The sequence below is a fragment of the Schistocerca piceifrons genome, chromosome 4 (genome assembly GCF_021461385.2).
Source record: "Schistocerca piceifrons isolate TAMUIC-IGC-003096 chromosome 4, iqSchPice1.1, whole genome shotgun sequence".
NCBI lineage: Eukaryota > Metazoa > Arthropoda > Insecta > Orthoptera > Acrididae > Schistocerca > Schistocerca piceifrons.
The window spans coordinates 218,867,886-219,156,243 of NC_060141.1; the positions used below are offsets into that span (position 1 = coordinate 218,867,886).

The following is a 288,358-nucleotide window of genomic DNA, read 5'->3' on the forward strand; positions in this document are numbered from 1 at the left end:
CTCGCCCAAGGTGTTTGTGCCTGTTCCCTGGACATGATCCACGACATCTCTATAATTTTACGCGATGATACACTGTTCGTCGTGTGTTTCTCTTCATCCGGTGCTCGTGTCACAACCTGCACCATTCCCTGCCACCTGGTGAAATCTGTTCCCCTCTCACCCGACATCGACCTGGACATGCTTCGTGTGTTCGCAACACCCACCGGAGACATCGTTGTCGTTGCTCTGTTCCTCCCACACACCGCCAACCTACCTCTCGCTGCTCGACCAGCACGCCCAGTACGATGCCCGGCACGCTTCAACGGCTTCCAGGTCCAGTGGCCAGACCTTCCTTCCTGACATCTACCCACTCAGCTCCCCGACGACACTGTCAAGCTGACTGATGCCATAGTCATCCACCACTCCCGGCATCTCTAGAGTACTCCGTACTGCAGGGGGGGCTATGTGGTGCCGATGTGGTCGACACTAGTATCGATCTGAGTATCGTCTTTGAACTAACCTAAACATTATCTTTGTGCAGTTCTGCCACCTAGTTCTTTGTAAGCCTTGCTTGTGTAAAGAAGTGAATAAATGAACTCCTGATAGTAAGGTGTTGTTTGGTGTAACTGACCCAAGCATCCACCTCAGAAGTATAATTACTTTGATGTTACAGCATAGCTGAAGTCATGTAACGTTAATGTCTCAAAAACAATGTAATGTTAATTCTGTTTTATGTTATACTAGCTGTTGTCAGCAGCAGCACTTGCTTGTAAGTAGTTTTGTTATGATGAGTGTTGGTGAATAAGTAAGCTAGTAATTTATAAATAGCTGGGTGTGTAGTGGCTTAGATTATGTTTGTGTGTATGTATAACTGTAGGTAGTACCAGTATGTGGATACATTATTAATATGTTTCCATTATTTTCCCATATGTTGAATTTTAATCAAAAATATAAAATACTACAATTTTTCTTATTAGTTATTTATTGTGTGATATTAACTCAGCACAGTTCCAGAAAAAATGTTTTTGGTTTTGCCTTATTTTTCAAGGATGTAAACATTTTATGGATTGAATACAGGTAAGCACTATATCTAGAGCTGCAGTTCAGTGCAGTGCACACTTAATAATATTTTTATATGCAATAATATCAGTTGCTATCACGTGTCTGTATACGCACAGCTCATGATGTGTCCACAGATTGGGTATGTGTGTATCAAGTTCACACGTGGTTATTGAGGTATATTTATTCCTTGAAATCCATGTATGCTTACCCAACAGAACTTCATTGAATATACAGTTGTCTATGTCATTTATTACAGAACCTGGAGCTGGCCCTACTATTCAGTTCCAGCCTCTCTTCTTTCTTGTGGCATAATTGGCTCCTCTTCTTGGAAGATTCAAGGAATTTGCTTAAAGGGAGCTTAGTTCTTGATTTACCTACCAAAGCATATAAAACACCACTTTCCATTTAAAACTCATATTCTCTGCTCAGTTAATAATAGAAATTGGTTATATTACATCATCCAGCCTTGTGAACCTCAGCTCAAACATTTGCCTTTAATTCAAGTTGTAGTTCCATACCAAGTTCAAGAACAAGAAGAAAAACAAGGACAATTTTTACAATGTTAATTAAAGTATTGTGTCTTCAGCATGAACACTTTTCATGATCCTTTCCATTCATGTCTTCATGTAAACCTTTGCCAACTACAGCAAATGGAGATGAATGCTGAATGTCCACTTCCATTAGGCTAGCAGTTCTGTGTAAACAGAAAGTGTAGCAGCAGTGTAAAGGATAAGCCAGGCAGTAGGGGATTTTACTTTATTATATGAGCTTCCAAACAGTAACACCATTGCAGTCAAGCCACAGCAGTCAGTATTAGCTGCCTGTAAATTCTATCGTCCCACAGTCTAGTAACAGGAAGTCAGCACCATGGAAGGGCACCTTGATCAACACCTCCCTCATGTGCTTATGAGATAACACCGCCCCACGCATTGCTTAGCAGGCAACACTCTGGAAAGTTCCGTTGCCACCCCTGCAGGTTTCTCGGTCCCTACCAATCATGGCGGAGGAAGTCACGTGGTGCGCCGATTATACCCGGCCGCCCGTCGCTGGGCCTGCTCTCTTGAGCTCTTGTCTTCCCACTCTCTTGGGCATGCACACTGTAGCAGTGAACATCTCCCGCTTCTCCCGGTGCTGCGGCACTGGGGGCTTAGTTTTTCGCAGCCAGCATACCACTCAGATCGGCCCGATTGGCCAACACCAAATTTTGTTAGCATCATGAACTATGTTTTGCCAAACTCTACACTCTGCCTCACCCTTGCCTCCCTAGGCCTAGCTATGTGACCCATTTTTAACATGCTTTCACCAATAAATGGCCTTTGTCTAAATATTATCCTATACACTCTGTAATGCCTGCCGCCTTCCCATATGCCCATCCTGTACAGCAGTCTACTACTCTTCCCCAATCTCCCTTAACTTAAAAGCTTCCTCTTACCTCACATGGATATTTTCCATCTCTTGCAGGGCCTAAGAGGTGTACAGTGCCATTTCCCACTCTAAATGACATGTAACATCTCAATGTAGCAGGATGTAGTGACCAAAAGCATGATGAATGTACAGAGAACACTTTCCTGATAAGCGTCATCCAAATTAGGAGAAGTTTATCTCTGTGGATAGCAACTTATTGGGGACAGGATCATTCATGCCACAGACAGATGGCCAAGCTTCCCACCAAAGACAAGTCCGAACATGACCAGTCCCAGATGATAGCAAAATCTTTAGGGGTTGCGGGTTGAGGGGGGGGGGGGGGGGGGGGGGAAGGGGGGGGGCACTGAGACTCAGGGGAGTACCTGTTCTTTTAGGCTAAAATCAATGTCCAGTGATTCAATGTTGAATGAAATTAAGCTTAATGAGAAGCTCAGACAGGCAGGTACTAGAGATATTAAAATATCACAGGATTCTCACAAAAGGACAGTGAAAAATAATGTTAACATATTGCATCACAATATCGGGGGATTCAAAAACAAAGAAGGTGAGCTCCTTGTTTGTTTAGAAGATTTAGAAATGGAGGGTAGAATAGGTGTACTATGACTGTCTAAATATCATATAGTTGCAGGTACGGCAAACATAACTGTAGGTGGATATAAACTTTCACCACATGTAACTAGAGATACTAAGGAGAGAAGAAGAGGTGCCATATGTTAAAATTTATCACAGTGTTAAAAATTTAGAAACTAAAAGTTTTGTGTAGAGCAACACACATGTGCCTGTGAGCTGAAACTAAATAATGGTACTTTTATAACTGTACCTGTACTGGGAAATTTCAGCTGTTTCTGAAAAACTTGGATCCTTTGTTGTTCTATTTGTCAGACAGAAGGATGACAATTATCATTTGTGGCGATTTAAATGTAGATTTTCTGAAAGAGTGAGATAAAAAGAATGAACTTGAAGTATTACTTGGTTCTTTCAACTTGACATCAGTTACTAATTTTCCTACTCAGGTAGTAAAGGAAAGCAGCATAATGATAAATAATGTTTTTGTAGATCAGGATAAATTTCATCAAATAAAAACTTTTCCTATTAAGAATGATCTTTCTGATCATGATGCCTAACTAATTACAGTATATGACATAGCTCCATACAGTAATGCAAAACAGTTTTCCAAAATAGTGTGTTCAGTTAAGAAGTTAACAATTGCAAATTTTATGGAAACCTTGCAACATTTAGATTGGAATGAACTGAACAGGGAACCTGGTGCTAATTTAAAATTTAACCTATTTACAGTACATTTGTGAGTATATTTGAAAATAGTTACGCTAAGAAAACAGTGAAACATAATTGTAAGAAACCATGTAAAAAGCCATGGCTTACTAAAGGGATAAAGGATAAAAATATCTTTGTAAACACTAAAAGTGTATGTATCTTATAGCTAGAAGAAGTAATGACACAGAAAGAAAGAAAGAAAGAAACATTATAAAGACTACCGTATTGTATTAAGGAAAGTTATTAAAAAGTCCAGAACTATGTGCAGTATGACTGAGATTAGCACTACTGATAATAAAATTAAAACAATTTGGAATATTGTTTAAAGGAAAACAAGGCAACTGAGAGCACAGGAATACTGTATTTCTGTCAAACTCAGTGAAAAGTTCGTTAACAAGAAGTCAGAAGTAGAAAATATTTTTAAGAATAATTTTTTAAGTGAAGCAGAGAAAATAGGATTCAGCTATTCATTAGAAAATCAAAAGCTGAAGGCTGTATATGAAAGAGACAATACCTATGCAATTTGATAAAATTAAAAATTCAACCCACCTCTCCTAATGAAATTAGGAAAATAATAAATTCACTCAAAAGTAAAAGCTCACATGAAACTGATGACATTTTCAACAGAGTACTTAAAGTTTGTTCCCAACAGATATGAGGGCTATTCAGAAAGTACGGAACATTTTGGCATTAAAAAATAACTAAGTACAATAAATACATTTTATTATATACATCTGAAAGAGTGACTGACAAACTACTTTTCCACATAGTCACCAAACACATTGAGGCACTTATCATAGTGGTAGACAAGCTTTGAAAGACCTTCATCGTAAAATTCTGCTGCCTGAGACTTCAGCCAGCGAGTCACGCCCACCTGGAGTTCCGCATCATTATCAAAGCATTGCATTGTAAGCCAGTTCTTCATCTTGGGAAACAAGTGGAAGTCACTTGGTGCAAGATCGGGACTGTAGGGTGGATGAGGGAAAATTTCCCATTTGAATGAATTAAGGTGTTCCTTAGTGTGGTTTGCCATGTGAGGTTGGGCATTGTCATGCAGAAACAAAATTTGGATTGTCATCTTTCCTTGGCGTTTGTTTTGAACTTCTAAGGCTGTGCGAAGTTTGACAGTACAAGGCAGAATTTATGGTTGCTCCACGTTCGAGGAAATCAATAAGAAGTACACCTTGCCAATCCCAATACACTGTCGCCATCATCTTTCTTACTGACAAGTTTTGCAAACATTTTCTTGGTTTTTGTGGGGGACCTTGCGTGCCCCCACTTCATGGACTGTAATTTTGACTCACAGTTGACATGTTTCACGCAAGTCTCATCACCAGTTAAGATTCAATCTAGTAATGAATCAACATGTTTGTGGTAGGCCTCCAGAAATGTCAACATTGCCCCAATTTTGCACAAAATTTGTGGTAGCCTAGCTTTTGAGTGACAATATCAAACAACAAATTTCGTGAAACTTGTGGAAAAGAAAGTGAAAGCTCTGTTATTGTGAAGTGATGGTTTTCACTAATCGTTTCATCAACTTTAGTGACAAGATTGTCAGTCACAGTGCTGAGAGGTCCACTCTTCTCTTCATCATGAAGGTTTTTAAACCGAATGCACCCTTTCCAGATGGGACATTCACTCATTACACTGTTTCTGTACACTTCGCACAGTTCACAATAAATGTCTATAGGTTTTAGGTTTTTTGCCAACAAAAACCATATCACAGACGGCACCCATCAACTGATGGGATTTTCGATTCCAGTGCATATTTCAAATTCGAATATCAAAAAACCAGAGGTGCAGAGATGTTCCCGTTGTCATGCATGGATGCCGACTGAGCTGCCTAGCATCCACATACCAAAATATAGACAATCGGTGTGCACCTAGCATTGTTATACAGAAATGTTCCCTACTTTCTGAATAGCCCTCATAAGTAGTATTCTCAGGCACATATATAGTAGCTCACTGAAACATAGTATTTTTATGGACAGACTGGAATATACTATTGTTAAACCATTGCATAAAAAGTGGGATAGGTCTGTGCTAACAACTACTGCTCACTCTCAATTCTGAAAGATTTACCCAAAGTTAGGAGTAGCTTCATATATTTGTAAAAATGAAGTACTAACAAAATATCAGTTTGGTTTTCAGAAAGGCTTTTCAACACAAAATGCTATATATGCTTCTTATTGTTCTTAATGTATATTAATGCCTTGCCACTCTATATTCATGAAGACGCAAAGCTGGTTCTTTGCTGATGATATAAAAGTACAGTAATCACACCCAATGAAAAAGAATTAACTAAGGAAATTGTAAATAATACCTTTCATAAAATTACCAAGTGGTTCTCTGTGAACTGCCTCTCACTAAATTTTGAGAAAAAATGGTATATACAGTTCTGTGCAGTAAATGTCATAACACCAATTATAAATATACACTTTGAAGAGAAGTCTGTTGCTAAGGCTGAATATTCAAAATTTCTTGATGGGTGCATTGATGAGAAATTGAGTTGGAAGAAATACATTGATAGTCTGCTGAAACATTTGAGATCAGTGACTTACACTGTTAGGGTTGTTGCAAATTTTGGTGATAAACATATCAGTAAATTAGCCTAATATGCCCATTTTCATTCACTGCTTTCATTTGGCGCCCTGTTTTGGGGTAATTCATCATTAAGAGAAAAAGAACTCGTTGCACAAAAGTGTGTAATCAGAATAATAGCTGGAGCCCACCCAAGACGACCTTGTAGACATTTATTCATTTATTTATGGAACTCAGGATATTCACAGTAACTTTACAATACATATATTCACTTATGAAATTTGTTATTAATAACTCACCCCAGTTCAAAAACAATAGCAAAGTGCATAGTTACAACACTAGAAGGATGAATGGTCTTCACTATGCTGCCACAAAAGGCTTTGGTCATTTACCAAATAGAGAGATAGAGACAGAGTCAACCAGCATTTAAAAACAAATTCAATGAATTTATGAAAACTAACTTCTTCTACTCAATAGATGAATTTTTAGGTATGAAGTAAAAAAAATAATTACATCATATAAAGGAACCTTATGTTAAACTGACACATTTCACATCATTAATAAACGTCATATTCATGATCTGTGAAACAAGTATTGATGTAATGTAACATAATACAACAATTCCTAAGGTGGTCTGTAACAAGCTTAGAAAGTTATCTGAAGCAAAATACAAAGTTACCATATCAAGTTGAATTACATTCTTAGTGGCAGTTGTAGCAGATTATGCCAACATGCTCCACCTCCTCAAAGATCTCCTCTTTATGCATCTATGGAATAGTGTACCTAGTCATCTAACCAAACATCACAAAGTCCAGCATTTGGCTCTAATATACTAATCATTTCAACACAAAAAAGTATGGAAAAAAATATGACATGTGTATGAGAATGAGGATTTTATTTATTTCTTAACCTTACCTTTGCCTTTTACTTCAGTAATAATCATTTAGTATCTGACCTATGAATACTTCTGAAAATCCTTTCAAGGCCCACGAGAAGATGGAAACTCCTAATTGTGAGGCGTGAAAGATAAAATATGCATTTCACTGTAACATCTGTCTTCTCTCAGATTGGCTGATAATGTTCATTTACATATGTCTTATTCTTCCTGTTACTTGTAGGTTTCAAATGTTGTAATTCCTCTCCCATATACACATGTGTTAGCAATTCCATCTTTAGCTGCAAGATAAGTTGCTGTTTTTCCCTGTTAATGTCACAGTAAGTACAGTTCTGTATTTAGCATTACATATTCATCTACACTCCTGGAAATGGAAAAAAGAACACATTGACACCGGTGTGTCAGACCCACCATACTTGCTCCGGACACTGCGAGAGGGCTGTACAAGCAATGTTCACATGCACGGCACAGCGGACACACCAGGAACCGCGGTGTTGGCCGTCAAATGGCGCTAGCTGCGCAGCATTTGTGCACCGCCGCCGTCAGTGTCAGCCAGTTTGCCGTCGCATACGGAGTTCCATCGCAGTCTTTAACACTGGTAGCATGCCGCGACAGCGTGGACGTGAACGGTATGAGCAGTTGACGGACTTTGAGTGAGGGCGTATAGTGGGCATGCGGGAGGCCGGGTGGACGTACCGCCGAATTGCTCAACACGTGGGGCGTGAGGTCTCCACAGTACATCGATGTTGTCGCCAGCGGTCGGCGGAAGGTGCACGTGCCCGTCGACCTGGGACCGGACCACAGCGACGCACGGATGCACACCAAGACCGTAGGATCCTACACAGTGCCGTAGGGGACCGCACCGCCACTTCCCAGCAAATTAGGGACACTGTTGCTCCTGGGGTATCGGCGAGGACCATTCGCAACCGTCTCCATGAAGCTGGGCTACGGTCCCGCACACCGTTAGGCCGTCTTCCGCTCACGCCCCAACATCGTGCAGCCCGCCTCCAGTGGTGTCGCGACAGGCGTGAATGGAGGGACGAATGGAGACGTGTCGTCTTCAGCGATGAGAGTCGCTTCTGCCTTGGTGCCAATGATGGTCGTATGCGTGTTTGGCGCCGTGCAGGTGAGCGCCACAATCAGGACTGCATACGACCGAGGCACACAGGGCCAACACCCGGCATCATGGTGTGGGGAGCGATCTCCTACACTGGCCGTACACCACTGGTGATCATCGAGGGGACACTGAATAGTGCACGGTACATCCAAACCGTCATCGAACCCATCGTTCTACCATTCCTAGACCGGCAAGGGAACTTGCTGTTCCAACAGGACAATGCACGTCCGCATGTATCCCGTGCCATCCAACGTGCTCTAGAAGGTGTAAGTCAACTACCCTGGTCAGCAAGATCTCCGGATCTGTCCCCCATTGAGCATGTTTGGGACTGGATGAAGCGTCGTCTCACGCGGTCTGCACGTCCAGCACGAACGCTGGTCCAACTGAGGTGCCAGGTGGAAATGGCATGGCAAGCCATTCCACAGGACTACATCCAGCATCTCTACAATCGTCTCCATGGGAGAATAGCAGCCTGCATTGCTGCGAAAGGTGGATATACACTGTACTAGTGCCGACATTGTGCATGCTCTGTTGCCTGTGTCTATGTGCCTGCGGTTCTGTCACTGTGATCATGTGATGTATCTGACCCCAGGAATGTGTCAATAAAGTTTCCCCTTCCTGGGACAATGAATTCACGGTGTTCTTATTTCAATTTCCAGGAGTGTATTTATTATGTCACAAGACAGCTTTCAAACTGCTTAAGACACCATCCACAATTACATACATATTTATTAAGTGTTTTCAAATACATGTTGTACTGACAGTGTGCAATTATACAATTTTTTAATTACACTAGGTTAAATTTAGTTACACTACCTATTAAAAGTTGTACTCCAGTATGCGTGGAAGCTGTTTGTTTATAATTAAATTAACAGGTAATACAAATTGCAGCAATTTGTTTGTAATTAAATTGATATATCACTCACACCACTATTTACAAATTCATCAAGAGTGTAGACAGCTTTTTATTTCAGCCAGGAGTCTATAACCTTTCTGAATTGATGAGTGGTTAACTTCAGCCCAGTTGCTAATTTGTTAAAAAAAGGCCTTCTTGTGCGCAGAAAGTTTTTTCTAGTCCAGTGAATATTCAAAGAGTCTCTTTTCCTATAAAAGTTCTATAAGAGTGAACGTTTGATCTTCTGTCATGTTAATCCCAGTTTTTCGTGGTGTGTATAAGGGTGTGGAGTAGGCATAGACTGGGGAGAATCATTATTCTGTTATCAATGTAATACACTTTGGACTGAGTGTTTTGTTCATAGACCATACCGGCACATGTTTCTGATACGTTTGTGTGTGTGTGTGTATGTGTGTGTGTGTGTGTGTGTGTGTGTGTGGATGGAGGGTGGACAGGTGGGTAGCAAAAGGCATAGATGGTAAGGAATAGTTGTTTTGCACTAATGTAAATTTTTAATTTCTTGATGAGATTCAACACATGAACTAGTTTGCTGCATAAATATCTGTGTGTTTTGTGTTGAGGTGGATCCTTGGCAATTTGACAGAGTCTTTGTCATTGTAATCATTATCTTTTAGGGAGTATATCATCTTCTCAGTTTTGCTATTGTTTAATTTATTTGTCTTAAACCAGCAAGATACCTTGTCAGTCATTGATTTACTCATTTCCATCATAGAATTTTTGCCATTATGGGAAGTAATAGATGTGGCATCATGTGCATACATTACTACTTCTTTGTGAAGTAGCAGGCTAGGCAGATCATTAACATAAAAAAGATCAAAAATGGTCCAAGCACCAGACCCTGAGGCACTCCTCTTATAATGTTCAGAAAGTTTCATGTTTTGTTTGAATCAGTTAGGACCATGTGCTTCCTGCTGGACAAGTATGATTTTAGTAATGCCAACTTCCTATCTGTTATCCCATACTATTTAAGTTAATTTATAAAAATATTGTGTGACATTGTGTCATAGGCCTTTTGTTAGATCAACCAATGTGACACATTTATATTGCTTATGTTCATATCTCTTTATGGCAGATAAAACCATATCCTGCATTGCTTTAATTGTGCACTGACTTTCATGAAATCCATATTGTATCTGATTTAAGAGGCGTCTGTTCTCAATATATTCATTTACCTGCTTCTTTCATTATTTCTTCAATTATCTGAGATATAAATGGAATGTTGAAAGAGGGTCTACAATTTCCTGGTGATCCACAATCTCCCTTTTTATGCGCAGGTATAATTATAATTAGCTTTAGATAGTCAGGAAAGGCACTTTCCTCAAACATCCAGTTTATATAGCAGCATGGGGAATGCCATTTTATTTCTATAATATTTTACAATGAAGTTGGAAAGGTCATAATATTCTTTAGTTTTTAGTTATTGAGTTTTGCTACTACATCTACTACATCTGCTACATCCTCAGGGGAAACACATTTCCATTCAAATTCACTATTATGTCATAGACAACATTTTGTAGTATGACTTTAACAGTATTTTTAGGTTATACAGACAATGAGTGTACCAGTTAGAAAGAGTTTAGTCTTAAAATTTTCCACTAACGTATATAAATTAATAACACATATTCTGTACCTCTTATATTTAAGCAATGATATTAATAGGTTTCCCATGCCCTCCATGAAGTCTTTAAAGTCTGTTTTGGAAGGACAGTACACAGGCATTATAATTACTTTGCAATCAGGCAGCTACATAGCAGCATCTTCAAATTTTCCTTCTACAGTTAAATGTTTAATATCTGTTACTTTGGGTTTTACAGACAACTGTTTGTTAACTAATTGTACACCACCACCCTTGATCTTCTGTGCTGTTTAGTAACCAGTTAGGCTAGTGAAACGTGGATGATAAATAGTTTAGACAAGAAGAGAATAGAAGCTTTTGAAATGTGGTGCTACAGAAGAATGCTTAAGATTAGATTGGTAGGTCTCATAACTAATGAGGAGGTATTGAATAGAATTGGAGAGAAGAGAAATTTGTGGCACAACTTGACTAGAAGAAAGGATCGGTCGGTAGGGCATATTCTCAGGCATCAAGGGATCACCAATTTAGTATGTGAGGGAAGCATGGGGGGTAAAAATCGTAGAGGGAGACCAAGAGATGAATACACTACACAGATTCAGAAGGATGTAGGTTGCAGTATGTACTGGGGGATGAAGAACCTTGCACAGGATAGAGTAGCATGGAGAGCTGCATCAAACCAGTCTCTGGACTGAAGACCACAACAACAGGCTAGTGCAGCCAGCTGGAATGCTCTTCCTTAAGCAATTATCCATCCAAACTTAATATTTCACACAGTAGTTTTTCTGAGAACATCTCCATCTCAGGAAGTTTGTTTCTTAGTGACTGTATGTTGAATTGGATTAAGGTCATATTTTCCTGGATAGAGACAGTCCTAACAATTAGCCTAAAATAGTCTTGTTTTTAGTATTGTTCTGGTCCTCATAACAGAACATCTTCTTCTAGCATTACTTTTCCTCAACAGCAGTTGTCGATACCAGTATTACTGTATTTTTCAAATTTTCGACAGGTCAATATTATTTTAGTTTCAATGTTATAATTTATAAGTACTAGTTCTGAATGTACAGTTAAAATTAATTTTTATAGAAACATTTGAAATTATGAATTATTTACACACTTAAAATTTCTATTATTGATTATGCAATCCTATAGTATTTACTATGTTTATTTCTGGATTCGTTTGTGAAATAATAATTGAAATTAATAATGTAATGAAAACTAGTAGGAATAATTTTTTAAGAAAAATTGTAAACCCTTTGGAATATTGTTAATTCTGCAGAGTGTGAGTGTTTTAAGCTTGCCTCTGATGTGATCAGATCTATTTTTGTATAATAGGTGCGAACAATTTAATTTCAGCTTTGTTAATGTGAAAAATCAAAATACTGTATGATATACTAAAATGTGAGAAAATCAGTGGAAAATATATTTATGTAAAAAAAAAATTCTGCAACAACAATCTTCCAATTTATTTAGTTCAAACCAACCATGAGGACCTGATGTTAGATTTTCAGCCTCAAGAATCAAACCCCTAGACAAGAAGAACTGGAGCCATCTCAACGTGACAAGCTAAGTAAACTTGAAAGTTTATTGTATTCTTCGTTCCTCACAAATCTTCATAAAAGACTTTGCTTATTAATTACTTGGACTGCACATTGTTTAATGTGGACAATAGATGAAAGAAGGAAGAAGAGGGGAGTTACATCTTCTTCATTTGGAAGAGACCAAGCCTGACATGGATTAGGCTTGGTCACTGACTCATTTCCCTTGTCCTTTAAATCTGTTTTCATTTCACTGTATAGAAGTGATGTAGAACCACTCATACGTACTTTAGTGCCAAAGTCTAATGCTGCTTTTCTAATAAATTCCAGAATTCTTTCACTTGCATAATATTTATCAAGACTGTTCAGGTGAAGGCCGTGTATTGTGTGGAATCTACTTCATGATCTGCTTATGTCCACAAATAATACATTTGTATGTTTCTTCCAAATGTGAAACATAGTTTCATTTGCTTTTCTTACTTTTACATCGACGCAGGACCACTTACGTACATCATGCCTGTGGGGCACTGAGGAAAGTAAGACATGACTGTTTCTTAAACAATGCAATGTTTACTAAGGATAAGCACAAACTGAGATGCATTTAGCATGTGTGATGTGACACAATTTCAATAAATGATGCATAGGTTCCACATGTCTGGTGCAGACCTGTGCATATTGAGATGAGCATGACGACTGTGCCCTTCAGTCAGGGTGACACACATATGTGGGATACTACATAATATGTATCATGTAATACAATGCCAAGGGATGAATTTTCTAATACTAATCCTGTTAATCCACCAATCATGAATAGGAAAATGAACCCTAGAGACACCAGTTACTGACCTACAGCCTGCCAAACTGACAATGTGTGATTCGCGAATAAAAGAGTTATTATTGATAGACTTGAGTTTCAAATCACATTCAGATACTAATGTTGAAGACAAAGTGTTGCCTTATTCATTAATGAATAAAAAATAAATATCATTCAGTAAATATATTTTGTTTGAAAGGAAAAAACATGGACAATTTCAAACTATGACTAAGATGAGTGGTGCTGATTGTACAAATTAGTTCAGAATTACTAGAAAGCAGTTTTCTGAAGTAAAAGGAATCACACAGCACGCCATTAACTCGAAGGGATGTAACAGACAGGAGCCAACTGCATGTGAACAAAAACTGTCAGTATTTTTGAGGCAGGTGATGAACACTGACATTCAATCAGGCACGTGTCGCATCCCACATCCGATTGATTGACTTGGCTGACAATTTCAAATGCAACATATTTGTCATAAACAGATAAATATACAATGTTCATATCTAACCAATAAAAGAAATACTGATACACTTATTCCAGAATCATAACTGAATGTGAACTCTAAATATATAGTCAACATTCACAGTCTGATAGCCATAAAAGATAGTCATTACAATTCTCTATGATCCCATACATGTTATGGTGCCACATCGCCTAAGCAAATTTCTGCAGCAAATAGTTTTACCTGAGCACATTGTGTTCAGTATGATTACAAGTCACATTCATGAACATGCTATCTTATCAACCACACAACTCAAAATCACACTCTACTCAGTTCTTCACAGCAAAACATACATTACAAATGAAAATGATTCCTTAAATAAAGAAAAATACTTTTTCTAATTCCCACCTGAGGTTTGTTTTAGCACAATTCCATAAATTTACCTTCAGAGATAGAAAGCAGAAATAATGGATAACTTAGCAATCAACTAATGCAATTAGATCTTGCCTAATAATCTTATAACAGCTCACTAGTTTAAATTCTTAAAGATAATTGATGTCTGAATATATGTTAATGTGAATACTGTTAAAATAGACAACAACTTTAGGAATGCAGAAGTTTGAGAAGGATTAGAAGAAGTTTATCAAGACACTGTCTTTAGTTCATCTCTGATAGATTGTTCTGTTTACCTTAATGTCACTACATCATATTGCAATGGTTCCAACATGGCACAACCTTCTGATACAAGTCCAAACCCCATTAAAATGTTGTTGTTGTTGTTGTTGTTTTCTTCAGTCCTGAGACTGGTTTGATGCAGCTCTCCCTGCTACTCTATCCTGTGCAAGCTTCTTCATTTGCCAGTACTTACTGCAACCTACATCCTTCTGAATCTGCTCAGTGTATTCATCTCTTGGTCTCCCTCTACGATTTTTACCCTCCACGCTGCCCTCCAATGCTAAATTTGTGATCCCTTGATGCCTCAGAACATGTCCTACCAACTGGTCCCTTCTTCTTGTCAAGTTGTGCCACAAACTTCTCTTCTCCCCAATTCTATTCAATACCTCCTCATTAGTTATGTGATCTACCCGTCTAATCTTCAGCATTCTTCTGTAGCACCACATTTCAAAAGCTTCTATTCTCTTCTTGTCCAAACTATTTATCGCCCATGTTTCACTTCCATACATGGCTACACTCCATACAAATACTCTCAAAAACAAATTAAAATACATGAGGAGAATCAGATTAAAATTCAGCACATTATGGGGAGCCCAGTGCATCAACTTTACTAGGGTTTGACACTTCTGGTAAACACAGTTTTGCAACACCTCCGTACACAATCTCCACAAAAGCTTCTACTTTAAGCTTAATCCAAAAGTTCTAAAACAGTATTACTACAGAGCACCACCAGAATACAGTCATTTCCAGAGTACTTCCATAGAAAATTGGGAAATTTGTTAGTGATGGGCATGATAAGACAGCCTATGAAACATTACTAAATGTCTTCTCTAAGAACTACCTATAACACATAGTTAGGAACCCCACTCATGATGGAAATATATTGGATCAAATGACAATGAGTAGACCCATGCACTGTGCTCCAGCAGGTTGCAGCGAGCGGGTGTGGATCATGGAGAGAATGCCTGCAACTGCCGGTGGAGGGGAAGGCTATAGTCATGAATACTGGACTAGATCCACTTGAGGAGCAGTCTCAGATCGCACCTGATTAAAGTTACAAGCTACATTACCAAAATATCGTGCAAGAATGACGCTGATATCTGGCAGAACACCCGACAACCCAAGATGTCATTAGATCACCAGCAGAGCCTGAAGAGTTACGTCAGAAGACTCGATGGGGAGGAGATGTACCATAAAATCGAGAAGCTGGACAAGCTTCGACAGAGGAAAGGGAGGATGCTGAGTTCCATCAGGTTTTTGCAGAGATGTTGAGATGGAGAAGTGGTACCAGTATTCGCCAGAATTAAACATCACTTCAACTCCAGAGCGGCAAACAAGATAAAATGCCGAGTGAGCATGGCACTGGTGAGAGAGAGGATCCAAGGTATGCACCACAGATTGGATGTTGTAGCAAGGGAGCTGTTACACCTTCATCTGTACATGACAGCCTCCTTAACAGAGGAAGATTGGAACTGGGTAGACTATACCTCCTGGTCTTTAGCAGAGTGTGCCAGAAGGAATGCCTCATCTAGCCAATCTGCAAAGTTTGACTGCATGAGGAAGAAAGCACAGCAGATGGAGGAGACTCACACTGAGACGAACCTAAGTGGCACACAGTTTGATGACACAACCTTAAAGGTACTCAGCAAGGCTCTCAAATTTTGCACCGACCCCTAGAAATGTGCCCATTTCAGGTTTAAACAGTGCAATAGAGCAAGTTATAGCCACACTTCCACCTAATGTGGCAGAGGAAGTCTGCTGAAAGACTTGCAGGTCTCTCACCAGTGCCAAGCCTCCAAAATTGAACATCACAACTGAGGAGAGGCATGCACTCAAGAAGCTCTGGGAAGACAACACTATTGTATTACTGGCAGCAGACAAAGGGAGTTCTACAGGCATTCTACAGCAGGTGGATTATGATGAGGAAATACACCAACTGCTATGGGACACTACATATCGAACCTTGGAGTGTGACCCCACTGATAAGGTGGACAAGAAGACCAAGGCTCTTCTGATGGAGATGGGGATGCCTGATAAGATCATCAGACAACATCGGGCAAAAGCACCAGTACCACCTAGACATTATGGTTTTCTCAAAATACACAAGGACGGCATGCCCCTACACTCAATTGTCAGTAATATTGGGGCACCTACGTATGCTACAGCCAAGTACTTGAAAGATCTGCTGTCTCTGTATGTGGGGAAATGTGTTCACCACATCCAAAACTCAGAAGACTTCCTGCAACGCCTCAAGCAACTACGCATCACAGATTCGGACATCATGGTTAGTTTAGATGTGGTATCACTGTTCCCTAGGGTCCCACTGAAAGACTCACTAGAATTGATTGTGGAAAAATTTGACGGTGCTCTGTTGGACCTGTTCAGGCATACACTGACATCCATGTATTTCCTGTATGGGAACCAATATTACGAGCAAACTCAAGTGTAGCTGTGGGCAGCCCACTGTCTCTTGTGTTTGCCAAATGTTCATGGAGAGATTTGAAGAGAGGGCATTAGAGACAGCCTGATTTAAACCCACATGCTTCTTCAGGTATGCGGACGTCACCTTCATGATCTGGCCACATGGAAAGGACAGTCTCAATGAGTTCCTTGAACATCTGGACTCTTGCCGCCCAAATATCAAGTTCACCATAGAACTGGAGAAGAATGCCCAGCTTCTGTTTCTGGATTTACTAGTTAAAAGGAAAGTGGATGGATCAATCGGCCACAGTGTGTATCAAAAACCCACACATGCTGATTTATATCTGCAGGCCAGCAGCTGTCACCAACCTGCACAGAAGGACAGGGTTCTTAAGACATTGGTCCGTAGAGCACGTACCCTGTCAGACCAAAAGAGTCTACCAACAGAAATAGAGCATCTTAAAACAGTGTTCTGTAAAATTTGATATACTACCAAACTGAGATGGCACTCCAACCAGTCAGTACACGACAGGTTCCAGAAGCAGAGCAAGATGAAGCAAAGAAGGTGGCGTACCTGCCCTATGCTGGTTCTGTTTCTTCCAGAATCAGTAGGATCCTCTGTAAACACATCAAGTGTGTTTTCTGTCCATCCAGCAAGATAGGGGGACTGGAGGGAAATGTTAAAGATGACCTGGGGTTATGGAAACAAGGCATTTACAACATTTCAATGTGGCATGTCCTACATTGGCCAGACAACAAGAAAATTGGATATCAGATGCAAGGAACATCAAAGGCACACAGATTAAGACAGGTGATGAAATCAGTCATTGCTGAACATTGTCTGGAACTAGATCATGTCATGAATTATGATGAAACCAAGATTCTAACACAGACACCCAGATTTTGGGACAGTGTTATAAGGGAATCGGTAGAGGTAAATGTAACTGACAATCTCATGAAACGAGACATGGGGTACCAGCTAAGCAGAGCCTTGAACCCTGCTCTGGAATAGTTGAAGGAGCAATGGGGAGAGCTGCAGCACTACATGAATAGAAGAACTGAAGGCGTGGATATAGAAAACAATTCCCAGACAGAGTGCCAGGCTCACCGGACCAAAGGCAGAACAATCAGGAGCAGGTCCGATGGGCACAGACTGCAGAGGGAACATCCAGAACTGCAGCAGACCGAAAATGGAATGGCAACGCCCCAGAACATTGCATGGAGTGGGAGAGGACCACAGGGAGAACACTTGGCAACACAGACAGAACTCCAAATGCACCAGGCCGAAGATGGAACACCCAGTAGTGGGTCTGGTGTGTGCGGAACACAGAGGGAATGCCCTGAACTGCAGTGGATGGGAAAGGAAATGGCAGTACTCCAGCAAGTTGCAGCAAGCGGGTGCGGACCGCAGAGTGAACGCCTGCAACTGCTGGAGGAGGGCAAAGGCCGCAGACATAATTACTGGACCAGGTCCATTTGAGGAGCAGTCTCAGATCACACCTGATGAAGGTTACGAGCTACATTATTGAAATATCATGCAAGAGAAACCCTGATATCTGGCAGAACACCCGACAACCCTAGATGTCATTAGATCACCAGGAAAGCCTGAAGTGGTACTTCTCCCAAGTTGTTTATTGACTTAAGTGTTTTTCACCAAGTGCTCCAGATGCAGATTGATACACGTGCTGCAGTGATGTTTTTGAATTCTCAAACTTATGTGACTTGAGGCTCAATGACATTGACATTCGTCACATAGGAGCTGGTAAGTTATAACAGACAGAACATTGTACTGTTGGAACAATTTAAAGCATCTGCCTCTTCCACGTCAGTGGTTCATTCCATCACGTTTTTGGTGGTTGCTGATGCCAGTGTTGAGAACATTTTTCAGGATGGATGCGTTTTAGGCATTTGGATTTTATATTACTGATATAGTTCACATTGTACCTGATCAGGTATCATATCCTCCACTGGAATCACTGTGTGATGAATTTTCGGACTTGGATTCAGAAGAAATAGGGTGTGCTACAATTTTTTTTCATCAAATGTTTTTGGAATTCACTGCTTAGCTTCATCTTTGTTGTACACACCCTATTCCTGTCACCCTGAAAGATCAGGTGAGAGCAGAATTGAAAAGACTTCAATCTCTAGGAATGTGCAACCTGTTATGGCTAGTGATTGGTCATCTCTGGTGGTTATAGTTCATAAGCCATCAAAGAAACTTCACTTCTGTGGTGACTTCAGTACTACTGTCATTGCACAGTCAATCATGGATATGTATCCCCTCCCATGCCAGGAGGAACTGTTGGCAAAAATACCGCGTGGCCAGTATTTTTCTTAAATTGATTTGTCTGGAGCGTACCTGCAGGTTCCTGTGGACGAATAGCCTCTGCAAGTTCTGGTTTTGAATACTCCTTTTGGTTCCTATCAATATTTGCACTTTCCTTTTGGTATGACTAGAGCCCCTTCTATTTTCCAATGATATTTATACCAAATGATTACGCATGTGATGGGCGGCATTAATTATCTGGATGTTACTGTTGTCACTGGCTCCTCTCCTTGAAAAATTTGTGCACTTTTTTTTCTGTCTTACAGTCCACAGGCATACTGCATAACCTTGCAAAATCTCATTGTTTTTAACCTTCTATTGTTTATTTGGGGTTCAAAGTCTCAAGGATGGGGTTCACCCTATGAAAGACCACATCTCTACTGTTATCACTATGCCTCACCCTTTGTCGATGAAGGAGCTTCAGGTCTTCCAAGAGAACATAGCCTTCTACCATATATTCATGCTGGAGGTGGCCTTGTTGGCCTACCCATTGATGCCTTGTTACACAAGAATGTACCTTTTTGCTAGAGCCTGGATTGCTAATATGCTTTTCAAATGTTGAAATCCACACTATTCTTGGCCCCCTGTTTAGCTACATATCTCCAGACCAGCATATAGTTTTGGTGACCAGTACCTCACAGTATGGCCTTCACATGGTCCTATCACACCAACATACAAAAGACTCTGAATGACCTGTTACTTCTGCCTCTAAATCTCTCCCTCCAGCCCAGCAACTTTACTCTCAGTTGGAAAATGAGGCTTTTGTCATAGTCTATGCTCTCCAGAAATTTCATGTTTCTTTTTTTTTTGTATGGTTCCAAATTCCACCTTTCATTGTTTAACCCACACATTTCCTTACCTGACAAGCCAGCACATCATCTACAATGCTGGGCATTGTTCTTGTCTTGCTACAATTAGGATATCCATTTTTGACCTACGTCCATACTACCGTAATGCAGACACTTTGACTTGCTTTCCTGTGGGTCCTGATCCCAACTTTGATCATGAAGAACTGGTTTGTTTCCATCTTGATACTGAAACCACAAGCCAAGATTGAGGGTTTCTCAATTACAAGCTCATGCACAGCAGCTGCCAACCTGGTTCTCCATCAGGTGGTTCAGTTTGTTCAACGGGGCTGGCCAGACAAACTGCTTGGTAGGGCTTTGGACCCTATGCATGGCTATTTTTCCTTATGGTATTGCCTCTCTGTTTTTGACAGTGTTTTGCTGTTGTCCATGGGAGATCGATATGCCGGGGCAGTCATTTCTGCCACATTATGGCACGAGTTTCTACACCTTCTCCACCAGGGTCATTGGGTAGTTTTGGCATTAAACTGATAGCTGGGAAACATGTTTTTTGGCCATGGATTGATGGTGAAATTATCCGTTATGTTGTGGCTTGTGAGCAGTGTGCCTGGCAACAGGCAGCTCCCAGGGCATCTCTGTCAACCTGACCAGCTCCACACCAACCATGGGAGTGCATTCATGAAGACTTTACAGGCCTCTTCTTGAATACCTATTGGCTTTTGGTGGTGGATGCATTTTCCCAGTTTCCTTAGATTCTCTGGTGTGTGTTGACACCAGCTGAGGTCACAATTTGCACACTTTTGAGGATTTTTTTTTTCAGCGGTTGCCTTGTATCTTACTTTCTGCTAATGGTCACCAGTTCATTTCACACACCTTTCAATTATTTTGTTCGCATCACAGCATTTGTCATGTTAATGCTGCATTCTTCCACCATCAATCAAATGGCAAGGCAAAATGACCAGCGCATATATCCAGGTTCCAAATGAAAAAGTTTGTTGTGGATTCTTCACCAGACAACATCCTTCTCCGTTTTCTGAGAACCTACTGCTTCACACCTATGTGTGAATGGAGACTAGCTGAGTTGCTTAATGGCTGGCAGCTATGCATGTTCCTCCACCTGCTGTGGCCTGCACTGCTGCCTTCGTCGGCTTTGTCCGGCTGCTTTGCACCGGGATCACCAGTGTGGGCACAAGGTTTTGGTTCCTGGCCCAAGTGGACAATTGCCATTGTTGTCTGCCCTTGGGTATACTGCCTTTGTGACATCCATATGACCAACGGGCTGGTGGTGCACCATTTTGATCAGTTGCACTCCATCACCACAGGCCGCACCACTTCTCTCCGCCTCGAGCGCATTGTCACCTGCTGTGGAGGCACCTCCATTCCATTGGCCGTCTCCTCCCCATGCAGTACCCTGGGGCTCCAGCTTCCTGGTGCAAAGTGCCTCTCCACCACATCATCTGCCAGCAACTTGCACATATATAAGCAAAGTACAGCAATGAATAACTCTAACCAGACATTCTAGTTTGTATTGAGCACATCAAATGTTCTGTATTTTGTGGAGTTTCAAGAGGCTATCTCCATTATTGTTCATAGATTATGAATAAAGCCATATTTGTGCAACTTGGACTAGTTTTTTGTATTAGTTGGTTACTACACAATTGGAAACATGCGCACGTGGCAACAACACAGTCAGTGCACTCACACTCACAGACACTAGTATGATATAGAAAAACCTTCTTTTAATGAGGGATCAATCTTACCACATAGAATGTGAAATATGATGTCACATTCAGTGCACTGAATACTGTTTTTCACCATGATTCTACACTTTCTGCAAAGATTATGATTAAGATTTTTAATCATGATTATCAGCACTTGTCGGTCCCATTTGTGTTCATACTTAACATTTTACCCATTTGTAATTTAACGCATATATTTCTTCCAGTAGAATTGTAATGATCTTGTGTGTACAGACCTTGTTGATAAATTTCTTACTGAGATTGTCTTTATCACAACTTGAGCATAACCAAATGTTTCATTTGATTCACTTTTGCACATTTAAAATGACATGCATTTTATCTTACCAGGACCACTATCATGATTAGGATTACAAATCTAGGTGTAGTGGAAATGATGTCAACAGTGATCACACTGGGAAATGACAATCACCATGTTGCAGCAAATGGAAAAAGAAGCTAAGTTACTTAACAGGTCACAGATTGTCGAACACTATCCTGTGAAAACCTACTTGTTCAGTTTATAGCAATGAACCTAAAAATTTTATCAACTCCTTATATATCTGTTACTGCCATAAGGATCCCAAACACAAGATTAGATGAATTAAAACACCCACAGGAGCATTTAAGCCATCATCCTTCCTGTGAGTCATGTGTGAAAGGAAAGGGAGAAAGTCCTAATAACTAGCACTATGAGACTGAACCTGTGCCATGCACCTGATACTGTTTACCCAGTAAAAAAGTTGATATCCCACAACTGAATAAAAATTTATCTGAGTTAAGGCCCATTGCTCTAAATTATAATAGAAGGTAAACTTAGGTACAAAAACGAATTACGTCTCACTACTTGTGTATTGCAATAAAGATTCTATAATAGCAGACTCTATATAGTATTCAGTGACATAAAATTAAGTCTGGAATCTTATTATTTTTTCATCGTCTCATGAAACTCTTACAGCTTTATAAAAGTGAAATGGGCTACTGCCTTTGTATGGCAAGAAGTAATACTTAATAGCAATCCATTAATTCTTCTTCATTTGGTTAAATGACAGTTGAAATTCAGAGTAATGACAGACATGTTGTTGTTGTTGTGGTCTTCAGTCCTGAGACTGGTTTGATGCAGCTCTCCATGCCACTCTATCCTGTGCAAGCTTCTTCATCTCCCAGTACTTACTGCAGCCTACATCCTTCTGAATCTGCTTAGTGTATTCATCTCTTGATCTCCCTCTACGATTTTTACCCTCCACGCTGCCCTCCAATGCTAAATTTGTGATCCCTTGATGCCTCAGAACATGTCCTACCAACCGATCCCTTCTTCTGGTCAAGTTGTGCCACAAACTTCTCTTCTCCCCAATCCTATTCAATACCTCGTCATTAGTTATGTGATCTACCCATCTAATCTTCAGCATTCTTCTGTAGCACCACATTTCGAAAGCTTCTATTCTCTTCTTGTCCAAACTATTTATTGTCCATGTTTCACTTCCATACATGGCTACACTCCATACAAATACTTTCAGAAACGACTTCCTGACACTTAAATCTATACTCGATGTTAACAAATTTCTCTTCTTCAGAAACGTTTTCCTTGCCATTGCCAGTCTACATTTTGTATCCTCTCTACGTCAACCATCATCAGTTATTTTGCTCCCCAAATAGCAAAACTCCTTTACTACTTTAAGTGTCTCATTTCCTAATCTAATTCCCTCAGCATCACCCGACTTAATTCAACTACATTACATTATCCTCATTTTGCTTTTGTTGATGTTCATCTCATATCCTCCTTTCAAGACACTATCCATTCCGTTCAACTGCTCTTCCAAGTCCTTTGCTGTCTCTGACAGAATTACAATGTCATCGGCAAACCTCAAAGTTTTTACTACTTCTCCATGAATTTTAATACCTACTCCGAATTTTTCTTTTGTTTCCTTTACTGCTTGCTCAATATACAGATTGAATAACATCGGGGAAAGGCTACAATCCTGTCTCACTCCCTTCCCAACCACTGCTTCCCTTTCATGCCCCTCGACTCTTATAACTGCCATCTGGTTTCTGTACAAATTGTAAATAGCCTTTCTCTCCCTGTATTTTACCCCTGCCACCTTCAGAATTTGAAAGAGAATATTCCAGTTAACATTGTCAAAAGCTTTCTCTAAGTCTACAAATGCTAGAAACATAGGTTTGCCTTTTCTTAATCTTTCTTCTAAGATAAGTCGTAAGGTCAGTATTGCCTCACGTGTTCCAACATTTCTACGGAATCCAAACTGATCTTCCCCGAGGTCGGCTTCTACCAGTTTTTCCATTCGTCTGTAAAGAATTCGCATTAGTATTTTGCAGCTGTGACTTATTAAACTGATAGTTCGGTAATTTTCACATCTGTCAACACCTGCTTTCTTTGGGATTGGAATTATTATATTCTTCTTGAAGTCTGAGGGTATTTCGCCTGTCTCATACATCGTGCTCACCAGATGGTAGAGTTTTGTCATGACTGGCTCTCCCGAGGCCATCAGTAGTTCTAATGGAATGTTGTCTACTCCCGGGGCCTTGTTTCGACTCAGGTCTTTCAGTGCTCTGTCTAACTCTTCACACAGTATCATATCTCCCATTTCGTCTTCATCTACATCCTCTTCCATTTCCATAATATTGTCCTCGAGTACATCACCCTTGTATAAACCCTCTATATACTCCTTCCACCTTTCTGCCTTCCCTTCTTTGCTTAGAACAGAGTTTCCATCTGAGCTCTTGATATTCATACAAGTGGTTCTCTTCTCTTCAAAGGTCTCTTTAATTTTCCTGTAGGCAGTATCTATCTTACCCCTAGTGAGACAAGCCTCTACATCCTTACATTTGTCCTCTAGCCACCCCTGCTTAGCCATTTTGCACTTCCTGTCGATATCATTTTTGAGACGTTTGTATTCCTTTTTGCCTGCTTCATTTACTGCATTTTTATATTTTCTCCATTCATCAATTAAATGCAATATTTCTTCTGTTACCCAAGGGTTTCTATTAGCCCTCGTCTTTTTACCTACTTGATCGTCTGCTACCTTCACTACTTCATCCCTCAGAGCTACCCATTCTTCTTCTACTGTATTTCTTTCCCCCATTCCTGTCAATTGTTCCCTTATGCTCTCTCTGAAACTCTCTACAACCTCTGGTTCTTTCAGTTTATCCAAGTCCCATCTCCTTAAATTCCCACCTTTTTGCAGTTTCTTCAGTTTCAATCTGCAGTTCATAACCAGTAGATTGTGGTCAGAATCCACATCTGCCCCAGGAAATGTCTTACAATTTAAAACCTGGTTCCTAAATCTCTGTCTTACAATTATATAATCTATCTGATACCTTTTAGTATCTCCAGGATTCTTCCAGGTACACAACCTTCTTTTATGATTCTTGAACCAAGTGTTAGCTATGATTAAGTTATGCTCCGTGCAAAATTCTACAAGGCGGCTTCCTCTCTCATTCCTTCCCCCCAATCCATATTCACCCACTATGTTTCCTTCGCTCCCTTTTCCTACTGACGAATTCCAGTCACCCATGACTATTAAATTTTCGTCTCCCTTCACTACCTGAATAATTTCTTTTAGCTCGTCATACATTTCATCCATTTCTTCATCATCTGCAGAGCTAGTTGGCATATAAACTTGTACTACTGTAGTACGCATGGGCTTTGTGTCTATCTTGGCTACAATAATGCATTCACTGTGCTGTTTGTAGTAGCTAACCCGCACTCCTATTTTTTTATTCATTATTAAACCTACTCCTGCATTACCGCTATTTGATTTTGTATTTATAACCCTGTAATCACCTGACCGAAAGTCTTGTTCCTCCTGCCACCGAACTTCACTAATTCCCACTATATCTAACTTTAACCTATCCATTTCCCTTTTTAAATTTTCTAACCTACCTGCCCGATTAAGGGATCTGACATTCCACGCTCCGATCCGTAGAATGCCAGTTTTCTTTCTCCTGATAATGACGTTATCTTGAGTAGTCCCCGCCCGGAGATCCGAATGGGGGACTATTTTACCTCCGGAATATTTTACCCAAGAGGACGCCATCATCATTTAATCATACAGTAAAGCTGCATGTCCACGGGAAAAATTCAGAGTAATGACAGACATGGTTCAGAGGAATGACAGACATGGAGCAGTACCAGCACGCTAAATAAAATGAACACACTAGACTATAAATTAGGAAACAGTTTATTAAAAATTGCAAATGATTTACTTTATTAGAAATTATCCTGAGAAATAATAATTTTAACAAAGAATACTGCTGGTTCTGTAATATTATAAAAGCAGCAAAGCCTTGTTTCATTTCTTGGAAACACTTCAAGACTTGGATGGGAGCTTCACAGAAACTGTCTTCACTTCTAAGTACTCATGTAGTGTTTCTTCTCCCCTGCAAAAAGTTAAATTTGTCATTAAAAAATATTTCTGTTCAGTAACTCATGTTATTTAAAAGGATTATTTTTTACTTACATTTCCCTACCAATTCCAGACTCTTTATATCCACCAAATGGTGCCTGAACAGGAATAACAAGGAAGCAGTTGACCCTTAAAATAATACAATGAATTTATCAATCATTACACTGAACGCAGAAAGCACATAGCATTTGAGAACAAATGTTATAAGGTACACAATTTTCTAGCACATTTCTATTACTTTATACACTATCATAAAATTGTACCATGACAGTGTGAGAAGAATGGTTCAACTAACTGTTCTGTGACTAATGTGGTCACACAGTCTCTCAAAAGAATGAAATATCTGTAATGTTATAAAAAGATGGCATGACAGCTTTCGGATGTACAGAGCAGTTACAACATGGGAAGGTGTCAGTGCCTTGTCTCTGTTTGTCTGCTAAACTGAGTTTCTCTATAACCTTTATTACACAGAATGGCCTCCCTCACCCACTTCCTCTTACTATATGAGCCATCTGCATTGTAGCAGACTTTGTAAAAATATGTGCATTTTCAAGAACACATTCCTCAACTCACAAAGCCAATAGTCTGGCATAATTATATTCATGTACATTAAAAAATATGTTTCTGGAACTTATGGATCCCAACCTAAAAGACAAATTTTCATCTTTTTGAAGAAACATTTTGCCTGAAGTGCCTGTTATTTAATGATCTGCAATTCAACAAAGCTGATCATGTTAGATTACGGGTATGAGACCATTCCTTGCTATAAATAATGTTTAATGGAAGGTTTTTGTATGAATTAGCTTGAGGTTAAAAGTGTGCTCTGTGGATTTCCAATATTTGTTGCATACATATATTGGTTTGCCTTTCTTTAACCTAGCATCTAACATAAGTTGTGGAGGAAATATTGTCTTACATATTCCTGTATTTCACTGGAAGCCAAACAGATCTTCCCTAAGGTACACCTCTACCAGTTTTTCTATTCTTCAATAATTTGTGTCAGTATGTATTTTGCAACCATGACTTATTAAACTTATGGTTTGGTAGTACTCATACCTTTTTGCACCCACATCTTTGAAATTGAAATTACTAAGTTCTTCTTGAAGTCCAAGTTTATTTCACTTGTCATGTATATCTCACATACAGTTATGTCATGATTCCCAAGGATCTTAATATTTCTGAGGAAATGTCATCTATGCTGTGGACCTTGTTTTGAAAAAGTTCTTTCAATTTGGTTCATACTGGTTTACCACCAGAGCTTGTAACAGTAATTAAAGTGGGTCTATTTTCTCAAAAGGTGTCTTTAATTTTCATACAAGTGGCTTCTGTTTGTCTCATAATCATGTATGTTTCTACAGCTGTATGCTTCTCTAACCATTCCTGCTATGGTATTTTGTGCTTTCTGTCAGTTTCATTTCTTAAAAGCTGTCTTCCCTTTTGCCTACCTCATTTCTTACATTTTTAAATTTTTTACATTTGTAAATTAAATTCAGTATCTCTTGTGTACCCAAGGATTTCTTCTGGACCTTGTCTCTTTGCCAATTTAGTGTTCTACTGCCATTACTATTCCAGTTCCCAAAGCTCCTCAATCATATTCTTCTATATCCCTTTCCCTTGTTGTAGCCAATCATTGCCCAGTGCTTCCTTTGAAACTCTCAATAAGCTCTGCATTTTTACTTTATCCACTTCCCACCTCCTTAACTCCCTACCTTTCAGATTCAATTTACAATTATGGTCTGAGTCCACACCTGACCCTGGAAAAGTTTTGCAGTTTAAAATCTGGTTTCAAAAATTCCAGCCTTACCAGTAGGCAATCTATCTGAAACTTCTGCTCTTTCCTGATCTCTTCTGTGTAATGATAGTAATGGCAAATAAGGAATAATAGAAAAGGAAAACTAAGACTATGAACTGACAACATTAATCAGTTTGTTGAAATTCTAACAAGGGAAACTCCCGATTACATCCCTCATCAGATTTAATTGTGAGAGGGCCCAGTGGACAGCCCGTCAAAAATGAACACAGATCAAGCATGGAAACAGGAAGAATGTGAACTGGACTGTGAAAAAAAAGCAACATAGAAACAGTGAATAGTCCAAGAGCAAGAAGTGCAATATAGAGGTAGTGGAATGCAAATGGCATCATGGTTAAGTGGCTACAGTGCTGGACTGGCGGTGAGCAGGTGAACTCTGTTCAAACTTCCATTGTGCTAAATTATTATTATTATTTCCACCATTTGCTTTATTCAAATTTGTGTCTGTGTCATGTGTAATGTCCATTTGTAACAGAAAGGCATAAGGTACTGAGACAGGGACCTATAATGACATTTGATTCTGCACAACTACTCTATTAGCAGCTGAAAGGAAGTGGCTTTCAAATGGGAACCACAAACATTTGATGACAAGGGTGACAAGTCAACCAAATCCTCTACAGGAAACGATGTCTGGTGTGTCATACATGGCATTAGTGACACTATGTCTGTCATGCAATAGGAATCTCTTATAGATGCACCTAATTTGTATGCACGGTAAATGAGTGAGATATGCCTCCTTGCTTAATATACATGTTCGTATGAATGTGAAAACTCCCAGAGAAAAGATGAAAACATAATAGTCTGTCACATAAGCTGCAATGTTTCTCTGTGCACTGTCAAAACATACGGTGTTAACATTGTTGAAGTCACATTCCATTTTAGAAGTCCTGACTCTTGAATTTCTTAGCTGTAACATAGTTCACATGCATTTATTTGTTGTTTTAATTTCTGTGAGACATCTATGTTGTATCTTGCTTGCTCTCACTATTCATCACATTTACTTGCGATGGTAATGTAATCTTACCACCTGACTCATTTACTGTAACCAATGTATAGTATGACAACTACCAAGAGTACAGAAAGGCATTCTGACACCATCACCACTTACCCACCATGTTATGGCTGTTTCAGCTTGCTCTTTATTCCACTTCTTGTCCTCAAACCATTCACTGTTTATATTTTGCTTTTTTTCACAGTTGAGTACACCTTTTTCTTGTTTTCATGTGTGTCCACTGAACTATCTTACCACTAAATCTGAAGGGGGTGCAATGTGGAGTTTTCCTTGTAAGAAACAACTGAGACACCCGAGATCATGTGGAGATAAATAAAATAAACTTTTGTTCTGGAGCACAATAACATATGTTTGACTCAGTAACATAACAATAACATTAATTCACACATTAAAAAGTATGAGGAATACACATACATTGAAACTCACCAGATACTCCCAGCTTCTAAAGCATTTGCACAAGTGAGTGCACTATTGATATCCTTTGTCAAGATTCCAGCAGCCAACCCATAAGAAGTATTGTTTGCTCTTTCAATGGCTTCCTCAAGAGTTTTGAATTTTAAAATACTCTGAACTGGTCCAAATATCTGAAACAGCAACATTTTGAATGTTTTCAAACTTTAAATGATGTATAAATCTACTGTAAATGATCATTTGTTTTCAAAGCTCTATATTCTCCAAAGTATTATGTATACAAATGTGACTGCTGCATGAATAGAACTGTAAGCTCAACAAGTTTGCATTTTTCACTCCACAAATGTTCTACGAGTGCTCCTCTGCCCACATGATATACGTCCAAGTGGTAATCAAGTTTGTTCTGTACCTTACATAGTATACTGTCAATGGTCATCAAAGCAGCATTGATGTTTTCTCTGAGCTGTTCCAATGTTCTTGACAGTGGGGGTACATAAACATAGTCCTTAACATACCACCATACAAAAACTGTCACAAAGCATTAGTTCATGTGATCTGGGGGACCACTATGCCCAATCCAGCAATGCAGAATTTCATCATTTGTGTAGTGCCAAACATAAATGCTCCAATGAGAGGGTGCCTCTTCTTGTTGGAAGATGAAATTCTCAGAATCAGAACTCATTTGTGGAAACAACCACAACTGCAACATATCAAAGTAAGAGGTAGCCATCACAGTCTTCTCACAGGAGAAAAATGGCCTATACAGAATTGTCTATGACATTATGCAGAAAAAATTGGTCTCTAGCAAATCTCATCCCTGCACCACAATTTCATGAAGATTTTAAGTGCACCACACACTCATATTGTGGTGAATCAGAGGTTGCTTCATTGCTGCATATTAGCTTGGAGGTTGAATGGCTATCCTCGAGTGCTTCCTGCATTGTGATGCAAACTGAAGGTACCACTCATGATCTTCTGATTTTAATTGTTGCATGACTGCAGACAGTATGTGCCAAAAAGTAAACACCATCATAAAATCTTCCACACAGTTTGCTGTGGTATTCAAGTTCATGACTTGCTGGCTTGCATGGACCATCGATTTTTTTGGACTGCATACAAAACATTCTCTCACCCTCTCCATGGTTGCATCTGGCACACGTGGTCAACCAAGACAACCAGACCATTTACAGAGACAACCAGTGTCCATAAACCGTCAATAACAACACACAATCCTCTGTTTACATGGCAGTTCTTTTCCATAATTTCTTCTGAATGCACACTGCACTGTTGTAGTAGATAAACATCACACATATGCCAATACACAAAAAATCTTTCTTGCTTTGAAGCCATATTGTCAGGACAGTACACTCATTATGTCAACTGGTGGGCATAAGGCAAAACTGGTGCATTTATGGTTCGATCATCCATCAGTCATCTCTGTACTTGTAATACTTTGGAAAATATAAAACTCTGAAAATAAATGAATCATTTATAATAGCACTGTATTTTGGAGAGAAGCTCTATCATTATTTTTACTGGCAATGTCAATTAATGCAACATACTTAATTATAATGGGAGTAGGAAAAGCTTAAATTAGAAGTAGAGGTGAAATTTGTGAATGTCTTCATTTTATAGTTATTGTACATTATCTTACAGTATACCTATCTGAGCATTCCTGTGTGTTGATACACCAACAAGGCAACAATTTTTTTTAGTAAGGCTATTGCATAAAAAGGAAAATATCATTCAAAAAATCACTTTGTTAACAGAGAGGCACAGCTGTTAACACAGCTGATAGAAATTGATATAAACACACAAAGAACAGTATTCCTAGCAGTAAGAGCTTTCCTGATCTGATCCAGAAACAAATCTCTTGGACAGTATCCAGGGGCCATGGCACGGGACGGGGAGGTGGGGCTATGGGGGCTATAGTATAGTGTCCCTCCCTCCCCCCCCCCTCCCGTCCCCCAATGGAGTATCATATTACATGGATAAAATGACTTCACAAATCAGCAAATATATTACTTCAACAGATTCAATCTTTTTTTTTTTTTTTTTTTTTTTTTTTTGTAATCATGCAGCAGTATAGGTTGCAATGTATTTCAAATACATTTTAAGAATAAGAGTGGCAAATAGCTTACTATCTAATCCAATAAATATCATTTAACTTAAAATGAGTGTCTTTATTAATATTCATTGGATGTATATTAATGTATGAGTACCACTTACAATAATCAAGAAAGCTAAATATGCCGGGTATGCCTACCAAAACTTAAATTACTGACCCCAGACAAAAACTTTGAAATTGCCAAACATCTAGGTTAAATCGTATTATTTTCCCAGGCACACACATTCTGTAGACATGTTTTTACCCTGAACTCCAAAAATTACCACAAACTACATTAAACAACACCAAATTTTACAAGTTTGTCGGTGGAGGACCCCAACTCTCCTTTTGTTAAGCGATATTCCAACCCCCTCCCCTCCTCCCACCCGCACCCCTCACTAAGCCAACCCCCCCCCCCCCCCCCCCCCTCCAGACCCACTTCTAGAATCACCCGTGACAGTATCCACATCTTGCTCTCTGAGCAGCAAAGTTTTTACCTCCAAACCACTTAAAGCACTCTTTCCCAAACCTCTCATTACCCAATGCCATTCACAGCTTTAATGCCTGAATAGGTTACTGCTCTATCAATAGAGATATGAATTTCCTATTTTGAACTCTGAAATCAGAGCATTATTTCCTAATACTATCATTACACTACACAAGAGTTGCTTTCCATCACCCTCCTAACCTATGCAACATACCTGTTGACATATTTATTCCAATGTTCATATTCCCGTTAACTGATCTCTCTTTAACACCTGCCTATGCACAAATCCACAAACATATTTAGCTGCACCTCAGGAAAAAGTAAAACATTAAAAGGAGTGTCATATGTGAGACTATTAGATGGCATTCGTTCACTGCATAGTGTTTTACATAAGAACATCACTCATCAAATTTCCAGAACACTTGAATGCTGTTAGACAATAAACCTATCTCCTTACTTAATCTTTCCCTCTACTCCAGAATACCATTTGCCTAAACTTCCTCCCCCTTTCTCTTTATACCTCATGAGCCTAGTTTCTGGGGTAGACATACCCCCTCCCTACTGCACCCACTTTTTCCTCTTTTTCACATCCTGAAGAAAAACTAGTTCAAAAGTAAGATGTGCCCTTTTGTTGATTTGTATATGTTTTTATCAGCTATATTGAGAATTGCATGACCTACAGGCTGTTGAAAATATTCTTCAGACTGGTAGCATAATTTATCAGTGCTTATAACTAAACAGCATAGATAGAGAATAATGTGCACTTCATTGACTTTTACTTAGAAAAATGATGTATGAATGGTACATAGATGACTGAATGTTTCAACATGTAAAAGTAAATATTTGTTGTACTAACTGAAAAAGTGGTTCATGGTGTGGGCCCCTGTTGTCATGTCCTAGTTCATGAACCATGGGCAATATATGAGTGGCCAGGTAAGTGGTCCTGACAGTCGGGATACCAGTTACTTTGGAATAAGGCTGGGCATCTCAGACATATTCTGAGTCGTGGTCACCTTTGTGCTCAGACGGCAAAGACTACCAAATCCACCAGTTATTCTCTCAACCATTAGGGGCAAGTAAGGCTAGCAACCTGCTTTCCTGGTACTTTAAATACGATGCTGGCAAAAATCACAGCAAAATGCCTCGGACCTTTGGAGGTGACAGAGTCCCACCTCTAATTGACAAACCAGGGACTCCTAAGATATGACTCGGCAAACGAATGGTAATGAGATGGCGAGCTATTAATATCAATGGGGGCTACTCTGTGAAGAAGGTAGAGCTGGCAGAGGCTGCAAGTAAGATGGGGTTCGATGTTTTAGCTGTTAGTGACATTCAGGTAAGGGGTGAGAAAGAAGAGGAAGTGGGAGAATACAAGGTCTACCTGTCAGGAGTCAAAGCAGGAATAGCATAATGGGATGTAGGGCTTTACATCAGGAAAGAAATGGAACCCAGCGTAGTTGCAATAAGGTATGTAAACAAATGACTGATGTGGATAGATTTGAAAGTGTCTAGCAAGAAAATTAGGATTGTGTCAGTATATTCGCATTGTGAAGGGACAGATCAAGATAAGATGGATAGTTTTTATGATGCACTCAGTAATGTAGTTGTTAGAGTAAAGGACAAGGACAGTGTTCTTCTCTTGGGTGATTTTAATGCCAGTATTGGAAATCGAACAGAAGGGTATGAAAAGGTTGTGGGTTAATTTGGAGAGGATATGGAGGCCAACAGGAACAGGAAACAACTCTTGGATGTCTGTGCCAGTATGGGCTTAGTAATCACAAACTCCTTTTTTAAACATAAGAACATTCACCGGTATACTTGGGAAGGCAGGGGAACCAGATCTGTCATTGACTATATAATAACAGATCAGGAATTCAGGAAGGCTGTGAGGGACACGTGTGTATTCAGGGGATTCTTTGATGACACTGATCACTATTTAATCTGCAGTGAAATTGGTATTGTGAGGCCGAAAGTGCAGAAGGTCAGGTCCACATGTAGGAGGATAAGAGTGGAGAAACTTCAGGATAAGGAAATCAGGCACAAGTACATAACAGCGATCTCAGAAAGGTACCAGTTACTTGAATGTAGTCAATTACAGTCATTGGAAAAGGAATGGACACGGTACAGGGACACAGTACTAGAAGTGGCTAAGGAATGTCTTGGAACAGTAGTGTGCAATGGTAGGATGAAGCAAACAGCTTGGTGGAATGACACAGTCAAGGCAGCCTGTAAAAGGAAAAAGAGGGCATATCAAAAATGGCTACATACTAGAACTCAGGTAGACAGAGAAAGTTATGCTGAAGAAAGGAACAAAGCCAAACAGATAATTGCAGCATCCAAGAAGAAATCTTGGGAAGACTTTGGAAACAGGTTGGAGACTTTGGATCAAGCTGCTGGAAAATCATTCTGGAGTGTAATTAGCAGTCTCCGAAAGGGAGGTGAGAAGGAAATGACAAGTATTTTGGCCAGGTCAGGAAAACTGCTGGTGAATCCTGTTGATGCCTTGGGCAGATGGAGGGAATATTTTGAAGAGTTGCTCAATGTAGGTGAAAATACGATCAGTAATATTTCAGATTTCGATGTACAATGGGATGGGAATGATGATGGAAATTGGATCACATTTGAGGAAGTGGAGAAAATGGTCAATAGAGTGCAGTGCAATAAAGCAGCTGGGGTGGATGAAATTAAGTCAGAACTCATCAAATACAGTGGAATGCCAGGTCTTAAATGGTTACACAGGATAATTGAAATGGTGTGAGAGTCGGGACAGGTTCCATCAGACTGGGTGAAAGCAGTAATCACACCAATCTTTAAACATGGAAACAGAAAAGATTGCAACTACAGAGGTATCTCTTTAATCAGCGTTGTGGGTAAAATCTTCTCAGGTATTGTTGAAAGGAAAGTGCGAGTATTAGTTGAGGGCAAACTGGATGAAAATCAGTGTGGGTTTAGGCCTCTTAGAGGTTGTCAGGACCAGACCTTTAGCTTACGGCAAATAATGGAGAAGTGTTACGAGTGGAACAGGGAATTGTATCTATGCTTTATAGATCTAGAAAACGCATATGACCAGGTTCCTAGGAGGAAGTTATTGTCTGTTCTATGACATTATGGAATAGGAGACAAACTTTTGCAGGCAATTAAATGTCTTGACATAGATAGTCAGGCAGCAGTTAGAATTGACGGTAGACTGAGTTCATGGTTCAGAGTAGTTTCAGGGGTAAGACAAGGCTGCAACCTGTCTCCACTGTTGTTCATATTATTTATGGGTCATATGTTGAAAACAATAGACTGGCTGGGTGAGATTAAGATACGTGAACACAAAATAAGCAGTCTCGCATATGCGGATGACTTAGTTGTGATGGCAGATTTGATTGAAAGTTTACAAAGTAATATTTCAGAGCTAGATCAGAAATGTAAGGACTATGGTATGAAGATTAGCATCTCCAAAACGAAAGTAATGTCAGTGGGAAAGAGATATAAACAGATTGAGTTCCAAATAGGAGGAACAAAGTTAGAACAGGTGGACGGTTTCAGGTACTTAGGATGTATATTCTCACAGGATGGCAACATAGTGAAAGAACTGGAAGTGAGGTGTAGCAAAGCTAATGCAGTGAGTGCTCAGCAATGATCTACTCTCATCTGCAAGAAGGAAGTCAGTACCAAGACTAAGTTATCTGTGCACCGTTCAATCTTTCGACCAACTTTGCCAACTTTGTTGTATGGGAGCGAAAGCTGGTTGGATCAGGTTACCTTATCAGTAAGGTTGAGCTTACGGATAAGAAAGTAGCTAGGATGATTGCAGGTACTAGTAGATGGGAACAATGGCAGGAGGGTATCCACAATGAGGAAATCAAAGAAAAACTGGGAATGAACACTATAGATGTAGCGGTCAGGGTCAACAGGCTTAGATGGTGGGGGCATGTTACACACATGGGAGAAGCAAGGTTACCCAAGAGACTCATGGGTTCAGCAGTAGAGGGTGGGAGGAGTCAGGGTAGACCAAGGAGAAGGTACCTGGATTTGGTTAAGAATGATTTTGAAGTAGTAGGCTTGACATCAGCAGAGGCACCAATGTTAGCACTGAATAGGGGATCATGGAGGAATTTTATAATGGGGGCTATGCTCCAGACTGAACACTGAAAGGCATAATCAGTCTTAAATGATGATGATGATGATGACTGAAAAAGTAATTAGTTATGGTTATTGTATTAACAGTTTTGATACAGATTACTTTTACCTTACTACTGGAGGCATGGGCACCTTATTGTGTCATGAATGGAATATGGTATTAATTTCAGCAAATGAAAATCATAAACTACAGCTTATATTCAGAAAAGACAATAAAACTTTCAAAGACAAAACAATAAAAAGTGCTTACCTCCTCTTTTGCAATTTTCATGTCATCAGTAACATTTGAGAAGACTGTTGGCTTGATAAAATAACCTGTTGTACCCAGACGTTCTCCACCACATTCGATGTGAGCTCCTTGTTCCTTTCCTGATTTAATATAGTCCAGAACCTTATTCATCATTTTCTCATTGATCTGTAAAGAACTATCTTCATTAGCAGTTTTTCTGAATTTGAAACAATAATTAGACAGGTCAGCTCTTAATGTACATTTTTATTTGTATCAAATGGAAAATTCACTTGAGAAAATTATAAAATTATGAGACAGGATGGCTGGCCAGTACTTACCTTGTAGAGGTGAAATTCCAATTCTGCTGATAGACACATTTAAAAGTACTAGAAACTGTCCTAGCTTATGGAACTACTAATTCCTTCTTTAGGACGAAAGAGGGATGGGTGGGGAAGGTTAGAAAGTAGGGGTAGGTGACTCAGATTCGAGGATGAGAGTGATCCACTTTTTGTAATAACACGATGAACTAGCTGAGCACCTGTATGAGCATTGAAGAAAAGTTTATTTTTGGGGCACACTTAACAGGTTTTGAGCATGTTGGCTAACTTGTCAGTCATCAGCACACGCACATCCTTCAGCCACATAATCCCCTACAGCCGGTATATCTCATTCAAACTGCCAGCTATGTTTCACACATTTATGAGAGACAAGTAAATGCTAAAGTTATGTGCAGCTACATTGTCCTGTAATATGTGGAGCTACATTGCCCTGGTGCTTAGGCTGACCGAGTTGTACAGCTGTGTACTTTTCTTCTTACTGAGCCAATGTAAGATTCAGTAGAGAAGTGCGATGAATGGCATGGGGCAAAAACTTCAAAAATGTTCAAATGTGTGTGAAATCTTATGGGACTTAACTGCTAAGGTCATCAGTCCCTAAGCTTACACACTACTTAACCTAAATTATCCTAAGGACAAACACACACATCCATGCCCGAGGGAGGACTCAAACCTCCGCCAGGACCAGCCACACAGTCTACGACTGCACCACCTTAGACTGCTTGGCTAAACCTGCGCGGCACAAAAACTTCTTTTGAATACATGCCACATCCAAGAAAGCTGTCTTTCCTTGTTTGTGACAACATCTCATAAAAGATGCTAATTATTTTTCTTTATCTTCATAGAACAATGATGAAAAGCTCTCAGTTTTGCAGCTGGGGGACCACATTAACATACCATGGCATTTTGGTGAGTGTCATCCTCATCATCTTCTGGCAAAGTGTCAAGATATTACAAATGACCCAATATCTATACAAGTAGTTCCCCACTCCCACCCACCTGGCTGCAGTCAGCTAGGTCCCCTGTGCAACCAGTGGGCGAGGGGGGGGGGGGGGGTGCAGTGGTGTAAGGTGGGAAGTGGGCCACAAGCTGTGCTCAAATGTCTGCATGGGTATTCTAGATGTGTCTTGTGTTTTGAAAAGTGGTGGGTGTACTCTTGTTGTAATGCAGCTAATGGTAGCTTTCAAGCATTACTATTTTGGTGACCTTCATCTCTATTTACAAGACTCCCATGACTCTGTATTTCTGTGGATTCCTTTATAATGCTGCCCCCGACAGCTGGTTGTTCAGCATAGCATCATCACGGTACCATAAAGCTGCCAGCTATATGGAAACCAAAGAGCTTTTCATTAGTAGAATACAATGGGAAAGTCTACATTAATTCATTGTACAATGTCCATACAAGTTACTGCATATAATGAGCTAATGGCACATGTAATCTCTTTAGACGCTTCTGGACCACTGCCTACTATTAGGGGACATAACTCGTCATCCACATGAGAATCTGCAAGTTAAGTTGTGCATATTACATGTCAGTCTAGAATTGTAAACATTATTAAGATGAAAAACTCTCTTGGCAGTTTTCAATTACGAATGTAACGAAATTTGTACAAGAAAATCTGATGCCAGATATACATTTAATGACCAAGACAACTGAATGGGTTGCTTCCAATGTCACATACACTGTTGACATGTTTCAGAGAGGACAGAGAAGAGCTGAGAGGTTTCTGTCTCCATAATAACCACACTGATATGCTTTCTGGGTACGAATATGTTTTATTGGTACTGAGAAAGCAAAGAGAGCGACACAAGTGAGATACTCCTCATAGTTTTCTCAATAAATCTGTAAAATATCATAGTAGGGCTTTTGGAGGAGTAGGGAGTAATTTTTTAACTAGGTATAAAACATCTGAGCTGATACAAAAGACAGAAATATAACATTGATGTTGTTGTGATTTATACAGTGAACTAACAAATATGAGATTAACTTCTTGGAAATGAAAAAGTTATTTTTTATTCAGAAGAAATTTATCATTTCTTGACAATTTCTGGTATGATTATACCATTTTTAAATCAGCTACAAATGCAGTCTTTAAGCTCATTTGTGTTTTAAAATAAAATAATTATTTGTGGCATCACACAGTAGTTAGACTGTGTGTCACCAGTTACCCCATTTACTCTATCACCACATACAATTTTAAAACCCTTTTCTCTTGTCTCCACAACCAGAAATATCACTTTTGGAACCATAGTTAGTTACTTGTTCCATACATCATATTCACAATTAACATTACAATTACTTTCCTTCAGGCTTCACTGGATGTTTTGAGTTGTGCCTCTAGCAATACTGACCTGATTCTCATAGTTTCTCCTCAGTAGCACTACTCTTGATCACAGCTAAGATGAAAATCTAAATGAGTGTGAGGTGGTATTTGCTCACAGATGCACATGAAGCCACTATTTAGACTGTATTAACTTACACATTTATTCCTTGCAAAATTTGAATGTTCATTATGGTGACTAGTTTGAAAATTATGAAAATGTATTAGTGCACTAAACCAGAAAAGCACCTACAGTTCCAGTGGTAAAGTTAATTGTTCTATTGTGCACAAAGCACAGTTCACATGTACACAAAGAAAGCCACCATTCACACTTAGCAGAATCCTGCAGCAATTTATTATAGTGCATTACATTTTGGTAGTTCACTTAATTCAGTCTATAATGAGTATCACGACATCTGATAATCACTCATTTCAATGACAATGACTTCCCATAACACTTCTTAATCACAACATGATTCAGTTAAAATGTACATTAATATGATCCACAGATATCACTGGAATCACTGGAAAATTATTAAACATTGAGCTTCACGGATGTTGGCTTTATTTTTGTACATGTGCCTTATTGAAAATTATGGTAAATTACACAACATTATTAATTAGTGAGTTAATTAACCAATGCCATATCTCATTTTGTACAGAAAAATTGAGGTAACAAAGTACATAGTCAATGTTTGAATCTAACAATTGTTATTATGAAATCTGCAATGGAAAATGGGGCTGCTTGTGAACTTAAATGTTAATTATTTCTTCAATTAAATATTTACAGGACAGCAGGACTCCCAGTTGTTCTGTTGGTATTGTTCATCATTATCAGATTTACTGATTAGCTCATAAGGCTTTGGCTACTACAAACAGTAGTACTAACATCAGTTAATTGTAGTTGAGTGCCTAATGAAAACTTATTACATCAATGTAAGCTAAAGAGCCAAAATTATATCTGTACAATAAATTCAAAAATTACATCAATGTAAGCTAAAGAGCCAAAATGATATCTGTACAATAAATTCAAAAGTATAAATAAGAAGTTGAGATTTTTATGTAGTTATTACATGCCAGTCTATAAATAAATTGAAAATAAAATAAAAATTTGCTGTTTTTGGGAGTAGAGAAACATAGCAGATGGGAAAAATCCATCTTGTTATGTCATGTAGTTTCCAAAGAAGATGCCAAAAATCAGATCTCAAAGCCAAATGCTAGTGGGCCTCCAAAGAGATTAATTTTTAAAATGAAAATGTACACAATGTACACAAGGTAGACTATGTTGGGGGAATAGACATCATTAAGTAAAACACATAGAATTTCAATATTTAAAAATGAGGATCTGCCAAATTATAATTATAAACAATTATCTCTTAAATTCTGCCAGTTTCATTAAGACCAAAATTCACAAATCACGAAAACCAGAATACTCACAAGCTGCTTGTAGGATTATGATAGATCTAATACATGAACATGAAGTGCTAAAAGGCATAAAATATTTAAATCTAAAATGTCATCAAAAACAGGACAAGGAAAGTGGCATGGGATTTAGAACAGGGCCATGTGAAATTTAAATGGGAAATTTATTTAGAGATTCCAAGATTTTTAACACCTAAGCTTCTCCATGAGTCCAGTTGACAGATATGTCATGAATGCACCTAAACCAAACCAGAGGCTGAACCACTGTGAAACCCAGGAAAGCCTCATCCAAGTGACAAATGAAGAGATTGGCATAGGAAGGTACCATCCTGGTTCCCATGGCTGTGCCCCTGATCTATTTGTATGTCTGCCCCTTAAAGGTAAAGTAGTTGTTGATAAGTAGAAAGTTGATTAAGGGTACGTGGATATAGAGTGAGGTGACATTGATAGTGACAAGTAAGGTGTGTTTTTGTATGCCAGTCCTTTTGTCTGGAGGTCTGAGAGACTACAGCTGTTCACTACTGTAAGAAAATGAAACACCTATGATTATCCTTATGATGTCATTTATTGTGTAGCTACCAGTTTCAGCACTTCAGTGCACCATCTTCAGGCCTTAGTTGATGCTGAAAGGGTTATTATGATCCTTATACACGATTCATCATTGGCAACATAACTGATTTATGCAGGCTACCTGTAACTGTGATGTTGTCTCTCCAACCATCAACTGTCAACTATCAACTGAATTGATCTTGCTGTGCCAAGAGGAAGGCGGCAACTGAAGACCCTCTCAGTTCCTATGCCACTTGCAGAGCCTAGTGCAGTCTGACATTGTCCTGGACTCACAGTTGCACACAATCTCAGTCTGCAGCCTCCCTGAATAGGTGCAAACTCTAATAGCCATGGAGACAGATATGCAGCTGGATGCCATCGCAAACTTAGCCAACTGGGTATACGACGCGCCGGCAACGGCCAATGACACAGGACCCCCTCCTGCAACCACCACCTCAGACTCTGATGTACATCACCTAGAGCAGAACATGGACACCCAGATGGCAGCACTTACCACACAGGTCAATTAGTTGGCAAGCTCACGGGTAGAGAGCAGGAGGCTTCGCAGTAACAGCAGATATGGCTACAGGTGACCCAGCTCACACAACTGGAAATGCAGCAACAGTTGTTCTAACAGTATCCAGCTGACAGCAGAACCACCTCCAAGTGGTTACCATTGGTACCACACTCGTTTCAGCAACGAAGTGACCATAAATCATTCACCATGCTCACACGCAAATGCCATGTGTGACCAGCACTAGACACACATGGCTGCAGTGCAGCATCAAAGCACCTGGCATCTGTTTATAGCAGAATAGGGGAGGGATGTGGGAACTTCCTTGGACAATGTTAAGAGACTATAGGAATGGTGTCTCAAGAACGCAAACAGTTTCACCATAAAAACATATGGTACTCATCACCAGAACGGGCACCTCAAACTGCACTGCACATTCAGTTGGTGGTTCACTGTGGGTGACGTCAATGAGATGATTCTGAATGTAAATTTCCTTGACCACTACAAGCTGCTTGCTGACAATGCAAAGGCACAACTAATCGACTCCACAATGAATTTGCAGATATGTGGTCAGTGACAACAGGCAGTGTTCTTCAACATAAAACCCATGGCATATTCTGGATCATACACAGACATCCTGGATGGTGTTTTGTGAAGCTTTCCAGGCTGTTTCACATACCTCAACAATATCCTTGTGTTCTTGAAGTCACCTGAGCCCCACTGCAACCACTTAATGACCATCTTCTGGCACCTCAGTGAGACTGGCATCATTATAATTCCACTGAAATTCATATTTACGGTAACAGAGATTGAATTTCTATGGCATCTAATCACCCTTACCATATCCAAGCCTCTGCTGGACAAGGTACAGACGATCTTGAACTTGCCCTGCCCAGAGATCCACAAAGGTCTCTGCTGATACCTCTATATGATCGGCTTTTACCAGCGCCATCTGCATCATGTTGTCATAGTGCTTGAACTCTTGACTGTGGTTCTGTGCAGTCCTACTGCCAAAGGAAGGCTTTTGTTACTTGTGCAGACATAATGGCACAAAGCTTTGCCCAGTCCAAATGGAATACTTCCATTTGTTGGTAGGAGCCCACTCTTTCATTATTTTCACTGACCATAAGCCAATAACTCATGCACCTTGGAGCAGCAACATCAACTATTCACTGTGCCAACTACAACAGCTGGATTTTGTATTACAGTCCACCATGGATATTCGCTAAATTCCCATGCTGGACAACATTGTCACCAACCGCTTGTCTCATGATTGTGCTGCTATTTCCTCCCCTGTGAAGTTTGAGAACATCACAGAAGAACAGGTGAGTGATGAGCAATTGGACAGCTGCTGTCACAATACCTACAGTGGCCTAAGACTGGAACTAGTGCCCATTCCTGGTTCCTCCTTCAAGATTTTGTGCAACATTTTGGCAGGCGCACATCATCCATTTCTTTTAGAGAAATTCAGGTGTAGTGCATTTGACTGCATCCACAGGCTGTTACACCACAGTATGAACACCACTGTCATGCTAATGGCTGAGCATTTTGTCTGGCTGGGACTCCGGAAAGACTGCTGGCAAGGGGCAATCACCTGCTCTGCATGCCATCATGCCAAAGTCAGGAAACATACCCATGTAACCATCAGCACCTTTCCTGACATGACACACTGCTGTCTCATGTCCATGATGATATTGTGGGCTCACTTCCTCTGTCCAAAGGCAAGTGGTGTTTACTGATAATGGTGGACTGTTTCACGCACTAGCTGCAGGCGACACCAGTAGTAGACATCACCACCAAGATCAGTGCCACTGCCTTCATCAACACCTGGGTGGCACACTTTGGCTGCCACAATCATGTAACAACAGACTGCAGCTGCCAGTTTGACAACACACTACTTGACTGTGTGGCATGCAGCTACACCAAAAGTCTAGCTATCACCCAGTGACTAATGGCATGTTTGAGAGGCTCCATCAGATGCTGAAATTGTCCCTGATATGTCATAACATCACCTGGATGGAGACACTTCCACTCATGCTCCTCGGTCTGTGAGTAACACCGAAGAACAAGATCAGTGTTTCACCTGCAGACTTCATCTATGATCAATCACTTGCCATCCCTGGTGAATTCGTGGAGGAGGTACCACTGCCACACAATGCCTCAGCCCCATATTGGCAGAACATCTGCACAGTCACATGGCTTGCCTCCAACTGCATGCACTGACACAGCAAGCCACCAGCAAAGTATTTTTTCATGCTGATTTACATCACTGCATGCATGTTACATTGATCATAGATGCAAAACATGTACCACTTAAGCTGCATTACTCAGGACCACAGTGTGTGATCACCCATATGAGAAAACTCTGCAGACTGAACATAATGACAGGCCAACTGACCAAGTCAAGCCAGCTTATGTCTTATGTCTGCTGTTCACTTCTTCAATCTGGATGAGGACCTGTCAATGGACAACAGTTCCCACACAACCGGTCCAGCATAGCCTATTCCTGTAGTGACAGGTGATGCACAGACACTGCCAGCTGTCACCATGGAGCCACTAGCACCCCAGCATATCCCCACCCTATCCACGCAGCCACCTGGACCTTTCCCCATACAGACACACCAGCCACCCTCATTAAAGCAGCCAGTGGACTACATATATGCAAGTTGGCTGCCGTGTTTGATTCAAATGCCTGTGCTGCATCGTAATGATGTCATGCTGCACAACAAGCCAGCATGCATCCCATCTGCCATCTGCCACCTGCCACTGACACACTGTCTCTGGCAGGCTGGCTCATCAGCCTCTGATCTTGTCTCCAGTCAAGCTCTACTGGATCTGCTGCATGTCTCTATGCCTCTGATGCATCAGGCATTGAGATCACATCAACTCACTTTTGAGTCCCAATGTCACTTGATTCATGTGAGCCTAGACTCTCTGTAGTCTCTGCACCCTGCTGCCACATGTCGAGCCATATTGAGTGCCACACCTTGTTTCTGTGTCTGGTGTGTCAAGAACTTATTGCATTATGAACAGTGCATCTGTGTGAATGTTCTGTTTCATGTCTTTCAATCATGTTTAAGCAGACTTTGTCCATATGTTAGTGTTCTCCAAGTTGACATCTCTGCATTGAACATTTACAGCCACACATCCCAAGGACAGCTCCTGGAGAGCACTGCCTGTTACTGCTGTTGCTATCAGACACGTCCATCACATGTCTGGCCAGATGTCTGTGATGTCACACACTGCCACCCAATCACTGCTGCCATCATACTCAAGTTAACAGTGGCATGAAGCACATGTGGCCCAAACATATGCTGACCACAGATGGATCACTTTCACTTCTCGTGGCTACAGAGCTCCACTCTCCAAGGGGGGATCTGTGCGGCAACCTTACCACAGAACCATGTGGATAGCAGAGAACCAGCACTCATCTGTGAGTGCAGATTTTACTTTTAGGCTCACCTTCAGCAACGGTATAGAAGAGACAAAAGTGAAAGCCACTGTGAGCTAGACATTTGTGCCTGGTTGATGTTTATGCTGATCATAAAGTCTGTTAGCCGCAGACCATATGGGTTGAGTATGATGCACACTCCCTACCAATGCATTTACAAATTTGTATAGGTGCCTATCATTTGCTTCATCCCACTGCATCCACAAATCAAATGGCAACCCATGAGACAAGAAGTAATTGGCACGTTTGCTGGACACCTGTCCTTTGTCTCTCCCTGACTGCAAGACCACACTATGTGCTCGATCACTGAGTAGTGTGCACCTTCCAGGATCAGTGGTCGAGCTTTTACCACAGCCACATGACTTTGGTGTGTGAAGATTTCAGACAGTACCTCTGCAAGGTTTTTAGTGCACCAACCACTGCCAGTCAGTGTATAACTATGCAATCAAATGTTTGATCAATTAGTGTTGCCTGAGCCTGCAGCAGCAGTGAAAACCAGCCCACTACATGATAGACTTGGAAGCCGCAAAAGCCACCCATTTCTGCTTCACCTTTACTGAATCATTGTTGTGTACAAAAGCATTTGTTGGTTAGGAAGGACAAAGGTAAATCCCCGTGAAAAACATCCTATGAATTTATAATAACAGAGGCGTATATGCACATAAATTTGCATTTCTACATATTGTACACCTTTCTTTTACTTTGTTTGTATTACTGCATGTACATATCTGCATTTTTCAGTTCCTTGTACCAACATCACATAAATTTACATGTATATTTGGACAACATCCATTAGTGTGATGAATGAATGAATAAATAAATAAATAATATGTGGAACATGTCAACAGAATAAACACAGAAAACAAACACATAATTTCTATTCAAGAATTCTTCTATAGTATAAAAGAAGTTGTTAAGGAGGAACATCATTATTCTACACTTGGAAACACTTCTGCCAATTCAAACATTTTATTTCCATGGATAGATTGTCAAAGAATTTTGTAGCTGCATATTTCACCCCTTTCTGTGCCAAAGTTCAATTCTTTAAAGTAAAATGCAGGTCATTTTTCCTTCTAGTGTTGTACTTGTTCATATCATTAGTGCTCTCAAATTCAGATGGATTGCTGAAGTGATAAAAAATTTCAAAAATGAATAAAAGTTCTGTGTGGATGTGGCTAGTACATCTAGCTACCCAAAAAGGTTCCTGTAGGATGTATGTGAGTGAAAGCTACACATAATTGTAATTATTTTATGCTATGAGTATTTTTCCTAAGTGAGGAGACACCACACAATGTTAAGGTATCAGTGACTCAAAATGCATAAAATATGGTAATTTACTGACTTCTATATCTCTGATATTAGCAGTTATTCTTACAGCAAAAGTAGACAAATATAAAGCTTTTATTGGGCCTATTAAATGGTTTTTCTGCTTTAAGTCTTCATCAAGAGCTTAGAATTTTCTACCTTGTTTTTTTTTTCTTTTTTTTTTTTTGTAGGTATGCTAGGTTAATAGAAGGTGAGATATTTTTGACAATAGAAAATGGGATGAGCTGTTTTTTTTTTTTTTTTTTTTTTTTTTTTTTTTTTTTTTAAAAAAAAAAAGATGTCCATTTGTGCAAAACTAAGCAGTAACTTCCACAAAAACATTATTTGGTATTTTCTCTGTTAATTCTTCTTCGCTCGGCTTCACAATAATTCTTCTATCATCTACAAACAGAAATAATTCTGCCTCCTTATAAAAACACTTCCCTATCTTTGTCCTTTTCCCAGTTATGTTAGAGATGTGTAAAATATGTATATATATATATTCTACACAGTTGAATCATTTCTGTGAATGAACAACATTTTGAAACTTATGGAGAGTTTCCAGAATGAGATTTTCACTCTGCAGTGGAGTGTGCGCTGATATGAAACTTCCTGGCAGATTAAAACTGTGTGCCGGGCCGAGACTCGAACTCAGGACCTTTGCCTATCGTGGGCTTCTTTCAGGAGTGCTAGTTCTGCAAGGTTCGCAGGAGAGCTTCTGTAAAGTTTGGAAGGTAGGAGACAAGGTACTGGCAGAAGTAAAGCTGTGGGTGCGGGGCGTGAGTCGTGCTTGGGTAGCTCAGTTGGTAGAGCACTTGCCCGCGAAAGGCAAAGGTCCCGAGTTCGGGTCTCGGCCCGGCACACAGTTTTAACCTACCAGGAAGTTTCATATCAGTGCACACTCCGCTGCAGAGTGAAAATCTCATTCTGGAAACATCCCCAGGCTGTGGCTAAGCCATGTCTCCGCAATATCCTTTCTTTCAGGAGTGCTAGTTCTGCAAGGTTCGCAGGAGAGCTTCTGTAAAGTTTGGAAGGTAGGACACGAGGTACTGGCAAAGTAAAGCTGTGGGGGTGGGGCGTGAGTTGTGCTTGGGTAGCTCAGTTGGTAGAGCACTTGCCTGTGAAAGGCAAAGGTCTCCAGTTCGAGTCTCTGCCCGGCACACAGTTTTAACCTGCCACGAAGTTTCATATCAGCGCACACTCCGCTGCAGAGTTAAAATCTCATTCTGGAAACATCCCCCAGGCTGTGGCTAAGCCATGTCTCTGCAATATCCTTTCTTTCAGGAGTGCTAGTTCTGCAAGGTTCGCAGGATGGCTTCTGTAAAGTTTGGAAGGTAGGAGATGAGGTACTGGCAGAAGTAAAGCTGTGGCGGTAGGGCATGAGTTATGCGTGGGTAGCTCAGTTGGTAGAGCACTTGCCCGTGAAAGGCAAAGGCCCCGAGTTCGAGTCTCGGCCCCGCACACAGTTTTAATCTGCCAGGATGTTTCTTATAGGGAGTTGGTTTTATTTCCTAAGAGCTAGTCAGCATGTCAGTAAAACTAAGACAAAAAGTAGTTACAATGACTGATTGAGTGTATTTCATGGTGATGGTAAAAGGCTGATGTCAAGAGTTTAAGTCCTACCCAGAACACAGTTCTGAAAACTGTCATTGTTAGTTTCTCTCTTTCAGTAACAGAAGACTTGTTTTTATAAATATCCCACATAAAATATTATATTTTCTTTTGTCAGTCAATATTTAGCATTATTAATGACTGATTTCTCTTTTGTGATCCAAATGCACATAAAGTAGTGTAATAAACTGAATGTCATTCATAGTTAATTTTAAAAATAGATGTTGTATGTTATCCATACACAATAATTTGTAGATCATATTTTTTTATTACCTGAGGACCTTGAACAACACCATCTTCAAAGGGATCACCAACCTTTCTTGCTTCAGCTTTTGCTTTGGCTTTCTTAACAAATTCATCATATATGTTTTCATGCACAAATGTTCTTGTTCCTGCACAGCAAGCCTGTCCCTGATTGACAAATACACAATCATGTGCTATGTTCACTGCTTCATCAACTGCAAAACAGATAATTAAGAAATAATTACTAGTAACATCTCTTGAATGTTAAAAAATCTAATTTCAGATCAGACATGATAAGAATCCAAACACTTACTTCATTTGCAAGTGAACATCTAATATTTGGAAAGACAGAACATGTTTACTGACTAAGTATCACCTCAAACAAATACATTTTGAAAATGGCTTCATCAAAAACTGAAGTTATACCAATCAACAATAAACAAAAATAGATTGAAGTACCATATAACAGATATCCCCCTCTGGATGAATGATGAGCAGCTCATTGGCATACTTGAAGGCCCATAAAATGTCAAATTTTCAAATAGTTAAGTGTGTTTGTTCCCATCCATGTATTATTTGAGGTAAGTGGTTACCTGGCCTACTGTCTGTTTTTTCTTTCCATAGTAGTATTTCTCTTATTATAATATACTGAATAAATATTGTACTCAAGTTATTTCCTAGTAGCAGTGATGATGATTATGATGATCATGATGATGTTTGGTTTGTGAGGCGCTCAACTGCGCAGTCATCAGCACCCTTACCAAGTCCCAATCTTTACACAGTCCAATGTAGCCACTTTCATGAATGATGATAAGGAGGAAGAGGACAGCACAAGCACCCCATCCCCAGGCAGAGAAAATCCCCAACCCAGCCAGGAATCGAACCCGGGACCCCGTGATCCAGATGCAGCAACGCCAGCCACTAGACCACGAGCTGTGGACTCATGGTAGCAACATTGTATACCAGGTACTCTTCATCAACCATAAGCTAACCTGGAAGGCACCCATGAAATATGTGACTAATAAAGGCAACATGGCTGTCAACATAATCAGACCTATGACATGAATTAGGTGGGGCTTGAATGTCGGCACCACTAACACTTTACCATACAATGGTGTATCCAGTCATTGACTATGGGAGTGGTTGTTATGGATCAGCACCTGGCAGTTAACTCAACAGAATTAATAAATGCCAGTGTAAAATCACTGAAAGTTTGTCTGGGGCCAATGTGCTCCACCCTTAACAATACACTCTTGGTTGTAGCACATGAACCTCCAGTTCATCCATGGTGGTGGTATTTCTGTGCCAAGTTGCTTCCTAAAGGGCACCAGTATGCATCCAACAATCTGCCTGCCTCATACTTAACACACAGTGCTTAACTGGTCTCTTCTGGATCACTAGCATTTTTTTCAGATATTTCAGGTGTGAAACATATAGCAAAGTTTGTTAAGAAATTGTTGAGTTTCAACCATAAAGGACACCACTAAGGAATCACTGAATGAAGTTGACAATGATCCTGAACTTCTAAAGAAGGTTATAACAGGTGATAAAACATGGGTATACAAATATGACATCGAAAATTGTCCTGATGTAAATGGCCAGAAGAGTCAAGAACCAAAAAAATTGACACATTGGATCATGTGTGGAAGTTCTCCTCACTGTTTTCTTCATTTACAATGGGATATTGCATCATGAGCTCCTGCCTTACAGTTGTGTGGCCAATAAAGAATACTACTTGGAGTTATGTGCCCTTTGCATGAAGCAATCCAAAGAAAATGACCAGAATTGTAGCAAAACCATTCATGGAAATTGCATCATGATAATGCTCCTGCTCACATCTCAATGTTTGCTCATGATTTTATGCCAAAAAACAAAACTGTTATGTTTCCTCAGCCACCATATTTGCCAGAAATGCACTCCTACAACTTCTTTCTATTCCAAAAGCTGAAGAGAACCATGAAAGTGTGTTGTTTTGCCACCATTTATGATATAAAAACAAAACTGCTTAAGGAACGGGACACCATAATGCAAAGTGGGTTCTAGAAGTGCTTCCAAGATGGGAAAAAGAGCTGGCACAAGTATACTATATCTGAGGGGGATTAATTTGGAGGTACAAAGTTGATGTTGTTGAACAAATAAAGATCTTTAAGAAAAACAAAAATTTCCATTACTTTTTCATCATGCCTTGTATATCTATACTGATGGCTCCCAAACCAGTGACTCTTTCAGAAGGGAGTACTGCATACCATGATTGCAGAAGTCTGGACTATTTAAATGACCAGATGATGCAAGTATCATGATTGCAGAACTTATTGCATTACTAGAAGCATTTCATTTCTGCTCATGGATGTCAGGTTCTCTGAATTTCTGACTCAGTGACTATTTGTCTGCTCTAGTCATACTTAAAAATTTTAGCATCTGTTTGGCTGAAAATATCATTGTATTCATAGTTATCCAAGTATTGAAATCAATGTATGAAGCAGGCCATTTCATTAATTTCTCTTGCCTGACATCACACAGTGGGATCACTGGCAATGAATCTGTCAACCACTTATCCAAAGAAGGCCCTGTGATAAGGTGTACAGTAAGGACTGCAATCCCAAGTATGGGTTACCCATGTGCCCACAGAAGACTGACAATGGAAATGGTAGGGAACTGCAAGATACGGAGACAAGAAGATGCAACAGTTCACCCATCTGTCCCCTATTCCACAAAATCATATACAATTGCAGTGCTTAGGCACCTCACCAGTCACCAGATCAAAATTTAACCAGGGATGTTTCCCTAAATATCTTCACAGGCTGCACATAATAGAGACATGTTTCTGCCCTTCTGGAGAAGAAGACACAGATCACACATTCTTTGGGTGCCCCAGACTACATGGAATTAATAAAATCCTTTTACAAGAATTTTTCAGGCTTGGTAATCCATTGAGACCTGTTTGACAGCTATGTTAGCGACACAGGATCACAGAATTTTCCATGTGATGTACTGATTCACTTTTGATGCAGGTATACACATCTAATACCATCATATCACAGGCAGTTGATTGTACAAAAGTGTTCAACAACATAAGATTTCCAGAATGAGATTTTCACTCTGCAGCGGAGTGTGCGCTGATATGAAACTTCCTGGCAGATTAAAAGTGTGTGCCCGACCGAGACTCGAACTTGGGACCTTTGCCTTTCGCGGGCAAGTGCTCTACCATCTGAGCTGCCGAAGCATGACTCACGCCTGGTACTCACAGCTTTACTTCTGTCAGTATCTCGTCTCCTACCTTCCAAACTTTACAGAAGCTCTCCTGCGAACCTTGCAGAACTAGCACTCCTGAAAGAAAGGATATAGCGGAGACATGGCTTAGCCACAGCCTGGGGGATGTTTCCAGAATGAGATTTTCACTCTGCAGCGGAGTGTGCACTGATATGAAACTTCCTGGCAGATTAAAACTGTGTGCCCGGCAGAGTGAAAATCTCATTCTGGAAACATCCCTCAGGCTGTGGCTAAGCCATGTCTCCACTATATCCTTTCTTTCAGGAGTGCTAGTTCTGCAAGGTTTGCAGGAGAGCTTCTGTAAATTTTGGAAGGTAGGAGACGAGATAGTGGCAGAAGTAAAGCTGTGAGTACCGGGCGTGAGTCATGCTTCGGCAGCTCAGATGGTAGAGCACTTGCCCGCGAAAGGCAAAGGTCCCGAGTTCGAGTCTCAGTTGGGCACACAGTTTTAATCTGCCAGGAAGTTTCAACATAAGATTTAAGAATGATTATTTGGTGTTGGTCTATCTGTAGCTACAATGTGTACTAATATGCAAACAAACAAATATTCTAACACTAATTTACTGTCAGTACCTGTATGTATTATATAAATATGAGCTGCCTGTATTGTGAAAGCTTAAGGTCAAGGTCATTGTCTCATGATAAAAGGAGTAATGTTAACAATTCATTTAAGAAGACTCGAAAGTGTAACAAAAGGATAATTTCGTCTTTAAAATGAATAGTACACTGTCAAATGTAAATTTTCAGAAATAAACTGTTTTTATTTTACAACAGAAATTCCTTAGTGTTTCATTAAACACCATTAAAACAAGTAAGTAAACAATGTTATATAGTTTTCCTTTATAAAAAGAGTGAAAAAGAGTCAAAACATACTGCTTGTATGAGCACTTATAGTATTTTTACTGTTACATACAAAAAAGGTAAGATTTTAAAGTGCAGTATGTGACTAAAATGCTTGTTGAAATCAAGGAACAAAAACATAGAACAAACAATTTAACTCTAGAATTACAAATATTTGGAAATATGTAGGAATAAAGGAGTGAACAGAATCATCTAAGCTTGAATGTGCTCACAGTTCAGATATTTGATAAGAGTTTTGGCTTGGCAGCTTTAGTACGCATACCTGTCACGTTTGATACACATGCATGATGTTTTATTCATCTTTTGTTCTTTGAAGGTAACCTGAATTTGACAGCACATTCTACTTCCAGGTTGGCCAATGCCAGTGCCAAGTGCCTGCAAGAGGAAATCAGCTGCTCTCTGCAGTTTGTAGGGGCCAGGAAGCTCATCTCCTACTCTGAGGATAAAGTCTCAGTGCAAAATAGTCTTAGGGGTAAATAACTTAAAAACTGTGCCAGCACTGGTCATGGCAAGTTCAAGAAAGTTGTAAAAGACATGCACAACCCATCTATGGTTGCCAGTTTGGACACTGTAGAGTCTAGGTATTTGGTCAATTATATCAACTCTAGCCTTTGTTTCATTATAAACTTCACTGTTTCTGGAAGTTTCTTCTCAGTATTCCCATTGACCTGATATCCAACTCCCATATTATTCAGAATAAGGACACTGTTTTTAATTTTTCCATAGGTATAATGTGAGAAAATTGTCACCAAACTTGTACAAGTGTGTTGAATACAGCATGCCGTCTCCGCTTTCTGCTGCAGAGGGAACCTCTTTGAGTGATCTCAGAAGAGTCCCAACTAAACTTTCTCCTTTTTGTCTCAGTTCATCTGCCAGTTTCATGGAGGTGAAGAAGTTGTCAGTCGTGATGTTACAATCACAGTTGAGGAATAGTTGTGCCAATTTCATAACGACACGGTGACCAAAGCCCTTGCTTGGATCACAAATTCCATGCTCGCTACAGTGAGGGAATCCATTCAGGAAGTAGCACTAGCCAGCATCACACAAAAATCAGTTTCTTATCCCTTACCGTTCAGGTTTACTCAGCATGTACTGTATGAAGGGGCACCTACATATGCAAGAATACAGTTGTACAACCACAATTATGTTCTCACCTGACTTGTAGCAGGCAATGCAATTGTCAGTAAACAGATTCCATATTTCTGAGCTAAGCAAAATTTATCAGTTTCCTTGCATTGCCTCCTCGATGACATAGAATAAAACCTAAGATGACTGGATGTCACAGGACTGTAGGGAACCAAAAGCAATATGAAGCATCATCTGACCTCCGAGTTTGTATTTCAGGCTATTTTTCTCCTAAACTGTCGTAATATTCTCCAAGATCTTGTGAACAACATTGAAGCACACCCAGAAACTACTTAAGTTTTTGAAAACATGTATTATTGATATAAAATTGTGTTAAACTGTATGTAGGTAAAGAATGACCCACATGGTACTTCAGGTACAACAGATAAATTTTTCGTACTTCTAGGTGGGCCAGGGGGATGAAATTTTTGTGAGTTGTATGACCCAATAAATGATTAACAGTCATGAGAGCATTTTGTCCTGCAATGATTATGGATGGATGGGGCCCTTGACAAACCCTCTTGGGTCTGAAATGATCTACATTGTACACCTAGTGTTAAAGAGGTTAGGAAACAGACTGTTGTACTACCGAATGCCGCTTTGGTCAGAAATGATTCTGGCATCTCACCCATGAATTTTACTTTGGAGGTTGTGCTGGTGAGTGATTGTTTGATGACATTTAGGGTTTTCAGATGGAGTCCTTATTTTCTGAGGATGGTACAAAGGAATTGGTGATTAACAGAATCATATGCCCTCTTGAAGTCCACAAAGGAACATATAATCAGGTTGTTCCTGAACACTCTGTATTTTAATGTTGTTTTTAAATTGAATATTTGTTCTATATAACTTTGGCCAGTGTGGAAATTGACTTTGGCAGAGGCATGCTGACACAATTTTGTATGTAACTTGCAGAACGGATACTCCTCTATAGTTATTTAAATTGGTTTCATCACATTTCTTGTATGTTGGATGAATTATGTCACATTTCCAGTATTTTGGAAGTTTTTCTGTCTGCTAAATCTCTGCTGTGATTTGTGCGCAAATTCTTCAAGGGAATTTGGCCCAGGATTTTTCAGATCTCCTGAACCTTTGTTATTTTTGGGTATGAAAATATGCCTGTTAATCTCTTCTTGCAAGGGCAGTAGGGATTCATTGTGGGTGTAAGTGAAGATTCCCTTAGGAAATCTTGAGAATGGTTTGGGCAGTTGAGGAGTTCAGAAAAACATTGTGCCAATTCATGGCAGTTTTCCTGATTGATCGAGTTGAGTCTTCCACCTGATTTATTGAAACATAAATTCTGAAGGGTGTATCCTTAGATTATTCCTTCGAAAGTCCTATATAAATCTCATGTACTGTAGTTGCAAACATTTTATTCAGTGGAATCCAGTTGTTCCTTCACATGAATGACTTTTGTCACATATTTCCTGAGTTCACTGAAATGTCATTAATTTTCTAATGTTTTCTTACTTGTATGCTTAAGAAAAGCCTCTTTATGTTGTTTCAGCACTTTGTCACATTTTGAATCCCACCAGGGTTCTCAGTTCTTTTTCAGTAGGATCAATTGTTTAGCCTTTTGTGTGATTTTGGTGTGAAATTTTTCCCATGTGTTTGCATTGTCTCTTTCCAATTCTTCTTTAAAACAATGTTGGTAGTAATCTCAGACTTTTTGCACATGATGCTTTTACCTGTAATGGAGTACTGCCTAAAAGAGCTGCTCAAATATTCAAACAATGGAAAATCCAGGATGGAATGTAACGATACCAGAGAAGGAAAGTTGCTACTCACCATATAGCAGAGATGCTGAGCTGCAATAGGCACAATAAAAAGATTCACACAATCATAACTTTCAGCCATTAAGGCCTTTGTCAGCAGTAGACACACATACACACACGCGCACACGCACACACACACACACACACACACACACACACGCACACACACACACACGCACACGCATGCAAGAGCAACTTGCACACACATCTGCAGTCTCAGTAAGCTGAAACTACACTGTGAGCAGCAGCACCAGTGCATAATGGGAATGGCAACTGGGTGGGGGTAAGGAGGAGGCTGGGGTGGGGAGGGGGCGGGATAGTAAGGTGTGAGTGGCGGACAGTGAAGTGTTGCAGTTTAGATGGAGGGTAGCAGCGAAGGTACAGAGGGGGGGGGGGGGGGGGAGTAGTGGAAAGGAGAGAAATAAAAATAAAAGAAATTAAAAGACTGGGAGTGGCGGTGAAATGATAGCTGTGTAGTGCTGGAATGGAAACAGGGAGAGGGCTGGATGGATGAGGACGGTGACTAACAGAGGTTGAGGCCAGGAGGGTTACGGGAATGTAGGATGAATTGCAAGGAAAGTTTCCACCTGTGCAATTCAGAAAAGCTGTTGTTGGTGGGAAGGATCCATATGGCACAGCCTGTGAAGCAGTCATTGATATGAGGGGTACCATGTTTGGCAGTGTGTCCAGCTACAGGGTGGTCCACTTGCTTTTTGGCCTCAGTTTTTCGGTGGCTGTTCATGTGGACAGACAGCTTGTTGGTTGTCATGCCTACACAGAATGCAGCACAGTGGTTGCAGCTTAGCTTGTAGATCACATGACTGGTTTCACAGGTTGCCCTGGTTTTGATGTGACAAGTAATGTTAGTGACCGGGCTGGAGTAGGTGGTGGTAGGAGGTCTTGCATCTAGGTCTATTACAGGGGTATGAGCCACGAGGTAAGAGATTGGGAGCACGGGTTGTGCAAGGATGGATGAGTATATTGTGTAGGTTTGGTGGACAGCGGAATACCACATTACCTATCACATCTAAGGCAGGGCTACCTGTGAACCAGTCATGTGATCTACAAGCTAAGCTGCAACCACTGTGCTGCATTCTATGTAGGCATGGCAACCAACAAGCTGTCTGTCCACATGAACAGCCACCGAAAAACTGTGGCCAAAAACAGGTGGACTACCCTGTAGTTGAACACGCCGCCAAACATGATACCCCTCATCTCAATGACTGCTTCACAGCCTGTGCCATATGGATCATTCACACCAACACCAGCTTTTCTGAATTGTGCAGGTGGGAACTTTCCCTGCAATACATCCTACGTTCCTGTAACCCACCTGGCCTCAACCTTTGTTAGTCACTGTCCTCACCCATCCCGCTCCCTCCCTTTTCTCATTCCAGCATTACACAGTCGTCATTTTATCACCACCCCCAGTCTTTTAATTTCTTTTATTTTTATTGTTATTTCTCTCCTTTCCACTACTTACCCCCTCCCGCCTCCGCACCTTCTCTCCTAACCTCTGTCTAAACTGCAACACATCACTGTCTGCCACTCCCACCTTACTATCCCTCCCCTTATCCACCCCAGCCTCCTCCTTACCCCCACCCAGTCGCCACTCCCATCATGCACTGGTGCTGCTGCTCGCAGTGTAGTTTCAGCTCTCTCAGACTGCAGATGTGTGTGCAAGGTGCACTTGCAGGAGTGTGTGTGTGTGTGTATGTGTCTAGTGCTGACAAAGGCCTTAATGGCCAAAAGCTATGATTGTGTGAATCTTTTTAATGTACCTATCACAGCTCAGCATCTCCACTATATGGTGAGTAGCAACTTTCCTTCTCCCATATTGCTCAAATATTTAGTTAGATATTCATAAGCTTTCAAAGTGGTGCAAAGATTGACAATTTTTTTAAATGTTCATATATGTGAAACGTTACACATCATATTGTATCTGTTTGGGACTCTACTGTACCACATTCCAGGCATGTATTGTGGGCTGCTGCCTTGCCAGGAGACCATGGCTAAGCAGCTTACAGCAGCATAGCTCACTGAACTGTGTACAAGCCTAACCTCACATGATTCAGGGTGTTTGTGTCTTGCCTTCACACAGCCTCCACATCATCCAGCGGCACCAGCCTTGCAAATAGGCATTGTGACTATTCTGGTAGAGAGCACTGAAGTCAGGACATCACATCCTTATGCCACGTTGTGTGTCCACTCCGTGCCATGTGAGTATCCCTCTACTGTAGAGTATTTTGGCCACCGCCAGACCACACTATGACCAATACCACCGTGGGCTTCACACTGGTCACACTAGCAGCCCACTAATCACAGTCACCACCTTCACATCACTGACACTGTGTGAGACCATTATCCTCTGCTCTCATGCACCAGGCCTCAGTGAACATTGTTCTTCTGACAGCTATCATTGTCGAGCCACCACCTCCGCCATCCACTGATGCTCGTCGCCCCAGGAGTATCATCATTCCATCAGCAGCTATCATCACTGAACCAGTTCCTCCATCATCTGCTGACACCCAACATCCCAGAAGTATTGTTGTCCTACCAATTGCTATCATTTTCGAGCTATGCCTCTGCCAATAGTCAACTGCTGATATCCTGGAGGCCAATTGTATGCAAGGGCACACTCTGTGTGCCAGGTTGGATCCTACCGTCTATCATTCTTGGCCCCTTCTGCTCTGCCAGCCCCTACTTCATCAAGTAGGCACATCCATGCCAAATGTCTCAGAAAGACAGTTCTGTTTCTTTTGGCATTGTGTGGACATATGCTTCAGACACTGCATTTCAGTTCTGTTCTTATATCAGTAATAAACAGTTGTTGTGGCACTTGCACATTTCATTGGAAGTCTGTAGCACCTGCTGCCGCCACCTCCACCACTGTGGTGGCCACCTCCAACACCTTTGACCCCTGTACAGCCATCCCTGTCATTTCTCTGGTGTTGTCCTGGGCAATTATGGAGATGCTTTCACCTCCACCAACCCCAACTCTGCTTGCCGCCATCTCAGTCACAGCCACCCCTGCACCAGTGCTGGGCTAGATACTTGCAGAGATGCCTTCACCTCTGTCATTCCCAATGCTGCTCACTACTGGCTCACTTGCAGCCACCCCTGCTGAGTGTAAGCTCAGGCAACTGCAGGAATATCTTCAATTCCACTGCCCCTGATGCTGCTCACTATCACCCCTTTCACAGCTGCCTCAGGTGTTGGGCACTCACAGTCTGAAGACTTCTCTCTTCTGTTCCATGTTGCTCCCTCATCTGGCTGCACAGGTTGCAACTCTCTGCCATTGTGCTTTGGGTTTGGTGTTCATGGAAATGTTGCTGCAAACATCAGGCAATGCCAGGTTTTGCCCTGTCACCATCCCCAGCTACCAGATGGTCTTTATCTATGTTAACCCTTTCTGTCTATGGTTTTTCAAGTTCCTGGTTGAGACAGCATTTTGTCAATAACATCAGATGCCTCATTGGTCCATCAGCATCCTTTCACCTGTGTTAGTCACCATTGATTGAGTGTTGCTCTCATCTGCCGCTGACACCTACTCAAGTTGTTGCCAACTCTCCAATCCCAGGGCACCTCCTTCTGGTGGCCAGTATTTGAGCTGGCTGCACTACCTACTAAGGGGAGATGGGGTGATATGTATTGCACCGGACTGTACTGGATGCCATGCCTTGCTGCATATCATCACACTGACAACTACCATCATCACTGCATTTTTTCTGACGTCGACTGATGCCAAATGTCTCAGAAGCATTGTTTTCCCACCAGCAGCTATCATTGCTGAGCCATCATCACTGACATCCACCGATGCCCAACGTCCTAGAAGTATCTTTTTCCCGTTGACCACTACTGTCATTGAGCTATGCCTCTGACACCTACCAATTTCTGACATCCTGAAACCCCATTGCCCTCAAGGACACACTCCAACTGCTAGGTTGGATCATACCATCAGTCATCCTCAGCCCCTTCTGTTCTGTCACCTACTGTGGTGTCACCGCCAGACACCACACTTGCTAGGTGGTAGCTTTAAATCGGCCGCGGTCCATTAGTACATGTCGGACCCGCGTGTCGCCACTGTCAGTGATCGCAGACCAAGCGCCACCACACGGCAGGTCTCGAGAGACTTACTAGCACTCACCCCAGTTGTATGGACAACTTAGCTAGCGATGCAACACTGACGAAGCCTCGTTAATTTGCAGAGAAGATAGTTAGAATAGCCTTCAGCTAAGTCAATGGCTACGACCTAGCAAGGCGCCATAGCAATTGATAGTTATCATATGAAGCATGTCTCATCAAGAACGATGTGTACAAATGATGGATTAAAGTTAAGTATTCCAGAAGCTACGTACTTTTCTTTATAGTATTCATTACGTATCCTGTTTCAGACCTCATGCCATCCTGAGTGAGCTTATAGCGTGCATTTCGGCCTTCTCTAGCAATATAACACGTACTATGACTCATGAAATTCATCAGGAGAGAATCTCTGTTTGTATTTACATAGTGTGCACATTCATCCACAGACATTGTATCAGAGTTCTGTTCTTATATTGATAATAAACAGTTGTTGTGACATTTGCACATTTTACCCGTAGTCGGTAGCATCCCTAGGCCAATCAACTCATACAAACATCTGGTTGTAGCAGTAAGTGGAGAAATGAAATAGAATGATCAAATAGGCTCAGACATTGGTAGATCAGGTGCAGACTTTGGTTTAGTGGTAGAATATTACAGAAATGCAGTCAGTCTACAAAGCAGTTTGTTTAAAAACCACTTGTATAATCTATACTAGACTACTGCTCAAGTGTATGGGGCCTGTATCAGACAGAACTAAAAGGCAATATTGAATGGATACAAAGGAAGGCAGCATAAATGGTCAAAGGTTTGTTTGGGCCATGGGAAAGCTCCACAGGGATCCTGAAAAACTGAACTGGCGAACACTTGAAGATGGACGCAAACTAACCTGTGAAAGCCTACATGCAAAGTTTCAATAATCAGGTTCAAGTGAGGAATCGTAAAATATACTGCAACCCCATACATACCACTCCCATAGTGACTGCAAAGACAAGATTAGACAAAATACAATGCAAACAAAGGCATTTAAACAATTTTTCTTCCTGTGCTCCATACATGATTGGCACGGAAAGATGCCCTAATAACTGACAAAATGGGAAGAATCCTCAGCAAAACATTTCACTGTGGTTGCCAGAGTATGGATGGAGATGTAGAACAACAATCACAAGGGTATTTGAACTGTTATGTCAATAAAAATCAGCTCAAGATATAGCCTCTTTACTGTAGATCTAGCCAAGTCAAATAATACCAACTAAAGAACTTTCCATAAATTGAATTCACTGCAGAATGTGAAAGATGAGATTGATCTCATATTACACCTAGAAAATTAAACAAAATAAATACATTTGCTAGAAATATGTCTAAATTTAGGACATGGATTGTTCAAGAACAGGCTGCCTCTGCAGAATGTAATCAAATAGAACATTAGATTTCAATTTCCTGTATTTATGTACTTCATGCTAACACTTAAAGAAAGGATATTTCAAATAGTAGTAAAACATTCAAATAATCATAAAAATAACTTTATCTTACTTACTTACATACACACATTTAAAGTAAATATTTTACTTTACTCACTGTCAGCATCGGGAAGTATTATCAAAGGACTTTTACCACCCAGCTCCAATGAGACTTTCTTCAGGTTAGACTGTGCTGCTGCTGCCATAATAGATTTTCCAACCTAAACAAAATTTCACTATTTTTTATGATTTATTGTAATCTTAAACTTTACTGCACAACACTTACAGGTGGATTCAGGCACCCTCACTTCATATTTAAATATGACTGTCAATGAGAAAGTTTACTTATTTATTCACAACAAAAAATAACAACATCCCCTCAAGAACACTCACACATACACATGTAAAACAGACAGACACAAAGTCACAAGCACTTTATTTAAAATCAGTCTTGTAATCAACATCAATGAGGCTCTGTCACTAGTAAAGAACATTCACAACAGTTTAAAAGTTTACACTGGACCATGAGAGAAACACACATCAATGCTTTCTGGAGATATGAAGTATTAGAACTGCCATTTACTAGCTGTTATCAGTTTCATGACATTGGACTTCACCCCATTTTTAGCTTCTCTTGTTGATTGTCATGTAATGGACATAAATATATTGCACCTCACTAAAATTATTTAAATGTTTTCTTTCATTTTGTGTGTCTAGTTGAACTTGCTTAAGCACTGTTTTTGGAAAATAGTGAAAAGTTGTGGAAGCCAAAGTATATTTTTGCTGACAATCCTCTGAGCACAAATTACAAAAGGCTTCCCTTGTATCTTTTTTTGTGTTATCTGGTCACAAAATTACCGTATTTACTTGAATCTAAGCCGCACTTTTTTTCCGGTTTTTGTAATCCAAAAAACCGCCTGCGGCTTAGAATCGAGTGCAAAGCAAGAGGGAGTTCTGAAAAATGTTGATAGGTGCCGCCACAACTAACTTCTGCCATCGAATATATGTAGCACTACACAAGCATGCTTTGTGGGCACAAAGATAAATACTGGCGCCAAAACCTCTGCATCAGTAAATAAATTTAAAAAAAAGGTAGAAGACGAACTTTTTTTTTCTCCGCCCTGAGTTTCGACCACTGCATTTTCATACATTATCCAACAAAGTAAATACAAATTCCGTATTGTTCATCTTCGAATGTAGCAGAATTTCAATGTACTATGAAAATCCGACTGGCAAGACTGTTAGGGATGTTTGTCAATATGGCCCACTCTACATTCCGAGTTTTTTCCTACCTGTGAGAAGAGATGGTTGCTAATAGGAACCTGATGAAATGTGAATCACATGCAGTATTCTCTTCACCATAAGAATAATACGAACATAAACATTTTGCCATGTATTCTTTCGTGTTTGCTGCTATCTCATTTAAATCCTGTCTGCCTAATAAACTACGAAACTAGAGTGAGACAACAGCAAACGCGGAAGAATATACGTATCGTGTCATGTTTATATTCGTATTATTCTTATGCCTAATAGTGATACAGTCAGAAATGAAGCACGGCAACTGACTAAATTTTAAATGTAAGATGACTAATTTCTGTGCAGAATTTGATGTACTAAAGAAGCGGCCGCAAAGATTTTCAAACGGAGAAAAATTTTCGCTAACTCAAGTTCAGAACATGTTCTATCATACGCAATCTATTATTTGGTTCTTGTTGATCATTATCAAAGAAAGCAGCAGTGTAAGTAACAACAAATAGCAGTCTCTTGCCATTGTTTCGCTAATGAGACGATTCCCCCTTTTTTTTAAGCGGCGGTAGCGCGCACAAAAGCAAGTCATGCCGCGAGCGGCGACAGGCCGTAAACACGCACTATCAAAATGCGACAAACAATGCATGACACAGTACAGTAATGCATTTTCAGCTTAGAGTGACGTAAACACCTATAACAAAGAAAACGGCACTTATCAGATCAAAGCAAAATAAGCAATCGATTCAAACCAGACGAAGCACGTGAAAAAGGAAGGGTACCCGTATAAATACGGACAGAGTGCCTGACGCATAGCAATGGCTACCTGGTAAAGCTTAACTGCTAAGCTTACGACTCGAACCAAACTACTGTAGCTGTATCGTCTTTCATTCGACCTAAATTGTGTCTCATATTACAATGGATCAACTTTGTTTCGATTTGGAGGTACGGCCTAAAACTTTTCTCTCCCCTTGAATTTCGAGCCTCAAATTTCAGGTGCGGCTTAGATTCGGGAAATTTTTTTTCCCTTTATTTCGAGTCTCATTTTTCAGGTGCGGCTTAGATTCGAGTAAATACGGTAATTGGAATAATAGTTGATAAAGACTGTAGTTATGGTGAAACATATGGACAATGTGAAAAGCAAAAACAAAAATCTTTCATGTAGCCCATCACCATTAAATTTCTACTCGTGTACTATTAAAAATATTATTATTAATTTCTCATATTTAATTCATTTTTATGTCCTTAAGTAATGTTTGCTTACAAATTCTTTGTTCCCAAAACTGTGCATTGGTTGACACCAGTTGTCACCATGCTGATATCTAGGTTTTCATAAAACATTTAACATATGTCTCATCGTTGGCATTGTTTTGAGTCCTCTGCTGTGAAATATGTAGTCAATTCCAGCATTTAAACATGAGTGTAGGAAGTTATTTAGTGAATTTTGATTACATTTGTAGTGAGATGTCATTGCTGATGGTGGTGGTAAGCAATACAGTCCACATAAGCAAGCAAGAGACATAATTTGCAGGAAAATGCTTTCTTCAAGCACAAAACATGTACACACAGACTGCAACTGGCAACAATGTCGACCCCACCCATGTGTCATCTGTGTGAATTGTCATCATTTGTGATTTGGAGTTAAGTGGATGTGTATATTTTGAGACCAAAATGCAACAGGCTGTAAGTAATTCCATAAAGTGACAACAAAAGAGAACTGCTGAATGTCTCAGTACTGGCTAAATTACAGTCAAATAATTTTTAAGAAATATCAACAGATTGAAATGCTGTCTCTAGCCAAAAGAAATTTCAGCTGGTTATTTTCACTCAGGGGAATGGGTTGGGTGGGAGAGAGTAATTGGGAGGATGGGGGAATAAAATCCCTGTCTACTCCCTGTCTTCTATGTGAGAAAATAGATTCCAACAGTAGCAGATATACTGGAAAGTTGAAAATGCAAGCAACAGATTTTTCTTATATGAGTAGCATAATCTTTGCATGTAAAACTCAGATTTTTAACACAACAATATACTTTTTATCAAAATATTTATTTTGATGTTAAAACAGAAATTTAAAAAAATGCTTTATGCAACAAGAAATGGAAGTGGCTCTCTCATAGGAAGTGTGCAGGAGTGAAATGACTGGAAAGATAGAAATCAGACACAGTCTGCTCCTGCAAAGATAACAGAGATAGAACCTAATAAGGTTTAAAGGACATGGTTGGAAAGTTATACAACAGATCCATGATTGTAAGTGATGAAAACCTGTGTCACACAATAATAAATTCAGTCCCATGCAACTCATGCATTTAATGGAATATTGTTTGATTACTGAATGGTTGTAAAAGAGTAATCTAAAGCTCTTATCTAAATTCATGTGTTAAAATGAATTTATGAAAGCATTGTACTTGAATGTGGATGCCCCCATTCCAAGTCAAGAATTCCTTTTGAGAATCTATTGTGCTCAGTGGATAAAGATATTAAACATCTGCCTGCCAGTGGTCAACCCTGAGTTTTATGTCATTTGACTGATTTAGGAATTTGTCAAGAACAAGGAAAGACTAGAGAACAAGCCATTTAAGTTCACTCAATCTAGAGCTGCATTTCTCTGCTCTGCATAGTGGTTTCCAAAGCAACTCATGGGATTAAGTGTGTCATGTATACAAACATGAAAATACATGCACAAAGAAATCATTATGTAGACATTGCACCAGAACCATATGAAGTGAAGCAGGTAGATATGACAGCAGGGAAAGTAATTATGGAAGATTTCCTTGATTTATCACTCTGTCAGTCAAAAGTTATTCCATCTAATCACTGTACACCATACTTTAATTTATGTTTTACTGTTACAGATGTACAATTCATTTCCTTACTCATTTGTTGAGAACAATGTGCATTTCAGGTTGTCATATGCTGTTACTCATTTAGTGCTTCTTACCATGTAGGTCCCCCCCCCCTTCCCCCCCTCCATGAACCTTGCCGTTGGTGGGGAGGCTTGCATGCCTCAGCGATACAGATAGCCCAACCGTAGGTGCAACCACAACAGAGGGGTATCTGTTGAGAGGCCAGACAAACGTGTGGTTCCTGAAGAGGGGCAGCAGCTTTTTCAGTAGTTGCAGGGGCAACAGTCTGGATGATTGCCATATCTGGCTTTGTAACACTAACCAAAATGGCCTTGCTGTGCTGGTACTGTAAACAGCTGAAAGCGAGGGGAAACTACACAGCCGTAATTTTTCCTGAGGGCATGCAGCTTTACTGTATGGTTAAATGATGATGGCACCTCTTGGGTAAAATATTCTGGAAGTAAAATAGTCCCCCATTCAGATCTCCGGGTGGGACTACTCAGGAGGACATTGTTATCAGGAGAAAGAAAACTGGCGTTCTCTGGATCGGAGCGTGGAATGTCAGATCCCTTAATCGGGCAGGTAGGTTAGAAAATTTAAAAAGGGAAATGAATAGGTTAAAGTTAGATATAGTGGGAATTAGTGAAGTTCGGTGGCAGAAGGAACAAGAATTCTGGTCAGGTGAATATAGGGTTATAAATACAAAATCAAATACAGATAATGCAGGAGTAGGTTTAATAATGAATAGGAAAATAGGAATGCGGGTAAGCTTCTACAAACAGCATAGTGAACGCATCTTTGTGGCCAAGATAGATACAAAGCACACACCTACCACAGTAGTAGAAGTTTACTATATATGCCAACTAGCTCCGCAGATGGCGAAGAGATTGATGAAATGTATGATGAGACAAAAGAAATTATTCAGATACTGAAGGGAGGTGAAAATTTTGTAGTCATGGGTGACTGGAATTCGATAGCAGGAAAAGGGAGAGATGGAAATGTAGTAGGTGAATATGGATTGGAGGGAAGAAATGAAAGAGGAAGCTGCCTGGTAGAATTTTGCACAGAGCATAACTTACTCATAGCTAACACTTGGTTCAAGAATCATGAAAGAAGGTTGTATACATGGAAGAAGCCTGGAGATACTAGAAGGTATCAGATAGATTATATAATGGTAAGACAGAGACTCAGGAACCAGGTTTTAAATTGAAAGACATTTCCAGGGGCAGATGTGGACTCTGACCACAATCTATTGGTTATGAACTGTAGATTAAAACTGAAGAAACTACAAAAAGGTGGAAATTTGAGGAGATGGGACCTGGATAAACTGAAAGAACCAGAGGTTGTAGAGAGCTTCAGGGAGAGCATTAGGGAATGATTGATAAGAATGGGGAAAGAAATACAGTAGAAGATGAATGGGTAGCTTTGAGAGACAAAATAGTGAAGGTAGCAGAGGATCAAGTAGGTAAAAAGACTAGGGCCAATAGAAATCTTTGGGTACCAGAAGAGATATTGAATTTAATTGATGAAAGGGGAAAATATAAAAATGCAGTTAATGAAGCAGGCAAAATGGAATACAAATGTCTCAAACATGAGATCTACAGGAAGTGCAAAATGGCTAAGCAGGGATGACTAGAGGACAAATGTAAGGATATACAGGCACATATCACTAGGGGTAAGAGAGATACTGCCTACAGGAAAATTAAAGAGACCTTTGGAGAAAAGAGAACCACTTGCATGAATATCAAGAGCTCAGAGAGAACCCAGTTCTAACCGAAGAAGGGAAAGCAGGAAGGAGGTGGAAGGAGCATATAGAGGGTCTATACAAGGGCGATGTTCTTGAGGACAATATTATAGAAATGGAAGAGAATGTAGATGAAGATGATATAGGAGATATGATACTGCGTGAAGAGTTTGACAGAGCACTGAAAGACCTAAGTCAAAACAAGGCCCCAGGAGTAGACAACATTCCATTAGAACTACTGACAGTCTTGGGAGAGCCAGGCCTAACAAAACTCTACCATCTGGTGAGCAAGATGTATGAGACAGGAGAAATACCCTCAGACTTCAAGAAGAATATAATAATTCCAATCCCAAAGAAAGCAGGTGATGACAGATGTGAAAATTACCGAACTATCAGTTTAATAAGCCATGGCTGCAAAATACTAACACAAATTCTTTACAGATGAATGGAAAAACTGGTAGAAGCCGACCTTGGGGAAGATCAGTTTGGATTCCCTAGAAATATTGGAACATGTGTGGCAATACTGACCCTGCGACTTATCTTAGAAAATAAATTAAGAAAAGGCAAACCTATGTTTCTAGCATTTGTAGACTTAGAGAAAGCTTTTGACAATGTTGGCTGGAATACTCTCTTTCAAATTCTGAAGGTGGCAGGGATAAAATACAGGGAGCAAAAGGCTATTTACAATTTGTACAGAAACCAGATGCCAGTTATAAGAGTCCAGGGGTATGTAAGGGAAGCAATGGTTGGGAAGGGAGTAAGACAGGGTTGTAGCCTATCCCCAATGTTATTCAATCTGTATATTGAGCAAGCAGTAAAGGAAACAAAAGAAAAATTAGGAGTTGGAATTAAAATCAATGGAGAAGAAATAAAAACTTTGAGGTTCACCGATAACATTGTAATTCTGTCAGAGACAGCAAAGGACCTGGAAGAGCAGCTGAATAGAATGGACAGTGTCTTAAAAGGAGGATAGAAGATGAACATCAACAAAAGCAAAACGAGAAGAATGGAATGTAGTCAAATTAAATTGGGTGATGGTGCGGGAATTAGATTAGAAAATGAGATGCTTAAAGTAGTAAATGAGTATTGCTATTTGGGGAACAAAATAACTGATGATGGTCAAAGTAGAGAGGATATAAAATGTAGACTGGCAATGGCAAGGAAAGTGTTTCTGAAGAAGAGAAATTTGTTAACATCGAGTATAGATTTATGTGTCAGGAAGTATTTGTGTGGAGTTTAACCATGTATGGAAGTGAAATGTGGATGATAAATAGTTTAGACAAGAAGAGAATAGAAGCTTCTGAAATGTGGTGCTACAGAATAATGCTGAAGATTAGATGGATAGATCACATAACTAATGAGGTGGTATTGAATAGAATTGGAGAGAAGAGAAATTTGTGGGACAACTTGACTAGAAGAAGGGATTGGTTGGTAGGGCATATTCTGAGGCATCAAGGGATCACAAATTTAGCATTGGAGGGCACCATGGAGGGTAAAAATCGTAGAGGGAGACCAAGAGATGAATACACTAAACAGATTTAGAAGGATGTAGGTTGCAGTAGGTACTGGGAGGTGAAGAACCTTGCACAGGGTAGAGTAGCATGGAGAGCTGCATCAAACCAGTCTCTGGACAACAACAACAACCATGTAGGTTTCTAGCTGTCTAGATACAGTAGTTACTAAAAGCAAGACTGATAGTGTGAAGGAAGAGAACAAAACTCTACCACTGGTGGGACATGAAATTATTGAGCATTATAATAGTGTCAGCCTGTAACCTTGACAACTACATCAACCTCAGACCCATAAATTGCTTCCAGAGGGCAAGTGCTTTACAAATTCATAATTGGCATTTATTCACCAGGAAGATATATGATTTTACCAAGAAAAGTTCAAATGTCCCAGTTGAATTTTTTCTGCAACAGTACCAATGATTATATTCTCAATCACAGCCAACAGTATTTTGTCTTACTGCAGTAATAACAACTAATTGAAAAACAAAACAAATTTGCAGAAAAGAGAGAAGGGTCTTGTCTTTGAATTGTGTACAGGCAATTATTTACAAAAATATGGCCTGACTTTCATGGCTCTTGAGAAGCAAAGGACATGAAAAACCACACTTTCTTATGATTATCTTTGATTATATTGCCCTCTTTCCAATAAAAATATAGTATTCACATATGAAATTAAATAAGACACTTTCACATTGCTGGCAAGGTGTGAATACTCCAATGACCATCATAAGATGGACTCACAAAATGACACTGAAGTACAGAGCTCGCCATTAAAATTGCAACACCTGGAAGGATATAAAATAATGAAATTTTATTATAAAGCATCTACAGAATAAAAGGAAGAATATATGATTAAATTTGTAAGTGGTTTTGGAGGATACAGGGTGCAAATTCTATACACAGAATTGCCACCTCTGGTAGCAACAATGAAATTTAACCTGATAGGCTCAGAGTCAAACTGAGCTTGTCTGACAGATATAGGTATGTCATTCTGCTGTTCCAACTCTATGCCACAGTTCATCACTGAGTGACTGCATGCCACTCTCTTGGCAACCCATGATGAAAAGCTTTCAATGGGTGAGGGACTTAGAGATTGTGCTCACCAGGGCAGCAGTTGAACACCCTGTATATTGAGGTAAGTCAGGACAGCACAGGCAACATGTACTCTTGTATTATCTGTCAGTGCATCTCTCTCTGCAGGTCCATCAAGGGGGGCAACAACAGTGGTCACTGTGCTGAAAGTTTGTGGTGCTCCAGATGTTGTCACATTGTCTTTGTGGCTATTCATCATGCTGAAACAAGTCCATTTTCTGGTTCATGGTATGTGACATAGCTGTACAATTCTGCATGGTCAAGTAAATAATATGTCTTCTGTTCTGTTGGACACTAGTCATGTGGGGCTGCTAGGATCCTACATGGCACTGAGTACAGCCCTCCTGAAACAGCTGATTCCATATTTGTATGCCTGTCATGAGGTACTGACCAATGTGAGCAGCAATATTGTGAAACCATGAACCATAGTCTTGATAGACCACAGTGAAATTCTGACACACACTGGTACACATTTCTCCTTTTTACACAGGGTACAACATGATCTTCTCAAAAACAAAAACATTCAAATGTGTTTCCTGAATGAAAAACCCACTCTGATATCTTTACTTATTTACATAATGTAGGTGACATTACTCCTTCCTACTTTGAGTGGCTGCCCTAAAATGCAAATTAGTTTCATTCCAAAGCAAGTAGTACCCTTTATGTAAATTTCACAATTGCTTCATAACATCTTCTTCTGCACTTAAAAAATCAATAGTAAAGCCTCTTTATAAAAAAGACTGTCCATATACCATACAAAATTATAGACCATTGTCACAAATTTCAGGTTTTGCTAAAGTAATTGAGAGGATTATATATGAGAGACTATTGAGTTTCCTAAACAAATGCAAAATTGTAACCAATGCACAGAATGGATTCAGGAGAAACAGCTCTACAGAAACAGCTGTATATCACTTCTTGGAACAGATTTTAACTGCAATGGATAATGAGGACTTAAACAGTGGAATAGTTTTAGATGTATCCAAGGCCTTTGACCTCATCAGCCATGATATTTTCTTAGAGAAACTGTATTGCTATGGAGTACATGGAAAAGCATACAGCTGGTTTCAATCGTATCTGTGCAACAGATATCAAAGTGTTGAAATAATACATAATGGCACAAAATATTACTCAACATATCTGAAAGTAAACTGTGGTGTACCCCAGGGCTCTGTTTGAGGCCCTCTGCTCTTCTTAGTTTTTATTAATGATTTTCCTAACCATCTAACAAGAGCAGAATCAGTACTTTTCGCAGATGATACGAGCCTTTTTAGTAAGGGAGTTAGTGAAGCTGACCTACAAGAAAAAATAGCTTCACCAATGAATGAGGCAGCAGAATGGTTCAAGGACAATTACTTAATTATAAATGACAAAAAATCCACTTGGATGACATTCACAGTAATCTAAGATATGGTATCATATTTTGGGGGAATACAGGTTTCGCAAAAAGTTGTTTTAAGCTCCAAAATACAGCTACTCATATTCTGAAGGGTGTTGCCTACAGAGATCCATGTAGAGGACTCTTTAAGGAGTTGAAAATTTTGATCCTCCCTAGTTTATTCATCCATGAACCAGTATGTTTCCTAAAGTCAAGTCAAGAATTCTCTTCTCTAAACAGTGAAGTACACAACTATCAGACCAGAAACAGGCACGATTTCCATAGAAACATACATTCAAAATCCCTGTACCAAAAAAGTGTGATGTATCTACCCAAAATAATGTTCAACACCTTACCAAAAGAAATAAAAAGCATTAAAAAAAAGAATTAAAGAGGCTACTTTAGGTCAGAGTTTCTATAACGTTACTGAATTTTTTTGCTATCTAAACAGATAGTGCTCATCTTGTGATTTTTCTGCATAATCCTTCATTTTTTTCCAACTTGCATGTGAATAGAAGACAAAATATGTGAAGTTTAATTAAGAAAAATATTAAAGTGTAATTAAGAAAATGTTATTCCCCTTAATGGATTTTTCATTGTATAAACTTTGTAAATTTTTTTTCTCATCTTTCATGTAAAAAGAAGACAAAATATTTAAAGTGTAACTAACAAAATGTTATTTCCCTTAATTGTAAAAAATATAAATCATGCTCTCTCTCTCGCTTTCTTTCTACATGACAATTCCTATATCATGCATATGATAAAATGGATGATAATAAACTGAATTGAAATGAATTGAAATCTTCAGTTTTATGGTCAGCAGTGTATGTTGCCATCTTGATAAATGGATAGTAATTTGGCTACTATATATAATTAAAGAATGTTCAGTTGGCTGTGTCTAAAAAGAATCTCTGGAGACAAATTAAATGGATACGTTCTGTAAATAAGTAAAGACTCAAGCAGATACAGTATCAAAACTCTCTTCATTTTACAGTATCAAAACTCTCTTCATTTAAGAAATATGATTTGTATCAATCGCTGGTACTGACAGAGACATGTTTAAAATGATAGCTCAGTTTGATATCTTTTTAAATAATTATTATTTTATCACTCATATCCAGTGACATTCATTTTGCTCTCCTCCTCCTCCTAAATCAAAAAATTGCCACACAATATAAATAGACACAAAGCCCACATACAGCACATTAATAAAATTTTATGTGCCAACTAGCTCTACAGATGAGGAGGAGAATAGAGGAAATGTATTATGACATAAAAGAAATTGTTGAATGAAAATTTAATATTCATAAGGGACTGGAATTCCGAAATAGGAAAGGGTACAGACGGAAAATCATAGAGGGACACCAAGAGATAAATAGTGTAAGCAGATTCAGAAGACTGCAGTAATAACTCAGAGATGAAGAGGCTTGCACTGGATAGAGTAATGGAGAGCTGCACCAAACCAGTCTTTGGACTGAAGACAACAATACACAACAGTTAATCAACTGACAAGCAACATGTTTAACTCTTTGAGACTATTCATAGATAATGAAGTTGTTTATAGGAAGATCACATTGTTAGAAAATTGTTAAAATATGTAAGAGGTCATTGTTCAACACACAGACCAGCAGCTGACCCTCAGCATAAATAACTTCAATGTAACACATATAAATATTCATTTGATTACAGAACTGGTATTCCCACACAGGAAACATTCACAGTCATTATTTATCTAAGCATCTGTCCTGAGCAATTTAACATAGGATGATCACATCACCTAGTTGAGGGAAAGGTATGTGTTACATTCACTTCTGGCAATGTCTTCCTATTATGAAAAATTAAGTGACTTCTTCCAGTTAGAAAGTCTTCAGTTCCACTGGATACCTGTTCTGAGAATTACATGTTTAGCCCCATCTGGCAGGGTGTCCTCAACAGAATCACAATGCTGATCCTATATTCTGTAAGATTGTATTTTCGTCATTACATGACAGAGTGGAACTGTATCAGAATCAAACTGGACATCATAATCTACCTCCTCCTAGTTCTCATGGATGAACAGAGTGAGCAGAAACTTTATGGCAGATTAAAACTGTGTGCCAGACCGAGACTCGAACTCGATGCTAGTTCTGCAGGTTCACAGAAGAGCTTCTGTGAAGTTAGGAAGGTAAGAGATGAGGTACTGGCAGAATTAAAGCTGTGAGGATGGGTCGTGAGTCATGCTTGGGTAGCTCAGTTGGTAGAGCACTTGTCCGCGAAAGGCAAAGGTCCCGAGTTCGAGTCTTGGTCTGGCACACAGTTTTAATCTGCCAGGAAGTTTCATATCAGTGCACACTCTGCTGCAGAGTAAAAATCTCATTCTGAGAGTGAGCAGACTTTCACAATATTACTACATGTGAAACACTTATTGACTCCTACAGTGCAAATGTTTGGCCTTCAAATGTTCAAATGGCTCTGAGCACTCTGGGACTTAACATCTGAGGTCGTCAGTCCCCTAGAACCTAGAACTGCTTAGACCTAACTAACCTAAGGACATCACACACGTCCATGCCCAAGGCAGGATTCAAACCCGCGACCGTAGCAGTCATGCGGTTCTGGACTAAAGCACCTAGAACTGCTTGGTCACAGCGGCTGGCTTTTGGTCTTCAGAAGGTTCGTAATATATGACCATAACTTTAACTGATATCAGTAATATAATGCTAGATTTATATGCATCTGCCGGAATGACACTACTTGAAACTGAGAACACACTTCACTTTTTTCTAACGCTTTGGAGTACTTGCTACAGGAATCTCTTCTGCCACAGAAGCAAGCTGATTGCATCCAAAATATGATATTAATAACTACCTTCATCATAAATATCTAGTTCCCTTTGCCAATTTTCTTACCACAACAGAACCTGTGAAAGCCACTTTGGCAATGTCAGGATGTGAAGCAATGGCAGCACCTGCAGTTGGCCCATAGCCTGGGACAACATTGACAACACCAGCAGGAAAGCCAGCCTGAAAAAAAAGTTTACATCAATTACTGTTGTCGAAAAATGATATCTGAAATAAACCATCACATAAATCTCTCACTCTCACCCATTTCTTCCTTCATGGAGTGGTTGAAAGGAGGGACCACATTACAGTCTTCTGTGGTGAAACAATTTCTAAATGCTGAATTCAGGTTTTCGGCCTTCCTTCTATCATCTTCCATTTCAGTGCCAATATGATCACTGAGAAATTGAAAAATGGCATGCTGACTTAATGTAAGACAAAAGTTTCTTAGCATTCTTAGTTCGATCAGTTGGCATACTTTTTATTTCCAACTCAATGAATGCTCCTCCATTGTTCTCCTTATGCTAATTATGGCTTTGTTCAGTTTTTGCTTCTATCTACACAGACTTTGGTTAAACCTGTGTTTAAGCTCTCTTTGCTTCTGTAATAGCTTTCTAACAAGGGCATTGTACCACTGTTGGTCTTTCACCATCTAATATAGCAAGTTGATATATAAGTGAACTAAGGTCTAAAGTAGTTAAAAGAGCCATGGGCCAGGAAGAATTGCTCATTCTGGTTGTGAAACATGTGCATCTCACTGCAAAGGTAGGTGCCACATTTCAATTCTACATCACAGCTGACATTACTTTTACTACAACTACATGTACCAGTAATGTCAAGATACATCTGATAAAATAGTATACGAGGTGTGACAATAAAGTAATGAGACTGACATGGAAAAAATGTTGCTTACCATTTTAGTCAAGTTTAGTGTTGTCTCCTTCAGAGTAGTTCCCTTCTGATTGCACACACTTTTTCCAGTGCTTATGCAGTTTATGATAACATTTCTGGAACTCATCTTCTGTAATATCCTCCAAGATATTTGGTGTCCCTTGACTGCTGTTTTGACTCTTGGAAATAGAAAAAAAGTTGCACAGAGCAATATCTGGTGAATAAGTTGGCTGTAGTAATACTGAAATTTGTTTTGAGGTTAAAAATTGCTGTTCTGACAGAGCACTATGGGATGGCACTTTATCGTGATGCAGAATCCAATTATGAGCAATGTCGGCACAGACATGAAAAACTCTTTTACGAAGTCTTTCTAAAATTTCTTTGTAGTAATGGTTAACTGTTCATCCAGGAGGCACCCACTCTTTATGAACAATTCCCTTGGAATCAAAGAAGCACACAAGCATGCATTTCACTTTTGCCTTTGACATGCATGCTTTTTTGGTCTGGGTGATCCCTTTCAGCACCATTGCGAACATTGGCATTTTGTCTCTGGATCATACTGAAAAAAACAACTTTTATCACCAGTGACAACATGGCTCAACAATTCTGGATTGATTTCCATTTGCTGTAACAGATTGGCTGCCACATTTTCCCATGTTTCTCGCTGTTGTGGTGTGAGATTTTTGGGGACCATTTTTGCACAAATATTTTTCATACCATGATCTTCAGTTATTATTAGATTAACCATTTCTCGACTGATGTTTAGTTCTTCTGCAATCATTTTCATGGATAATCTTTGATCAGATCATACAAGTTCATGCACCCTGGCCAAGTTGACATCCATTGATAGTCGTCCACTGCAGTCTTCATCTTCAATATTCGTTCTGCCTTCACTAAACATTTTATGCCACCAAAAAGTTGAGCTCTTGACATAATCTCCTCTCCAAAAGCCTTCTGAAGCTTACTGTATGTTGTCATGGCGTTTTCACCCAATTTAACGCAAAAAGAAATAGCATACCATTGCACAATACTAGGCGGTTCCATTTCTGTGACAAGAGACACAAACACATGTTAACTTATTACAGCACAACTCATGACTGAGCAGTTGCATCAATGTGCCGCTTGGACTAGAAGCAGCTTATAGACCAAGGTCAAAGATATTGTGCCTATGCAAGCCTGCAGGGTTGCCACGTCTTGCAAAGAAAATCAGTCTCATTACTTTATTGTTGCACCTCACATGTGGTTTAAATATTACAATATTATGAAAAGGATAGTTGTTACTCACCATATAACATAGATGCTGAGCCACACAACAAAAAGACTGTCAGAAAGCTCAGCTTTCGGCCAATGTGGTCTTCGTCAGAAACAGACAAAACACACACACACACACACACACACACACACACACACACACACACACACAAATGATAATCTCTGGCTTCTGAGGCCAGGCTGAGAGCAGCAGTGCATAATGGGAGAAGCAACTGGGTGGTGGGGATAATGAGAAGGCTGGGGTGGGGAGGGGGAGGGACAGCAGCATAGGGATGGGGGATGGTAAAGGTGGAGAGAGGGTACTGCAGTTACGCAGTCATAAGGTTAGTTGGAGGGCAGGGAGTGAGGGGGAAGGGGGGGGGGGGGGTAGCGGAAAAGGTGAGAAGTAGGAAGACTGGGCAGGGAGTGAGGGGGGGGGGGGGGGGGGTAGCGGAAAAGGAGAAAAGTAGGAAGACTGAGCGCATTGTTGGAATAGAGGACTATGTAGTGCTAGAATGGGAAAAGTGATGGGGCTAGATGGGTAAGGACAATATTTAATGAAGGTTGAGGACAAGAGGGCTACAGGAATGTAGCATATATTGCAGGGAGAGTTCCCACCTGGGAATTTCAGAAAAGCTGATAACTGCAGGAAGGGTCCAGCTGGAAGAGGCTGTGAAGCAGTCATTGAAATGAAGAATGTTGTGTTGGGTAGCATGCTCAGCAATGGGGTGAACCAGCTGTTTCTTGGCCATAGTTTGTCAGTGGCCATTCATATGGACAGATAGCTTTTTGGTTGTCATGCTCGTGTAGAATGCAGCACAGTGGTTGCAGCTTAGCTTGTGGGTGACATGACTGGTTTCACAGCTCATACTGATTTCACAGATACAAGCTAATCTGCAACCATGGTACTGCATTCTACATGGTCGTGACAGCAAACAGGCTTTCTGTCCACATTAATGTCCACCAACAAACTGTTGCCAAGAAACAGCTGGACCACCATGTTGCTGAGCACACTGCCCAACATGACATTCTTCACTACAATGACCATTTCACAGCCTGTGCCATCTGGATCCCTCCCACCAGCACCAGTTTTTCTGAACTCTTCCAGCGATATATTCTATGTTCCTATAACCCCCTTGGCCTCATCATTCATTATTCATTGTCCTTACCCGCTTAGCCCCTTCCCTGTTCCCACTCCAGCACTAGACAGCCTTCTATTCCACCAATACACTCACAGTCTGTTTGATTCTCTCTTTTTCTGCTAACCTCCTAACCGCACCTAGCTGCCCAACTGTCTCTCCACCTTGTCCCTATATGCTCCCACAAGCAGCACTTTACTCTTCCCCAGCCCTACCCTGCCATCATTTTTTGTGTCTATCTGCGACTCAGCATTTATACTATATGGTGAGTAGCAACTAACCTTTTCATAATATTGTAACATTCCATCCTGGATTTTCTATTTCTTTTATGTGGTGAAAGGAGGTTTTAAAGAAATGGAGATACATACTTCTTTGCACAGGGCTGCAATATATAACGCACAGAGAGGTGTGTCTTCAGCAGGCTTCAGCACTACAGTACAACCTGTGGCAAAAGCAGGAGCTAACTTCCATGCAGCCATCAGCACTGGAGCATTCCACGGTATTATTTGGCCAACCACACCAACAGGTTCTTTCCGTGTGTAGGTGAAGTAAGGGCCATCTGGAATTTAAGGACCAATGTCATGTTATTTCATCTTAGTCATTTAAAACATACATGTACACAAGCTATAAATTCATGTATGCTACCTCAATATGGTAATTAACATCACTTGATAATTAATTACTGTTGAAAAAAGAAAAACTGGAGGGGACTGAAAGAGATGGAAGAAAAAAAAATATTGAACTGCAAGTTTCTTAGAACTTTCTAGACAGCTCCTTTAGAAAGAGAAAGAGGGCAGTAGTAAAAATGAAAGGTGGATAAAAGAATTTTGTAGAAATTAACAAAGAACAATTATTGTTACTTCTGATATTTTACTTCATCTTCTCACTCCCAGTAACTGAATACATTACATTATGTAGACCCTATTGTAAAGAAGCACCTTCAGAGATGTGAAATGAACCAATGAACCAATGTATACATTAACAAAGATGTGACAGTTACCAACTGCTTCTGTGAACTGTTTTAACTATAAACATAATTAATCCACTATACTCCATTCATAGATACAAATTATTTGAATATAATACAATTCGAAGAAGAACAATATACAAAATAGCTGATGTTTATACAATTGAAAGAAGAACAATATGCAGAATAGCTGATGTTTATTTATTTTATGAAAAATCTTTACATTAGCACACCCTCTTGTGGCCATTGATAGGTGTTTCTAGGTGCAGTATGAACAGTAGGCTTTTTACAATCCACATTATTACAGTGTTGCTGATAAATAACTTGTAACAGGAATGGTTAGTAGATCACTTTAATTTTCATTTGGAATCCATGGAGAAAAACGTTTTGCTTGTATTTTTTATTAACCTCTTTTATTACAAAATATTAAAATAAATTTTCAAAGGCTTGTACAGATTTCTCCTCATTCTTACTGAGCCATCTGCTATCTGCTGAAATGTGATGTTCACACAGCACACATTTAGTTTTTGTCTTATATACACTTGTTACTGTTTTAGTCATGTTTCTAACCACATTTTATTTATATCATCTCACTTTCTCTTGTACACATTTATGAATAGTTTTCTTTAATTCAGTATAGTCTTCCCTGTTCCTATCACTGTTTGACTGAGACTCTCATGTTCTCTTAAGTAATGGCTTTGTTCTATTCAAATACTTATTTAATTTATCATCTTCAAACTTCCAATATATTTTGTTGTTTGCCTAAATACTTTTATTAAATAACTTCACCTTTGTCTATATAAGTATCATCTTCATTTTCTGAGATCCTTAACATGTTGCTTACTTCAATCTTGCATATCTCCCTAGTTTTTAACAAAGTTTTGTAATTTATATGTCTGACTTTCTGCCTAATAATACCTTTTTTTGGTTTAATATCTGGTTTTGCTCTGCATCCTACAAGTTTCCAATCACTCAAAATTCTGAATTAGTTTACGGTTTATTAGGTAAATAGTATCCAAGCCTGGAAAGAAGTCCATTGTATGCTTGGTATATCTGTTGAAGTTCCTCAAGCAAGATATGGAGGAGGCACAGCTATTGACGGTGCAGGGTGCAGCCGTTTGCAAATTGGTCTTGTGTCAGTACCAATGGCTCCTGTCACTTGGGTTCTGAGGTCATCCATAGCCTGTGTGGGCAGTTGGTATAAATGGTGAAGACTGCTGACTTCATTCATGGGATGCAAACAGAGTTCATTATTTGCAGCATTGCATCCAGAGTAGATCAAAGTCCATTGGTTTGGAGCTGAGTAAATGGCCTCAACCAAAGGGCCCATCAATTCTGTGATGGTCTTGGCTGCAGATTTCTCAGGAACTGCATTATGGGGTGGAAAACTGTATGACTCCCTTGATAGGTCAGGGTGCACTACACAGAGGAAACTACTTAGATAAAGTACTTGAGGGTTCACATTTAGGTTTTTTAGGCTAGGCAGCAGTTTGAGGTCCTCTGAGGAGTGCTCATCAGTGGACACACAGAGAGCAAAATCAGACCATGTACAAAGTAAAGACACTTCAATTGTCATAATTCTAACAGTAAATTGTTGAAGTATTTGTTAAATTAAAAGCACTCAAATGAACACCTGTGGACTCATGTGAGCCATGATCTTTGTACATCTTTGCCTTTATGTCCCAGGGTCTTTGCTTTGCTCATCCTCAGTACATGTCCATTTGACCATTTGTCTGCTTGTCAGTGTATACCTGCTACTGCATCATGTTATGTTCATCATACTGTATGTCATCTAGCACTCACTGCAGTATAATGGTGTTTTTTCCCCTTGAAGTGGTCTGATAAAGTGTACAGTAATGTGTTTACCAGTCTTCTTAATAGAAGTAGTTTACCAACAATATTCACATATGACACTGGTAAATCAGTTTCTCCAGAGCACAACACTGGAATTTCAGTCTGATTCACTGCCACAGATTCATGCATGCTAACATGGTTCACTACATTCGTCATCCAATTTTTATTTACTATAAGACCAAAAAGCCAGGACATTTTTGAAGTAAGTGCCCTTACTTGGACAAAACAGAACCTCAAGTGCCTTCAGTGCGGCATTTTTCAGTGGTTCTTTTAATGAAAGTGACAGTTAAGTTGATATGGGTGCTAGTGTGCCATCTCATGCAAATAAAAACTGTATAAAGGATACAGTAGACAATGGTAGTATGCACAAACTTGTGGCAGCTAACCACTCTGAAATTCCAATGTTATGGTCTGGAGAAGTTGATTTAACAATAGTACTTGGAAAGACTCACTGTGATAAGAGTGAAAACTGTTGTGTGTGCTCCAGAATTGAAGATATATTTATTATCTGTGAGCAGCTTGACTGAGCAAGGAAACTCATGTGAATTTGCTAGTGATCACTGTAATAGTTTTAACAAGACTTAAGAATTAATTGCAACTCACCACAACATGTTTTTGGAGAAGGATAATGAACACTAACAGCATCAACACTTTAGTTGAACATATTGTGAGTTCACTTGACAGGCAGCAGAAGGCTTATGGGGTCGCCATGGACCTATCAAAAGCATTTGACTATGTACATCATTCTAGGTAAATGGAGAAGATCCAGAGGTAGTGGACCTGAAGGAAATCCTACGCAATAATCAAAATGCACATTTTGCACAGAAACAATGCAAAGAAATCAGACATACTATTGATGGAAAAATAATGAATTACATATCTGAGTCACACACTGCCAGATAATGGTGTGCTGCAGGGTTCGATGCCCAAGCCAATACATTTTATTCTCTATTTAAATGACTTCCTAAAATATGTTAAACAGAAACATATAATTTATGCCAATGACACTTGCTGAGACAAAGGAGGAGCTTGAAGAGGGAGCACTCCTAAATATAGAAACTGCAATAAATACCTAGTACAAAACAATCTCTTTATAAATCAATCTAAAACAATTTTTTCAGTGTTCCAACCAAACAGTGTGAAATGTATAATGTAAATACTAAATAAAATAATGAATAAATAACATAATTGGACAGAAAAAAATCTACTCACCACATGGTGACAGGAGAGCACACATATAAAAAGGTACTGAAATTTTCAAACTTTTGCAACCTTCACTGGATTTAATTACCTCACCAGTCTAGTTCAAAAGCAGATTTCCTGGGCCATCACATCCAATGCTGTCCGCCCCCAGTAGCTGATTGGTCACCACGACGGACTGTCAATCCTAGGGGCATGGGTTTGATTCCCGGCTGGGCCGATGATTTTCTCTGCTCAGGGACTGGGTGTTGTGTTGTCCTAATCATCATCATTTCATTCCCATCGCTGCACAAGTTGCTGAAGTGGCGTCTAATTGAAAGACTTGCACCAGGTGAGTGGTCTACCCGACGGGAGGCCCTCGTCACACTACATTATTATTATTACATCCAATGCTGGAAATGCTGATCCCTCCAAAAGACAACTTATGAGTACACTTCTTGTCACTCACTATCATCCAGGTCTTGATAGCATTAATCAGCTACTTCAACAAAGCTATGACTTCCTAAAATGAGTTCCATTCTGTTTGACATTTTGTCCACCACACCTAGAATAGCTTTTTGTTGCCCACCCAATCTCCACAATATCCTTGACAGACCCTATGCTCCTTCTGCACTCATTTCCCTACCTATGGCATCTATCCCCATAACCATCTCTACTATAAGACTTGCCATACCACTGCCTATACTAGCCCTGTAAGTAGCAAAACATATACTGTCAGAGGGAGAGCCACTGGTGAGTTGACACGTCATATACCAGCTATTACGTAAACACTGTTTACCAAGTTACGTTTTGGGATAAAAGGGCATAGGCAGAGAGAATATACTGGCAACATACATTCTCGGTGGCTGTTTCACCACACATGCCATCTGGATTCTTCCTCAGACACCAGTTTTTCAGAACTCCACAGGTGGGAACTGGCTTTACAACATGTTCCTGCTTCTTATCACCCACCTGGCTTTAACTTACATTAACTTCTCCCATGTTAGCATTCTTCTCAGTAACTATTCCTTTTTTGAATCCATTTTAGTTTTCAATATCTTTCTATATCTTCTACTTTGTCCTGTCCCCACCTCTACCATATGCAATGCACTTAGCTTCCTGCTCTTACTAACTTGTAAGTTAAGCTCTCAGGTTTTCAAATCTCATCCAGTGCAGCATCCAACAATCAATCTTTCTTTCTCATCCTGTCTGGTATGTCTTTGCTGACCCATGATTCTGGGTGACTTTTCTGAACTCTCCCCATTTCCTAAACCTCATAAGACCTTTTCCTTCACCCCTCTTCCTTCCCCTTCAACTCTTCTGCCAGAAGAAAATATCACTGGTTCCAATAGCTTGCAAATTCCAATTCCTTTTTTATGTTTGTTCTCCTGCCACCACTTGGTGAGTAGATTGTTTACATATGCAATTACATTATATATTCTCAAAAATTCATTATTTCAGTTGATAAGTTAATAGTGAGGCACTTAATGAAGTAAGCAACACAAAATTTTTAGAAACTACTATAGGTACGCATTTGACATGAGGGACAGCAGTGTCGGACTGACCGTCAGAGACAGAGCACCTCGTGTTCCTGCTGCTAATAATGCGAGTACACCATGCATGTGTTATATATTTTTATGAGCTTCCAACAGCTTAAAGCAACTTATTTACAGATACCTGTGTAGTTACTACATTATTTTTGTAATTTCTTGTGTGTTCGAGTGCTTACTAGGCACAAGCTTTTATTTTAATAACAGCGTAGCGTACAGTATCGCCGTTGTTATCAACCCTCGTATCGTATAGGCTTTTGTTTGTTTTGATTAGTGTAGCTCAGTGTCATTTAGACTGTTAGTGAGAGAGCAGCTCGAATTCCTGCTGCTAATAAGCCAAGTACCCTGTTCATTTGTTACATATTTTTATATTTTTACGAGCTTCAAACAGGAGCAACTGCAGTAACGGATAGGGACTGTGATTGCTCTGTACAGATGCAACCTGAGTTGGTGACCCTTTGTTCAGAGCTCCAGGCTGCGTTGGCTTCCGTCACACAGCTTGAGGCTGCAGCGAAGGGGCACCACCGTGGGGGCTGGACGTGGGGATGAAAGGGACGTCAAGCATGTCCCATGTGTCCCCCGATCAGTCCACTGTTGTGGTCACCCCAGGTACTGCCTGCATTGAGGTTGACCCCACACCCATGGTTGAGTGCAAGATCATTCAAAAGTCTGGCAGGCAGCAAAAAACTTTCCTAGGGGCTGATCGTAGGGCCTCCCCGGTTTGTTTGACTAACAGATTTCGAGCATTATATGTGGATGACTATGTCTCTGAGCTGGACACAGTTGTCCACCCTGTTCCAGTGGAAGCTTCTCAGCCCACAAGGTGTGGGCAATCACAGAGGGTGGCTCTGCTGGTAGTTGAAAGCTCCAGCATCAGGCGTGTAATGGGGCCCCTTAGGAACATGGTTGCCAAGGAGGGGAAGGAAGCCAATGTGCACTCCGTGTGCATACCAGGTAGTCATTCTGGATGTGGAAAGAGTGCTTCCAGAAGCCATGAAGAGTACAGGGTGCAGCCAACTGCAGGTGGTGGCCAATTTCAGTAACAATGACGTGTGTCACTTTGGATCGAAGGAGATTCTTTGGTGTCATGTGGTTAGCGGAAGTGGTAAAGACTGCCAGTCTTGCTAGCAATATTAAAGCAGATCTCACCACCTGCAGCATCACCAATAGAGCCAAATGTGGCCCTTTGGTGCAGAGCCAAATGGAGGGTCAAAATTAGAGGTTCAGGCATTTCTGTGACCATGTAGGCTGCAGATTCCTTGACTTTTGCCATCGGGTGGTGGGTTTCCAGGTTCTGCTTAATATGCCAGGAGTCCACTACACGCGGCGAGCAGCTACACGGGTAGTGGGGGCTGTGGGGAAGGGAATGGGTGGTTTTTTAGGTTACAGGATCTCAGGGAACCACAGAAAGGGTGTCCATCTAAAAGGGGACAGGTAAAACACAGTAAGTTAGTTGTGGAAACAATTGGTATTGTAATTGTAAATTGTCATAGCTGTGTTGGGAAAGGACCAGAGTTCCAAGCCCTAATAGAAAGCACTGGAGCTCAAATAGTTATAGGTACAGAAAGCTGGCTAAAGCAGAAATAAGTTCAGCCACAATTTTTTTTCAAAAGATCTAACAGTGTTCAGAAAGAATAGATTAAATACAATTGGTGGTGGAGCATTTATTGCTGTCAGAAGAAGTTAGCCTTGTAGTGAAATTGAAGTAGACAGTTCCTGCAAAATAGAGATTATACTTGACAATCAGACTAAACTATTAATTGGATCATTTTATCAACCCCGACTCAGAAGATATAGCTGCTGGACAGTTCAAAGAAAACTTGAGTCTCATTTCAAATAGGTACCCCACTCACACAGAGACTTCAATCTACCCTCGATATGCTGGAATAATTACACATTTAAAGCTGGCAGCAGGCATAAAATGTCATCCGAAATTGTACTGAATGCTTTCTCAGAAAATTATTTTGAACAAGTAGTTCATGACCCCATTCGAAGTGCAAATGGTTGCAAAAGCATACTTGACCTCTTAGCAACAAATAATCCTGGACAAATAGCGAACACCATGATGAATACAGGGATTAGTGACCACAAGGGAGTTGCTGCTAGGTTGAATGCCGTAACACCCACAACCATCAAAAGGAAATGAAAAGTATATCTATTTAAAAAAGCTGATAAAAATGCTCTTAATGCCATTTTACAGACAGTCTTCACTCCTTCCGATCTGATCATGTAATCGTAGGAAAGTAGTGGAATGATTTCAAAGAGATAGTATCGACAGCAATTGAGAGATATATACCACATAAATTAATAAGTGATGGTACTGATCCCCCATGGTACACAAAATGGGCCAGATTGCTGTTGCAGAAGCAGCAAGAAAAAGAATGTCAAATTTAATGGAATGCAAAATCCCCAAGACTGGCAAAGTTTTACAGAAGTTCAAAATATAGCACATACTTCAATGTGAGATGCTTTTAATGATTTCCATAATGAAACTCTGTCTTGAAATCTGGCAGGAAACCCAAAGAGACTATGGCCATATAAAGCACACCAGTGGCAAAACACAATCAATATCTTCACTGAGTGATAACAATGCTGAAGCCACTGATGACAGTGCCACTAAAGCAGAGTTTGTAAACATGGTTTTCCGAATCTCCTTCACCAAAGAAGACAAAGTAAATATTCCTGAATTCCAATCAAGAGCAACTGCCAAGATGAGAAACATAGAAGTAGATATCCTCGGTGTTGCAAAGCAGCTTAAATCAATTAATAAATCCAAGGCTTCTTGTCCAGATCGTATACCAGTCAGGTTCCTCTCAGAGTATGCTGAGACAATAGCTCCATATTTAGCAATTATATACAACTACTCGCTCACAGAAAGATCTGTACCTAAAGACTGGAAAATGTTCAAGTCACACCAATACCCAAAAAGAGAAGTAGGAATAATCTGTTGAATTACAGGCCCATATCTCATACGTCAATTTGCAGTAGGGTTTTGGAACATATATTGTATTCAAACATTATGAAGTATCTCAAAGAAAATGATTTATTGATACATCGTAAGCACGGATTCAGAAAATATCATTCTTTTGAAACACAATTAGCTCTTTACACTCACGAAATAATGAGTGCTATTGACAGGGGATGTCAAATTGATTCCATATTTTTAGATTTCCAGAAGGCTTTCGACAATGTTCCTCACAAGTGTCTTCTAACCAAACTGCGTGCCTATGGAATATCACCTCAGTTGTGCGACTGGATTTATGATTTCTGTCAGAAAGGTCACAGTTCATAGTAATAGACAGAAAGTCATTGAATAAAATAGAAGTAATATCCAGCATTCCCCAAGGACATGTTGTAGGCCCTCTGTTGTTCCTGATCTATATTAACGATATAAGAGACAATCTTAGTGGCCATCTTAGACTGTTTGCAGATGATGCTGTCATTTACTGTCTTGCATAGTCATCAGGTACCAAAATGAATTGCAAAATGATTTAGATAATATATCTGTATGGTGCAAAAAGTGGCAATTGACCCTGAATAAAGAAAAGTGTGAAGTTATTTGCATGAGTACTAAAAGAACTCCACAAAATTTCGATTATGTGATAAGTCACACAAATCTGAAGGCTGTAAATTCAACTAAATACTTAGTGATTACAATTATAAATAACATAAATTGGAATGATCACATAGATAATGTTGTGGCTAGAGCAAACCAAAGACTGCAATTCACTGGCAGAACACTTAGAAGGTGCAACAGGTCTACTAAAGAGACTGCTTACACCATGCTTGTCCACCCTATTCTGAAGTACTGCTGTGCAGTGTGGGATCCGCATCAGGTGAGCTTGATGGATGACATCGAAAAAGTAAAAAGAAGGGCAGTTTGTTTTGTATTATCGTAAACACAGACATGATACATGAATTGGAGTGGTGATCATTAAAACAAAGGTGTTTTTTGTTGTGACGGGATCTTCTCATGAAATTTCAATCACCAGTTTTCTCCTCTGATTGCAAAAACATTCTGTTGGCACCCATCTACATAGGAAGAAATGATCATCATGACAAAATAAGAGAAATCAGAGCTCACACAGAAAAATGTAAGTGCTTGTTTTTCCCTCACGCTGTTCGAGAGTGAAACGGTAGAGAGACAGCTTGAAGGTTGTTCATTGAACCCTCTGCCAGGCACTTTATTATGAATAGTAGAGTAATCACGTAGATGTAGATGTAGGTAAAAGGTAAACACAGATTTTCATCATGTATAACCACAGAAGGCAGCAAAATGAAAGCTGAAGCTTTAAATTTCATATTTAAGAAACTGCTTACACAGGTGGATCAAACAAACATAACATTGTTTGGGCGCTGCACAGACTCTCATAAGTAATGGGCATTCCCGGCATAGAGGAGCAATTGAAGGAGGTAAAAACAAACAAATACCAGTCCAGAGGGGAGCCAGTTCGGTTTTACAAAAAGTACTCTATGGCATTGAACCTTTACTTAGCTTGTATTTATCACACAACTCTCACTTACTCCCAAACAACCAGGAAAAAGTGCTGGTTATTGCTGTGTATATTAAGGGTAAAAGAACAGAGCCATAAAATTACATAGCAATACCCTTAACATAAGTTTGCTGAGTATTCTTCAGCATATTCTGAGTATGACTTTAATAAATTTCCTTGAGATGGGACAGCTTTTGCCCACAAAGCAGCACAGATCTATAAAGCATCTCAAGTGTAAAACTCAGCTTGGCCTTTTCTTGCATATCTTGCAAACCATGGATGAAAGGCAACAGGCAGACAGCATTTTCCCAGATTTTCGGAAAGGTTGGGGCAGGTGGAGAAATTGGCTGTGGCAGAGCATGCACTGTGTGAGACCGACCATGTAGTAAAATTTGATGATGAGGATGTTCTGGCTGTAGAAAAGAACTATCACACCTACTTGTCAAGAGAAGCTATAAAAATACATGAACAAGAGAATAGCTTCAACAAGAAAGAAGAAGACCTCCAGGTAAATGGATCCTGGCTTCCCATGCTGCAGCGAATGACTGTCACAAGTAGCAAGAGCACTGTACCAGAAATGACTGCGGAGGAGCCCTTACGCACTGGTGTGACAGGTACATATAGTTTGCAGTGACGAGCTTGGCTTCAGGTCACCAACTGCAATGGGGGGGGGAGTGAAACTTTGACAATACCAGCCACTCATACTGGTGAAACAGCAGAAAAATCATCAGAAGAATGTCAGTTGAAGAACCCAAGACAGAAGCCAACAGGTAGTTTGTCTCCAGAAAGCGTCCAACATGGTGCTGCATAGAAAACTGTTACAAAGGTACAAGCATGTGGATTAGCTTCCCAGATACATGAGTGACTCAAAGAGTTCTGAAGTAATAGAACCCATTAAGATGCCCTTGATGGCAAGGGTATCATCAGGAATTCCCCAGGGGAGGGTGATATGACCACTCTTGTTCTCTGTATATATAAATGATCTGATGGTCAGGATGAGCAGCAATCTGTGGCTGCTAGCTGATGATGCTGTGGTGTCCAGCAAGGTGTCATAGTTTAGTGACTGTGGAAGGATACAAGATGACTTTGAATTTCTAGTTGCTGTTATGAGTGGCAGCTTGCTACAAATGCAGAAAGGTGTAAGTTAATGCTGATGAGCAGGAAAAAATCCTGTAATGTTCATTATTGATATGCTGCTTGACACAGTCACATTGATTAAATATGTAGGCATAATGTTGCAAAGTAATATGAAATGGAATGAGCACCTAAGGTGGTAGCAGGGATGGCAAATGCTCAACTTTTGTTTATTGGGGAAGTTTTAGGGAAACATAACTTTAGGGAAATGTATCTATTCTATAAAGAAGACTGTGTATAGAACGCTAATGGGGCCGTTTCTTGAGTACTACTTGAGTGGTTGGAAACTGCACTGCATCAATTTAAAGGAAGATATAATAGCAGTTCAGAGGTGTGCTGGCACATTTTTTACCAGTGGGTTCAGTCTACAAGCAAGTATTATGGAGATGCTTCAGGATCTTGAATGGGAATCCCTGAAGGGGAAATGAAATTCTTTCCATGAAACACTGTTGAAAAACATTAGACAACCAGCATTTTAAGCCGACTGTGTGACAATTCTGCTGTTGCCAATGTACATCTTGTGTAAGGACAATAAGGATAAGATAAGGGAAATTAGGGTCCATACAGAGGCATATGGACAGTCATTTTTTCCTCGCTCCATTTGTGAGTGGAACAGGAAAGGAAATGACTAGTAGTGGTGGTACAAGGTACCCTCTACCATGCACCATACTGTGGCTTGCAGAATATTTATATAGATGAAAATTGCCACATCCTACACATTTCTTTATTGTTTGTTCAAACAAAGTTAATTTGACTTTTAGTTTAATTTTCCATGCCCAATTACTCTTTGTTTTCTTCAGGAAAAATATGTTATTGACAAGAATGACATTCTTGACTGATTCAAATAATGTATGGCCTCTGTCATTTCTGCCATTGTATCATGATCCCCACCAAAGAATCGCTCTTATTTTTTGTCTCGTTATCATACTGCAGTGACATTTGCTCTCATTTATCACTTTTGTAACTCTTCACAGTGATTATCTCTTCATCTAAGCATGAGCATATTGATGAATAGATTTCATTGATATTCAATGAGCACACTACGTTTATTTTTAAAACAAGAATAGCTTTTCTGTCATATTCCTTTGATTCTGTATTATTCTTTTTAATTGTCTATCATTGAATCTCTTCTCTGGTTTCTTCCTTTGCAATAAAAAATTTGATCCGATAATAATTCTGTTTGTTCTTAGGTTTTTTTGCACTTCTTATAACTGATGACTTGTAACTCTGCTTCCAATCTGTTCGTTTATCCTTGAATACCAAAGTTCTATAGTATACTATATCTAAATGAAAAGTGGTAGAAGCAGTTAGATGCCTAGGTCCCATATTTTATTTAGCCCAACTTCACACAGCTATAGTAACTGGGCTTGCCCCCATTGTCAAAGACATTGTCTGAGTTCTCTCAGCCCACAATTCTCTCAGTTCTTTTGCTCAGGCCACAATTTTGATACCATAGGAACTCACACAACAATAGCACCTCTGACAACAAACACTTTATGGTCCACTAGCCTGTTCGAGTCCACAGATTTGTATTTGTAACTCTCAGCTCAAGGTGACATGTTTGCATGCTGATCACATTTCAGCCAAGCCATCGAGCCTCACAGCCACAGTGTCATTTAGCAGTCAGTCTTTGTGTTCCATTCAAGCTGTGGGAATTTACTCACCACACAGTTTTTCTGGTACCGAGCACCGCAGGTTTCAAATCCGCGCCAGATGGTATGGACCTCAATTACCACTAGAGGTCTCTGCAGCCATCGCGCCATAAGCCGTGGATGCGTGTGCTCCTGGCCCGTGTATAATGTGAGGGCACCACTGTGGAGCATGTGATCCTAGGGGCCAATAGCAGCATACCTTATCGTGTATTTAAGTGCCTGCCTCTCACTCAGTGAAGCAGTCTGATATTCGTGTGAGTCTCTCGATATCTCACTTACAGACATCGTACTTACTTCCATGTACAACTGAACGTTGTTGATTTCATGAGGTTTTCACTTGTGACCCCATTACTTATTGCTTGTTGTTGTTGGTGGTGTCTTGCTTGGTCATCTGGCATCATGCGTGTCCTTCCTTTCCTGCTCGTCCATCTCATTTGTCCATGGGCTGGTCCGTTCAGTCCCACCACAGTTTTGTTCACGGCAACCCCGTGACCATTCCAGTCACAGTTACAACATTTTGGTGATGAGGTAAATGGTGGTAGTTGTTAGCATGGAAGTGAAGTTGGTCTGTCTTCTGGAGCAAGAGTAGCAGTTCATGCAGCAGCAGTAGCTCCAGTTAGACATCTTACAGCAGTCACTGCAGTTGCTAATGGACAAAGTTGATGCAAGGGACACACTACCACAACAGCTTCCGAGTCCTCAGGTGTCTGATGCTTTCCCATGTCCACAGTTTTCTCCCCATTTAATGATGTTAACGAAGACTGGGAAACATACTTACATTGGCTGAAACAACATTTCACAGCTTTTCAAGTCATGGATGACTCCTTGCAGTGGTCGTTGTTTTTGTCTTGGGTCTCCCCGGACACACTCTTTCTTCTCCGCAAGTTGGCACCATTGTCTGATCCTGTGGCTCTCTGTTTCCAGGAGATATGCCTTTTGCTGACAAATTATTATTCACAACATTACCAAGTGGTCGCCTCTTGGCTGGAGTTCCACCAGTACCATAAACAGGCTGGTCAGTCATAGCGTTCCTGTGTCACGGACTTGCAGGGTCTCAGCTGTTGATGTGATTTTACATGCACCAATCAGCAGTATAAGGCTTTGTATGCAGGCTCCCTGATTTGGGATGTGGTTGTTCAGCTAGGTCCTGATCCTAAGGTCTGCACTTTGGTGTTGAAACTCGATAACCCTTCATTGGACAAGATTCTGTGCATTGCCCACTCATTTGAAATTGCTCAGGTGGCTAACTAGTTTCTCATGGCACTGCCACAAGTGGCGGCAATTGATTTGTCTCGGCGGGTTCCGCTCTCACGACGACAGGACTCCTCTTTGTCCAACGTCTCTATGGCATCAGTACCTCCGATTGCCCCTAGTCGCCGGTCGTGCGGCCCACTTCCATCTTGCCCACAGTGCTTTACCACGCACTCTCAAGCTGATTGTCCCCACCACTGGAAAACGTGCATGCTGTGTGACAAGGAGGGCCACATCCGATTAGTTTGTTGAGGTCACTTGTCTCACTCCAGCCCTGCCCCTCCTGGGCCTCAAAATACTGTATATGCTCTGCAATCGGTCCTCCCACTGGATGACCCGTCAGCATGGAAGTTATTTTTTATTTTTATTTATTTATTTATTTTTCTGTGGGACCAAATTAAGGAGAAGTCTCCATGGTCATGGAACGAGTCAATACATGAAATTATAACACAATAGTAGAAACAGATAAAATGAAATACAAGAAACGTATTCAGGCGACAATTCGTAAGTTTAAATAAAGAAAATCAACAATGTAACGCTGGAATTTGCTTAATTTTTCAGCTCTTCCAGGAGCTCCTCGACAGAATAGAAGGAGTGAGCCATGAGGAAACTCTTCAGTTTATACTTAAAAGCGTTTGGGCTACTGCTAAGATTTTTGAGTTCTTGTGGTAGCTTATTGAAAATGGATGCAGCAGAATAGTGCACTCCTTTCTGCACAAGAGTCAAGGAAGTGGATTCCACATGCAGATTTGATTTCTGCCTAGTATTAACTGAGTGAAAGCTGCTAACTCTTGGGAATAAGCTAATATTGCTAACAACAAACGACATTAAAGAAAATATATACTGTGAGGGCAATGTCAGAATTCCCAGACTATTGAATAGGGGTCGACAAGAGCTTCTCGAACTTACACCACATATAGCTTGAACAGCCTGTTTTGGAGCCAAAAATACCCTTTTTCAATCAGAAGAATTACCCCAAAAAATAATATCATATGACATAAGCGTATGAAAATATGCAAAGTAGACTACTTTTCATGTTGAACTGTCACTTATTTCAGATACTGTTCTAATGGTAAATAAAGCAGCATTTAGTTTTTGAACAAGATCCTGAACATGGGCTTTCCACAACAGCTTACTATCTAACCAAATGCCTAGGAACTTGAACTGTTCCGTCTTGCTTATAATATGCCCATTCTGTCTGATCAAAATATCAGTTCTTGTTGAATTGTGAGTTAGAAACTGTAAAAACTGAGTTTTACTGTGATTTAGCATCAAATTATTTTCCACAAGCCACGAACTTATTTCATGAACTACATTATTTGATAATGTTTCAATATTTAGATCCTTCACTACCAAGCTGGTGTCATCAGCAAACAGAAACATTTTTGAATTACCTGTAATATTAGAAGGCATATCATTTATATAAATAAGAAACAGCAGTGGCCCCAGCATCGACCCTTGGGGAATGCCCCACTTAACAGTGCCCCATTGGGACTGAACATCACTACCACTCTCAATATTGCGGAGAATTACCTTCTGCTTTCTGTTCTTAAAGTAAGAGGCAAACCAATTGTAAGCTACTCCCCTTACTCCATAATGGTCCACCTTCTGCAGTAATATCTTGTGGTCAACACAGTCAAAAGCCTTCGTTAAATCAAAGAAAACACCTAGCACTCGCAAACTTTTATTTAATCCGTCCAAAACCTCACAGAGAAAAGAGAATATAGCAGTTTCAGTTGTTAAACCATTTCTAAAACCAAACTGTACATTTGACAGCAAATTATTTGAATTTAAGTGCTCCAGTAACCTTGTATATACAACCTTCTCGATAACTTAACATTCTTGATAACTTTAGCAAACACTGATGGCATAGAAATTATCCCTGTCTCCCTTTTTATAAAGTGGCTTTACTACTGAGTACTTTAATCGGTCAGGAAACTGACCACTCCTAAAGGAAAAGTTACAGATATGGCTAAGTACTGGCCTAACATACATAGAACAATACTTCAGTATTCTGCTAGATACCCCATCATATCCATGAGAGTTCTTGGTCTTTAGTGATTTAATTATTAATTCAATCTCCCTCTTGTCAGTATCATGGAGGAGCATTTCAGGTAACAGTCTCGGAACACTTTTTTCTACGAGCGCTATATGATTCCCTCTTGGGACTAGGTTTCTATTTAGTTCACCTGCTATACTCAGAAAGTGATTATTAAATACTGTACATAAATGTGACTTATCAGTAACATGGACATTCCCACTACGCACTGATTCTATATCCTCCACCTGTCTCTGCAGACCAGCCACTTCCTTTACAACTGACCATATGGTTTTAATTTTATCCTGAGACTTAGCTATTCTATATGCATACCACATACTTTTTGCCTTCCTAATAAATTTTTTAAGCACCTTACAATACTGTTTGTAATGGGCTGCTGCATTTAGATTTTGACTGTTTCTAACGTTTTGATATAACTGCCACTTTGTTCTATAGGATATTCTTATCCCTCTTGTCAGCCACCCAGGCTGCCTGTTTGTGCTAGTATCCTGTTTTGAATGTTCTAATGGAAAACAACTTTCAAAGAGCACGAGAAAAGTCTTGAGGAAAGCATTATATTTATCATCTACTGTATCAGCACTATAAACATCTTGCCACTCTTGTTCCTTGTTAAGGTTTACAAAAGTCTGTACAGCAACTGGATCAGCTTTCCTGAAAAGTTGATAACTATATTTAACATGCGTTGCAGCACAAAAATCTTTTAGAGTTAAAACTTGTGCATCATGATCTGAAAGGCCATTCACTTTTTTGGTAATAGAATGCCCTTCTAGCAATGAGGAATGAACAAAAATGTTGTCTATGGTTGTTCTACTGTTCCCTTGCACTCTCGTTGGAAAGAATACGGTTTGCATAAGATTATATGAATTGAGGAGGTCTACCAGCATCCTTTTCCTTGCACAATCACTTATACAATTAATATTGAAGTCACCACATATAATTAACATTTTGTATTTCCTATAAAGTGAACCAAGAACCTCCTCTAGCTTTAGCAAAAATGTTGTGAAATCGGAGTCTGGGGATCTATAAATAACAACAGTAAGAAGTTTAGCTCCACTAAATTTAACCACACCTGCACAACATTCAAACACCTTTTCAGTGCAGTACTTTGAAACATCAATTGACTCAAATGGGATACCGTTTTTCACATACATGGCTACTCCCCTACACCGCAAAGAGCTCCTAGAAAAGCTGCCAGCCAACCTGTATCCTGGTATAGGAAGTCTCTGAATTATCTCTTTATTTAAGAAGTGTTCAGATATACCAATAATTTCAGAGTCAACATCTATAAGCAGTTCACTAACTTTATCTCTAATACCTTGTATATTTTGATGAAATATACTAATTCCCTCATTACTCGGATACCTAAGCTTTGTCGAGAGTGGTTTCATTGTTAGAGAGACTTCCCTTAATCAAGAATACCTATCAGCTGACTTCAGTCTAAAAAAGGTGCAGCTCTAACACCCACTAGTACAGGAATTTTCCCATGAGTGATCCCACCACCCCCACCTATGCTGTTACCTATAAGCTTTGCCAACCTCCCCTTTCTATACCTGTTGAGGTGCGGGTCATGTCTAGTGAAACCCGTCCTGCAGATAGACTCCACCGACACCACTGAAATGTGACTCATGCCTTCTGTCATCAGCGCACCCCCAAGTCTCATGTTATTATGTTTGATGGCTGTATTAAGATGAGGCCGATTGTGACGCTGAAACAGTTCCACGATATGCACATTCATGTTGCCAGTCTGAGTGGCTATCTTTTCCAGGTCACCATCTATGCCATACTCCCCATCGCTATCAATACTATTACCAGCCCCACCCACAATCACTACCTAATCCTCTTTAGTAAAATCCCTACATAACCCTCCTATGTTAACAGTCACCTGAGCCAATCCTGCATTAGGCTTCACAATGCTGGTGACCTGGTACTCACTCCCCAACACTCCCTGCAACTGCTGGCCTACACCTCTACCATGAGAACTACCTAACAGCAGAACCTTCTTCAATCTCTTACACTTTGCAACTGTCCTAGCCACCGTAACTGCTGAGGTCTGCTGTATACTTCTTACATCTACAGCTACTAGAGATTCCTCTCCACTAGACTCTGACAGTTGGTCATATCTATTGCAAACACTAATAGTAAAACTATCTGAAGTTTCTCTGCAATCTGCAGGTTTATGCTGTTGGCTGGACAAGTGTTTTTTTTCCCCCCCAACTGGAAGTGGAATACTTAGGCCACTGGCTTAGCAAAGATGACATTCACCCTTCGGGTTGCTATATCACTGCCATTGAAGCCCTTGCTTGTCCCAAGGATTTATCTGAACCCCAGGTGTTTTTGGGCAAGCTTACTTATTACTTAAAGTTCTTACCCCAGGCTGCCTCTGTTGCTCAACCCCTCAATCACTTGTTTCACAAAGGGGTACCTTTTGTTTGAACTCTTGTCTGTGACCAGGCTTTTCTCCATTTGAAGGCGATGCTGAAGTCTGCCCCTTGCCTTACTCCCTTCTCTCGGGACTGCACCTTGGTTGTAACAGCTGATGCATCGGCATACAGCATTGGGGCCATCCTCACACATCAGAATGCCAATGGCTCAGAACAGCCTATGGATTATGCATATAAGACAATAAGCCCAGCACAGCAGAACTACTCCCATATTGAAAAGGAGGCCCTGGTGGTAGTGTTCACTGTCCAAAAATTTCACACCTATCTCTTTGGAGCAAAGTTCACTCTCCTGATGGACCATAAACTCTTAGTTATGCTTTTCAGACCACACTCTCACCTTCCAGAGTGGACAGCTCAATGTCTCCAGCACTGGGTGTTATTTTTACAGAATTACACTTACACTATGCAGTACAGGCCCACTGCCCGCCATGCTAACATGGTTGCTTTGTCATGTCTCTCAGCAGGCCCCGATCTTGCATTTTACCAACAGGAGGTCCTGTGCTTTCACATTTATTCCGCCCACCGGGATGTGCTGGATGGTCTGCCTCTTATAGCTGCTCACATTGCCATGGCTACACACCGAGACCCTATCTTGCAGCAGGTTCTCCGCTACGTGGTCCATGGGTGGCCCTGGACAGACTCCAGCTCCTGGTGCCACCTGTCCTACAGGTTCTCTGTGGTCAATGAAGTCCTTCTGTTGGCCACAGAGTCAGATGCCCGTTGGGTGTTCATCCCTCTGGATTTGTGTCATCAGGTGCTCAGTTTGTTACACCGCGGGCACTGGGGTATGTCCTGCATGAAAGTTTTGGCTCGCTGGCACATGTATTGGCCTAGCATCAATGGTAATATTGTCCGCCTGGTCCGTGGGTGCACTGTGTGTGTGCGTCAGCCGGCAAGCGCCGCTCAGTTGTTCGCACCCTGCCCTGTGCCTCACCAGCCCTGGAATCGCATTCATCTCGATTTTGTGGGCCCATTTTTGGAGTCCATGAGGTTACTCCAAATAACCATATGTCGTCCGCATGGCATCCACCACCACAGAGGCCACGCTCATGGCCCTGGTCCAGATTCTCGCCATTGAGGGCCTGCCTCACACATTGGTCTCTGATAATGGCCCCCATTTCATGGAATCCTCCTTCCACAATTTCTGCCAGGCCAATGGTATCCAACATGTCTGTAGCCCACCTTTCCACCCTTCCTCCCATGGTGCAGTGGAGAGGCTTGTCCGCACATCTAAACAGAAGTTGGTGAAGGCGGTCGAAACATCTCCAACCAAATCGGCCCTCACCCTGTTATTAAGCAACTATCACACCACGCCAATTGATGGACAAAGTCTGGTGGAGTTCCTCCATGGGCGACAGCCATGGCCTAGCTCCATTTGGTCATGCCGTCCCCCTCATGCCCCCGTTCCTGGCCATCTAAGCATTACGCCCCCAGTGCGGCAATGTGGACCCGCGTGTACGGGAGCAAGGCAGGTTGGACACCCACCACAGTCATCTCAGACCATAGGCAGTGTGTGACATCAGTGCAGATGTCAAAAGGGTTGGAGCACTGCCATCATAACCAGCTCCACTCGTATACCCCCGCAGGACTCCCGCTGCTGCCTCCTCCTCCACTATCTCCTTCAGGTACAGACATGATGCTTGAGTTGCCACCACTGCCCCCGGTTGCTGCCTCCCTGCAATCCTGCCACCAGCCCTCCCTGCTCCCTGGTGGATCAGCGGCTCCCTCCGCTGCCCTGGCCTCTGCGTCGGCCGTCATGGACGCCTTGGATGTCCCTTCCTCCCCACCAACGGCGGTTGATGAGCCCGGGTCTTCTCCCATCTGCCAACCACCCTGGCATCATTCGAGGCATTTCCACCCCTATGTGCAAGTTTCAGGGAGGAGGGATATGGAAGCAAGCGCCATGGGTTTCGAAAGTGTGCCAGATGGCATGGACTTTAGGTCTCTGCAGCTGTCGTGCTATAAACCATGGCTGTGTGTGCTCCTGGCCCGCATATAATGTGAGGCTGCCACTGTGGAGCATGTGGTCCCAGTGGCCAATAGCAATGTACCCTATCGTGCATTTAAGTGCCTGCCTCTCACTCACCGAGGCAGTCTGATATTTGCATGAGTCTCTCGATATCTTGCTTACAGACATCGTGTTTACTTTGCTTACCTCCATGTATGAGTGGACGTTGTTGATTTCATGAGGTTTTCGCTTGTGACCACGTTGTTTATTCCTTCTTGTTGTTCTTGCTGTCTTGCTCAGTCATCTGTCGTTGTGGTTGTCCTTCCTTTCCCATTCATCCGTGGGCTGCTCTGTTAATTCCCACCGTGCTTTCATTCATAGCAACCCCGTGACAATTCTGGTTGCTTTTACAACAGTTTTGGTATGGATTGTTGAGTAGCCAATCCATATTTGTCCAGCACAAGATGGTCTCTTTATAGATGCTAACAGCTGCAGAGTCATGTGAAGATCTGGGTGGGGTGTTGGGATACTCCCAGCTATTCATTAGTATGTATTTATGGGCTTTCTTTCCATTTTTTAGCAGGGTATATTTTTGCAGTTGTACTTGTGTAAACAGCAATAAGTCTTACTTACAGTTTCATTACCAACTAAAAAGTCTGCTTCCGTAGTTTAATGGTCAGAATGTCAAACTGCCATGCTGAGGACCTAGATTCATATCACAGTACTTCTAGGGATTTTTCCTTGGTGGAAGTACTTGAATGAGGTGTTTCTGATGCTGATTCCACTTAGGAAGTGACTTGAGTAAGAAACTGTGGCTCTATGATCTGGGCAACCAACAATGGCTGGGAGGACTGTATGCTGACCTCATAGCCTCTTTACTGCACCCAAAGAACATCACTGGCAGAGGATGACATTGCAACCCATCAGGACTGAATTGCCTGCGAGTACACAGAGGTGGTACTAAATAAAAACACTGTCAATGATTAAATGTACTGAGCACTGCTCATAAGAACTAATTTCCTCTCTCACTCTGCCTCTCTTTCCCTCCCTCACCCTCACCCCTCCCCCTCCCCCTCCCCCTCCCTCTCACACACACACACACACACACACACACACACACACACACACACACACATGCACACACAAAAGAAAGAGATCCATATGACTCAGCACTGGGTGAGTGCTTTCCCGATACATTCAAATTACAATTTCTATCTTGACTGTAAAGGAAAGGTGGTGTCCGGCAGGTGAACAGAGAAATGCTACAAAATACATTCCCTGAAGAAAATTACTTATAACTAATTGTATTACCTCCAAATTCAACACATCCTCTTTAATCTTGATAGCTTGTAGGTATAAAGAAAAATGAAAAGCTGTGGATGTTTGTTTGGTCTATAATTGCAAACTATATGTGAAGAGTTGCAGAATATTACAGAAACATGCATAAAGCTGATTGCTTTCTTTGCTCTGTCTTGTCATTGACTACCTTAGCTTTCCAGATCAAGCATTTACCACACTGCTTTGAAATGTGGTGTTGCATATATTGACCAACAATGAGTATAATTGAAAAATAGCAGAAGGAACATAAGCACCATCTTACATCCTATCAATTATACCCTAGCAGAACATTATTATAATAGAAGGAAACATTCCACATGGGAAAAATTATATATAAAAGACCAAAGATGAGGTGACTTACCGAACGAAAGCGCTGGCAGGTCGATAGACACACAAACAAACACAAACATACACACAAAATTCAAGCTTTCGCAACAAACTGTTGCCTCATCAGGAAAGAGGGAAGGAGAGGGGAAGACGAAAGGAGTGGGTTTTAAGGGAGAGGGTAAGGAGTCATTCCAATCCCGGGAGCGGAAAGACTTACCTTAGGGGGAAAAAAGGACAGGTATACACTCGCACACACGCACATATCCATCCACACATACAGGCACAAGCAGATGATGTCTGCGAGTGTATACCTGTCCTTTTTTCCCCCTAAGGTAAGTCTTTCCGCTCCCGGGATTGGAATGACTCCTTACCCTCTCCCTTAAAACCCACTCCTTTCGTCTTCCCCTCTCCTTCCCTCTTTCCTGATGAGGCAACAGTTTGTTGCGAAAGCTTGAATTTTGTGTGTATGTTTGTGTTTGTTTGTGTGTCTATCGACCTGCCAGCGCTTTCGTTCGGTAAGTCACCTCATCTTTGTTTTTTTATATATAATTTTTCCCTAGCAGAACATTATATAGATGAAAGATTTATAATGATGCAAAATTAGTTACCACATTAAGAATTTACCAGGATTGTACTGTAGAAGATTCTGCATAAATTCACAGTGCTGACAGCTTGACAGATAGGAGGTGGGGTGGGGCAGAGGATTGGGATGGATGTCTGTGTGGGGGGAGTTAGGTGATAGAGAGAGAGAGAGAGAGAGAGAGAGAGAGAGAGAGAGAGAGAGAGAGAGAGGGAGGGAGAGAGAGGGAGGGAGAGAGAGGGAGGGAGAGAGAGGGAGGGAGAGAGAGGGAGGGAGAGAGAGGGAGGGAGAGAGAGAGAGAGAGAGAGAGAGAGAGAGAGAGAGAGAGAGAGAGAGAGAGAGAAGGGAATATGAATCTTACAAAAAATAATTAATTTTTTCTTTCCTTATTTTTAAAACACTTTTTGGTTAAAATTCTAGTAAAACATATAAATATGGTCACTCATAAAAAACACAGAAAAGGACAACCACTCTCATAAGAAATTTTAAATTTTGATGAAATTGGCCACATTAAGTGATTCAGTTTCTCCATATGACTCAACAACTCATTTATGATTCACTGTATTATGCTAGCCATTTTATCGTTCTACTTCTTTCAAGGTGTGGGTTCCTGTAGTCATGTCCTAGTTCATGAACCACGGGCAACGTATGAGTGGCCAAGTAAGTGGTCCCGACAGTCGGGATACCAGTTACTTTGGAATAAGGCTGGGCATCTCGGACATATTCTTAGTCGTGGTCACCTTTGTGCTCAGACGGCAAAGACTACCAAATCCACCAGTTAGTCCCTCAGCCTTTAGGGGTAAAACCCAATGGAACTCGGGGCAAGTAAGGCTAGCAACCTGCTTTCCTGGTACTTTAAATACGATGCTGGCAACAATCAGAGCAAAATGCCTCGGACCTTTGGAGGTGACGGAGTCCCACCTCTAACTGACAAACCAGGGACTCCTAAGATACGACTTGGCAAACAAATGGTAATGAGATGGGGAGCTATTAATATCAATGGGGGCTACTCTGGGAAGAAGGTAGAGCTGGCAGAGGCTGCAAGTAAGATGGGGCTGGACGTTTTAGCTGTTAGTGACATTCGGGTAAGGGGTGAGAAAGAAGAGGAAGTGGGAGAATACAAGGTCTACCTGTCAGGAGTCAAAGCAGGAATAGCACAATGGGGTGTAGGGCTTTACATCAGGAAAGAAATGGAACCCAGCGTAGTTGCAATAAGGTATGTAAACGAACGACTGATGTGGATAGATTTGACAGTGTCTAGCAAGAAAATTAGGATTGTGTCAGTATATTCGCATTGTGAAGGGACAGATCAAGATAAGATGGATAGTTTTTATGAGGCACTCAGTAATGTAGTTGTTAGAGTAAAGGACAAGGACAGTGTTCTGCTCATGGGTGATTTTAACGCCAGGATTGGAACTCGAACAGAAGGGTATGAAAAGGTTATGGGTAAATTTGGAGAGGATATGGAGGCCAACAGGAACGGGAAACAACTCTTGGATTTCTGTGCCAGTATGGGCTTAGTAATCACAAACTCCTTTTTTAAACATAAGAACATTCACCGGTATACTTTGGAAGGCAGGGAACCAGATCTGTCATTGACTATATAATAACAGATCAGGAATTCAGGAAGGCTGTGAGGGACACACGTGTATTCAGGGGATTCTTTGATGACACTGATCATTATTTAATCTGCAGTGAAATTGGGATTGTGAGGCCGAAAGTGCAGGAGGTCAGGTCCACATGTAGGAGGATAAGAGTGGAGAAACTTCAGGATAAGGAAATCAGGCACAAGTATGTAACAGCGATCTCAGAAAGGTACCAGTTGGTTGAGTGTAGTCAATTACAGTCATTGGAAAATGAATGGACAAGGTACAGGGACACAGTACTAGAAGTGGCTAAAGAATGTCTTGGAACAGTAGTGTGTAAAAGTAGGATGAAGCAAACAGCTTGGTGGAATGATACAGTCAAGGCAGCCTGTAAAAGGAAAAAGAAGGCGTATCAAAAATGGCTACATACCAGAACCCAGGTAGACAGAGAAAGTTATGTTGAAGAAAGAAACAAAGCCAAACAGATAATTGCAGCATCCAAGAAGAAATTGTGGGAAGACTTTGGAAACAGGTTGGAGACTATGGGTCAAGCTGCTGGAAAACCATTCTGGAGTGTAATTAGCAGTCTTCGAAAGGGAGGTAAGAAGGAAATGACAAGTATTTCGGACAGGTCAGGAAAACTGCTGGTGAATCCTGTGGATGCCTTGGGCAGATGGAGGGAATATTTTGAAGAGTTGCTCAATGTAGATGAAAATGCGATCAGTAATGTTTCAGATTTTGAGGTAGAATGGGATAGCAATGATGATGGAAATAGGATCACATTTGAGGAAGTGGAAAAAATGGTCAATAGATTGCAGTGCAATAAAGCGGCTGGGGTGGATGAAATTAAGTCGGAACTCATCAAATACCGTGGAATGTCAGGTCTTAAATTGCTGCACAAGATAATTGAAATGGCCTGGGAGTCGGGACAGGTTCCATCAGACTGGACAAAAGCAGTAATCACACCAATCTTTAAACATGGAAACAGAAAAGATTGCAACTACAGAGGTATCTCTTTAATCAGCGTTGTGGGTAAAATCTTCTCAGGTATTGTTGAAAGGAAAGTGCGAGTATTAGTTGAGGGCAAACTGGATGAAAATCAGTGTGGGTTTAGGCCTCTTAGAGGTTGTCAGGACCAGACCTTTAGCTTACGGCAAATAATGGAGAAGTGTTACGAGTGGAACAGGGAATTGTATCTATGCTTTATAGATCTAGAAAACGCATATGACCAGGTTCCTAGGAGGAAGTTATTGTCTGTTCTATGACATTATGGAATAGGAGACAAACTTTTGCAGGCAATTAAATGTCTTGACATAGATAGTCAGGCAGCAGTTAGAATTGACGGTAGACTGAGTTCATGGTTCAGAGTAGTTTCAGGGGTAAGACAAGGCTGCAACCTGTCTCCACTGTTGTTCATATTATTTATGGGTCATATGTTGAAAACAATAGACTGGCTGGGTGAGATTAAGATATGTGAACACAAAATAAGCAGTCTTGCATATGCGGATGACTTGGTTGTGATGGCAGATTCGATTGAAAGTTTGCAAAGTAATATTTCAGAGCTAGATCAGAAATGTAAGGACTATGGTATGAAGGTTAGCATCTCCAAAACGAAAGTAATGTCAGTGGGAAAGAAATATAAACGGATTGAGTGCCAAATAGGAGGAACAAAGTTAGAACAGGTGGACGGTTTCAAGTACTTAGGATGCATATTCTCACAGGATGGCAACATAGTGAAGGAACTGGAAGCGAGGTGTAGCAAAGCTAATGCAGTGAGCACTCAGCTACGATCTACTCTCTTCTGCAAGAAGGAAGTCAGTACCAAGACTAAGTTATCTGTGCACCGTTCAATCTTTCGACCAACTTTGTTGTATGGGAGCGAAAGCTGGGTGGATTCAGGTTACCTTATCAACAAGGTTGAGGTTACGGATATGAAAGTAGCTAGGATGATTGCAGGTACTAGTAGATGGGAACAATGGCAGGAGGGTGTCCACAATGAGGAAATCAAAGAAAAACTGGGAATGAACTCTATAGATGTAGCAGTCAGGGCGAACAGGCTTAGATGGTGGGGTCATGTTACACGCATGGGAGAAGCAAGGTTACCCAAGAGACTCATTCAGTAGTAGAGGGTAAGAGGAGTCGGGGCAGACCGAGGAGAAGGTACCTGGATTCGGTTAAGAATGATTTTGAAGTAATAGGTTTAACATCAGAAGAGGCACCAATGTTAGCACTGAATAGGGGATCATGGAGGAACTGTATAAGGGGGGCTATGCTCCAGACTGAATGCTGAAAGGCATAATCAGTCGTAAATGATGATGATGATGATGATGATGACTTCTTTCTCTTTCCCTTTCTGTGAAGGTGATGATCCTGTATCAGAATTAACCTACTTTGAGGCTGGATATTTCCTCCAGCTAGATATGATGGTCCATGGTTTCTGTTCAGGCAGCAGACTCAGCTAAAAATACGTGCTGTGGTGAAATGGCTTTAAACTGATTTTCTCTGGGGTCTGATTCTTATTGACAGATTTTTTTTCTTCTGAACTGATAATGGTCATTTCAGTACTTGGGACATTTGGGCGTTGTTTTCAATTTTCTGTCTTTTGGGATAATATTGCAGTTTGAGTACTACTGGTATTATTTGTAGTTGGATGAATCAGCAGATTCTGAGGATGACACAGTTTCAGAATTATACTTGCAATGACAGGTGCTTATGTTAGCAACGTTAACCTTCGTCTTCATGGATACATCACACAGATATTTTTAGGTATGAGGCAAATGATGTGAAAATGTCAGGGATTGTGATGCTGTCAGGCATCAGCATAAGTGGTCTGTCTCGTGTCACTGAATTCCTGTATCTTTTATTATTCTTGAAAATATTATGAAAAGCTAATTGCTACTCACCATCTCACCATATCTTTGGTGTGACGTCATAAGCGCGTGACTGCGTGTGAGATCGCTCTCTAAGTTTTCATCTATTTTTAGGTTTCAGATATATATTTTAACTGTTTTTGTGATAATATTTACTATATAAGTGACTTATTAGTGGTTTCTTCATTCACCTCTGCATTTCTTGTGTTGTGGCCTGATATTTGTGAGTGTTTCGTATTGAGCAACTTAACCTCTTACCCGTGTTTACATTCCGCGCTGACCAGTTGCAGCTGTAGCGGCGCATCGAAAGCTAAGTATTAATTAACTGTTTGTGTATAGTAGTTTATTTAGGAACTTTAGTAGCCTTCAACCGGTGTTCTTGGTGTTTTCCGGTGAAATAACTTCAGAAGAAATTTTTGCGAACTGCTTTCAGTTTCGTTACTGTCATTAGACGTTTGATTTTCTTTCTGTGTTAGTATTTTGTTATATTCTCATTTGTTGTTGATTAATACTGTCAATAATAGTAGTTACTTCCCTTGTAGAGCAAGTTTGTGATAATTGTAGTCAGTTTTTAACATCTTCTTATTGTAGTAGCGGAACTTAGATAAAGTTGTTTTCTTGTTTCAATAATTGTAAAATTTTACCATGAGTGAGAAGTGTGGGCTTTGCCGTAGGTTCGTGAGTAGTGGATTGCGGTGTGGGGCTTGTTTGAAGTATTTTCACTGGGGGAAATGCAGTGGGGAAGCCAGTGGGCATTCTGGTGAGATCCTCTCCTGGTTATGTAGCAAGAGTAAGTTGATAGAGGAGCAGGAGCGTAAGATCTGTGCCCTTCAGGTGCAGTTGAAAATCGCACAGGAGGAGCTAGATAGGATGAGGAGGGAGAAGGGGGTTGGGGAATGGGAGCTGGCTGTTGGCAAGAGATCTGCTAGGAGAAGGAGATTTTCAGATAGTTTTACTATTGGTGTTTGTAATAGATATGACCAACTGTCAGAGTCTAGTGGAGAGGAATCTCTAGTAGCTGTAGATGTAGGAAGTATGCAGCAGACCTCAGCAGTTACGGTGGCTAGGACAGTTGCAAAGTCTAAGAGAAAGAAGAAGGTTCTGCTGTTAGGTAGTTCTCATGGTTGAGGTGTAGGCCAGCAGTTGCAGGAAGTTTTGGGGAGTGAGTACCAGGTCACCAGCATTGTGAAGCCTAATGCAGGATTGGCTCAGGTGACTTTTAACATAGGGGGGTTATGTAGGGATTTTACTAGAGAGGATCAGGTAGTGATTGTGGGTGGGGCTGGTAATAGTATTGATAGGGATGGGGAGTATGAGATAGATGGTGACCTGGAAAAGATAGCCACTCTGACTGGCAACACAAATGTGCATTTCGTGGAACTGTTTCAGCGTCACGATCGGCCTCATCTTAATACAGCCGTCAGGCGTAATAACATGAGACTTGGGGGTGCGCTGATGACAGAAGGCATGAGTCACATTTCAGTGGTGTCGGTGGAGTCTATCAGTAGGACGGGTTTCACTAGACATGGCCTGCACCTCAACAGGTATGGGAAGGGGAGGTTGGCAAAACTTATAGGTGACAGCATAGGTGGGGGTGGTGGGACCACTCATGGGAAAATTCCGGTAGTTGTGGGTGTTAGAGCTGTACCTTTTTTAGATTGAAGTCAGCTGATAGGTATTCCTGCTTAAGGGAAGTCTCTCTAACAAAGAAACCACTTTCTACAAAGCTTGGGTATCCGTTTAATGAGGGAATTAGTATAGTTCAACAAAATATACAAGGTATTAGAGATAAAGTTAGTGAACTGCTTATAGATGTTGACTCTGAAATTATTGGTATATCTGAACACTTCTTAAATAAGGAGATAATTCAGAGGCTTCCTTTACCAGGATACAGGTTGGCTGGCAGCTTTTCTAGGAGCTCTTTGCGGTGTGGGGGAGTAGCCATGTATGTGAAAAACGGTATCCCATTTGAGTCAATTGATGTTTCAAAGTACTGCACTGAAAAGGTGTTTGAATGTTGTGCAGGTGTGGTTAAATTTAGTGGAGCTAAACTTCTTACTGTTGTTATTTATAGATCCCCAGACTCCGATTTCACAACATTTTTTGCTAAAGCTAGAGGAGGTTCTTGGTTCACTTTATAGGAAATACAAAATGTTAATTATATGTGGTGACTTCAATATTAATTGTATAAGTGATTGTGCAAGGAAAAGGATGCTGGTAGACCTCCTCAATTCATATAATCTTATGCAAACCGTATTCTTTCCAACGAGAGTGCAAGGGAACAGTAGAACAACCATTGACAATATTTTTGTTCATTCGTCATTATTAGAAGGGCATTCTGTTAGCAAAAAGGTGAATGGACTTTCAGATCATGATGCTCAAATTTTAAGTCTAAAAGATTTTTGTGCTGCAACACATGTTAAATATAGTTACCAACTTTTCAGGAAAGCTGATCCAGTTGCTGTACAGACTTTTGTAAACCTTATCAAGGAACAAGAGTGGCAAGATGTTTATAGTGCTGATACAGTAGACGATAAATATAATGCTTTCCTCAAGACTTTTCTCGTGCTCTTTGAAAGTTGCTTTCCGTTAGAACGTTCAAAACAGGGTACTAGCACAAACAGGCAGTCTGGGTGGCTGACTAAAGGGATAAGAATATCTTGTAGAACAAAGTGGCAATTATATCAAAACGTTAGAAACAGTCAAAATCTAAATGCAGCAGCCCATTACAAACAGTATTGTAAGGTGCTTAAAAAAGTTATTAGGAAGGCAAAAATTATGTGGTATGCAGATAGAATAGCTAAGTCTCAGGATAAAATTAAAACCATATGGTCAGTCGTAAACGAAGTGGCTGGTCTGCAGAGACAGGTGGAGGATATAGAATCAGTGCGTAGTGGGGATGTCCGTGTTACTGATAAGTCGCATATATGTACAGTACTTAATAATCACTTTCTGAATATAGCAGGTGAACCAAATAGAAACCTAGTCCCAACAGGGAATCATATAGCGCTCTTAGAAAAAAGTGTTCCGAGACTGTTACCTGAAATGCTCCTCCATGATACTGACAAGAGGGAGATTGAGTTAATAATTAAATCTCTAAAGACCAAGAACTCTCATGGATATGACAGGGTATCTAGCAGAATACTGAAGTATTGTTCCACGTATGTTAGCTCAGTACTTAGCCATATCTGTAACTTTGCCTTTAGGAGTGGTCGGTTTCCTGACCGATTAAAGTACTCGGTAGTGAAGCCACTTTATAAAAAGGGAGACAGGGATAATGTTGACAATTATAGACCTATTTCTATGCCATCGGTGTTTGCTAAAGTTATCGAGAGGGTTGTATATACAAGGTTACTGCAGCATTTAAATTCACATAATTTGCTGTCAAATGTACAGTTTGGTTTTAGAAATGGCTTAACAACTGAAAATGCTATAGTCTCTTTTCTCTGTGAGGTTTTGGACGGATTAAATAAAAGTTTGCGAACGCTAGGTGTTTTCTTTGATTTAACGAAGGCTTTTGACTGTGTTGACCACAAAATATTACTGCAGAAGTTGGAACATTATGGAGTAAGGGGAGTAGCTTACAATTGGTTTGCCTCTTACTTTAAGAACAGAAAGCAGAAGGTAATCCTCCGCAATATTGAGAGTGGTAATGATGTTCAGTCCCAATGGGGCACTGTTAAATGGGGCGTTCCCCAAGGGTCGGTGCTGGGGCCACTGCTGTTTCTTATTTATGTAAATGATATGCCTTCTAGTATTACAGGTGATTCAAAAATATTTCTGTTTGCTGATGACACCAGCTTGGTAGTGAAGGATCTTGTGTGTAATATTGAAACATTATCAAATAATGTAGTTAATGATATAATTTCATGGCTTGTGGAAAATAATTTGACGCTAAATCACAGTAAGACTCAGTTTTTACAGTTTCTAACCCACAATTCAACAAGAACTGACATTTTAATCAGACAGAATGGGCATGTTATAAGCGAGACGGAACAGTTCAAGTTCCTAGGCGTACGGATAGATAGTAAGCTGTTGTGGAAAGCCCATGTTCAGGATCTCATTCAGAAACTAAATGCCGCTTTATTTACCATTAGAACAGTATCTGAAATAAGTGACATTTCAACACAAAAAGTAGTATACTTCGCATATTTTCATACGCTTATGTCATATGGTATTATTTTTTGGGGTAATTCTTCTGATTCAAAAAGGGTATTTTTGGCTCCAAAACGGGCTGTTCGAGCTATGTATGGTGTAAGTTCGAAAACCTCTTGTCGACCCCCATTCAATAGTCTGGGAATTCTGACATTGCCCTCACAGTATATATTTTCTTTAATGTCGTTTGTTGTTAGCAATATTAGCTTATTCCCAAGAGTTAGCAGCTTTCACTCAGTTAATACTAGGCAGAAATCAAATCTGCATGTGGAATCCACTTCCTTGACTCTTGTGCAGAAAGGAGTGCACTATTCTGCTGCATCCATTTTCAATAAGCTACCACAAGAACTCAAAAATCTTAGCAGTAGCCCAAACGCTTTTAAGTATAAACTGAAGAGTTTCCTCATGGCTCACTCCTTCTATTCTGTCGAGGAGCTCCTGGAAGAGCTAAAAAATTAAGCAAATTCCAGTGTTACATTCTTGATTTTCTTTATTTAAACTAACGACTTGTCGCCTGAATATGTTTCTTATATTTCATTTTATCTGTTTCTACAATCGTGTTATAATTTCATGTATTGACTCGTTCCATGACCATGGAGACTTCTCCTAAATGTGGTCCCACAGAACAATAAATAAATAAATAAAAAATAAATAAATATAACAGAGGTGCTGTGTTGCAGACAGGCACAACAAAAAAGATGGCAGGATAGGGGTGGGGAACAGTAAAGTGCTCCTTGTGGGAGCACATTGAGACAAGGTGGAGAGAGGGTAGGGCAGCTAGGTGCAATCAGAAGGAGACAGAGGGTGGAGGCAGAGGGCTGGGTAGTGGAAAAGGAGAGAAGTAAAAAGACCGTGGGTGTGTTCATGGAACAGAGGGCTGTATAATGCTGGAATGGGAAGAGAGTAGGGACTAGATGGGAAGGACAATGACTAACAAAGAGTGAGGCCAAGAGGGTTATGGGAATGTAGGATATATTGCAGGGAGAGTTTCCACCTGTGCAGATAAAAAAAGCTGGTGTTGTTGGGAAGGATCCTGATGGCACAGGCTGTGAAGCAGTCATTGAAATGAAAACGTCATGTTGGGTGGCATGCTCAGCAACTGGGTGGTCCACCTGTTTCTTGGCCGCAGTTTGTTGGTGGCCATTCATGCGGACAGAAAACTTGTTGGTTGTCATGCCCATGTAGAATACAGCACAGAGGTTGCAACTTAGCTTGTAGATTACATGACTTATTTCACAGGTAGCACAGCCTATGATGGGTTAGGTGATGCTTGTGACCGGATTGGAATAGGTGGTGGTGGGAGGATGTATGGGACAGGTCTTGCACCTAGGTCTATTACACGGATGTGAACCATGTTGGAAGTGGTCAGAAGTAAACATTGTGTAGGGATGGATGAGGATGAGGATATTGTGTAGGTTTGGTAAGCAGTGGAGTACCACTGCAGGAGGAATGGGAAGGATAAGTGGGTAGAACATTTCTCATTTCAGGGCATGATGGGAGGTAGTCAAAACCCTGGCAGAGAATGTGATTCAGTTGTTCCAGTTGTAGGTGGTACTGAGTCACAAGGGGAATGCTCCTGTGACTGAATGGTGGGACTTTGGAAGTTGATGGACGACTCGAGAGATAAGACATGGGAGATCTCTTTTTGCACAAGGTTGGGAGAGTAATTATGGTCTAGGAAGGCCTCATTAGTATATTTCAAGAGGCATTGCTCCTCTTTGCAGATGCAACAGCCATGGGAGTCTAGGTTGTATGGAAGGGACTTCTTGGTATGGAATGGGTGGCAGCTGTCAAATTGGATGTATTGCTGGAAATTGATAGGTTTGATCTAGATGGAGGTACTGATGTAGCCATCTTTGAGGTGGTGGTCAACATGAGTAGAATCAAGTTAAGTGAATGGGGGAGAAAGTGTTGAGGTTCTTGAGATCTGTGGATAGTGCGTCCTCACTCTCAATCCAGAACACAAAGGTATCGTCAAGGAATCTGAGCAGATGATGGGTTTGTGGTCTGGGTGTATATGAAGGATTCCTGTAGATGGTCCATGAATAGGTTGGCATAGGATGGTGCCAATTCCATCCTGGATTTTCCCTTGTTTGGTGTTGTTATTCTTGATACACAGAGAACTCCTTTCGGTTTCAGGAAAGGATATTTGGAAAACAGCTAATGCACCACTGGGCAGATGAACCATTGGCTAATATAACACATTCTCTCCATTACATGCCAGTGTCATACAGAAAAATTACTGGTACTTATACCAGTGCATCAGGTTAGGGATATATAACCTGCCCTTGAAGCAGATACATCCCACCTTTATGTGATTTGGGAGTACTGTTCCTTCCATTTCATGATAAACACTGCTATTTTTATTAGTTTGCTATTCACCCTTTTTATTTATTATACATTAGGGATAAATGATCTCTTCTTGTGCCTTTTCCTCAATCAATTCTAATTTCAGTATATTAATAATGACTCAGCATGACACATTACTAAATTTCATGATACTGTGTAATCCATTTAAAATGAATATTTCTCAATGGATTGTTCAAAGGTTGACATTTCTACTAAAAACAGCTATTTCTCAACTGTTTTATTATTTTTAGAACATCAGAAATCCTCTCTAGACCCTTCTGGCATGTAGAATGATGTCACTGTCTCAAAAGCCCCTTCATGAATTTTCAGTTCCAAAACCATATTCTGACAAACAGCTTGTGTTCTGTTACTGATACCTATTGATTACTTTAAAGCAGACTTCCCACAAGAATTAGTTCCACAAATAATTTTATTTATTTATTAGTTTGGTGTTGATACCCCTAGTGGCACACCCATACCACTAGGAGCTAGAAAAGAAGAGGTGAAACTCTACATATTCATCCTGTGAGTAACTAGTGAAATAAAAGCCCTCCAGATAGAGCTCCACATTATGTGGGCAAACCTAACATAGCTAGGATGACTGGGGTAGGGATGGGCTGGAACGAGTAGCCGGTCACCCAGACATTGCCCACTAATGCTTTTGGCCCTACAGCCACTCACCCCATCAACACAAAGAACGTATTTAAGTTGAGATTTTTTTTTTTAATTCTGTGATTTTTCCTGCTGCATCTGCTCTGATACCCAGGGGGCATTCAGGTACATAATATTTTTTGCTAATATGAGAAGGATGTAACCATTGTGCCACACATCTGCAGAATATAATTTTCGTTGTATTTACTCTCTGACTAGTTTTGGCTGTTAGTCACTGTCAGACAGCCTGTATGGGGTGAGTGTGAACATGATTAACAACTGAAAGTAATATTATTTTACCATTTCAAGAAAAAATTATGAAGCTTAATGTGATACAATGTGGCATGTATTATTCATTGGAAGAATCCTAAGGAAATGCAATCCGTAAACAAAGGAAGTATGTTACAGTACACTTGTTCACCCACTGCTTGAATACTGCTCACCGGTGTGGGATCCATACCAGATAGGGTTGATAGAAGAGATAGAGAAGATCCAACGGAGAGCAGCATGCTTCGTTACAGGATCATTTAGTAATCACGAAAGTGTTACGGAGATGATAGATAAACTCCAGTTGAAGACTCTGCAAGGGAGATGCTCAGTAGCTTGGTATGGGCTTTTGTTGAAGTTTCAAGAACATACTTTCACCCAGGAGTCAAGCAGTATATTGCTCCCTCCTATGTATATCTCATGAAGAGACCATGAGGATAAAATCAAGATTAGAGCCCACACAGAGGCATACCAACAATCTTTCTTTCCACGAACAATACGAGACTGGAATAGAAGGGAGAACCAATAGAGGTACTCAAAGTACCCTCTGCCACACACCGTCAGGTAGCTTGTGAAGTATGGATGTAGATGTAGTTAATTAGTATAGTTTCTCTTAGATGATGCTTAACCAATCAATAAGTCAATAAAAGTGTACATTTTATAAAGTTTCCTACATCAACATGAGCAATGCACATTTTGACATCTGTAGATTAATATGCACTTAAAACTGATAAACAGTAAGTAAAAGGTATTCAATACCAACAATCGAAGTTATTTCAGATTTTGTAAAAACAAAAATGGGTGTGACTGCTTAAGAAACAATGGGTAAAAATACAAAAACATACAATATACAAAATTTTATCTCAAAAATAATGTGTCTTCAACACTGATCATTGCAAATAGAAAAAAAGTATTGAACATCAACTTTGCTAAGAATCCTGTTCAGCATGAGCACAGAGCACACTACTTGCTCCCTCTTTTTGTACTAAATGTGCATACCTGTGGGGATGGTCTGACCATGAATTTTGTCAGCCCAACCAGCAGCATAACGCAGAGTATCAGCAGCATATACTACTTCCGAATAAGAGGCTGAAGAGACCTTCCCTCCTTCCATTACTCGTAGAACTGTCAAGTACTGAATATCCCTCATCATCAAGTCTGCTAACTAGAATCATGACAGGAAAGAATTAGAGTTACTTTGTTAAACATAAATCATGCTTCTACTTAAATTAAAAATTTCATTTGCATATTTCTGGACAATTCGCGATATATCCTATCATGAGTGAGAACCCTTGTGGGTATGAAACATGTTTACACATACTAATTCATCTACTTGTCCATACTGCCCTATGAATCACATCACGAAGAAGAAAAGGTATGTGCAGTGACTGAACAAATGGAACAAAGAGAAGCCACTGTAATACCTAATTCTTCACACTATATTAGCAATAAACTACTAATACACTGGTGTTCAGTTGGACAGCAGGAAATTTTACACATGAAATGAAGGTGTCCATGAAAGACTCTGCTAATCCCCAGTTCAGTAAGGATTAGCCTGATCAGATTATTTGTTATGTTTTAGAATGCATGAAATGCGGACAACAGACATTCCCACATGTTTCAGAAGAAAACATTGTCTTCTATACTAAAATGTAGACTTTCACGTCCGGAAATGTCATGTCCATTATAATTATCCGGGCTGTTATGCCGTGGTCAGTTGATGAATTCTGTGTCAATTCCCAACGTTTCATCCCCGTCTGCAGACATCTTCAAGGGGGTCTGTAGCTAGATGGAAGGTCCAGTACACCCACTGGCTCGTTACTGACTGCCGCTAAATTCCATCTCTCTGTGCCCCCGCGCCGAGGCATGATGTCACGTGTTTTGAAAACATCAGTGCAATCGGACGCTGTCCACTGCCATCGATCGCCGTTGCCATCACCCAGTAGTGGACGGGTGGTACACATCTTCTTCAATGCAGGCATCCATATACCATTTAATTTCATGCCCTCCTCCTTTCGAGCGAAATTATTAGGGTGTTTGGCAATTGAAATTGCCAAACACCCTAATAATTTCAATCGAAAGGAGGAGGGCATGAAATTAAACGGTATATGGATGCCTGTGTTCAAGAAGATGTGTACCACCCGCCCACAACTGGGTGATGGAAACGGTGACCAATGGCAACCAACAGTGGCTGATTGCACTGACGTTTTCAAAACACGTGATTTCACGCCTCAGTGCAGGAGCGCACAGACATGGAATTTAGCTGCAGTCAGTAGCGAGCCAGTGGAAGACCCCCTTGAAGATGTCCTCCGCAGATGGGAATGAAACGTTGGGAATTGACACAGAATTCATCAACTGACCATGGCATAACAGCCCGGATAATTATAATGGACATTCTCTTCTTTGTAAATTGCTTTGTCTTACTGTAATTATGTTCTTGTCTTGAAATTTAACCAAATATATTACAAGCAGTAATGCAAACATACTCTTGTAGAATAACACTCTTTTCTGCCAACCCCGTTCCATTGCCATCCCAAGCAAGAGATCTGAATGACAGTATTTACACTGCCTGACAGAAAAAGTGAAGCACAGAGAGGACATGGTCAGATGTCAATGTAATTTTGTACATGTACACACTATCAGTAGGCATGTAAATGATTAGACTTGCAATTTTCTGTGCCAAGTAGAATGGCCACCAGTGCAGGTAAGTGTTGTTCATTTTTAGTGTTGTCACCAGGCCTTGTAGGGTATATAAAGGACATGAACAACACCAGATGTTGAGCGATCACTGTGAAGGACATGGAGGTGCCTTATACTCATGTGAGACAGTGTTTTTAGCACCTGACAGATTTTGAAAGGTGCTTCATTGTTGATCTCCATCTGGCTGATTGGTCAAATTGTGCAATATCCAGATTTGTGGGGCATTCATTTGTGACTGTGGTCATTGTTGAACAGTATGTAAGCATGAGGCAGGCACACTCATTATTAAGGTTCTGACTTATCATACCTGAATCATTACAAGGGAGGATTGCCATGTTGTCCATCAAGGACATTGTTGTAACCCCTTCAAATTTGCACCTGCTATCCAAGACCACGTAATGGGCTTCCTGCAACATTCTGTGTCATCCCGCATCTCTGTTCAGAGACAAGCAGAAACTGCACTAGGGAATTACCATGTGTATGCTGCCATTAACACCACAACACAAACAGAAGTGTTTGGAGTGGTGCTGTGACTGGTAAGCATGGACTACTGATATGATTGGTGCTGCACTGTATTCAACAATGAATCATGGTTTAGCACTACCTCAGATGACCATCATAGGCAATGAATGTGATGGGGACTGGGCAAGAGAGCCCATTCTTCCAATGTGTTGAATGTAGTGGCAACTGGGTGAGAGGTCCCCTTCTTCCAATGTTTTGGAAGTGTTTCTCCTGCCATTGTGATGTCGGGAGACATTGGTTATAATTTCAGGTTGTAGCTGGCAGTGATTGAGGGAAGTCTGAAGGTACAATGGTGCTTCATGTACATCCTGCATCCTCATGTGTTACCTCTCATGTGGCAATGTTATGGTGCCATTTTTCAACAGGACAGTGCTCATCCCCACATGGTATGTGTCTGTGAACTGTCTATGTGAAGCTAAGGTACTCCCACAGCCAGCAATGTTCTCAAATCTGTCTCCAATAGAACACATGTGAAACCATCTTGAACATCAATTGCATCCCAGTGCCAGTATTCAGGATATCAATGATCAGTTACACAGCCGTGGGCTAGTTTACACTGAGAGAGCATGCAATGGCTTTATGACACCCTTCCTCTGGAAATACGTGCACACAACCAGGTCAGAGGCGATACAATGCTATACTGTAGAGTGAACTCATACTGACAAGTTCTCTGTGAAAAATAACATCACATACCCCTTCAACCTATGAAGTTTCATTTTGTTTTCTCTTCCCCTTCTGGGTGCTTCACTTTTCTTGAATCTGCAGACAGTTGTTATTATTTTGAATTTGTGTTAAATGAATTTTGAGAATAGAATTAAATAGTTTGGTTAACAGATCATGATTTAGGACCTCTGTATTACAGATTTTCATCAATGTTTCAGTAACTTTGTTAGGTTATTTACATTATTCATGAATGTGAAAATGCTGACTTCTGAACATAGTGAATTCCTCATTCGTTTTGTCTTTATTTTTATATTAGTTTTACTTATATGGCACAGACAGCAAATGTAATTATGTTATCAAGGTAGCATTTACACTAACTCATACTTTCTCCAGGAACAGTATTTCACAATTTCATACAAGAAGCCTATAAAGATTGGGAATAGACAAGTAGTCATAATTAGTTATCATTAATACTAACACAGACAAAAGAAGCAATGCGTTTAAAGGAAGTGTAACAATAGGGTGACCAATTTCAAGATCACATAAAGCATTTTAAAAATTTATATTTCTTTTTTTACCTCCTGACACATTCTGCAATCTTTTAAATTTGTGATCAATGATGTTATAGAACAACTAATACAGTCTGCCAGACTCAACCTCAACAGTACAATAATATTACCATTCTTATGATTCTTTGTTTTTATTTGACAATAAGAAATTGAGAAAAGTAAGTCATAGCTTAATTCCAAAGTACAGATAATGGGAGACTCATGTCCAATTGCTGCATTACCAATTAACCTGCTAGGATAAGATATCTGCTCAAGACTTGTAGAAAATCTGGCTGAGTTCAAGTTCTTGTCTGGTACAAATTTTCAACTGTCACAACAGGCAAACATTATTGCAGTAACTGCATTGTTAATGTGATTTGCTGGCCATTGTGGCCGAGCAGTTCTAGGTGCTTCAGTCCGGAACCGCGCTGCTGCTAAGGTCACAGGTTCGAATCCTGCCTCGGGCATGGATGTGTGTGATGTCCTTAGGTTAGTTAGGTTTAAGTAGTTCTATGTCTAGGGGACTGGTGACCTCAGTTGTTAAGTCCCATAGTGCTTACAGCCATTTGAATCTTTTTAGTGACATGATTTAACAGATTTTGATGCTTCCCTCTAGGGTATTTGTACTGTACAAACATCACATGAAAATTAAGCTATGTGCACACCTAGAAATTCAAGTGTTATTTATCAAAATATTAGCCAGTAAATGTAAGTAATAGCTGATTTAGACATTCAATGGAAGACCACAAAAAAGTTTCACCCTATATGTTTAAACAGCTTGTCTTAGACTTGGATGAATGAAAACACTTGTCCTGGTACAGGATGCTATCATGTTCTGTGTCCTAGCTGACAAGGTTCCATAAATTCAAAAAATATCTAATTTTATTTCAAGAAACAATTAAAATTGTCTTAGCACAAACAATTTTGTTCCATTATTATTCTCTCCTCAAAATTCATGTTTCTAACAGTTATTGTCTGCAATACATTCTTTTTCACTGTCAGCATTAGACTCATACTAATGGACCAACATTCAATAGTGTTTGTTCAATACTGTACTGCTACAAGCTCAAAGGAAATAAGTATACACTATTGTGACCTTGTGGCAGATATCTCTTATTATAGAGTAAATAAGAGTAATACATCAGTAAACTGTATAGCACAATGGAAACTATCAAGTACTAAAACTAAGTGTACAGGAAAGGTGGTTGTGATAAGAAATTTTAGAGTTGCAACATTTCTGTATAGTCATGTTTACCTTATGCATCAGAACTGCTCGTTTAGAGGCATCCATTGTTCTCCATTCTGAACCCCTCTTGAATGCTTCTTTGGCTGCAGCAACTGCTTTATCTACATCTGCCTGCAAAAGTCAGATGCATTTCCATAAAGAGTTGTTCTACCTTCTAACTCAGAAAATGGGTGCCTATTTAACAAAGTAAATTCATACTTGTTTACCTTGTCTCCTTCATACACATCTGCAATTTTTTCTTCATTTGCAGGGTTATAAACTGGAAATGTCTTCCCAGAAACTGAATTAACAAATTCATTGTTAATGAACAGCTGAAAAAAAAACTGTTACCATTATTTGTATCTTATTAAATTCTCTAGGACATACAAACAGGAAAGTTGAAAATGTATTCCTTGAATGTCAGTAAGGTTATGATTATTTGCGCACATTTCTCCAACAGTAAACCAAGCCAACATTGCTTGATCATGTCCATTCTGGTGAAATGCCTTTTACATTAAATACAGCTTTAAAACATACTTTATATTTGTCTGTCTGTAACTGATTGGTGTTGACCAAAAATAAAATTCAGACACATGAAATACAGTGTAAACAGTCTGACATGGAATAAATCTCACACACTTCTCTGTCCTCATGTTGGGTAGGGAGCATTGTGTCCAGGGGCTATCCCCAATCTGAAAGAAAGTAATTATTTCATTGTAGGGATATGAAATAGCATAATCACATAGTCTTGGTCATGGGTAAAGCAGATGGCAGACTGTGTTTCATTGGTTGAATACTGTGGAAATGCAACCAGTGTAAAGTCCGCAGCTCGTGGTGTAGTGGCTATCATGGCTGACTCTGGATCAAGGGGTCCCGGGTTCAATTCCCAGCCGGGTTGGGGATTTTCTCTGCCTGGAGACTAGGTGTCCATGTTATCCTCATCATTTCATCTTCATCACAATTCATGACAGTGGCTAGATTGGACTGTGTACAGAAATTGGGACTTTGTATGGGCACTGATGACCATGCAATTGAGTGCCCCACAGACTAAACATCATCATCATCCACAACTAGTGCATAAAGAAGACCATAAAAAAACACTTGTGGGAACGATCCTGAAATACTGCTTAGGTGTGTGTGACCATACCAAATAGGACTAACAGTGGACATTGAATGCATACACAAAAGACAACAAGAATCGTCACGAGTCTATTGACTCAAAGATGCTGAAAGAATTGAACTGGCAGATGCCTGAAAACAGATGCAAACTACCTCAGGAAAGCCTAGTTAGGAAACTTCTAGAACTAACTGTAAGTGATAAACCTAGGAATGTATTACAACTCCATACATGTCACTCCCATAGATGTCACAAAAACAAGATTACAACAATAACAGAGTGCTCAGAGGCATTTAAGTGCTCATTCCTCCCACATTCCATATTTGAATGGAATGGGAAAGGCCATCATAACAAGTAGGCCTACAATGGGATATAACCCTCTGCCATGCACTACATAGTGGTTTGCAGAGTATGAATGTAGATGTAGATTTCACTTTGATAGTAGCTGTGAGAACATGTACACTGTCAGTGAAAAGAAATTGCCTGTCTCTAATAAATTAAATTCAGCATGTAAGATTTTTAATTTATGCTATGCATGCACAAGAAGGTCCTAACAATGACAAAGAGTTTTCTCTGCAAATGATTTTTGGCTCCATTATTTGTATGTGACTGCACTATTAACTAATTTGGGGATGGGGACTGGTCTCTGTTTCTGAGTAACCAGTGTTCAGTTTTTCAAGGTAGTGTGTCACAGCTTCATCTCCATGTAAGGCAGACTTTTTTTTGTCATCAAAAGAAACACATTGATGTGGCTCAAGAAGAAAGTGACCTATAGTATCTCTGCCAATACAGTATAGCTGTATAAAAATATGTGCCACAAAGTTTTTGGATTTATTCTTGACATAAAAACGTTACAGAAAGATCAGGTTATAATAAAGGGAAACATTCCACGTAGGAAAAATATATCTAAAAACAAAGATGATGTGACTTACCAAATGAAAGTGCTGGCAGGTCGACAGACACACAAACAAACACAAACATACACACAAAATTCAAGCTTTCGCAACAAACTGTTGCCTCATCAGGAAAGAGGGAAGGAGAGGGAAAGACGAAAGGATGTGGGTTTTAAGGGAGAGGGTAAGGAGTCATTCCAATCCCGGGAGCAGAAAGACTTACCTTAGGGGGGAAAAAAGGACGGGTATACACTCGCACACACACACACACACATATCCATCCACACATATACAGACACAAGCAGACATATTTAAAGACAAAGAGTTTGGGCAGAGATGTCAGTCGAGGCAGAAGTGCAGAGGCAAAGATGTTCTTGAATGACAGGTGAGGTATGAGTGGCGGCAACTTGAAATTAGCGGAGATTGAGGCCTGGTGGATAACAGGAAGAGAGGATATATTGAAGAGCAAGTTCCCATCTCCAGAGTTCGGATAGGTTAGTGGGAAGTATCCAGATAACCCGGACGGTGTAACACTGTGCCAAGATGTGCTGGCCGTGCACCAAGGCATGTTTAGCCACAGGGTGATCCTCATTACCAACAAACACTGTCTGCATGTGTCCATTCATGCGAATGGACAGTTTGTTGCTGGTCATTCCCACATAGAATGCGTCACAGTGTAGGCAGGTCAGTTGGTAGATCACGTGGGTGCTTTCACACGTGGCTCTGCCTTTGATCGTGTACACCTTCTGGGTTACAGGACTGGAGTAGGTGGTGGTGGGAGGGTGCATGGGACAGGTTTTACACCGGGAGCGGTTACAAGGGTAGGAGCCAGAGGGTAGGGAAGGTGGTTTGGGGATTTCATAGGGATGAACTAAGAGGTTACAAAGGTTCGGTGGACGGCGGAAAGACACTCTTGGTGGAGTGGGGAGGATTTCATGAAGGATGGATCTCATTTCAGGGCAGGATTTGAGGAAGTCATATCCCTGCTGGAGAGCCACATTCAGAATCTGATCCAGGCCCGGAAAGTATCCTGTCACAAGTGGGACACTTTTGTGGTTCTTCTGTGGGAGGTTCTGGGTTTGAGAGGATGAGGAAGTGGCTCTGGTTATTTGATTCTGTACCAGGTCGGGAGGGTAGTTGCGGGATGCGAAAGCTGTTGTCAGGTTGTTGGTGTAATGCTTCAGGGATTCCGGACTGGAGCAGATTCGTTTGCCACGAAGACCTAGGCTGTAGGGAAGGGACCGTTTGATGTGGAATGGGTGGCAGCTGTCATAATGGAGGTACTGTTGCTTGTTGGTGGGTTTGATGTGGACGGACGTGTGAAGTTGGCTATTGGACAGGTGGAGGTCAACATCAAGGAAAGTGGCATGGAATTTGGAGTAGGACCAGGTGAATATGATGGAACCAAAGGAGTTGAGGTTGGAGAGGAAATTCTGGAGTTCTTCTGCACTGTGAGTCCAGGTCATGAAGATGTCATCAATAAATCTGTACCAAACTTTGGGTTGGCAGGCCTGGGTAACCAAGAAGGCTTCCTCTAAACGACCCATGAATAGGTTGGCGTATGAAGGGGCCATCCTGGTACCCATGGCTGTTCCCTTTAATTGTTGGTATGTCTGGCCTTCAAAAGTGAAGAAGTTGTTGACCTCCACCTGTTCAATGGCCAACTTCACACGTCCGTCCACATCAAACCCACCAACAAGCAACAGTACCTCCATTACGACAGCTGCCACCCATTCCACATCAAACGGTCCCTTCCCTACAGCCTAGGTCTTCGTGGCAAACGAATCTGCTCCAGTCCGGAATCCCTGAAGCATTACACCAACAACCTGACAACAGCTTTCGCATCCCGCAACTACCCTCCTGACCTGGTACAGAATCAAATAACCAGAGCCACTTCCTCATCCTCTCAAACCCAGAACCTCCCACAGAAGAACCACAAAAGTGCCACACTTGTGACAGGATACTTTCCGGGACTGTATCAGATTCTGAATGTGGCTCTCCAGCAGGGATATGACTTCCTCAAATCCTGCCCTGAAATGAGATCCATCCTTCATGAAATCCTCCCCACTCCACCAAGAGTGTCTTTCCGCCGTCCACCGAACCTTTGTAACCTCTTAGTTCATCCCTATGAAATCCCCAAACCACCTTCCCTACCCTCTGGCTCCTACCCTTGTAACCGCCCCCGGTGTAAAACCTGTCCCATGCACCCTCCCACCACCACCTACTCCAGTCCTGTAACCCAGAAGGTGTACACGATCAAAGGCAGAGCCACGTATGAAAGCACCCACGTGATCTACCAACTGACCTGCCTACACTGTGACGCATTCTATGTGGGAATGACCAGCAACAAACTGTCCATTCGCATGAATGGACACAGGCAGACAGTGTTTGTTGGTAATGAGGATCACCCTGTGGCTAAACATGCCTTGGTGCACGGCCAGCACATCTTGGCACAGTGTTACACCGTCCGGGTTATCTGGATACTTCCCACTAACACCAACCTATCCGAACTCTGGAGATGGGAACTTGCTCTTCAATATATCCTCTCTTCCCGTTATCCACCAGGCCTCAATCTCCGCTAATTTCAAGTTGCCGCCACTCATACCTCACCTGTCATTCAAGAACATCTTTGCCTCTGCACTTCTGCCTCGACTGACATCTCTGCCCAAACTCTTTGTCTTTAAATATGTCTGCTTGTGTCTGTATATGTGTAGGTGGATATGTGTGTGTGTGTGTGCAAGTGTATACCCGTCCTTTTTTCCTTTTTTCCTCCCTAAGGTAAGTCTTTCCGCTCCCGGTATTGGAATGACTCCTTACCCTCTCCCTTAAAACCCACATCCTTTCGTCTTTCCCTCTCCTTCCCTCTTTCCTGATGAGGCAACAGTTTGTTGCGAAAGCTTGAATTTTGTGTGTATGTTTGTGTTTGTTTGTGTGTCTGTCGACCTGCCAGCACTTTCATTTGGTAAGTCACATCATCTTTGTTTACAGAAAGATCATACACACATAGGTCCAAAAATCCTTCATTGGTAAGGTATAAAAGGAATTCCCTGTGTGTGGTTGCATAATTTTCCTCAAATGTGCACTTTTACTCACTTTTCATTCTACAGTTGCTCATAGCGTTTATTTTGTTTTTCTGATTGTCATTTGTTCTGTTTTAGAGTAAATTCCATCAGAATGATGAATTCAATGTCTGAAATGACATACATGCACAACATGTACTGCCTAACAGATGGGAATGAATAAATAGCACATCAACTTCATTCTGAATGTTACCCTGGCAGGCAATTACTTTGTGCAAGAATTTTTGTATGATTTGACCAATGTTTGCAAAAGGCAGGGTCATTTGAGAAGAGAGTTGCAGATGGTGGGAGGCCATGCAAATGAATGAATGCCTGAGCTTGAAGAACAAGTACTTTACACTGTGGATGATGCTTCATCAACTAGTACAAGGAGCATTGTGAAAAGGGAAGGTTTTATTCACAAGACAGTCTGTAATATCCTACATAAAAATCTTCAGGAACCATATTATCTTCAGTCAGTGTAAGAATTAAATGAGGTTCACTTTCAGCCTAGATTAGCTTTGTATTAACACATGTTATGTGCTGTGTTTCTGAAGTTCTTAGAATGTAGCTTATATAGTTAGGTTAGATTTCACATGGTGGGATCTTCTGTTATGATAATAATCCCATCTGGGCTTGTGAAAACCCTCAAGAAGTGTGACACGACAGACATCAACAGAAATTCAGCCTCAACAAGTGGGGTGGAATCATTCATGATCATCTCATTGGCCCTCACTTCTTTCCACAATGTCTTACTGGAGAAATGAATTTGCAGTTTCTCAGACAAGAGCTCCTGTATTTACTTGATGATGTATCTCTATACTTTATGCAGTGAAAGTGATTTATGCATGGTGGTGCTCTACCTCACATTACACAGGTAGTTTACCAGTATCCTGATAATCAGTTTCTAAACAAGCATATTGGTTGTAGGGCATCCACTGCATAGCCTGCCCGATTGCCAGATTTGAACTCCATGGACTTTTTTTTCCTTTGATGCATTAAACTCCCATGCGCAGTCTTGATGATCTGAGGGACCATATCCCAAATGAATTTCATCAAATATGGAACACACCAGGCGTTTTCTGCAATGTACGACAAAAATATGGACCACAGGCTCTGGGGACGTGTGGAAGCAGGAGGTAGAGTGTTTCTTATTAAATAAACATACAATGATTCTCACAATTTTTGTAGTTCTTATAATTAGTCTTGTGTTGTGGTCTTCAGTCCAGAGACTGGCTTGATGCAGCTCCCCATGCTACTCTATCCTGTGCAAGTTTCTTCATCTTCAAGTAACTACTGCACCCTACATCCTTCTGAATCTGCTTAGTGTATTCATCTCTTGGTCTCCCTCTTCGATTTTTACCCTCCACGCTTCCCTCCAACTCTAAATTGGTGATCCTTTGATGCCTCAGAACGTGTCCTACCAACTGATCCCTTCTTTTAGTCAAGTTGTGCCACAAATTCCTCTTCTCCCCAATTCTATTCAGTACCTCTTCATTAGTTACATGATCTTGTGTACATTTTAGTCTCAAAGATGTATTCATGTGGGACAGTTAGTATTTCTAGCTTTCTGAATGAATCAATACAATGGACCCTATTGTTACGGCTCATTATTATTTGTATAGCACTTTTCTGTACCTTGAAGACAGTTGTACATTCCCAGCACTTGTTCCCTCAAACGAGATTCCATAATAGAGGATTGAATGTATACACAAAATAGGTCACTTAGGAGCAGTGGTGGGTACTTATGGAGGAGGGTGCCTCTCCCCACCCCTCCCCCACGCCCCCCCACCCCCACCCCTTGTGGGGCCACCCTCATTGCCACCTGCACCACTCCTGCCAGTCAGCCCACACACTATTCATTCTTTTATTTCACCAGTCGACTCAACTGATCGAGTTATCGAGTAGTTGTACTGTCCTACATAGCACGCATGTCCACGTCATCATATTTTATACATTTCTGTCTGGCACACAAATAGCTAACACATACCTAGAAGAAAAGTTGCGGCCATTCCATAATTCATCATTTAAGGAAGGGAACCACAATCGTAACTTTTTATATCATAAGATGGCATTGTCTTCTATATACGTATAATCAGTTCAAATAAAACTTTCTTAAGCTATGTATGTGACTTGATTTTTTTTTTTTTTTATTATGGTAAAAGTGAAGATAGCTCAAGATATCTTAGCAGCCCATCCTTGTGGTTTTTCTGTATCCTCCACTGCTTAGAAGCATGAAATATTGCACACATATGAGATGCCTGATTGTGTTGAGCAGTTACAAAGATGAGTTTAAGGCTCAATTTTATTCTGGAAGGGGAACTGCGAGACAATGCTCGTTATACCATAAATTCCTGCAACATAAGATTTCGTCCCCTCCTAATATAAATGACAAACATCAATAAATTATAAGTTTTTATTTTGAAATTTACTGGCAGATTAAAGCTGGGTAGCAGACCAAGACTTGAACTAGAGCCTTGTCTTCTGCAGGCAATGCCCATATGAACTGAGTTATTCAGGCACAACCTACAACATATCCTCTCAGCTCTACTTCTGATGATACATCTCTCTTACATTCAAAACATTGCAGAAGGTTCCAGTTCAAGTACTGGACCAGCACACAATTTTAATCTCCAGGAAGTTTTGAAACAGAGCACACCCTGCTGCAGAGTAAAAGACTCATTAAGGTGTTGATTTTGCTTACCATTGGTTGCTAATTTGCAGTGAATTTAGTTTATATTACATTTTCAGCTATACAAGGAAGTTGCTGTTGGATACATTTTGTAGTTTCTGCTGGGTTTGTACCCTTTTTCGTTTTTGTTAGCTTCCCTTTTTATGATATTCTACATTATCTGTAGTGTTTTTATGTAGCCCTACATATCATTATTCATTTTTTAAATAGTTTTTGTATTTTTAAAATAATAATGCAATGCTCAGATTTACAGCAAAATATTGGAAGGGGGGGGGGGGGGCAGGGGGACTGCAACTCATGGCAGTACCTCTTTTTTAGGCTCAGGTCAGTGTCCAATCATCCAACACTGATTCAAATTAAGCTTAATGAGAAGCTCAGACAGGTAGGTACTAGAGATGCTAAAATGTCACAAAGTTCTCATAACAGTAGAGTTAAACATAATGTTAGTACGTAACAAGATTCTCATAAAATCACAGTGAAAAGTAGTGTTAGTATATTGCATCAGAATATCAGGGGATTAAAAAACAAAGTAGATGAGCTTCTTGTTTGTTTAGAAGATTTAGAAATTGAGGGTAGAGTAGACGTACTACGCCTGTCCTAACATCATATAGTCACAAGTACGTATATGGTAAATGTAAGTTGATATAAGCTTTCAGCACATCTAAGTAGTGATGCTATGGAGAGAGGAGGAGTTTCCATATAATTTAAAATCTGTCATAGTGTGAAAAATTTGGAAACTAAAAATTTTTGTGTAGAGCAACATATAGAAGAACGTGCATCTGAACTTAAAATAAATAATGGTACTTTTATAAATGTAGGCATGTATAGGTCCCTACTGGAAAATTTTCATCTATTTCTGAAAAACTTGGATTTTTTGTTGTGCTATCTGTCAGGCAGAGGGAAGCAAATTATTGTTTGTGGGATTTCAATGTAGAGTTTCTGAAAGAGTTCAATAGAAAGCTTGACCTTGAAGTATTACTTGATTCTTTCAATTTGCTATCAGTTATTGATTTTCCTGCTGGGGTGGTAAAGGAAAGCAGCACACTGACAGATAAAAGTTTTTATAAATCAAGATAAATTTAATCAAATAAAAACTTTTCCTGTTAAGAATGGTCTTTCTAATCATGATGCACAGCTGGTTACAGTATACGACATAGCTCTATACAGTAATGCAAAACAGTCCTCCAAAATAGTGCATTAAATTAATGAATTAACAATTGCAAGTTTTTGGGAAAGGTAAACAGTTAGACTGGGATGAAATGTACATGGAAGCTGACACCAATTTAAAATTTAACCTATTTCATGATACCTTTGTGAGTATATTTGAAAACAGTTACCCTAAGAAAACATTGAAATATAATTGTAAGAAACCATCTATCCATGGCTTACTAAAGGGATAAAAATATCTTCTAAGCAGAAAAGGGAAATGTATCTTATAGCTAGGAGGAGTTATGATCCAGAAACAGTGAAACATTATAAAAACTATTGCCCTGTATTAAGAAAAGTTTTTAAAAAGTCCAGAAGTATGTGCATTATGTCTGAGATTAGCACATCTGATAATAAAATTAAAACAATTTCCAATATTGTTAAAAGGGAAAGAGGACAACTGAGAGCACAGGAAGACTGTATTTCCATCAAATTCAATGAAAAGTTTGTTAACAGGAAGTCAGAAGTAGAAAACATGTTTAATAATAATTTTTAAGTGTTGTGGAGAAAATACGATCCAGCTTTTCATTAGAAAATGCAAGGCAGTATATGGAAGAGGCAATACCTATGCAGTTTGATAAAATTGAAATTCAACCCATCTCTCCTGATGAGATTAGGAAAATAATAAATTCACTCAAAAGTAAAAGCTCACACAGAATTGATGGTATTTCCAATGGAGTACTAAAAGCTTATTCCCGACAGGTAAGTGGGATTCTTAGCCGCAGATCACTGAAACAAGGCACTTTTTTCCAGGCAGACTGACGTACGCTATTGTTAAACCATTGCATACAAAGGAGATGGGTCTGAAGTTTAACAACTACCGCCCAATCTCACTTCTGACAGCATTATCCAGAAAGGCTTTTCAACATAAAATGCTGTATATGCTTTCCCTGCCCAAATATTAAATGCACTGAATAGCTGAACATCACCCATTGGGATATTTTGTGATCTATCAAAGGCTTTTGACTGTGTGAATCATGAAATTCTTCTAGATAAGCTTAAGTATTGTGGTATGTGTGGGACAGTGCATTAAATTCATATTTAACTGGAAGAATGCAGAAGGTTAAATTAACAGTACAGTAGCCTGCAAAAATCAGCAGAGTCCTCTAACTGGCGAGATATCAATGGTGTCCCATAGAGTTCAGTCTTGGGTCCCTTATTGTTCTTAACATATCAATGCACATACAGTAAAAATTTTATCTCTCTGTCTCTGGTAGTTTGTGAGAATATGTTCCCTATAGTAGGCATATTTTAACATTGCAAGGATAGGCGAGTCTGTATCCCCTTAAATGCACTGAATAGCTAAACATCGGCCATTGGGATATTTTGTGATCTATCAAAGGCTTTTGATTGTGTGAATCATGAAATTCTTCTAAATAAGCTTAAGTAGTGTGGTATGTGTGGGACAGTGTACAAATGGTTTAATTCATATTTAACTGGAAGAATGCAGAAGGTTGAAATTAACAGTACAGAAGCCTGCAAAAATCATCAGAGTCCTCTAACTTGGGAGGTATCAAGCATGGTGTTCCACAGGGTTCACTCTTGGGTCCCTTATTATTCTTAACGTATATTAATGATTTGCCCCTCTATATTTATGAAGATGCAAAGCTAGTTCATTTTACTGACGATACAGGTATTGTAATCACACCCAACAAACAAGAATCAGCTGAAGAAATCGCAAATGATGTCTTTCAGAAAATTATTAAGAGGTTCTCTGCAAATGGACTCTCACTAAATTTTGAGAAAACACAACGTACACAATTCTGTGCAGTAAACGGCGTAACACCACTGATAAATATAGTCTATGAACAGAAGTCTGTTGCTAAGGCTGAATATTCAAAATTTCAGGATGGGTATACTGATGAGAAATTGAATTGGAAGAGACACATTGATGATCTGCTGAAATGGTTAGGTTCAGCTGCTTATGCTATTAGGGCAGGGCTTCACAACATACATGCTCGCGGAGCAAGCTGTGAGCAGCAAGGCGCGAGCATGGAGCAGCGCAAGCACGCTACCCCCACTACCGGACCAGACGGAGAGTGGGGAGAGTCACGTGGGGCACACAACAGTTGCCGCCAGTCAATGTAAATCCGTGGCCACCTGCAGGGATATCACTCACGAATTATTACTGCGACAAATGAAACAAATAAAGGAGAATGTACACCTGCCACATAATTTTATTAGCTTAGTGTATGCCTCTACCATCTGTAGACACTGAAACTAAAGAATTCCACGACAATCCTATATTTTCAACACTTTCTTCAACACTACTTAAAATATCACCTCCGGTTGTAGTGTTCTTCGTGGCTACTACATCGAGGAGCTCCTCCCTCACCTGAAGATCTCTATTAACACCTCTAATATATATGGCACAATCCGAAACTGTTCAACTTGAGATGGACACAAATGTTCCGCTGCAACTACCAAACATTCTTTTATTAAATCGCCATCAGTTAAGGGGCGCAGGGATTTTGCTAAAAGCAAAGCAATTTTGTAACCCACTCAGAGCTGCCTCAGTTGATTTTTCTTCGTCGTCCAGATCTTCTTCGGATAGCTTTCTTTCAAGTTTAATAACTTCCTGTGCACGATCTGCTCAATCACATTTTCCACGTCCGTAGTCTTTCGCGTGGTACGACATATAATGTCGCTGCAAATTAAATTTCGTAAAAGAATTCAGCGTTTTGTGACATACTATACATTTTGCAACACCATCTTTTTCAGTAAACAGATACAATTCCTCCCAATGGGGGTTGAACTGCGAAAGCATGGTTGGGGTTACACAACGGCGACTTCACATGATTCTTAAGCAGCGAAGTGACTGTTAAGAGCTGTTCGTAGTACTTTAAACGTTACACAGTCGGCGCGAATTCAATAGGCACGCTGCGGCCCTATTCAAACGTGGGCGCACATTTCCCCCTCCCACCCTACTCTGCGACCTTGCAGCTGCTCGCGAGCACGTGCCTGAGCAGACGCGAGTACTCGCACTCAAAACAGGCCAGTTCTTAAGCCCTTTATTACGGTTATTGGAAATTTTGGTGAGAAACGTGTCAGTAAATTAGGCTCCTATGTCTGTTTCCATTCATTGCTTTCATATGACATCATATTTTGGTGTAATTCATCATTAAGAGAAAAAGTATTCATTGCACAAAAGTGTGTAATCAGAATAATAACTGGAGCCCACCAAAGATCACTTTGTAGACATTTATTTAAGGAACTCGGGATATTCACAGTACCTTCGCAATACATATATTCATCTATGAAATTTGTTGTTAATAATCCATCGCAATTTAAAAAAAAAAACAAAAAAACAAACAGCGAAATGCATAACTACAGCACTGGAAGAAAGGATGATCTTCACTATTGTGGGCCAAATCTGTGGCACAGAAAGGGCTGAATTATGCTGCCACAAAAAATCTTTGGTTATTTGCCAAATAGCAGTAAAAGTTGACAGGTAGCCAACCAACATTTAAAAACAAATTAAAAGAATTTCTGAATGACTACACCTACTCAACAGACAAATTTTTAGATATGAAGCGGTAACTGTAAAAAAATTAATTAACAATTCTGTTTAAAGAAACCTTTTGTTAAAGTGACACATTCCACATCATTACGTAATGTCGTATTCATGATCTATGGAAAATGTAAAAAAAAAAAAATGCAAGAAATTTCCATTACTTTTGATATTCAGCCATAGCTTCTTGCATTCCGACTTGGTTTTTCAATTTTCGAGGGACGACAGTAACAAAATGATGACCATTGTTTTGTGGATACTAATGCCGAAATTTATATCAGTACCATACTTTTATAAACAGCAGATAAGTCTTCTCTGTTCATATCATGATGAATTAAAGATATCTGCTTGTTTGCTTCAATTGTAGAGTATATGCAGGAAACTAAGGAAAGAGTTAGGCAAAACATCCACTTGTTGCGTCCTTAACGAGTAACAACTTGTTTTATTTGTGATGGAAATGCTCATGAGACAGTACATGATAGTGTTCAGTACAACATTAGTGTTATAACGCTAGGTTTTGTCATGCCGGTACTGACTTCCCCGGCGTCATACTGTGAAGCCTTGTGTAACTTGTCATGAACACCACTCTCGAAGGTGTGATATCTTTATAAGGTCGAATTAAATACCTAGATAGAAAGAAACTCGAAGTGAGCTGTGACCGGTCTGTTCTGTCAGTAAGAGGAATAGCGTCTGAACTTCGAAGAGCCGACATCCTTTTCACGAGAGTCTGAATAACCAATAGCGGTACCGAGTCAGGCAGCAAACCGATTTTGCCGTATCCATCGTGTATCTCGTACAAGGGCCACAAGAGGAAACAAGGGGCGAGTAAGGCATTTAAGGGAACACGCGCTCGCTCTTTCCTCGCTTCATTCGCTTGTGAAGTAGAAAAAACGAGAAACACATTAACAGCAGTACAGGTACCTTCTTGTTTATGCACTGATTCGGTATTTACTTGGATACTGAAAATCTTGTCTCTTACTATTTCGTACGGTAGCCAGATTAAAGTGGCAAAATACCGAAGAATTGCCTAGCGAAAGGATTTGCTGAGATGACGGTGAACTAAATGTAACATTTATTAAACATAAAAATTATATATGTTGTCGCTAGTTACAGGTTCCAAGAAGTTTTTTTTACCGGTACCTGCAATTTTTTGGTAAAAGTTGTTGCTTGTTCTACATTTCAAATTACAACGAACGCATGAGTCTGCTTATAGCATAACGACACTCAGGTATTGACTTGATTTTGCAAATTAGTAAATAAATTAGTGACATGAATGGAAATCTAAACATAACGAATCACATATACCTCGGTACAGAACACCAAACAGAGGGCTGAAATACTGAATAGTTCTGTAAAAACCAGACTCATGGGAACCCAGCGCGTTACTGAGCGGCCACATTTCTTTTCGTACAGGTACTTATAAAAATAAATGTACGTATCTCCTGACGTACAGTAGCGAGCTCCCACAACACACTTTTGGTCTATACCCTTGTTTCGCCTTCACATTGTACCAAAATGTCAGATGACTGCCGGCACTCACCTGCGTGTACTTGATGTCAACTTTTCTGGCCATGCTGCAGTATTACTTTTACGGTTTCGCTCCCGGCCGCTTCCACGTGAGAACTGCGACCAAGTGTATGCTGGTAAGCATTCCGCGCTGTGTCCCCACCTTCATAATGACCCCGCCTAGTGTTTCTCCCCTCCCTAGCGTCGCACTCACTTCCCCTCCTGCTCGCCACATCTGGAGTTCCTTGTCAAACGTCTTACCTAACTGCAAATACTCAGCGTTATGCAGTACCGTTTTCTGCAAGGTTACGTAGCGTTCTGCAGGGTTCTGCAAGATTGTGATCACGACACCTGTCTTCTCGCCATTTTTAGCTACCGCAGGCCTTGAAGTCGGTTCTGCAGGCAGATACATTTAACGTCTGGCCGTTCTTACTGAGGATATCCATCAATATATCTTTCTTGGAGTTTAATCACAGTTTGAAATAAAAAGACTAAGTATAATTCTATGTAAGCAATAATTTGCTTGGAGCTTTTTTATGGAATTTCCTTTATATTTGTAATCAATATACAGTTCATAATCATGGCATTAATTCATGTTGACTCATCTTTTCATGGTATTGTCTTGTCCCATATCAGTTTGTACTTATGTACAAAAATGATGACGAGGATCGATAGAACAGTATAATACAATACTAAAGTTTTGTAGATGAGCACATCTGACGAGTGTAACCGTTAATAAGAGGAAGTTGCATGCGAATTGTGATTGTTCCACAATTTTGTTTTAAAAATTATTTTGTTTCAGTGAGGTAGTAATTCTGATGTATAGATTGTTATCACCACATCTCAGAAATAATTTTCAACAAACTCATTACCAGTTAGGAACTTTGAAAGGCGTTAAGAGTACTTCAAATTACGAGAAACTTCCATGAACAGGTAGACGCTGTTGAATATCCATTTCAATTAATTCATTTCTCTTAGGCGTTTACATGACGTGCATATAATTTATACACATGCACAATAGCACATTGCACCAGTCGGAATCGGAACCTTGCTTCGTTTTGAGATTTGTTGTCACTCCTGACGACAGGTGTGCCAACTAATGAGTTTAGCGTCAACCACAGTTGCCAACCGAGTAGGTTATTATTCTAACCACCTTGGAAACAACGCACATGCAAGAAAAGTAAGTGTGACTTATTTCGAGCGCGACTCGGCTAATACTGTAGCTAGTAAAATATCCAAAATCACATCTACTCCTCCAGAAAAGGCACTTTAAGATCTTAAACTTAGTCTTGAACGAAATATGTGACGACAAACGAAGAAAATGAACGATTTGCAGATTACGCACTAATTTTGGAGGACCATAATGAAATAAATACTCTTCGTCACCCCATGTCATCTGCTTCAATGAGGTGTGCATCTTCAATTTGTGTGAAAAATAAATCCAGGCTATCGTTTAGAAGCCACAAGCAACTGAACTACGGTGAAAGTGGGCTGTTGACAGATTTGGCTATACGTGTAAAGGACCATACTTACCGTTTTGTGCTACCCTCTTTCGCGTACAGCTCCACGTTATTTGTGTCTAACTGGTAAAAGGTGTCGAAAGCGCAATATACAGTAAATAATGCCATTATCTGTGTGCTATCTAAAATGTCTACCATTTTCGTTGCCGAAAAATAGAGGCGACACTGAACGAAAATTGGGAACTACTAGCAGTCTGGAAGTCAAATGCTACAATGAAAACGTGGTGAAAACAGTGAAAGTAAAGGACAGTGACTTTAAGTGTGTAACTGATGAAAGTCATAGTCTCTGTTCAGAAATTTATCTACTGCAGGAAGATGTGGCAAATTTACAGAAAACAATTACTGTGTAGTCTAAGTTGAATGTAAACAGTGAGCGTCTTAGTTATAGAAATTTTGCTAATAACAGCATAGAAATGCGCCAGATTTGTAAAACTAGGAATGTGTACGACGATCAGAAATGCATAGACAGAATTAGATAAGAGAGTCAAAGTGTGTGAAAGTATACATTCAGTGTCGTCTACAGATAATGTCCACCACATCGAGAAAGAAAAAAACGAATGTCACCACTAAAGAATAACTATCAAAGGAATCATGTGTGTAAAATGTAAAACAGTGTTTAGTGGTAGCTGTGCAAAAAAATGTAGCTCCACTCTAGGTACTGCGTCCCGAAATTAAGTCTACCAAGAAGAAACAAAGAAGAAAATCATTTCTGTACTAACTAAAGATGTACAAATGTGAAAAGACAAATACGAAAATCTGCAACTGTCCAAAATGCACACTTTTCACCAGGAAAGGCCAACAAATTGTACAAGCTATACAGTTACTAATCTCCAAAACAACTTTGGTAGGATAAACAGTGCAGACATATAGCGACGAGGGTAAAGAAAATAGGATGTCTTAATTGATACTACACAACATATTGAGGCTCACAATCGACATAAAGAAAAGGGCTTACGGAAATGCGATTCTCCAATTTTTAATGAAGATTCACAAAAAATGGTTCAAATGGTTCTGAGCACTATGGGACTTATCATCTATGGTCATCAGTCCCCTAGAACTTAGAACTACTTAAACCTAACTAACCTAAGGACAGCACACAACACCCAGTCATCACGAAAGAAGATTCACAGGTATCTGCCTTAGATTCTGAAAGTCGTAGCAATGTACTGTCCCACTGTGTCTGAATATGAAAAAGTAACAGAAATTTTATTGTCCTTGCTCACTGCCATGGTCATGGGATTACTACTCCTAGTTAAGCTTGGTTCTTCCATGTCTGAAATAGGAAAACCCGTCCACTTGCCTGATGTCAGTAATTTAACTTATAATGATTGTATTGTGTTGTTTGGATGAGCAACTGATGTATTTAAAAATGAAACCCCAAAAGCCACTGACGAATAAAAAAAATTGTTTAGGACGTTTGACTCATAGAAATGTCCTGTTGATGACTATTCCACACCAATATGACCTATTTCCATGGTTGTGTCTAAACATAGAGATAAGTGCTGCAAAAACATACTGCTCTCTAAAATACGCACACAATATGAAAACGTAGCAGCTGTTGATCTCAGTGGTACAGGACATAGATCTGACACTACGTATGGACCTCACTTAAATGATATAGGGTAGCAACTTGTGGAGGAAAATTAGCGGATGTGTCGTCAAGAAATCGGATATAAGACATATATTATCAAAGATAACAGGTCCATCTTCGCATCTTCTCCGTTCACTATAACATCAATAATATCCCTCTTACCACAAGTGGAAGAAAAGATTTGGACACCAATAACTCAATAGAAGATTCCAGGCTCCCACACAGATGATATTTTAAGGGCAATTTCTTACAAAGCAAGAACGAGGCTAGTGGTGTAATGAAAGAGCCTTAAGGGAACTCTAACGTTAATGACCAAATCCGTACTGGTAATCGAATAAATTGCCACAAAGAAGGTCTTTCTGTTTGCCATCAAAATATTCAGTCAATAACAAACAAAATTTTAGATATAGAGATTTTATTAAATACAGAAATCCATTTCATCAGCTTTCTGTTGATTACAGAGCACTGGTTAAATATTGACCAAATTGTCTCTTTTTCTATACGACAGTACATACTAACAAACTATTTCTATAGAAACAGTTATAATAAATGATAATTTTCATGAAGTAAGGTGTAAAATATAATTCTATTAATAAGTTTTGTGACGTCTCTGGGCAAGACATTTGTAAAATCGGTGCAATATATGCAAAAAACATTTATCTGTGTTCTTATATTTGACTTCTGTGTGAACAGTTATCGATTATGTGGCTTCTGTATAAAAGAAATAATCATTTTGTATTTTTATGTTTGTAAAATATTATTTCTGTCAATTTTTAAATAACGTCTGTGGTCGGCGAGTGTGAAAACTGATGAAGACAATGATAATTAAAAATATAACAAAAGTATATATTAGCATATTAAATTGCCTATAACTAGTGAGACTTAGACGTTACTGTCTCTGTCTTCTCGTAGCCATGAATGTTGTTAGAGCCTGTGACGCTCTCTCGAACGCTTAGTTCGTGATGAAAAATATTATTTAAAGGCAAGAAAACATTTTATTAGCTTTGTAATTACACCCTGGATACGAAAAAAAAGCCACATGTACTAAAAGAAAAAACAGAAGTTACATACAAGCCAAGAATAAAGATATTGACAGCAGAGTCATGGAGCAGCACATAAATATAGACGTCAAGGAATTTTTTTTCTTTTCTTTTAACACTTCCTCCAAAAGAAAAAAAAAACATGAAATTATTGCTTTGCTTTCTGCAACTGACTTGTCCATGACACTGCACCACCTGAGTACTTTGCAAGAATTCCAGTTGTTGAGCGCCTTGTCCGGTTATCACCTGCGAAATCTGCATCAGCGTAAATCTTTAATTCTTCCTCGGTTTTGCAGTACTTTGGCATTCTTCGGACGGTCAACCAGCACCCAGGTATTGTTTTTCTTTAGTGATTGAGGTTCTTCACTGATAGCTTGCATCCATTCTTCCTTCTCGTTTGACTGCAATATTTCTGAAACACAGTTTGGATCTTTGTGTTCAAGTGCATCAACTTTTATTGCTATACAAAATTCACCACTTTCCATCCAGGTTGGTTTTCTTCGTTGTCTTTTATTCTTCTGTTTCTCTTCATTAGAAGATTCAGCAGCTTCTGCTTTTAGAAATTCTGTTAATTCTTTATTTTCATCAGATTCACTCGACTCTTGACTTTCTCATGAATCGAGAGTGCCAATTTTTTCTTGAGTTTGGCTTCCTCCAGATGTGTACAGCCTAGGAGATTTACATTGGTCGTCTTTAGATGAATTCGGATCATTAAATTATTCCTGAGGGACTTCAAATTCAACATGATCACTATATTCAACATGATCAATATGTAAATCACAAACAATTTCTGGCATAAATTTCACATCGTGACTTAACACCACTTTTCTTTTAGATGGAATCCAAACTCTAAACCCATCTTTGTCACTAACATATCCAACAAGTCGTCCAAAAACTGCCTTATCATCAAACTTGGAACGGAATTGTTTGTTAATGTGAACATAGCAGCCTGTGCCAAAAATTCTGAGATGATCAAGTCGTCCTACTGGTCGATTAAACCATAGTTCATAAGGGGTTTTATTTTCAGCTGAAGATTTTCCAGTGCGATTTATTAGGTAGACTGCTGTGGTACATGCCTCTGCCCACAACCCTTTAGGTAATTTACTCGGATTTAGGATAGACTGGGCAGCTTCAACAATGGTCCTATTTTCCCGTTCAGCCACACCATTTTGTTCAGGAGTGTAAGGAGGAGGAATCAGTAGCTCTATTCCCCTGACTGCAAGCAGTTCACTGACATTCTTATTGTTAAATTCTTTGCCACCACCACATCTAAATTGTTTGACAACATGTCCATTAGTTCGTGCTTCATTTAAAAACTTTTGTGTCTTCAAAAGAAAATTCGACGAAATTTACTAAAATCGTCTTTGAAACATACATAATAATGATTACCTCCAAAAGATTTCGTGCTCATTGGTCCATTGACATCCACGTGGATTAATTCGCCAGTACCGGTAGCGCGTATTGTTCGTGTTTTGAATGGCAGCCTATGCATCCTTCCAAACGCACAGCCGTCACAAAATTCACTCATGGCATCTTCCACATTAATGTTCATTCCTTTTAAAATATTCTTCACATATTGTTTATTTTGATGACCAAACCTTTCATGGTACACTTGCAATGTTTCGGATGAAGTCATCAAGCTCACACGATTCAGTTTTACATTTCTAACAACACGCATGTTCAACACATAAAGTCCATTTTTCACATAACCTGTCATAAGAATATTGCCACTGACTTGTTTTCGAACACAGACATTATTATAACTAAAATTAGTACCGTAGCCTCTGCAGGCAATGGCTCTCACAGAGAACAGATTAGCACTTGCATCAGGGACGTACAAAACATTGTCCATTCTAGCATTGTACCATTTATTGTTTCGTCGAATTTTGATCTAAACTGTTCCTTGACCGTACGCACACATTTTGACATCTTGTTTTCCCAATGAAATGACTTGAGGAACATCAAATTCACTATACGAAACAAAATACTGTTTGTTGGGAGTGATATGATTTGTAGCGCCACTGTCGCAATACCATTTATTTGGGTCACTGTGATTACTAGTACACACACCCATAGCGTATGAAGTAAATGCAGCGTCTTCACTTTCTCGCTTCTTCTCTTTTCTTTTATTGCTGTCACGAGTGTTCTGTGGACACTCTGCTGCCCAGTGACCTAATTGTTTGCATATATTACACGGAAACTTCTGTTTTAATTGTGACTTCGTCATCTTTACTTGCTCATTACTTGTTTGCCGTTTTCTTGTTTTAGAAACGACAAAAGCTGCACTTCCATTAATGTCTTGTTCTCGCAGTTCAATAGTAAAGAGTTTTTCAATCAATAAATTCAAGCTTTGCTTTTCTGTCGGTATCGTATCCCAGAGATCCCTAAAATTGTCGTAGTCTTTTCCCAGTGTAGACAAAATTCGACCATTTAAGATTCTTTCAGATAGCTTATTTTCTTCATGTTTTGCTAATCCATCGTTCAGGTCCACAAATAACTTTTGCTGTTTGGCCACATGTGCACTAATATCTTCCGTTTCATCACGTTTAACACGGAAAAATGTTTCAATCAACATATTCAAACGCTGAGTACTGCTACGTTCAAATCGGGAGCGTAATTTGTCCCAGATTCCTTTAGCATTCTTGCACGTTAAGACGAGTTCTGCAACAGGTTTACTTAGTGCACTTGCTATAAGACTTGCTGCCTTTGCGTCGTCCTTGTGCCATTCCACATACGCTTCTTTTTGTGCACTTGTCGCATCATGCGGCAACTCTACACGTTCACGTGTACCGTTAATAATATCTTCTAGTCCATATGAACGCAGCACCATAGAAATATGCTATTTCCATTTGGCCCAGTCGTCAGGTCCTTCAAGCTTATCAATGCTGACCTTATAATCGCCGCTAGCAGTCATGTTTCTTTACAGACATAAGCTCATTTCAAATATTGTTTTAACTAAACTAAGTTGTTTGCCTTTACACGTGTACTGGGCCCATAACCTGATGAAAATATTATTTAAAGGCAAGAAAAAATTTTATTAGCTTTGTAATTACACCCTGGATACGAAAAAAAACCACATTTACTAAAAGAAAAAACAGAAGTTACATACAAGCCAAGAATAAAGATATTGACAGTAGAGTCATGGAGCAGTACATAAATATAGACGTCAAGGAATTTTTTTCTTTTCTTTTAACAGTTCGCTTTCACTTGTTTTTTGATCGAGAAAGACGCCATTGAGCACTGATGTATAAAAAAGGTGTGTACTTTGAATTTTGTGTTAATTCTGAATATAGAAATTGTTAAAAATATTTGTAATAATTTGTAACTCGCTTGCCCAGCATTTTATCCCACATTTTTAGCCCTTTTTAGCGAGTTTAGGATTTTTTGTGAAGTAGTGCTGCGCCACAATAGCGGGAGCCCCTGACACGCCAAATTCAAACTATAATATTGAATGAAAGTAGTTTTCCTGCAACTGAGAGGGCAGGTAATTGTACATTAAATTTCTTTCTTTCAGCTTCCCGGAGATCACAGAGAAGAACTGCAGATTTTATTATGTCATTGTGCAGTATTAGTGACGTAAATAATTTACATAAATCAGAGAGTTAAAATTTTACTTGTGTGAGATCAAAGACTGCTGTATTGAAATCTGGTCTGGCTAATAATATTAAAATCATTTTCATTTTTAGTTTCAAGCTCTCGTGTTAGTTGTGGCAATCAATAGTGTTCAAATATTAAAAAATCCACTGCAGCTTTTATGGTTGGCAAACATTGCATACTGTAACTTCTGTGCGTTTAATAAGAGTAATTTTCAGTGAATTTCAGAGACTAAAGTAGAGAAAGACATGTTTAATTTCGTAATCAGTTACAGTAATGACACAGTGTTTCATTTGTAACAAGCCAGATCAGAGTTATGAGAACATAGTTTTGCAAATTAAAGATCATACATTCACAGCAGGAAATCTTTCAGTGTTGTGCGTATCCCCACATAATAGATCAACTACAGGAACCAGTAGTGAGAACTGCATTTTATCTTTTGTGTTTGCAACGATAATCAACGTTTGGTTTACTTAAAGTGCTATGCAATGTAATCTGTATTATAGCCAAAGATCATAAAAGTTCAATCCATGATTTTATTACTACCAAGCAAATGAATAACATTCTTTTACATTCAGACAAACTGTATATAAAATCAGCATGCACAGGGATACGTAACAGTGTCAGCCTCTCATTACGGCAAAGGACTTCGAAAAAATTGATATCACTCTAGCCCTAATTAAAATTAAAAAGATTTTTGACACATTGAGAGGCGCTTTACGGATCTATGCGTTTCACGGATCTATGCCATAGATAAATTCCGGTTTTTTCACATGATATTTGTAGGAGACGAAAGTTTTAAGCCATTTTATTTTGCCACTGAGGGGGAATGCTATAGTGGCAGCCTGCAGTCATTTCTCGTCACTAAGACACCGCAACTTTGTACCTCAAATGTCTCAAGCCAACTAACTTAAATCTGACTATATTGACGTTGGTGTCGACTGATCTTTCTCCTTTCTAGACGAGTGTCGCTGCTCTGAGATGCGGTATCTATTATTTCTTGTGTAATACTTTAGCTATCGATGCGACCCGTAATGTCAACATAAACTGGATGAGTCTTTAAAATTTTATTTCTTCTACGATAAGGCTGCTTGTTATTACTGAAGAGAAATTAATGTTACCGTCTGGGCATCATTTTGTTAATGGAATGTATGTCTGGCGAAATATCGATTATTCAACTAATATTCTCAAAAGCTACTGGAGTAATTATCTAATTACTCTCTTGTCCTGTCACAACCTGTTTACTGGGAAGACATTTGGTCATCGATGTAGTATGTTTAAGCACTTCAAGATAAAGTTGTTGGAGGAGTGTCACAATGAAAGAAGAATACAGAGTTCTCTGTTTATTGTTACGGCTCCTGCCTATGTAACAAACGATTAATCGTAAGGAAATTTATTCTTTTATTGCTTAAATAGTTTTGGTTTTTAATGTGAGTAATATGTTTGCATGAGATGTAGAATTTAAACAGTTGAGTTACATTTTGTCTGCAAGGAACACTCCTGAATATTAAACGTCTTGTCATAGAAGGATCTGGCACTTAGTTGTTCTTCATAAGTCTTGTTTTTATTCTCCAAGAATGAAATCTAAATTGTCCTATGACTCATGAGTAGATATAAGAAAGATGTGAATACTGAAGATAATAAGAAGAGTTTTAATAGTCAACAGACACCCTTTTTGACTGATGAATTGATTCTTCATTGGATGAGAAGTTATGAATAGATAATATTTGTGTTCTTATTTTAGCTGTACTGATGGTAAGTGGTAATGCGTATTTCAGGGGATACAGGCTGCTTGTAACAGCATCAGATATGTTTTTCATAATATTTAGTGATTGAAAGAGTGATGTAAATTATTAACTGATGTTTTTGTATAAGTATAAATTAAATATATATTTAAATCAGTCTTGCAACATTAAGGTGCCATACTGTATGAAAAATTATGCATTCTGCATCCATGTGGGTGGAGTTGGCGATAAGTGGCTGAGGGTGTCGTTGTGCTGAGATAAGGACTGTAACGTAAGTTACTAAAGTGTTCATTTAGTTTCAAAATTATATTCCTCACATGACTGACATGTTTTATTAATTGTGGCATTTGGTTTAGAATTATATATTGGTTTTCACAATTGATCATGTAAATTTTCCAATGAACATTGCACGTAGCGCTTCAACTTTAAGTGATGTTTTTTCCGACGTTCATACGGTATTCATCGACAACATTTTTTGTATGGCACAAGTACACGTTAAACAGGGGTTCCGATTTGTTTAAGAGCACGTTAAAAAGATTCATGTTTTTCATTTATTCTTAAAATTTCCATAAAAACGATAAACCATTTTATTTGACATTAATCTCGGAATTTTCACCAAGCGGAGACATACTCTCATTACTTAGGAGTGCCGTATTTTGGCAAACTACTGAGAAGCAGTTGCGCTCCATTCTGCCTTCACACTCCTAGCTCATTTTACACTCGTCTTCTTTCAGTCTCGATATGAAATGAGGAAGTGATCAGGAACGGACAAGTGCTAATTTTTTGCGGGACACTATGACTATTACCGACAGAGTTTTTGGAATAAAGAATTTCGTTCCGACTGCGAAGCTAGAACAATTTTTGGTGGCGAAAACGCAAAGGATCCAGAATTATTTAACCTTACACTTTATCAAATTTCCTCATTTAAGTATGCATCTGTCACTTCTTGCGATGTAAGAAAGAGTATTTTCTGCGTTAAAAAATCTCCCGGCAGACAAATGCATGAGCCTAAATGAGGAGAATTTGGATTATTATTTATCATTTGGCTTTTAGTGCCGGGAGTCTCCAAAGAGATTATAGGCTCACCTTCAATGCAGCTGTTTTCATTTAAGCAGGGGGGCTGCATCATTAAGAGAATTTGAATCCTTCAGGAAAGAAACGTATTTGGAAGGAATTGGCTGTAGTCTATAGTATGGGACCAATCCAGGCATTTGCCTAAACTCAAAATGGGAAACCATTCAAAACCACCTTCAAAGTTGCTGGCGGATGGGTTCAAACGACCTCGCCTCCTGAATCTAGTGATTGCTAGCTCAACAGCCCAACACCAAAGCTACCCCAAGTTAATGGAGAGTTTGGAAAAAAATGGTTGATGTACATTGTTTTGAAATACAATAAAATGCATCACAACAAAGACTGAATTCTGACATTGCATGTTTTTGTGATATCGTAGACTTACCCGGCGTAATAACTGCTGATATTCTTCACGGGTTTGCAGCCGTATCATGTCGTCGTCCAGACACAATATTTCGGCGGACCAGCTGGCCGCCATCTTCAGATGAGTTAATGCTCGTGCACTGCCTCGCCAGAACTGAATTCCAGCCACAACGACGGAAACCTTTATACATCACGGGCAGAGCACCGCGCGTGAGCGAGATGATGGGCATTATTTGCATTTGGAAATTTCTTCAAGACTGTCTGCCACATCGTGGGAATGGGTGGTCTAGGCGCTACAGTCTGGAACCACGCGACCGCTACGGTCGCAGGTTCGAATCCTGCATCGGGCATGGATGTGTGTGATGTCCTTAGGTTAGTTAGGTTTAAGTAGTTCTATGTTCTAGGAGACTGATGACCTTAGAAGTTAAGTCCCATAGTGCTCAGAGCCATTTGAATCATTTGATTTGAATGGGTGGATAGCGCTTCATGGGCTTTTTCAGACTCAGTGCAGAAAATTGCTACTAGTAAACAGTCATCTAAGTTCCAACGTTTCTGTGTTTCTCCCGTTATGTCTGGTGACGACACCCGCCAACGGAAGGTTATTAATCTTAAGAATCAGGAATTTGATGATGCTACATTATCTGTTTTGGAAAAAGGTTTAAATTTTGCACCTACTCCTAAGAGGACTCCTATTACGGCTTTTATTTGTGCTGTAGAACAAGCTATGGCCCGCCTTCCTGAGAACAGAGCAGAAGAGATCAGGCAGGAGATTGCCTACAAACTTCGTCGAGTTCCCGCTCCACGGAATAATACTCCATCTTGTGAAAGGGCTGCTATTCGGTCTCTGAGAGAAAATCATGATCTAATAATTCTTCTGGCTGATGAAGGTAATGCCACGGTTATTCTCTCACGTGAGGATTATGTCGCCAAAATGGATCTTTTGTGAGACGAATCGGCCTATCGGAAAATCAGAAATGATCCCAAGAATTGTATAAAACGGAAAACTCTCTCACTTTTAAAGCAGAGCTCCTTACCTAGTGATGTCATCAAGAAACTTCATCCTGGTGGGATGGTTCCTCCGAGATTGTATGGTTTACCCAAGATTCAAAAGAGTGGTATTCCTCTGCGTCCCAATGTCAGCATCTTGGGCGCCCCTACCTATAATTTGGCCAAATATTTAGCTTCAGTCCTCAGGTCATATGTGGGAAAATGTGAACATCACATATCAAATTCGTCCGATTAAAATCGTTGTACTGTGGTCTTTCTGACTTGCTCGTCAGCTTTGATGTTATATCTCTCTTTACTCGGGTCCCTCTTGAAGAGCCCCTGTTACTAATCGGTGAGAAATTAGATGAAGAATCCACCAAGTTATGTCGTCATGTGTTGACTTCAACGTATTTTCTTTTTAATGATGTATATTTTGAGCAAACTGAGGGAGTGGCTACGGGGAGTCCACTCTCCCCCCATAGTCGTCAACCTTTTTATGGAAGACCTCGAGGGCATGGCACTCAAAATTTCGTTTCTTAAACCAAAGTGTTTTCTGAGATACGTTGATGACATTTTTATGGTTTGGTCACATGGAATTGATGCTTTGAATCGCTTTTTAGATCATTTTAATTGTCTACATCCAAGTATTCAATTTGCTATGGAAATTGAAAGTGATGGTAAACTTCAATTTCTTGATGTTTTAGTTTAAAGAAAGGACGATGGGACTTTTGGACACAGTGTGCATCGGAAACCTACTCATACTGACCGCTATCTTCATGCGACCAGCTGTCATCCAGCACACCAACGTAGTGGATTTTTGCGGACTCTGATGAAAAGAGCTTATGCCATTTCTGACGAGGAACATTTGAAAGAAGAACTTGATCATTTGATGATTGTTTTTAAACAGAATGGATATGCGGAACAGCAAATATGCAGTGCTCTTCAGTTTGGTCCGCCACGCGAGCCAATAGAGGATACTTTTGAAGCTGTTGCTTATTTGCCCTTTGCGGGAAGTATATCACCCAAAATTTCAAGAATTTTAAGAAAATATGATATTAAAAGAGTTTTTATGCCGGTGCCCAAGACTAGAGCCCTTCTTGGCTCAGTTAAAGATCATTTGGGCTCGAGGAAGCCGGGGGCTTATGAAATTCCGTGTCACTGTGGAAAGAAGTATATTGGTCAAACTATTCGAACTATTCAGGACCGGTGTGTGGAACATCATCGGCACACTCGGTTGTTGCAGCCTGAGAAGTCGGCAGTGGCACTGCCTTAACGAAGGATACAGGATGATGTATGACAGGACACAGTTGATCTCTCCTGCTTGTCGCTATTGGGAACGTGTTCTTAAAGAATCCACTGAACTTAGATTATCAAGTAATATTATTAACAGGGTAAAGATTCTTCCAACTAGTGCTGTTGTTATTCATCGTTTCTGCCGTCTTCTCCCACCGGCGCGCTGCGAGTCTATTTGCCGTCAGGAGGCGCTGCCCATCATCTCGCGCACGCGCGGTGGTCTGTCCGTGGTGTATAAAGGTTTCCGTCGTTGTGGCTGGTCTTCCCCTGTCTGCTCCGTATGTATTTTTATTCGCTTCATCATCCCTCTGTTGTTTGTTTTCATTTCTCCATTTTCTTTTCACCTTGTTACTCAATGAGTCCCCGATTTTATCGCCTGTTTTTTATTATTATTTATTCTCCTGCTCTTTGTCAGAAAACCTGTAGGCTGCAGAGCGGCGTCCTAAGCTGCTGCCAGCCCGCCCCCTTCGGGGGGAATTGAAATTCAATAAAGGAAAAAAAAAAAAATGGCTGGTCTTCAGTTCCGCCGAGGCAGTGCACGAGCATTAACTTACCTGAAGAAGGCGGCCAGCTGGTCCGCCGAAATATTGTGTCTGGATGACGACATGATCCGGCTGCAAACACTTGAAGAATATCATTGCATGTTTTTCCTTTAATTGTGCATATTTAGGCATTTGATGGTGCACGAATACATGCATATTTTAAAATTTAATGGTACTTGGAATTGCTGGCTTCAGTTATTACATTACTACAAGAGCGTGATAGATTTTGGTCGAGAGGAGAGGGAGGGAGGGGGGGGGGGGATGCAGAGCGCAGTCGGCTAGAACGAATTCGAGCAGCCCAGTGAAAAGAATCATTGAGAAACGAACGAATTATAGAATGTGACTGTCACCTGGTACCCCTTCCACTCTCCACGAAACCTTCCCCGTCGTTCCATAAAGGAACTGGTTTTCATAATTGTGTACCGCTCAGGTGACCAGTTATCCACAGTTAGAAACTTTCACAACAGGGCATAGCACTGAAGCAATAAGTGGCAGCACTTACATTAAATTCAACTGCAAGTAAGAACTGAATTGAGAAACAAAACAAGTGAGCTCAAGCGAGGCCAACAATTAGTCCTGGCTAAAATAGGAATGGACGATAGACTGTAGTACTATGGATGTGTAGGTAATTCTATCGTTAACCTTGCTGACTTTCGATAGTGTCTTTCCCATTTTCGTCGTATGACTGAAAAACAAAATACCTTTCAATGTCACTGCGGAGCAGTTAGGTTGTGTGCAACTTCATTTAGGTGGTAGTGGGGTCGCGACCTCCCTGGGCAGCCCCTCGCTTTGGGTACGACCTTGTTTGGCAGATGTGATCGTCTCTGGAAAACAGAAAAGGTACTAGATGATGGCCAGGCTGTTCTTGTAGCGTATGAGGTCGGTTCAAAAGTTCCCGAACTTTGTCCACAAAATTTTTCCACCCTTACCTTTTACTTATTGTGCATAGTCTCCGAAATACTTTTCTCCACAACTGATACACCGCTACCGACGCCGTTTCCACTTCCGGTAGCAGTACTGGTACGTATCTTGCTGAATCGTGCGAAGCACCGTCTGCCAATTTTCTTTTATCTCGTCTGTCGTTGCAAATCCCCGTCTTTTCAGCAGGGTTTTCAACTTTGGAAACAAAAAACAAACTCCACAGGGGCAGGTCCGAATAGTAAGGAGGATGAGGCAGCACAGTAATTTCGTTTTTTGTGCAATGGTCACGCACCAACAGGGATGAATATGCGGGTGCGTTATCGTTATGCAAGAGCCATGAAGTGTCTCGTCACATTTCAAGCCGTTTCCATCTCACATTTCCTCGTAGGCGTCGCAACATGTCGCAGCAATACCATCGATTAACTGTTTGCCCCTGTGGCACGAATTCATGATGAACTTATACTTCAAAGTGAAAGAAAACTTTCAACATGGCTTTGACATTTCACCGGACCTGACGAGCTGTTTTTGGTCTTCGAGAACCTTCCGCGACCCATTGTGAAGATTGAATCTTGGTCTCAACGTCATAGCCGTAGAGCCACGTCTCACCTCCAGTTACGATTCTCTTAACACATTGACTGCCATGACGAAACCTGGACCATGCGTTGCTATGCCACATTGAAATCACGAATATTATTCCTGCAACCAGATTGATTTTTCGCGTCAGATGTGTTCTTTTGAAATGTAGAATTAAGTTGCTTAATAAAATGTCAATTCATGACTGGTCTGGACTGATAACAGGCGTGGGCCATATATGGCTCACGTGGCCCAACAACAACATTTTAACACAATTGACCAAGCGGTTCTAGGCGCTTCAGTTTGGAACCGCGCGACCGCTACGGTCGTAGGTTCGAATCCTGCCTCGGCCGTGGATGTGTGTGATGTCCTTAGGTTAGTTAGGTTTAAGTAGTTCTAAGTTCTAGGGGACTGATGACCTCAGATGTTAAGTCCCATAGTGCTCAGAGCCATTTGAACTATTTTTTAACACAATTACTAGGGTAATCCCGAAAGTCAGGTCTCCTATTTTTTCATAAGTACAGAACTCTGTGTGGCATTGGTCACACTGTTATGAAGAGTGCTTCACGCGCTGTGTGTAAATATGCGCACTCCGCGCTGAGGCGCTTAGTCTTGGCTTGGCAGCCGTTGAGAAAGGAACTCCCGTTGGATGTTACCGCCAATTGCGAATTGCGCGCAGTTATTCGGTTTTTGAACGCAAAAGGCATTGCGCCAATTGAAATTCATCGCCAATTGACGGAAGTGTATGGTGAGTCGTGTATGGATGTCAAAAATGTTCGTAAGTGGTGTAGAGAATTTGCAGCTGGTCGGACCGAAATTCACGACGAACAAAAGAGCGGGAGACCGTCAGTTTCTGAGGAGACAGTGTTGAAGGTTGAGCAAAGCATGCGTGAAGATCGGCGGATCACCCTGGATGATCTCTGCACGTTGGTTGCTGAGGTTTCCCGAAGCACCGCTCACGACGAACAAAAGAGCGGGAGACCGTCAGTTTCTGAGGAGACAGTGTTGAAGGTTGAGCAAAGCATGCGTGAAGATCGGCGGATCACCCTGGATGATCTCTGCACGTTGGTTGCTGAGGTTTCCCGAAGCACCGCTCACGACGAACAAAAGAGCGGGAGACCGTCAGTTTCTGAGGAGACAGTGTTGAAGGTTGAGCAAAGCATGCGTGAAGATCGGCGGATCACCCTGGATGATCTCTGCACGTTGGTTGCTGAGGTTTCCCGAAGCACCGCTCACAGAATTTTAACGGAAACATTGAACTATCGGATGGTGTGCGCAAGATGGGTGCCACGCATGCTGACTAAGGACCACATGCGGCAACGAGTTGATCCTTCCCGCACATTTCTTCACCGCCTTGCACCCGAACAGGACAACTTTCTGGACTCAATTGTCACGGGTGACGAAACCTGGGCATACCTGAGACCAGGCAACAATCACGCCAGTTGCGGCATCCTTCTTCGGCAAAACCGCGGAAATTCAAACAAACACAGTCTGCCGGTAAAGTCATGACAACCGGCTTTTGGGATAGGAAAAGGGTATTGTTGGTCGACTTTATGCCCACTGGGACCACAATTATCGCTGACAGGTGCTGTAAGACTCTGAAAAAACTCAAACGGGCAATTCAGAACCGGAGAAGAGGAGTGTTGAGCAAGGGCGTACACATTCTCCATGGCAATGCTCGCCCCCAACACACCGCTCGGCAAACTGTTGCTCTCCTGCAACAGTTTGAGTGGAACATAATCACCCACCCACCCTATAGTCCTGACTTGGCGCCCAGTCACTATCACCTGTTCCCTAGGTTAAAAGAACATTTTGCCGGAAAGCGATTCAACTACGACGACGAGGTGAAAGAAGAGGTTCATAACATTCTGAACAGCATGGCGGCGAGCTGGTATGACATGGAATTACAAAAACTGCCACAGCGACTACAAAAATTCATCGATAGAAATGGTGATAATGTCGAAAAATAGCTAAATGTTCAAGCTGTAAACTGATGTAAACCATTGTAGAAATAAACAGGTCTATGTACTTACAAAAAATAGGAGACTATTTTTGGGATTACCCTAGTGTAATCTGTAGCCACGTGCTTTAAAACCGCAATAGGTATAAAAAATCGTTTTTCAAGAAATAACTCAGACACTTAGTTTATTTGTTTATATTAGCTACATATAATATTATTTAAAAATTTTTTACTTGGTCTGACAATCATGTTCATGAATAAAGATCTTATAATATTCTACTTCTTCAACACAGCATTGTGAATGTCATTAAAACACTCGTTGCACATAAAACTGTCACATTTATTGCATTTAGTGCACATCCTCTTCACTTTCTTAGCAGCACCCTTTCTTTCTTATGTTTTTCGCTGCGCTGATAAAAGTCCGAACATCCTCTTCAACTGCTCAGCTTTGGTCCCTCTGTTGTCACAAGGTGATGGTTGTCATCTTTGTGGAACGGTTGCAGTGTTGCTCGTAGTTGCGGATCTTTGGCTTTCAATAGCAACAGAGTCAAGTTCTCCCTGAAAGGAATTATTTGTATGTGAGACTTTGATCCTTTGTTTGCCAAGTTGAACAGCACTTGAGCACTTACAATAGATGTTCCAAAACGGATTTTAAAACCAGTCTTTCTGTGCCATTTAACTGTACACCGAAGTGTCGTAGAGTATGAGCTCATATGATTGGATACATCAATAAATGATTTGGAGGCATTGTAGTCAACGACTGCTTTTGGTTTCAAAACTTCCACGCCATTTTTACATTTTACAGGTACCATATCATTGTTATGTTTGGTAGTGATCATCAAAACATCCCGTATATCTTTCCATTTGATCACTTCGATTTTTGTGTTGTTCTGTGAACATACTGTTTGCCCTTCTTTCAATTTTGCAGACATTTCAATTTGTGGGTTACCTTTTCTGTTACTCTAAGAGTGTCAACAAGGTGGGTAGAGGTATTCATAAGTTCTGTAGCCAATGACACACTACTGTACCAATGTCACAATACAGTGTCCTCCCATTGTGCAACAAAGGGTCAAGTAACTACTTTCTGTGAAACACAAACACCTGTAGTTGCTTCCTTACCAGCATAGACTTTCTGAGTTTCCATGTAAAGCCAGATGGAAGGCAAAGTTTGAAGACTTTTTAGCCCATTCTATGCCTGAACGAGATAACAGTCTCATCAATACAAATTTCCTCTTGAGGACAAATCGTGTCCTCGAATTTTGGTGCTATAAGGTCTAAGAGAGGTTGGACTTTGTGGAGTCTATCACCTTCAAGTCTAGTTTCATTATTATAAGCATGAAATAATCTGAGGAGTATATCAAACCGATTACGTGACATAATGGAGCTAACTTTGTTAGAGTAAAGCATCGACTAGCTTCAATAGCAAGCTAAATTTTTACCAAGTCCATCCACATTATAATGCCACAAAAACGTTTCATTTCTGCTGTATTTGTTTCTTTCCATTTCGTTAGCCTGGAATTGCGATTGAGTTGTTGAGAATCAATTTTTTTGTTTTGCATATCGATTTGTTCTAGCCACAAGAAATTCAAACACGTCATTATCAGTTAAATGAAAATACACTTCCTCTGGTGAAAAATTGCTCAACATATCCAAAACATAATTTGAGAAAGCGGGGGGAAAGCACATAGGAAATATCTTTGGCTCCTCAGTAGCATCAGCCCATATTAAATCTGTGACATTGGTAATATTCCCATCTGGTGCTTCATCTGCGTCATTTTCGGAATTATAGCCGTCATGTATAACACTCACATCCACATCGATGGATGTTTTCAATAATTATCGCCTGTAGAGCAGGAAGAATCTTGTGGGCCTAATCTATCTCGTGAAGATAGATAAGAAAAGTATTACCTGGATTAGGCGTATCACGGATATTCAATTCCTCAAAGTCACGTTCTTCGTCATCACTTTCAATAAATTCCTGTTGCATTGTACGGTCTCTAATACAAAGTTCATGATCAGGCTCGTAATCAAGGTAGCTGCCTGTGTTATCAAAAATGTCGCTTTCACTACTTGATAAGCTATCTTGCAGAGCCTCATATGCTATCTGTTCAAGTTCTTCAAAAGTTTGTCTTCCATTGGCCATAATTATAAACTAGGAAACTAATTAAATTCACAGACGTAACCTAAATTAGCACACACGAACAATCAGCAAAACTAACAAAAGACTACTATAGCTGAGTCGTTGTTAAGTATGTCTCTGACAGTTGCAATTAGGAATCACCATGGCTAACAAAAGCAAAAATATTGAGTGCTACGAACTTGAGATTGTTCAGTGGAGCCACCACTTTTAAAACCATAACTGAAACGCGTTATCTGTGAGCCCTATGAGGCTCACGAGGCCTCTAAACACAACTCTGCATGTGAGCCAGTTATGGCTCACGGGGTCCACAGTACAATGTGTACGTGAACCAAATATGGCTCACGTGGCGTCACAACCCGCGTAATGGCGAGCCAACATTGGCTCACGTGGCGGTCGATGTGTTAATGAACATCTCGTTCTCATTTGCGCCATCCGAAAGCTCTTCATAGATTGTGAGGCGAAGGTCTTTCTGGTATTGTCTCGTAAACAGTGGGACTAATTTGACAGCAACATGATGCATTCCAAGATGCTGTGTCAGAATTTCATGATACGATCCAACTGAAATGTTACATTCTTCCGCAGTCTCTCGGAGAGTCAGTCTTCGGCTGGCACGCACAATTTCGTTCACGTTCCTGATATGAGCGTAGTCGGTAGACGTCGAAGGGCGTCCTGAAGGAGGGTCACCTTTAACTTCCGTCCAGCCATTTTTAAACCGTGTAAACCGTTCGTAACACTAAGTGTAGCTTAATCAATCATTACCGCAGGTTTCCTGCATCATTTTCTGTGTCTCTGTAAAAGTTTTCTTGAGTTTATGCAAAATTTAATGGAGACTAGTTACTCCTCTAATTCTGCCTTTTCGAAATTGGCAAACTATGCGACACAACGTTTGGTTCCTTACAGCACTGAGCAATAACTAACAGACATACAACAGTGAAACTTCCGGCAGTTACACACTAAACACAGGCGTGTGCAGGGATGCCAACGTATTTCGCTCTAACACACCATTGGGACGAAATTACGAATTTTCCGAAATTTTTTTAATAGACTTCGTATTTGCCGTCCAGTAAGTTTTACAAGCATCCCTAACAAGTGTTACCCTGCGCTGTTATTTATCTGCTCCCAGCTCTTTATAATATCGTGCTCCACAGAAACTGGTGGTAGAGTTTTTAAGCTATATATATAAAAGCACGAATAAATTTTCGTAAGTGTGTACTTGACGTCCACAGGTAACTGCGCTGCGCAACCTGCATCAACTATTTTTCTTCCCGAGCACTCCTGAAGTCTGAAGTAAACGTTGCATTGTTCTTCAAGATGAACCCTGCAACTTCAAAAATTTGTAGTTCCATTATCTGCATAAATTAAATTCACTTTTTGTTCAGATGGCTCTGAGCACTATGGGACCTAACTTCTGAGGTCATCAGTCCCCTAGAACTTAGAACTACTTAAACCTAACTAACCTAAGGACATCGCACACATCCATGCCCGAGGCAAGATTCGAACCTGCGACCGTAGCGGTTGCGCGGTTCCAGACTGTAGCGCCTATAACCGCTCGGCCACCCCGGCCGGCTCACTTTCTGTTTAAGATAGCGCTTTCCAAGAATGTCCGTTGAAGAATCATGTATCATTATAATGGCTGCGGTTTCGGCAGATAAATTCAGGAGACCTAGTATTTTGACATATATTCCGGTTGTAGGATGAAAGTTTGGCGCTAACGTTGGAGATATTTCGATGTCTTTGTGGTCTGAAACATCCTTAAATACACAGCTAAATGCGACATCATCAAATTCCGTTTTAAGACTGAAGAATACTGCGGCATCACATTGTTTACAGTTGCCACGCAATAAGTTTTCCTGCAGCAAAACGTCTTTCAAGAAAGTTATTGAATTAATTTGGAAGTACATCCCATCAATCAAAAACTCTGAATGTGATTTATCTTACAGAAAGCCCACAAACGTTCGGCTCTTACAAGCTCTTCTTTTTTTATCCCCGTGTTGCTCTTGAAGGAAGGAAGTTGACAATGACGAGGACATACTTGAAGCGATTAGCACTGTTTTTCGCTTGTCACACGTTAAATGCCTTTTTATATAATGTTTACCACTGTTAGCAACGAAAAATATCTCACTACAAATATAGCACCGTATTTCAAAAGGTGTTAAAACCCTTTTGCAAGAAAGGGAACTCTTGTTGCAAATCCTCCACGAATTTACACCTTAGCATTTTCACGGTCGGCAGTACTGTTAAGGAAAACAAGGACATGTTAAAGTGAAGCTGGGCGAAACAGACAAATATAGATTAACAATGTCGTACCACATCGCGCCCTAATTCATAACCAAAACATTTACCACTCCTAGCGGTTTTTGACCTTGACTGGATGTCACGGGAGCACTTCAGAAAGAACATGTCATCCCACGCTAAGACCTGTGCGCAACAAGAGTGGCGTGATGTCAGCAGAGAGAGTACAAGCTCTGGTTTCCTGCAGACACATTTATCCTGTGATACGCATGACAATTACGTCACAGTGTGGGAGTTAAATAGCGCTGCAACTGGAAACGTACTCTGTAGTTGAAGTATGCGTGATAACACGGTTCTTGTGGGCAAAACGTCTCTAGTTCACGCAGATTCGCCGTGAGCTTTTGGCAGTACACGGACCAGATGCAATGTCACGGCCAGCCGTAGAGAAATGGTGTCAACAATTTGACCAGGGCGGCACGAACGTGGGTGTTACTGATCAGTACAGAAAGCTATCGACATCGGCCACAGAGGAGTAAGCTCGAGCAATCGAGAAAATGAAATCGAAGGAATCGCAGATTTTCCGACGATGGCGACTTTCACACAGCCGTTCTCGAATGGCTCCGTGACCAAAGAGCGTGTTTTTATCCTCAAGGAACTGAACTATTGGTAGAACTTTCAGACCGTTGTTTAGGGAGACTTGGTGACTATGTCGAAAAATCGTGTCGTGTATGTGTGTCACTTATAGGTTTAGTGCAGCATTCAGTAAAATTTACTTGGTCTCCCATAATAAAGTGTAGCTTTTTCCTGAAGTCCTATCACCTACGTTCCTCTCATTTCTACTTGCACTTGTCGTGCAAAGCTATTATACTCACTCACATACATAGACACTGCGTAGTAAGTTGACTGGTGCCTTGTACGGTGTACATCTACAGGTAGGTTCGATGCGCGCACACTAGGAATTTGACAGTTATAGGAATGCCGGAATCAGTAGGTGTTTTGCGGGGCTGTTTTACTAACTATCTAACGTGGGATTACAGCTACCATTGTGGGATGCTCCCGCAGAATACGGTACGGATGGTCGACTTTAGCGTCATAGTTAGGTGCTGGCCTGGCGGACGATGCCAGGGAGGCAACCCTCAGGGGGTTCACTTCGCATAGGCACATAAAATTAAAACATGATGCTAATTCACATAAAAACTCTCATAATTACGATAGGAGCCCTCATAGATCTGGAACGGCACTGCTAATTTGCTGTTGTTGTTGGGGTCTTCAGTTCGAAGACTAGTTTGGTGCAGCTGTTCGCGCTACTCTGTCCTGTGCAAACCTCATCATCTCCGAAGAGCTACTGCGTCTTACATCCATCTGAATCTGCTTACTGTATTCGTCTCCTGGTCACCTCTCCAATTTTTACTCCCCGCGCTGCCCCCCAACACTAAATTAGTGATCCCTTGATGTCTCAGAGTGCGTCCTGTCAACTGGTCCCTTCTTCTAGTCGGTTTGTGCCACGAAAAGATTTTTTCATCAGTTTTATTCAGTACCTTCTGATTAGTTACGTGATCTATCCACCTAATCTTCAGAATTCTTCTCCAACCTGTTTCGTCCGTGTTCCACTTTCGTATATGACTACACTCAATACAAATCAAATATTCTTAGAAAAGACGTCCGAAAACTTAAATCTATATTTGATGTAGAAAAATCTGTCTTCTTCAGAAACGCTTTTCATCCCATTCCCAGTCGATATTTTATATCCTCCCTACCTCGGCCATTATCAGTCATTTTGCTGCCCGAATAACAAAACTATTCTACCACTTTGTGTGTCTCCTGTCTCCTAATCTAATTCCCTCAGCATTCCATTATCCTTGTTTCGCATTTGTTGCTGTTTATCTTATATCCTCATTTCAAGACACAATCCATCCCGTTAATTGCTCTTCCAAGTCCTTTGCTATCTCTGACAGAATTACAATGTCGCTGGCACACCTCAAAGTTTTTATTTCGCATACCTTAACTTTAATTCTCACTCCAAATTTTTCTTTGGTTTCCTTTACTGCTCGATTAGTGTACAGATTGAAAAGGCTACAACCCTGATTCTCCCTTCTCAACCACTACTTCCCTTTCATGCTCCTCGACTCTCAAATCTGTCGTCTGGTTTCTGTAGCTCAGAATTTAAAAGAGAGTATTTCAGTCAACATTGTAAAAAGCTTTCTCTAGATATACAAATGCTATAAACGTAGGTTTGCCTTTCCTTAACTACTTTCTAAGGTAAGTCTTAGGGTCAGTATTGCCCCGTGTATTCTTACATTTCTGTAGAATCCAAACTGATCTTTCCGGAGGTCGGCTTCTACCAGTTTTTCTATTCTTCTGTAAAGAATTCGTGTTGTTATTTTGCAACCACCACTTATCAAGCTGATAGTTCGATAATATTCACACCTGACAGCATCTGCTTCCTTTTGAATTGCAATTGTACTGCAGTCTTCTTGAAGTCTGAAGGTATTTCGCCTTTCTCATAGATATTGCACAACATATGGAAGGGTCTTGTTCTGACTGGTTCTTCCTAGGCAATCAGCAGTTCTGATGGAATGCCGTCTAGCCCCAAGCTCTGGTTTCGACTTGGGTCTTTCAGTGTCCTGTCAAATTCTTCTCGCAGCATCATATTTCCCCATCGTATCTTCATCTACGTCTTCTTCCATTTCTATAATACTGCCTTCAAGTTCATCTCCCTTGTATAAACCATCTACATACACCTCCTACCTTTCAGCTATCCCTCCTTCGCTTAGGACTGGTTTTCTATCTGAGCTCATATAGCTGCTTCTCTTTCTTCCATAGACCTCTTTAATTTTCCTGTAGGCTATATCTATCATTCCCTTAATGAAATATGCCTCTCAATCCTGACATATGTCCTCTAGCCATTCCTGATTAGCCATTTTACTCTTCCTGTCAGTCTCATCTTTAGACGTTTATAATCCCTTTCGCCTGATTCATTCGCTGCATTTTTATGTTTTCGCCTTTCATCAATCAAATTCATTATCTCCTGTGTTATCCGAGGATTTCTACTAGCCCTCATCTTTTTACCTATTTGATCCTCTGCTGCTTTCACTATTTCATCTCTCAAAGTTACCCATTCGTCTTCTACGCTATTCCTTTCCCCTGTTCTGGTCAACTGTGGCCTAACGCTTTCTTTGAAACTCTCAACAACATCTGGTTCTTTCAATTTATCCAGGTCCCATCTCCTTAGTGTTCTACCATTTTGCTGCTAACTCAATACACAGACTTTGTACGGAACCCTAAATAAAAGATTTTAAAAAAACCTTACACACAAAGTAAATTTTATCACACTCGTACATTACCATGGCCGTTTGTTTACTTCAGCACACACCATACACATCAAATAGGCCGGGTGGCATGCCCCAAGCCATGTCGGCTCGCCATCCTCTTTGAGAACGACCGGCGAGCATAATAAAATAGTGTGTGGGGAACCCCAAATATTTATCCGTTCTGATTTATTTTGCCATTTGCCATTCGTAAATAAATGTCCAAACACGAAAGTCTGTGCATCATATTATGTTTTCGGTGCACAAAACATTTTCGTTGCTAGAGGATCCAAAATAAAAACGTTATTTTGCACATGGAAAATGGATTATTTTATGTAATATCGCATGAAATTCGCGAGAAAGATAAGACTCAAATAATAAGGTTCAATAATAATTGACTGTACATAGATATCTGGAGACTGATTTATAGTTTTTGAATTTCATTGTGGATAATAGCCAGCTATACTGCTCTGTGCATTGTTTTTATGTTATATAATTCAGGATGAGCGCATTTCGACATATTGCCGTCATTAGGTGCTCTGTAAGGGCATAAGTAAGCGATGGTCTTAATATAATGGTCTGTAACTATGATCAGAAAAGCTATAATGCATCGTTACGTGTTTTTACTTTACATGTAACGTCGTTGTTGTCATGTCCTGCCATTTTTAGAATTATTACTTTCTCCTAGGTGCACACTGGAAATGTATATCTGACTTGTCTTTAGTTGGTTTCCATATATGCTACTTTGATGGCAGCTTGGATGACAGTGGATCAGCGGTATTACATGTTTGCGTAGTTACCATCATAAATAAGTGATGTGTGAAATTCAGCTGTTTTTTATTATTTTTATAGGTTTGGTTCTAAGTAAGTTTTTACCTGGAGTTTGTTTTAGTTTCATTTGAGATTTTTATTTTACCTTTTTAGTTTTTTCGTGACGATTTTGTTATTGTTTATGATTTATATTGGTGTTATGTCTTTGTATTACACTCTTCGTGTTGTTATCGCTGTTACTATGAATATATGTTAATCAGCGTCTCTGATTTATTACTTTACCCATCTTCTTGATTTATAATGTGAATAAAGTTTTCTATGTACTTTTTGTGTGTTAGGTCGGTTTGTTCGTTCAGTAAATCTGTAGGGTTTCTGTATGTCTGTAAAAATATCTCTATTTCCTCAAGGATGTTCATGAATATTCCCTTCTGCGTAATATGGTGGATTTATAGTGATTCGTATATAGGTTTTACGTCGTGTTTTTCTGTTTGTAGATGTCGAAAAAATGTAGATGGGTTGTTTTTACTTTCTCTGGTGTGCTCTTTATAACTAATTTTGAAGTTTCTACCTATTTATCCCATGTAGAATTTGTGGCAATGATGTTACATGTAAGGTAAAAACACCGAATAATATTTGACAACTTTTCTTACTATAGTTAAAAACCATTATATTGCTGGCTATTATTCATATAGATATTAAAAGACATATTTTGCACTGCTGGCCCCAAAGAACAAAAGCTTTTCAAGTTTGTTGACACTGACATTGCTTGATGATGTAAATACTAATTGTGTAAGGGCATAACGCCTTTGTTTTACGACCATCGTTCAATTACACTGGCCGAGAACAATGAAAAGCTGTTTTCAATAATGCAATGTATGGATGTTGTCATTTTAAGGAAGATTTTAACCTTGTATGGCGCAGTAATGGCACCAACGTTAATCAAGAATGTTTTATTATCTGATGATGGCTAGATTGTTAGACGAAACTAGTAATCAATCCAAATAAGAAAATTTCATGTCCGATCTTGATTTCATAGGTTTCAAGCCCCAATAAAAGTAAAAAAATATAATTTTTCTTTTCGCTTGAAATTTGAAAGCCATAGCACGCGGTTACTTATTAACGTAGCAATGGCAACACTGTGTGATGGAGTGAATTGACAAGCGGGAATTTCTCTCTTGTGTGATGTATCATACGGAGACGCTATTTAAATTTTTTTAGCTGAAATTTACGAGAGAAAAGTTGACTGTAAAACGTACGACAGTCATCAATCAGTAGAAAAAGGAGAGACCTAGTGTTAAAGTCACTATAGTGTGATAAATGTAAATTATAATTTTAGTTGATACTTATGTTACTTTAATTATTTGTGAAGCGAACGCACAATATCGTTCCTAAGTACTTGCAATCTAGTCGAGATATTTAAGCTATTTTATATGTTTGTTTGAATGCCGCCATCGGAAGAACCGTCTGGTTCCGAAAGATCAGAAGTGCACGTGAAGAGGAACAAATACATTTAGCAAATGGATATCGTCGACTCCAAAATAAGGTAGCACAGTTAGTACATAGCAGTTACAAACTGACACCATAGCTTCTCTAAAGTAGATTTTGAAGCCCCTCTGAATAGACGCAAATCAAAGAATAATAGTGACTTTGACGATGGAGCAGCTTCAGATGAAAAAGAAAATAATGGTAAGCGCTGATTAACATATTATATTTAGTATTAGGTTAGGTACTTCGTTTAGGCACAGTTCCCTCTTGTTAGTTGCCGGTTGCCTCTATTTCTCGAACTGTCTTCTTCCCTCCTTACCCTCGAGCCAACAACATAATTTTTACGGAACTACGTAATGTTTGCTTCAGAGCATTAGAAATGATACTCTTTTCTTAAAAAAATAATTAAGCGCTACAATATAAATGGGCCACTTGGTATTATTATCAACAGAATATGTAAAAGTGAATCGTCCTTAGGCTGTCACGGACTAGTTATTCGACTGCGAGCACGCTTGTGAGCACGCTTACGAAGGTTACTGCATTAGTACACTTTCTTCAGAGTCAATCATTGCTGTTCGGCTTTATATGGCCAACTACTATTAAATGTTCTTTCATACAGCGTGAAATTAAACACGATCTTCGATTAATATATTCCCGTGCGCAGTCAAACTGAGCGCGCTTAAGTGCGCTCCGTTTGGTATACTTTCTCAAGCTGGACTGTCTCAAACATTCTCCGTTGTTCAAATTTGTATGCAGATGATCGTAATACACCGATGCTGACATTGCACAAACTATTTCGCTTTTACACACGACAGCAAACAGCGTGCGCACTCGCGACCTGCACTCCAGTCTTGCTCAGGCTCGACTGACGCATTCACGCACCTAAAATCAACAGGTGCCATACTTCGCCCCGCTCGTAGTAAGGGGTATCCACAGCCATCGAGGCTGCTACACCTGAGTAGGGTAGATATTACCTGTTAAGCACATAATCGATATCTGTACCCTCATAACTGTAGTAGAACATGTGTATTCGACTCTCCATTAATAACAATGCGTCTCTCAGCCGAACAGATTCACTTGTCTAATAGATAAACCTCATTTCTTGACTGAGTTTTCTTCCTCCTAATTCAGACTCAGACTCAAGCCACCTCTTTTAAAAGTGCCCCCGGAACTTATTCTAGGAACCAACATTTATCCAGTTGTCGCCACTGAATTACGCGGTCCAGTTGCACTAATGTGACCACCCCCTACTTTCGACGCCAGTAATCACTCACAGACGGGACGCGGAAAACTGTACTTTCGCTGTCCTAATGCGGAAACGGAGCGATTTATCTGACGTCCAAAAGAGCACGATCGTTGGCTTTTGGGCTCAGGATGGAAGCATTTCCAAAATGGCTAAGTATGTAGACCGTTCGCTTGCCGCCGTGCTTAAAGTATACTGTGCATGTCAAAATGGTGCTATCCAAAACCTGCGTTTATACTGCTGTGGTGCGCCACGGGTCACAGATGACAGGGATGAACGACGGCTGCGGAGATCGGTATGGGCGAACAGACGTGCAACTGTTGAGCAACTGACCATCCAGATGAACAAAGGGGCTACCAAATGTGTCTCCTCAAAGATACACAGGCCTATACCTTGCCGTGTATAGGCCTCTGCAGCAGGCGGCAGGTTCAAGCACGCATACTAACTGCTGTTCAACGGCGACGAAACATGAGTACCGCATCTCGACGTCCAATGAATGGCGACTGGTGGCCTTTTCAGATGAATGAAGTTTTATGCTCCATCCGACAGAGGCCTTTGGCGTGTAAGGCTCTGTAACAATCGTCCGAAGTGTCCAGGCCAGGGTTTTCGTGGTATTCCATGAATGATCTCGACATTCTGGAAGTCACAATGGATGAACACAAGTACGCATCCACCCTTAGGGACCACGTCCATCCCTATAAACAATTTCTTTTTCCTTGACCCCATGGCATCAACCAGAAGGATAATGCAACGTGTCATACGGCTGGCACTTACGTGCCTAGTTCGAAGAGCGTGACGATGAGTTTATCATATTATCATACTCCCCTGGCCACCATCCGAGAATCTGAGGACCTCCTTGATCGGGCAGCTCATGCCATGGATACTCTATCGAGAAACCTGACGCCTCTAGCCACAGCACTGGAGTCGACATGGCTTCACATCCCTGTCGGTATCTTCCGGAACCTCATTGACTCTCTTCCTGCACGTCTCGGTGCGGTCCGCACAGCAAAATCTTGTGACAAGTGATCACATTAACGTGAATCCACAGTGTACCTTCAGCGACAAGTAACCGTCATGATCGTGGAGCTCGTCCACTTACGACACGCATTTCAAAGGCGAATAGGGACCTAACTCACAAACAAATACGTGAACGAGCCTGGGATCACATGGTTTTTTCTACTGTGGTTGGCAATGATGCGACAATTGCCAATTATGTGAATTCACGTGCTTTTCACTTTTCTTATGGCAGTCGTAACACAAAAACATACCCTGAAGCGTAAAGAAACCGGTATAGGTATGCGTTTTCAAATACAGAGATATGTAAACAAGCACAGTATGACGCTGCGATCGGCAATGCCTATATAAGACAACAAGTGTCTGGTGCAGTTGTTAGATCGGTTACTGCTGCTGCAGTGGCAAGCTGTCAAGATTTAAATGAGTTTGAACGTGTTGTTGCAGTCGGCGCACGAGCGATGGGACACAGCATCTCCAAGGCAGCGATGAAGTGGGAATTTTCCTGTACTACCATTTCACGAGTGTATCGCGGATATCAGGAATCCGGTAAAACTTCAAATCTCCGACATCGCTGCGGTCGGGAAAAGCTCCTGCAAGTAAGGCACCATTGACAACTGAAGAGAATCGTTCAACGTGACAGAAGTGCAACCCTTCCGCAAATTGTTGCAGAATTCAATGCTGGGACATCAACAAGTGTCAGCGTGCGAACCATTCGACGAAACATCATATATGTGGGCTTTCCGAGCCGGAAGTCCACTCGTTTACCCTTCATGGCTGTACCACACGAAGCCTTACGACTCGCCTGGGCCTGTCAACACCGACATTGGACTGTTCAAGACTGGAAATATGTTGCCCGGTCTGAAGAGTCTCGTTCCAAATTGTATTGATCGGATGGACGTGTACTTGTATGGAGGCAACCTCGTGAATCCATAAACTCTGCACGTCAGCAGGGGTCTGTTCACGCTGGTGGAGGCTCTGCAATGGTGTGGGGCGTGTGCAGTTGGAATGATATGGGACCTTGATACGTCTAGATACGACCCTGAAAGGTGACACGAACGTAAGCATCCGGTCTGATCACCTGCATCCATTCATGTCCATTGTGCATTCCGACGGACTTGCGCAATTCCAGCAGGACAATGCGACACCCCACATGTCCAGAATTGCTACAGAGTGACTCCAGGAACACTCTTATGAGTTTGAACACTTCCACTGTTCACCAAACTCACCAGACATGAACATTATTGAGCATATCTGGGATGCCTTGCAACGTGCTGTTTGGAAGAGATCTCCACCCCCTCGTAGTCTTACAGATTTATGGATAGTCTTGCGGAATTCATGGTGTCATTTCCTTCCAGCACTACTTCAGACATTAGCCGAGTCCATGTCACGTCGTGCTGCTGCACTTCTGCTTGCTCGCGGGGTTACTACACGATATTAGGCAGGTGTACCAGTTTCTTTGGCTCTTCAAAGTATTACTTCTGCTATTCGTATTACCTGCCTAGTAGACAGTATGGGCTAAACGTAAAAAGTCCACTGTTTCTCCAACAAGATTACCTGCGCCTGTGAATTTCATCGTAGTTACAGTAAGTTTTCCTATTTTTAACCAATTTTTCTTCCTGTTTGTAGTTTATAAATAGAGAGATTCGTTCACAAAGAGGGTTATGGACGTTCTTTAAAAAGTTCTGCCAACGACTAATAGTTTCAATATCTCTTTAGTATTCCCTGCTGTTTGACAAGGGGTTTCACTACTCTGTAAATGACCCAAGTTTTGCACTCCTTACCGATTGGGTAGACAATGTGAAACTTCAGCCATTATCCTCTCGTTAGTGACACAGCAGAGATGAATGGCCCTATGCGGATGATATGTGTCACTGTATCAAGTGAATTACTGTCAGGAGAGTTGGTTCAGAGAGATGTATGTGTTGTAGTGAATTTGGGATGTCCTAGTTTTCGTGACGATCGATTCTCTCTATAAAATCCAGCCAATTTAAGAACGTGAGCTATGAATTTACTAAGTCTCGATAGTGTTTAGAAACAAGAGAGGAAAATATTCACAGCAAATTCGTAATAAGTTAATGTCCAGAAATAACTGAAAGAGCAGAAAAGTTCGTCCATAACTTTAGGAAATTAGAATAAGATAGGTTTCAGAAAGTAAACGTAAGTTGCCGTCGCCTTCTAACCATCGTATTCAAACTCCCCACGCTGTCCGAACCTTCCACCAATGAGAAATAGCCTGTTTTGTTCTGATTCGCCAGAGACTTATAATGGCGTATGATACTGTTCGCTTGTATTTCATAAAGTTCAAAACAAAGATACGTATACTTCAGTACAAAATTAGTAAAATATGTATATGTAACAGAACATCCTCCAAATCCATCTCCGTAGCTAAGTGTCTAGAGTAAATGGCTGCCATGCAGAGGACCCAGGTTCGATTTCTGGTTCTGCCAAAGACGACACATTCAGACACGTATAGGAGTCCAGTCACACACTCCAACAGCCTTCAGGTGAGAACCGGGTGGGATGAGATGGTGAGATCCCAGTTACATCGCTAGCGCCAAGGAAACGTCGTTGGCGACAACACATTTATTGCGCGGCAATACGAGATTGTCTTCAAAGTATCGCGCCACAGCCGCGTCGGCGCTGTAGCACCTCACCAGTGGTAGAAGGTCGGTTGGCTCTCGTCTTGCAGTACAGCCAGTGCAGTGAAGTGTCAGGTGGCAGTGGTGTCATGGGTGGCTGCTGACCATAGGATCCGGCGGCCTCCAGCTTTGGGTATCGATCTCCAAATTGCTCTCATGGACGTCGAAGATTTGCACTCAGGGGTCTTGCCCCAGGTCCACCTAAAGTATTTGTTGACTCGTAGAGATCGTCTCTCAGCCCCAGTTTAGAGACAGCAGCATTGGCGTCGGCCTAGAGAACAGGATGAGCAGCTGCAGTGGCCCCTCCTCTCGAAGGCAGATGATGAACAGCATCAAGGTCACACAGGTCAAGCACCCAGCAGATCTGCAAAGTGATGGTAGCCTCTGCGCCCCATCGCTGTAGCCTCAGATGCTGGCAAAGCAGCTGCCAGCGGCAGCGTCCTTCCAGCCGGATTCGTGGTTCCGTAGACGATTGGAGACATTTAGGCATGCCAAGGGTCGACCTCTGCAATTTACCCTCTGACTGGATAGCTGAAACTAACACGAGAGCTGAACGACGCACTGGGCAGTCAGCAATCAGCATTCATCAATCCCGTTTGTTAAGAAAGTTGGGGTATTCATGTCGGCACTTCCTGGGCGCTCTGCGACGGTGAGGATGACTATGACATCATGTGTCCAGGATTTTCCTCCTCACTGTCCGCTCTCCTAGTGACTTCAGACTTTCGCAGCAGCATCTTCCAGAGGCTCTTTTCAACTGGCTCGACACCTAAATACTTATTGTTGCATTGTACCTAGCCTTCCCTACGAAACTCTGCTTTTTCACTAGTATGACGGAATCTCTCGACTTCCATGATGTCATTATGTTTTCCTCGCAGACATGGGCGCTCGGTGATTCCCCTGTGTTGCGACAGCTTCCGTGTTTGTTCCATCTCGCTCAGTATTTCCCACTAGCTGACAGTCTGCTCGTCGTTGACAAAAGCAGTTTGCCTTCCGCGAGCTGCCAAGATAGACCTTGGACAAATTAGTGGTGTCCGCTGGGGATACTATCCTGGGGCGTAACACATGTGATGTCTACTGAGGAACTATTTCATTGAGTTGCAGCGGCTCCACAGTCCATAAAGTCTGCAAAACGGTTGGGAGAGCAGTGTGCTGACCACGTGCGCCCCCATATCACATCCACACGACGCTGCAAGACAGAGAATGCCATAGCAGTCCTAGGACCTCCACGGTCTGGCGAGGAGTTCGTTTAAAACATCCCCTAAAATGCACAAGAAAATTCACATAATGACAAATAAGAGCAAGAAATCAGAAATCATGTGTAGTTGTCTAAGAGACGAACATGTGTAAGATTTGTACAACTACATGTAAGTAAAATTTCTAACAGCAAAACATATCAGACACAAAATTAATAATAATTTTGGATTAATGTATTTTTAAACAAAATTATTTGAAATGACATGATCTGGAATTTCAAGATTTTGCAATGCGATTATTCAATTAGCTACTGTTCAAGTATAATTATTACAAAATACTGTAAAACAGATATACACAGACTGAGTGTTTGTTTTCATCTGGTGTAAATGAGTCAAAACACGTGGGGTATCTAGATAATTGTGTTGCGGCCAAACGAACTTGTGTAGCAATGAAGATCAATATGAATGTTAGCCATTCGAGAAAGGCAATGACAACAAAAGTTCTAGGAGGTCATTACACGACACCTAACCTGTTAAACCAACGTCCGCGTGTTTTGATAAAAGCAGGTAGCCCGTCTGAGTGTGAGATTGTAAATTAGAAAGCGGAAACGGTGATCTTTTAATAATGCAAACCAAAACCAAAGTTTTGACTTGTTGCTGATGAACACTATCAACATTTTCTATATCAGGGATTGCCAAATTTTTCCTCTGACGGGACATTTGGAGACTCCTCATACTTTGATAGAACAACTTGTTTATACTGAAGATTGAGAAATCTTTAAAAAAAGTTAAAAAGTTGTTTTGTTCAGCTGTTACTTCAATCTTAAATAATAATTAATAACTCACAAACCATAATAAAATTAAAAAAGAATTAGTATCGTCAAAATGTCGAAAAAAACGTCATGTTATTAATAGTTTTTCCTGAGCAGTTATTAAATTCCCGTGCAACAACAGTGTTCACGGAACACCGTTTGGGAAACCTTGCTCTATTCAACCTATGTCACAAAAACTCACGATTTCACTTCTTCTAAACGTATGTTTTGATTTTTCAGAGTACTCTTACGACTAGGCATACACTCAGGTTTAATTTAGAGTAAAAATAGAAAAATATTTCTCGTTTACTCACCTTTGCCAGCTTGTAACATGTTTCAATTCCATGCCATTTTTCATAGTATTTCTCGAGATTTCGTTATTTTTAACCTCATCATTAAACTTGACACTGCTATTTAGAGTATATCAGTTTCAGAGTAACCTCTGAGAACGAATAAATCATTATTAGCGACGACGTGTGAAATAAAAACGCCAATATGAGAATAATTGTCAGTGTGAATTAAATAATAGCTGGTCCGCCAATATGACGAAACGGTTAGGTACCGGTACTGTTAAGTACCGGGTGACCAAAAAGTCAGTATAAATTTGAAAAATGAATAAATCACGGAATAATGTAGATAGAGAGGCACAAATTGACACACATGCTTGGAATGACATGGGGTTTTATTAGAACCAAAAAAATACAAAAGTTCAAAAAATGTCCGAGAGATGGCGCTTTATCTGATCAGAATAGCAGTAATTAGCATAACAAAGTAAGACAAAGCAAAGATGATGTTCTTTACAGGAAATGCTCAATATGTCCGCCATCATTCCTCAACAATAGCTGTAGTCGAGGAATAATGTTGTGAACAGCACTGTAAAGCATGTCCGGAGTTATGGTGAGGCATCGGCGTCGGAGGTTGTCTTTCAGCATCCCTAAAGATGTCGGTCGATCACGATAAACTTGCGACTTCAGGTAACCCCAAAGCCAATAATAGCACGGACTGAGGTCTGGGGGCCTGCGAGTCCAAGCATGACGAAAGTGGCGGCTGAGCACACGATCATGACCAAACGACGCGCGCAAGATATCTTTCACGCGTCTAGCAATATGGAGTGGAGCGCCATCCTGCATAATCATCGTACGTTCCAGCAGGTGTTTATCAACCAGGCTGAGGATGGTGCGATTCTGTAACATATCGGCGTACCTCTCACCCGTCACGGTAGCAGTTTTGCTGTCCAACGCCATCTGTCGGACATTTTGTGAACTTTGTTTTTTTTCGTTGTTCTAATAAAACCCCATGTCATTCCAAGCATGTGTGTCAGTTTTTACCTCTCTATCTACATTATTCCGTGGTTTATTAAGTTTTCAAATTTATATGACTTTTTGATCACCCGGTATATTCCTTGATGGGAAGAGGGGTACGGATTTTCTATTAACAGATTGACAAATAATAACTATTTAAAAAAAATATTTTGTGACCATATCTGTTCCATACATTACCTTTTTTAGGTGACGTCAGCAAACATGGACACCACCTCAGCGCCCGGAATCACTAGAAATCTTCTCTTGGCCAGCAAACCGCTCCACAACTTCTGCAAATTCTTTGGCCTGATGCCGTTTACTGTCGACACGAGGACTGCGTCACTCAAGAGACGCAGGTCGGACTTGGTCATCCGAATCGTCACCTGCTCGATACAACTGGTGTTTGCTTGCTCTCAAGTATACCTATTCTCTCGTCACATAAACACGTCTTCTGTGACACAGGTTCTTAGTTATATCGGAATTTTAGTGTGTATAATTCTGAGTATGGTTTCTTTAGTTAACGATGTCTCCCTTAACATAAAGAAGTTCGAAATTATGCTTCAGCTTCTGACGTCGTGTGACAGAATTCTGACTGTTCATATCAAACCGGAGAGAAGTCGTTGTGGATTCTTCATAAAGCTGCAGTTGCTCTTTTTAGCTTTCTGTTTCTGCCTACTGTTTGTTGGTGTGCTCAGTTCATCTTCTGACCAGAATTACAAAATAGGTGGGCTGATGAACGAATACCTATATGGAACAAGTATCCTGACGCTTATGAGATTTGCAAACTTGCAAGTGCTGATAAAGCGGAGACTCTCACTCTTGAACGGTTGTGTACTCAAAATGCTAGACAACGTGCGTGCTGTATGCGGTGGCCAAGTGCAGTCCAATGGCAGAACTGCACTACGGGAAGAACCAAATGTCAGCAGCGGAGGTGACCTTAGCACGTCACAGAACGTGCGATCTCTCAGAAGAGTGTATACAGATCTGTGTCAACTGTCAACGATTGTGGCCTCCGCTCACACAAGTTTCTTGGTGCTGTATTTTGTAATTACGTCGGCGACAAGTGTCGTACACGTCTACTGCACCTTAACAAATGCATTGTTCTTAGGTATGGATGAAACCAGCTTTAGATGGCCGTTTAGGGCAGCAACCATCTTCCACATATGTTGTTTGGCATTTTTGATACTTCCCACCCACTGTGTGGAGACGGAGGCGGGGCGCACACACAGACTGTGCTGGCGGCTGCTGCTGGAAGGGCGCCGTGTGGGCGGCGCTGCCAACCGCGAGCTGCGGCTGCTGGCGCAGCAGACGAGCTCGGAGCGGCCCCAGGCCAACCTGGCAGGTGTGCTGACGCTGCGGTTGAGCCTGGCCGCAACTTTCATCTCCATCCTCACCAACTACACTGCCATTATGTTCACCTTTGTTCGACAGGAACAGCCGTAGCATTTCACTGAACCACAAGCTTAAGTCTCTGCAGACAGAGCCGACATTTTAGTGGATATAAAATGCAACTTCTAGTGTACTTTCGATTTTTTCATAATTTCATTCGAAAGTACACTCTTTACATCGTATAAGGAGGAATCAAATGAGGACGAGACAGTAAACTCTTTATATTTCGAAAGTAATCAAATGAGAATGCGGCAGATAGTAAAAACCCTTTACAGCTTACAAAAGTGATCCTCATAATTCTTAATATGAGGGCTGTTCGGGAAGTAAGGTCCGATAGGTCACAAAATGGAACATAATTCTTAATATGAGGGCTGTTCGTGAAGTAAGGTCCGATAGGTCACAAAATGGAAACCATTATTAAATTTCAAAAATGTTTTATTTGCAACAGTTAGCTACATCTTGCAGCTACCTCTGTACAAAGTCGCCGCACTGACTTACCTCTCCCTCCATTCTTAAATTCAGTTTCGCTGTACCCTCGTACTCATCATTCCATGCATTACCCATTTTAACCTCGGTACTTCTTGATGATTTACTGGTACTTCGGTGGTTATTGTTTCGTTCTTGAGTATGTAATATCCCTTGGCCCGTACTAACGGGAAGGAGTCGTGAATCGATCGACATTCGTTGTAGCGTTGTACCTTCTTTTCAATACCCTCGTTATAGAGGACAGCAGCCTTCGCTTTTCGTCAGTTCTCTATGCTGCTCTAGAGATCTGTGTCTGTGCCAGTGATTCATGTGAACAGAGATGAAACTCACGGGGAGTCAATTAAGGGCTGTATTGTGGCTGATCAAACACTCCCAGTAAAAACGCTGCAGGAGCATGTTCATTGCCCCTGCAGAATGCTGCCGAGAATTGTCATGAAGTTATGTGGGCTGCATGACATTGGGCGAAATCTCTCACCAGGCCCTCATACTTGGCGGGAGAATCCATTGTTCTAGGTATCTTTAGGTACTCACTGTGTCCTGAGAACTGTACAGAGCGACACAGTCCATCACGTCTGTAGAAAGTTTCATCGGATTTTCACTCTGGTTTCCATTTCGGGTCCTATCGGACCTTACTTTGCGAATGGCCGTCGTAAACTTATCCCAGTGTGAAACAAGACGGTCAGTGCCTTCAGGGAAAAATGTATCCAGTTGCCCACAGAAGAATCATTATTGTAGCCAAGCGTGCACCTTTCGTTCGAAGCGAATCGACGACCACCATAGCTTTTCTACAGGATTCCAACAATATGGCCGCGCGAGGTAGCCGCGCCGTGTGGCGCGTCCTGCCGCGTTTTGTGCGGCTCCGTCGGTCGAAGGTTTGAGTCCTTGTGTGTGTGTGTGTGTGTGTTTTGTCCTTAGCGTAAGCTAGTTTAAGTTAGATTATACAGTGTGTAGGCCCAGGGACCGATGACCTCAGCAGTTTGGTCCCATAGGAACTTACTACAATTTACAAATTTCCAAAAATATGAAAGCGCATGGCGAAAGATCGGGACTGTACAGAGGACCACTGGGTCTGCCCGCATGTTGCCGAGTTTGTTTCGACTACGATGCAGACGTTTCTCTGGGGAGCCCTTGCCTCACAGTGGGATAAATGTATTAACGGTTATCGCGATTACTTTTGAAAAAATAAACAGTTTATTTACTTTTTTCGTCCGTTTCCTTTTCAGTTGACTGCCCCTTATAAAAAATCACACGATTCTCTCGAAATCCTCAAAACTATTGAAAAATGAGTCTGAACAAAACATTCACAAATTAAAGAGACATCAAATTATGTATGAAATCCGTAAAATTTGATACTTTTCAAAAATATCCAACGATTACCCCGAGAAATATTAAAAATTGAAGTAAGTCTCACCAAAGTACTCAGAACTGAAAAACACAAAGATATAACATATTTTTCAAAGTATGTGATTTTTTTTCAAAAAATGACTCTGCACCAAATATTCAAAGAAAATATTATATTTCATCCTTTGTTCCAAATGCATTTCAAAATCAAAACAAAGCGAAAAACCAAAAACAGAAATGTGCTATTTTATCAAAAATAAAATCATATGCACATTAATTTGAATAAAAAATAGGTAAAATTCACTCATTTGCAGGGTGAATCACCTAAAACTTGCACGCAAATATTGCGGAAATGGAAAGGCTACTGACTTGCGATTTTGTCAGAATGGATTGTTAGTCTGGGGCTCATACTATTGGCCCTTCAATATATTGAATAACACTTAGAAAGCGTATTTTTGTGCAAACACACATTTTTTTAAACTGGAAAATATTAACAAACTAAAAGTAGGGTAAATTAGAACGTCAATGGTGTTGATTGCAGCATTCTAGTGCGAGACGTTTACAAGATTCATATTTCGAAAAGTTCCCTTACCGACACTTGTACAGTACCTGTGGTAGCATACACTAAAGAATAACACAAGTGCATGCAATAATTATGTGAATTTTGTCCAGTAACTAGACAGTTGACCATCACAGGTTGTGTTCCAAATGTCCGCTGGCAGTGGCAATACAGGCTTTGAGTCTGGTATGGAATGACTGCTGCACACGTGGAAGCATTTCAGCGGATATGTTTGAGCAGGCTACAGTAATGCATCGTTGCATATCATCGGCTGTAGTGTGTATGTCCTAGTAGATAGCATATTTCAGCTATTCATACAGAAAAAACTCATCAAATCCGGAAACGGGCCGCCCTAAGTAAAGGTCCTCTGCGTCCAATCCAACGGTTTGGAAACAATTCATGTAGACATGCTGTAGTACTTCGTGCACTGTATGCTGGACAGCCATCATGCTGGTACCACAGGTCCCTCCTGGTCCGCAGAGGAACGTCGTCTAGAATCTGTGGAAGATTGTCAGTCAGAAGGCTGCAATACTTACATGCGTTCACTGTTCTCTCTATGAAAGACAGGCCAGTGAGCTGATGGTTCAGTGTCCCACACCACAAGTTTATACTCCATGGACCTTGAGACCTTTCACCTGAAAAGACAAGTGGGGATTGTCAGAAGACCAATAGTGCCTGTCTCGGAGGTTTATCTGGCCATGATTGGTAAACGTGACTTCATCACTAAACAAGATACATTATACATCTAAAATGTCCTGTCTTAATGCCCATGTACAGAAGTCAACATAATTCTCACAATCCTTTCCATGCAGATCTTCATGGAGAGATGTGGTTGTGATGGAACCTATGTCGATGGAAAATGCGATGGACACTTGCCTGACTCATGTCAGTTCCTCGCGCAATTGTGCAGGAGCTACCATGGGGATCAACTGCAATAGCAGCAAAAACATTAATTTCCCCCTCTTCTCTCGTCACTTTTATGTTGTCTAGGTGTTACACCACCACTTACACAGACGTTGATAAATAATTGCCGAAATTCTTGACGTGTACTGGGATAGTTTGCCACATACACCATACAAGAACGAACTGCATGTCAGCTTTTCCTGCCTTGGTAAATCCCATCGTGCAGTCACGACCTACTGCCTGGACTCTCACACACTGACTGATTATCATGTCGCAATGCACTCAAGGAACACACAACCATACTGTCAGTAAACATAAAACCATAGTACTTGGCAACTAGACGGGTTGAATGGCACAAACAATTGTCATTGTGGAAACTTTGCACAAGACGATATCTCATAAACGGCTCACACTAGACTCATACAGCAGACATCACTGACATTCTAATTTAACCTACTTTTAGTCCGTTAATGTCAATAGGCATTGTTGCATTTAAAAAGCGCATGTTTACAGAAAACATACATTTTATAAGTATTATTACTAATTGTTTGTTAACTAACAATACGTCCCTTATTACCAAACAATTCAGTGAAAACTACACATCAATAACATTTTCCAATTCCGCAATATTTGCGGTGCAAGTTTTACGTGATTAACCCTGCATACAAATAAAAGTGCAAATGTTGTTTGTGCAGAATCATAAATCTCCAAAAGTTCTTCACTGATTGCCTTGACAATTTGACACTTTGACACAACGTTGCGTCCAAATACACGCGTTATTATATGTCTAATGGAGCTCCATATAGTACACACACACACACACACACACACACACACACACATATATATATATATATATATATATATATATATATATATATATATATATATTATGAAGAAGATCCGCCAAAACCTCGACCCAAGAGAGTGTGGACAGATGAGCAGAGACGAGCAGTTGGCGAGAAAATGAAGAAATTCTGGGAAGAATGGAAGAAAAAGTACCCCATAAGTCTTAAGTTGTATGCGGTCCATAGCTGGCCAAATATATATATATATATATATATATATATATATACTCCTGGAAATGGAAAAAAGAACACATTGACACCGATGTGTCAGACCCACCATACTTGCTCCGGACACTGCGAGAGGGCTGTACAAGCAATGATCACACGCACGGCACAGCGGACACACAAGGAACCGCGGTGTTGGCCGTCGAATGGCGCTAGCTGCGCAGCATTTGTGCACCGCCGCCGTCAGTGTCAGCCAGTTTGCCGTGGCATACGGAGCTCCATCGCAGTCTTTAACACTGGCAGCATGCCGCGACAGCGTGGACGTGAACCGTATGTGCAGTTGATGGACTTTGAGCGAGGGCGTATAGTAAGCATGCGGGAGGCCGGGTGGACGTACCGTCGAATTGCTCAACACGTGGGGCGTGAGGTATCCACAGTACATCGATGTTGTCGCCAGTGGTCGGCGGAAGGTGCACGTGCCCGTCGACCTGGGACCGGACCGCAGCGACGCACGGATGCACGCCAAGACCGTAGGATCCTACGCAGTGCCTTAGGGGACCGCACCGCCACTTCCCAGCAAATTAGGGACACTGTTGCTCCTGGGGTATCGGCGAGGTCCATTCGCAACCGTCTCCATGAAGCTGGGCTACGGTCCCGCACACCGTTAGGCCGTCTTCCGCTCACGCCCCAACATCGTGCAGCCCGCCTCCAGTGGTGTCGCGACAGGCGTGAATGGAGGGACGAATGGAGACGTGTCGTCTTCAGCGATGAGAGTCGCTTCTGCCTTGGTGCCAATGATGGTCGTATGCGTGTTTGGCGCCGTGCAGGTGAGCGCCACAATCAGGACTGCATACGACCGAGGCACACAGGGCCAACACCCGGCATCATGGTGTGGGGAGCGATCTCCTACACTGGCCGTACACCACTGGTGATCGTCGAGGGGACACTGAATAGTGCACGGTACATCCAAACCGTCATCGAACCCATCGTTCTACCATTCCTAGACCGGCAAGGGAACTTGCTGTTCCAACAGGACAATGCACGTCCGCATGTATCCCGTGCCACCCAACGTGCTCTAGAAGGTGTAAGTCAACTACCCTGGCCAGCAAGATCTCCGGTTCTGTCCCCCATTGAGCATGTTTGGGACTGGATGAAGTGTCGTCTCACGCGGTCTGCACGTTCAGCACGAACGCTGGTCCAACTGAGGCGCCAGGTGGAAATGGCATGGCAAGCCGTTCCACAGGACTACATCCAGCATCTCTACGATCGCCTCCATGGGAGAATAGCAGCCTGCATTGCTGCGAAAGGTGGATATACACTGTACTAGTGCCGACATTGTGCATGCTCTGTTGCCTGTGTCTATGTGCCTGTGGTTCTGTCAGTGTGATCATGTGATGTATCTGACCCCAGGAATGTGTCAATAAAGTTTCCCCTTCCTGGGACAATGAATTCACGGTGTTCTTATTTCAATTTCCAGGAGTCTATATATATATATATATATATATATATATATATATATATATATATATATATGAGAATTTAATTAGCAAAAACCTCATGTCCCTTTGTACAAAATCTTAAATCTCTGAAAGTTCTTCATCAATTCTTTAGAAATTTTGACAAAACGTTGCGCTCAAAGATGTGCTTCTTTCTATATACCTACTAGAGTGCTGTATGGTATGTAAATACATGTATCATATGTTAAATACATGTCTTTATAAACCATACAATGTTCTAATTGGTATATAAAAACACACATGATTTCGAGTGCTATGTTGTGACAAATTGGAAACAAACTGGTGAAGAATTTTTGAGGATTTAAGGTCTCGAACAAAGAACATTAGATTTTTGATAACGAAGTACCTAACATATATATAACCATTCATTAGGAATATAAAGACATGCATCTATTCGAATACAATGCTGTGTCACAATTTCGATGCAATTGGTGAAGAACTTTCCGAGATTTATGATTATCTACAAACGAACTTTTACATCTACAAAAATAAAAATTTAAATATTAACATTGCACTCTAATACGCTCATGTTTTTACATACCCGCTAGTGTGCCACATACAAAGTACAAATATATATGTAATAATTACAGGCGAAAGCTGTATAAAAATGTAATTATTCATTTGTTCCAAATCTTAAATATCTGAAAATTTTCCACCAATTGCTTCGAAGTTATGACACAATGGGCATTCGAATATTCAAGTATTTTTATACGCCTTTTTCATATATATATATATATATATATATATATATATATATATATATATATATATGCCATGAGGAATGGATATGCGGACTCACCAATTTTCGAGTTGCGTTCATGCCAAACTTTTCTTTCAGTTAATGAGTTAAATTGTACCCAATTTACACCTCCACAGTGAGGTATCTCGTGTATTTCTTTTTGTTCTTGTTACCTGCATTTAAACATTAAGACATAACATGAACTTGCTACAAGTGTAAACGACCACTTTGTTCCGTCAATGACACAAATAAAGCCAATACAAAACCTTAAACCTCTGAAAAGTTCTTCACCAATCGCTTTAAAGTTTTGACAGTAGATTGAACAGAACATTGAATTCTAATACGCTCATGTTTTTCTATACCTACTAGAATGCTACATATAATATATAAAAATGTTTGTGATAATTTCAAGGGAAATCTGTATAAAAATGGAAATGTCCGTTTGTTCAAAATCTTAAATACCTGAAAATTTTTCACCAATTGCTTCCAAGTTATGACACAATGTTGGATTCGGATATGTACGTAATTTTATATATCTTTTTCAGATATAATTAATATGCGAATAAATTTGTAATTTATAAAGTGCAAACGATATTTCCGAAGCTCCCGAAAAGTTTTTATACAATACTCTAACGAACTTTTGGACGGACATAGGCTATGTATTTTTAATATACAGTTGAAGAAAGAATGTTATAGGGTACAATAAACACAACAGATAGGCTACGCTAGATTGCACATTTTGCTATGAACAATAATTCCATTCTGTACCTTTGATGTCCAGGCTTAGAGAAGGTTTCAAAGCGACCGCCTTGCATTTGAAAACGCTGCGCTACTCACTGGATCATATTTTGCTGGACCCTACGCAACACACCTGCTTCCACTACTGCCGGCGTGACACGCACGCGAGCTATTAAGGTAGTGTACATCCATGGGTGGAGTACTATGAACTTGTTCCTTGAAGAGTCCTCACAAATAAACATCTAGTGAATTAAGGTCCAGCAGACGTGGAGGCCAGAACACTGGATTTTAACGACCAATCGATTTCCCTGGAAACACTTAAAAAGTTACGCAGAAAATCATTCCAAAGTGTGGTGGCGCACTATCATGCTGAAACCACAGCTATCGCTGAACACCAAGTGGAGAGTTTTATAATGAGTCAGACACAGTACTGCAAAGAAACGTACGATACAGGGGAACATTCAACTTGTCTGGCAATAGGTAATGCCCCAAAACCACTCCTTCCAGGATTCCAGCCCACTGATTTATTTCTAAAGCATGCCTGAAAGCCGCGCTCACGAGTTGCATGTGTGTTGTGTTCCGACTCATAATGGCTGTTTTGGAGGCTGAAAATACCTTCACGGGCGAAGCTAGATTCGTCAGTCCACATCACGTTATTTACAATGTGTTCGTTATCTTCCACTTGGTGACAAAGCCATTCTTCTGGTTGCTGGTGTTGAGGTAACGTGTAATGATATGGATGCAGCTCATCGTGCGACACTACAATAACCGGTCTTTAAGATAACTGGAACTGCCATGCAGTATCATGGGTACTTCGCCGAGGTGATTGATGAATGGTTCAAGAACCACGTCCTCTGTTTGTGGAGTACGTCTATTCCTTGGGCGATATCTGCCCATTACTTGTGGACGAAGAATACCAGTTTGCCGAAGGCGTTGCTCCAGGCGAAGAAAAACATTCGTATCGGGGTGGCGCCTGTGATGGTACCGTGCAACATACACAAGAACATCAGCAACAACTCGGTTATCGGACGCACCCAGCACCGAAAGGAAATCGACATATTCATCGTTTGTGTTTTCGAACAGGAAGCCGCCCTACATGAACGTTACAGGGCCAGCTGTGGTTGTGCACTGCGCAGTTAGTAGATACACATGCGCAGTTTAATGGATCCCACTGTCATGTGATAGGCTGTCGTCGTGTGACAAAAAGTTGAGCTCCTTATAAACGACGAGAACTAGGAGACGGACTTATAAAAAATTAAAAAAGGAACCAGACGAGAATCCGAACCATAGCTCTGTTACAGTTGTGGGTTTAACTTCCCAGTTGTCTCGTAGGTGAGCTACAAAGCCTGGTACTCTATTGTGGGGCGATACAGCTTCCTCCGTAAATTCCGATGCGCTGCAAGTTCTGACAGTGTTGCCAGCTCCTCGTTTTCGTGAAAAGTTATTGGCAAACAAAAAAGTTGTGTTCGTAGCTTTTTGGCTTATGATTAGAATAGTACTGTAGAATTTGAATTCACAATGCTCAAGGTGAGAGAAAGGGGGCAGGAGGAGATGGAGAGAGCAGAGAAGAAAAAGATGGACAGAGAGAAGGGGAAAAACAGGGTTCAGGAGGAGACGGAGAGACTGAAGAAGATAACAGAGAAATTGGGAGGAAGTGAAGAAGAAAGACAGAGGGAAGAGGGGGGGGGGAGATGGGCAGAGAGAGGGAGGAGGAGGAGATGGACAAAGAGAGGAGGAAGAGACTGGGGCAGAATGAGATGGGATGTATGTCCAATTCCCATACTTGTTAGAAACCTGTGTTTTCCCTTTGCTTTTTTTTCATTTAACCAGACTGAGCCACAGCAATATCTTCCCGGGAATTGCTAGTTAGACAATAAGATCTAATTTTTTTTATTTTCTTCTTTCTGTTTCTTTCAAATCTTCCCATTTTAAGAAGATATCTTTTTCTGCATTTCCTCCTTCAAAGAAGTTTTATCAAAAATCTTAGTGTATCTGTCAGTTAATGGTATCTTATATTCATAATCCAAAACACAATTAACCTCCTTACTGAAGTTGCTTTCTTCGTAATTGAATCTACAGCTACGAAATACCGGTTAAATCACAACATGTTTCTGTTCATACTGTAACTTTATTTAATAATTGCACGTACTTGATACTAACTAATTTCAACCTCATGGCCATATTAATCATTTGCATGTAAATTATCGTATTTCTGCTGTCTGTAGATCACACTGAGGTCAATAATTAAAATATTAGGAAGAATGAGAGGCACGTTACAGTCAGTGTTGTCGAACCATGGCATATTGGCAATTATTACTGAACGTTTCTTTGCCTTAGAGCTAATGTTCCTGTAATAGCTTGCGGCTGTTAGTTCCTGTATGGGAACTACATTACTCCAATCAGCTAAGGAAAATTAGGGGTAAAAATTCATGCAGTTGCAAAGTACTGTATAGTAGTAGGATAGAGTGTTGTGGACAACATAATAAAAATCTCTACCGGTGGGATGTGAGCATGGGATCTCGCGGTCTTTGAAGGTCAATTTTTTATATTTTTCTAGAATAACTCGAACACTGCGGATTGTAGTGAAAACATTCCCTGGTAAAGGTCATATCTATTTTTTTCTATTGGAGCTCTTTTAGTCCCCACAACTGAGCTATAAGTACATGACACAGTTGCAACATTTTGGCTGCTGCGTTGGCTTTCCGGCTGTTTGGAATCCAGAGGGCAGCGATATGGGTCATGTTAAACATGTCGTGCAAGATGCTTTAAACTATCCACGACTAAGTTGCATGTTCTCTTCTATCGGCTCGATCGTGGTTCGATGGTCTTATAGCAGCTAGGATCGGAAGCGAATCTACCTGCTTTACATGTGGAGTAGCGTGCTGAGGTGCATTGTTGTTTGCACGCTTCAACCAAGTATCGACTGCGGAAACTTTGTTCTATTTCATATGCAGGAAACGAATTAAAGCACGATTCTGCGCTTTTTCTATAGTCTACGTCAATGTCTTTTGGTTCTCTCTGTGTAGCGTACTGAGGTTCTGTGACGCAGGTGACTCAAAGATTTCCATGGTTGCAGACATGTACTTCCAAACAAGTAAAACATTAATTACGTCGTATTTAGTTTTAGAGATAACAAAACTTTTTTCTATCCTTTCTAATGTCTGTCCTTAAAGACCACGTACAATTACGTCAAATTTACTTTTAGAAGTAGTAAGACTTTTTGCCATCTTCTCTAATGTCTGTCTCTACAGACCTCATTGTCGACTGAACGTCAAACCACAATCTTCCATTCTCTTCTTCTTTTAATCGACGTTACGTCACTATCGGGTGAAATTTTTCTTTACACTAGTAACACAGTTAATTTTAGTTGCTAGAAAATATCCAAATACACAAAATTTGACATGGACAATTGATAACTACATTGTGTCAGTGTAATTATTGCTCTTGTAGCTATTAAATATTTACATTCACAAATTCAAGACCTACAGAGGTCTTAGAGAGAAGAGATAATAGGAAACTGTTGAGCTTAAAAAATAACTGTACACTTGATCAATGAAAAAAGTTGCTCGTCTTTTCCTGTTTTTTCTTTCGTCGGCACACTACATCCTAAGAGAAAACTCAGTACGTCCCGTGTCGGTATGATAGTTAAAATTTATTCACAGTTCCCAAAAAAAAGTATCTCTCTGAATTTCTGTGAACAATTCTTTGCCGTGCTGGTAACAGATTTTTATTAATTAATTTAACGATTTTTTAATTAAATTGTAGTCTTATAAGACAATGAAGGTAAGGAAACATATACTAGCCGTCTTGTAAACATTTTCCAAATACACAACGCATAGTAAGTGCCAACAAATAGTTTAGATGTATCCATAGCTCGCCAACCATCGAAAACAGTGATACTGCTCAGTTAACGCCAAAGAGATAGAGAATGCTGTCTCTCTGGTTAACACACAACCATAGCACTTGAACCTGTTATTGTATATCAAATTCAAATTATCTGATACTAACTTCTTAGGAACTAGAAACCATTATGCTACCATTTACTTGATCTAAGGCTGAAATACGCGATAAAAAACAATAAAAAAAATAGTGGGAAGGAGGTTTACGAGATATTGAATGAGTTAAGGTTTTTAATCATCTGTTTAAATTCAGAATAAGATTTTGGTTTATTATCGTTGAGTTACAGGTCTGTGTAGGGCCAACATGCAACCATGTAAAATTCTAGATCACATATGTGTAGCTCTTGTTTATGTTCCATATCATTAACTTTATCATCAATATGCACTACGAAATATTTAAGTAGCTTACAAATTCTATAGCAATTACAAAAGTGTCTCTACTATTAAATACATTTACGAGCTAAACATCAAGCGCGGTATGCCGTATTTTACGGACTATAAGATGCTATGAAATATAAGACGCACCTTAATTTGTAAGCAGTTTTCAAAAAATAACATTTTTATCATTTTTTATTGTATTTCAAAGCCAGACTAAAAAATTATTAGTTTGTAAAACCGAACTGATCTTTAAAATCCCTGAAAATCATCATCTGAACTTTCTTCTTCCTCTTCGTCATCATTGTTGTCCTCTTCATATCTAAGATAATCTTTACTGCTATCGAGAGAGTTACTTATGCTGTTTGCTTGTATGTCGTTTTAAAGCTCCTTTCGGCGTGAATTCACATGGTGGGGTTCATCCATCAACCATTTGTTCCATTCCTCACTCATATACATTTTAGATGGTTTATTTATCGAGACATCAAGAGGTTGCATTTGTGTTGTAAGTTGTCCCGGAATAATAGCAAGCTCTGTAGTTCCCCGTTTCAGTTTCTCTTTCACAGAATGTTTCAAATGACTGCTAAACTGATCTAACACAAGAATCGCCCATACATTGTTACATATCGTAATCCATAATTTCATACCATCCTCGTCCATCCAACCCTTCTCACGTACAACAACTACACCTGGCGGCATTTCAGAAGGTTTTGGCATCGCTTTGCCCTTGAAAATGGTCTTAAGATTTAGTTCAGTATCGTCAGCACAACATGAAAGGACAACAATGTAGTGCATTTTTTCATGTCCACTTGTGTTTACAGTTACAGTTTTCGTACCTTTCATAGCAACAGTTCTGTTACTCGGCACATCAAATGTCAGACGACTTTCGTCCATAATCGCTAGTTGGTTTAGTTCCACTCTAATTTTCTTTCGATCTTGAATAAGAATTCGATGGAAAGATAACATTTTTCTCTTCATATAGCTGTGGCAGTTTCTGAGATACCTTAGTTTTGGTTCGATGCAAAGTCCATGTCGCCTTCTTAATCTGTAGGACCAGCCAGCGCCATCCTTAAAATCTGTTAAGCTCCGTTGTTGAACTAGCTTACGAGCGTGTGTTTGAACCATTTACGTGTTAATTCCAGTGACATGTTGACGGTACCCATTGAACCCATTTCAGTACGTCAGCTTCTAGTTCTGGCCATTTTGTATTCAATCCGCTATTTGCACATTTAGCCTTCCTCATTTTTTTTTAAGTTCTTCTTTACTAGACCGGCAATCGCGAATGGTTTTTTTCTGTTCGTGGAGGGCTGAAACGGCGTTAAGTTACTCTATTTGCATGTTCTTCTGCATATGCAATTACTTTCAATTTATAGCCCGTATCATATGAATACCTTTAATTTTTTTACATTACGATAACAAATATTGTACATTTATCCATAACACAAATCACTTTCAATTCTAGTTCACTGGCATCGTAGACCGCAATGACGCATGCACACATTGAATTAAAGGCACACATGAAACGGTTGTTTTGAACCTGAATATGTGGCCTCAGCATGTTGCCGAGCGAAGAAATTGCTCATTTTACTCCTTAAACGAGTAGCACGAGCTGTGAGCCTATTTAGAAAGTTCTACACTTAAACAATGCTACGCAGCAAATAACATATAAAAAGATCATAGACGTATTGTATAGAATTGACAGACGAAAATAAAAGTGTTCGTCTCTGAAGGGACTCGATCCCAAGCTGAAACATACAAACAAATAAAATACTCCGACGCTACTCAATGCGCCACATCAACATTGCAATGCATTGCTCTATACACTCATGACAGTGCCTGGACCGTTGAGACTACTGTGATGAACAGACACTGTTAGTGAATGTCAGCGATAAGTACGCAAAAAAGGAAAGAAAAAAGCTGCCTGGAAGTGTACTCAAGACGAAATTGTGCATTTAGTTAGTTTGTACGAGGAAAGGCTAGCGTTATGTAATTTACGGGTGCTGGACTACGAGAACTAAGCTAAGAAGCAAAGTTTGTTGGCAGAATTGGCAATAGTTTCTAAGATATCCACAGATGAAACGTACTAGAACATCTACAGTTCAAGAAATCAGGCAAAGTAATTTTTTAAAATAGACTAAAATACATAGGGAAAGAAGGGAAGCTATGTTTGAAAGTAATCGCTTTGGAACTCGGAAAACTGCTATTTGACTTTAAATAATACAGCTATGTCCATAATTTGTAAGACATGATATTTATTTATATTACTATACTGGGTGCCGAAGATCAGACCTTCAGGAATTTAAGAGTGGTTCCTTAAGTCAATACAAGTGAAAACGTTCAAATAAATGTATGTCCGAATCATTTATTACACGGTCAAACTGTGTTGAAACTCGGCGTGACGGCTCACTGGAGCTGACGGTCGCTCCCATCAGCAGCTGCTCCGAGTGTCAACATAGTTTACCGTATAGTATCAGATAGCAACCCTATATGGTATTTGAACGTCTATGGTATGATCTATGGTGTGAAGTTGGTGTAACGTTATTTCATCGCAGCTGTTACTTTATCAAACATTAAAGAGAATAAACGTAGCTGATGCTAGAAATATTAATGTCACAAGCAGTCTCTCTTTAACACTAATGGTTTGACCCCTAATAGTATGTAGACTGACAATTTTGGGTCCAATTGTGAAGAATATTCCTTCCATCTCCGTCGCTGTACTCTCGTAAAAATTTCGGTATTGTTCAGATCTTCCATCGCAAGCTGTGTAATGAGATTATTCCTTGCTTCAAAATCATCCTGCTGCCTAAACCGATGTCTTATCCAATGTGAACACTGGTGTTTACGTTTTTTCTTTGCCACAAAAATATTAAAAGCCGGACGCTCTTCCATTGCATCCTTTTCCTTCACGCACAGAAAAACGACAGAAAAAATCTCGAGGAGAGTGATATCTCAACTCTCACCGACACCCTGGCCCAGCAGTGTGTAAACGCTTCCAACATCTGCTCTCACTAGACTCTCTGACAGTTACAGACAGTGCTCGCAAGGAGCGATCGGACAGTAACGATCACTGAAAATTCGTCCCAAGTGTAAACAATTCTGCGAATACTATCTGAGAGTACCAAACTGTCTGTGAACAGAAAACTATCACGTATATCCAGCCATTACTACGTACTGCATACTTAATATCGCCTGGTAATGCTCCAGGTACATGATACAGTAAGGTGAAAGGTTTCGCCGTTTCAAAATCTACTGAAGTGTAAAAGAATTTGTCATCGTTCGTGGCAACAGCTAATACTGTGAATAGTTCATCAGATGGGTATGTAAAGTCAGCGAAGTAAAAATACCTGTCTTCTTCATTTTTATCTGTTTTCCGTCTTTCCATTAGTTGCTCTAAATTCTTGGAGGTATGCACTGTCTATGCAACTAAATGAATGCAGTTTGTTTGTTGCCATAAGCGTTTCGCTTCATTTAATTCGGAAGCATCATCAGTGGCCTGAAATACATGCTTTTTTTTATACATACAACAAACGTATTATGTGATTGATATAATACGCTGATGTATTACATTTTGTCGTGTTTTTCTCTTGCTTTTCAGCTTAGAAGCAACTTCTGTAGCACAAGTTTCGTATTGTGACTGTATCGTTCGATGCTACTTTCGATTTCCAGAGCTGTTAACACAAGTGTGTGTTCGTGGAGACGTATTTGTTGTTCTTCATACTCCAGTTGGTCGATTTCTGGCGTTGTTTCATACACACTTGTCACATTGCATGTTTCACTTTCACTTCCATTTGGTGATAAACGTAATTATGTGTGTTTTCGATGTGTAGTGTTGCTGACTGTTGTTGTGTGTTTATCTGTCTTTTGTTTCTGTTGTGTTTGATGTTTTTCATTTGTTGTGTGTGTGTGTGTGTGTGTGTGTGTGTGTTCGCGTGCGCACGTGTGCGCGTGTGTATTCTGCTGGTTTTTTTTTTTTTTTAATAAATATGAGTATGTATGTGTGTGTGTGTGTGTGTGTGTGTGTGTGTGCATATGTAGTATTATTATTATTATTATAAATACGAGTTTATGTGGGTGTATTTTCTGTTAGCAATTTTTTTTAAATATAAATATTAGAGATATGTTTTCGACATTTTCTGTATGACAGATGAACCAACAGAGAAAATTGATAAATTTCATACAGATATAAACAACATACATAAAAATATTCAATTTACCATTGAAAAAGAAACACAAAAGCAAATATATTTGTTGTATTTGACAAGAAAGAGAGAGAACAATAAACACACATTTGACATCTTCAGAAAGCCAACAGCCACAGATGTAATCATACATGCTTCATCCAACCACCTGCAAAATCAAAAATTAGCTGCCCTATGACACATGTTACACAGGCAGAATAACATCCCACTCTGCAAAGGAAACTATGAAAAAGAGTTACAACAATACAACTCATAGCCACAAACAATGGCTACAGCACCCAAGTAGTACAAAAACTCAATCAAAAAATTGAAACAAAACTAAAGAAAAATCAAAACAAGTGGAGAGCACAGAACCCCACAGACACTATAACACACACGGAAACACAAACCAGTAATACTCATGACATGAATAACAGAAAGAAATAGTACACACTTACATACAAACACAAAGCAACGCACAAGATAGCAAATAAACTAAAGAAACAGGGATTACAAATAGCTTACAGAACAAGAAACACATTCCAACCACATTTACATACAACAGAAAAACCAGATAAATACCGTGGAGCAGATATATACCAGCTGGAGTGCCAAGAACGTAAATCAGTGTATCTGGGGATGACAAGCAGGAACTTTAAAACTAGATATAAAGAACATATAAGAAGTTGAAAATATGAAAACAGTCATTCTACCTTCGTTGGCGTTGCATTCACCTGATAAAACATGGACATGAACCATCCAACATGTAATGTGACATGGCAGTTATCAGAGTGAATAATCACAACAAAAAGCTCCTGACATTACAAGAAAATTTTCACATACAAAGAGCCATTGCAATGGACAAGAAAGTACTCAATGACCAAATCCATTTGAACAATAACTCCCTAATCATGCTAGCCACCAAAACCAAAACAATAAGAAACCGAAATGTAACCAGGATAAATAATTAATGAATTTCCTTCCCCTCTTCTCTCTCTCTCTCTCTCTCTCTCTCTCTCTCTCTCTCTCTCCCACACACACACCCAACACACACACACAGCACATGAAATCATATTTATTAGAAAGAATACATTTGCACACAGAAAATTACACACACACACACACACACACACACACACACACACACACACACACACTCATGTTTATTAATAAAAATAAAAAAAGAAAGCACCCACTTCAACTCATATTTATATAAAAACATTTGCACACTGAAAAATACACTCACATAAACTCATATTTATGTAAAGAAAAGAATAATACATTTGCACACAGCAAATTACACACACACCTACACATAAACACCCACCCAGCCACCCACCCATACACACACACACACACACACACACACACACACACACACACACACACACATACACACACAAACTCACTGGTATTTATTTTTTAAGAAAAAGAGAACAGCAGAATACAATCAGGTGCATGCGCACACACACAACAAACGAAAAACATCAAACACTACAGAAACAAAAGACAGACAAACACACAACAGCTGGCAACACTACACACCGAAAACACACATATGTTTATTACCAAATGAAAGTGAAACATGCGATGTGATAAGTGTGTTCGAAACAACGCGAGTAATCGGCCAGCTGGAGTATGAAGAACAGCAAATATATCTCCACGAACAGAAACATGTGTTAACAACGCTGGAAATCGTAAGCAACACCGAACGATACGTTCACAATATGAAACTTGTGCTACAAAATTTGCTTCTAACCAAAAAAGCAAGAGAAAAACACGATAAAATGTAATACATCAGCATGTTATATCTATCACATAATACATTTATTGCATGTATAAAAATAAACGTGAATTTCTGGCCACTGGTGATGCTTCCCAAATAAATGAAGTGAAACGCGTATGGCAACAAACAAACTGCCTTCATTTAGTTGCATAGACGTTACATACCTCCACGAACTTGTCTTCTTGTTTTGTTCTTTACTGCAACAGCCGATTCTCGTAGATAATTTGAAATTATTCCGATCTGCGGGCTATACTTGTTATATGTATAGTAATCGAGATTACAGACTCACCATTTTAAATAATATTGTTCATTGTCACATTTTTAGCACTGATGACCTGCTGGCTGTATATGTATATAAAAAACTAGTAGTTACAGTAAACACTAAAATGAGTCAATCATTATAAACAGACTTTAAGTGAATTACAATTAAAAGTTTTAAATTGAAATTACAATTAGGGTGACAAAATACTTCTAATTTACAGATACATGTTTTGAAATAAAAAGTAATTTTTGTATTTTCGTAGTGAAATACGAGATGCTCAGTTTAACAACAATTCAATTACTTCTTTCTTTACTTATGGCCAAACTAATTAATAAAAAGAGTTCCTTCCATATACTGAGAGACGAAATTAAATATGGAATTTCGTGATATAGGTTACAAGAAATTTAGATTTGCTTTCACTTTATAATAATGTCTCACCATGAATAGTACAGTTTTAACATATTAACTCGTTTCTGTAGCTTTGAACACACGAAATGTTAAAGAAAATTTAATAGAAATATATTTGGATTAATATTACACTGAAATATGACAGTACTAATGTTTGATCAATTACATCGCAGCATTCATTGTTTGTGAATACATTCTTGCGACTTTCAAGAGAGCCAGATAATCTTATTCATTCCTACCAATGTCAGCAGTCCATTTCTATGCGTAGAACATTATTACATAGTTATTATTTCCACAACATTTCCCTAAGGTAATTTTTACTCATGTTTGTGTGTTTTGTATTATTGTCCGAGGTATTGTTTGCATCTACAATTACATGTGTTTGCTAGTAAATTCAATATATATCAGTATCTGGGCATCAGTATTTCGTAAATGAATATTTTATTTGTGACTTCGGATATGGTTGAAATCAGCTGTTACGCTTCTAAGGAAAAGTAATTAACCGGACCAGAGATGAACGAGGTATCATTCTAGCAACGATACAGTATGCAACGCAAATGTGGAAATTCAGTTACACAAATGACTTCGACGAAGGGCAGATTCCTATGGCCTGCTCTGACCGAGCGAGGTGGCGCAGTGGTTAGACACTGGACTCGCATTCGGGAGGACGACGGTTCAATCCCGCGTCCGGCCATCCTGATTTAGGTTTTCCGTGATTTCCCTAAATCATTCCAGGCAAATGCCGGGATGGTTCCTCTGAAAGGGCACGGCCGACTTCCTTCATCATCCTTCCCTAATCCGATGAGACCGATGACCACGCTGTCTGGTCTCCTTCCCCAAAACAACCAACCAACCAACCTATGGCCTGGCGCTTGTGGACGAGCATCTCAGAAACGGAGAAGCTGGTCGGCTGTTCGCATTTTACTGTCTTCGGCCGCTATATAGTGAAACCGCGTACAGGCAATACCTGATGGTAGAGTACAGTGCTAGTGCAGGAACAAGTGTTTTGGAGCACACTGTTCAGCGTACGTTGTTGAACAAGAGGTTGCAAAGCACACGGTCCCTACATGGTCCCATTTTGACCAAAGGACATCGTGAATTATGAATGCAGTTGGCACGGAATTATAGAGATGGACCGTACGTAGATCAACGGAATGGGTCGTCTTGTCGGATGAGTCACATTCCTTGTTGCAGCGGGCCGACAGTCGTGTCAGTATACAGCATCATCCAGGCGTACGACTGCTTGAAACATGCACCGCATCACGGACGCCGGCCTCTAGGGGCGGTATTATGCTACGACGGACGTTCACCTGGATTTCCAAGGGACGGGCCTGTGGTAGTGATTTAAGGCGCTGTACAGCTGTGGAATATGTGAACACTATTGCGGACCACCTGCTTCCCTTCATGGTTGATGTCTTCCTCGAAGGCAAAGGCGTCTTCCTGCAACATAATTGTTTGATAGGCCTGAATCCTGATACAGTTGTTTGAGGAGCGTGATAGTGAACTCATGATGTCTCGGCCACCAAATTTTGTTCTCTGAATCTGACGAAACACGTCTGGGACTCTATGGCGTGGCAAATCCAAGCCCACAGAACACCGGACATCACACACATCCATGCCCAAGGCACGATTCGAACCGGCGACCATAGGAGCAGTCAGTAGATGAGATGTCTGTGCTGGAGAAGGAGGAGTTTCAGGGTATATTAACTGTAATCACGCAGTTGAGGACTGTGTCCAAGCCACCTGCACGCAGCTTAGAACCCAATGATACTTGGTGAATATATGAAGCCGGCCAGAGTGGCCGAGCGGTTCTAAGCGCACCAGTCTGGTACCGCGCGACCGCTACGGTCGCAGGTTCAAATCCTGCCTCGGGCGTGGATGTGTGTGATGTCCTTAGGTTAGTTAGATTTAAGTAGTTCTAAGTTCTGATGACCTCAGCTGTTAAGTCCCATAGTGCTCAGAGCCACTTGAACCATTTGAATGTATGAAGCAGACGAATACACGTCGTCAAATAGTGAAGATGCAGCAGGATGGGGCTAAGTTACACTTCACAACTCATGCTGATAAGTGCGTGTGCTGTAACTGTAGATCATATGATAAAAGTCCAGTCAATGTTTCAAAGTGCAAGAGGCAAGGCGTTCACCCACTCTGGTGCAAGCACTCACGGCATTGGCATGCACGGGCATGGATGTGTGTGATGACCTTAGGTTAGTTAGGTTTAAGTAGTTCTAAGTTCTAGGGGACTGATGACCTCAAATGTTAAGTCTCATAGTGCTCAGAGCCATTTGAACTGCAGTGGCCAAAGGGCGGCCGTACAGCCAGCACTTTTTGTTGATCTGGAAATACCCGCAGCCTTCCGCCTCATCTGTGGTGCACGGATATTCCTTGTCGTTGAACAAGAACTGCCTCATGGCTCGTGTCCGAGCAATTTGTGGAATATTGTCACATACATATCTTGAAGACGTCGCAGGAACTAAATGTATCACTGCACAAAGAGATAGAGAGCTTTGCAGATGATGCAAGAATATTTAAACGACTTGCGATGTAATTACACGTTTTATTCAGAGGACTACCTCCACTCTTGAACACTGACTTTAATAAGAAGTTCGCGGTACAATTGTGAAACCTCCCAGCGTTCCTTCTTGAGGCAATTTGTGCGCTTTTGTGAGAAATACCAGGTCCTTCCCTTGTCCTTGAGCACGAACTACTTCAGGAGTTATTAAACGTCCCTAAATACACTTTCAAAAAAGATCGCCGCACAGTAGTTTGCTTCAATTTTGCTATGTATACCGCCACATTTGAACACAGACTCTAAAAAGATCGCGGCATACTTGTGAAACCTCTCAGGCTTCATCCCTGAGACACTTCGCACGCTTTTGTGGGAAATAGATCCCGAAACCGATATCTGCTGCAGTATCCGATTTTACACGCCAGGATGACAGTATCTGGAAGTCGAAAACAAAATCTCTGTAACTCTAAATAGGACGCTCACCTCTTTTCGTGTTTTAGCTGATTGTTTGAAGGAACTGCCAGAGAAAGAAAAATTTCTGAGTCCTATAGCTGCTGTGATGTTCATCACTTTTCTGAAAAGCTGAGTGGGCTTAGTTTATATTTGCTGCTGAAGTCATGGATGTTAAGGCACTTATTTTTTATTTTCCTCACGTCTCGAAGCACACTGATGTCTAAGCACAGATGGGAAAAACAGAACAATTACATATCTAACAGTTCATGACATATTTCGAATACCACAGCAGATCGTGATAAAAACAGAAACAGAATTCGGACCACTGTCCTACAGACGAGAAAAATGGGTGGAATTTTCGGTGAATTTTCGATGTCATACGACTGCTGGTCTGGAGAAGCTTTAAAGCCGCAATGGTGGCTCGGGAACAGCATCCCACCTGTCTGAACCGGAGGAGGTTGGTATGCTTGGACTTGTCTCTGCACGCTCGAAAAAAGAAGACGGTAGGGGTTCCCTTCTTGAGCCATCAGCGTTTTGACTGGTTCGACGCGGCCCATCCGAATTCCTCTCCTGTGCCAACCTCTTCATCTCAGAGTAGCACTTGCAACTTACGTCCTCAATTATTTGCCTGACGTATTCCAATGTGTGTCTTCTGCTACAGTTTTTGCTCTCTACAGCTCCCTCTAGTACCATTGAAGTCATTCCCTGGTGTCTTAACAGATGTCCTGTCAACCTGTTTCTTCTCCTTGTCAGTGTTTTGCACATGTCGCTTTCCTCTCTGATTCTGCACAGAGCCTCCTCAGTTCTCACCATATCACTCCAGCTAATTTTCAACATTCGTCTGCAGCACCACATCTCAAATGCTTCGATTCTCTTCTATTCCGCTATTCCCACAGTCCAAGTTTCACTACCATAAAATACTGTGCTCCAAAAGTACATTCTCAGAAATTTCTTATCAGATTAAGGCCTATGTTTGATACTAGTAGACTTCTTTTGGCCATAGGTACCCTTTTGCCAGTGCTGGTCTGCTTTTGGTGCTCTCCTTGCTCTTTCCTTCATTCTTTATTTTGCTGCCTAGGTAGCAGAATTCCTTAACTTCATTTACTTCGTGTCCCTCAATCCTGATGCTAAGTTTCTCGCTGTTCTCAGTTCTACAACTTCTCATTACTTTCGTCTTTCTTCGATTTACTTTCAATCCATATTCTGTACTCATTAGACTGTTCATTCCGTTCAGCAAATCATGTAATTCTCCATCACTTTCACTCAGGATAGCAATGTGTTCAGCGAATCGTGTCATTGATATCCTTTCACCATGAATTTTAATCCCACACCTGAACCTTTTTTTTATTTCCATCATTGCTTCTTCGATGTACAGACCCCCTTTTTAATCCGAGTACTTTGCTCTTGGTCGTCCGCTCTTATTATTCCCTCTTGGTTGTTGTACATATTGTGTATGACCCGTCTCTCCCTATAGCTTACCCCTACTTTTATCAGAATCTCGAACAGCTTGCACCATTTTATATTGTCGAACGCTTTTTCCAGGTCGACAAATCCTATGGAAGTGTCTTGATTTTTCTTTAGCCTTGCTTCCATTATTAGTCGTAACGTCAGAATTGCCTCTCTCGTCCCTTTACTTTTCCTAAAGCCAAACTGATCGTCACCTAGCGCATTCTCAATTTTCTTTTCCATTCTTCCATATATTATTCTTGTAAGCAGCTTCGATGCATGAGCTGTTAAGCTGATTGTGTGATAATTCTCGCACTTGTCAGCTCTTGCCGTCTTTGGAATTGTGTCAATGATGCTTTTCCGAAAGTCAGATGGTATGTCGCCAGACTCATACATTCTACACACCAACGTAAATAGTCGTTTTGTTGCCACTTCCCCCAATGACTTTAGAAATTTTGATGGAATGTTATCTCTCTATCCCTTCTGCCTTATTTGATCTTAAGTCCTTCAAAGCTCTTTTAAATTCTGATTCTAAAACGGGATTTCCTCTCTCTTCTGAATCGGCTCCTGTTTCTTCTTCTGTCACATCAGAAAAATCTTCCCTATCATAGAGGCCTTCAGTTTACTCTTACCACCTGTCCGCTCCTCCTCTCAATTTCACAGTGGAATTCCAGTTGCACTCTTACTGTTAGCACCCTTGCTTTTAATTTCACTGAAAGCTTTATCGACTTCCCTATATGCTGAGACAGTCCTTCCAACAATCATTTCTTTTTCGATTTGTTCACATTTTTCATGCAGTCATTCTGTCTTAGCCTCCCTGCATTTCCTAGTTATTTCATTCCCGAGTGACTTGTATTTCTGTACTCCTGAATTTCCCTGAACATTTTTATACTTCCTTCTTCCATCGATAAACTGAAGTATTTCTTCTGTTACCCATGTTTTCTTTACAGTTATCTTCTTTTTATCTACATTTTTCTATTCAACTTATGTGATTGCTCTTTTTAGATATATCCATTCCTCTTAGACTGTACTGCTACTGAGCTATTCCTTATTGCTGTATCTATAGCCTTAGAGGACGTCAAGTGTATCTCGTCATTCTATAGTACTTCTGTATCCCGCTTCATTGCATACTCATTCTTCCTGTAACCTCCCCCACACTTACCGACCTTAATGACAGTAAAAAATTAAACCACGTGCACCTAATGGAAATTTGGGAAAAGCAATCATCAACGAAGTTAATTTGTCGGTAAAGAGGGAGGAAAGGGTTACATCTAAATGAAAGGAAAAATGCAAATGAAATTGGTGGAAATTAATTTTGAGAAAAGGGTAAAATTAATAAAGTAAGTAAATGTGCAGTCATTACATTAACAATTAATTGGCGTTCATTAGATATTTAAGATTTGGGGAAAATTATGGTCGCCAGTCCGATGGACAACTACTATAATAACTGAAAATGAAAGATTAATGCACATATAATTAGCACTAAAACCGTGGCAACTGAAGGTTGACACGTGTTGTGTGAAAACTGAATGTTTATCAGAAGTAATAAATTTCGCTACACTCTGACTTAATTTAGCAAAAGAATTAATAAAACCGGAAAATTGAAAGTTAATTTAGTGACTGAAATTAATAGAGAACTTTGTTTCTGAAGCACTACGAAATTCAGTAAAATAGGGTTAGTCTTGTACTACATTAACAAGCATTTCAAAAGCTACTTGAATCTACGCAATTTAGAAATAAGAGATTTAACTTTGACCTTGAATTAAATGATTCTGAACAATTAACAATAGTAAAATTTAGTACGTACCAAGCTGAGCTGCAGTCATAGATAAGCTAAAATATGGTAACAAAACTCGCACTCTTAATTTGTGCTCGTGTAATCTAAATATTGTAGCCATCTATGAATAATTTAACTGAACTTTGAAATTAAAGCAGTGAAATGGAATGATATTACTTTAATGCTGGCGTATGAATTTCAACGACACTCGGGTTCATTCCGGAAAAGGAAGGGACCCCACTTGGTAATGCAATTGGGACAATGAGCAACAAAGGTTCATGCTAAATTGCTGTATTTTAGTGATGGAATAGTTTGAAAAGCTGAGGTCTGCCATACAGTTCTAAAAATTTACGTGCTTTCAGTCTTCCTTGTTGGTTGATTGAAGGTTTGAAGTCGTCGATCGAGGAGGTGGCGACAGTCACTCATTGTCGGCCGTTGCTGTTTCAGAAGCTGGATGTTGACGCGCCTTCTTCTGGACACGGTCACCAGGCGAAACGGGCTCTTGATGTGCGCCGGCTAATGCTTCCCGTCTCAGAAACTATCATAGCAAGTCAGGCGCAATTACATGCTGCCAAACCCCGAAAGCGCGGCAGCTCACGGGAGCGTCACACAACACACCTGCTCCACCGCCCTACTCCAGCCAGACTCTCTCTGCCCGCGCTCCGTGTGGCAGAGTTAACACTACCAAAGATCCTAACGTGTTCTCCACACGACCTATCGATGTAATCGTTCGATAGCATAGTTTTCCCTAGGCCAGACCCAGCGTAAAAATACAAATAATATTTACAAAACTAAACCAATTATACATCGACATATATATATATATATATATATATATATATAGTAAAACAGTTACAATATATAAAGACACAGAAATGTCATATCTTCAGGTAACAAAATCAGGAAAAAAATTTATAGTACAATAGATGGAAATAGGAGGATATGCATTTCCGGCGTTACACACGCCCCACATTGTCTGAGGATGCTCGTGTAACCTAAACAGACTTAGAAAATGTCCCAAAAAGGAAAAAAAACAGCGGAAATGCATATGCTCAAAACATCAAGAAAATTTAGCATTAGGCTAATTAACCACAAACCAATTTTTAGACCATAATAATCGAGTGGAGACACTCCTAACCTTATTCCACTCTGCAACTTACACAAAAGAAAACAGGTTGACAATATATTAAAATTCATAGGAAACATAGAAAATGGTTTAGCTATTCTAAAATCAGCAAAATTCCTAACAGTATCAAGAAATGGAATACTATTTAAAAAATTAATCAGAGTACATGGTCATAAAAACAGGTAGATCAAAATACGCAAATTAGTAATTAATTACATAGAATACACATCTTTATATAATTTTTTTATAATTAATATTCTTGTCGTGAGAGTCCACTTAACGCTAAACAGGAAAATAATACACAGCAGATCGAAAAAAACATTAATATTGACACCAGAATTCTTTCACATCAGCTGTCTGGGAAGAAAAACAACTCCGCCTTCCCTACTCGCAAGTACAAAGAATGCCGACATCGGCACAAGAGCCGACAGCGGCTCCGCCTCGGCAGTATTGTTGCGCCTGCCTGTGCGGCATGCTTGATCTCACTAGCCTGTGTAACGGCATTTCCAGAACGTCCGTTTTACTGAATTCTTTCGGAAAAACTCACTCCCGAGTAATCTCAAGGAGTCCATTAACACTATCACAGTGGATAACTGAACACTGTCCATCATCACACGAATGTACTAGCCTGAAACTTAAAACAGCGTCTAAGTACATCGGCAATGACTAGTAAAACACATATTCATGAAACCTTGCAGCTAGTTACAAAATCATATTTACATTCCTTAATCTACTGTGACTCAGCTGAAAACTTAAACTAGCAGCTTGGATTTTTCAATTGATTAATAATCAGTTACTCTTAAATCATTTAATCAAAATTAATTACTTATTAATTACAACTTCTTTAATGACCTCTTGGTCAGGCAAAAGCATGACAACCTAGCAAATCCTTAAATCTTACACTCTATATTTACATACTGTACAAATTCACCATTCTGTGGTATTAATCAATCCTTGGTTGGTACAATTTCAAGTCTACAATGTTCCGTATACCTAATAGTTTTCCAGAGTTTGGATACTCTAAGCAATAAGCATTTGTGTGAGGTATACTAATGACTTTGTATGGTCCATTGTAAACAAACTTAAATTTAGAGATTTCATTGTCTATCTCGCTCGATTTCTCATGAGCTTTTACAAGTACTAAGTCTCCCATTGCAAACTTAGCAAACTGCGCTTTACCGTCATGACGACGTATGAGAGCATCGGCTTTTAGCTTCATTATTACTCGCAAACGATCTTTTTTCACACCAATACTAATGTCAATCCGTGGAGGGAATTTGATTATCTCTTCCACAAGTCCCGGTTTGTCTGAAAACACACTCTTATTCCTTATTATTACTTCATACAGGCCTCGTCTTTGTTCTTGTCAATGCCGAGATTCCTCGCGTTACAGTAGTTCAAATTCATACCTACGTCAATGGCATCCGGCCAGTTAACAACGTGTATAGGCTGGTATTGCCTATGCAAACCATCTCCTGCCTCGTCAAAACTAACTACTGTTGTTTTATCTTGTAACGTACACGTCAAAGTTTTGCTTTCGCAATTAATCACCGCACGGTACTTTAATAGCCAATATAATCCGATAATTACTTCCGTAGTTAAGTCTGGCACAACGACAAACTCTTGTTCAAATCGTGCCCCACATGTCTCGAAGTTGACAAAAATCTGTTTTGTGACCGATTTACTGGCCTTCCCAGTAGCACCGATAATTTTCACTCCTACTACTGGCATAACTACGATACCAGGTCTGTCTTTCAGTAACTGAAATATTTTCCCAGATACCGAAATCAATTCTGCACCGGTGTCAATCAACATGTTTAGTTGTAGGCTGTGCATATTAACAGACACTACTATCTGTCTACACTTATCCTCGACTGTTTCTTTATTTTCCCACAATAAATCCTCGTCTATATCCAGGTCATTCCACAAAAAACCATCCGGCTTATCTGGCGGCCTTTGCAGCCTCTGTTCACATACAGTTTTAATTTCAACACGTTTGTCCTGAAGCTTAGTCTGTAGCTTCACCTCCAATACCGAAAACTTTTCCTGTAACTCGTCAACTAGTGAGTGTTGCTTGGCTATCAATTCACTAATTTTCACCTTCGTTGATTCCTCTTTTGCCAGCTTGATCTCATCTACCAACCTACCTGCAGGAATGTGCCCAGTAGTATCTGCAATTACTTCCTCTGGATCTGCGCAACCCACACTGCTATCGTCCGACCGTATAACGTCAGCTCTAACCTCATACACGCTGTAATCTACATGCTTTTCTACCAATTGTGTTCGGCTATCACTAAAATTTTCGTAATCTTTCTCCTTAATACACTCGCAATGTTTAAACTGGAGTTTGCGTCGGATGAGTCGGCTGCTTCTACCGCTATAACTTTCGGTAAGGTCTGCAGGTTAGGGCCAGAACTTTCCGTTACTACTTCAACATCCAACTCCTGCGGGACGAAACACGACGAATCTTGCTCGTGCTCCCCATTAACATCAACTATTTCTGGTAAAGTCTGCTGGTTAGGGCCAGAACTTTCTATCACTTCACAAACACTATCTTCTTGCGGGACGAGACGCGGCAAATCCTGCCCGCGCTCCCCATAAACACTTCTCCGGTACAGGCCCCTATAATCTCTTAGTTCGTCGTATAAGCGACCGAACTGCCTTAACCAGACCTCATCCCTCTCTGCATCCCCTCGCTCGATGGCGGACGTGTTATCGGACATCTGATCTTCTCTCATCAATTGCGAATCATTCTTAAACTCAATCTCCAGTTCCGCTGTGGGTGTTTCAGCTGCCACTTCATAATCGATTTCCGGAACACTACTTAAATTGTTCTCACTGACAGTGAATGTATTTTCTACTGCCGTGTCTACAGCTGATCTACTACTTGTGGGCGCACTCCTTTCTCCTAACACTGGCACACTGTCCCGCCGTTGATTATTCCACACGGAATTTTCCTAGTGACGACACCTGGGTTTTCTCCTGTTATTGGGCCGCCAAAATTTCTCCACGCCCGGTCGGCCCCTCACCGGCGCGGCTAATGGTTTCCCTGACTCGTCGCAGCAGATACCCTCCCCGGATGTTGCTGAGGCGGCTGATCACTCCCTCTGGCGCTATTACTATTCTGCGAAGCCCGTATCAGGCTAGTATGATACTGGTTTCCGTCATTCCTGTTATTGTTTACATTGTACCGATTGTCATTACGGCCCGAACTACTATTGTTATTGCTGCCATGGTTGCGGTAGGCATTATTCCCATGGTTATCGTTGTTGTGGTACCCGTTATTGTTACCACGGCCTCCTCCACTGTCGTGATTATTGCGCCAATTGTCCTCGTCCTCTACTCTTTCTAGGAAATCATTGATTGTCCTGTAATTGCTTCCTACGTAGCGTTTTGTATCATCTGGAAGCTTCCTGTAGAGCTCCCAGACTATTTCGGATTCCGAGCCGCGATCACGCAAATATTCCAACTTGCGGATCCAGCTCTCACAAAACTCCTTCATCGAGCCACGCGAATTCGCATCGAAAGACCTCGATACGACAAATTCGCGCCAGACACTTTCTTGTTTTTGCTCTGACCAGTATCCAGCCAGAAACAAATTTTTAAACTCGTCGAAAGTCAGGTTTATGATGTTGAGGTTTAAGCCTCAACGCTTGGCATCACCACACGTCAATAACCGCATTAATTTTTCTCCCATTAGTCCATGATCTGGGTAAAACTCTTTTACAATTTTTAATGAAATCCGTCGCGTGTATACCGCCTTTTTTCAAGGGGTCGAACCGGTCCTCTTTCGTCAACAGTTCCGAACTCTGTGCACAGATTGGCACATAGCTCTGTTTTTCGTCAAGTTTCTTTTCTAATTCCACCACTCTCGTAATTACTTGGGAAGTGGTTGTCGCAAGCGTTTCCACTTCCCTCCTTTTCTCTTTGCAGGAATTAGCCTGCTTCCTCACTTTAGTATCTACTTCGGACACTAAAGCCTTTAAAGTTTCCACCTTCTGTTGATCCTCTTTTTTCACTAATTGAATTTGTTCCGTCACCGTATTTTCGATCATCGGAGCAACTGCTTCTCCCACACTTTTCTCGATTCTGCTAATTTCGGAATCAAACGAGCATTTATGCTCTCAATTTCCGCCTGAACGCCTATCATTTCCTGTTTAAGATTACCGATTTCGGTATTAATCACAACAATATCTTCTTTGATTTTATCAACTTTTGTGTTAACAACTCCAACATTGTTGTTAACAACACTAATAGCTTTGTTCTGATTGTCTAGCTCCCTGTCAATTTTTTCAGACTGAGCTTCTTGCTGGGCAAACTGAGCTTTAATTTCTACCGATTGAGTTTCTATCTTGCTAGACTGAGCCTTGATTTCGTTAATCAAAACATTCAATAAATCAGTTAAATTCCCGGAAACCAGTGGTTTTACTTCCACTGCGAGGGGTTCAGATTTGATTTTCACTTCCGATTCCGAAACATTTTCTAAAGTTTGGAATTTGATTTCTGCTCTTTGTTGCGTTTCGGCGGTCGCGTCGTTCGTGCTAGCCGCCTGCAACTGAACAATGAATTCTGCAGAGCGCGTTTCCCACTGTTCGACCAATTGTTCCGTACCCAAGTCTACCAAATCTTGGTAATTGTTGCCTTCACTCATTTTACTAATTTTCAATATAAATTCCAAATCTCAAATCAAATTAGGATTACTCCCACTACTTATTCTCCTGACGTAACGACCTGTTCGTAACCAGTACTTTGTTACGAGATGTGCACAATGCAAAATTCATGTCCAGAACAACCTCATATCCGAAGATTGTCCTGTCACCAGGTCGCCACGTGTAACCTCCCCCTCACTTACCGACCTTAATGACAGTAAAAAATTAAACCGCAATCATCAACGAAGTTAATTTGTCGGTAAAGAGGGAGGAAAGGGTTACATTTAAATGAAAGGAAAAATGCAAATGAAATTGGTGGAAATTAATTTTGAGAAAAGGGTAAAATTAATAAAGTAAGTAAATGTGCGGTCGTTACGTTAACAATTAATTGGGGTTAATTAGATATTTGAGATTTGGGGAAAATTACGGTCGCCAATCCTATGGACAGCTACTATAATAATTGAAAATGAAAGATTAATGCACATATAATTAGCACTAAAAGCATGGCAACTGCAGGTTGACACATGTTGTGTGAAAACTGAATGTTTATCAGAAGTAATAAATTTCGCTACACTCTGACTTAATTTAGCAAAAGAATTAATAAAACCGGAAAATTGAAAGTTAATTTAGTGACTGAAATTAATAGTGAACTTTGTTTCTGAAGCACTACGAAATTCAGTAAAATAAGGTTAGTCTTGGACTACATCAACAAGCATTTCAAAAGCAACTTGAATCTACGCAATTTAGAAATAAGAGATTTAACTTTGACCTTGAATTAAATGATTCTGAACAATTAACAATAGTAAAATTTAGTACGTACCAAGCTGAGCTGCAGTCATAGATAAGCTAAAATATGGTAACAAAACTCGCACTCTTAATTTGTGCTCGTGTAATCTAAATATTGTAGCCATCTATGAATAATTTAACTGAACTTTGAAATTAAAGCAGTGAAATGGAATGGTATTACTTTAATGCTGGCGTATGAATTTCAACGACACTCGGGTTCATTCCGGAAAAGGAAGGGACCCCACTTGGTAATGCAATTGGGACAATGAGCAACGAAGGTTTATGCTAAGTTGCTGTATTTTAGTGATGGAATAGTTTGAAAAGCTGAGGTCTGCCATACAGTTCTAAAAATTTACGTGCTTTCAGTCTTCCTTGTTGGTTGATTGAAGGTTTGAAGTCGTCGATCGAGGAGGTGGCGACAGTCACTCATTGTCGGCCGTTGCTGTTGCAAAAAATGGTTCAAATGGCTCTGAGCACTATGGGACTTAAAGTCTGAGGTCATCAGTCCCCTAGAACTTAGAACTAGTTAAACCTAACTAACCTAAGGACATCACACACATACATGCCCGAGGCAGGATTCGAACCTGCGACCGTAGCGGTCGCGCGGTTCCAGACTGAAGCGCCTAGAACCGCTTAGCCACAACGGCCGGCGTTGCTGTTGCAGAAGCTGGATGTTGGCGCGCCTTCTTCTGGACACGGTCACCAGGCGAAACGGGCTCTTAATGTGCGCCGGCTAATGCTTCCCGTCTCAGAAACTATCATAGCAAGTCGGGTGCAATTACATGCTGCCAAACCCCGAAAGTGCGGCAACTCGCGGGAGCGTCACACAACACATCTGTTCCCCCGCCCTGCTCCAGGCAGACTCTCTCTGCCTGCGCTCCATGCGGCAGAGTTAACACTACCAAAGATCCTAAACACTTTGGTTCTCCACACGACCTATCGATGTAATCGTTGGATAGCATAGTTTTCCCTAGCCCAGACCCAGCGTAAAAACACAAATAATATTTACAAACAAACCAATTATACATCGATGTAAATGTATATATATATATATATATATATATATATATATATATATATATATATATATATATACACAAATAGTAAAACAATTACAATATATAAAGACACAGAAATGTCATATCTTGAGGTAACAAAATCAGGAAAAAATTTATAGTACAATAGTTGGAAATAGGAGGATATGCATTTCCGTCGTTACATTCCCTTAAACTTCAGCCTACTCTTCATCACTACACATTTTAATCTGAGTCTATATCTCTCCTGGGTATACCTTAAAGTCCTGTATCTGATTCCGGAATCTCTGTCCGGCCATGATGTTATCTAACTGAAATCTTTCCACATCACTCGGCCGTTTCCAAGTACATCTCCATCTCTTGTGATTCTTGAACAGAGTATTCGCTATTACTATCTGAAATTTATTACACAACTTTATTAGTCTTTCTCCTTTCTCGTTCCTTGCCTCAAGCCCATATTCTCCTGTAACCTTTTCTTCTACTCCTTCCCCTACAACTATATTCCAGTCCCCCATGACTATTAGATTTTCATCTCCCTTTACATACCGTATTACCCTTTCAGTATCCTCATACAGTTTCTGTGTCTCTCCATCTTCAGTCTACGACGTCGGCATGTACACCTGAACTATCGTTGTTGGTGTTGGTTTGCTGTCGATTCTGATTAGAAGAATCCTATCACTGAACTGTTCATAGTAATATACTCTCTGCTCTACCTTCGTATTCACAAAGAATCTTACTCATGTTGTACCAGTTTCTTCTGCTGTTGGTAATACCCTATACTCGTCTGACCAGAAATCCTTGCCTTCTTTCAGTTTTACTGCACTGGTCCTACTACATCTAGATTGAGCCTTTGCTTTAATCTTTTCAGATTTCCTAGGTTCCCTACCTCGTTAAAGCTTCTGACATTCCATGTCCCGACTCGTTGTACGTTTTCCTTTCGTTGACTACTCATGGTCACCTCTCCCTTTGCAGTCCCCTCTCAGAGATCCGACTGGCGCATTATTCTGAAATCTTTTGCCAATGGAGAGATCATCGCGGCATTTTTTTCAATAACAGGACACATGTCCTGTGGATACATGGTATGTCTTTAATGCAGTAGTTTCCATTGCTTTCTGCATTCCCATGCCGTTTATCATTGCTGATTCTTCCATCTTTCGGGGCAGTTTCCCACCCCAACGAAAGAGACTGCCCCGAACCTCTGTCTGTATCTCCTCCCTCTTTCACAACGCCGTTGGCATAATGAGGGTGGCTTCTTATGCCGGAAGTCTTCGGTTGCCAAGGCTGATTATTAAGCAAAATTTATAGTGGTGGGTTTCAAACCCAGGACTGACGATGGTTTGATTAGTTCTCAAAGACACTACCCCTAGACCATAGATGCAGGTCCTACACCTGTACGAAGGATGTCTTGTGACTCTCTGACGTCGTGGAACTTCCTGTGAATGGATCATTGTGATTGGTACTTACTAAATTTACCCACTAAAGGTGCTGCTGCCATTGTGGCAGCACTCTCCACCACTTTCTGCAGATGGGCAAATTACTAGAATTCCAGCGACAAACTATTTTGTACAGTTCGAAAAATATACGGTAGTCATTTTGCACTGACAGTTAAACAGTTGGTCTACAAATCACGAATTATAGAAACTACCACCAAAGATACTTCCTCAATTACATTGCTCTGCTACTGTCGAGGAAATCTTGAGTTTTTAGGTGTGAAACCGATCTCCAATCAGGCTATATCACCACAAGCGATTGTGCCACCATACCATAGCGATGCAGTAAACACAATTCGTATCCTACACCATATAAAATCATCACTCCTGTGACCTACATAAAGTTATCGAGCACCAGACACTGTTACACACACCGCAAAGACAGACAGATCCCAAAAAACGCAAGCACATGCATCATATATAGTCGCAGCACTAGATATTTCTCGCGAGGTCGGTCGGTCATCCATTGTGGCCAATGGTCACGAGTCAACTGCCCCCCAACTGGCCTGATGCGCGATCAGAGCGTCCTTCGCGGAGAGTGGTCACTCTCCGAACTGGTGTACAAAGGCTGGATTGGTCTCCCCGCCCCAGACATAAAGGCGTCCGCTGATAGTACTGTTTCCGATCCCGCCTACTTACTACCATGGTTTCTACAACGAGTTGCGATCATTTCCAGACTCTAGGATTACAAGAACGTATGTATTTTCACGTGGTTTGTCAGAATATCATACCATTTACATGATAGTTCTCGAATCAGTCACGTAGCACTAAGCTACCGATCGATTACACGGTATAATTCCGAAGATAAAGAGTGGAAATTATACCTCTAGTAACCCAAAAGTTTATCGAGCCCATTACGTGGGACGTGCTGAAATCCACTGAGTAACTAGTAACTTATCTCGTCTGAGAAGGTCTTTAGATGAAAACTCGAAAACAGAGGAAACTGTTAGTTCCATTCGTATTTTTTTAACGGATACCGATGTCAATGATTTAACTTAACAGATCACAGATCAACTAAGGTGTTTCTCATGTGTAGAGAACCAGCAAATGTCTCTTCCACCTGTTTTTCGCCATCTGGATGCACACAACGCACGTCATAATATATGTTCTCTCAACCAAATAAAGACGGAAAATGTACAGAATGGTAGTACGAGCAGTCCACCGATCAGCTTACATGGGAGTGAATAACTGTCCAGCACAAATGCTCGCTCAGATTGAATCTCCTCAAATTTTCACGAAGAATGCTCGCAACACTCGCGATCATGATGATAGTTCAACACATACTGAGTATCAGTTCGCTATTCAGCCGCCTAGAGGGCGCTACGGTTAGGCCCAGCTTCTCCAGTTCAGGTGGCTCAACGAAACCTCTTGCAATAAACTGAAAATGTCAATCGTTCCGGCCACAGGCTACCTGCGCCAAGCGCTCTCGCATGCCAGGGAGAATCGACGTAGGAAACCAGCCACATATTTATCACTGTAATTACAATTAAATATTGAGATTGCAGCCTCAATCTGATCACCTTCAACAATGAGCGACGTATTGGAAACACAGCCTCCCGCCAGTTCCCAGATGGGATGAGGAGGGGAGGGTTCGGAGTCGGAGTTAAGCTAGTGGAGGTAGTCCAATTTTCCGGTTTTCCCACCAAAATTTGAAATTCCCACGATGGCGTCAGTGCGATGTTCACACATCTATGGCCGCCATCCTGATCCGCTATCTTGAATAAGTTTGGCAGCAATTCAGAGTGGGGTGATGGCTCATTTGTCCCTCTACTGCCACCCTGGGCGTACATTTCAGCAAGATAACTCCCTCCCTCACAGAACGAGTGTCTCCACTGCTTGTCTTCTTGCTTGCCAAAGCCTACCCAAAGGCTGTCCCTCTCCTTCCATTTTCAGACACAGTCAACCTTTTTAACAATGTAATCCGTCTATGACGTCTTATTTTCGCGTATAGCACTTACCCATACGGTTTTTGACGTGAATACGTCTTTAAGACCGGGCAGGTAAGGGACACCAGTCGGCGAAACAGAAGTGATCCGTTTATACGGTGTAACACATTTTGATTTGCAACTTCAAAATTAAGTTATGTCATTATTCGAAGAGTATATAACAAAAATCTGTTCAATTTTTCTTGTTCCCTGAGGAGAGGGGAGCTTGCGCAGCGGAGGAGGGAGCACCTGGGCTGTGGCCTACAGTAAGGGACCAACCCCGGTATCTGCTAAACCGAAAATGGGAAACCATAGAAAACCATTTCCATGGTTGCTGACGGATGGATTAAAATGACCTCGCCTCCCGAATCCAGGTATTGGTAGCTCAGCGGCCCAACACACAGAACTACCCAAGCCAGAAGAGTAACAAGTGGGGAGCAGAGCTCTCGCAATACTTCCAAAGCTCACGATTTGCACTTCGGACGGATTGCTTGCTCTTGTGTAAATGACGTGAGAGAGAGAGACAGGTTTCTTGAAAGAATGTGTTTGGATACACGTTTATCTTCACATGCGGTAATTATTCGTAGCACACCACAAAGACAAAGAAAGAAACGCACACATATTAACTACGTCCGCCTCCACAGCTGAGTCGTTAGCCAAGCACGTAGCCAGGATTTTGTCATAAGACGATTGTCCGATTTGTTGAAGAGAACCTTAAAAAGACTCGTGTTTTTCATTTGTTCTCAAAATTTCTGAAAAGAACAATAAATTAATTTATTCAACAATGATCTCGGAGTTCTCACCAAGGGAGATATAATCTTGTTACTTAGGAGAGCTGTATTTTGCCAAACCACTAAAAGCACTGAAGCTCCAGTCACCCTTCACTCTCCAAGGCCATTTTATGCTCTTTCTGTTTCAGTCTGGATTTGAACTTAGGAAGTGATCAGGAACAGACGAGCGCGACTATTATCGACAGAGCTTTTGGAGTAAGGAGATCTCTGTTCGACAGAGAAGCTATAACAATTTTTGGTAGCGAAAATGCAAAGGATCCAAAATCATCCAACCTTACACTTGCCCAAATTTCTCATTTTAGTGTGCATCTATCAGTTTTTGCAATTTAGGAGAGATCTTCTCCCAACAGATGCTCGGCTCACCATCGCTGCAACTCTTTTCATTTAAACAGGGGGGTTGCATTTTTAAGGGAACTTAAATCTCTCATGAAAGAAGGGTATTCGAATGGAATTGGTTGTGGCCTGTAGTACGGGACCAACCCCGGTATCTACCTCTACTGAAAATGGGAAACAACAAAAATCCGTCTTCATGGTTGCTGACGGATGGATTCAAACCATAATGCTTCCCGAATCCAGGGCTAGCTCAGCGCCCCAACACGCAGAACTACCCAAGTCGGCAGATAATTTGGAAAAACTGGTTGTTTCGCATTCTTTTAAAATAAAATAAAATGCATCACAACGAAAGACTGAATTCTGACATTGCATGCTTTTCCTTTAATTCTGCGTGTTTGGTCATTTGATAGCGCATGCATATTTTAAGGTTTAATTATGCATGCAATTACTGGCTTCAGTTATTACAGTATTACGACAGTGTAATAGACATTGAACAAAAAGAGGAGGGAGGGATGCAGAGCGCTGTCAGCTCGGACGAATTCAAGCAGCCCGCAGAAAAAAAAATCTTTAAGAAACGTGCTAAGGATAGAATGTGCTGTCACATGGTACGCCTTCTGCTCTCCACAAACTCCTCCCCATCGTTCCGTATCGGAACTGGTTTTCATAACTGAGTTCCGCTCAACTGACCAGTTTCGGCGATATGTTGCCATTTGGGTTACTAATGATAGAATATTGAGCAATTTTTTTTAAAGCAATCATCGTCGCTTGGGCGATATTCTTGTTGATCAGCACGATTTTTGAGTTACACAGACAAATAGAAGTGCATTTTTATGCACTGATTTTAATTTAATGTTATTTGTAATGATATTTAACGCTCCGCTGCCTTCTGAAGTACTGAAATATTGCAACTCCAGAGTTGTGCCAGCCTCTACATAACAATGCAGTAGATGGGTAATTATGCTATATGGGTAATTAGGCTATAATAATAGTGCGCACGTATATTTAACTTACCATAACGCTAGCGGATGAACATAATCGATTTTCGTCTTTTTTGCTACAATAACAACAAATGGAATTTCAAGTAAGAACTGAAACGGATTAATAAACCAACAACTGAGCTCAAGTAAGACCAGCAATTGGTCTTGGCTAAAACAGGGATGGCTGATAGTGCTATGGATGTGTAGATACTTTAAACCTATCGTTGGTCTTGCTGACTATCGTTAGTGTGTATGACTGAAAATCAAAATATGTTTCAGTTTCACTGCACATATAGGTCGTGTACATTTTATCCACTTTCAGTAATCTACTACAAGAATTCAAAAATCTTAGCAGTAATCCACGTGCTTTCAAATCGAAACTGAAGAGTTTCCTCATGAGCCACTCCTTCTGTTCTATCGAGGAGTTCCTTGAAAATTTAAGCTGTTCCCTGCGTTATATTGTTGACTGTGTTTACATAATCTTACAACTTGTTTTTTCTTGGGTTCATAAACATGTTATTTCATCTGTTATTACTTTTATGTTATAATACACAAACTTGGAGATTTGGTCCTCAGTTTGGACCTACGGAACTAGACATGTAAAATAAATAAATTAATTCGTATCAGTTCTAGGAGGAAAAATCAGGAGAACAACTCGAGATGAAAATAAATCCCATCATTATGAGGGAAAAATATCAAATGAAACAATTCAACTTCATCAAAAAATTAAGAACAAATTATTGTCTTTACTGAATGCTGCTACGTATTATTGTATAATTTAGGACAGTTCAGCAGGTATTTCTGTAGCTGCGCAAATGATGGTAGTTTGTTTCGTTAATGTGAATCCTATTGAAGGAGACACTTGTGATACAAATATTAGTGTACTTTTCTTGGTTTCGTACATGTAAGAGATACATCTGATTTCGGGACTACAGAGGTATGAGAACGGTTCTAATATCAAAGGCAAGAACATAGGTGAAGCGTCCTGGCTTTGGGCACTTTCAAAGTAAGTCAGTGATTACACTCAGAAATCACTTTACTGACACGATCAGTTTATGTTCACAAACTCTTCTGCACTCTGTGAGCAGTTCAAAAGAAATAAGAAAAATCCTTATTGAAAAATAAAAGAATGACTTCTTTGACAACTAAAGTTCTTGGAAAACAACAAAAATAAAACCTTGCATGAGACTATGCTTTGAAAAGTTCGTTTTCCAACAAAAATGACTATCTTCATAGAAATGCACAGTTGGTAGAAAATTAAAGTCTCATCTCACGAGCAATACAAGGATCAGCCTCAGTGTCAACAGCTGGAGCAGCGGATCACCATGCACAGTGGTCCCGGGATGGCAAGGGCGACGTCGAGTGCTTGTGGCGGCGTGGTGCTTGCGAACTTCTGCTTCTGCTGACAGAGCCAGGACTCCTGCTGCTCGCCGGACGAGAGCAGTTTTACCTACATGGTAACCTAGACCAAAAGCTGTCTAGTAATGTGGGCTCGGATGGGTGAGGAAAATGGCTTGGTGGATGCACCAAAAGGTGGCATCTACTGCTCTTGTGCGCGCCCTCAGAACTAGCCTGCTTCCCGCAGGCCAGGCGAAGATCGGCATACTTCGGCCAGTGCGCCTGCAGACCTGGAGCGACGACCCGCATAGCAGTGCGGCGATACGGGTTGGTGTCTTTGTAGGAGACCCAGGAAACACGCCAATACGAATGCAAAAGCAGTTTGCAGATATAAATTCTAAAGCATTTTATGTTTCCTGCAGAAGTCATTCCCTAAATATAATTGTGAATGATGCTGAAAAGGCATTAGGTATGCAGTTTCATTCTTTTGTTTGGTGAGAAAACTTTAAGATTTCTTTTCTGCGTCTATGTGACGCTGGCAGTCTCGAATGATCATGTAACTGCCCTAAGTTGAAGCAATTGAGTACATCAAGACGGGGAAGTACGAGTAACGCAGTTCTTACTCTTACGTATAACATAAGAGAGGTCTGTGATACACTGGTTGAAATAAGCGAAGACGAAAACACCGACAGAATGTTTTTTACATTTTTTAATTTAATCGTATGGCTAGGGCCCCCCGTGGGGCAGACCGTTCGTCGGGTGCCGGTCTTTCAATTTGACGCCACTTCGGCGACCTGCAGTCGATGAGGATGAGAGGATGATGATGAGGACAGCACAACACCCAGTCCCTGGGCGGAGAAAATTCCCCGACCCAACTGGGAATCGAGCCTGGGCCCAGAGGATTGACAATCCGTCACGCTGACCATTCAGCTACTGGGAGCGGACGTTTTTTAAATGAACACACCAATACACCGCCATTTGATTGTATTGTTGTTTATTTAGTTATGACCTAGGTTTCCGCCTTTTATGCCATTTTCAAGAGACTGAGTTTATGTCATTAACATGTATCGGAGGACAGCAAGCTCAAAATTGTGCATAATTTAAGAAACATATTGGCTCCCCACGAAATGTCATATGTAAAATCATCTTGTAAAAAGGTCAGTAAATAACAGTGGGAGCGCGTCATATTTAGTAAAAACAGGTTTACTTGATATATACCAAGTAAAACAGGTTTAGAGTTTTACCAAGTAAAACAGCTTTACAGTTTTATGGGTTTACTTGGTATATTCAATTTAGTAAAAACAGGTTTACTTGATATATACCAAGTAAAACACGTTTACAAGTTTACTAAATAAAACAGGTTTACAGTTTCACAGGTTTACTTGGTATATACCAAGTACACCTGTTTTTACTAAATATGACGTGCTCCCACTATTATTTACTGATCTTTTCAGAAGATGATGGTTTTACATATGAGATTTCGTGGGGACCCAATATTTTTCTTAAATTATGGGCAATTTTGAACTTGATGGTTTAAATGGTTCAAATGGCTCTGAGCACTATGGGACTTAACTTCTAAGGTCATGAGTCCCCTACAACTTAGAACTACTTAAACCTAACTAACCTAAGGACATCACACACATCCATACCCGAGGCAGGATTTGAACCTGCGACCGTAGCGGTCGCGAAGTTCCAGACGGTAGAGCCTAGAACCGCTCGGCCATTCGAACTTGATGTCCAACAATATTTGTTAATGACATTAACTCAATCACTAGAAAATGGCACAAAAGACCGAAACATAGGTTGTAATTAAATAAACAACAACTCAGTCAAATGGCGTTGGGTTCATTTAAAAGTTATTATATGACTATTGCTCAGCAACATCAAAAACTGTTTACCGATAAAATGGTTGCACATCAAGCTGGCGGTTTAGTAAACATTATCGGTGATTTTATGTTCCTTTGTATGATGAAGATATGGTATGATACATTACTCCATATTGATTTTGTGAGCATAAACATACGAAGTATTACCAGAGTTATATCGAAAGATCTTGACTTCACTGAAAAGACAGAGTATCCAACAAACTGCAGGGAGTACCTCAAATTCTAAGAAGATCTGCTGCGCACAAGGAACTGGTAACCCACTTTGATATAGGAAACCAGACCATACGTAGCACAACACAGGTACGAAAGAGACGAAAGAAGTAACAGTTCCAGTATGAGGAAAATTTGAGATCCAGAAATGTATCAGAAACTAGATTTTTACTTTAAAATACTGGATGTTATAAAATGCGTTCACGGTGACAGTCTTCAACAGGTCAAAAGTCACTGTGAGCGTTTTAGTTTTTTGGTGCATTAGTAAATTTAACGACATGTCACCCGCAGTTCTAACTGGCAATTGTTTCAAAGAGTGCAACAGTTTTAGTAACGGACAGGCTATAAACATCAGTCTTGCCGACTTTAAAAATGAACTTAAATTGGATTCAACCTTGGTAATTCTCATAGCTTATCCATTAAAATTTTGAATCTCATACAAGAATATGGCTTTGCGCCCAACGTAAGTTTAGCTTGGTGAATTTTGCCAACACAACTGGTGACAGTGGCAAATGGAGAAAAAAGCTTTTCGTGGCTTAAACTGATCAAAACGCACCTGAGATCAACAATGGGCCAGGCACGACTCTGTGAGCTGGCAACGGTGTCATCTGAGTATGATCTAGCCGAATGTTTGGATTTCAACGAAGTCAAACAGCAATTCGCTAATGCCAAAGCGAGAAAAATATCTGCAATATTAGGTAAGTGTGCAAATGTATGCTTATCATTAATTTTAGTTTTGATTTATTTATTTAATGAAGATTTGTTTTAGGGAAGGCATTCATTAGTTTTCTCTAACTGCCAAATACACTATGTGATCATAGGTATCTGAACACCTGGCTGAAAATGTCTTACAAGTTCGTGGCGCCCTCCATCGATAATGTCGGAATTCAGTAAGGTGGTGGCCCACCCTTAGCCTTGATGACAGCTTCCACTCTCGCAGGCATACGTTCAATCAGGTGCTGGAAGGTTTCTTAGGGAATGGCCTCCCATTCTTCACGGAGTGCTGCACTGAGGAGAGGTATCGATGTCAGTCGGTGAGGCCTGGCAGGAAGTCGGATTTCCAAAACATCCCATAGGTGTTCTACAGTCAGGACTCGGTGCAGGCCAGTTCATTACAGGGACGTTATTGTCGCGTAATCACTCTTCCACAGGCCGTGCATTATGAACAGGTGCTCGATCGTGTTGAAAGATGCAATCGGCATCCCCGAATTGCTTTTCAACCGTGGGAAGCAAGAAAATGCTTAAAACATCAATGTAGGCCTGTGATGTGATATTGTCACGCAATACAACAAGGGCTGCAAGCCCTTCCATGAAAAACACGACCAGACCATAACACCACACTCCTTACACCCAGCGAGGCGTCGTTTGGCATTTGCCGGCGTGATGTGCGGCTTATGAGCAGCCGCTCCACCATGAAAGTCAAGTTTTCTCACTTCCTACCTAACTATCATAGTATTCGCAGTGGATCCTGACGCAGTTTGGAATTCCCGTGTAATGGTCTTGGTAGATGTCTGCCTATTACACATTACGAACCTCTTCAACTGTTGGCGGTCTCTGTCACTCAACAGACGAGGTCGGCCTGTACGCTTTTGTGCTGTACGTGTCCCTTCACGTTTCCACTTCACTATCACATCGGAAACGGTGGACCTAGGGATGTTTAGGAGTGTGGAAGTCTCAGGTACAGACGTATGACATAAGTGACACCCCATCATCTGACCATGTACGAAGTCCTTGAGTTCCGCAGAGCGCCCTATTCTGCTATCTCACGATGTCTAATGACTACTGAGGTCGCTGATATGGAGTGCCTGGCAGTAGGTGGCAGCACAATGCACCTAACCTGAAAAACATAAGTTTTTGTGTGTGTCTGGATTCTTTTGATCACATAGTGTAGACTGCCAAATGTCACCCGCATGTGCAGACCCATTGTTGGAGGTGCTCTTCAGCCTACTATAGTCCGTTTACTTTTTCTTGTTCCATAAGATGATGAAGACAACACAACACCATCCACGAGAGGAGAAAATCGCCGGTTCTGCTGGGAATCGAACCTGGACCCCTCGCTGAGCATTCTGCCGTGCTGACGCAAGGCCAAAGCCAAAAGTGGGGTGCGTGGGAGAGGGGTCCCTTTCTGCACAAGAGTCAAGGAAGTGACATCCAGTTAATATAGACTAAGTGAAAGCTGCTAATTCTTGGGAATCAGCAGGTATTGATAACAAGAAATGACAGTAAGGAATATATAAATTGGGAGGCCAGTGTCTGAGTACCTAGACAACAGAACAGGAGTTGACAAGAGGTTTTCGAACTCACACCACTTATTGCCCAAACCGCCCGTTTCTGAGCCAAAATTATCCTTTGAGAATGGGAAGAGTTACCTCAAAATATAATACTGTACGTCATAAGTGAATGAAAATAAGGAAATTAGACTACCTTTCGTTTCGAACTACACTTACTTCAGATCAGGCTCGAATAGTGAAAACGGCAGTATTAAGTCTTTGAACAAGATCCTGAATGTGGGCTTTCCACGACAGTTTACTGTCTACCTGAACACCTATAAATTTGTACTGTTACGTTTCACTACCTCATAATCCCATTCTGTGAAATTAAAACGTTCGATTTTGTTGAATTGTGTGTTTCAAACTGTAAAAACTGAGTCTTACTGTGATTTAGCGTTAGTTTATTTTCTACAAGCCATTAACTTATATCATGAACTGCACTATTGAAACAGTGCCAATATTGTACACAACATCCTTTACTACCAAGCGAGTGTCATCAGCAAACAGAAATATTTCAGAAATACCTGTAATACAATCCACTGCTTCACAGAGAAAAGAGAATATGGCCTTTTCAGTTGTTAAACCACTTCTAAAACCGAACTGTATATTTGACAATAAATTATGTGAAATAAAATGATCAATTATCCTTACATTCACAGCCTTTTCAATGACTTCAGCAAACACCGGTGGCATAGAAATAGGTTTAAAATTCTTTGCATTATCCCTTTCTCCCTTTTTATAAAGCGGTTTTACTACTGAGTACTTTAACCGTTCAGGAAACTGACCATTCCTAAAGGATAAATTACAAATATGGCTCAGTACAGGGCTAACATGTGCAGCGCAGTACTTTAATGTTCTGTTAGGTACTCCATCACATCCACAAGAAGTATTCAGACATCAGTCTCAGAAAGGCCTTTGTGAAGAGAGTTATATGATTCCCTGTAGAATTTAAGTTTTTGTTTAATTTACTAGCAATGCGCAGAAAGTGATTGTTAAATACTGTACGTATATTGACTTATCAGCAACAGAAATATTTTTGCCATGAAGTCGACCTTGTGCTGCTACCAGACACTTCCTTCACGACTGAGTATATGGTTTTCATTTTATCCCGTGAATTAGCTATTCCATTTGCGTACCACATACTCTTTGCCTTCCTAATAATATTTTTAAGCATCTTACAATACTGTTTGTAATGGGCTACTGTAGCTCGATTGTGACTACTACTAACATTTTGATATAATTCCCACTTCGTTCTACATGATATTCTTATCCCATTATTCGGCCACCCAGGCTGCCTTTTACTGACAGTAGCCTGTTTAGAAAGTACTAATGGAAAGCAACATTCAAAGAGCATGAGAAATATGTTAAGGAAAGCGTTATGTTTGTCATCCATGTTGTCGGTACTATAAACATCCTGACACTCTTGTTCCTTGAGGTTTAAAAAGTTATATTGTCGTTGGATTAGCTTTTGTATATGATTTGTAATTATATACATAACATTTGTTTGAGTACAAAAACCTGTTAGTCTTAAAATTTGTGCATCATGGCCTGAAAGGCCATTCACCCCTTTCCTAACAGAATGCCCATCTAGGAATGAAGAATGAATTAACGTATTGTCTATAGCTGTGCTAATAACCCCTTCACCCTTGTTGGAAAAGACGCAGTCTGCATCAGATCATATGAATTCAGGAGATCTTCCAATATCATTTTTCTTTTACAATCACATACAAAATTAATATTGAAGTCACCACAAATAATAAATTTTTGTTGTGTCCTATAATGTGAACCAAGAATCCTCTCTAGCTAGAGCAGAAATGCTCTAATGTCAGAGTTAGGAGACCTATAAACAACAGCAGTTAGATTTAGCTTCACTAAATTCAACTGCCTCTACACAACATTCAAATACCTGTTAAGTGCAGTGCCGTGATAAGTCTAGAGACTCAAATGGAATACTGCTTTTTACACACATTTCCACTCCCCCACTCCGCAAAGAACTTATTGAAAAACAGCCAGATAATCTGAATCCTGGTAAAGCAAGCCTCTGAACTGCTAAATTATTTAAGTGGATCTCCGAAATACCAATAATGTCAGAGTCAACATCTATAAGTAGTTCAATAATTTTATGTCTAATACCTCTTATATTTTGATGAAACATGCTAATTCTTTCACTACTTGGATACCATACCTCATCTGAAGGTGAGTCCTTTGTTAGAGGGACTTAGAGGGATACCTGTCAGCTGACTTCAATACAAAAAATGTGCAGCTCTAACACCAACTACAAGAGGAATCTTCCCATGAGTGATCCCACCACCCACTACAATGTCACCTATAAGTTCTGCCAGCCTCCCCTTCCCATACCTACCGAGGTGATGCCATGTCTAGTGAAACCCAATATATTGATAGACTCAATTGGCACCACTGCACTGTGAGACATACCCTCAGCCATCAGCGTCTTATCCAGCCCCATGTTAACACATCTAACAGCAGTTCTAAGATCAAGACGCTGAAACAGTTGCAGGAAGTGCACGTTAGTGCCACCAGTTTGAATGGCTATCTTTTCCAGGTCACCTCCTATATCGTACTCCCCATTTCTAGCAAGACTATTCCCAGCACCACCCACAATCACTACCTGATCCTCTTTCGTAGAATTCCTACTTAACTCCCCTACGTTAGCAGTCACCTGAGCGAACCCTTCAAAAAGCTGTTGACCTGGTACTCACTCCCCAAAACTTCCTGCAGCTGCTGGCCCACACTTCAGCCATGCGAACTACCTAGCAGCAGTACTTTCTTCTTTCTGTTAGAATTTGCAACTGACTTAGGATTCCTAACTGCTGAAGACTGCTGTATGTTTCCTACAGCTACAAGAGGCTCCTCTCCACTCAGCTCTGAGAGTTGGTCACGTCTATTGGTTATACGCTAAGTACAACTGTCTGAATATCTCCTCCTCCTAGCTGCCTTCTTACCAATAGTCAGTTCCCATTCCCCAACGCCCTTCACCCTCCTCTACCTATCTAGTTCCTCATCCTTCACGTTTTGTAACTGCATCTGAAGGGCACAGGTCTTACGCTCCTTCTCCTCTATCAATTTATTCCAACAACTTTAAGAAATTCCCATTGTTGTGAGTAAACAGTTTGTCTGAAGTTCCTCCTAAAGGAAGACGCTTCAGCCAAAAAGTGAATAATTGCTATAAGGCTTCCGATTACAACTTTTCAGTACAGTATTTCCGTATTTAATACCCCCAGAGATTCTTCATGGACACTATGCCCAGATTGTAATCTTCTGGAGAGCTCCACTCACTTTTGATGCGATTCTCTAAGTGTACTTGGGACCTACAGTGGCTAGCTAATGTCTCAGAAGTATGCCGCCAGTTATTGTAATAATATGAAGTGAGTAACATTTTAACGTCAGGGAGGAATTTACAGCAGAAACAAAAAGAACAGCATCCGCACTTTTTGAATCAAACTAACCATCTTATCTGAACAATTTCACCATTGTACAAACTATAATTCTAATTTTTTGAAGTAGGATAGCTGTCAAATTCAGTAATTTAATCCGGAGCGTCCCTTTTGACTCAAGTTGTCCTAACAAGATGGTCTATTCCGTCGGGCCATTTAGCAGGATCTGAACAAACTACATAACTTCTAATTTTATTGTGAGAAGTGCAGTTGCTGTATTAAGCTGGAACAGTTGCGCACACAAGCTGAACGTACATCCTCACCTACCGAAGGTTCACCCTGATATATGTCTGCATCTGCATTCCTGCATCGATCATCTTGATCAAAACTATGCCTGCCATTCGTCCTGTAAGAAGCTGGACAGTCCTCCTATTTTGCTTGTGTGTCCCGCCTACCCAGAATTTTGTTAGATTCGAATACATCCCTTATTTTCTTGATACCGTATTTCTAAATTAAAAACCGACCTATTTCTTGCCATTTCCTGTTGTGAAAAATGTGGATCGTCGCTTATCTCACAGTTGTCATTGTTTAACATGTTCTGTGAAGAATGGAAACGGACGACGTTTGCTTAGTCTAGTGTTGACAGTTGATGTGATGTGTTTTTATTTGAGTGAACTAAGATACTGTGCCTAAACCCAAATGCACCTTCTCTTCCAATCGAAAGGAGAAATATACTTTTCTCGAAGAGAAATTTAGTTACGAAGTTCACTGTAAAATTTTCAGTACCATATTTTCCGTTGCACATGGTTGGAACTCTGATACTACACAGCATGACAAATCAAACAAGCATAAGCTGGCTTATTCCTCTAATGTTGCAACATCTTCTAAAATCTATTAACTCTTAACAAAAAATAATAGGTATGTTTATTTCACAGATCCTAACAAATTCTGTTGATGTTTTTTCTACGAAACACGCATTAAAAATGTAAAACTTTGCGAGCATCAACATGCTTCATTAAATGACTGTTATCAGATCAAATAACTGATACTCAGTATCACAGAGCTTTTACATTAGTTATAACAACGAAAGACATAACGTTATAGTTGAGGGTCGACCTGTTACTTCAAGGTATTAGCTGTATTTGCATTAATGTCGGTTACATATTATGAGAATCTCTCATTCTATAATTATAACCTTTAATTTGTATCAATATACAAATTTGTATCAATATACAAAGAAACTGGTACACCTGCCTAATATCGTGTAGGGCTCCAGCGAGCGCGCAGAGGTGCCGTGACACGACGTGCCATGGACTCGACTAATGTCTGAAGTAGTGCTGGACGGAAGTGACACCATGAATCGGTAAGAGTACGACGGGTAAAGATTTCTTCTGAATAGCACGTCGCAAGTCATCCTAGATATGCTCAATAATGTTCATGTCTGGGCAGTTTGGTGGCCAGCGGAAGTGTTCAAACTCAGACGAGTGTTCCTGGATTCACTGTGTAGCAATTCTGGACGTCTGTGGTGTCGTGTTGCCCTGATGGAACTGCCCAAGTCCATCGGAATGCACAATCAACGTGAATGGATGCAGGTGATCAGACAGGATACTTACGTACATGTCACCCGTCAGAATCGTATCCAGACTTATCAGGTGTCCCATATCGCTCCAACTACAGGCACCCCATACCATCACAGAGCCTCTCCAAGCTTGATCAATCCCCTGCTAACATGTAGGGTCTATGGATTCGTGAGGCTGTCTCCATACCCGTACACATCCATCCATTACATACAATTTGAAACGAGACTCTTCCGACTAGGCAACTAGTTTCCAGTCAACAATCCGATGTCGGTGTGAACGGGCCCTGGCGAGGCGTAAAGCTTTGTGTGGTGCAGTCATCAAGAGTATACGTAGCATGTTGACACTTATCGATGGCCCAGTGTTGATATCTGCAGAAATTCACGGAAGGGTTCCACTTCTGTCACGTTGAACGATTCTCATCAGTCGTCGTTGGTCCCGTTCTTGCGGCGATATCGGAGATCTGATGTTTTACCGGATTCCTGATATTCACAGAACACTCGTGAAATGGTCGTACTGGAAAATCCCCACTTCACTGTTACCTCGGAGATGCTGAGTCCTATGCTTCGTGCTCCGACTATAACACCACGTTCAAACTCACTTAAATCTTGATAACCTGCCATTGTAGTAGCAGTAACCGGTGTAACAACTGCGCCAGACACTTGATGCCGTATATGGCGTTGCCGACTACAGCGCCGTATTCTGATTGTTTACATTTATTTGTATTTCAATACACATGCCTATACCAGTTTCTTTGGTACTTCAGTGTATAATGGGAAAAGAGTAAAAGTGTGATGTGTGAAATTGCGGGAAATGAAGAGGACACATTGTGCAATACCCGCGAGTAGCCAGATACCGGTGCACACGTCAGAAAAACAGGAGAGATACGATGACGACACAAGGCAGGAAAACCGCGTGCGGGTGGGACTCAAACCCACACCAGAGTCAAGCAATAGGGCAGACCGAATGGGGGACCCAACACAACAAGAGCAAGTCTATGCAAAAAAGAAGTACAACGAACTTTCGACACAACGTTGTCAACAGACCAAATACAAGCCATAATCCAAATATGGACCAAAGATAAAAACCAATACTAAAGGGAAGTCGTCGACGAGTAGTCAGTAGTACAGTGGAGATAGTAACGAACGCTATCAGACGAAGTACACGACTGACTGAAAGTTTTTTTTTCTTTATTGTATTTCAAATTCCCCATCTGGGGCGGGCTGGCAGCAGCATAGGCGCTGTTCTTTAGCTGAAAGACATTACAAGTAGACATGAAGACATTTAGAACAATATAAAGAAGAAAACATAGCGAAACAGAGAAACAAAAAATGCAGAACGTAAGAGAAGAAAGCATATAAAAAGCAACGACTGTAAAACGGAGATAGGAATCTAAAAAAGTATTGTACGCACAAAAACACACACTGTAAGGATTAAAAGGCACCAGACCAAATATTGCCAGAGCATAAAAGTTCACAGAGCGATTAAAACAGCCACTTGACGGATGCCATAGCACGGAACAATTATGGACTATATACAGGTCGAGCACCCAACTAAAACCACATCACTGATGACACTGTAGAACGGCATCAGGCACAACACTAACGCAGCACACTTTATGATGAATAAAACCCTGGGAAAATCTGCCAGAGTTGGGAGACGAGGGAGAAGGGAAAGGAGGCGAGAAGGAGGGGAGAGAAGGGGGGATGAAGTGGGGGGCCCGCCGAAGGGGAGCCGGAGAGGGAAAGAATGGGAGAGGAAAACAGCTGAGGAGGGTGTGGAAGGACTCAGGGGGGAAGGAGGAAAATCCACTCTGGGAGAAGGAGGGGAGAGGAAAAGGGGGGCCTGGCGAGGGGGAGAGGAACAAGGACAGGCTACAGTTGGTGGGAAGGATAGACGTCACAGCGAAGTTAAACATCCGGGAGGGGGAGGTGCCGGAAATTGCCCTGATGAAGGAGATGGAGGGTGTGGAGGTGGAGAGTGAGTGGGAGGGATACAGCGATAGAAGCGCAGCAATGGGGGGGGGGGGGGGGGTGGAAAGGAAGGAGCAAACCAGGGGGTGAGGGGCATCAAGCCTGCAGACAGTGCAAGGGATGCGGAGATGTTGGAGGAAAAGGGGGAGGTGGTGGAAGGGAATGAGGTCATACAGGAGTCATGTGGGGGAAGCAAGGCGGATACAGAAGGCAATGTGGTGCTCATTCTAGGATTTGGAGGGCCCTATAAAAGCGGGGGGGGGGGGGGCAGAGATCCAGGCAATGCTGGCATAACAGAGGACAGGATGGATGAGGGACTTGTAGATGTGGAGGATGGTGGAAGGATACAATCCCCCTGTCCGGCCAGACAGGAGTTTCAGGAGGCAGAGGCGTGACAGTCAGGAGATGAGGGGTCCACCTCGGTAAAGTTTGGGATTGGTTGAGGAATAATTTCCTGTCTATATCTTTGGAATTATGCTGAGCAAGCGATCAGTAGAATACTGACATGTGCTTGATATCTAGAAGTACAGCGAAAATGGTCTAATGTTATGGCAAACGATGCAGTTTGTGTTCATGTAATCCCAGACTCTGGAGATGGGTGTAGAAACGCAAGCAAGCAGGCAGGTCCGGACCAGAAATAGTAGCGCGTTTGTACCGAGGGGGAAACGAGCCTGTCTTTGTACACCAGTTCTGAGAGTGATTTCGATTCACTGAGGGCTTTTTGATGTAAAAGGGGTGATTTTGTATGGTGTGGGATACGAACTGTATGTTTACTGCATCAAGAGGGTATGCGTTGATACATTGCTGAGCTAGAGATCGGTTTCATGCACTAATATTAAAGCTCCTGGCCCCAGTGGGAGGACAATGTAATTGAGTAGGTGTCTTTCCGTATTTGGTGACATGTATGGCACTTTGCGAGGTTTAGTTGTCGGTGCAATATGGCGATCAGTGCAAAATAGTTTATTGCCGCTGAATTTCACGTCTGTAGAAAGAAAGAAAAGGCGGAGGGTGCTTCCCTAGGACTGAGGAGCATCGTGACATATAGTCAGTGTGAGTGTAGGCATACAATAATTTTTTTGGGTGCTGTACAGATATAAAAGATAACTGCACTGTTTGTGTAAAATGTGTATATATTGCATTGTAAAGTTACTGTGGTTTATGTTGTGGCATGTCTAGAGAGGATGACTGTGAGTCCCATCGTGAGGGGCGTATAGATTCAGCATATCAATAACCTCGAGTATATGGGAGAGATTTTTTACCTGGAAAATTATGTGTGCTATAGATACTGAGATTCGTTCCAGAAGCACAGCTGTCAAGAGGAGACATTACCTGCACATCGATTGGTGCCAACTGTAGCAGCAATTGTAATATTTAATTGTAGTTACAGTAGTAAATATGCTCCTGGCTTCCAATATTCTTCTGAGTGTCATATGTATTTGATGATCCATAAACAACTTTGTGGGTTTAACTGTCAATGCAATTTAGTGATCTGTGCAAAATAATTTTACCACTGAAAGTCCTGTCTGCAGAAAGAAAGAAGAGGTGGATACTGCTTCGATACCGACAGCATTAGTAATTCGACAGGTAAATTCGATAAGACCTAATCATAATGCTTGATTCATTCACATCCTTTGTGCTTGGATATAGGAGCCTCTGCATAGCGGTGGGAACGTTTTTGTGTGTTGAAAGTAGGAAGGGTAACATGTGATGAACTGGGGTATCACGTTAGGACTGCTGGGAATAGTGCATTCGACGTTATTCTGCGCTATTTTCGTTATCAGATTCTGTTAGAGCAAGAATTTCCGTGCATACAACCTGAGACACTATGCAATTTACTAGAGTTCGACTTGGTTATTATTTTAGATAACCATGTGGCTTCAGAACATTGCTGGATGCACTTGCGATGGATTCGTGATTTCCTGTCAGGAAGGTCGCAGTTCGTAGTAATAGACGGCAAATCATCGAGTAAAACTGAAGTGATATCGGGTGTTCCCCAGGGAAGCGTCCTGGGACCTCTGCTGTTCCTGATCTATATAAATGACCTGGGTGACAATCTGAGCAGTTCTCTTAGGTTGTTCGCAGATGATGCTGTATTTTACTGTCTAGTAAGGTCATCCGAAGACCAGTATCAGTTGCAAAGCGATTTAGAAAAGATTGCTGTATGGTGTGGCAGGTGGCAGTTGATGCTAAATAACGAAAAGTGTGAGGCGATCCACATGAGTTCCAAAAGAAATCCGTTGGAATTCGATTACTCGATAAATAGTACAATCCTCAAGGCTGTCAATTCAACTAAGTACCAGGGTGTTAAAATTACGACCAACTTCAGTTGGAAAGACCACATAGATAATATTGTGGGGAAGGCGAGCCAAAGGTTGCGTTTCATTGGCAGGACACTTAGAAGATGCAACAAGTCCACTAAAGAGACAGCTTACATTACACTCGTTCGTCCTCTGTTAGAATATTGCTGCACGGTGTGGGATCCTTACCAGGTGGGATTGACGGAGGACATTGAAAGGGTGCAAAAAAGGGCAGCTCGTTTTGTATTATCACGTAGTAGGGGAGAGAGTGTGGCAGATATGATATGCGAATTGGGATGGAAGTCATTACAGCAAAGACGTTTTTCGTCGCGGCGAGATCTATCTACGAAATTTCAGGCACCAACTTTCTCTTCCGAATGCGAAAATATTTTGTTGAGCCCAACCTACATAGGTAGGAATGATCATCAAAATAAAATAAGAGAAATCAGAGCTCGAACAGAAAGGTTTAGGTGTTCGTTTTTCCCACGCGCTGTTCGGGAGTGGAATGGTGGAGAGATAGTATGATTGTGGTTCAACGAAACCTCCGCCAAGCACTTAAATGTGAATTGCAGAGTAGTCATGTAGATGTAGATGTAGATGTAGATGTAGATGTAAGTAGCAATGCATCAGCCACACGTCACGCATGGTCCATTAGAATCGATAGGAAGAAAGTAGCTTGTGCTATTGTGGAACGGATTTCTGCAGTGTCTTCACTGGACCACAGTTAGAGGGAGGGTATCAACGAACTCACCCGTGCATAACCCAGTCTGGAGTGTCTGTGCTCTGTAAATAAGTCTTCGCTCCTGTCCAACCATGTCATCAACGCCGCCTAGGTGATTACGTATTCCGAGGGGAATTTCTCAGATACCAGTTAGGAAATGGATGTCGCCGCCTCATGCATGTCAGCATCTGTGCGTGTTTTAACAGCTGACGGCCGCATCACTTTGCGAGACTGTCGGTGTCCTCCTGTGCGGTCTAGTAGACAAGGGGCAGCAGGCGATGTCTGCTTACATTTGTGTGCCTGTTGCATTATGTTGTGAGCAGATCTGTAGGCTGTGCTATGCATTATTTGGGCAGTTTACGACTTGCTGTGTACTGCATTATTTAGGAAGAGTCTGCATGTCTGTAATGAAATTATTTTGGTAAATTTGTGTGTCTGCAGAGAGTTATTTAGGATTAGTTTACAGGTCTGTGGACTGTGTGGCATGACCCCAGCATGTGTTTTGCACCAGTGTGATAAATATATTCGATCCCTAAACAAAATGTTCCAAAATAAATAGAGTGCACTCCTTCCTTACTCTCCCCAGCAGCCCAGCACTGCCTGACATATTTTCGCGCCATTTTCCCCCTACAGACCATCATCTGCGATTAGGTCACAGGAGGGATGACAGTACTCTCTGGCGGCAGTAATGTGTACTAGGTCAGTTGAAGCCTAGATCTCATGGTGGAGACAGTGTTTGCAAAATAAATACCATCATAGGCAGAGTCGCTTTCTGCCCATTTCGCCCCACCATCTTGGATGACGTCATGCATGTTAGCACACTTTAGTATACATTAGTACATGCTAGTTTACGTTTGCCCAACAACAGGGGTTGGTAAGGGGACGTGACGGTCGGTTGAGAATTGTGGTGGAGACTTTAACTATTTCCTTCGAAATTCAGGTGGGTGTGGTATTCACGAAAATTCTTTCCAAGTCCATGGTAGCACTCTCTGGTGGTGTTAATATGTACTAGGCCTCGTGGTGAACACAATGTATGCCGCCATCTTCAATAACGGTAGTAGCATCATCAGATGACGTCAAGGACGACAGTGGCCTCTGGTGATGGTACTGTGTACTAAGTCACTGGGCGTCTGAAGCTCTTGGTGAACATAATGTATGCTGCCATCTTATATTACATCACAGATGAGAGCGCTCTCTGGTGGTGGCGCTATGTACTAAGTCAGTTGGCGTCTGGAGCTCTTGGTGAACACATTGTATGCCGCCATCTTGGATAACAGTACTTTCATCATCACTGGACATCAAGGTAGTGCCCTCTGCTGGTGGCGCTGTGTACTAAGTCAGTTTGAGTCTGGACCTCACTGTGAACACACTGTTTGCCGCCATCCTGGATTACATGATGAATGAGAGCGCCCTCTGGTGGTGGCGATGTGTACTAAGTCAGTTGGAGTCTGGATCTCATGATGAACACACCGGATGGCTGTACTGCTTGAAATTGTTTAAATAAAGACTTATATCCAAGTCCTCTTCCCACAAATCCTGAGGAGGAAGTGGCAGTTGGGTGACTGAGGTTAGTACAAGTGTCCTTTCTTTTGCACTGTTTTCTTAGCTTAGTAGAGATACACAAATTGACCTTTGTTTATCTCCAAAATTCAAATTTGTCGCCAGTTCATAGAAATAGGTGGCGTACGGGCGACTTAGGTTAGTGGAGGTAGGCCAAGTGACCTATTTTCCTGCGATTTTCTTAGGTGTGATGCATTATCCTGTCGGAATTTGAACTTCCCGCCGTTTTTCTGTGGGAAGTGGCGCCCAGTTGACTGAGGTAAGTACAAGTGTTCTTTCTTTCACGCCAGTTTCTTAGATTAGTAGGGATACGTGAATTGACCTTTGTTTCCTGCCAAAATCCAAACTTGGCGCCAGTTTGTAGGAAGAGGTGGCGGTCGGGTCACTTAGGTTAGTGGATGTAGGCCAAGTGACCGATCTTCCCGCGATTTTCTTAGGTGTGATGCATTATCCTGTTGAAATTTGAACTTCCGCCGTTTTTCTGGGGGATAGGAGGGGGTTAAGTTAGTGAAGGTGACCTTCTTCCTGCCAAAATTCAAACTTCCCGCCAAAATCGTTATGTCGAATGACGTCATGGCCACTGTCTTGGATAACATCATGCGCTGTTGCCAAGTCTACACACCGCCATCCTGGATGACGTCATCGCCGCCATATTGGATACATCCGGCAACAATGCAGAGTGGTGTCGTACTCCCTTTGCCCCAATACTCACAATCGTTTATATCTTTCTTTTCAATTATTCTGTTATGGAGTATAATTACATCACTGTGGCATTTATTGGTAACTCATCACTGCTCTTACTGCTGTAATTACATTATTTCCTCTCTGTTTCCATGTATTTCGACGTTGATATCTTCGTCTCTGCAAACCAACATTGATATGCTCTGACACTGCAATCGTGAGGTACCATACCTCGTAATATATATATAGCCCATTTGTTTAAACTTATTGGGAGTCCTAACATCAATCATGTGGTTGAGGGCGTGATATTAAGCTTATATTTAGGCCGAGGTAGCATCAGGGGTTGGTAGAATCTTGTGATGCACTAAACTGGAACACAACAACTTCCACATTTACATCTATATATTTGTACATGGCAGAGCACATCACTACTTTCATAGGTGTTTTTGCATTTGCTTATCCTCTATAGCAGTGGAGGGTGGTCATACAGTCTTGTGTTAGGCATATTTTGATGGTTCATTGTGCTTACAAGGCACGTGAAATCGAATTTTCGTAGTTATTTTCCTTACATTACAGTAAATATATATATTTTAATAAGTTATACAGACAATTTACGTGCAGGAATATTTAATATGTGCTTGAAGAGCATAAGATGTGTCACAGTATATGGTACATAGTTATGTTTATTTTCTGTGATATATACTCTGACATTGTCTTTGGAAATATAACATCTCTCACTGTTACCATCTTTGGTCATCTGTTTATAAGCCGTTCATGCCCTTCTGTAGTTTATGTGGTATTTGTTAATAAAAGCACATTATTCCTCCCTTCCTTAATAAGGCAATTGTATTGTGTTTGTGGAGGTGTAGTTGATTACATGTTTTATTTTCACAGACCACACTTTCCAGATATGCAACTACACAGATTTAATACACACTCCGCGGATTTAGATATAACTTCAATATGAACATCCCACTTTTTAAGTTGCTAACGTATTTTTTAGAATATTGTGAACAATAATATTGGACAAATACAGCCTACAAAGCCTGTAGACTGTATTTTGATTGGAAACTGCTTGGAGGTAAGAAAGTGCTGATGCTGATTTGACATGAAACGTTGTTCCCCACCCCTTCCCTCTCCCATCCTTGGCAGTGACACATTGCCAGATGTCACGGTTCCTGGAACAGACTTGGAGATAGGGAAGTGCTGATGCTGTCAACGAAATATGACGAGCAGAGCTGCATCATTTTGCAATTGTTGAAAGTGATAACATATGCTGCATCAGCAAATTCTGCCAGAATACTCACTGTCATACTACTATAATATCGTGTTTTCCTTACCATGTCTTTTCTTGTAAACCTCTATGATACTATCTCAGTCTTTTCTCGCCAGCTGATCGTGGATGGAGAGATTAATTACATTACTCCTGCTATTGGTATGCATATAACATTATTGTATACTTCGGGTTGAGAGGGGGGACGAGGTAGATGTACGGACTAACATATTCAAAATCTCTTCGGTATGGACTAACATATTCAAAATCTCTTCGAACTGGAGGATGAATTCAGTCTATTTTGTATACTTAAGCTAACACTGTATCTGTTCTTACAGTCTTTGCTTCTTCAATCTATCTTTTCGTGCAGGGTCCTTTGTTGCAGGCTTCGTTCTTGAGGGCAATTTCCCTAGGGACAAAACCGCTGGCCAACAAAGTATTAGGTCTTACCTGCTGTTCGCCATCCTTGTGGAACAAGTGTTTAGTGGTTATGTGTCTCGCCATTTTTTCCTTTGCCTGCTGACTCCACTCGCCAGAAAAAGCGAGGAGAAGCTGTGGCCCCTGCAGTTACACATGAGGGATGAGAGTGGTACTACAGGTTTCTCTTTGCGCCACCATTCATACTGATCCGCATCCTTTTCGTCTCACAGTTCAGCTTGCTGCACATAACTTTCTCCCAATGCTGCAAACACCTTCTCTATTCAACCACATGCCATGCTGACCTCTGTGGGGGTGGAATTCATCCATGGCCGAGAGAAGGTGCTGGATCGAAGCTGTAATTATTTGTCTACATATCCGATAAGGTGTCTTCTTGTATATCAAGGCCATATGTTCCTCTGGTTCAAAGATAACGTAGGTGATGCGCTAATGAGACTTCATGCACAAGAATACCAGCAATATCACATAGTTAGCCTTGTTCAAATGGTTCAAATGGTTCTGAGCACTATGGGACTTAACTTCTGAGGTCATCAGTCCCCTAGAACTTAGAACTACTTAAACCTAACCAATCTAAGGACATCACACACATCCATGCCTGAGGCAGGATTCGAACCTGCGACCATAGCGGTCGCGTGGTTCCAGACTGTATCGCCTAGAACCGCTCGGCCACAGCGGCCGGCAATTAGGTCTTGTCATCAGCAGGCAGTTTACTTGTTGTTGTTGACTATCCTCCCAGTACTGTGGCAAAAATTTCTGCTTCAGTGCCAAGTAAGACTTGTAGCATCCTGCTATAATTTTGTTTCTCCCATAAGATACTGGCAAAAGCGGTTGGTTTGCTGTTGTTTTCATAGTGGCAGTTATAAAGCACTCTTTGACGTTCTCACCTAACTCTACAGGGTGTGCTGCCAACTTCTATTCCCAGAACTTCTCAAATGTAGGAACTGCACTTAGCGGTGGTGTTTTCACGAAAAGAATGGTCTATCATTCCTCACTATGCTTTCTCCTTCAGCGTCAAGGTGGACCCCTGAGCAGGCTCTAAGAAAACAGACAGTGCACAACAGCAGTCACAGTCACTTATTGCTCGTGAGTCCTGTACTTCAGTCGAACCTGTCGAATCATAACTAACTTCGTGTACTTCATTAACTTTCTGTGAAGTAGTTCTACTCATTAACTTTCTTGGCCTGATGTACGACGACATTTCATGCTGATGGTCCCTGCTGAACTCAAAGATCTATCTGTCTGTCACTGCAGTATAATCACTCAGTCCACTCTCTACTTCTGAAAAGTTGCATATTGCTGATCTGACACCAATTTATGGCTTACAAACTGATGGTTTATTTCAGTAGTCAACAAGTGGAGTTTTGCTTCTGGCAGAGCGAGTTTCGTCAGGTGATTGACGTTACTCCATTCGTCTCATATTTTCGGCCCCACTGGCGATGGTGGTGCGGGCATCAGCTCTGACGATGTGAGTGGCATCTCAAGGTGGCGGCAACCCTCGGGTCGTGAGGCGTCGAACGGAGGCTACATGATGGCTCCTACCCACAAAGGATTCAGGCCAGAGATCGCAACTCCCGCTCTCAGCCGTTGGGCCACTTCAGTCTTGTGCAGTGGCAACAAGAACTGGTAATATACGCCCCGCTGTATTCCATCTACACATCCTCCATTGTCCTCTGGAGTAACTGTCTCTTTCTGGCCTGACTCAGTTGCTCTCACCATGCGAGGTGACGCAGTGGTCAGCACACTGGTTCGCATTTGGGAGGACAACGGTTCAACTTGCGCCTGGCCATCCAGATTTAGGTTTTCCGTTACTTCTCTAAATCATCACAGGTAAATGCCAGGATGGTTTCTTTGAATTGGCACGACCAGTTTCCTCCCCATTCTTGACACAATCCGAACTTTTATTTCGTCTCTAATGACCTCGATGTCGACAGTACGTTGAACCCAATATTCCTTGGATTGTTCTCAATGCCGAATGTGCCCTGATTTCCTACATCCTTGTACGTAATTAGAGAAAAGTTTTTCTAGTTTCAGTAAGTTAAAATGAAATCTTGCAGTCACCAGGACTGAATACGTTCGATACTCACCGTTTTTATGGTAGACGAGTTTTTCAGCGATGTTCATTGCTCTTTGTCTGGCTGCGCAAACAGTGGGAAAGCTCAAATGGTAAATCTCTACAGAAGGTCTAGTAACTGGTCTAAGGACGACTGCAGTGACATGTTACATCAATTCTGATGCTAAACCTCGCCTGCCTACGCTTCCACTCAGAAATGTCACCCAGTGCAGGGAATATCATACGGTGTAGCCTTGGGAGCATCTGAGTCTACCCTATTTGCAGGTACAAATCAAGCAGTCCATTTGAACAGAAATTAATCAAAGTTAATTATTGGGATGTCGATGAACAAAAAGAGCAGTACCACAAACATGGCAGTGGGAGGAGCCCAAATTCGACTCCTTAATACCGATACAATCTGCAGTCAAGATTTACAAGGCAACTGAAACAGATATTAAGAACTTAAATACGGAGCAAAGAGTACCCAAATGTTCGATATCACGTTCAGACGGTATCAGGCAACAAAGAAATAAGAACTACAAAAATGTAATCAATAATATTCGTATAAGGTTCAGAGAAGCAAGAGAGAGAAATGAGGAGCAACGAGGAGCAACAATGGAGCATGCCGGCGTGTTACGTAGCCTGTAGCCCATATCATCTAGCTGTGTTGTGCCGATGGTGGTTGGTGGTGACCATTAGGTCCTCTGTGATGGACACAGATGCTGTGTGGTGATTGTTCCAAGACACCAACAAAAATGAGTACCCTGTTGGGTTATATTTTAAAACTTGGTCCAAGCAAGAAAGCAGCAGTCTCCAAAACAGATATACTGAAAGAAAACAGCAGGCTGTCAGGGTAGGCACTGTTTTCTATTGCCACACTAAATGGCTGTTCCTTCACAAGGCTATGTGCACTACCAGCAGGTGAGTTTGGAGGGAATTTTCCAAGTCCCTTAGGTAGCCATTACCCGACTGGTTCTGACCATCAGCTCCCTCCCAGGAACGTATCCCTTCTTCCAACCAATGAGCTTCTCTAATAGTAATCGCCCTCTTAGTGACCTCAAATAAATAGTCGGTGAAATACGTTGCCTTGAACTGAACCCGGCCCAAAATTACTCCTGTACAGAGAGAATGATGGTAACTAATTTCCGTCTCACTTCGTCTGAAGAACACACAGAAAATCTGAACGCAGGTTTTTTATTTATAATTTATAGCTTAATTCCCTAAGAGGCGACAATAAAAGTAGTATCACACTGGGATGAGTGACAAATTGTAGTAGTTCAATTATTTGTAATACTGAAAAGTGAAAATGAGTTAATGAGTTTGATATTGATGAATGTAGTTACTATTCAAAATGGAATGATTGAGGTGCCGAAAATATACAAGACAAAATTTTAAATGAACTTTCAGTTGTTCACTTTGCGTCAGCAAGGACTAATAGCAATTAGTTTCAGATAAAATGTCATGTTACTTGCTACCTTTGTAGTAAATAATAACGTACAGTAGAGGTCAAAGCAGCAGAGAAGGAGTGAATGCAGAAACTCAGAGAGACTGCTGGCTTCAGGTACCCTCCACAGAGAGGATGTGTCCAGGGATAGAGTTAAGCTTGTGCTGCACGTTGAGCAAAGAAGGACTGACTCAAAAGTAAATATGTGAAAGCAAGTATGGTGACCTCAGTGAACGCTACAGGTCAGCGGTTGAGCTGCCTATTCTGAAAGGCAACAAAGGAGACAGACCAAGAGTATGTGATAAACACTAGCAAGTGGAATTAACTAAAATGTATTTTCTGTTTCAGGAACATACGAACATAATTTTATGTATTAATAATATCGTTCTCATGAACAATGTTAGAAATGAAGAAGTTGCTGGATTACTATTTTTATCAGTCCATAATATTGTTACTGACAGAAGTCTTTTCTTTTGAATGTACTTTAGTAAATTCAGATCTCAGTATCAGGTTAAAATTTAGTGACTCTTTCTCTTTGTAATACATAAATCATATGATAAATTAATTGATACATGTGGTACTATCAACAGGTTTCAGCAATACTTACACCAGCATTTTCGTCTATAATATGATAGTCAATTAGTCAAATACTTTGATGTGATAACAACAAATTATGTTCCTTTTCTCACATATTATTTCTGTAAATATGTTTAACTAGTATAGGAATTTTCATACAAATTTTGATTTGATAACATACATGTAATATATACAACGATGCTTTCTTTCATTTATAGATTTGGATTTTGAGTGCCTTGTTACTGTAAGATATAATAATTCTGAGCAACTGGGTAGATTAGTTAGATGGTTTCCATGAGGTATCACAATCACTCATCTTGCTGTGTTTCATAAGAATTATATATATATATATATATATATATATATATATATATATATATATATATTGCTAATAGAAACATGTGAATGAGTAACATCTATAAACTACTAGGTTGATGCATAAGTTTGTATCGTTTTTCTTTAAGCTTAAGAACAGAACAGTTACACATAACGGAGACTTCAGTCATTGATAATATATTCTCCTTCACTATTTACAACAGTCTGCCAATGCTAAGGTTGCGCGATTCGGCAAATGTAGAAATCATGTGGTTCTGAGCAGCAAAACTCGTCCAACCAGTTTCGAAACGCATTTTCGCCCAGAAAGGAAGTTCCTTGAAAGTTGTTCGATACAGAGTGGAAAAGGTAAAATCTGAGGCGCAAGATATGGTGAATAAGGATGGTGTGTATTGACTTCCCAACCCAACTCCTGTATGACGTTTTTTGTCCGTCTAGAGAATGCGGGCGGGCGTTATCATGGAGTAGCATCACATCATGCAGTCTTTCTGGTCGTTGTTCTTGGATTGCGTTTGAAAGACGTCTCAGTTGACGACAAAAAATGTCAGCAGTGTGGATTACACCGAATTCGTAGTACACCACACTGTTACTGTTCCATCAGATACATAATATTGTGTTTTGCACATGCACGCAGGTCTTTGTACAGGGAATGGCTGCTTTGTTTGGGTTCAACCATTCCTTTCCTTTCCTTACATTAGCATAAAGACACAATTTACCGTCGCCAGTCAGGCGACAGGAATGGCTGGTGTTGTTCATGAGCCATTTAATGGCGAGCAAGCAGAGATACACATGTAATCATCCTCTGATTCTTGTGTGTTTGGCTTAGAGCATGCGATACCCATAGAACAGATTTTTGAACCTTCGCCATTGCATGCAAACACACTTCATCACATTTACCAATTCTCGAGCACATTTACGTGATTATTGTGGGTTAATGCGTTTAACCGATCTTCATCAAACCCTGAAGGTTTTTCTAGACGTGGAGTGTCAGTAATGTCAAAACGACCCTCCTTAAAATAAGAACAATATTCTTGCCGTGCCCTGTCCAGTGGAAATATCCCCATATACGACGCCAATGTTTTCTGACTGCCTCCACTGCGTCACCCTTCTATTGATCTCAAATAGAAGAATATGTCGGAAATGTTCCGATATCTCCACTCGACACTGCATTTGCTAACATCCATAGCTCCACTCACTCTCTTCAAATGGCAATATGAAAATATGTACACTTAAATGGCAAAAGTGAACAACAAATAAAACATTAGAATCGGTAAATATACCCATAGCAACCGGAATAACAATGTGCAAAACAAAAAGGCTACGAACTTATGCACCAAGTTAATATATGTATTTTCTGTACTTTACAACATGAATAGGTTTATTTTTATTTTTATTTGGAGAGGACAACAAAAAAGATACAAGTTTCAAGGTATTTTTGAAACATTTATTTAACCTTTTCGCTTTGTCTGAGCCAGTTTAACCAGTGTTTTCAATTGAAAACTATTGCTGAAATGCAGGGCCATATGTGACGAGGTGTTAAATTCGAGGCAGTTATACAATATAATTTTTTTGTAAGTTTCTTACATAATTCAGACGCCAGTATAATGTAAATATAACAAGTCGCACTATGTGGTAGTCGTGTGGGGAACAATTTGTGTAAATGCTTTTATTTTGTCTGTACAAAGTTGAAATTTTGAGCCGCCGGTATGGCCGTGCGGTTCTATGCGCTTCAGTTTGGAACCGCGTGACCGCTACGGTCGCAGGTTCGAATCCTGCCTCGGGCATGGATGTGTGTGATGTCCTTAGGTTAGTTAGGTTTAAGTAGTTCTAAGTTCTAGGGGACTGATGATCTCAGATGTTAAGTCCCATAGTGCTCAGAACCATTTGAAATTTCGTATTTCATCATTGTTAAACTACATGCTCTTAAGGGCTCCAGTAATATGCCAACAGTAGAATGTATAGTATAAAATAAAATACATATGTAAACATTGAAAGAGAAATGCACTGTATAGGTCAAAGACATAATTTATTTTTGGAAGAGTTGAACAGCTGTAGTCTGTTGCTGGAAGTGAATATCAGTTACTTTGAATATAACTGCGTGTACTTGTGTATGGAGGAAAACATGTGGCTTGGTATATGTGTGGTGGAAATGTACTGAGATGACGGGGGAAGATGTTTATCGCCATGGATCAGTAACCATAAAAGAACAGCCACAGAGAAATTGAGAGAGAGAGAGCGAGAGAGAGAGGAGGCAGAGAGAGAGAGAGAGAGAGAGAGAGAGAGAAATATGCCACTCTGTTACTAATGTCATGATACCCACTTCAACAACACGTCTAAGGAGATAACATGACCAACAAACTTTATAAAGTGCAGCTCTTGATAGCTCTTTCGTCAATATAAAAAACTGCAGCTAAGCTGCCTTTTAAAAATCATTTTTAAATCCATCATAATAAAAGAATTTTAGTTATTCCACTGAAATGTTTCAGTAACTTTATTTGGAACCAAAGATTACTTTATTTCACTTCACGAATTGTTCCACATAATTCATCATTTTTAAAGGCGATTACAGTCACATCACAGAATCTTTTTAGCTGCGCAATACATTTTAATATTGCAATAACTACAGTGGTATTTTATTGCATGTTTAATAACGTAGTTTGTATGAAAGTATGCATGAATGCTTTCCTACTGTTACGTCGAATTGTTAATACACACATAAAGTGTTGTGGGAAAGTAAATCATATTATATGAAAAATTTATTTTTTCCTATAATTCTGTTTTCAACATTGTGCACATGAAAGTGAAGTACTCCTGCTATGTGTGCTTGTAAATTTTTTCTTGTAACTCGGTGTTGAAGGAGCAATATTTTCAAGGTCAGTAACATTAACTACTAATCGTGTTTAAGTTGTAAATCCTGACAGCTGTGTTACAAGTAGTTGTAGTAGAAATTAGCCACTCTATTCCATAGGTCTGACACTTAACAGTGAACTTCCACATCAGACTGGTAAATCAGGAAGGTTGTAGAAAGCTCTAAGAAATAAGAAATAAGAAATGTAACTGGAGACATTAATTTTTACATATTTTCCATGTATAACAAAACTATTTATTATCCATTGCTTAAAGTTACATAATGCATCAGAAGCAACTGAAAGTGATTAGAAGAAAAAAATAAGTTCACTATAACATTTACAGTTTCATTTTTTACAACTGAAAAACATATGCTCGTTGTCGATACAGCCAACCATGTAAGATATTTCAGAGATGAGAATACATGACACATTCTTCACTGTGACTCAGGTCTTCCAGCTGATGTGTGTCCATGGCAGTGCTAACTAAGAGTGCCTGCATAACTAAACACTATCAAGTTTGATTCTGCTTTGCATTACCTGTAAAATGAAGAATAATGGACTTTAGAACCATACAATTTAAAACTGTAGTTCAGAAGTATTTATTTTTTTAATCTAGATATTCTTCAACAGGAGACATTTTGTAATATCTTTAGAGTGATTTAGCTGCATATCTCATGTTGAGATTGATAATAAAGCTTGCGATGTGAAACATACACAAGAGCTAAACATGTGTGATGAAGATTTTTGGCTACACAAACTTCTAATCCGTATGTCCTATTTAGAATTCAAAACCAGTTTTTGGATAGTTATAAACTTTAACACTGTCAACATATCCAAACATTCCTTGATCTGTTAAGGTTTTATGTCATTAATCAATATTGTAGTTTCGATGGTTAATGATATGTATACAAATAAAGCTATCCTGTTTATTGCTGTGTGTCATGATTACACAAAATTTTTACTTAGAGCTGTATTTGTTTTCTCAAGTCCATTATCCTATAAGAGCACTGTGTGCCTAAAACAAACAAAAGAAGTGCAAAATTATTAACTGAAAACACGTTCACAGTAGAATAAAATTTTTCCATAATGGACTAAAGATTGCGATATTTTTAATACAACTGTAAAAATGAAAATCAGGTGGCAGGAAAGAAACTATTTTCAATTATTTTGAAGTCTACATATTTTGGAAACTTTTGTCCATTTTAGTGCCACACATGACACCGTACGAAGTTGTGTGTGTCTGGACTCAATATTTTACAGCTGTAAGGAAAAGAATGACTCTTAAATTCGACATAATTATTTGGCTAATTTCAGCCAACTAAAATAAACTGTATGAGTTACAGACACCAGAGTAAAGAAAAACAGATTTTGCGATAATTTTTTTTATAACGAAGTTACGCTACGTCCGTATAATATATATCTTATGAGATATGAAACTCGTTTCAGCTCTGGTGTTGGTCAGAGGTTACGCAACGATACGGAGTATAGCGTCCCCACTGAAATAATACGAAAAGACTTAAACAACATTATTTATAAAGAAGAGACATTTAAAAATTGAATAATATACATTTTTCTCATGTACCTACAAAATAATAATTTCTCTGTGTAATTTTTGAGGGCAAGGAAATATAACAAAATGATCTAAAGAGACGACAAGATACGCTCTTTTGTTAATTTTTTAGTCGTCTTCACTTCTTCTCTTGTCTTGGTTGCGTGTAGACGGACATCTTGCGACTGCTGGCAAATGTAAGCATATTTGTACTAATTAAGCAGATAGTATATTGATTTAATATTAGTGTTCACTTTTAATTTGTAAGAGGTGATCCCGATTTCATGTCCGCCTTCCTTGAATTAACCTGCATTCGAGTAATTTACAGTGCGACAATCGCAGCCAACGACGCCATTACGTGGCGATATTAACTTATAAAAAATTAGCGGAAGCGAAAAACTCGCCCGCTATTAACATAATATGCATTTTTCTCCACAGCCGCCCGACGTTGCAGAAATACGTAGCTTTAAGATTCTTATTTTCAGTACCACAGCCGAGAGCCAGAGCCAGGACTCCGACTACAATGCAATAGTTAACGGAGGCAAGAAGAAATACTCTCGCGCGTGTGTGAGACGCAATTGTAATTAATAACTAAAGATTTTTTGCTTTAAAGTGAGCTGACTAGCCGAGGAAATTAATATGAAAAGTTTATTCCATTGTTCAACTTATATGTTCATGCTTTAAGATTCAGCGAGTCTAACATTCATTAACGTAACAAATAATTTAAGATTAATATTGTCAAAAAGGAGAACTTCACAAAAGCATTTAATTGTAAATCAAAACTGAATGAAATATTTTGATTAAGGCCCACCACGTAAGTCGGCAACAATCCACGTGACCAACAAATAATATATTAAATTACGACGGCCGACGGACGCGAGATTGGCGCCGCAACGTTGGGGCTCGATCAATATGATTCTATTGTAATGGATGTAATTATGTATATGCCTAATTGTTGTAAAATCTTAATGCCTATATGAAGTCTTCCACATGTACAACAACAAAATCACACCCTGAGGAGATCTGGAGAAGAAAAAGTGTAGAAAAGGAAAAGGATTACGAGAAACAGAAATAACAAAGGTAAGGCCCATTGTGCAAGCATCCTGTGTAGCTCTGCGCGGAATATCGAACCCAAATGCACCTTCGGTGAAAAAATAGTAACTAAAGTGCAAATTAAATTGTGTGTATTTGCGTATTTATGTGTTTATTTTTGGAGGGGATAATTATCTGTGTATGTGTCATTGTTAAGGATTTGTCAGTGGCCTAAAGTGAATTTATTATGGGTAAGATAGGACAACCTAAAGCATCCGTATCAGATGAACAAAATTCTGTTAACATGGAAAGTGAGGATCAATTGCAGTGCGTAAACGAATCCCAAGCCACCGCCTCGGATAGCATAATTTCCGCAGCGGTGGGCGAGGATCTGTGGACGGTGACTGACGCTCCACAGCAGAATGGGAATAGAATAACAACAACTCCACAGTCTGGGCAGGGGGGCCAATCGAGTGCTAGATTAAGCGGGGCACCAGTATGCTCACCGATTGCAGACCCATTTGCAGAATTTCTGCGCAGGTTAGAAGAAAGAGATAGGGAGAGAGATCAGAAACTGGCTCAGATGCACTATGAGCAAGAGCAACAAAGAGAACAGAAAGAAAGGGAAAAAGAAAGAATGTCAGAACAGAGGGAAAAAGAAAGAGACCAAAAACTGGCTCAGATGTTCTATGAGCAAGAGCAACAAAGAGAACAGAAAGAAAGGGAAAAAAGAAAGAATGTCAGAACAGAGGAAAAAAGAAAGAGACGAAAAACTGGCTCAGATGCTACGTGAGCAAGAACAGCGCAGTGAAGCGAAACTAGACAGATCCAAAGCGAACTTGCCGAGATGCGGTGCGTTTGCAAAGAAATACCCGATATTGTGCAAAGCTTAGCCTGCGAGATGCAAAAATTACAGATATCGCAGGCTAGGCTTGAAGACAATGTCCAGACTTTAACCAACCGCGTGGATAGTGTGGAGATAGATGCACGGAAAAGTATTGATACATATTTGGAAGCGCAAGCTCAAAAAGTCGAAAAAGAAATTAATCAATGGCTAGAAGTAAAGGATCGCGAGATATCTGCAAAGATTGAAAGCGATGTAAAAACAGCTGTAGAACAAGCGACTGCGGCCGCGAGTGTAAATATTGACGCTAGCGCTGCCGCACTACACGCCGAATTAACACAGATCAAATCCTGTGTGACAGCGGAGTTTCCGAATTGGCAATAGGAGGTCGCGCGGAGACTGTCTGCGTTGGAAAGCAATGTAAACAGTGGCGGACAGATAATGAATCCGACTCCCCGTACATATTACTATAATAACGCAGACTGTATCCAAGGTGCGAGTGCGCAACCGCAAGCTAATGTGAATTACGGGCACGAACAATATGCGATACCGTGCAGCGCACATCACAAAGTAATGAATGCCACAGAAGGTAGCAATCAGATGTGCAAAAAGGAGGACAATGTGATAAAACACAGGACATTCCAACCCTTCAATAGCGAAAAACGAAATGTTCACCCTGTGGTATTCATTAAGAGCTTCAGGAATGTGTTTCCCAGGACATGGACGGAAAGACAAAGAATACAGTTCGTGGTCTTCTTTATTCAAGGTGACGCGGCACTGTGGGCCACCGACGTGTCCGAAAAATGTCTAACGATGCAACAGTTTGAAGGTGCACTGGTCCGATAGCATCCAAGAAAGACTACGTAAGGAGTTGCACAGTCCAGAAATGTACAATCCTAAGGTGGGAAGATTACGCAAATATTTTGAAAAGAATATAAACAAAACCAGGTACTGGGACGAGCCCATGTCCGATCGTGACATAATCAGATTAATAAAAATGAAGCTGCCCAGTGAAATTAACATATATTTCATCAATGTGCCGGAATATGATATGGAAATAGTGGATTCTGTTGACTTGTTGATCGAAGACTTGAAAACCGAAAACAAGTGGAACCATGCAGGCTGTAATCAACAAAAAGCTGATTACAATGGCAGCCACAGTAACGGTAGAAACTTAGTACCAAATGGTAACGGGAATAGGCAAGAGCACCGGCAACAGAATCGAGGAACAAACAATGGGAATGGTTATAACGGCAACGGTTATAATCGTCAAAATAGGAACAGACATCATGATGGACGCATGACTAATGGATATAATGGTAATGGCAATCCGCAATGGCGGAACAACCGAAACCAGTGACGTGGTTGTAGTGAACCGACACCACAGTGGCAACAAAGCACAGCGCCACAATGGAACGCCAACCCAGGTCCATCACAGAACATGTCAGGAAGTTACAACCGACCACCGCAAAAACAGAGCCATACACAGTATCAAAATACACCATCGGGAAGGCAAGGCGGCCAACCCAACATTAGCAACAACAACAATCAGAACCACAATGCGAAATTAGTTGAAATGACAGACAACTGTCAACCCACTAATGCTCATCCGTTAAACTAAGAACAGCCACAATACGCTCTCCGTTGTTGGCTGCAGGATGGTGTAGTGAGGGCACATTCACGGATGACAGCCATAAACTTTGTATGCTGAGATACAATGAGGGAATAAAAATAGAAAAGGAACTTGTAGACACACCGCAGAAATGTAACCGAACCGAAGAAATTGTTGTGCAGGCTATATTGCAAGCAGATATGTACGGAGCACCAATACAGATAATAGTCGATACCGGTGCGTCAACCAATGTCATGAGTGCAAATTTTTGCAAGTACTTGAGTCAAAATAATAGAATACCAGTATTGCCAGTGAAGAATTGTCGTGTAACAGGTGCAATAGTTGCACAATCTCATATCATAAAGCACCAGGTGCACGTCGAATTTACGGTAGGAAATGAAGCAATGAAAAGCTCGTTCCTAGTAGTTAAGGGATTAGGTGTTGCTTGCATCCTGGGGATGGAATTTTTACTACAGAGGGACGCAAAAATCGACCTCTTGTGCGGTGAAGTAAGCCTTATGAATGAGGGTAGACGTGTAATTTTGCCATGGTTGAGGACACGGGAGTGCACGGTAAATATTGCCGGAGCTTTCAGTCTAGATTCGAAGGAATACAGGTAATGAATTTATATTCTGACTTAGGTACAAGACAAGCATGTTATAAAGATTTTATTACTGAAGACAGAGAGGAAAAGAGGAAACTGATAGCCTTGAAAGTCAGGGGGTCAGAACATTTGACTGAAGCACAACAGAACGAATTGAGTCAGCTACTTACAGATTATGAGAATGTGTTTTCGGAAAAAACCGGTGTTATCGAGGGCTACACCAATAACATCGAAGTGGTACCTCACGTAACTTTCTGTCACGCAAACTACACCATCCCGTGGTCAAAGAAGGAGGCAGTTACGAAGGAAATAAGAAAAAATACAAAGACTTAAAGAAGTTAGTGCAGTAGAGCAACTTTTACATATATGTGTAGTAGGTTAAGTTTATAGTGTATTTTTCTCTGTGTGTAAATGTTCAGATTTTAGTGTAACAGGTGAAGATAATGAGGCACACAGGATTAGTACAATTCAATTTTGTAGATGTTAAGGAATAACAGTAATTTTAAAGTAATTACATTAAAAAAATGAATGTAGGTTTAAGAATATTTTACAAATTCCATTTAAAAAAATGCTTTAAAAATATTTTTAAAAAAATTCAACAGCATGTAATGAGGAAAGAATTTTTCATTTGTGTGTCATGAATATTTTTGAACTGTAGTAGTAATGAAACTTATGAAATTCAATATTATAGTGTATACGTTGTTCCATGTAGTTATGTCTGTACCGATCCTGAAATATGATCAATCATAATTTACTATACAACATGAGTGCAGGGTGTACATCACCTAAGATACCTCATGTGTTGTGGACAAGGTACAAAGCAAATTAGTAACGCGACTAACCCTCAGCACTGTTAAAATATATTGCCATCTGCTAAGGCAGAGATTTGCACGAATTTATCGTGTAAACAAAAGTTACAAATCTAGCACTAATCTAGCAACTTGCACACTAGGCCTAGATTACAAAATGTGTAAAATAATGCGAGAGGCAAAGTTTTGTAAAATCGAGCCTGCCTCTGGAGGGCAAGTACGCAATGAGTGGGCAGACATGACATAGGGACTTACCTCAGATGAGACGGAAATACAATTGTATAGTCAAAAGTCTGAAGACAAGTACGACTCTGTAAGTGGAAAATAGAACGAGGTAATTAGCGCGAGAGACTGGTAAAATCCAGCACGAGCCGAAATCCAGTTCAGACTTAATGAAGTACATTAGCGTTTGTGAATTAATCGAAACAGTTACTTTAAGCAGTGTGAAAAACTGTGAAGGTGAAACTGTGATACGGTCAATGAAGTGCTAGTATTGAACGTTCAACAGCGGTGAAGACGCCAAACGCCAATATTACGCACGAAAAGCTGTGAATTTGCTTATAAATGTGAACTGTTAACGTGAAGTGAACCCACAGTCAATAGTTTTGGGACAGACTGTAATTTCAGTGAGTGCAATAACGCGAGATTAGAGTGCGATGCGTGGACTGTTGCAAAACAGCGACCGCAGAAACGGCGAATGTTTGTGCTAAGCTCGTATTGGGACCCTCACCAGTGCCTGCGAGTGCGGCGAAAACATAAATAATTTTATCACGACAAAAACTGGCGTGTAATGGAAACAGTATCCCATCAAAACTGCGTTCACGGGAGAAGATCCATGTCATGCATTCTGCAAGACAATGCTGGCTTGACACTCGGAAACTGGCGAAACTTAACAACAACTGCCGCACTAATAAATGCTTCATTCCCACTAGCGTAACCATCTGCTGCAGGGGGGAAATACTACGTTAGTTGCGTGTGTGTTTCATGTACTACGTCGGAGATGCGTAGCAGAGCTGACTCCTGCCAACAAGCGCGGGGGGCGGATATCATCCTACTCCGCCACGCCCGACCGAGACAGAAGCGCATGCCAACCCTGCAGCCGATCAGCTGATTCTGGCGTTCCACGACGGCGAGAGACGCGCTGGCGTCGAGGGGGCATTGACCTCTCCGCAGCCGCCGCGAACGCCGAGCATTGAACACACCAACCGGCGCGGCGTAGACCATCAACGACACCGTATTCAATAACGACAATATATTAATTGTTATAATGACTTCATTTCTTTGCATAGTGCTACGAAAAATTGTTCATAAGGTATGCACATACTGTACTCCAATGACATCCCAAAAACAATTAAGTGAAAGTAACCAAAGCAGTTAGTCTGTCGCTCCGCCGAGGTTTTCCCCAGGGTTTCCTTACGGCCGCGCCAAATGGGGAGCGAACAGTTGACACCCCTGGGACTTCAAGAATTACAGACTAACTCATGATTGTATACCTTTGAACACTGCAGAAGCTGTAACCCCAAAAAGAAGCAGCCAAAATGAATGTACCAATGTAAAAGGTCATAACGTAACTGTCAAACTAATTGTATTCTATGTCCTTTTATTTTGTACATGACTATGTTTGTAACTAATTGTATATTATATTGTTATGTAAATAACTTCATCTGTATTACACTTTGTGTGCATCAAACATTATTAAGTACAACGACTTAAACATACGATGTGACATATGTAGACTGTGAAAGAAAAATCTGCGTGTGGACACTGTGGACATGAAACAGGAAATATTTATGTCAAAAAACACGAACATTTTTTATGACATAAACATTTCGGGGGGGGGGGGGGGGGGCAATATACCGTTCCCAGAGAAATAATATGAAAAGACTTAAACAACATTATTTATAAAGAAGAGACATTTAAAAATTGAATAATATACATTTTTCTCATGTACCCGCAAAATAATAATTTCTCTGTGTAATTTTCGAGGGCAAGGAAATATAACAAAATGATCTAAAGAGACGACAAGATACGCTCTTTTGTTAATGTTTAGTCGTCTTCACTCTTCTCTTGTCTTGGTTGCGTGTAGACGGACATCTTGCGAGTGCTGGCAAATGTAAGCATATTTGTACTAATTAAGCAGATAATATATTGATTTAATATTAGTGTTCACTTTTAATTTTTAAGAGGTGATCCCGATTTCATGTCCGCCTTCCTTGAATTAACCTGCATTCGAGTAATTTACAGTGCGACAATCGCAGCGGCCGATGCAGCCAACGACGTCATTACGTGGCGATATTAACTTATAAAAAATTTGCGGAAGTGAAAAACTCGCCCGCTATTAACATAATATGCATTTTTCTCCACAGACGCCCGACGTTGCAGAAATACGTAGCTTTAAGATTCTTATTTTTAGTACCACAGCCGAGAGCCAGAGCCAGGACTCCGACTACAATGCAATAGTTAACAGCGCAAGAAGAAATACTCTCGCGCGCGTGTGGGCCGCAATTGTAATTAATAACTGAAGATTTTTTTGGTTTAAAGTGAACTGACTAGCCGAAGAAATTAATATGAAAAGTTTATTCCATTGTTCAACTTATATGTACATGCTTTAAGATTCAGCGAGTCTAACGTTCATTAACGTAACAAATAATTTAAGATTAATATTGTTAAAAAGGAGAACTTCACAAAAGCATTTAATTGTAAATCAAAATTGAATGAAATATTTTGATTAAGGCCCACCACGTAAGTTGGCAACAATCCACGTGACCAACAAATAATATATTAAATTACGACGGCCGACGGACGCGAGAGGAGAAATCTTAGGCACGGGATGTGAATTATTGTCAATACTGACAAGACTTGCTGGTCTCTAGAGAATAATATAAAATTAATTACGGTCATTGTAAAATCTAACTCATTCGTAGATTTTGAAAGAGTACAGTCATCCTAATAAGAAGGTATCTGTTTAGCTTGGAGTAATAAAAGTGATTACATGTTTAAATAAGACTCTTGTACCACGTTCTTATTACAGTCCTTTACGTTCATAGAATATGAATAATTATGTGAACTTACTCTCATTAATGAAATTTCAAAACAAAATCAGGAATAATACTATATAATCAGGTTAGGCCTTAACTGGAACAGCAGTTACATGAGACGAGAACCTGATACTTATATTAATTACGGCACACAAAGAAACAGCTGTTTCATCCACTTATTTCAAAGATTAATTTTTATTGTGATCGTATTACAAAAAGTTAAATTCCTAATTAGCCGTGTGCCACCAGGTAGGGCGAGCGAAAGCAGTATCAGTTCTTTCGCAAAAGAATATATCAGTTACACAGTTGCGTTCCTTTTAAATAACACCCACTTCCAAAATACTAGTGACTTATTAGCTGTCATTTCGCTTGTATTGTACAAACAGGTCCACAATTAGAGAGAGATCACCTGAGCGAGGTGGCGTATTAGGGAGTTCGGCGGCTCAAATCCTCGTCCGGTTATCCAGATTTAGAATTTCTGTGGTTTCCCCAGATCGCTTGAGGAAAATGCCAGGATTACTCCTGTGAGAAGTACATAGCCGATTTCCTCCGAAATACGTTTCTAATCCTATCTTCTTCTCTGTCCGTAACTGCCTCGTTAAATCCTAATTTTCCTTTCTTCAAAGAGATCACGAAACAACAAGGGGTATGGCGGCAGTGTATCCAGTAAAAGATGCCCAGGACACGTTTCGACTCGTGCTATCGTGATATGCATACGAAGCATACCGTAATATCAGCGATTAGACGTGAGTAGCACTTGGCAAGTGTTGTGTCCCTCTGCCAGCAGCATGCAACGCTTCATCATGAGATGTCATTATAAAAAATGGCAATGCAGAACGCACAAAATTTCTCCATACTGTGGATCACATCGTCGAGAGTATCTTGCTACACAGTCGTTTACAGGAGGTTAACAGCGGTGGCGCTATTACAATCGTAGCCCTACGGCCTAGAGAACCCCATCCGCGTTATGCGAAGATACGAGGCGTGTTTTTTAAGTAAGTACCGTTTTGAAATTAAAAAAAGACGTGTTAAGATATCTCAATAATTTTATTTTTACATGAAAGCCTGTACCTTAATCTACTTTTCTACATAATTTCCGTCAATATTGAGGCACTTGTCATAACGTTGTACCAGTTTTTGAATACCCTCCTCATAGAACTCTGCCGCCTGACTTGTTAACCACTGCATCACCACTGTTTTGACTTCGTCATCGTCTTGAAGACGCTGACCGCCCAGGTGTTTCTTCAAGTGCAGGAACGGATGGTAGTCACTGAACGCAAGATCGGGACTGTACGGAGTATGTTCTAGAGTTTTCCATCGAAAATATGTGATGGGATCTTTGGTCTGATTCGCCAAATGCTGACGGGCATTGTCTTGCAGTAAAACGATGCCCTTGCTCAACTTCCATGGACTGTTGCTTTGATTCTGGTGTGACGTTGGCCACTCATGTTCCACCGCCCATAGGAATTTGGCTTTAAGAAATCATCACCGTCGTTGTGGTACCGTTCAAGGAAAGGCAATGCACTGTCTAAACATTTTCGGCACCCAACGTGCACACAATTTTCGGTAATTCAAGTGCTCGGTCACAATACCATACAAAACGCTACGAGAAACATTAGGAAAGTCATCCCGCAAGCAGGAAATCGTAAAGCGTCTGTTTTCTCTCACCTTATCGTCCACTTCCTGCACCAAATTTTCATTAACGATCGAAGTACGCCCACTCCGTTGTTCATCATGGACATTCGTGCGGTCACCTTTAATTGCTCTCACTCACTTTCTTACCATTCCATCACTCATAATGTTTCCTCCGTAAACTGCACAGATCTCACGATGAATATCGATCGCTTTTAGACCTTTAGCACTAAGAAATCTTATAACATCCCATACTCCACAGTAGACGGGACTCACGATTATCGGAAGCATCTTAAACACTCAGTACACAACGTGAACAAGGAAGAATCAGGCTGTGATGGGGTCAGCGCATAGATTAAGGTACAGGCTTTCTTGTAAAAATAAAATTATTGAGATACCTTAGCACGTTTATTATTAATTTCAAAACGGCACTTACTTAAAAAAACACCCCCCGTAAGTTCGAGAAGTAACTAGGCCTCTGTAAATTTGTGTAGTTGTCCTCGCGTTTTAGGTCAGCCAGGCAAGATCTGTCCAGGTAGGAAATATCGTGCACCCAACAGAATCGGGTCCATGTTCACCAATGAAAAGGTGCACGTACCATCGTAGAGTGATATCCTATAACCGGTACAATATACTCAGACAACATTATCGGTAACTTTTACAGTACTGGGATGTAGTAACAGATGCGTGAGTTACAAAAAGCCGACGAAAGTTATATTATGGTTTAACAGGAGAAATGGAATAAATAAAGATTAGATGGGAGACATGATACTGCAAGACGAATGTGACAGAGCACTAAAAGTCCTGAATCAAAAGATGGCCCCCTGGAACGAACGCCAGTCCTTTAGAGTTAATGAGATCCTCGGGAGAGCCAGCTATGACAAAACTATTCCACCCGTTGTGCAACATGTATGAGACAGGCGAAACACTATCCGACTTAAAGAATAATGTAAAAATTTCAATTCCAAAGAAGGCAGTTGCCGAAAGGTGTCAATGTAGTCTATTTGCTTAATACATCTTGGTTGCAAAATACTCAAACAATTATTTACAGAGTAATTGAAGAACTGGTAAAAGCCGGCCACAGGTTGGCGGTATAGATCCTAAGCCTTATCTTAGAAGAAATGTTAAAAAAGGCAAACTTACGTTTATGATATTTCTAGATTTACAGAATGCTTTTGACAGCGTTGACTGCAATACACTGTTTGAAGCGTGGTGCAACGGAAGACCTCGCAAGACCCGCTGCGGTGTCAGGTGCTGTGACGTAAGCGACACTGCCTGTCTTTCTCGTAGGCCTCGCTGTAGGTGTAGCGACGTCACTTAAGGACTGGGTTCGGTACTCAAAAGCTTGAAATGCATGAAATTACCATTGGAGCAAGCACAGACCTCCCTCCGGTGGCCGGAATTATGTTGCTCCCATCACCTCTTCCCTCTGACATTAAGACATTAATTTTTGCCGTTTGTGAGTGTCCCATCTCCAGCGTCCATCCGCATTCTCGAACAATTGTATTAGCATTCGCAGAATCGAGTGACAAGACGCAGTGATCGGCACACTGGAGCTTGACTCTGGAGGATGACGGTTCAAATCGGCTTCCGGTCATTCAGGTTTAGGAATCCTATAGTTTCTCTAAATTGCTTGATGCAGATGCCGGGATGGTTCCTTTGGAAACAACGTGGCCAGTTCCCTTCCTCATCCTTCCCAAACAAGCCCCTAAAAGCTTTGACGTCGAAGGGACAGTAGTAGTGAAAGCAGAATAAAACCCATTCAAAGTACAGCACTCCCAGTTTGCAGAGCTACGTCATGAGAGACGGAACATTTGCTAGGCAAATATGAGCGTTGTTAGGTCAGTGTCACGTGAGTACAGTAAAACAGGGCACACAATCCGCATGATATTCGACCGCTGCACTGAAAATAAAGAGAAAGAAGCTCATAAACATCGAAAAGTCAGCGACAATGGAATACAGCACTATAAAAATGCCGAAGACCTGCACCGGAAACGCGAATATCCCGTCCAATGTTTAGTGCAACGGGGATCCTATAATAAACGAAGCAGCAGAAGTTCACAGGTGCACTTACAACGAAGAGTGTAGCTATAATCATAGTGGAGAGTGGGGGAAAGTGCTCCCGAACCCTCCCAAGAAGTAATATTTAAGGACTGAACATCAGTGCTCTGCGGTGGCGTTGGAGGCGTCCCTGTATTTCTTTTCTCTCCATAATTCCGACCTCAATGCCGATTTCCCGTATTTGCGCACGCAAATCCTGTCCCCAGGGCGACGTTATCATTCTTATGGTGTGGAGGAAGCTACCTTCAAGAGGCACACACAACTTTGGCAGTCATCCCCTGACGATGAAAATGGAGTTTACCTTCGAAACATTGAGCTTCTGTTAAGATGTCACGTGGCTTGAACACGAGATAATTATACGCAAATTGGAAAGGGTGTTTCTGTCAATAATGCTTTGTTGGATTTCGCCTCCTGTTGGTGAGCTGTAAATAAGTCTTCCACACGTCTTGTCACTTTGCATGTAGTCGCTCAAAGAAAGCTATCTCTAAAATTAAAAGACCGATACATCTGCAGTGGGAATTTTTACGGCTACTAATAACACTCTTGCAGATGTTTAAAAAAATGTTGGTGGAGATTGGAAGGACTGAAAACTTATAAAGGACCTCTACATGCGCTAACAGTGGTAATGAGGAAACGAATGTGACAGGTATCGGAAGAGATGTTACACAAGGGTGTTGTTTGTCATCAACACATATCGGTACATACACTGAGAAACTAACGGACAGAAAATCAGAAAAAGCAAGAGGTGTAATAGTAGGGGGAAAAAGGATAGGGAGAATTAAATCTGCGGATAACCGAATAGTGTTGACTGAATCAGAGAAGAACTGTAATTCATGATAGAGAGGGTCGCAACAAGGGTGAACAATAAGAAATAGGGCAAATATAGGGAAGATCAGTAATAAGAACAGCACACATCAAGGTTCCTTCAAAATATCGTTGGAAGGAAAGACTTTGGAACAAGTAAAATCTTGTATATTCTTAGTAAGTTTGGCAACAGAAATCGGAAGATGTTTGGCGGAAATAAGAACTAAAGTATCAATGGATAAAAGAGCTTTTGAAAAAGTGAAACGTTTCTCAACAGCAAAAAGAGCTCTGACAGAATTAAAAAAGATATTCGTCAAGTTTTTTTTGTTCTGGAGTGAAGTACTGGATGGCAAAGAATCATAGACAGCGAAGAAGAAATAGAGGATGTACTTGGATACTTTTAACATACGATTTTAGAAAAAATGCTTACTGTGAACCTGACTGACAGAATAACTAATGAAGGAGTGCTTCTATGAATGAGAATGGTCAGACTGAGGAGTATACTTCGGTTGGGACATAAACAGCAATGAGACAGACTCCAGAGAAGAGTCATTGAACTAAAAGTAGCGAAGAAATGTGTAAGATGAAGATGACGACTTGGAGTGCAGAGTCGAATCCAGAATTTTGGTCGGGCGGGGAGGGGAGGGGGGGGGGGGGAGAGGGGGGCTGGCTGAACTGACAGAAATTTTGTATGGCCAATACTCTCCAAATTTTCTAGAGTAAGCGAAGATGTATTTGTAATTTATTATAATACGAACCAAATACATTAGCTAGAAAATCTTCGAAACTGTTAAGTCTGAAAGCTGTATCGCAAAGAATTTGTACATCTACATCTACATCTACATGGATACTCTGGAAATCACATTTAAGTGCCTGGTAGAGGGTTCATCGAACCCCCTTCACAATTCTCTATTATTCCAATCTCGTATAGCGCGGGGAAAGAATGAACACCTATATCTTTCCGTAAGAGCTCTGATTTCCCTTATTTTATCGTGGTGATCGTTCCTCCCTATGTAGGTCGGTGTCAACAAAATATTTTCGCATTCGGGGGAGAAAGTTGTTGATTGGAATTTCGTGAAAAGATTCCATCGCAAAGAAAAACGCCTTTCTTTTAATGATTTCCAGCCCAAATCCCGTATCATTTCTGTGATACTCTCTCCCATATTTCGCGATAATACAAAACGTGCTGCCTTTCTTTGAAATTTTTCGATGTACTCCGTCAGTCCTATGTGGTAAGGATCCCACACCGCGCAGCAGTATTCTAAAAGAGGACGGCAGTCTCCTTAGTAGGTCTGTTACATTTTCTAAGTGTCCTGCCAATAAAACGCAGCCTTCGGTTAGCCTAACCCACAATATTTTCTGTGTTCCTTCCAATTTAAGTTGTTCGTAATTGTAATACCTAGGTATTTAGTTGAGTTTATGGCTTTAAGATCAGACGGATTTATCGTGTAACCAAAGTTTAACGAGTTCCTTTTAGCCCTCATGTGGATGACCTCACACTTTTCGTTATTTAGGGTCAACTGCCACTTTTCGCACCATTCATTTTTTCTAAATCGTTTTGCATTTTGTTTTGATTTTCTATGACTTTATTAGTCGATAAACGACAGCGTCATCTGCAAACAACCGAAGCCGGCTGCTCAGATTGTCTCCCAAATCGTTTATATAGATAAGGGACATCAAAGGGCCTATAACACTACCTTGGAGAACGCCAGAAATCACTTATGTTTTGCTCGATGACTTTCCGTCAATTACTACGAACTGTGACCTCTCTGACAGGAAATCACAAATCCAGTCACATAACTGAGACGATATTCCATAAGCACGCAATTTCACCACAAGTCGCTTGTGTGGTACAATGTCAAAAGCCTTCCGGAAATCCAGTAATACGGAATCGATCTGAAATCCCTTGTGAATAGCACTCAACACTTCATGTGGATAAAGAGTTAGTTATGTTTCACAGGAACGATGTTTTCTAAACCCATGTTGACTGTGTGTCAACAGACCGTTTTTTTCGAGGTAATCCATAATGTTCGAACACAATATATGTTCTAAAATCCTGCTGCATATCGACGTTAACGATATGGGCCTATAATATGGTGGATTACTCCTACTACCTTTCTTGAATATTGGTGTGACTTGTGCAACTTTCCAGTCTTTGGGTACGGATCTTTCGTCGAGCGAACGGTTGTATATTCTTCCTTTCCTTCTTCTTCTTCTTCTTGCGTTACCGCATCTGTAGGACCACGGGTAGCTCCTTCGTGGACTGCATTTTCCTATTCTTCTCCCAGAACCTCTTCATTCTTTCTCTTCTTCTCTCCCGCTCTTCTTCCGAGATCTTCAGTTTCCGTTTCTCCTGTCGGCTCCACTGATGACACTCTAATCTTTTCCTGTATTCCTCTCTGTCATTGATCCCCGGCATATTGGTCGGTGTATATTTGTTCCTTCAAATTTCCTTTCATTCGACCTTGATCCCCAATTCCAACCAGTCCTTCCGAAGTTCAACAACCCACTTGGTACCTGTCTTTCCCCTTGTCCTCCCTGTTGTTTCCCACACTCTCTTCGTCATTCTGTCCATACTCATCCTAACTACATGTCCAGCAAACCTTGCCGTTTTGAGTCTGATTTCCCCGGATATTGTTCTCATGTTCCAGTACAATTCTTCCCTAGATCTTCGCATCCACCTCTCTCCACCTCTTTTGGGACCTAGTATTTTTCTCAGTATTTTTCTCTCTTCTTTCTCTAGTTGTTCCGCCCCATTTTTTCCTAGTGTCATCGTCTCAGCAGCATATAATACTGCATTCCTCACCGTTGCCTTATAGTGGCTTATCTTTGCCTCTATGGATAATTTCTTTTTATTGTATATCTCTCTCGTCATGCAGAAGGCTGACCTTATCTTCTTTATCCTCTCTGTTATTCCCTCCTTGCTACTCTTCCTTCCTGTTATAAATTCTCCCTGGTATTTAAATTTGTACACCATTTGCACAATTCCTTCCGGTGTTTCCCAGTCTGCAGTGGTATTTAATGTCTTTGTCTTGTTATAGGCGATCCTCAGTCCCACCTTTCGGTTGTATATGATTGTTAAGTATGGAGCTAATGCATCAGCATACTCCGAAAGGAACCTAATTGGTATACAGTCATTTCGGAAGGCTGTGTTTAGTAACTCTGCTTTGGCAGCACTGTCTTCGATAGTATTTCCATTGCAATCGTGCAGAGAAGGCATTGATTGTTTAATGCCGCTAACATACTTCACATACGACCAGAATCCCTTTGAATTTTCTGCCAGGTTTAGAGACAAAGTTTCATTGTGGAAATTGTTATAGGCATCTCGCATTGAAGTCCGCGCTAAATTTCGAGCTTCTGTAAAAGATCGCCAATTTTGGGGACTTTGCGTCTGTTTAAATTTGGCATGTTTGTTTCGTTGTTTCTGCAATAGTGTTCTAACCCTTTTTGTGTGTCAAGGAGGATCAACTCCGTCGTCTGTTAATTTATTTGGTATAAATCTCTAAATTGCTGCCAATACTATTTCATTAATCTAAGCCACATCTGGACTACACTTATATTATTAATTTGGAATGAGTAGAGATTGTCTCTGAGGAAGGCGTCAAGTGAATTTTTATCTGCTTTTTTTCTCTTATTTTTCGATGATTTGGGGATTACAATATTCAATCTCGCTACGACAGCCCTGTGTTCACTAATCCCTCTAATCCCTGAATCGGTTTTTATGCTCGTTATTAACTCAGGATTATTTGTTGTTAACAGGTCAAGTGTGTTTTCACAACCGTTTACTATTCGCGTGGGCTCATGAACTACCTGCTAGGAATAATTTTCAGAGAATGCATTTAGCACAATTTCGGATGATATTTTAAGCGTACCTCCGGAATTAAACATGAATTTTCGCTAACATATAGAGGGAAAATTAGAGTCACCACCAACTATTACCGTATGAGTCGTGTACGTGTTTTAAATCAAACTCAAGTTTTCTTTGAAGCTTTCAGCAATTGAATCATCTGAATTGGGAGGTCGGTAAAGGGATTCAATTATTATTTTATTCCAGTTGCCAACAATGACCTCTGCTCATACTAACTCACAGCAAGTATGTACTTCGATTTCGCGACAAGTTAAACTACTTCTGACAGCAACAACACGCCACCGCCAACCGTGTTTAGCCTATGCTTTCGGAACACCGTTAGCTTCTTCGCAAAAATTTCGGCTGAGCATATATCCGGCTTTAGCCAGCTTTCAGTGCCTATAAAGATTTGAGCCTCAGTTCTTTCTATTAGAGCTTGGAGCCCTGGTACTTTCCTATCACAGCTACGACAATTTACAACTGTTATAGCAATGGTTCCTGTATCTAAGTTCTTCCTGTGTTCAGCCTGCACCCTTTGTGACTGAAGCCCTTCTTGTGTTTTCCCGAGACCCTCTAACCTAGAGAACCGCCCACTCCACGCCACACAGCCCCTGCTACCCATGTAGCTGCCTCCTGCGTATAGTGGACACCTGACACATTCAGCGGAACCCGAAACCCAACCACCCTTTGGCGCAAGTCTAGGAATCTCCAGCCTACACGGTCGCAGAACCGTCGGAGCCTCTGATTCAGACCCTCCACTCAGCTCTATATCAGAGGTCCACAATCAGTCCTGTCAACTATGCTGCAAATGGTCAGCTCTGCTTTCATCTTGCAAGCAATACTGGCAGCCTTTACCACTTCTGTTAGCCTCTCGAAACCATAGAGAAGCTCTTCTGATCCAAAGTGACATATATCATTGGTACCAATGTGAGCAACCACCTGAAGTTGGCTGCACCCTGTGCTCTTCATGGCATCCAGGAGGACAGTTTCCACATCTGGAATGACTCCACCCGGTATGCACATGGAGTGTACATTGGTTTTCTTACCCTCCTTGTCAGCCAAGTCCCTAAGGGGCCCCATAACACGCCTAACTTTGGAGCTCCCAACTACCAATAATCCCACCCTCTGCGATTGTCCGAATCTTGCAGGCTGAGTGGTTTCCTTTGAAACAAGACAGGCGATAGCATCTGGCTCAGCGACAGTGTCAGCCACAGACAGCACCTGGAACCTGTTGGTCAGACAAACCGGGGAGGCCTTTCGTGCTGCCGCCTGGGAAGTCTTTCCCCGCCTGCTTCGCCCTGGGGTGACCTCCCACTCGACAGCAGGTGAGGGGTCAGCCTCAGAGCGATCAGTAACTGGGTTGGCCACCAGTGAGGCTCGATCGGAGGATCTGACGTGCTTAATGTCCGTTGGATCCCCATGGCTGGCCCACAGCAGTGGTGCCCATCCACTGCAGCCTCAAGCTGTGGAACCGAAGCCATCACAGCCTGAAGCTGAGAGCGAAGTGTCACCAACTCGGCTCGCATCCGCACACAACAATTTTGAGATAAGGAGGGAACAGTTGCAGTTCTGGAAGAGGGGAGCTGCCGCTTCACAGTTCCCCGCCCTCTGGGTTGTTTCTGGCTACTTGATATTATTAAAAAAAGGTCGGAGCTGCCAGCAGATTAAAAAAGAAGTGCTTTACCAAGGAAACTAAAGCCTGTCCAGTTGATCAGTTGATGCATGCCATAAGAAAAGTTGACTAAAGACAAAGAAGAAATTAGAAAATTTCTGCCATTGCTTCTTACACAAAAGCTCATGAGGTTCAAGAATGTTTGGGTTAAATTACTTGAAGGCCAGATGGTGAGCATCAGGGTGGTGTAGGTGGTGACGATGGAGATGTACGTCGCGACGAGGCTCATCCGCAGCGTCAGAACGCCCGCCAGGTTGGCCTGGGGCCACTCAGACGTGGTCTGCAGCGCCAGCAACCGCAGCTCGCGGTGGGCGGCGCCGCCCACGCGCCGCCCTTCCTGCAGCAGCCCCCAGCACAGTCTCTGTGTACGAATCGTCTCTGTCTCCACACAGTGGGCCGGGACTACCAGTAATGACACAAAGATTATATGGAAGAACTGTCCAAAATGTGACTGCCATTTGTGATCACTCCATACTGTACCTAACACTAACGTATTTGTAACATTGAAATACAACACAATGACACTCACCGCTGATATCGCTACGAAAAGTAATATTAAGAAACTTGCGTGAGCGGAGGATATCACCGTTGACAGTTCACACAGCCCCATATACACTCTTCTGAGAGATCGCACACGCTCCGTCGTGCAAACGGCACCTCCGTGGCTGACATTTAGATCTTTTCCTGACGCAGTCCGTTCTATGGAATGCACTCCCCCGCGGCATGTAGCGTGTAAGTTGTCTCGCATTTCAAGTATGCAAACATTCAACATCGAAAGTCTCTGCTTTATCACTAGCTGTAAGTTCGAAACTCGCACAACAGTTAGTAGACTTGCTCCAAACACGTACATATAAAAAATTCCTGATAATCTGACGTTTTGCTCAGTGTTAGAAGTGAGCATAGTAACAAACATTACACAAAAAACGAAAAACAATATGAATAGCTGCAGCTTTATGCACGTTCCACCTCTTCCAGCCTCTTTCTTGATGTAGACTGTCAGAATTCTGTCACACGATGTAAATAGTTGAAGGATGTTTTCATATTTTTTTGTGTTGAAATAAGCATCAGAGATTACAGAAACTAAACTCAGAACTGAATAAGCTACAGATACAATAAAAGCAATAATGTCAGTCGCAGAAGACGTCTGTACCGAACGAGAAACAAAATATACATAAAGGACTGCAGTCATCAGTTGTGCTGAGGAGGTGAGGGTCAGGATCACCAAGTCCGCTCTGCGTCTCCTGAGTGACGCAGTCCTCGTATCGACAGTAAACGGCATCAGGCCAAACAGCTTGCATACTATGTGGAATGGTTTGCTGGCCAATAGGAGCTTTGTAGTGATTTCTGCCGCTGTGCCGGTGTCCATATTTACTGACAGCATCTGCAAAAAGTAGTATGGGTTACTTGCAGGGTCAAAAGTGTCAAAATATTTATTATTTGTGCTGTTGACAACACAAAATTTGGGCCCTCTGACCATCAAGGCGTAAGTACTGAGAATGCCCTACGTGTTTAACCCTTTTATCATACTTCCCAGTCCTTCCTCTGTCACTCGCTGTCGGCGTAAAGAGCAAGTTGTTAAATACATCAGACTTTCATTTTATACATCATTGCCAGATGTATGTGAGACATGTTTTACATTGGAATATTCAACTAATCTAATTGAATATTTTTCCTAAACATATACTGTCCTCGTCGCAAGGTGATACAAACCTGTTAGTAAATTTTCCATACGAGAAATATCAGAGGGACAAGCAGAGTACAGTAAAGGAATGGGTCGAAAGCCATCAAGCAATCAACCAGCAGCATCAGTAGCTGGGCAACAGGCCACAACTTAACTAGTTCCTAACACTCCAATGTACACAGCATTAATTTACATGCATTTTAGGTTAAAAACTTCTTGCAGCTTTATGTGTTTATTCAGTCTAATTACTATATTTTTCTGTTTTCTTTTTCTCGGTAGAAGTAGCAATATCCTTTGAAATTTGTGGCTGCCTTAAATCCGTTGAGCGGATTGTTAATTGTTCAAAGGGCTACTACCGTTAGGGTCACGTGCTTCACCCAGTGGTAGGAGTTTAGCTTCTTCATATCGTGACATCTCCGTGATAATTGTACGTTGTGCTTTAGCTCTTGCCATTGTAGTGCAACTGGTTAGTTACTTTCCATCTCATAAACCTGTCCGAAATGGCTTGATGCCTGGATTCTATCGGGTAGCCTAATTAGGTTTGCCAGTTCCTTTTAATGAAATGTACGATATGAAAGCACAAGAAGTAGGATATAACACAGGACACCATGATATAGTGGACAATCAAATGTTTCACTGAAAATTTTTTATTATAAGTACATTATTTTAAAAGGACCTGACACATTGCACATATGGTTACCTATTTTATTGGAGTATTAGTCATACTGAAAGCAGTCCACGTTGTCTTACTTCCTTTCATCATCGCACACAGGCCTCCATCATGCACAAATTGAAGCTCGACAAATTTCTACATCTCTAAGCTCGTGACAGTTAGGTCGCTGATACACCGCCACCTTTAAGACCTTTAATGAGAATGTGTTGGTTGGTTCTGGCCGTGAGTGCTAGGGGAGTAAACGGCGTGTCGGCATTCCTTTCCGGATTTTGGTGGAGTTTACGCAGTGTGTCCCAGTTCCATTAGGACTAGTTGTGTGAAATTCGAAATTGCCATGCTATCTCGTGGCGAGTTGTGGCGTTATGATCCTTGAAGTTTCAACATCAGCCGTGTAAAAGGTCAAAGCAGGCATGCTGGTCGCGAATGTAACAGTACCTGTCTCACACTCGTCGGAAAATGGCGGTAGAGCAGCGAAGGAACATCAAGTTTTGTGTTAAGTTTTACGTTTTTTGGTGAGAATTCGTCGAATTTAACCCAAACACCCCAGCCTGCAGACTTAAGATGGCGCATGAGTTTTTCGCCAGTAAAGCGATCGTAGTCCTGGATCACCCACCATATTCGTCGGATTTGGCTCCAGCGGACTTCTGCTGGTCTCCCAAATTGAAGTTGCCAATGAAAGGACAACGTTACGACGCAGTTAAAAACGTCCAAAAAAAATTGTACTTCAGTACCAAATGAAATTCCGCAATAGGATTACCGTGACTGTTTCAAATCGCTTTTAAAACGATTTCAGCGGTGTATTATTTCAGGAAGAGACTATTTATATTTTCATAGCCACAGGCCTAACAGAACTGGGACAAACTGTGCACCTCAGCCAGCATATGGAGTAACAGTGTTATGTAGTATGAAGTGTAGTGCAGAGAGCTAATGTATCTTGCACATGGTGCTGATTACAGTCACTATTGTTGCTCTCGAATTTTTATTTAACCACATTTTCTAAAATTTGGCAATTTGGGCAGTTACGTGTACATGATCTTGGGAACAAACAGGGCGAGGTAATATAAGAGAGGGAAAATCCATGTGGATCTTTGGTTCCAGTTTTGTAGTCACATGGTTACGTCTAATAATCACACCCACTATATGAGAATGCAGGCTTTCTCCGCGAATCACGATGATAAAATCTTCTCGGGTTGACAGCCGATTCAATGCGTTGTTCCCCAGCAACGTTTCAGCAACGTTTCTTACTTGCCATCTTCAGTCGAAGTGTCTGGTTCACGCCTCTCTCTCACCATTTACTTTCCCCTCCTTGGGGAAGTGTATGGAGCAGTTTATAGCCTGTTGGCTTTTACTCCACAATGTGTGTTGTGAGTGTGTGATTGTCTTTGACTGTTTTGGCTATCTGTATGTTGTGTTGGAGCTCTGTTGGTGTCTAGTACTTGCCTGAGGTTGGCGATATGTTGGGTATTTTAAGCATTAAGGATTGGTATTAGGATTTGGAGATTTTTGGGGTTTTTCTCTTCGACAGCGGTTTTGCCATTGCTGGTTTCTGTGCTCATTGAGCGCTACCTTCATCTCTCTCTGTAGACGATTGAGCAGCCTCCTGGTGACCTGATTTCTGGTGATCTTCCATTATTTTGTAACTCTGTTCTTGTGACGGATTTGGGCTAGTAGATGTTCCGGGAGTTGTACTTTCAGGGGCAGGCCATCCCTTTATGGGGCTGCCTGCAAGATGGTTCCTATTAGGTCTTGTAGCGCTTGTTCTTCAGTTTCGGCAGTAGGTGGCGGAGCGCGAGCGATATCAGAGGCGACAGTTTCTCGGTATCGCTCCCAGTCTGTACGTTTGTAGGACTTCTGGTCCCTAGGGAGTGCAATCCATTCTCCCACATCGACCTCTAGAATCACTGGGTTGTGATCGGAGGACATTCCGTTGATTATCCTTGCGGCCACAAACCCCGAGATCCTGCTAGTGAGGGCTATGTCTAACACATCGGGCATACCTCCATTTTTTGGAAAATGTGTGGGCTCGACCGGACCTCATGTTTCGAAGTGGTGGTCGCGCGCTAGTCGTTGCAGTTTGCCACTACTCTGGAGGTTACTCTAGAGTTCCAAATCGGGGTGTTTGGCATTGAAGTCGCCCTTATTATGTGTTTGCCTTCAATTTGCCCTAGAGCAGCTATATCTCCTTCGTCTATCTCGACCTGTGGGGGTCGGTAGATTGCAACGATTGTTAGGGGTCCGATGGCAGTGGTTACTTCCACGGCCACTGCTTCGATTTTACTGGTAGCTGGTATGAATACCTCGTGGTGGGGGATCCCTTTTATTATGTACACAGCCATTCCTCCGCCTTGGGTTGGCCTATCTTTACGGTAGCTAACATAGTTGGGAACTGTCGTTTTTATTCCCGATTTTAGGTGGGTTTCCCCCATCATGCATATGTCGATGGCGAACTCCTTCATGAGTTCTCTGAACTCGACCTCTTGATTAACAATGCCTTCTGCATTAAAGACGCACAATGTCAGGCCTTGGATGGGGTTTTGTAACTATCGAAGAAGTCGCAGAGGGGAGCGACTGCTGGACTGCTGCCTGAAGGGCTGAGTGTTCTGCTTCTGGGCCTCCCTGAATTCCTTCATCATTTCCATGATGAGGTTCATGGTCTGGACCACAATGCCTAACAATTGATCAGAGAGGGTAGAGTGAGTCTGGGGTTCTGTAAAGCTTCCTCTGTCTTGGCGGACCTGCTCGTTGTTGTGTTTTTCCGGGTGTTGTTCTTGCGTGTGTGTCTGGTGTTGTGGTGACAGGGCTTGCGTCGATTTCTCGACGTTTTCGTTGCTCTTTTGTGGAGAGGCCACTTCAGCATACGTTGTCATTGGAGTGTCAGGCTGTGGTTTTATGCAAGTTATGTCTGTGCGTGTTGTGCTATTTTTCTCTCTGTGAGGTTTGATAAGGTGGCAGTGTCTTGATTTCGTGTGTGGAGGGCGGCCTTCGCACCCTTTGCTTACTGTGTGTGTTTTTTGTGGACCTCACAGCGTTGGTACCCTGCGGTGTGGTTTTTCGCACACAGCGTGCACCTTTTCTGTGGGTCCATGTGTTTTATTGTGGAAGTCCTGGTATCGTAGGGTTTGGCGAATTTTCTACACCGTACGGGCATCTGGCAGTGGGTGGCTATGTGACCCAGTCACTGACACTTGAAGCATTGCACCACCTTGTTCTTGCGGTGGAGTGGCTCCGTTGTGACAGGGACTACCAGAACAGCTTTGATCTGTTCTGCAGTATGTCCAGCAGAGTGACTTGAAGTAATGGCCACTTACTCTCTGCCTCATTTTTGCCCATCTGCTCGACGGTTTTGACAACAAATCCCTGGGCAGTCAGGTCTATCTTGACAGGCTTGGCCGAGAGCCATCTGGGGAGGTCCCCAAAGACTATGTTTTTGTTCCTTGTCATGGTGGTGAGGAACGTAAAATGTGGTATACTTTTTGTCTGTGAGGGCGTTTTAAATGGTGTTGTAGTCTTCTATGTTGTATAGAGTGATCTTTATTTCGTCCCCCACTGTTGATTTTGCTGTAAACTTGTCCCCTTTGCGTCTCGTCTGGCGAAAGGTTTTTCTCGCTAGTGCTAAGCCCTCTGAATCCTCCGCAGTTTCATGGTTCCTTTCCAGGGCAGCGGTTTCTTGGTTCCTTTCCAGGACGATGACAGGGGCTGTCGGTGGCTCAGGAACTGTGGACTCCTCTGGGGTAGAGGGGGCGATTTGGGTTCGGGTGGTGGGATTCCTGCTCTTTTGATGTTTGTCTTTCCTATCCTTCTTTGTACGCTGCTGGTTTGTGGACGTGCTCTTGAGTGGAGGGGATTTGAGGAACTGGGATCGAGTGGGGTGTTGGGTGTCAGTTTTGGGTTTGGGAAGGATTTTGGTCGGTTAACAGGACTTCTGCTTGCCATTTAGGTCGAAGATATGTTCAGCGAGTCGATTTTGGGCGTTGGCAAGCTGGAGCGGGCTAAGGAGAGGGGAGGGAGGGAGGGAATCGTAAATACTGACAATGTAGTTGTTTGTCTGTGTTTTACATGTGTTTTCCTTCTGTGTACACGTCGCCATGTCCGGAGCAGAAAGGGATTGCGAGTTACAACTTTTGTTGCCAGCTTTGAGTTTCCCAGTTGTATTGCTGGCCCTAACAGAACGATGGCAGACACAGAGTTCTGGATGGAGGCGGTGGAAAACCTTTCTTTGGTTCCACGGCCTGATTCCAGGTCCTGGCCTACTTCCCTCCCATTCTTGGGGGAGGGGAGGACAGAGCAAGCTCTGCAGCAGCTGAAGTGTTCAAAAAGGCTGGCGACACAGTCCACGGCCACAAGAGAACGCGCCTCATGTCGTCAGCAAAAAGAGACTGCCGCGACCCCAAGGCACCATCCAAGCTCGACATACGACCTCAACGAGAAGACACAACAATTATGCTGTCGGACAGCCCCATGCAAAACTTCCCAAGTGCCGTTTAGCTAAGCTCCAAGACCTCGGGGCTGGTGCCCGTCAATGTTTTAATAAAAACAAAGTCGTAATACACTCCTGGTTGTAAACCTGTGCAAGTGGGGGCCTATGGCTGACGTGAGGGAGTTAGCACAACAGATGCTCCATGCTTGACTGCTACTCAACGAGTGTCTGGTTCACGTTCTCTCTCATATTTTACTCTCTCCTCCTTGGGGAAGTGTGTGGAGGAGTTTATAGCCTGTTGGCCTTTACTCCACAATATGTGTTGTGCGTGTGTGATTGTCTTTGACTGTTTTGGCTGTCTGTGCGTTGTGTTGGTGCTCTGGTGGTGTCTAGTACTTGCCTGAGGTTGGCGAGATGTTGGGTATTTTAAGGATTAAGGATTGGTATTATGATTTAGAGATTTTTGGAATTTTTCTCTTCGACTTAGTCGCCAAAGGTCGTAATGGGGCGTTTGTGCTTGTCGAGGGACATGTCATACCGACCTAAGGAGTGGACGAGGTTATTTACAGATCTGGAAGAGCTCTCATAGAAAGTCCTTGCCAGATCTTGGAATCTTTCTTTGAGGAGTAGGATTTCGGCAGCGGCGTGCACATCGTCAGTGGGGAATCCTATGGGTAGGTGCAGTGCCCTCCTGAGGGTGCGCTCCTGCACCCTCTGGAGGTTGTCTAGGTGCTCTTCACTGTGTATCCCCAGACAGGGCACGCATACTCCATTACTGGCCGTATGAGGGCCTGATAGACGTTTAGTCCTACAGAGCAGGAAAGTGAGCTGGTTGTGTTGAGGACTGGGTATAGGATAGACATTCTGGCACAGACCTTTCTGTGGATCTCGTCTGTATGGGCTTTCCACTATAGTCTGAGTTAAGTCAAGCCAAGGTTAAGCCAAGGTACTTGGCGGATCTGTCCCAGGGGAGTCGGGATCCACGTAGGTGCAGGTGAAGGGAGGTGGGGGGGGGGGGAGAGAGCGTTGAGGGGTCCACGTCTCCAGAGGCTCTGGGTCATCAGCATAGCCTGTGTCTTTGGGAGATTGATGGTGATGCATCAGCAACAGGCCCAGGTTTCTTTGTTATGTAAAACCCTGTGTGGTTTGATGGGGTGGCAGTGTCTTGTTTCCGTGTGTGGGGGGCAGCCTTCACACCCTTTGCCTTCTGTGTGTGTTTTTTGTGGACTTTACAGCCTTGGTACCCTGCTGTGTGGTTTGTCTCACACAGCACGCACTTTATCTGTGGGTCCATGTATTTTATTGAGCAAGTCCTGGTGTCGTGGGGTTGGGTGTATTTTATACAGCGCATGGGCATCTTGTAGTAGGCAGCAATGTGATCCAGTCCCTGACACCTGCAGCACTGCACCACCTTGTTCTTGCAGCGGATTGGCTCCATTGTGACAGGGAATACAAGAACAGTTTTGATCTCACGCCTGTTCTGCAGTATGTCCAGCAGAGTGACTTGAAATAATGGCCCCTTTCTCTGTGCCTCATTGTTGCCCATCTGCTCGACGGTTTTGACAACAAATACCTGGACAGTCAGGTCTGTCTGCCTTGGCCGAGAGCCGTCTGGGGAGGTCCCTAATGGCGATGTTTTTGTTCCTTGTGTTTGTGGTTGTGAACGTGTAGTGCGGTATATTTTTGTCTGTGAGGGCCTTTTTAATGGCGTTGTAGTCTTCTATGCTGTGAAGAGTGATCTTTATTTTGTCCCCCCCCCCCCTGTTGGTTTTGCTGTAAAGTTGTCTCCTTTGTGTTGTCTTTTGATCATGTCGTAGAGTTCCTCGTAGTCTTGAGGAAACTCTGTGACGATCGGTGGGACGCGGTGTGATGTTTGATTCTGTGCTGTTGGTTCGTATGTTTCATCTGACGCATCAGCCACAGCCTGAAACCTGGTTGGGCCGAGTTCCACTCCCTGAGCAGGTGGATGTTTTGGCTGGCGAAAGATTTTTCTCGCCAGCACAAAGCTCTCCAAATCCTCCCCAGTTTCATGGTTCCCTTCCAGGGCAGAGGTTTCCTGGTTCCCCTCCAGGGCGATGACAGGTGCTGTCGGTGGCTCAGGAACCGTGTGCTCCTCAGGGGTAGGGGGGATGCGATTTGGGTTGATGTTTGTCTTTCCTATCCTTCTTTGCACGCCACTGCTTCCTGGACGTGCTCTTGATGTGGGGATTTGAGGAACTGTGATCGGGTAGGGGGTTGGGTAGTAGTTGTGGGTTTGGGAAGGATTTTGGTCGGTTGACAGGACTTCTGCTTGCCATTTAGGTCGAGGATATGTTCAGCGAGTCAATTTTGGGTGTTGGCAAGCAGGAGCGGGCTCAGGAGAGGGCAGGGAGGGAGCATATTGACAATGTAGTTATTTGTGTTTTACATGTGTTTCGCTTCTGTGTACATGTCGCCATGTCCGGAGCAGAAAGGGGGTTTGCTGCCAAGGGATTGCCAGTTAAAACTTTTGTTGTCACCATTGGGTTTCTCGGTTGCATTGCTGGCCCTAACAGAACGATGGAAGATGCGGAGCTCTGGACGGAGACGGCGGAAAATCTTTCTTTGGTTCCACGGCCTGATTCCAGGTCCTGGCCTGCTTTTTCCCTATTCTTCGGGGGGAGGGGGGGGGGGCAGAGCAAGCTCTGCGGAAGCCGAAGTGCTCGAAAAGGCCGGCGGCGTGGCTTGCGGCAACAAGAGAACGCGCCTCATGTCGTCAGCAGAAAGAGACCGCCGCGACCTCAAGACACCATCCAAGCTCGACATACCACCTCAACGAGAAGACACGACAATTCTGCTGTCGGGCGACTCCATGCAAAGCTTCCCAAGTTGCATTTTGCTAAGCTGTGAGAAGTCGGTGCAAGTGTCCGTCAATGTTTTAATAAAAACAAAGCCGGAAAACACTCCTGGTTGTACACCCGTGCAAGCGGGGGCCTATGGCTGACGTTAACGATTAGAGGAACAGATGCTCCACGCTTGACTGCATCTCAGCGAGTGAGGTTCACGTCTCGTCTGGATCTTTATAGATGCTTTATAGATGCTGCATCCTCGGCGCCTGTTAGGCCAATCAGGCGCAAGATGAATCTTCACAGCAACGTGTTGTGGGGGGGGGAGGCGCGCGCGCCGTGTCAAGGAATCTCGACTCGGTGCGGCGTGTTTATTCCACCAACGACCTGGCTCCATCAGTGCACTCTCGTCTTACTCTTGATAATGTTGTGTTCCACGTGGTGCCTTTATCCCGGTTGACCAGGTTATCACTGGCCCGTGATGCTGACGCTAATATGACGGGCCTCATCCTTGGCTCGAGTAATAGGAGTTTAAGCTGTAGGTAGCTGTTTCTCCTCTATTCATGACTGGTTGAGTTGTTTTTCCTCTGGTTCTGGATGGGTGTCTGAGTTATATGTAACAAAGAATTAACTGCCAGATGTCTCTTTCGGTTTCTTCTTCTTCTTCTTCTTGTTTCCTGGCTGTCCAAACTCTTTTTAGGTCAGATGGGTGTGGTCCACTGGCGGCGAGTGCTGTTTGATGTAGAGGACAGCTTGTTCCTTCATGTACTTCCAGTCAGCGTCGGTGAAGATAGGGTAGCAATTTACTAGCTTCAGATCCGCACGTCGGACGAGTTGCCTCTCTTTAATATTCTGGTTTAGGGGTTCACACTCCCAATGGAATGAAAAGAGTTTGTGTGGGAGGGGAGAGATATCGGTTTCCATGAAGGGGTACGGCTTTCCATGGCGCGGATAGCTGCTATATCGTAAGGAGGCTGCAATCTTGCTGAGTACCTCCCTCACACAATTCTTGTTGGGGAGGGACAGACGGCTCGTCTTCTTCTCCCTCGATCTCCATGGGCGTCTCTTCCGCCGTCTGCGTATCTACAGAGGCAGAAGGGGCGGCCATTTCCAAGGGGGCCGTCTGTCTTGCTGGCGGCGGGTGCCTTCAGCTCCATGACCACCTCCCTAGCAAACTGCGCTGCCGCGTCGGCCAGAGAGACGGTCGTTTGCGTTTCCGCGTCTACCCCCATACAGGTGGGGGTCGGCGCCTCTGCCGTGCGAGATGCGAGGTACAGGGCTACCCTCAGTTGCGTCACCTCGCGACGCCCTCAGGGCTGCCATGGCGGATTTGAGCGCGGCAACGGCGTCGTCGCTGGCTTTCCGCAACGTTTGGCGGAACACGCCGTCGTCGTCTTCGTTGTGGCGCGGCCCGCTTATCCTGCTTGAATAAGATGGTGGGGTGTCCACCTTGTCTTCTTGGGTTACTTCTTCATATGTGGTGGCACCTTTCTGCCGCTTCCGTGACTTCAGTTAGGCACAGCTGCGCGAATTTGCACCGTGCGCACCTCCGCAATTGACGCACGCGGCCGCGGTGCCCCTTGGTTTGTCGCAGTTGCGTGTACCACGCGGTTTCCCGCTCCGTCGCAGGTCCTGGCCGTGTGTCCCATCTTCTAACACTTATAGCACTGTAACTGTGCCATGGGCTTCCGCTTCTTCTTCTTGTTGCCGCAACCATTGGTCCCGACTGCCTTTAGCAGGAGCTCGACGGTGGCAGCAATCTTGTTTCTTCCTCCGTTTCTACGTCCGGACATTGCGATGGGCTAGTGGCGTAAGCGAACGACGGAAACGAAGTGAGCCGCAGCGAGTGGAGCAGCGGAGTGTGTCGTGCGCGTGCGTCGTCATCTCTGTCCCGTATTTCCACTGCTTCTTTAATAACAGAGTACCAGAAGCCTTTCGCTCTACACAATCTCTTGGTTTCTTCAAATTGAAAAGTGAGTTCTTCACTGAGGCTGTGATCCACTACAAAGAAAAATCCGCGGTAGCGGAACAAGGCCTCAGTGAAGAACACACTTTTCAGTTTTAAGAAACCAAGAGACTGTAGAGCGAAAGGTTGCTGGGAGTCTGTTATTAAAGAGGCAGTAGAGATACGAGTCAGTGATAACCTGGTCAACCGGGATAGTGGCTTCCAACTCAGCACCGCGTGGAACACAACATTATCAAGAGTAAGACGAGGGCGCCCCTATGGAGGCAGGTCGGTGGCGGCGGATGGAATAAACAGCCTGCACCGAGACGAGACGCCAGGACACGGCCGCCCCACCCCCCCCCCCCCCCCCCCCCCAGTACCACCGCCACCTCGCGCCTGGTTGGCCCGACCGGTGCCAAGGATGCAGAGAAGCCCGTGGTCCACCGGATATAAAGATCCGTCACTTCGCCTGAGGATGGCAAGTAAGAAACTTGCTGAAACGTTGCTGGAGAACAACGCATTGGCTCGGCTGTCAACCTGAGAAGATTTTATCAACACATGCACTTCAATCCACTTTTGTAAAGGTTATATTTACGTAGTTACTATTGCTTGTTTTCATGCTGATGGGAGATGCAGCTTGGATTCTAAGCTTTCGAGCTAAGCTTGGGAGAGATACAGCTTTTGTAATATTTATAATTTGCATAGCCATGCTTTAATGCTTCAATATGTATCTATCATACATGCAATTTTATATACCTTCTGTGATTCTTATTGTAACAACGTGGGTTTCATTTTTAACGTGGAAGTAATATATGAGGGACAGTTAAAAAGTTTCCATTCGAAGGCCATACAGTCGAGAGTCGGTATGCCAATCAGGCAAAATCGCCGTGAGCATTATGAGAATCATCCATCCATCGATGCGTATCCAGTTCGTAAAACACTGTGTCCCACTGCGTGAAGAAGTCCATAACTGCCTGCTGCTCCTCTTTGTCCGACAACAATCGTCGACCCATCAAGGCCTTTTTTAGGGATCGCAGATATGATAATTGAATGGGGAGAGATCAGGACTGAAGTTGAGTGTTAGAATGTCTTCCACTTGAGGTAGCGTAACTTCTGCATTACGACATTTTCGATATGGGGATGTGCGTTATCATGAAGCAGCAGCGTCGCTTGTCACAGGTGGTTTTCAACAGGCATGCTGCCCCTTACACTCCTACATTCCCCGACGGATATATACCGGTGTTTGTACTTCGGCAGCCAAGAAAAGACTCATTTGGTGATAATGTCGCCATTGTTCACGTTTCCGCGTTTACTGCACACACGTCGGAAAGACGCGAATGCCACACTAGTCCCTCACCTACATGTCAGTGCTTATTTATCCCCATCGGAGTGGCACTACATTCCATATATGCTACAGTGAAGTCCTCAAGCGGAATCTTTCTGACTGCTCCTTTTAATAAAACGAACACACTAAATGCTTGCCAGTTTGCTTTGGAACCATGTAACAGGCTTCTAGTATTCTGCAACTACTGAAAGGTGGCTACACTGAGCCACTGCGCCAGAGATTGCGCCAAAGAATATTATTAAGCCGCCTCCACAGTGCTTGGGAAGAACTCGTAGTAGTCAGTGCCTGTCGAGGTCTCGTGGTAGTCAGTACTTGTTAAAAACTCGTAGCAGAGAGTGTTTGTAGGCAGTGCTTGCTGAGATGTGATATTGGAGAGTTCTGGTTGAGATGTGATAGTAGAGAGTCGGTGTGGAGATATATTGTAAGGATTAGAGTGATTTTCATCAATATAAATGAGGTAACAAACTCCGTTTCTCTTTTTTTTCTCATTATTTCAGTGTCCTAAATAATGCGTCATTACAGGTTCAGTCAACAAAGCATCTGGCGTGTGTTTTGTATTAGAGTTTAATTCTGCTTTCATTACGTAATTATAGTATTTGTAATTTTCTTTTATCACGTCAGTAAAACTGGTATTTAAAAATTCTTGTCTTGTTGAAGAAGAACCGTGCCACATGTGCGTTGAGTCATACTTCCACATACAGAACAGTTATACTTGTGCTTTGGTTTCGTAGGTTTCATAGTTGCTGGGGACTTAATTAATTAATTGTGTTAACGAAAATTTTCATTTCATTCTTTGTTGTTGTTCTTTGCAGTCAGATAGCGTAATAATACTAGTCAGGGCCAACCGTTTACGAGACATAGCGTAATCGGACAGACAGCTACGAAAAATAAAAAGTATTTTCAAATTTATTTAATTAAGTCCCCATGCACGTGGCGACCGCTGCTTAGGATCGTCCCTTGGAATCTTCTGATTGTACAAATAGTAGACAGTAGTATTGTTGTAGTAATTTGTAGTTTAGTAATTGTAGTCTATTTTGCATGTGTAGATTTGGTAATTGGCATTCTTCTAATGGTATTTTTCAAAATTTAATTTTTATTGCCTTGTATACGCATTTGACAATTTAGTGCAATTATTTCAATTGTTCGATTGATCGTGTTTGAGGGAGACATTGCACGTAAATGGTATTGTTGGAGATAAGGAGGCATTGTGTGTAATTTTCGCACAGTGACGAGTTTTGTATGTCTTGCAAATGATTACGCGGTCGATGAAAAAGGCAAAAATGATGGATAGTGAGAATGACGAAATTGTTAACATGGCGAACTCGCCAACAGAGGAAAACAGTATGATGGATAATGAAGTGGAAAACAATGTAATAAGTCGGGAAAATAGTCCGGAACCATTTCAAAATTTTTCTCAATCAGAAAATTCACAGAATCCGAGATTAACGACAGAAGATTCTGGAATAGTATCGAACACAGATAGCCTTATGGCTATGCAGAAGGAAGTTAGTTTTGCGGGAAATGTTAGGGGCGAAAAGAATTCTGAACCATTTAATATGGAGCAGCTGATGAGTGCTATATTAAATTTGGGAGCACGTATGGAAACACGGTTAGACTCACGAATAGGAACAATGGAAACAGGAATGGAAACACGGATGGGAACTTTGGGATCTGAATTAAAAAATGATATGGGAACAATGGAAACACAGTTTAGATCTGAATTAAAAACACAGATGGGTCAATGGAAACACGGTTAGGATCTGAATTAAAAACAGTGGCAACACGTTTAGAAACAGAGATGGAAACAATGGAAACACGGTTAGACTCACGAATAGGGACATGTTTCAAAAATATGAAAGATGAATTAAAGAAAGAAATCAGAGAAGAAGTACAACTGATTTTGAATGCTCACAATAATAGATTAGTTGCAGTAGAGATTAGACAAAGGGAACAGGATAGAGAACAGGAAGAAAGAGATCGCGTGATAGTACAGAAATTTTCAGAGTTAAATTTACAACGTGCAAAAGATAAGGAAGAAATATTCGAGAGAATCGAGGAATCCGTACCAAATGACAGATTAAATAACCTAACACAACAGTATGAACAGTTAACTACTAAATGTGTTAATGCTGAAACCCGAGTCGCGACACGTACGGAAGACGTAAATAAACAGAAAGAACAAATAGGTGATTTATCGGAAAGAGTTGAGGAGATTTCTGATAAATTGACAAGTCTTAGTTTAAGTGGGGACAGAGATTCAGATGATAGAGCACCATTGCCATTTGCAGAAACCGAAGAGTATCAGAACATAAATAAGCATGTTGAAAATCAGGGAAAATTTAATGAACGCGTGAAAAGGGAATTTGAGGCATTACGAAAGCAAGTCAAACAAATTGAAGGCGAAATAGTAGGAAAGGACAGTAGAAGAAACTTAGAATCACAGATAGCAGAGGGGTATGAAGAAAGTAATTTATTTCATTTACGAGAAGCAACAAGAGAGCGCCAGGCGCGCGAACTTGACAATAATCGACATTCGGACTGGGACAGACGCGGTAGGTCTCTGTCGCCACGAGGCGAAAACTTTGACTATAAACACTTTTTGACTGTTCGGAAATTTAAGATCTTCCGCAATTCTAAGAATGACATACATCCATGTTCATGGTTAGATCAATTTATGTACGCACTTCCACCAAATTGGCCACTAAGTCACAAACTGGAATTTATGTGTGGATATTTAGAAAACGAACCGGCGACGCGGATGCGCGCACTCATTAGAGATTGTAATAATCTAAATGATTTTTATCATGCATTTCTATCGGCATATTGGTCCGAAAACACGCAAGACAGAGTCAAACACAGTCTTATTATGCAGCGTAATTTCAAACAGTCTGAGTTCCGCACGCCAGCAGAATATTTTGAAGACATGATTCGAAAGAATCAGTTCCTGTCCAACCCTTACAGCCCGACTGAATTAATTCGCATTTGTTTAACTAAGCTGCCACAATCCATAAGACAAATTGCTTTAGCCGGAAGATGTAAAGACGACATTGAGACTTTTAAGACTTTGCTACAAGAACTCGAGTATGACAATGACGACGGGACTTCCTGTAATTTTTTCAGTAACAGTAATTTTCGGAGAAAAGGGATAGTGATCGGAACGGACGTTATAGCGGTAATTTTGAGAATGACAGACGAAACAGACAGGACAATAGATACCAGCCTTATGACAATAACAGACGTTCTAACAGAAATTACACAGACAATTATAGTAACGGTAATTCCTACCGGAATGATCAATCATACGGAAACATTAATCGGTATCATCAAGACAGAAATTATTCATACAATAATAGAAATTCTTACTACAGAAATAACCAGGGTAGTAGATACAACAATAATTTCAGAAGTGACAGTCGAAATTACACAAGAAGTAGTTATGCAGACAGACAGGAAAACAGAAATTTTAATAACAGACACAACCAAGAATTTGCATCTAACAGACAGGAGGGACCTGATTGGCATCCTCCACGTGACAGAACTTCAGAGAGACAAGTGCAAATAGTAGAAATTGATCCGCTAAATGACGCAAATAATCAAAGACGTGACGCAAACAATCGACAGTGACTTGCAGCTTCGGCTTCTGGCAGCAATATAGACGGTTCAGAAAGTAATGACACTACGACTTTACACTACGTACGCCTGGAAGACATGAGAGACATTTTGTTAGACGAAAAGGAAAATAATGTAGACGCATTTTTACATCCTGTTATTGAAGTATGTGTGGGTAAGAATAAGTTCACTGCAGTTTTAGATTCTGGGAGCCCATTGAATGTCATTAGTGAATCAGTTTTTCGTATATGTGAAAGAACTATTGCCTGTCCTGTGTTACCTATTTCTAAAACTACAATTCGAGGAACGATTTCTGGAAAAAGTGTGGAAGTTAAACAACAGACCAACTTAAATTTTATTTGTCAAGGATACGAATTTTCTGCTAATTTTATTATTGTTCCATTACTCAGTACACAAATTATATTAGGTATGGAGTTTCTTAACACACATAAGGCAATTTTGAACTTTAAAGAAGGAAGTGTGAATTTGACTGTTGCTGGAATGCCGAAATGTTTGAAATTTTTCGAGTGTTTAACAAGATCTGAACCAGATACAAAATGTTTAAGGTTTCTTACTTCTGATGTTTTCGTTGAGCATTATGACGACAGTGTGTTTATTCATGACAATGACAATAGATACAGAGACGCGATGGATGATATAATTAATTACGAAGAATTAATTAATGAAAAGGTTAAGAAAGCTTAAGTGCCAGATGACGTTGCAAGAGAAGAGCTGCACCACATTTTGACTTCACATGCTATAGTATTTAGTCATCAGACAGGAAAGGCTTAAAATATTTATTTAAAGTAAAAGAACACACACCATTTCGCGGGAAAACGTACGCTATTCCTTTGGCTTACAGAGCCAAGGTTAAGAATGAACTTCAGTACATGTTAGATCAGGGCATTATTGAGCCTGCAGTCAGTCCTTATACCAGCCCATTACACGTTGTTCTTAAAAAGGATGGGTCAATTCGTTTGGTTCTGGATTCCAGACAGATAAATAATATCATCATTCCTGAAACTGACCGCCCACAAAATTTAGATGAACTTCTTCAACATTTCCATGGCATTAAAGTTTTATCCACGATTGATATGCGCGCAAGTTTTTGGCAAATAGAACTCCACCCTGATTGTAGAAAATACACTGCCTTCTTAGCCTTTGGTAACTATTACCAGTTTCGGAAATTACCGTTTGGACTTACTGTATCTTCAGCAGCATTCATTCGTAGCTTAAATGAAATTTTACCTGTTTATCTTCGTGACAACATTACTTCATATGTTGACGATATTCTTATTGCTAAACATTCTTGGAGTGAGCACAACAAAATTTTGGATTCATTATTACGTATCCTTGCAAGAGTTGGCATTACTGTGAACTTGGAAAAATCTGAATTTGGTCGTTCTCAGGTGAAATTTCTCGGTCACATTATTTCTACAGAAGGTATTCTTCCTGATCCAGAGAAATTAGACGCTATTCGTAATTATGCTGTTCCTACCACAAAACGTGATGTTCGTAGTTTCGTTGGTGTCTGTAATTTTCTTAGACGCTTTGTTAGATTGGACGATTTGGCCACACCTCGTTTATGTGAACTATCCGGAAAGAATTCTAATTGGTGTTGGGATGAGGAAGCTCAGTCAGAATTTGAACAACTTCGTGATGCTTTAGTTGCTGCTCCACTTCTTTCACATCCGGATCTATCAAAAGATTTTTGTTTGGCGACGGACTCATCATACAAAGGCCTAGGTGCACATTTATTTCAAGAGATAGAAGAAAACGGCGTTGTAGTACAAAAGAATATTGCATTTGGAAGTCGTGTTCTTTCTAAATCAGAAAAGAATTATTCGATTACGGAACTTGAAGCTTTGGCTGTTGTTTGGGCTTTCACAAAATTTCGCACATTTTTGTTTGGCAGACATACTAAGGTTTACACCGATCATCGAGCTCTGGAATTTCTTATGTCAACAAAATTAACTCATGGCAGATTGTCACGATGGGCGTTGTACCTACAGGAGTTTGATTTTAGTATTGTTTACATACAGGGTTCTTCAAATATTGTTGCTGATGCTTCATCGCGTGCACCTATTGGTTTGAAACAAAGTGCTGAAGAGGACTGCAAAGAAAACAATTATTGTTTGATGTATATTCAAGGTGTTGCGTTTGAGAACTTTATTTCGTCTTCGCTCCAGGACATCGCTAAGGAGCAAAATAAGGATCCAATCTGTAAGGACATTAAGGAGAAGTGGAGGAGAAAGGAAAGCGTAGCGATTAGACAGCATTATTTGGTTCGCAATGACATTCTTTTTAAACGAAAATCGGTCGACAACTCTGTTTGGTTAGTTTGTATTCCTGATGAGTGGGTCAATAAATTAATTTGGTACACGCATTTCAGTTATGCACACTTTGGTCCCAGAAAATGCTTTCATAAATTACGAGAAAATTGCTACTTCAATAATATGGAAAAACGTATTCGATCTGTTCTGGCCAAATGCAAATTATGTCAAAAGGCTAAGACGCCAACAGTTTCTCACAGAGCACCGTTGTTTCCTATCATTCCAGCGAAATTAAAGGAGATGGCTGCAGTCGATTTGTTCGGTCCAGTGGTTCGTTCTACTAATGGTTTTGCGTACATTTTCGTAGCAGTGGAGTTGACGTCAAAATATGTGTGTTTTACACCTTTACGAAAAGCAACAGCTCGTTCAGTATCTAACGCTTTCATCAAACATTTTCTTAAAGAAGTGTTTTACACCTTTACGAAAAGCAACAGCTCGTTCAGTATCTAACGCTTTCATCAAACATTTTCTTAAAGAAGTTGGTCATGTCGATAAGGTTATATCAGATAATGGATCACAGTTTCGTTCTAAAATTTGGCTTCGTACTCTACGGCGTCGTAAAATTAAACCAATTTTCATTTCACTTTTTCACCCTCAATCTAACGCTTCAGAGAGATGGATGAAGGAAATCAATAAATTGTGTCGTCTTTATTGTCATCAGAATCACAGAACGTGGGATCAGTATCTTCATATTTTTCAAAACATTCTGAACGAACTTCCTAATGATTCAACTTCTTTACCGCATATACTGATATTAAAAAACAAAGCACCGACAAATCGCATATCTGAAATCGTTCCTTTTCCGCCTTCACGGAAACTGCGGCATTCTGAAGTTGTCAACCTGGCTCTGCAAACTATTGCATCTGCGGTTGCTAGAAGAGAGAAATCAGCTAAGCGTCCTGGTCGTTTAAAAATTTTGTCAGTTGGTCAAAAGGTGTTAATTAAGTCTCATCGTTTATCTCACAAAGGAAAAGGCCTGTGTCGCAAATTTTTTCTGCTTTATAACGGTCCATATAGAATTCGTAAAATTATTCATGATAACACTGTCGAAGTAGAAACTCTTAAATCTCGACGCTCTAAAGGAATACATCATATATCTAACGTAAAAATTTTTGTGGAATGACATACTTTAGAGAAACTCACAGCTACATGTAAACATACAGAGAGTACAAGGATATCGCGCTGTGTTTTGGCGGCGGCACATACTCAAAGCAACAGTCGTCTGCGCGCCGCACAAGGCAGTCGTTGACCGCGAACAATTGCTTCCTACGTCACGCGCCTACAGCTGATCGAGCGCTCAGTGCGAATGCACTGACAGCCGTAAACAAATACACAGTTTAATTTCTCCGATTAAATTCAGTATAAAGCTATAGTGACTTGATGAATTATGTTATTAACATTCAGTATTTTCCAGGATACGGTTGTATAAAATATTTAAGAACTTCAGGTAAATTCTGTGTGTCTCCGACGTTAAGACGACTTACTATCGAGAAATTTTCAGGAAGAATGTAATTTCCAAGAAGAAACTAATAAACTAAAAAGGTAACTATTAATTGAGTTCATTTTTCAGGTAACATATTTCCACTTAGGTACGTACTTTAGACGTAATTTGCTGCTCGCAATTACGTGATTCATACTTTGTGCTAATTTCATGTTCTATGAAATTACTTGTGAAGCGACGTGCTTGCGTACGTTAACTGATTTTGACAATGATTATTAATGAACTGGGTTGTAACTTGTGCATATTATGCATCGCTTGGCTGCACTGCTTTTCCACTGATGTCATTTTTTTTTTAATTATGTGCCTGCTGTGCTTATTTATTTAAATTATAATTGTCACCTGATTAGTTGTGCTGATATGTATGTAAGTTATACTTTGTGATTTATCTGCTTGCGTTTTCATGTTTACTTATTAAGATTACATATGAACACTTATTTGCTTATGCTGATATGATGCTGATGACCTGTTTGCTGCTATGCGTATGGATTGCATATTTATACATATCTGTTGTTGTCATAACTACTCTTCAATTTGGTGTATAGAAATGCTGATATACTGTGTACAAACAGAGAGTTTAGGTCACGCTATTGGATTAATTATAGATTGTTCGCTTGGCAGAGCCTCGTTGTAAGAATTGTGCTGCATCCACTTGTTGAAATTCTGTTCTCTACTGGTATATTTACTCGCTATTGCTTGTTTTGCTTACGCTCAGTGCCTTACATTTTTAAGATAAGAAAATGAACTGCTATAATTCGACGAACGACATTGGTACAAAGAACTTCGTTGAAGTCACATTAGCTGGATGTTTTATGGAAGCTGCATAAATTTATGCTAATAGGAAGGAAGCTAACGACATGACATACCGAAACTAGGTTTAGACCATTGACAGTTATTACACTGCATTTTTCGTGAGGAATTGAAATAGGAAGTGACACTTGACACAAGAAATACTCCACATGTTTGCTTCTGTTTGCCATAATTCTTGAAGTGGTGTACACACTGTGAAATATTATGATCATTCACACTCCGTAATCGTACTTAATTACTGAGAGTTATTCGAACTAAGTCTGTTAGAGGTCATGTATGCATTTCTTTCGTTTATAATTCACAATGAGAAGAAGATTTGAGTCAGACGGATTGCACAGAGGTTGTGTGTTGACAGTGTGTCTTCGGATTGTATAGGATGATGAAGTTTGCATAAGTATTTATCTGTACTTGTTCGAGGAGACTGACTAGAGGAAAGAGTTGTTATGGAAGTGAAATGATATTGGTAATAAGGTTTGTATGTATCGACGCATTGAAGAGGTATTATTGAGATTATGTGAAGTTGATGATTATTGGAGTTTTTGTGGACAAGAGGTAAGGTAAATGCTATTAATGATAAGGATTATATGTATCGACGTAAGAGGTACTATTGAAGTATTGAGATTATGTGATGCTGATGATTATTGGAGTTTTGGTGTATAAGAGGTAAAGTAAGTGAGGAGCATATTTTTTTTGTTGGTCTATATGGAACAAGGAAGATGAAGATAGCAGACTAGAACACTAAAGTGGAAGGAAGATTGTCTACACACACTTTGTTAAATCACTAAGCAGTATATAACATTTTTTTTGGAGAGAGGAAGTATTTGCATATCTTGGCACACTGACAGTTGTTCAGCAACAGTACATTTTGATCTGGCTTGGCAAACATTGGTCTTGACATGATGACTATGACGTTGACTTAACTATTATTGACTGTTATACATTGCTGCCACTACTACTTGATACACATGATGAACATCAAATTTTGACAGAATTGCATTTACACGGTTAACACTATTCAATTACACAGTAGTACTTAATGTGGATGAAAGATGAGTGAGTCTGTTTTGTGTGTTTTCCTTTCCTAATCCTACCCACCTATCTCCTAAATATTATTTTATTTGTTTGTTGTGGCTTGCACTGACACCCATAAATATTATAGGTTTACTGATAGTTGTGTATTTGTAATAGTTAATATGACAATTATCTGACATCATTTGTGTGTTTGTTATGATTTGTATGTTTAGTGTAAAAGCATTTGTATGTGTATTCAAACTATTGTTCATGCCTGAACTGTCTGATTAGTGATGGTGAATATTATGAACTGTTACCTGCACCTCTTCAACATAATGGGTGCCACTTAGAAACGTTTAATTTCTGCTGATGAACTGTGTGATCAGTGATAGTGAATATTATGGACTGTTACTTGTACTTTTTCTACATGATTGGTGCCACTAGGACATGTTTAATTTCTGCTTATAAACTTTGATGAACAGTGTGATCAGTGATAGTGAATATTATGGACTGCTCTCTGGACCTATTCAACATTGCTGGGTGCCACTAATGGAACTGCTTCTACTGAAATGAAGTCACTTGTTGGTGTCTGCACCTGCTCAACATTACTGGGTGCACAGATGAAGCTACTTCTATGGAAAGGATGTCACTTGCCGGTGTCTGCACCTACTCAACATTGCTGGGTGCCACTGTTAGAACTGTTTCTACTGAAATGATGTTACTTCTTGCTGTCTGCACCTACTCAACATTGCTGGGTGCCACTGTTAGAACTGTTTCTACTGAAATGATGTTACTTCTTGCTGTCTGCACCTACTCAACATTGCTGGGTGCCACTGATGGATTGCTTCTACTGAACTAATGTGACTTGTTGCTGTGTGTACCTCTTCAACATTGCTGGGTGCCACAGATGGAACTGCTTCTACTGAAATAATGTCACTTGTTGCTGTCTGCACCTACTCAGCATTGCTGGGTGCCACTAATGGAACTGCTTCTACTGAAATGAAGTCACTTGTTGGTGTCTGCACCTGCTCAACATTACTGGGTGCACAGATGAAGCTACTTCTATGGAAATGATGTCACTTGCCGGTGTCTGCACCTACTCAACATTGCTGGGTGCCACTGTTAGAACTGTTTCTACTGAAATGATGTTACTTCTTGCTGTCTGCACCTACTCAACATTGCTGGGTGCCACTGATGGATTGCTTCTGCTGAAATGATGTCACTTGTTGGTGTCTACACCTGTTGACCATCGCTGGGTGCTACTACTGGAACTAATCATTGAAAGCATTTTATGTGAACATTTGTATAAACTGATTTTTTGTGTATTGTGTGAACTATTATGTAAAGTCACATGTATGAAAAGAATTTGTATTGCTTCTGTATATTATATATTAGGTTATTGAAAGATCAGTGAAAAGCCAAAATTTTAACTAATTATGTGATATTTAGGTATTAATATTATCTTTTTTTTTTGTCTGTATTTTTGTGGACGAATTTGGTGGTATTTTCACCACCAATGCTGGCAAAAATACCATGAAATTCTGGCCTGTGGAGGAGGGGCATATGAAAGGTGGCTACACTGAGCCACTGCGCCAGAGATTGCGCCAAAGAATATTATTAAGCCGCCTCCACAGTGCTTGGGAAGAACTCGTAGTAGTCAGTGCCTGTCGAGGTCTCGTGGTAGTCAGTACTTGTTAAGAACTCGTAGCAGAGAGTGTTTGTAGGCAGTGCTTGCTGAGATGTGATATTGGAGAGTTCTGGTTGAGATGTGATAGTAGAGAGTCGGTGTGGAGATGTATTGTAAGGATTAGAGTGATTTTCATCAATATAAATGAGGTAACAAACTCCGTTTCTCTTTTTTTTTCTCATTATTTCAGTGTCCTAAATAATGCGTCATTACAGGTTCAGTCAACAAAGCATCTAGCGTGTGTTCTTGTATTAGAGTTTAATTCTGCTTTCCTTACGTAATTATAGTATTTGTAATTTTCTTTTATCACGTCAGTAAAACTGGTATTTAAAAATACTTGTCTTGTTGAAGAAGAACCGTGCCAGATGTGCGTTGAGTCATACTTCCACATACAGAACAGTTATACTTGTGCTTTGGTTTCGTAGGTTTCATAGTTGCTGGGGACTTAATTAATTAATTGTGTTAACGAAAATTTTCATTTCATTCTTTGTTGTTGTTCTTTGCAGTCAGATAGCGTAATAATACTAGTCAGGGCCAACCGTTTACGAGACATATCGTAATCGGACAGACAGCTACGAAAAATAAAAAGTATTTTCAAATTTATTTAATTAAGCCCCCATGCACTACTCACCATAAACCTGGCAGCCGGCCGGAGTGTCCGTGCGGTTCTAGGCGCTACAGTCTGAAACCGAGCGACTGCTACGGTCGCAGGTTCGAATCCTGCATGGAGGTGTGTGATGTCCTTAGGTTAGTTAGGTTTAAGTAGTTCTAAGTTCTAGGGGACTGATGACCTTAGAAGTTAAGTCCCATAGTGCTCAGAGCCATTGGAACCATTTTTTTGCTCAGCGCCATTTGAACCATAAACCTGACCCTATTAACAGGTAGCGTCCCACTTTGTCAACATGGGTTAAGTTAAGCACAGCACAGGGAAGTGCACGGTTCAGGGTAGTCAAGTACAAAATCCCGTAAAAGCACCACATGAAATTGCTGAGATAACTGAAAGTTTACGAACAGTTTTCGCATTACTCTAAGGAACCAACCTTAGTCAATATCTCTGCTTATAATGTTACTTTAAATCCGTCTCGATTGCAAATTTTTTTTTTTATTATTCATATGACCGGTTTCGGTTCATTCAGAACCATCTTCAGATCTGTAAAAATAATTATGCTAATTTACTATTTCACGAAAGCAAATCTTTTTTATCCTATCTTATCAACATCAAATGTACCAGAACGTACCTGATATTTAAGTTACAGGAGTAACCCGTCCAATTCAGCAACTTTCACATGCTACGTCACATAAAATTGGTTGGCAGAGTGCACGTCATTTATATTAATTATGACACTATTACCGACAGGTGGCGTCTGGTACATTTGTTACATTCCATTTGCACATAATGTATTCAGTAGATCTTTTTTATATTAAAAATATGTAATTAAAATATGTAGATGTCAAAGCTAAAATCTGTACTTGTCAGGATTAAAAAACAGTAAAATTATCATTTTTATACGATCTAACAGGCATAGGGCGATTTATATATCTATGGTGCTGGTGTGAACTTGTTTTCTTCTACGGTCTGCTTCCGTGGTTCCCGCCACTTTGGTGTTGTGCCGCGGTCCGCTCAGTCGTCTGCTGTCCATCGCCGCGGGCAAGAGGGCCGCACAGGAGGGCCCCGTCAACGACGCCAGGCGTTGCACGCGTCTTCCGGCTTCTCCACCGCGCACCATCTCTCATCCCTTGGCCTGGATCTCCATACGCAACAGTTGTCATCTTAGTAGGTCGTCATAAATGCTAAAATAGGCGTTATGATTGAATTCGCTTTGTTCGTTGAGGATTAAATCCGGATCTTTATTTTTATGGGTGTATATTTCGATCTCTTCTAAAATGTTAAGGAACCGTCCCTTGTGAGCTCTATGCAGGATGTCTAAGTTGTTTTCAATATTCGTGACTGAGTGCTTTGTCGCAGCCATATGCGCCCCAAAAGCTGTTTTGTTTTGAGAGTAGGTGTGCTCCCTGAATCTGGTTTCAAAGTTCCTACCAGTCTGCCCTATATATTGTTTACAGCAGTCATTACATTTGATTTTATATACACCTGAATCCTGAAATTTATTCCTACTATTACATATTCTATGCCGGAGCTTCAATTTTAACGTGTTATTTGTTCGGAACCCTATTTTCACGTCGGTTTTACGAAAGCATCTTTCAATTTTGTCTGCAATTCTTCCATTGTAAGTGAGAGCTACATATTTTTTCTTGTTGTTCCTCTTAACTGCTACTTGCTTTCCTTCTGTTTGTTCCATTTGCCTCTTCTTTATCTTCCTATAAATATTCATCACCTGCTTACACGTATATCCGTTCGCTACGGCCACTTGTTTTAAAATACTTAACTCCTCTTCTACTTCGTGTTGGCTTAGTGGCAATCTTAGTAGCCTGTATACCATCGAAGTAAAATATGCCCATTTGTATCGCGGTGGGTGACAAGAGCGCTCGTTGATAACTAGATCCGTACACGTAGGTTTTCTGAATATGCTAAATTCATGCTTCCCATTTTTCTTTATTAGTGTTAAATCTAAGTAATCTATACGGTTGTTTTCTTCAAATTCCATGGTGAATCTAATTTTCGGGTGTTGAAAATAAAATTTAACAAAACATGCTTAGACGCAGGGATTACTCCTAACTACGCAAAAGTAAAAATCAGGAATATGTCAAACATAGCACAAATAGTAAAACGTAAAAGTGAAGTATTATGGATTAAAACTCAAATTCGAGAAGCATATAAAATGAAAGACAAGTTAAATAGAGAAGCTTTTAATCTTCACTTGATTTTAGGTGACATTTTATCTCCATTACAGTTCACATACGTAAGCAGAGAGATTGAAAATAGAATTGGCAGGGAGCGAGAATTAACTCTAAACAGACATCAGAAGAAGCTTTTTAACCTAGGTGTAGATTTTAATACTGATAACGAAACGGCGTATAAAAAGTTGCATACTTTTTGTGAGAGGGTCGTGAACTTAACTGAGATAGAATTAACAACAGATGAGCAGAATCTTTTAAATAAAGGCCTGCAATATAACCTAAATCCCGCAATTAACTCAAATACAATAAAAAAGACTGTCGCAGAAGTGAAAATTGCATGTGATATCGCAAATATGAATAGATACGAACAGACAAACACGGCAATTAAAGTAAAGAAGTCGATTATAGATGAAATGCACTCTGCTCACAAGAACAGAAACGAACTACTAACTCTTAAGGGCTTGAATAAGAAGTTAGAATCACGTAAGGCTATCGTCACAAAGGCAGATAAGGGCGGTACTATGGTTTTAATACACGATACAGACTATATAGAGAAAACTGAAAAGTTCTTTATGGAAAACGGAATAGTAGAAGTCAAGAAAGATCCAACCAAGAAATTTCAAACAGAAATAAGGAAACAAATAGATAACAGTGTGTCTCTATTCACAGAGGAGGAAAAGTTTAAACTGAAAGTAATGAATCCGCGAATCCCCGAATTACGATCACAAATAAAGCTCCATAAAGTTGAAAAATCGATTCGCCCAATCGTTAATAACACCAGCAGCCCAAGTTATAAATTAAATAAAGAGCTAAATAACAGATTGAGGGCGGCATATACATATCGTCGGACTTTCAACATTAGCAACAGCTACGAATTTGCCGAGCAAATTAAAGACGTACTTATACCTCAGAATGCGTCACTAGCTTCATTGGATATCACCAATCTGTACACAAACATTCCCGTAAAAGAAACGATTGAGATCATTAAGAACAATCTCCTCACTCATGGTAAATTGGCACTGGGGGAAGTGATTGAGCTAGTGGGAATGTTGGAACATGTCTTGTCGTTCAATTACTTTACTTTCAATGGTAAAATTTATCAACAGAAAGACGGGCTGGCAATGGGGAACAGTTTAGCTGGGACGCTGGCTGACATTTTTGTAAATCACTTAGAAAACAAATTCTTTGATGAAAATCCTAATATCGCTGAGAAAATTGTATATTACAGGAGATATGTGGACGACTCCATTTTATTATACAAAGGAGATAAAAATGATATCGAAAACTTAGCACAAAAAATGAGCTCTCAACACCCGAAAATTAGATTCACCATGGAATTTGAAGAAAACAACCGTATAGATTACTTAGATTTAACACTAATGAAGAAAAATGGGAAGCATGAATTTAGCATATTCAGAAAACCTACGTGTACGGATCTAGTTATCAACGAGCGCTCTTGTCACCCACCGCGATACAAATGGGCATATTTTACTTCGATGGTATACAGGCTACTAAGATTGCCACTAAGCCAACACGAAGTAGAAAAGGAGTTAAGTATTTTAAAACAAGTGGCCGTAGCGAACGGATATACGTGTAAGCAGGTGATGAATATTTATAGGAAGATAAAGAAGAGGCAAATGGAACAAACAGAAGGAAAGCAAGTAGCAGTTAAGAGGAACAACAAGAAAAAATATGTAGCTCTCACTTACAATGGAAGAATTGCAGACAAAATTGAAAGATGCTTTCGTAAAACCGACGTGAAAATAGGGTTCCGAACAAATAACACGTTAAAATTGAAGCTCCGGCATAGAATATGTAATAGTAGGAATAAATTTCAGGATTCAGGTGTATATAAAATCAAATGTAATGACTGCTGTAAACAATATATAGGGCAGACTGGTAGGAACTTTGAAACCAGATTCAGGGAGCACACCTACTCTCAAAACAAAACAGCTTTTGGGGCGCATATGGCTGCGACAAAGCACTCAGTCACGAATATTGAAAACAACTTAGACATCCTGCATAGAGCTCACAAGGGACGGTTCCTTAACATTTTAGAAGAGATCGAAATATACACCCATAAAAATAAAGATCCGGATTTAATCCTCAACGAACAAAGCGAATTCAATCATAACGCCTATTTTAGCATTTATGACGACCTACTAAGATGACAACTGTTGCGTATGGAGATCCAGGCCAAGGGATGAGAGATGGTGCGCGGTGGAGAAGCCGGAAGACGCGTGCAACGCCTGGCGTCGTTGACGGGGCCCTCCTGTGCGGCCCTCTTGCCCGCGGCGATGGACAGCAGACGACTGAGCGGACCGCGGCACAACACCAAAGTGGCGGGAACCACGGAAGCAGACCGTAGAAGAAAACAAGTTCACACCAGCACCATAGATATATAAATCGCCCTATGCCTGTTAGATCGTATAAAAATGATAATTTTACTGTTTTTTAATCCTGACAAGTACAGATTTTAGCTTTGACATCTACATATTTTAATTACATATTTTTAATATAAAAAAGATCTACTGAATACATTATGTGCAAATGGAATGTAACAAATGTACCAGACGCCACCTGTCGGTAATAGTGTCATAATTAATATAAATGACGTGCACTCTGCCAACCAATTTTATGTGACGTAGCATGTGAAAGTTGCTGAATTGGACGGGTTACTCCTGTAACTTAAATATCAGGTACGTTCTGGTACATTTGATGTTGATAAGATAGGTTGAAAAAGATTTGCTTTCGTGAAATAGTAAATTAGCATAATTATTTTTACAGATCTGAAGATGGTTCTGAATGAACCGAAACCGGTCATATGAATAATAAAAAAAAAAATTTGCAATCAAGACGGATTTAAAGTAACATTATAAAATCACTGATTGCTGTTATCCCATAAGACATTATGTCTGTTTTTGCAAAATCTCTGCTTATCTTGAAACAAATTTAAAAAATTCTGAACAGTTTGCATTCTTGAAACTGTATTTAACTAATATAATGCCATTCCCTGAGTCCGTATTTAATGTTTATTTCATTTGTCTAGTGGATTGATGTAAGTGGAAAAAACAGACAATCGCCGCGCTTGCTGTCCCTGAAATACCCATCCTATCTATTTTTACAATTTAAACTTCGAAACGATCGTAGATGTTTTTCCCTGCAGCAGAGAGTCAGAACGTCTGTTGCATTCCTAGCTCACCACATCAGTTTTTAGTGTGAGCAGATACCACGACACTAGACGCTGTGTACCCTAGAGGAATCGTTCGCCAGTTGGAAGAACAGGAATCACAGTTTGGAGTTGGATACAAATCGTTGTTCTCTTTAGCGCCAACGACATCTGTCATCTGCTATCTGAGATCAGAGTTCTGAAGACTAGGGGAAGCGCTGAAGACAGCTAGCCTTGTTTGTATTGTGTCAGAATACCTGTTAATTTGCAGCCTCATTCAGATGTTAGTTAATGTTCTCTGCCATGAAACTGAGTGGAGAATCTACAGCTGGCCGGAGTGGCGAGCGGTTCTAGGGGCTACAGTCTGGAACCGCGCGACCGCTACGGTCGCAGGTTCGAATCCTGTCTCGGCATGGTTGTGTGTGATGTCCTTATGTTAGTTAGGTTTAAGTAGTTCTAAGTTCTAGGGGACTGATGACCTCAGAAGTTAAGTCCCATAGTGCTCAGAGCCATTTGAATCATTTTGAGAATCTACAACAGAGGTCTCGTAGGTTTTGCCACGATTTCGGTAGAAGATTGCTTGACTTGAGCTGTCAGGTGGGGACTATGATATCAAAATAGATCATGCATGTATTGTGTACTACATTCAGCAACTCAGGTTGTGATAGAATTTTATAATCAAGTATCGATTGCTGAAACAAATTCGACAAAAACATATAGCAAAACCTCTTTGAGCTAGACATAAATTGATATTACATAAATGCTATTTTATTTATGAATAAGACATGTTTATAACAACTGCACAAGATTTCTGATAGCTTGCTAATTCCCTAGATACCATCCAATCCTTCTGAAATTTTATTTTAGGACTATTGTAAGAAATCCCTATTTCGAATGTTGAAACCAGTCATATCCATTACCCCATATTTTGCTCTCGTGAGTTGCGGATCTATAAGAACTGAAGATCATAAAAAGCTATAGTTTCATGGGGGATCTACTCATTCGGCCAATTCCAAAATTGTGTCACTTATTAATGGAAGAAGCTGTGACACCATATTGAAATTCAATAAAGCGACTGTTTTCAAAATTAATACTCATTCAGCTACGGTAATTCAAAGGTACAAAAATCATTTTAAATGCACACATGTAATCCCAATAAATCAGGTGAACTAATATTAATAAAAGATTAACCATAGTATTGTATTATCCACAGCTTCGAAAATGTTACACACCTACAGACTTTAAGACAAGCTTTGGAGTCAGCCCAAATATTCCTTCAGATAAAGATATTCCACACATCATTACACAGTCGTTTTAAATTTCATAAAAATTACATTTATTTTTTTTACTTTTAATTTTGATGGCAGAGCTGTGGAAGGAATAGTTGACTCAGATATCGTTATCGCATTAGCAGACGTTATGGCAAATTTAATATGCAATGAAAAATCTCTTTTATGACAAAACTTACATTAATTACTAGTGCTAGTCTTCAGGCATGTTGATCCTACTATGAAGCATGAGCTTACATTTGGCTTTGTGACCTCACATCCCATAAATTTGTGGGGAGAGTCATGTCTATATACAGATTTTTAAGGGATGCGACAAGGCAGTTCATTGTGAGTTGATGTTGAGTTATGATGGTGAGACTGACAATGCATATATTTTTGTGAACACCTCCCAAAAGTAGTTTGGCACTGGACAAAAACATGGTGATGGCTGTTGTTATTATTAACTTACGTTGTGAGCTGTGTTTATGTAATAAAATTGAAGTGCGAATATATGATCCTGACTTATTAATATTTATCTAGCACAAGTGAACTCTGGGACCAAACAAGGTTCAAAGTATAAAATGCCTACAAAAATGAGTCAACTATCAAAATTGCAATGTTTGTCTAAAGTGTCAAAATGTTAAATTTCGCAAATTAAATGTTTTCCCCATCTAAGTTGTTCTTTGCTGCTTTTCAAGTGTTACAATAGTCTTTACATGTCTAAAACACCGTAAAAAATACGTCATTATGTAACACTTTAATAGAGATGTATGTATTTAAATTTTTTTCCTTTATATGGTATAAATATTGTGTTTCAATTCTCTTGTAAACCTGTGTAAAGAATGTTTACTGATCTGTGCAAGTAATAATGTAACTAACTGTAACTTATACTGGGTTAGTGCTGTTTAGGGAAACGTTACGGATATATGTTGTTGTTGTTGTGGTCTTCAGTCCTGAGACTGGTTTGATGCAGCTCTCCATGCTACTCTATTCTGTGCAAGCTTCTTCATTTCCCAGTACCTACTGCAACCTACATCCTTCTGAATCCGCTTAGCGTATTCATCTCTTGGTCTCCCTCTACGATTTTTACCCTCTACGCTGCCCTCCAATACTAAATTGGTGATCCCTTGATGCCTCAGAACATGTCCTACCAACCGATCCCTTCTTCTAGTCAAGTTGTGCCACAAATTTCTCTTCTCCCCAATCCTATTCAACACCTCCTCATTCCGGATATATATATCAAAGAATAAAAACGCACGGTGTAGTGGCGTCTTTGGACGTGAGTGACGTAAGAACTTGCATGCTTCACAATCATTCGGCTGCGGACTCGGATGTAATCGATTCCGCCAATTGCGTGCTAAGTCAATGTGAGAAGAAGTTTTAATTAATGGTATGATAGCAATCGACGAGCGTGGGCAGATGAAAAGGAAACTCCATTCATATCAACACCCTGTTCCGCCAATGGGCATTGCCAAGAAGTAAATCTGTGCTCGCAAATTTTGTCTGGAACGATTGCAAAAATGGCTCTGAGCACTATGGGACTTAACATCTTAGGTCATCAGTCCCCTAGAACTTAGAACTACTTAAACCTAACTAACCTAAGGACATCACACACATCCATGCCCGAGGCAGGATTCGAACCTGCGACCGTAGCAGTCCCGCGGTTCCGGACTGCAGCGCCTAGAACCGCACGGCCACCGCGGCCGGCGAACGATTGCAGCATTGTCGATGACGGCTAGAACTTCAACTCTTCAACAATAAACGACTGTAAGAGTGTTCTACTCAGTTCATGTTTTTTAGAACTTTAACAGAATTACCCTGTGATACTGGTTAACTTTTAGCTTTGATAATAATTATTACAACATCGTAGAAACTTTAAACTAATAATCACCCCTAGCCATTATTTCCAAGTATGTCCCATGTCTATCCCATGTCTATTCCTGTTACTGAAACAATCCAACCGAAGTTTATTTGAAAGAAAGAAATATATCATAATTAATTTCAATGCCAGTTCGTTTTTTTTTTTTTAATAATTCTGATAACAGAAGTGAACGTATTTTTAACGCATCTCAGTAACTTTCTGTTGAGATGAATATTATTTAGAGGCAAAGTTATTCCTCCAGATCAAAAGTAAGTTCAATTATCTAAAATTAAATAATAGTTCCTGGCACATCAGACTAAATATTTCATTTAAAAGGATACAAGTATTCATACTTGCTAATTTTAAGCAAACTTGTGATGCTGTTTTCTGGATTGAACTGGTTCGTATTTCGGTATTGCAATTGTGTCGATATTCAGTAGGAGTTCTTTTAATTGATTGTAATTCTAAACTCAACTGGAGTTTTCTTTCGTGTTTCATTGGCAATTCCCAAGTTAGCAAAAGCGAATAAAAGCTACTGTGGGGTTACACAACTATTTAGCACAAAGGTAAGCAGCCTCCACTTAGTCAGTGTGAGACTTCTTTATTTCAGAGTCATTTCATTGTGTTTAATAATGAGTGTAGCAATAACTTAAATTCTTTCTCGTTGTTATATCGTGGAGTGTTTTGTTACTCCAAACATATGTGTGGCCTTCTGTTGCCTCATGTATTCAAATTATTCCTTATTCATTGCTACTCGCAGTTTTAATTATTTAGTGAAAAGGCAATGCCCAACTGGTGCTGGAGACCGTTTTTTCATTGATTCCAAAAATATTAATAATCCCGAATCCCGTGGTATCCCTTTCGTTGGAACAACACGTGAATGGTTGCACTATTTCTGATTAATGAACTAAATTTAACTGAAAGTGGAGTAGACGGAATAAGTAAAAGGTAGACAATATGCGAAAGCCACTAAATGCATTTATTGTAGATTTTAAGTTTGGCACATTACCGTATAGATTTTTTCAGCGTCTATACGATGGAATAGATTTCATGGTGCAAAACTTATTATAAACCACTGAAAATGACTGTAGAAAACAGTGCGATTGCAAAAACCGCTAACTGCACATTGTCTTCGGGCGTGAAGCCCTCTAAATGTCCAACGCTTGCAAACCTCGCCAAATTCAGCAGGCATCGTGGTCACCGTGCAACGTCAGGATGCAAAGCACGCCAGCTGACATCACACTTACCAATCTAAGCATTCAAAGCTACCTTTCATGTTATTACGATTAGAAGGGATACTTTCCTTATTCACAGTTAGATGGCTTCGCTGTTGCGAACGCGTACGCAACAGTAAAGCTCTCGCTGCCGATGTAATATTGAAATATACGTCGGTAGGCCGGTATCACACTATCATACTTCCTTGACAAATATTTTATCAAAGATATGATCAAATATTCGTCAAATTTGTTTGACAAAGTTATTTGAAGTGTCGCTAAAAAGGGGTATTACACTGTCATCGTATTTTTCGTCAAAGTTTAAGATGGCTGACAACAACAACTTTTTATTTATGCGCAGCAGTTGCCGAGAAGCGGGGGAAAAAAAGAAACGTACCTGTGTGAGGCCGTGAGTTTTACGACGATACGATAAAAGCATTCAACATTTTTTTTTTTTACGTGAGCTTCTAGTGGAAGACGTCAGGTCATACAAAAATTACTTAAGAATGGATGACCATACCTTTTAGTATTTGCTCAGTAAAGTGTCTCGTCATATTACAAAGCACAATACTCACTTGAGAACTGCTATATATGCAGCAGACAGGCTCACAGTAACACTCCGATTTGTTGCTGCAGAAGAGAGTTACTCTAGCTTACAGTACAGCACTCTAACATCACATTGCACGTTAATTAAAATAATACGTGAAACGTGTGAAGCAATATATAAAGCACTAAAGGATCAGTATCTGAAAGTAAATAAATGTTTAAAAAATGGTTCAAATGGCTCTCAGCACTATGGGACTTAACATCTGTGGTCATCAGTCCCCTAGAACTTAGAACTACTTAAACCTAACTAACCTAAGGACATCACACACATCCATGCCCGAGGCAGGGTTCGAACCTGCGACCGTAGCAGTCGCGCGGTTCCGGACTGAGCGCCTAGAACCGCTAGACCACCGCGGCCGGCAAATGTTTAATACACTTAATGTGCATTAAGAACTACTTTATTGTATCTCAAAGTAATAATTACATCTTCAGTCCCACAACTACAAAATTAATAGAAATATATGAAGCTGATGAGGCGTTTTACAATGTGAGACATCCTGAGTACAAATATAGATTAAGACTGGAGAGCTTAGAATATATAATAAGTACCGGTATGTAGATAGTGCTTTTGCTTTCTCGTGAGAGCAGCTTGAGCGGAGGCCATTAATTTTCTTTTTTATGTAGTCAGCCGTGGACCCGGGTCGCACTCACAGCCAAGGACCTCCGCAATTTTTTGTAGCCCTCCAGTCTTCTTAATCAATTTTTGTACTCAGGGTGCCCCACGTTCTAAAGCGCCTCATCAGCTACATACACATCTATTAGTTTTGTAGTTGACGGTACACACGAATTAAACTTCGCAGCCATGTTTTCAAAAAACATGGAAAAGGAAGAGACGTCCTGATCAGTGGAAGAGAAATGTTTCCAAAACGAAAGTTAAGGGTGTGAAAAGTATTATTAAAGCAATGTTGACACTGTTATGACATAACCTCAACAAATTTGTTTCCAAAACGAAAGTTAAGGGTGTGAAAAGTGTTATTAAAGCAATGTTGACACTGTTATGACATAACCTCAACAAATTCGTGGTACGATCTGTGCTCTTCTCTACAAAGTGGCGTAGTAGTCCGAGCAATTTAATGGACAACAGGCTATTTTTCTGTGTTAAAAATATTGTTTGGATTGTTGTTATTCTGATTAATTATAACACTCAAATAGCATTTACGGTCAATATCCTCATAAAACATGTTATTTTTGTGTAATTAAAGCTTAAAAATCATTAAATATCAAGATTTGGTCATATGATCGAAAACGCTTTGTTACTGGCTGAAGCTTTGCTGACGTCACAGGGTAGGAGTAAGACAAAGTTTACGTGTATTATAGGAGTGAAAGCCGATGTTACGAGGTTTATACATATTTTTTCTGCGAACAGTTTATCTTTTTAGTCATGGAACATGCAGTTACAACTTTTAAGTAACACTACAGAGGAACTTTGTGAATGCTGATAGTGGAAACCCTGCGAAAGTTGATGCGTTTGTACTCCACCCATTTAGAGTGGCAATACGTGCAGCGACGGACATTCTTTTCCTTGCTTTCTGCAATGTTATTAAACTCAATCAAAACTAAGTAATTGTAGAGCTTTTACAAATGAATTCATATATTATAACTAGACTGTCAACTGTTAGGCACGAGCTATGACTCAAAGTATTACAAAATTATTCTAGGTAAGTCTTAGTGTTGATTTTCTCACTAGATCATACTCAGCAAAGATACCAACCACAGAAGGCGCTCAGTGGCGCAACAGACAAAAAGGTGACATATTCGAATCCTGGAATGGTTATATGTTTTTAAAAGTTTTATATGAAATATGAAAATAGGGTTAGCAAGAACTGATTATAAAAAATGGTTCAAATGGCTCTGAGTACTATGGGACTTAACATATGAGGTCATCAGCCTCCTATAACTTAGAACTATTTAAACCTAACTAACCTTAGGACATCACACACATCCATGCCTGAGGCAGGATTCGAACCTGCCACCGTAGCAGCAGCGCGGTTCCGGACTGAAGCGCCTAGAACCGCTCAGCCACTCCGGCCGGCAACTGATTATAACAGTTGTTTCTATGGTGGGATGCATTATACATAGCTTCACATTAATCTTAGTCTGAGAAATCGACGACAAAGGATAAATGCATGGACTTCACGAACAAACAATTCAGTTTTTTGGAAAGCATTGCTATTAGTGAATACATCACCATACACCCACACTTCAACGAGGTGTAGGACGATGAGGTTTTGTGTACAGAGAGATATAAATCATGTACAGGTAACACAACAAATGTTAAAATTTTGTTGAGGAATCGTACCAGCGATCTACAGCTACTTCCTTCAATCATTCGCTAGTCTACCGCTCTAATAGCTG

At 40.7% G+C, this 288,358-nt stretch overlaps 1 protein-coding gene and 1 non-coding gene across 2 annotated transcripts; one reads left to right on the plus strand and one right to left on the minus strand.

Annotated features, from left to right (window-relative positions):
• Window positions 1-25,725: 25,725 nt before the first annotated feature.
• LOC124794977 (aldehyde dehydrogenase 1A1-like) lies at window positions 25,726-130,831 on the minus strand. The gene is made up of 12 exons (XM_047258711.1): window positions 130,706-130,831; window positions 116,915-117,019; window positions 116,718-116,819; window positions 112,029-112,194; window positions 76,747-76,937; window positions 73,167-73,280; window positions 60,587-60,689; window positions 47,934-48,118; window positions 36,174-36,338; window positions 29,217-29,374; window positions 26,023-26,097; window positions 25,726-25,942 (listed from the first exon to the last, which is right to left on the minus strand). The coding sequence occupies exons 1-12, from the start codon at window positions 130,736-130,738 to the stop codon at window positions 25,873-25,875; spliced, it is 1,467 nt and encodes a 488-aa protein (XP_047114667.1). The 5' UTR covers window positions 130,739-130,831; the 3' UTR covers window positions 25,726-25,872.
• On the plus strand, window positions 47,438-47,512 carry Trnas-uga. Its single transcript has one exon. It is a non-coding gene; the product is annotated as a tRNA-Ser (tRNA).
• Window positions 130,832-288,358: the final 157,527 nt, after the last annotated feature.

Coding starts and splice junctions, on each gene's coding strand:
- LOC124794977 (XM_047258711.1), bottom strand. CDS start 130,738: ATGGCCAGAAAAGTTGACATCAAGTACACGCAG. Junction 36,339..47,933: donor GTGTTGTTCAAGGTCCTCAG/GTAATAAAAAAA, acceptor AGTTCTTTACAG/ATCAATGAGAAAATGATGAA. Junction 26,098..29,216: donor TTAGAAGCTGGGAGTATCTG/GTGAGTTTCAAT, acceptor TATTATTTTAAG/GGTCAACTGCTTCCTTGTTA.